This window comes from Myodes glareolus, chromosome X (assembly GCF_982192425.1).
Source record: "Myodes glareolus chromosome X, mMyoGla1.1, whole genome shotgun sequence".
Classification (NCBI taxonomy): domain Eukaryota; kingdom Metazoa; phylum Chordata; class Mammalia; order Rodentia; family Cricetidae; genus Myodes; species Myodes glareolus.
Window position 1 is genome coordinate 65642770 of NC_142053.1, and position 288358 is coordinate 65931127.

Here is a 288358-nt window from a genome sequence, read left to right on the forward strand (position 1 = left end):
GGAACTACTGTTGGACTAAAAAACAAGTGAGTGTGCATTTAAAGCTGCTTAATCTACTTTAACTACTTAATGAATATAAGCCTTTTGAAGTTAATTCTAATGAAGCCTTAGATAACAGTTGTCATACCCAAGCAGTGATTCATGAGTACTAGTCCTATCAGTTTCAACATCAATTCAAGTTCCCAGATCACATATATTTGCGAAAATCTACATATCATCTTTGCCTCTTGTTCATGACAATATCTTTTAAGAAATTATTTGATAAATGGGAAATCACAAGAAAGTAAGAATTGCCAGGCACACAAAATTTGAAAAACTTTTTCTGATTTTTTAAATAAATGTAACAAGAAATATGTTTTCATTATAATACCAATCTTAATACAATAGAGGTAATATTATTTGATGTAATAAATTTGGTAACTTTAAACTGTGATGCCTATTTACATTTCTGATATAAATAAATAAAATAATTATACTTATTTAACCAGGACAGAATATTAGAAGAATCTAAACACACACACACATACACACACACACACACACACACACACACACACATACACATATTTATGTATAGTATCTATATAACATACATACACATATAAATATGTTTTTGCGTATTTCTGCGTGGATGCTTATATAATTCAGAGTTCTGTAGGAGAATATATCTGATAAAGTTTATATATATATATTTGATTTATTAAATTTTCTTACATTCTGTGTCCCACATAATTCAATGTTTGTATACCATCATTGGTCCATGATTCCAATAGTTTTGAAGTCAACAATATGGAGCTCATCTGGTTTTCGTTATAAACCGAAATCTCAAGCAAATAAGGCTCTGATGACTATGAAGACATGGACTTGCCAGGGAAAGTGAGATTAAGCAGGCTAGGAGAACAAGCTGCCTTCTTTTAAGACCTTTATAGGCTGCAAGAAGAAGGCTAGGCTCAGATTAAATATAGATTTTATTACCTCAGGAGATCTGGATTAAAGGTAGTTCTTTCCACCTAAATTACCTAGAGGGATAAAAATCCTTCAAAAGTGTGCCCAATATCTGTATTTTAGTTAATTTCATATGTAGTCAAGTTGACAATTAAAAATAGCAATCACAACTCTATGCCTTGTCAACTTGTAACATGATCATATACCCTTAAATAAATTTAAAAATCAATGCATTAACCTAATGATATTTACTCATAACATGATATAACTACAATTGCAAATACATTATATATTTATCAGGGTAAAATTCAACCTACTATGATATAAATATTCCTTGTATAACCTCAAATTCATTAAAATTTTTAGAATAATTAGCGATGTTCCTTAGGAACATACTCTTAGTATCACAACTTAAAATATGTTAACCACTGATATTCTTCTTGTTGATGTTATATTGCATGATTTAAATATTGAAGTAAGAAATCACACTTAACAACCCACATTCTCAACAAAATATTATAGAAACATTGATGTCAATTATATTCTACATTTCTGCAAATAGTCATATGACCATTGCTTGTATTTAAAACTAATTTATTATACTACCCATTTTGTATTTATTCCATTCTCAGCAAGCACCTCAGCAGATCTTGGTTTTTTTTCCTGGAGGATTGACACATGGTGTCTTTCCTCAAGTGTCAGTGCCAACATTAGGTTGTTATAGTTTTCCATCAAATTTAATCACCAGACATAATAGCATCAGGAGATGCCCAAAATGATATCCAGACTTCAAATGTAATATTTCTCCCATCCATTTTAGGGAAGCAATTCAATTTCCTTTTGATCATATGTAACAAGCAAACAAACAAAAAATACTTCCATCACTTGTTATTCCTTTCTTATCTTTTTGGCTTAATGTCATCAGAAATCCAAAATGACCAAAAATTAGTCACAACTCCCAGTTCAATGGAAAGCTTGTGGAGTTCTGTGACAGGATCACTAATTGAGAAGCAATATACTTAAAGACCCAGATATGTCTCTCTTGAGAATATACCCATGGGATGCTCAATCATATGACAAGCATATGGATGGGGGAGGACTGATATTGATGACTAGAAGGGGGCATTTCAGGGTAAGTTAAAAACCTGTTGCAATAGGAAGTCCCAGGTATCTGTAGGATGACCCCAGTTAATATTCCTTACTCCACTCTTTAATTGGTCCTCTCCTGTGATCAGGCAAGACTTCTAGTAAAGGATTTAGGAGTTCAAAGAAGTAACATAATCTTCAACCTATAATCTGTCATGCCTATGGGTTATAATACGGTAAGTGTGGTACAGAGATTAGAGAAGTGGCCAGAAAATGACTGGTCCATACTGAGACACATACTAAGAGAATATGCAGACCAATAACACCTCCCAGAATGAGAGAACCCATAGGCTGGATGGCTCATTGACATAGGAATGATCCAAACATATTTGACAGAATAAAAAAATGTCAATGTATTGCTGCCTAATGATATTCTAATATATTCATATTGATGCCTAACAGAATTTTCAACATAGAAGCCTAATCCAATAATTTACAGAAACACATTCTGATACCCATAGCTAATCACTAGTCCTAACTTGGGGAATCCTATTGAAGACAGGGAGGAATGATTACATGAGACAGACGGGTTGGGGACATCATAGAAAATACTCAGAATCCACTAACCTGAGCTCATCTGTGCTCACAGAGTCCAAACTAACAACTAGGAAGGGAGGCTGCATGGGCCCAACATAGTCTCTTTACATATACGTGATAGTTGCAGAGCTTGTTCAGTTTAGGGCACTCCTATGAAAGCAGAGGTTGTCTCTAATGCTTTGACAGGCATTTGGGAACTTATTTCTCATACTGGGTTGCCTTGAGAGCCTTACCACAAGGAAAAGTGATTAGTCCTACTGAAACTTGATACACCATGTTTTGTTCCCATCTATGAAAATTTGCTCTTCTCTGAAAAGAAATGAGAAGAAGTAGATTTGTGGGGTTGGCATGGTCGGAAAGGAGGGTGAGGAAGGGAATTGAAATTGGACAAGAAGAAGGAGAAGAAACTGCAGTTGGTATATAAAATAAATAAATAAAATTTATATGGAAGGAGAGCAGGAGAATTCTGGGGAGGAGGAAGTTGATTCCACCCACTCCTGCCCAGATCACTGAAGCAGCAGGATGTGAGCTGCCCCACTGAAAAAGGTACTGAGCCACATGGCTAACATAGATCAGAAAAATGGGTTAATCAAGATGTGAGTGTTAGCTAATAAGTAGCCTGACCTAAAAGGCCAATCAGCTTTATAACTTATAGAGATCTCTTGTGTGATTTTTCTCTGGGACTAAACAGCTGGGGGGGCAGGCAGGAAAGAAAAAATCCCAACAAACAGGCCCCCTCATGTTACATTTATAAATAAATGAAAATAATCAAAAATAAAACTTCAATGCCAGCTAAATTAAAGGTCACAGAAATAGGATGTAAAATTGTCTTAGTGGGTCACTAGGGGTAATAGTGAGTAGTACATATCCCCTTTCCATCCTTGAATCTTAGACACATGAATCCTGGGTAAAGAAGAAACCATACCATAAATTGGACACTGATTCAAAGCATATCATACCTTCTGAAGTGCTCGTTCACAGCCTTCCTTGCTACTGAAACCTAAATCTTTGTTTTCAAAAAGCCATTCCACCATTTTATCATAGCAGCTGATTCAGAATGGTGGGGAACAGAGGAAGAGCATTGAATTTAATGGTATGAGTTTATAACTGAACTTCTACGGTTGTGAACTGAGTTCCTTGGTGAGAAGGAATATTATGTGGAAACACATGGTGGTGGATAAGACATTCTGTTAGTCCACAGATGGTGGTTTTGTCAGAAATATTAAGTGTAGGAAAGGCAAATTCATGATGTGGGATTCCCCTCTGAATGCTGTGAATATGTTTTGTTAACATTGGTTAATAAAGAATCTTCTTTGGGCCTATGGCAGAACAAAATGTGAGAAATGTGAGAAATCTAAACAGAGATATATGGAAGTATTTAGCAGAGTCAGAGAGATGTCATGTAACTGCCAAAGGACAAAGATGCTGGAGAAACTTAATGGTACACCACAAGCTTTGCGGTGATAAATAGATTAATAGAAATGGGTTAATTAAAGATGTAAGAGCAAGCTATAAATATGCATGAGCTAACTGGCCAAACAGTGCTGTAATTAATATAGTTTCTTTGTAATTATTTCAGGTCTGGTTGCTTAGGAAATGAATGAGCAACTTCAGACTACAAAATGGTATGCTAACATGGGGCAGCTATATCCACCTAAAACCTGAGAGAGCTTGTAAGGGAATTCTAGACACACAGAGAGGAAAAAAACAAGAGTTCAGCACGGCTTCATGGTAGCAACATTTTCTCAGGTGGGCTCTGTTTGCTATAAGTAAGCAGAGGTAACATTCCTTTAAGAGAAGGCTTCCTAATTCAGTGATAGTAGCAAACCTGTGCAGCTCCTTTGAGAAAACTTCCTGGTTTTTCCTAGTTGCACAAACAGCTCTGGCTCCTTCAGGAAAACGAGCACTTGAATTGGGCTTGTGATAGCATTCTGCAAGTTACTTGGTGACAGCATGGTCCAAGTGCTTCTCAGAGTTAAGGTAGTGAATATGTCAACCACCAAGCAATCCTAGAGATGGCCATATTGTAAGGCTGAGAGAGGCAGAACCAGCATCCAGGGTCATTGTGACCAAACTGCTTACCATTTTAAAGAGCTCCTGGTTAGAAGATGATTATAGATACAGAATAAAGAAATATTCAGATGAAAAAACGTCTCAAAATACAGTGTTGAATGAATGTTCATAGGCTTGGGAGAGAAGGAAAAGAATATAAAGATAGTTATATAAAGAAGTAAAAAGTAAAATAAAATCTTGAAAAAGATAGAGTACAGACAGTCAAACATTAAAGGAATAAAAAATACACAGAGAGTCTGTATTATGTATATTATTGTGTTTTCTTTGAATTTTTGACTGTGAATGAGCTAAGTATAGAGAGATATTTCATTTTACAGGCTGCTAAGCTAAACCAATATGTATGTTTTACAGGTTTCTTGACTTTAAAATTTAGGTTTAAGTATATGTTGATTTGGAAAAGAGTTTCTGTTTTTGTTTCCTTAGAGGATAAAACGCTGTTTATTCTTTATTAACTAATATGGTTTCATCAAACAAGACCCCCTGTTGGTCCAACATCCATGACAGTTTCAGGACTGCTGGCTGAGATTGACCTACAACACAGGATATCCCATGATAAGGTACCATAATATTATTATTATCAGTACCCACAATAAACAGTAAGTAGTCTAGAGAAAAATGCACAAATTCCCTAAATGATTGTTTACATGTAAAGGTGGATATACTGTAGAGATTAATACTTTGCATTGGTATGAATCTTGGTTTATTGAATATATTTAAGTTCCATTTTGTTAAATGCTTATTTCTACTCTTGATTAAAGTATTGAGTTTGTACAACTCATTCAAAATGTAATCTAAAATTAATAAATATGGCTTAATATATAGTCATCTAGACATATAGATGTCTATAGATCATATAGACAGTGAAATACTTCAGATAGATAGGTATTCTTCATATCTTTCAAAGACTAACAAAATATGGTATTTAAAATATTTTAGGAACTTAGACATGTCTCAAAAGTGAGACATGTCTGCTCCTTGCAGCACCAATTATTTCACAAAGAAGATGGGCATTGTAGAGTCTCCTTATGGAGTTTGTTAGCCATTTGGGCAAGAAACTGATCATACCTGGACTGCTTGATGGCAAGCTGTATTAATTGGACATGGAAGGATCTACAGAAAAATGACTGCTGAACTTGTCAAAAGAAGGTGAGATGGTCCTTCAAGGTTCCTACTTGATGAGAGAACTGCCAAACACTTTGCAGGACACAAAAGAAAGCAACTGGTGAACTTTGTCAGTACAAGGCATAAGAGATCGTGGAAAAGTCTGTGAGATACTGTGGGCCTGTAGGCTGAAGATCGATGCTTCAACATAATAGAAATTTGGGTGACTGTCCAGGAAGCAAGATGCCTCTTTCAGTTCTAGAGTTTTGGAAGTTGCTTACAATGTACTTCATGTTTACTTAGGTAATATATCTTTCTGAACTCTTTTATGGAGTTGAAGAAGGATAGTTTTAATTATAAGAGATAAAATAGATATAAAACTTTAGGCTCACAAATATTATATGATGATACAGTGTTTTCTTTAATTTGCCAAATGTAAGTGGACTAAGTACTGTAACTATATTTCTTGCTTGATAATTTTTTTGTTAGTGAAATTTTACTGTGTTAAAGTTAAAACCTTCCTTTTTATTTTTACAGAAAAGAGGAGGTGATGTGAGATTCCTGACTGTGTGCTGGGAATATGATTTTTACCATTGATTAATAAAAATTCTGCTTTGATTCTATGGCAGGGCAAAATATAGTCAGCCAGGAAATTTTAACAGAGCTATATAGAGAGAGTAGGCAGAGTCAGAGAGATGCCATGTGGCTGTGAAAGGTGACAGACACCAAAGAACCTTTCTGGCAAACCATGAGCCTTTTGGTGATACACCGATGAGTAGAAATGAGTTAATTCATGATATAAGAGATAGCCAATAAGAAGCCCAAGCTAATAGGCCAAGCAGTGTTGTAATTAATATAGTTTTTTGTGATTATTCAGGTCTGGGAAGTCAGGAATGAAAGAATATCCTCTGACTACAAGTTCATGACCAGAATAATTATTTTCTTCAGAATAGACAAAGGTTTGTCTTTTCTGCAGAGGAAGTGCTATAGCAAAGTTAATGAGTCAGCAGGTCATTGACTGGTCACCCTGGTAAATGGTGCCATATCTGGGCCTCAGTATTGGCATTTATTATTGGAATATCTGATGTACAGCAGCAGCTGTAGCCAAGTCAGAGTTGCTGAGTAGAAGATCACGTCATTTTTCCTATGCATAACCTTCATTACAGGGGAAAGAAGCAGATTGTCAACAGAATGGGTATCCTATATAATTGATTATTGAATTTCTTTGCTAAAGTCACCTTTCAATTATCTTTTATATGGAACTTAAATATCTTGACTTCATTTGATCTTTTGAAGAGATCTTCTCATATTACTTCTTCCGTAGATAACTTTCTCATCAATTTTTCACTCATACTTTTCCAAGTCTCTGACTATGTAGCTAGTACATTGACTACAGCCCATAAACCACTAAAAACTACATATCTCCATATGTTATTTTCCAAACAAAATATATGGCCATGTGCTGACAGAAGTTCTGCCCACTGTGAATATTTTGCTGTGCCAGTGTCTTTCACAACTGTCCCAGGAAGTTGTTGCATTGCTGCAGCTGTCAAATTCAGTATAGTGCTTATATGACATGCATAACCATCAGTAAAGCAGGCTTTAATCTTTTTTTCCTCACTTAACTGATCACAGGACACACTTCATGAGGCTATAGGTGAATACTTGTCGGAAGATAACACTGCAGTGGGAAGATCTACTTCATGTTCCTCTCTTGTGCTGCAGAACTTCCATGAGTCTAAATATATATATATATATATATATATATATATATATATATATATATCTTCTTGATAATATATTGCTTTTGTGCATGTACTACTTATGACTTTATAGGGCTGATAGCACCCAGTTCATGATTGGCAGCAGCTCAGGTCACATCAAAACTTGCTGGCCCATTGCCAATCACTCAATTTCAACTAATACCAAATGATACGACAAATATGTCTCTTAAAAGGAAAATAGTTGTCTATAGATAGTATTAGAGGCTTTCTCTTTCATCATACTCCTTAGAGGCCTTCCTAAGGCTCCAAAGTGCGTTCCTATCTTTCACTGACAACTCAAGTATCATCAGGTCTGCTGGATCATATGGTTCAAATGGTTGAGCAGCCTTCACAGAAGCCTGAACCTGTTGATGAAATTTCTCCTGCCACAGGCTCTGCACAAAGCTATCAGTCACTTGATATATGGGCCAGAGTAACACATCCATTGAAGCTTTGCTGTCTCTATAATCAAAATATGTCCACTAAATGTTATATTTCTTTCTTGATGGTTTGATGATTCTTTCTTGAGAGCTTGGGACAGAATTCTCGACGCAAAGGAACAGAGTTAGCATAGTTTTTGGGTAGCTGCGTTTTTTTTTTTTTTTTTTTCAGATAGGCTTCATTTGCTGGCAGTGAGCAGAAGCACATCTTTTCTAGGAGGAGGCTTTCTGACTCAGCACTAGCCATAAAAGCTGTTTGGCTTCTTTTATAATTGATAGCTGCCTGGTTCATTCTGGTAGTATGTTCTCTGCTTCTTTGGGGGAGGTTCTGCATTTAAATGTGGTTTGTGAGCAGAGTTCTTCAAGTTCCTTCATGGCAACATAGTCCTACTGTGTCCTTGTAGCTGGGGCAGTAAGAATGACTGGCAGAACTGGCAGTGACCATGCTTCTGCCATGGGGGACTAGGTACAGCAAACATACAGGGCCCTGGAGTTGGTCCAAGCCATGCCCACTTTGCATTTAAAAAAACAATTGCCCCAGGTCAGAATATGATTAGAGATATACAATAGAGACAGATTAAGACATAGAAGAACTCTAAATGACTCACAGTATGTTTAAACATGTGTGTACACTTAAGAGAGATAAGAAAAAGAGTATAGATAATTATAAAAAAATAGTTTTTAAAATAAAACAAAAGATTTAAAGAGACAGATTACAGACTGTAATAGAATAAAGGTTTAAAGAAAAATAAGGTACATAAAGATAGAAAATACACAGAGTCTGATTACGTATATTATTGTGTTCCTTTGTATTTTTTGACTGTGAATGAGCTAAGTACAGAGAGACATTTTATTGTATGTGTTACTAATATAAAACAACATATATTTTTTAAAAGTAACTTGACTTCAAAATTTGACTCTAAGAATGTATTGCTTTGCAAAATAGGTCATGATTTTATTTCCACAGAGAATTAAAAAGCTCTGGAATCCTTACCAGCTAATATTATTTGAGCAAACAAGACTCTTTGATACAATGACTCAGGTGGTCCAACCTCCATGACATATTTAGGACTCCTGGCTGAGATGGATTTATCACACAGGATACCACATGAAAAATTGATTAATGACACCCACAGTTAGCAGGATATAGTCTAGAGAACAATGCCCAAATACCCTTAATGATTGTTTATAAATGTTTCTTTACATTTAAAAGAGGATCTATTATAGAGATGAATACTTTACTTTGGTATGGATCCTGTTTATTGATACAAGTTTAAAGACAATTTTGTTATATTTCTGCTCTTAAAGTATTATGCTTATACAGCTCATTTAAAAATGTAATATCTAATTAAATACAGGTTAATAGACAATCATCTATAATAGTCAAGCTTGTTGCCATGTTTTTAGGTTTTCTAGTTGTACAGGGACATATTTCAGATGGACAGGCATTCCTCAAACTTTTCAAAGACTAACAGAATATGACATTTAAAATGTTTTAAGAACTTAAGACTTTTCATGACAATGAGACTCATCTGCTCACAGAAGCACCAGTCTACTTTAAGCAAATGATAGACACTAAAAGTGCTCCTTATGGAGTTTGTTATCCATTTGGGCAAAAAATTGCACTTGCCTTAACAACTTGATGGTATGCTACATGAACTGGACAAGCAGGACTGGAGAAAACTGACTCCTGAACATTCCAAAAAATGGGATGGTCATTAAGGCTTCCTGCTTCACAGAAAAAAAAAACCTGCCAGACATTTTACATGGTACAAAAGAAAGTGACTGACAAACTTCCAAGATAGGCAAAATAGTTTTTCAAATGTCTTACTTCATTGAAAAGTCTACTGGATACTATTAGCCTGTTACTTGAAGATGGATGCACCAATGAAACAAAAGTTTGGGTGACTGTCCAGACAGTGAGATGTTTCTGTCAATTCTAGAAAATTGGAAGTTGTTTACAATGCAGTTCCTGTTTATTTTGATAATATTATATTCTTAACAGACTGGATCCCAAAAATCCAGTATATGCAGGAAATGGAAACTTTTATAATTCAATAAACTTTGAAAAAAAAAGAAAAAAATATTATATTCTTAATGGGGTCATTGATGGAGTTGAAAAATAGATATTTATTATTATAGTTTCCTTAGTTATGATAAAAGATAAAGCTGATATAAATATTGTGAATATAATTCTTTCTTAAACTATTTTGTTTTATGTAATTTTGCTATGCTAAAGTTAAAATTGTCCTTTTTCTTTAGACAGGAAAGGAGAGGATGATTCCTCTCCATATGCTATAAATATGTTTTATTACAATTGGTTATTTTAAAAAAATCCTTTGATTTATAGCTTAGTAAAGACAGGTGGGAAATCCAAATGAAGATATAGAGAGAAAGTTGGTGGAATCAGCAAAATGTCTTTATAGCTGCAGAAGGAGAAAGATGCCAGCTGCCAGTCAGAACATTACCAGTAGGCCACAGCCTCCTGGTGATACACAGATTAATAGAAAAGTATGAATTTAAGATGTAAGAGATAGCTAGAAACATTCTTTAGTTATTAGTCAAACAGTGTTATGATTAATGTAGTTTCTTTGCTATTGTTCACTTCTGAACAGCCAGGAAATAAATAAGCCATCTCCATCTACAATAGAACCTGAGAAGGTGTCACCAATTTTTCTGTAGCATATAGTATATATTCTAATTTTTCTTAATAGTAAATATATGGAGACACATATTAGGTGGTAAAATCTGAGAGATAAGACATTCAATACAATTAGCCACTAGAGAGAACTTTTAACTTTATCAATGGTCAGACTGAAGGGGCAATCCTGTCTCTAAAATCTTTAGACTGCAGTCTCAGACTGGATCCTCATAATCAGTTCTCTGCATCTCAGATTGCTGCCTCAGACTACATGCTTCAGATTGCTCATTAAAACTGCACTGAAATCCTGTCTCCTCCCAAAATTATATTCCTCTCTCACCTCAAACATTATCACTAATGCCTCCATTTTGCTAGTGCTGGGATTAAATATGTGTAATCCCAATTACTGGGATTACCTTTATGTAAATTCTGTTTCTCTTTTACACTGGATTAATTTTGTGTAGTCCAGTGTGGCCTTGAACTAACAGAGAGTCATCACTCTCTGCCTTCAAAGTCCTGGGATAAAAGTTGTGTGACAGCACTGCCTGGCCTCTAGTGACTTAATTCTACACTCTCATCTCCAGGCAGGCTTTTTTTGTTAGATAACAACAAAAATATCACTAAATTTCTATTTTTTGATTTAAATAAAAAAGATGGCTATAACTAATATAAGAAAAAACTATATAGAATAAGTACAATATAATATCTCTATATAGGCAATAAATACATCAACAATGTCTCATCCATTTGCATTTGACAAATTCCAAGAAACTGCTCCATTATTTTTTCTATATTGGTGAGTCCAAAGTATTGTACTCAATCACTTTCCCTCAAAATTTACACTAACTTACAAAACTATCTTTTGATTTCTCTCAAATTTATTCACTTTACACCTCTTTCAGAGTCTTTTAAACCAGGAAAACTGCAATTATATAGTTTTCAATTCCCACAGAGACCTGAAAATGTAATAGTATTTACTGAGTAAGCAGGAAATGTGAGTAATGGACTTCCAAAATATATGAGAAGTGCCAAAAACAGGTGGTTGCTTTGACAGTCATCCAAAGTTTCTCTACAGTATTGGGTATTTATTATCAACCTACTAGCCCTGAATAAATAACACAGTTTTCTACGAAGCAGGATTTTTGAAGGACTCTCCTGCAATGCCTTAGCAATATTTCATAGTCATTCTCTTTTTGGTCCTGCTTGAACAATTTGGACAAAATAGCTTCAGTGGTTGATACTAGAGCACTTTCATGTCCAGTGGCTTACTTTTGTCAAAAAGAATGGAAGCTCTGTGTGAAGCTTCTTCAATCCCATCATCTTCTCCAATGCAGAAAGGTGCTGCCAGGTTTAGACATGCCTCGCTGTCATAAAAAAGCATGTTATTAAAACATTTTAAATGCTATATTCTATTGATCTCTAAATTATTTGAAGATATGTTTATCTAAAATATATTTGACCTTGAAACTATACCTAATATTATGAAAATTTTAATTGCAATGCATACTTAATCATTAACTGACATTACCATAAACAGATTTTAATAATAACTTTCAAGGAACAGAAATTTGCATTACATTGTAAAGGTACTGCTGTAAAAAGGAGTGTTTCTGCTGCCCAGCTCCCAGCTGCTTATACCCTGAAATAATTACATGGAAACTGTATTCGTTTAAACACTGCCTGGCCCATTATATCTAGCCTCTTATTGGATAACTCTCACATATTGATTCAACCCATTTCTAATAATTTGTATCGCCACTTGACTGTGGCTTACTGACATGAGTCTAACCAGCATCCGTCTCAGAGAGGAGAGCCATGGCATCTGCCTGACTCTGCTTTCTTTCTCCCAGCATTCTTTTTGGTCTACTCCACCTATCTAAATTCTCCCCTATCAAAAAGCCAAGGAAGTTTCTTTATTTAACCAATGAAAGTAACAAATAGAAAGAAGACTCTCCTATACCATTTCCCCTTTTTTTAAAACAAAAAGGTTTAATTTTAACATATTAAAATTACATATAACAAAGCAGTTATCAAGCAAGAATTACAGTTACAATATTTATATCTATTTTATCTTTTATCATAACAAAGGAATACTATAACTATCTATCTATTCTTCAACTCCATCAAAGACTCCAGAAGGATATACTATTATCTAAGTAAACAAGAAGTAAGAAACTTCCAAAACTCTAGAAAGGACAGAGACATCTTGCTGTCTGGACAGTCACCCAAAGTTCCTCTGTAGTGTTGGGGAATCCATCTTCAGCCTACAGGCCCATAGTATCTAGCAGACATTTTCATGAAGTAGGAAATTTCAAAGATAGTTCAGTTACTTTCTTTTGCATCTTGCAGAATATCTTGCATACTCTTTCATGAAACAGGAACCCCAAAGGATCATTTCACCTTTAGGCAAGTTTAGCAGTTCTTTCTCTGTGGGTTCTTCATGTCCAGTTTATGCAACAGTCCAAGCAAGAGCAGTTTCTTGCCCAAATGGCTAACCAACTCCACAAGGAGCCTCTTCGATGCCCATCTTCCTCTTGAAGTAGTTTGGTGCTGCCAGAAGCAGATGTGTCTCACTGTCATAAAAAAACCCTAAGTAATTAAAACATTAAATCCATATTCTGTAGTCTTTGAAATAAATGAAGAATGCCTATCTAACTGAAATATATCTCCATATATCTAAAAAATCTAACTAACATGACTACAACTTGACTATTATCAATGATTATCTATTAACAACCTATATTTCCTGATTATACCTTACAGTTTAAAATGAGCTACACAATCACAATACCTTAATCAAGATCAGAAATACATATACACATAACAAAATTGACCTTAGAATCCATAACAATATACATTATTCATATCTATATTATATTCCCCTTTAAATGTAAAAGAACATTTATAAACAATACCTGGGAATATGGACATAGTTATTTCTCTCCAGACTTCTTCCTGTTGTATAGGGGCACTGTTAATCAGGTCTTTTATGGTGTTTTCTGTGTGCCAGGTTCATCTCAGTCGACAGTTGAGTGAAATAATTATTTGAGGATATTCACAGCAACCTTTCAGGAGGACATGATTTATAATACCATATTGGGATAGAAGCAATCCACAGTCCCATCCTCTGTGAAAATAAAAGAAGATCCTCTTTTCCAAAGCATCATATCCTTAGACCCAAATTTGGAAGTCATGATACCTTTATAACACACATGTTGGATCAGCTTATCAGCCCACACAATAAAAGGTCTCTCAGTATTTAGCTCCTTCACAGTCAAAAAATTCAAAGAACATACAATATACAGAATCCATACTCTCTGTGAATTTTCCATTTTTATGTGGCTTATTTTTCTTTATTTCTTTTAATCTATAACTATCTGTACTCCATCTCTTTAAACATTTTACCTTTTTTAAGCATTAACTTTATTCTCTATATCCCTTTTCTTCTTACTCCCAAGCCTATGTATGTCTGACACTATAACCCATTTAGAGGTCTTTTATGTCTGAATCTGTCCTATTGCATTGCCTGTAACATTTTACTGTCCAGGAACGTTTTTGCTTTGCACTTTTAAATCACTAAGTGCTTAAGAATCTAAACTGTGTCATTCCTAGGTCAAAAACAGGAATTGCAGGCTTGCCCATCCCAGTCCAACATGACAGAGCCACTCATGCCTCCTAGCCTTGCACATTGCACCACTAACATGGTGGAGCTGCTTGTGTCTCTTAGCCAAGGCACACAATGACACCCTTTTAGGCACACAGCAAGTCTAGTTGCCATCAAACAAATCATAGACCAAATGCTCTGTCTCTCAAAAGAGTCAGAGGTCACAATGGCAGCACAGCCCAGAAAGCCAGTGTTTTAAAACTGTCACTTTTTTTCTGCTGAGTGAGAAAATTCTCTCTGTGGCACCCTGCCAGTAGACAGCAAAATGCTGTGTTAAACTCTCTACATATTTGTGTCTAGAATTCCTTTTAAAGTCCTCTCAAGTTTTACGTAGTGTTAGTTAACCATGTTGTGCAGCCAATCTGATGTAATGAGGGAGCGGATGCTTTTCATCCTGCCTAGCTCCACCTGGCTAGCTAAGTCGGTAGAGCATGAGACTCCTTATTCTCAGGTTTTAAATAGAGCTTGTAGACCACGTTGGGCAGCCTCTCAGTAGTAAATGGAGCAGCGGGCCTCTTCCTGCCGCCCAGTTCCTGGCTAGCTTTACAAAAAATAATTACATGGAAACTGTGGGAAAGCTTCCTCCTTTTGGATACTTCCAAGGTTACTGTTAGGTGTAGCCATAGCTCTCTGCATAAAAATGATAGACACTCAAATACAAAACCTTTTACAACATGATAGGTGAAGTTTTCTCTAGAATTAGTCATATGAGGATCAATATCATGAAAGTGTTTATATATATATATATATTAATCTTATAAATTTTGAGATATTACTTATAACTTAAGAATAGCTCTTTAAAAGTTAGTAAAATAGTCCATAATTTTTCTTCTGTCCCATATTAGGTGGCTCTTCTGACATTAGAAAGAGATTTTGGATTTTATTTTAACAAGGATGCTTGGGTTTACAGAAGGTGAGAGCCACACTCCAACCCCAAATCCAGCTTTATTTTTTAATTGTACCAGGACTAAAAATTATCACTTCTATTATATTTTTGTAGGGAAAAGAAGAATAAAACATTTGGGAACACTTATGAAATTTTACCCTACCATAAATATGTTATACAAATAGGCCAATAAACTTTTTTTCTTGCAACATTTTTTTTTGTGAATGATTTGTCCTTTTTCTTCAGGTATCTCATTTGTACAGATCTTGTTGGTTTTCTTAGTGATATGTCTTTATTTTTCTGAAAAAGACAGAAACATAACCCTTCTCTAGCCTTAATTTTGGAGAGATTCTATTTTGGCAAGTTATATTTGATTTGTTGTTTTGTAGGTTAGTTTAGATTAAGAAGCTATGCTCTCTTATGAACTAATGTCTTCCAATTAAGAGGTTTCTTTTATTCAAATTGAATCTTTATCAATTTTGATGGTATCCATACCTTACTTCTACTGTGGAATCAAAAGCAAAACCCAACTCAAATGTAACACATGTCCTAGGATCCTTTTTGAAGTCAACACATCTTTAAATAATATAGGTTGATTCAGTTACATAATTTTCTATTACCCAGTATCCCCTAGCAGCTGTCATTCCTGTCTCATTAGCATTCCAAAAATCCAAAGTTAATAAAGCATTATGCAACCTATTTCATAGAATCTTTATTTCCCCTTCCTGTTTATTTAGCATGTACTTTAGAGTTTGATTTAATCTTTCTTTAAATGCCTACCCTATATGATTGTGTGGCATACCTATAATATAGTTTATAGTATAATACTTAAAGAACTGTTTCCTTTTCTTAGTGATGTATATTGGGACATTTTCTCTTTTACAGGTATACTAATGATAGTCCTAACTATTAACAAATGTGTGCTTACCACAGCAACTTTTTCTGCTCAAAGCTGTTGCCCAATGAAAATCTGAATAGCTATCAATTTTGTGGTGTATTTTAGTTTTCCATATTCTACAAAATAGTACACATTCATCTGCCAGATTCCCTTCCTTTGAGTATTCTTTGATTTACTTCCTGCAGGTAGTGGAGTTTTGTTATATAAAAAACAGGTAGGACATTTTATTATAATTTATACGATTTGCTGCCATGTGATAGAAGTCTTTTTAAAATCTCTTCTATTGACTTGATGCTTTTTCATAAAATTCTGAGGTCTCCAACACATTTCCAACCAAGAGTTAATAAATTTCTCCTTTTTCTTGTGATAGAGTATGTGGAAATCTCTTATGGGATCCTATTCTTTAGTATTTCTTGTAACAAAAATGAATAATAAAGTCACTTCTGTATCATCTGGTGTAAACTTGGTGGTTTCAGTATGTCAAACAATTCTTCCAGCATACTGCAAATCTACAACTATGTTGTCAGTTCTGTAAAATCTATTAATACCATGAGAATAGCTTATATTTATGACTATTGCCTCAAATCATAAAGTCTTGGATCCAATTTACTTAACTTTTCTGATTTGTAACCAGCTTGTCCTGATTTATTTGTAGCAGTACAGGTTTTAGAAACCTCAGATGTCGATGCTTCTCCTACAATGTGGGGAAGAATCCATCCAATCTCTTTATAATTTTAATGCTCTTGTTTTGGGATATTCATTGTTATCCCTCCCCCCATTGTAATCTCATTGCCAAGATTCAATCAAGTTCTGTCCATAATTTTTCAATTTCATCATTTGAAGAACAATTAATAGAACTCAGGTTCAGAAATTGGGATACAACCTGAAAATCTAAAAAGCAAAACAGCCAATCACTGTCTCTTACCTTGATTTCAGTCTGAAATGGCAATCCTGCCTTGAGGAATCTCAGAATAAGATGGTGTCTGAGAGCTGTCTCTCCCTGTCTTATACTCCTCTCTAGGGCTTGGATTGAAGGTGTGCACCACTGGAATTAAAGCCACCCAATTTCTATGACAACTAATATGGATACTGGAATTAAAGTTGCATGTCATCGTGGCTACTGGGGTTAAAAGTGTCTGTCACCATAACCTGGTCTATAAGAGTGACCAGTGGGACTGTTTTACTCTCATATCTTCAGGCAGTCTTTATTTATTAAAATACAATTGAAATGCCACTACATTTCTCATTTCTGTCTAAAATAAAAAAGAAGGCTAATAACTAATATAAGAAAACTATATGCAATAAGGACAATGACCATATAAAATATATACAGACAAAAAATACAAGAACAATGTCTAGTCCATATGCATTTGACAAATTCAGAGTAAATATTTCATATCTATCCTATCTTGGTGAATCCAAAGTCTTATACCTCATTTAATTTTTATCACAACTTGCTTTCCATGTTTTGTAAACTATAACTATTGCTATCTAATCTTCAACTGCCTCAGAGACCCAAGAAGAAAACAATAGTATCTGAGTAACAGAAGTACAAGCAAGCAGCTTTCAAAAATGTGACTCAAGACAGAAACAGTTGTCTGCCTGCACATTCACACACAGTTCCTCTACAACATTCATGCATCCATCTTTGGTCTACAGGCCTAACATATTTGACAGACTTTTCTGTGAAGGGAAATATTTTGTGTCCTGTTTGTCCAATTAGTACAGTATAATGCTAGCAGTTGAGGCAGTGGCATTTTCTTGTCAAGTGACTTACTTTTGCCAAAAAAGTAAACTCTATGTGGAATTTTTTCAGTTTCCATTATCTTCTCTGAAGTTGATTGGGGCTGCCAGGAGCAGACTAGTCTCATTGTCTTAAAAAACAAGAACTTAAGTTATTAAAACATCTTAAATATCACATTTCTGTAGATCTCTGAAGTGTATGAAGATGATTTATCTATATAAATTATATCTTTGTTTTACCTTGAAATCATACTAATGTAACTAAAAGATTGATTATACTAAATATATTTCTTTATTATCCTAAACAATTGATAATAATAATTTTCAAGGACTAGAAAATTGCATTAAATTGTTAAATGAGTAGTAAAGATATAATATCCTTGAATAAGATTAAAAATGTATATACAGAATGTTTTAATAAAATTAGTCTAAATGTGTATCAATGTAAAACCTTTGTATACAATATAAAAAAGTAAAGGCAATGTAAAACATTAAAAGTTGAATCTGCTTTTTAAAAGCAACTTATTAACTTATCCTGCCCTTTTATTTTCAGAGTAGATTCAATAATCTACCTTTTAAACTTATATTTATGTCCCCCTTTTTTTTCTTTCTTTTTTTCCTTCTCTCCCCCTCTCTCTCTTTCTCTCTTTCTTTATTCTTTTTTTTTTTTGGTTTTTCTGAGACAGGATGTCTCAGTAGCTATGAAGCCCATCCTGGAACTTGGTCTATAGGCTAGGCTGACCTGGAAATCACAGAGATCTGTATGCTTCTGCCTCCCAATAGTTGGAATTACAGGTGTGTGCTTTTTATTTAAAAAAAAAAAGGTGTGTGCTTTTTATTTAAAAAAAAGTGAATCTAATTTCCTTTGTTTAGCTTTATTTTACTATTACACATAATAACTTGTAATCAAAAATTAAATAAGCAAAAACATCCATAATTCATTTTATGGGAATGTGAACATAGTTTTCTAGGCTACTTCCTGATGATTGTGGTCACTGATAATCTCTAGGGAACCCAAAGAAATTTTAGGGTTATGTTCAAGTCCTTACTAGTCTATGGGTCATTTCAGCCAGCAGTCTTGACGCTATTCTGGATATAGAACTCAGAGATTGGGAAGGAAACTACATACTCACCAAAGAGGAATAAAAAAACACCAAGAAGATATTAAAATTGTAAATATATATTCATTAAGCACAAGAGCACTAAAGTTCATAAAAGAAGCACTACTACATCTTAGAAAACATATGTCCCCTTTATTGTCAATAAACAGGTCATCTGGCCCAAAAATAAACAGAAAAAATTTTGGAGTTAACAGATGTCATAAACTACCTGGATCCAACATATCTCTATAGAACATTTCACTGAAACATTAAGAATACATATTCTTCTCTCCACCTCATGGATCTTTGTTCAAAATTGATTAAAAACTTAGATAGAAATCAAGTCTCAACAGATGTGAAAATATTACATAACATCCTATCTGATCACCATGGATAAAAGATAGGTACTAACAATGGCAGAAATAGCAGAAAGCTTACAAATTCATAAAAGCTGAACAGATCTCTGTTGAATGAAAAATTGGTCAAGATAAATCAATAAATCAAGTAAAACTTTTTTGAAACGAATAAAAATAAGATCAAAACATACTTAAAACTATGGGACATGAAAAAGGCATTTCTAAGAGGCAATTTCATATCACTAAGTTCCCCCCAACAAAAATACAAAAAACCTAGAATGATGTCATGTTAGTCACAAAAATGAAAGCTCTAGAAAAATAGGAAGAAGAAATTATTCCCCCAATAAAGTATATGAGAACACATAATCAAACTCAGTGATTAAAATAAATAGAAAACAAAAATAAAACAATATGTGAAACAAGGAGTTGGTTCTTTGAGAAAAAGAGAAATTGACAAATCCTTAATCAAATTAACCAAAAGATGGAGAGGAAAAAACAAAAATAATAAAATTATGATATAAATGGAGACATTAAAACAGACATTGAAACAATTCTGGGAAATAAAAAAATATACATTAAAAATATATATTTTACCAAATGGGAAAATCTAAATAAATAGAAGAATTTCTTGATGGATATAATCTACCAACATTAAACAAAATGAAAGAAACAATTTAAACAGACTTTTAACCTCCTGGTGGTAGCAGCAATTAAGTTTTTCTCAACAGTTCCAGATGAATTCACTCAGAGTTCTTTCAGACTTTCAAAGAATTAGTAGCAATATTCCTCAAATTATCGCTCCAAATATAAACTGAAGGAACATTGTCTAATTCATTTTACAAGACCAGTATTGCCATGATATAAATATGATACAAGCTATAATCTTCACTAAATTCAATTAATGTGACCCTACTTCCAATTCACTATAAAGAAAAGGAAATTATCCACATATATATAAATACTAAAAGCATAGATTCCCCTAACATGTAAAGCATACGTAAGAAATATTAGAGTAGATATGATATAACTAAACATGTAAAATACAGAGGTGAATACCGACTAGTGTTATAAGTTACTGGTAAGATGTACAGATAGAAACATGCAATATTGCACAGAGCCCTCTGTTTGTATCTAAATTACCATACAGAAAAGTATGTGTACGCCATGTCTTATTTCCAATAGTGTAATATTTTTTCTCTGTAGTAGAAGGTAAAACAACCACACATTGTACATGAAGCATTAAAATTAAGAATAAAATCTAATTTTTGTTGTTTAAGATGAAAGCAAAAAGACAGTGCAAGGCTTCCTTTAAAAATCAGAATTGAAATATATTGTTCTAAACTTTTTGTACTATAGAGGACACTGATAAAAATTTAATCCTTAAGAAAATATCACTTTATGTCACTATATTAAGACTTATATGATTCATATGATTTTAATAAGCAGAATAAATAATTTGATAATCAAATAAATAGATTAAAATTCTCATTAAATTTTAATTGTGGTTACAAATCATTGATCCTCCTACGTCAGTATGCACTTTTCATAACTTAATTTCTACTTGTTAATAAACAATGGTCTTTGCTAAATTCTAGCTGTGTTTCTAATTGATTTTGCTAATGATTGGTACTAGTATGTGCAAACTACAAAGAATGCTTTAAACTTTAACTAAGTATTACTGTCTAAATTTTATTTCCATTTGTTTATGGATATTAAGATTTTCAGCTCTTCTAATCTCTTCAACCAATTCCCTGAAGTTAATGTTCACTCAGAACCAACCCTCACAAACTCTTCTTACCACTATTAGTGTAATGAAATGTGTCCTAAGTAAGCTCTAACTATGTCCAACAAGAAGATATAAAATGTTACAATTTTTAAAAAATATTTGTTTCAATCCATTCAGACTGAAATTGGAGACAAGTATGTAATAGTGGTTATTAACAACATAGCTTTATGCTTGAATGTATAAACATTTCTTCAGGAAAAATTTATTAATAGAAAATTACTACACAATGGCTATGGACTCTAGGCTATACCTGAAGTGTTTAGAAAGCGTTCCAAAAAAAATATGTGTGCCTGGTTTAAACAGAGATAGCTTATCATAGATAAAATTGAAATGTTGAAACTGCCTATACATGTTGTATAGGAAAGCAGGAAGAAAATTAAATGTATGTTTAGGGTTACTGTATAAGGACAGCTTATCAAGTACAAAATACTCTGGACAGAGATGTCACTAATAATGAAAGTATGATGTAAGCCACAGAATCTTTTAACAACTTTATTGTTCTTCATAGATGTGGAATTATAGTAGAAAATGTTGCTACTGAAATTGGAAAACTAAAGTAAAGCAGTTCTTTTAAAGATGGATAACAAACACATGGCAGTGTGCCCTTAACCTTGCCCTTAGCCCCTGTGACAGAAGAGAGAGCTGACCCTCCCCCTTACCAGCTTCATCACTCAGGAAATTTACCCTGACCCTGGCCTAGGCTGCACAGTGGAGTGTTCAGAGGTAACAGTGGTTCAATTATGATGTTATTGACAAAGGAGAACTGTCCTCATTACTCAACTGATGTGGTATCATGAGCAGATAGAAGCCCTCTCCAAACCTCTGCCCATCAACTGCTGAAACAGGTAGAGGAGTTTGCCCTGAGGTTATAAAAATGGATGGACTTTTCCTATCATTCACCAGCTGCAGCACTCTGAAGTGTGGCCCCTGTACCTCACCTGGGCAACACAATAGACCTAGCCCTAATATTGCAGGTGTGGGAAAGCCTACTCTGAAGGTATGAAAGCAGAACAGGCCCCACACCTCACTGATTACTGCAAGAGGGTAATTAGACAAAGCACTGCTGTAGAGCTCATCCTGCTGGTGAAGACAGGGGATAAGTGGCCTACAGACCAGCCCTACAGCAGCCCAGACCCAGAACTAAGGATATGATTTGGCCCACCACAACATCCACTGATGTAGGATTTCCCTCTTTATGCTCTGATTACCATTAATAAATAAAGAAACTGCTTTGCCCTTATAGTAGGGCAGAACTTAGGTATGCAGGGAAAAATAAACTGAATGCTGAAAGAAAAGCAGAGTCAGGGAGAAGCCATGGATCTCTGCCAGAGACAGATATGTTGAAACTTTGCTGGTAGGCCACGAGCATGTGATGATTCACACATTAATGGAAATGGATTAAATTAAGATGTAGGAGTTAACAAATAAGAACCTAGAGATAATGGGTCAAGCAGTGATTAAAATAATATGGTTTCTGTGTGATTATGTTGGGGTTGAGCAGCCGGGGAACAACAAGTGACCTTCTTACAATAATCCACCCCATCTATGATCTGTTATAGTAGTTGAAGGGACCTGACCCATAGAGCCAAAGCTGTAGAATCTGCCTGACACAGGGCAAGAATGGGATAATCAATAGGATTTCCAGCGAGGGAAATCATCATCAATAGTGTAATTGAAACAAGAGGTTTTGAACCAGATCAATAACCCTTTACAGTGAACTCTTGCAAGTAAAGGTATGTGGACAAAGGTATTTTCTGTGTGAGTCACTGTGTCATGCTGCAGTTTCCATGATGACAATTTTAATTTCCACCCTCTTATATTTTTCTTTTTCTAGTAAATATTATTTTATTTGGTGGGAGTGCAAGGGCAGACTATGGAGGCAATGAGAGGGAGAAATTAATGGGATCACAGTGTATGATGTGAAAGATATAAAAAAATAAAAAGAAAGCAAAAAAAAAAGAAAAAGCAAAGTGGCAGCGTTTTATAACTAGACAATAGACAATAGTATCAAAAGAGTAGCCAACATAATTGCATACACAGATAAATTATTATGGTGTTGAACAGGAATAAATGATAACTAAATCTACTGAATTCTCACTTTCCCTGTGGAGGTAGAAGTATTTTGCACTGAACAAATAGAGACCTAATTTTTACCATTAAATCAGGGCTTTGACATTTGTAGTGGTTTAAATTTGACTTATAAAATTCGTGTTTTAAAAATGCATTTCCTATATAATAGTGCTGAGTTAAGATTTTTTAGGGAATAGTTCAATTATGAATATACATATAAAGTGGGATAAATGGCCTTGTAAAAGAATTTTCAGGGAGTTCATCCCTATTATTTCTTTGATGATATGATTACATATAGAAGGTATAATATATGAGAAACAGGTCCTTTATCTACTCATAAAAGCTTGACAGTTTTAGGAATAGTGATTCTTACCACATATCCAGTCAACTCACCTGTTTGTCCTGGGCAGAAAGGAGATGGATCTTGGAGACTGACAGTATTTTATAATAAACAAAACCAGATGGTAACTTCAACTCAAACTGCTGTACCAGATGTGATTTAATTGCTTGAGCAAATTAACGTATCATTTTTATTAGGATGTGACTTTTGATGTGACAAATTCTTTTTGTCCCTTGGTATTTACTAACCAGGCCCAACAGAAGTAGCTTATTTAGAACTGTCAGTGCAGCACATAATAGCCTACATTAAGGCAATATGAACTCTTAAACTTGATTATTCATTTAATTTGCAGGAAACTTGGTATACATTTCCTCACATAAGATAGTAACATGAGCCTATGTATATAGGTCACATTATGCTGATTGGAGTCAGTGACAGAAATTAGGTAATACTTTATTTTTATCATTAAACTTGTGAGAGTCAGAGAGTCAAAACAAGCAGAATAAAATTTCCAGACCTTCCAATTCTGTAATTTCTAGAGCCAAACTGCTGTCTGTGTTTTGGGGAGAGGGTATTGAAGTATCTCTTTCCAGAGAGAGAGGAAAATAAATATTTTCTAGAACTAAATTATGTCTGGGGACCCTTTTCCTTAATTTGTGTGGGGCAAGGGTGGCTTATCATTATTAGTCATTCCACTCAAGGCTATTTACTAAATAACTGAAAAAATCCTGCTATGCTGGAATAACATCATGGCATATATATATATATATATATATATATATATATATATATATATATGCTAACACATATATGCTAACAATGACAGTCTGAATTCTGGCAAGGTGGACTATCTGGAATTATATAAGAATTAATATAAGAATATAATATAATTATATATGTTCTTTTATATATAATATATTATACATTATATGTTATATATTCTTATATTCTCATATAATATAATTAAATTATATTATATGACTATAATATAATATAATTATATAAGAATATATAATATAAGAATTTATATGTCTCAACACTCAAAATTTAATTTTAAAGGTCGAGAAGATCACTGGAGAATTGTTGGGTATGATACCACCCTGGAAGGTGAAAGAACCTGGACTCCAATGGCAGCAAACTTTCTTACCATAAGGTTAGATGAAAAACAAAGGTGGGTTTGTACACACTACTTTGTCTTCTAACATTTCATCCTAGAGATGCATGTTGGAATGTATAATGTATCATGTATTTGAAGGGTTTGTCTATCTTAGTGAGTTTATTCTCTTCAAGCAACATCGCAAGACACACATAGGAGATTCCTAATAAAATCAACCACCATGAACTTTCATATTATCTTCTCAAGAAATCCATATTAAAGAACAAATTCATTTGTACTTTAATATTCCATGAGGAAACATGTTTGTTTGGAGACATTATATTTTTACAGTTGGAATACCGTGTAATATTAAAGATTTCTGTATCAAAGTCTTATCATTTTTTTCATATAACTCCTATCCTTATTGTAATAAAATGTTGTTATATTAATGGATTTCTTTAGAGATTGAATACTTTAAATTGAGCCAAATAATAGTAAAACTGAGTTCTATGTTATGTGGAGCAAACCTAACCACAAAATCTCGAATTTGGGCAGCATTACTACATTATTAAAGAGATTTGTTATATGTAAAACAGAGCTCAGGCTATCACTGAAGGTAGCAGTAAATTACATGAGGAAGTGATCAGAACCCCAGTGATGCATTATATGCTGCATCACTTCATCTCTCTCAAACCCATCCATAAAATGGATTTTATTCAGTTTTTTGTTTTCGTTCAAATTCTGTTTTTAAATGTTGCATTTCCATGGTAAATGATAGTGGTGAAAGAGCATGATTTTATTCTTACTATTTTCTTCAATTGTGGTAAACTTTCATTCTTTTATAATTACATATGATTACAGATATAAATATTTCATGTGTCTTCCATCAGATAAATTATTTAATACATTTCTGGTTATTAAAATTTTACAATGTTTTGTTAAATGTGTCAAATTATTTTTCTATACATTTAAGGTGATCATGTATTTGGTTTTCCATTACACATTATAAGTAACAAAAATATTACATCAACAATGTGTTTCAACTATAAGTATTATTTAGCTATGGTATATGAATGTGTTTTGAACATATGAATAGCAATGTTGGTGACCTTTCTTGACTAGTATTTTATTGAGAATTCTACATTTTTACACATGAACAATATGGATTTGTAACTTTCTTCCTTTTTGATAAGCATCTCTGGTTAGATAACAAATTAATGCTGCCAATTCTTCTTCCAACAGTGATCTACACACTAAAGTTTCTATTACCTAACAAAGGAGCACCATGGACTGGGGAGCAAGGAATAAGATATATGAACCTGGTAGGGCATTTTTATTTTAAAGCAAACCATCAATAGACAACTTCAAACTATCAACTGAAAAAATATTGAAAGAAGAAACCTAGAAACAGCTGTATGAATGCACTAGAAGGCTTACCAAATATTTAAGGAGGCAACATGAGTTACATAAAATGTCTTTTAAATAGAATAGAATCATTCTTGTTCTGCCATTCTTTCTATTTCTCTAATGTTAAAAGTAAAGCATTCTCTTAATTTTTTTGGTTTTATGATTTAACCCAACTTTTTTATAAATTTAATCAATTTTTAAAATTTGTGTGATTATTTAGATGAATCAGTTTCTGCTTTAATTTTTTTCTATTCCTTATTTTATTACTCTGTTCATTACGTTTTCTGCCTTGTTTCATGATTGGTTTAATTTCTTAAAAATGCTCTTTTAATTAAATGAAATAGTGCTTGAATTGTTGATATATGATATTTAATTTATTTAAATATGTAATCATGAATTTATAAATTGATTATTAATTTTAGAGTTACTGTATGTTACCATGTGCAGCAAAGTTCAAAACATTTTCCTCCTAGTATCTCAAAAGTGAGATATATAAGGATTGAAAAAATGTGCTACATTTTCATAGTGCAGTATTATTAAAAATTGAAATGGTTGAATATTTGAAAATGCATCAGGAACTTTAAACTTAGCTCTGTTTTAAAGCAAGAAATATTCATAGCATATATATATATACATATATATATATACACACACACACGTGTGTGTGTGTGTGTGTGTATACACTGAAAGAATTTCTCACTTTTTATAAATTATTTGAAATATATTTTCAAATTGTAAAATACTAAAGAAAATAATTTTTGAATACACAATGTAGCAAGTCATGGAGAAATTAAGCTGGAAATTTCCCTCCTGGCTATCTTTCATAGCTCCAGAAGGTGCTATACAGGCCACTGGAAAAAAAAGTAATAAACCTTATTATCCAGCAGTGGATCATGGAAGATACAGTATTTACTGAGATGCCAGACAAAATATACCCACTGATACAAAATGGAAAGAAGGTTATTGATATGTTCAGCCACTATCTAATTTGAGTACTGCTTCTCAGGAGGTACTTCATACCTGGTAATGTAAATGTGGCTTAAAGTCCATGGTATTTTTGATTGCAGGCATCGTGAGAACTTACCACTATTGTTTTGCTAAATAAACATGCTGTCAAGCTGCTTTTAAATATTTACTTCTATAAATGTAAATTATTTTTTTCCGAATTTGTTCCAGTGAAACCTCTTCTACAAAAGGAGCAGTCAAAGCACAGATTTAGAAAATCCAAAATGATGAGATTAAATGAATGTTGTAGTTTGACAGAAGGTTCTGAAAGTTCAGAAACACACACTGCTATTGCAGTAGACTCAGGTTCAGCTCCAAACACTCATATAACTCTAGCTCTGGGATGTATAACACATTCTTCTGCATACCATAGACAACTAAACGTATTTTCACATATCAATGCTTAGAACTGTAATTTAATATAATTAGATAAATCATGAAAAAAGAATAATTGACCAGTCAGTGCTCAGCCCAAATAAATATATATGTATAATCAAAACCCTACTCCCAATGTTGAGAAACATCATAGAAGAAGGAGAAAAAGGAAAGTAAGAGCTGGAAAAAGAAGGAAGTTTGCTCTTAAATGCTGGAAAAAATAAACCTCAGCATCTCATGGAACTTTCTTGAAATTTGATCCCATATTCAGTAACAACGCAAACATCCACAAATACAAAAAAATGGAGTAATCACCTGTGTCTTATCAGATCACCATGGAAATGAACAACTACTGAACCACCCCTAGGTAAAGGAAGAAATAAAGAAAGAAATTAAAGTCTTCCTTGAATTTAATGAAAATGAAGACACATAAACCCACATTAGAGACTTAACAGCACACCTGAAAGCTCTGGGGAAAAAAAGCAGACTCATCCAGGAGGAGTAGAACACTGGAAAAAAGCAAGCTGGTACTTTGACATAATCAACAAGATTGACAAATCCCTATTCAAACTAATCAAAAGGCTGAGAGAGAACACTCAAATTAGCAAGATTAGAAATGAAAAGGGGGACATACCAACAGACACTGAGGATAGTCAGAGAATCATTAGGTCTTACTAAAAAAGACTGTATACCACAAAATTGGAAAAAAATAAAAAATGGACAATTTTTAGATAAACACCGTATACCAAAATGAAATCAAGACCAGGTGAACAATAAAAAAGATCTATAAGTCATAAGTAAATAGAAGCTATCATCAAAAATACCCCAACCAAAAGAAGCCCAGGACCAGAAGGTTTTAGTGCAGAATTCTACCAGAAATTCGAAGAATAGCTAATACCTATATTATTTAATGTGTTCCACATAATAGAAACAGAAGTCATTGTCAAACCCTTTTTTATGAAGCTACAGTTATCATGATACCAAAAACATACAATGACTCAACCAAGAAAGAGAATTACAGACCAATCTCAGTCATGAACATCACATCAACACAAAAATTCTCAATAAAATATTGGTAAATTAAATCCAAGAACACGTCATAAAAAATCATCCATTATGATCAAGTAGGTTCAACATATGAAAATCTATCAATGTAATCCATCACATAAATAAACTAAAATAAAAAAGCATATAATCATTTCATTAGATGCTGAAAAAGCATTTGACAAAATTCAAAACCCCTTAATGATAAAGGTCTTGGAGAGATTAACAATCATATCTAAGTATAACAAAAGCAATATACAGCAAGCCAATAGCAAATATCAAATTAAATGGAGAGAAACTCAAAGCCATTCCACTAAAATGAGGAACAAGTTAAGGCTGTCTACTCTCACCATATCTCTTCAACATTGTACCTGAAGTTCTAGCAATAGCAATAAGACAACATAAGGAGATCAAGGGGATCTGAATTGGAAAGGAAGAAGTCAAACTTTCATTATTTGCAGAGAATATGATAGTGTACATAAGTGACTTGAAAATGTCTACCAGAGAAATCCTATAGTTGATAAATAATTTAAGTGATGTGGCAGGATACAAGATCAACTCAAAGAAATCAGTAGCCCTCCTATACACAAAGGATAAAGAACCTGAAAAGAAAACCAGAGAAACACCAACTTTCACGATAGCCACAAATAGCATAAAGTATCTTGGGGTAACACTAACCAAGGAAGCAAAAGATCGATTTGACAAGAACTTTAAGTCTTGAAGAAAGAAATTGAAGAGGATACCAGAAAATGGAAGGGTCTCCTATGCTCTTGGATTGGTAGGATCAACATAGTAAAAATAGCAATTCTTCCAAAGGCAATATATAGATGCAGTGCAATCCACATCAAAATTCCCCCCCCAAAAAAATTCTTCACAGACCTTGAGAGAATCATAATCATCTTTATATGGAAAAACAAAAAACTCAGGATAGTCAAAACAATCTTATACAATAAAAGAACTTTCTGACGCATTATCATACCTGTATCAAACTCAATTACAGAGCCACAGTAATGAAAACAGCTTGGTATTGGCATAAAAAAAAGAGATGTTGAACAATGGAACAAAACTGAAGACCTTGATATTAATCAGCAAACATATGACCACCTGATTTTTGACAAAGAAGATAAAATTATATAATGGAAGAAAGAAGGCATCTTTAGCAAATAGTGATGGCATAAGTGGATGTCAACCTGTAGAAGAATGAAAATAAATCCATATCTATCACCATGCAGAAAACTAAAATACAAATGGATTAAAGACCTCAATATAATCCAACCACACTGAACCTGAGAGAAGAGAAAGTGGGAAGTAGCCTGCAATACATGGGCACAGGAGACCACTTCTTACGTATAACTCTAGTAGACAAACTCTTATTGTCTAATAAGAGCAAAGGACATAGTCATTAAGACAAAAAGGCAACCTACTGATTGGAAAAAGATCTTCACCAACCCCACATCAAACAAAGCTCTGATCTCCAAATTATATAAAGAATTCAAGAAACTAGACATTAAAATTCTAAATAACCCAATTAAAAATGGGGTAATAAACTGAACAGAGAATTCTCAACAGAACAAATTCAAATGGCCAAAAGATACTTAAGGATATGTTCAGCTTCCTTAGCAATCAGGGAAACACAAATCAAAACAACTTTGAGATACAATCTTACACCTGTCAGAATGGCTAAAATCAAAAACACCAATGATAACCTATGCTGGAGAGGATGTGGAGTAAGGGGAACACTCATCCATTGTTGCTTGAGAATTTAAACTTGTGCAACCACTTTGGAAATCAGTGTGGCAGTTTCTCAGAAAATTGGGAGTCAACCTACCTCAGGATCCATCATTACCACTCTTGGGATTATACCCAATCATACTACAAAAGCATCTGCTCGACTATGTTCATAGTAGCATTATTTGTAATAACCAGTATCTGGAAACAGCTTAGATACCCCTCAATGGAAGAATGGATAAAGTGTGGCATATCTACACATTAGAATATTACTCATTGTTAAAATAAAATAAACTATTGTATCTTAAATTTTGCATGCAAATGAATGGAAATAAAAAACACAATCCTTAGTAAGATAACACAGACCCATAAATATGAATAGAATATGTATTCAATCATTAATGTATTCTAGCAATAAACAAGTCATTTAGCCTAGAGAAGCTAAGGAGTAAGGTGAACACAAAGAAAAACATATATAGATCCTCCTGGAAATTAGAAGCAGACAAGATGCCAGGCAAAAGTTGAGAGCTTGGGGGTGGGGGTAGATGAAGGGAAGGGAAATGGGGGAGAGATAAGGAAGAAGAGGAATGGTTTGGGAGAGCTTGGGGGAGTTGGATGGTTGAGATGGAGGAAGGACAGATACGAGAGCAAGGAAGAAGATATCTTAATTAAGGGAGCCATTTGGGGGTTGACAAAAGGCTTGACTCTAGAGGGGTTCCCAGGTGTCCATGGGGATTTTCCAAGATAGGACCCTGGGCAGTGGAGAAGAGGGTGTCTGGACTAATCTTGTCCCATAGTCAAACTGATGACTATCTTGTGTATCACCATAGAACCTTTGACTGGTGACAGATGGAGATAGAGACAGAGACTCACAAGAGGGCACTGGACTGAGTTTCCAAGGTGCAGTTGAAGAGCAGAAGGAGAGAGAATATGAGCAAGGAAGTCAGGATAATGAGAAGTTGGTCCACCCAATGAGATAGTGTGTCTGAGCTAAGGGGAACTCACCAAATCCAGTTGGACTGGGACTGAACTAGCATGGGATCAAACTGGACCCTCTGAATGTGGCTGGCAATTGGGGAAGACTGAGAAGCCAAAGATAATGGCACTGAAATTTGTCTCTTCTGCATGTAGTTGCTTTTTGGGATCCTATTATATTTGGATGCATACCTTTCTAAGCCTGGATGTAGGGAAGAGGGCCTTGGACTTCCCACATAGCAGAGTACCCTGCCCTCTCTTAGGACTGGAGGTGGGGAAGGTTACTGGAAAAGCAAGAGTGAAGTGGGAGGAGGGGAAGAAGTGGAAATTTTGAATGGTATATTTATAAAATAATAAAAGATTATTAGAAAAAATACTGTTTCCAGTATATGACATGACCACTATATTCATATACTCACAAAAAATATGGGTACCTACACTGCACACTATCAAGAAAATGTGATTAGTCAACATTCCAAGACACAACATAAAATAGATTCAGTGAATTACTAAAATCAAATCAAACAATAACAAAAGCCTAAGAAGGGGTCAAAAATGTTGAATATAAACTCATTTTGGAGAAATGTAGGTGAATGGATGGAAAATTTACTGGTGAATTTGACAAAGATATATTATATACTTCCTTGGATCTCTCAAAAATGATACTCTAGAAAATTAATAATAAAAAAAACGAAGATGTAATGAAGGGGAATGGGTCAGATGAAGGGAAACGTGAATAAAACAACTTTATACTAGCTCTGAATAGGGTATAATATAGGGTTCTTTATTAAAGGGGAACTCACAGATCACAAAGGAAAATAGGAATAGAATACAACACCCAGGTGTGGCGAGTAGGGAGAAAGAGAAAGAAAGCAGAGAAGGGTGGGCACTGAATCTTTGCAGTACCCCGCAAGGTGATGCAGAATGCATCAAATGGGAGAAATGTGTTTCAAATAATCCCAAGCTAAGTCTAAATAGAGTATATTAAGTTTTTTTTATTTACATAAAAGGAAAAACATGGAACAGGACTGGGTGTTCAACATCCATGTATGGAACACAAGAAGCAGAGAACACAAGTGAGCAGGCAGGACTGCAGCTGCTTAGTACCCCAAAGACATGCCTCAACTTGGTCTAGCCTCCCAAAGACCATTGGCTAAAGAACGTTCTCCATTACCTCCCCCTTTTGTCTAAATAAGTGAGTTCCAAACTCAGTGCAAAATTATATACAATAAGAACAGATACCAAGTATAACAATTAGAATTATATCCAGCTTAAACAATATTAAGCAAGGAACATATGTTAATGTTTAAATAGTCATTCTATCCTAAGAAGTCTAAGTCTTGTATTAGAAATGGCTTGGCTAGGATCTGGTGTTTTCATGTTGTTTTTCAGATTGTTGGAGGAGTTCTTGCCTTGGCGTCTGCCCATCTCTTCATTCAAACGTACGCAAGGAAGGCAGGATCAGAGGGAACCTTCACCCGATGATGAATGGAGATTGAGACAGAGACCCACATTGGAGCACTGGACTGAGCCCCCAAGGTCCAAATGAGAAGCAGAAGGAGGGAGAACATGAACAAGAAAGGCAGGACTTGAGGAGTGTGTTCACCCACTGATACAAGGGCACTCATCTAATGAGAGTTCACCAAGGCCAGCTCGACTGGGACTGAACGAGCACATGATCAAACAGGATTCTCTGAATGTGGGTGGCACGGGGACTGTCTGAGAAGCCATTGATAATGGCACTGGGACTTGTTTCGTCTGCATGTTCTGGATTTTTGGGATCCTAGTCAGTTTGGATGCTCACCTTCCTAGACCTGGAGGGAAGGGGAAGGAACTTGAACTTCCCACAGGGCAGGAAACACTAACTGCTCTTAGGGCTGGAGAGGGAGGAGGAGAGGGAGTGGGGGGAATGGGAGGGTATTGGGAGGAGGGGCAGAAGTGGAAACTTTTATAAATTAATAAAAAAAGAAAAAAAGGAAAAAAAAAGAATGGCTTGGCTAAATCATAAGAGGGAAATAACTACTACTATCTAATCTTCAACCTGATCAAGGCCCAAGAAGGGAGATAATATTACTTGAGTGGGCAGAAAGTTCAATCAAGCAGCTTCCAAAATGTGAAATAGATGACAGAGACAACTGGCTACCGGGGAAATAACCAAAAATTTCATTTGCAATGTCGAAGCAACAAAGTTTAACTCTGGCCTAGAGTAACTGACAGACCATTTTCAGAGGCTGGAAAAATTTTCAATCTGTCTTACCCTGTCTTGGCAATTTTTGTCAGTCTTACTTTTTGTATCTTGCTTGTCCAATCTGGATGCTGAGCATTTTGTCAGTGGTTGAGGCATGGGGAGTTCCTTGCCCAAAGACCAGTTTTGCCAAGAAGTAAACAAACTGAAAGTGTAGTGTCTTCAGTACTCAACATTCTATTGGGAATAGATCGGTGCTTCCAGGAGCTTTTCTCATGTAAACAGAACCCTAATTTTTGAAAATGTTATATTTTACATTTTCTTGAAGTGGTTGAAGATTATCTCTCTAAGCAGATTATAATTTCTATATATTTAAAGAACTTTATTACTATAAGTATGACAAACATGGATGATTATTAACTTATAATATTTTACACCTGTATAACTTAAAGACTAGATCTTTACATCAGCACTCTAAACAGTTTTTAAACAACTGTGCAGCAAATGAGGACAATGAATTAAAAATGTTAACAATATATAATTATCTTGATCAGAGATTGAAATGCATAATGCAACATGACTAATATATCTAAAAATTGTATCAGTATATATAATCTCTCAAGCAGACGTAAAAACATGAATGCATACAATCTGACAAAATAATTTTGTATAGGTGTACAAATATTGCAAACAGAAATAACATTTTTAATGTAAGAAATATAATTTTAATTTGTATCAATATACAAGAATATATAACAATATAAACTGTTTATAATAATAGTTCACAAGTATTTTTATTATTATTACTCTGTGACTCATTTTATTATTATTATTATTTTTTAGTAGTGTGAATAAACTCACATTAATCACCTTTGGACTTAAAAAAACAGACTTCTTTAACTCTCAGAGATATCAAAATATGTTATATTTGGAAAGTTGTGATAACTCAAAAAGTCATTAAGTGTTTAGCATAGTTGAATCTGACAGCAATAAAAACACTGAAATAAACAATCTTAACTAACTTTGACACAGTGACAAAAAGGCATCATGCTGTGCACAGCAAAATAGAATGTTTTTTTCAAGTTACAAACTTAGTTTCTAAAATTATTATGTTCAAATCATGATTATTTTTATAAGACTTTTTGAAACTACACTTAAGTTTAGTTGACTGCTATTATTGGATTTAATCATGTCTTTCAACTTCAACTGTCCTGGACTTTACCCTCAATGTTTCTATGTAAGTCTTCTTATCTTATTTAAGTCTTGATACTAGTATCTATATCTGTTTAGATCTTATAGGAAACTACAAATATAAACACAAAAAATGCTTGGCATTCAGTAGATAACTGAAAAATACCTGACTCCTTTCATTTTAATTGTAAATTTCTACAAATTATATTTGCTTGTAAAATAATATATATTATAAAGTTGTGGAAATTGTACTTGAAATATTGTAGGTTATTTCAGTGATTATTAGTTTGTTAATAAGGAAAGTAAAGCATTAAAAGTCAGGCACAAAACAGGAAAATAAGTAGTCAGTATTTAAGCATTGCCAATAGACCTTGGAAAAGTGAAATCAGAATTTCTGAGAATTATTGAGAAAATTCTTTATCATGACTTAGTATGCAATTTCTATAATATTTCACTCATAAGCTTATAAATAACTCTACAAAAATTCAGTGAATCACTTTTCTAGGATGGCACAACATTGGGTGTTTCCAATTAGTTTTTCATTACAAATGATACAGTGGTATCATTTGATAAATTAATATATAATTTATTATTAACCTAAGAAAATACAGTATTAGGGAATTATGAATTTAATAACACATTAAAGAACTTGCATAATATCTTCTCCTCTTAGTTTTAATACCACAAAATAAATGTCAAACAAGAAATTATTCACTATTAAAAAGAATACAACAAAATATCTAACATTTTAATTGATAATTAAAAATTTTAAATATACAAAGCACACATTGTTTCTTGCTCATTATAATATTTATTTAATTTCATATATGTAAGACTGAAAATTATACTTATTACTGATATTGGTTGAAAGATTAAGAATATAATTATACATCCTTTCAAGTTAATCATTAGAGTACTTATCTAATTATCAATTGTCTCTGATGAAAGGATGTAAATATTTTATCTGTTTTTGATTATTCATGTTTAGAAATTAATAACAATATTCTTTTTACTAATTCACATTTTTATCAATTCTTTATTTTGGTGTAGCATAAACTATAGGAACATACACAATTTCTCTTTATATTCTCATTCATAAATATTTATGAAAAATCATAACATATAGGAAATAATTACGTTATGGAAAACACCATAAAATACTGAATAAGAATGTCAGAGTAAAAGTTCAGATCTCCTGCTTATAGCACTATAAGAAATTATGTATCAAATATGATAATTTATGAATTCATTTCTGTTGTAAGACTTGGTTATCCTTGAAATTCTACTCATAGTATTTATATAAAGTATATTATGCACATATATGTAGCATGGGTGGCCGGTTTGTTGGTGTTTCTGTCCCGCCCTGTACCCCACAGCCGGCAAGTCCCAAAAAAATCACACACAGGACTCCATAAGATTATAAACTGATTGGCTCATAAGATCAGGCTACTTATTAGCTCTTATAACTTATGTTACCCCATTATCCTTATATACGTTAGTCACACGGCTCAGTACCTTTCTCTGCTGGGCAGCTTACATCCTGCCTCTTCGGTGGTCTCCCAAGGAATGGCGGAGGGAGGATCCTGCTTCCTATCCTTCTCCTGTTCTCCTTGCCCTGCCTCTACTTCCTGTCTGGTTGACCTGCCTATACTTCCTGCCTGGCCAATCAGCATTTTATTAAAATACATGATTGACAGAATACAGATAATTCTCCCACACCACATATAGTTATTTTCGTTTTACAAATGATTCACTACTCACAGTAAACAAGATGACAGATAAGTATTTAGAACATAGCAAAATCTAAAGACAACTCTGACTGATTTTGTTTCTTTCTCATCTATAAGCCCCCAAGATCTTGGACTAATAGAAAATCCCACGGAATCACAAAATTTCTATTACTTTCTCTTGCCTTAAAAATTATGTCAGCCTATTAATTAGTTCCAGTAACAATTTTCAGCTGTTTGATACCTATAATGTTCAAGGCATAAATATAGCAGTTCATCCTTGGTGGAATACCTTTGATTTAATATTTGAAGACATATGCATGTAATTAAAGAATTAAAGTTTAATTGATACATAGAAACTCCACTTATGATTGACAGTAAAAATAAGGGTAGATGTTAGTTTAAATCTAATTTAATCCTAAGGATGCAACTATAATTATATATTTAAGTAAGTTTAAATCTTAAAATATAATCAGTGTTTTTTCTGTTGATTTGGGAACAGAAACACTATGTCTTAAATGTATGGCTAATAATCATTCTTATTAAACCAGGAATTTTATTTATTCAGAGTTAAGTATCATGAAAATATGAAAAGCAGGAGTAGGTTATTCAAATGGTCAATGTGAATATAATGGTTTTCCTTTAAAATGAATGTTGTTTTTTAAAGATTCATCTTCAATGCTATTAAATATTTATCATACTTTACTTGTTGTAGATAAGTCACTATGCATAAGAAAAATTAGGAAATGACTGCCTTTCTCTTGTCAAGTGACTTGTTATTATATTTTCTCAAAAAGCTATGTGCATCAAGGTCAGAGAAGTGGAGTGCCAGGTATATTCTGGCTCTGATATATATTCTGGCAGAATTTATCTTGTTTGTACCTGAGCCCCCTTTAAAAAATAACACTTTGGATATAAAAACTACCTACAAAAAGTTCCACATTTTAAGCAACTTTGTTTTAAACCCTTTTAACTTTTTTTCTGTCATTTGAATGAAAACACACAGCATGGGAAGATATAAGATATTTACTAACAGTCAATGCAACATTCATTGTTCATTTGATATTCCCCATAAATTTACTTTTATATCCTATTTTTCAAGATAACAGAATTAAAATTAAGTAAGTTGAAAAGAAACACTAATGGTTTAAGTTTTAAGTTAGTTTTAAATAACCAAGAAAGCTAAACATTTTTAGGAATGAAATTTATCTTTCCATATTACACAAGTTAAAGTAGATTTGATGTGGTATTTAGTTTTATTAAAAATACAGTGAAATAATTTATATGCTATTAAATGTCATCTTTTCGTTATTTTTGATGATTGGAAAACTATTAAAGATTAATTCAGTAATTCATTTCTTGATTAATCACTAGCTGTTCTTTGAAGGAAAACTGGTAATTAAAAATAGGCTATTGAAAGGGAATTAATTTTATATCACTCCAGCAAATCATTTAATTCAGAAAAAGAAATATGAAGTAAATTCTTATATTCCATCTACTAAATAACAGTTAAAATATTATAAATATTTCTTTTTTATTTGTTTGGAATAAAACACCTTCAAAGAATATCATTAACACTGTGCTTAGACAGCTTCTATGTTCTCTTTGCTGCTCTTCAGGACAACACATAGTAGTCTCTGGGCATAGGCCTACTCCAGTATTCTTTTTTGATATTACTCAGTTTGTTGGAGTGTCCATAAATTAATACAATTTTGTTATTTGTTTTGCATACACAACACCATCTGCTTCTTGGATTCCCAAATGTCTGCTTGATGTGCTTTGCCTCCCATTTAAAAAAAAATACCAGTTGTGTTGCCATATCTCTGGAGTCCTCACAGTAACACTATTTTTTACCAGTAATCACATAATGAGATATATCACACACTTTCCTAACAACTGGGACTGTTGGCTGCCATTATAAATTGATGCATGATGCCAGTGACAATTGAGCACATGATATTTATAGATTGCCTTCTAATCATGGTTCCTTCCCTGGTGTCTAGAAGAAAACATTAACCAACCTTGCTTAGGTACTATAACATTTTCTCACTGATTTGAGCATTTTTATTGAAAGAGTTACTCCACAAATACCAGTTTTTTTAAGATGGTAATCTTTCCTTACTGAGGTGACACAATGACAAATCTTTGTCTATAACCTTGAACAACTTGATCTAATTATAATTAAAAGTACACAGAAGAAAGGTACTAATATGAAATGGAGTTGCTCTTTTGCATGTGCTGATCTTATATTTTTCATACATATGTATCAACAATGAAAAGCAATAAAACTAATGCATGCACATAGGACTACTGTGGGAACATATTATTAAACAAGAAATACATGTTGATTCAAACTTCAATCTGCAAGTATGTGCATCCCTTATATTTTCAAAGTTGTGTGTTTTGATAGCATCTTTTTTCCTATGTTATCAAATAGTCTAAACTTTAGATAGGCATGTTGCAATTCTTTTTTAGACTAAGCTACAACTTGCTCTTTGTTCTGACTTATAACAACTTTTAAAAAATAATGTTTCTTCTATAAAAATCGGTCACAAGACAGCTGTAGAATTATAGCAAAGGGGCTGGGTCTGAATGTAGATACATCAGTGAATGAATACAAAATCAACATAAACTATCTTCTTCAAAGACATCTATTAATAATATTCCCTTTAAGACAGAAAAAATCCAAAACTGCCTTGCAATAGATGTAGCTATATTTGAAATTAAGGTTAACCTTCTTTAATATTGCAAAAGATTTGTCCCAATCAAAATAGACTAGAATAAAATCTTTCTCACTTCTTTAGCATAGTTTTGAATAACTTATTTTAATATGATTTTAAAATGAAACATGGGGTGGAAGTGGCATTTGGTTATTGAAGTTTCTAGTTTTATTTCATAGATGCTTAATTACTCAAATTTGACATACTAGGAAAGCAAAGCTTCAAAGGATTAAATTCTCTGCAACAAATTTTACATATACCTTAACTATGACACATTCTATCCTCCTTTTTTTTTATAGAAACCTGAAAAACAAAAGTTTATTCTCTAAACCCTTGTGGGAATATTTTGTTTTACATGTAGCACAAATCTGCTTTAAATAATCATATTATATGATTTATAACAGTACTATGCTGATGTACTCTAATCAATTTAATAAAGGTTTCCAGACAGTTTAAATTACTACCTTATTTTAAATTCAAAAATTAGCAGTGTCAGGAATATAGCCAGTGAGTGTCTCTAAAAAATATTTTGTAATACAAATGGCCTAGTTTCCAAATCATTATGAGATGAATCAATTTATGTATATCACATATGAAAGAGATGCATGGTTGTAAAATGTTTATTTCTACTTTTGTAATCATTAAGTATTTGTATATTAGAAGGCTATAAAATGAACAATTGGAACGCTATTTTTCTAGCCTACTTATGAATATATTGAACAAGAATAAAGTAGAACTTTAACTTCCTCATGACAAAGTAAAATCTTGAATAAAGGTGGATAACCTGGAAATTTTTGTCACAATATATATATGTGTTGAATCAATTAAATTCATATTAGCAAAATAAGCCTGTCTTCTGTCTTCTCTTATCATAACAGTAGCATTTATAGATCTCACTGGGAAGGTGAAATAGACAAAATGTTCTGAGAAATTGGAAGTATGAGAGGGGGAGAAGGGAAGATGGAAGGAGAGGAAGAGGAGAGAAAGTGAGGGGAAAGGAAAACTTGAGAGAACAGGATGGTGGAGATGGTGGAAGACAGAGATTGAGAACAAGGAAAAAGAACAAGAAAAGCAATATTTTGTTTGAGGGAGCCATTTGGGAGCCAAGCAAGAAACCTGGTACTAGAAAAATTCCTCGGAATCCACAAGTATGACTCCAGCTATGACCCTAAGCAATAGTGGAGTGGGTGCCTGAACTATCCTTGCCCTGTAATCATACTGATGACTATTTTAAATGTCATCATTGAAGCAAGCACATTTTAACATTTACTGAAAAGCTACTGACAAGACTGAACAGTAAATGCTATGGTTCATTAATTGAGCAAGTCATCACATGTAATATTCTGATTCTTTTTTTTTCAGGTATAAACTTACTGATAATAAGAATCCTAAAAAAACTAAATCTAGGTATAACTGCAAGGAAAATGAATCCACCTAGATTTCCCTCTGTTGTGTAGAAATTTCCTTAGAATTGAAACAATCCCTCCTTCATGGAAAAGAGATGTGAAGAAAGTTAGGGAATACACAATATCTCACAAGTCTTGAAAAACTGACACGTATTAACTTTGCAAGACCCTTACCCAAAGTTATACAAGAAGTACACGATTGCTGTAGATAAGCAAGTTAGACCAGTATTCTGAGCTGATTGTGAGTAATTCAGAGATCCAGAGATGTAAATATGTAGATTTCATCAACTGTCATCCATGTTGAGACGGGATTTTCAGTGCGGATGGTGTTTTTGAGACACTCATGCTACTGTCAGTAATCCCTCAACCATACATATTTAATTAACCTCAATAAGCCCATTGGTTTAGTAAGTTGTACTTTTTTGAAACTGTTAATTTGATAATTGGTTCAATGACTGGAGTGAATATTTTGTTCATCTCTTCCCAACAAAAATTATACAACACACAGAGAGGAGAGAGAAAATAAGAAGAGATAAAGTGGGTATGAAGTATTGCATGGTTCTTTAATGAACTATGAAATATGCAACTAAGACTGATTCTATGATATGTAGAGCATTTGGTATTTTATTTAACTACATTTACTCCATGTGTTATGGAATACTGTCCCTCCTCTTTGTAGTGATGGTTGACTATATCTTGAGATCAGTAGTAGGTCCTACAACCAACAATAAAATGTAAGAGAAATAAAAGGCATTTTAGAAAAATCAGAGAATATTTATTTTCTCTGCAATATGGAGTCATGTACCTTTTTTATAAGCAGGGCCCCCTATATAGTTAAAGGACCAATAGTAGAGCTTTAGGATGAGATATTTCTTAATATTTAAGGTTGAAACAATAGACAATGAAGATAAAGCATTGCAGATGTGATTGAATACAATCCTCAGGTTCAACCTTTAATAGAGAAGAAATAAAAGTACACAATTCAATATTCAGATGGAGGGCTTAAAAGTTACTCAATCAAAGAAATTTATATGCATTAGGAAATAGTGGCCAATGCCTTTATTCCCTGCACTCGTGTGACAGAGGCATACAGATCGCTGAGATTTGAGGTAAGGTCTACAGAGTGAGTTCCAGGACAGGTTCTAAAGCTATACAGAAACCCTGTCTAGAAAAAAAGAAAATAAATAAAGAAAAAAAGAAAGAAAAGAAAGAAGGAAGGAAGGAAGGAAGGAAGGAAGGAAGGAAGGAAGAAAGTGAAATGATAGAGCAGGGGAAATATTAAATAGTCAATGTCAATGAAACATCCTTCTAAAGTTTTGCCTGGGAGACTGTGAGACATGTGGGGAGATGGGATCTGCCTGGGGTTTATAGAAGAAGAAAAACCAAGTAATATACCTATCTCACCCTCTTTAAGACAAAGTCTATATAACCTGAGGAAATATAAGAGATATCAATCATTGATACACTGGCTAATGCAAATGACTAAGAGGTTATAGCATATTAAATATTCCTAAAAACTAGGATGCTCTTACAATTAGCTAGGTAATCTACTCTCAGCTTTTACTAAAGTACTCTTACGGTATTTATATCTTGTCTGGTCATTCGATGGAATATAGTTGGAATTAAATTAAAGCCTCTGGAATTCCTCTAAATTTTTTGGATATTTCATGCTGCCCAGTCACTGGTAGACTTCTTTCAATTAAGGCATCATCTTCAGGATGTTACAATGGAAAATTTACATTAGTCAACTTTTTTCTGTGTAGAATTAAAAGTTGTATTATATTGGGTTTATGATAGTTGGTGAAGGCCACAAATATTCCCTCACCTATGTGAGCCCTCGAATTCTTCAAATAATAATATCTATTGCCACTATTTCTTTGCATTCTAGAGCTAGAGTGTAAATTCCGATTGCTGAAATCATTGCAAACTTTGGATGAATAACATGGAGAAATCAGACTGGGCTAAACTGTAGGCATTCTAACTCATGGATACTTTTAATGATTTTAGAAGATACCATGTTGACTAAATGAGGAGAACTGTCACCAACAGTCTTTTTCACTTATAGATAATACATACTGTGTTAATGAATTACAGGCAAGATTGCCTTCCTGTGGCACAACTTGATGACTGTGTTTAGTACAATCAATAACTTTGGATTGAAGGTTCATGCCGATCATAGACATTCTCACGTAATTGTATGAGTCAAGGTGCAGAAAAGACCATGAGCTGGTGCAGTCAATTACAGGTCCCAGTGGTGATGCCACTATGATTGTTTTGGTATATGGATTTGATGTGCTTGTTGAAAATGCATTCTAAAATTTATTCATATACCCAGAGATCACTATTTCTGCCATACTCTATCAATGTTGGAAGGAAAATTTAGGAAGACTCTCATAACTACAGGTGAAACTCTGAAAAATATCACACCATTGCTATCATATATTGTCCTAATACTTATCCATGGATATACATATATTTCATTTCCTCTGTGGCTCAACAAACATCATAGAGGTGCCAGTAATAAGAATAAAAAAGCCAGAAAAAAATCTAGTTATTCAATTACACTCTAATTGAAAGGGAGAAGGGAGACTGATAATAATCAATAAGTAAATCACATCACACCATCCAATCTAAAACTTATTAAACTCATAATATTCCTTTCCTATGTTATAGTAGCAATAAAAAATTACTGGAGACAAAGAGAGGAAATTCTCCAATGAACTAAGCTATTTGAAGTTCTGGAAATGCCTTCCATGAATGCAACCTTTATAAGTCTTCACCTATATTAACATCTAACTTTGATAATATAATGAATGGTCTTTTAGAAAATCAAGATCCTGAAATTAATCTCTCAAAAATTTTCAAGTAAGTAACCCCAATATACTAAATGGCTTTGTAATACGGACTTTAATGTTAATGATCCTCGACTCTATTGTTTACTCTTTATCTAGGCCAAAGAGATGTATTTTAATGTCTGCCAGGCCAAAGAGATGTATTTTCATGTCTTCCTTGAAAAAGAAACAAAACACTGTAAATACACAAATGGATAAAGAAATTTCTGTGTTTGTATTATATATATATATGAAATGTTTTTAGCCATGAAACAAGGAGTTTTCTGAAACAAAAAGAAGAAACTTGAAAATGACACATTAGATATGGTGAACCAACTGAAAAAAATTGAAAGACACAGCCTTGTCTCTTATGTATGGATCTTAATTTTAAATATTTATATTTGTATATTTCGGGGAACTGAATATGGGAATATGCTATCAAACATGAGAGGGGTTGTTTGGGAGAATAAAAAATAATAAAAGCTATAGAAAATGTGTGAATAGAAAGTTAAAAGGGAATACTGAAATTAGAAAGATACAAGGTGTGAGGGGAGGATATAGTGGATGTACTAGTTACCTTTCTGCTGCTTAGATAAAATACCATAACCAAAAGTATCAAGGGGGAAGAGAGCTTATTTGGGCTTACAGCAAAATTAGACTTATGAGGTACCAATAAAAATAATTTTATGTTGAGACATCACTGTAATATGTACTACAGGGCCACAGCATTAGGCAGGCCGAGAACCACCAAATGAGTTAAGTGGGCCCAGACTCTAACCTGACAAACACAAACAAATAGTATGAACTCTTGTTCCACAACTAACAGGATTATATCCATAATAAAGAGAAGAGATTTTAAAGTAGCATACCAACCATCTATTATCACTTAGCAGTACAGGACACTTCTGTTGAAGGTAGTGTTTGCTGACTAAATTGGGAACACTGCAAAAGCTTCCATGCTATAGACTCAACTGAGAATTGTCTAATAAAATGAAGATTTTTAGAATCACCATGCACACAATAATAACCCTCAAAATATATTGTATACAATTGAAAAGAAAACCAATAGTTTGAGGAAACAGATGCTGGAACTGTCTGATAGATTTAACAGCAGAAATCAAAAAACTGTTCCAATAAGCAAGAAAAATCACCCATCATCTTAAAATAAATGGAAAAAGAGAAAATCATACCCAGTATAAATTACAAAATAGATTAAAGTGAACTTATGTACCTGGAATTCAAAATAACCAGACAGAATTCAGTGAATTTAATTACAACCTAAAGTCAAATCAATAGTTTTACTGAATCAATATAGAGAACAGGTAATAGACTGATCAAAACTATGGCAGCTTAATGGCCTGTGAGAAATGAAAGAAGATGTGCCATTTCTATTATTGAGGTTTTATAGGAGGAAAGGTAAAAGTATTAACAGGATTATTAGGAAGAAAAAGATCTCATTTAAAAACAATAATTCAAGAAACATCACTTTTAAATTCCTAGAAATCAAATAAACTGAAAAAATAACAGATGTGTCTAAATAAACATGACAGATTTCTTATAAAGGTATATCACTTTCAATCAGACATTGTCGTTCAGTAGCATAGAAGCCAATGGTGAAGTGGTAATATATTTTCAAAATCAAAGAAATACTATTTATTAGGAAAATGTTGATTTGGAAGAAAAGACTGGGAATGAACAAAGTGGAACAAGAGGTGAGTAAAAATCCTCTCAGCTGGAGAATCCAGTCTCCAGGTTCAAGGTTCTCTGGCAAAACTCCAGGCCCCTTCTCTCCCATCTCATCTGTACTAGTCAGTCAGCTGGTAAGCCTCCTGAAGAAAGGTTGCCCTAACCTCACCACATCAAACCCTGTAATCTACAAGTCTCACTCTGCTCCCCAACACATTCCTCTCCTGTGTCCTCACTGTGGCTCACTAGAACACAGACTATAACTGCACAGAGATCAGTGACAAGTTTCCCAGTTGGACAGTCCAGTCTCTAGGACCTAGGTCCTAAGGAAAACCCAAGGAGCCCTCCCTGACATACATCAACTGTACTCACCTGCCAGGTAGGAAGCCTCCTGCTTGCAGGCTGTGCCAATACCTCAACATCATACCCTGTAATCTACAAGACCCACTTCAACCCCAACTCTTATCCCTTTATTGGAGCTTTAAATTCTAGCCTTTAAAACTTTCATTCATGGTTCAATTAAAGATACCATAAAAAGCTAAAGATGGAAAAATGTGAGGATAAAGATGTCTACTCACAAGAGGACTCATCTGTCCATGTGTCTTTGTTCTTCTCTCTTCAATTAACCCATCATTTTTCATTGTTCTACCTTGTTCTCTATTCTCCTTGTTCTACCTGGTACAAAGGGTCCCAGCCACATATATTGTTAAAATCAGCAATTCCCCTGGTCTAGAAGGTTTCAGGGCTGGAATACTTTTGTACCATAGAAAATCAGATAGGGGTTTTCACACATACACACATACACTCACTCACACACACACACACACACACACACACACACACACACACACACAGAGAGAGAGAGAGAGAGAGAGAGAGAGAGAGAGAGAGAGATCCATTGGAGTGGCTATTACACATCTCGTGAACTTCTAAATGGAGAAAGTTAGTTAAGAAAGGAATTAAGTCATCAGGGAATTTTAGAAAGGAAGATTAGTATGCCAAACTACATTTTTACATGGTTAGAATGAGCTAAAAAGTTTATTTGCAGTAAGATTATGAATAGTGTACAGACTGTTTAAATCAACACACTTTTTTAAATTTTCAGTAAAATTATGAATAGTTTATAGACTGATTAGATCAACACACTCCTTTTCTCCTGGTATGCATAGAGGCTACCAAGTAACCAGGCAACCTACATATGGAGTTAGTGAGAAGCTGATGGTTCTTGTTCAGATAGCACATATTCCAGATGCTGCAGTTTCTATGGGCCTCAGTTTGTAGTTAGACTGACTGCTCTAAACATAAAAGTGACCCATGCCTGGAAATTATTACTTCTGGCTGTGGGTCTTTTTCTGGGTTGCTGTTATTTATTCCTTATGAACTAGGAAACTAATCCAAAGATATGTAAGAGAAGAGAAGTCAGCTATGGTGACTTATTCATATAGAAATAACACGAAAAATCCTAGCCTTTTGGTTTAGCCTTTACCAGATCCCTTGGTTCTACTGATTTGTTCATAAAAAGATGGCTAGGCAAATACTGTATAATATTGTAACTTCAAGGAATACTTTGTATTTCCAGTGGCTCTCTGGGACAGAGACTGTGACTGCAAAGAGATAGAGTGACTAGGCCCCAGTTAGACAGCTCAGTCTCTAGGTCCTAGGTCATAGGGTAAAGCACCAAGCCCCTCCTCCACCCACCTCAGCTTCACTAGCCTGCCAGTGGGTAAGCCAAGATGCATTAACACCCATGGATTGAACCCAATAATCTATGAATACCACTCATTCGCAACACTCACCCATCCCCTGTGTCCTCAGTTGCTCTCTGGGATACAGACAGGGACTGCATAGGGGAGACCAAGAGGTGAGTGAATACCTCCTCATCAGGACATCTCAGCCTCTACGCCCCTGGCTCCAGACTTAAAACACCAAGGCCATCCCTTATCCACCTCAAGTATACCTGTCAGCCTCCAGCCCAGCTTCCTGCAGGCAGGCTACTCTAACAACCTCACATTAGTTCCTACCATCTACAAGACCCATTTTTCCCCCAAAACCACCAGGCCCAAAGACCTCAGCAGTTAACTGAGACAGAAGTGACTACACAGAACAGATCAAGAGTGACTCCTAAGACACATAGAGCAACTGCAAGGAGCATCCCTGAGACACAGAATCTCACTATGATTATTTGGCCAACAGGTAAAGCCACTGTTTGCACCAATTGGAGGAAGAGGGGGGTTTGCACCTATGCAATAATATATTCACCAACCTAAAAATCACTATGACAATACCAGACCACAACGGCACTACAACAGGAAAAACTGATCATCTTAATCCAGAAAAAGTAGAAGAAAACTACCTCAAAAGTAACTTTATGAAGATAATAGAAAAAATTAAAGAGAAAAAATCCTTTAAAAAATGTAGGAAAAAAACACAGGCTACAAAAATACAGAGAGGATCAAGATGTGAGTGACCAACCACACAGTAGTACACCCCACTTTCCAGGTCCTCTGTTTGGAGATAAAACCCAGTGTCCCTATTCCATCAGTCATATTCTCTAGCCAGCCAGTAGCCAAACTTCATGGAATTAGGCTGCTCCAAATGAAGGCACAACGTACCAAAACCTATTGGACACTATGAAAGCAGTGCTACGAGGAAAGCTCATAGAACTTAGTGCCTACATAAAGCATGGGGACCTTGGGGGAGGGTTGAAAAAGAAGGGACAGGCAGGAAGGGGAGAAGAGAAAAATGTGGAGCTCAATAAAAATCAATAAAAAGAAAAGAAACAAAAGAAATTGGAGATATCTTACACTACTGACTTAACAACAAATATGAAAACTCCAGAGATAAATGAAACAGACTAACCCAGGAAGAGTAGATAACTGGAAATAATCAAATTGAGGGCTGCAATTAATAACAGAAAATAAAGAAAACAACCCAAAGAATCAATACAACAAAGAGCTGGTTTTAGAGAAAATCAACAAGATAGTCAAAATCATATTTAAACTAATCAAAAGGCATAAAAAGATTATCCAAATTAACAAAATAAGAAATGAAAGGGGGAAATAACAAGAGCCACTGAGGAAACCCAGAGAATCATAGATCATATTTTAAAAACATATACTCCATACAATTGCAAAATGTAAAAGAAATGGAATATTTCTGGATGGGTATCACCTATCAAAATTAAATCAAGACCAGGCAGGAAATTTAAACAGTCCTGTAACCTGCAAAAAAAAAAAAAATAGAAGCAGTCATTAAAGCCTCCAAACCAAAAAAATAAAAATAAAAAAATAAAAAAAAACCAAGAGCCAGATAGTATTGGGTCAAAATGATACCAGTACTTCAAAGAGGAGGTAATACCTATGGTCCTCAAAGTGTTTCACATAATAGAAACAGAAGAAACATTGCTATATTCTTTTTCTGAGGCTTCAGTTACCATGATGCTGAAACCACACAATATCTCAGCCTAGAAATATTGATTACAGATCAATCTCACTCATGAACATAGATGCAAAAATATTCAATGAAATACAGGCAAACCAAATCCAATAATACATAAGAAAAACCAACCACCATGATCAAGTCTGTTTCATTCCAGAGATGCAGGGGTGATTCAATATACAAAAAATCAATCAATCAATCTAGTCCACCATATAAATAAACAAAAAGGAAATAACTTTATGACTAACTCATTAGATGATAAAAAATTATTGATTAAATCTAACACCCCTTCATGATAAAGGTCTTGGAGTGACAACAGATACAAAGAACATATCTAAACATAAAAAAGTCAATGTAGAGCAAGCTGACAGACAATATCAAATTAAGTGGAGAAAAACTCAAAGAAATTCCACTAAAATCAGGAACAAAAAAAGGCTGTCCAATATCTCCATATTTATTTAACATTGCTCTTGAAGCTCTGACTACAGTGATAACGAAATCAAGTGGATTCAAACTGGAAAGAAAAAAGTTAAACTTTTGCTATTTGCAGATGATATGATAGAATACATAAGTGAACCCAAGAGCTCAATGAGGGAGATCCTATAGCTGATAAATACCTTCAGTTATGTGGCCGTCTACAAAATCAACTCAATAAAATCAGTAGCCCTCCCATATATAAATGTTAAAAAAGCTGAGAAAGAAGTGAAAACAACATCCTTCGCAATAGCCACAAATAACAATATCTTGGAGTAACACAAACCCAAGAAGTGAAAGACCTGTGTGATGAGAACATTAAGTCTTTGAAGAAAGAAATTAAAGAAGATACCAGAAAATAGAAAGATCTCCCATGTTTTTGGATAGGTAGGACCAACATAAGAAAAATGGAAATCCTACAAAACATTATCTATATATTCAATGCAATCCCCATGAAAATGTCAACACAATTATTTATAGAGCTTGAAAGAACAATACTCAACTTCACATGAAAACTAAACAGAAAAGCCAAAACAGTTCTGTACAATAAAGGAACTTCCAGAACTATCACCATCACTGACATCAAGCTTTACTGTACAGCAACAGTAATGAAGACTGTTTAGTTTTGACATGAAAACAGACAGGTTGACTAATGAAACTGAATAAAAGATCCAGATAATCCACAAATCCATGAACACCTGATTTTTGACAAAGAAGATAAAATTAGGCAATGGAAGAAAGAAAGCATCTTCAACAAATGGTGTTGGCACAACTGGAGGTCAACATGTAGAAGAATGCAAATAGACCCATATTTACCCCCATACACAAAACTCAAGACCAAATGAATTGAAGACTTCTATATAATTCTGACCATAATGAACTTGATTGAAGAGAAAGTGAAAAGTAGATTGAAATAGGAGATCTCTACCTAAATATAACCTCAGTAGCACAGATACTGAAAACAACAAAAATAAATGTGATTTCTTGAAACTGAGAAGCTTCCTTAAAGCAAAGGATACAGTCAAGAAGTTAAAAAGGAAGCCTACGAAATAGGAAAGGATCTTCAGCAACCCCACAATGATAGAGAACTGATCCCCAAATTATATAAAGAACTCAAGAAATTAAGCATGAAAATTTCAAATAATCCAATTGAAAAATTGGGTACAGATATAAACAAAAGATCTCAACAGAAGAATTTCAAATGGATGAAAGATACTTAAGGAAATGTTCATCATCCTTAGCCATCCCAGAAGTGTAAACCAAAATGACTCTGATATACCATCTTATAGCAGTCATAATGGCTAAGATCAAGAACACCAATAATAGCTTATACCGGAGAGGATATGTAGTAAGGCCAGCACTCTCTCATTGCTGATGGAAATGAAAATTTGTACAACTACTCTGGAAAACAGTGTGACTGTTCCTTAGAAAATTGGGAATCAACCTACCTCAGGACCCAGCAAGACACCTCTTGAGAAAATGCCCAAAGTATGCTCAATCATACTACAAGGACATTTGTTCAGTTATGTTCATAGTGGCATTATTTGTAATAGTACAACCTGGAAGCAAACCTAAATGCCCCTCTACCAAAGAATGGAGAAAGAAAACGTGGTACATTTACACAATGGAGTACTACCCAGTGGTAAAAAAAAATGACATCTTGAAATTGGCATGCAAATGTATAAAACTAGAAAAAAAACATATTAAGGGAGGAAACCTAAACCCAGAAAGATGAACATCATACGCACTCACTCAAAAAAGGGTACAAACTGTATCGGAAAAGATGGTGAGCCTATACTTCATGATTCTAGAGAAACTATGTAACAAGATGAACCCTAGAAAACGATATATAGATTCAAATGGAAAGGAAAAGTAGAAAATATCTCCTGACATTATGGGGAGTATAGGGGTGGTGAAAGAAGGGAAGGCAAGAGGGGATGAGGATGGGAGAAGTGAAGGGGTTAGTATAACTTAAGGAAATAGGATATTAGGAAATGAGGAAGCACAGAGATGGAGAAGAAGGAAAGAGTTATCTTGATTGAAGGAGCTCCTAGGTTGTTTCCATGTTCTGGCTATTACAAATAGTGCAGCTATGAACATAGTTGAACAAATACTTTTGTAGTATGATAGGGCATCTCTTGGGTATATTCCCAAGAGTGGAATTGCTGGGTCCTGAGGGAGCTTGACTCCCAGTTTCCTGAGAAACCGCCACACTGATTTCCACAGTGGCTGCACAAGTTTGCATTCCCACCAACAATGGATGAGTGTTCCCCTCACTCCACATCCTCTCCAGCATAGGCTATCGTTGGTGTCTTTGACTTTAGCTATTCTGACAGGTGTAAGATGGTATCTCAAAGTGGTTTTGATTTGCATTTCCCTGATCGTTAAGGAGGTTGAGCATGACCTTAAGTGTCTTCTGGCCATTCGAAGTTCATCTGTTGTGAATTCTCTGTACAGTTCAGTACCCCATTTTTTAATTGGGTTAATTAGAGTTTTAGTGTCTAGTTTCTTGAGTTCTTTGTATATTTTGGAGATCAGACCTTTGTCTGATGAGGGTTTGGAGAAGATCTTCTCCCAGTCAGAAGGTAGCCTTTTTGTCTTACTGACAGTGTCCTTTGCTTTACAGAAGCTTCTCAGTTTCAGTAGGTCCCATTTATTCATTATTTCTCTTATTGTCTGTGCTACTGGGGTCCTACTTAGGAAGTGGCCTCCTGTGCCTATATCTTGTAGACTACTTCCCACTTTCTCTTCTATCAGGTTCAAAGTGGACAGATTAATGTTGATGTCTTTAATCCATTTGGACTTGAGTTTTGTGCATGGTGATAGATATGGATCTACTTTCATTCTTCTACAGGTTGACATCCAGTTATGCCAGCACCATTTGTTAAAGATGTTTTCCTTCTTCCATTGTATTCCTTTAGCTCCCTTGTCAAAAATTAGGTGTTCATAGGTTTGTGGGTTAGTATCCGGGTCTTCTATTCGATTCCATAGGTCGACTTCTCTGTTCTTATGCCAATACCAAGCTGTTTTCAATACTGTAGCTCTGTAATAGAGTTTGAAGTCAGGGATGGTAATGCCTCCAGAAGTTCCTTTATTGTATAAGATTGTTTTGGCTATCCTGGGTTTTTTGTTTTGCCATATAAACTTGATTATTGTTCTCTCAAGGTCTGTGAAGAAGTTTGATGGGATTTTGATGGGGATTACATTGAATCTATAGATTGCTTTTGGTAGAATTGCCATTTTTACTATGTTGATTCTCCCAATATATAATGGGGCTAGCAATAAACTTTGCCCTAGAGAAACTGCCAAGAATCTACAAAGATTACCCCAGTTAAGACTCTAAGCAATAGTGTAGAAAGTATCCACAAATGCAGCCTTACAGACAGTATTAAAAGGAAAACTCCATCCCAAAGAAGTAAACACAAAAAATAGGCAGCAGATAACCTCACATCAGCAAACCCAGAGAAGGGAAACATGCAAGCATTCCCACTGAAAAATAACAACAATTAACAATTACTGGTCATTAATGTCTCTTACTATCAGTTCACTCAATTTACCTACAAAAAGACACTATCTAAGAGAATTGATATGAAAACGGGATCAATCCCACATCTGCATAAAAGAAACAGACCTCAATGTAAAACACAGATATTAGCTCAGAATAAACGTTGGGAAATATATTTCTAACCAAATGAACCTAAGAAACAGGCAGGTGTAGCTATCCCAACGTCTAGTATAAGAAGAACATCAAACTAAAATTAACCAAAGAGATGGAGAAAGACACTGCATACTTATCACAGTAAGAATCCATACAGATGAAGTGTCAATTCTGATCATCTATGCCCCAAAAATAAGTAAGCCCACTTATGTAAAAGAAACACTATGAAAGCTTAGACTGCAATCAAACCATATACAGTAATATGAGGAGACTTCAATACCCACTTCGTACAAATGGACAGGTGTACCAGACAGAAACTTAACAGTGAATAATACAAGAGATACACATCATGACTCAAAAGGACTTAACAGACATCTATAGAAAATTGCACCCAAATACAAAAGACTATAACTTCTTCTCAACACCTTATGTAACATTATCAAAAATTGACCAAATACTTGGTCACAATGCAAACCTTAACTGATAAAAATAATTGGAATAACTGCCTGTATCTTACCAGATTACCATGGACTAAAGTTAGAATTTAACAACAGTACTAATTGCAGAAAGTCTACAAACTCATGGGAGTTGAACAATGCTCAGTTGAATCACACCAGAGTCAAGAAAGAAATTAAGAAAGAAATTAAAGTCTTGCTAGAATTTAATGAAAATCAATGAACAACATACCAAAACCTATTGTTGTAAGGAGGCTGCTTGTTTGTTTCCAGGCTGCCTGGCAGCTCAGACCTGAAAAAAAAATCACACAGAAACTATATTATTTAAAACACTGCTTGACCCATTATCACTAGCTTCTTACTAACAATTATATCTTAATTTAACCCATTTATAGTAATCTGTGTATCTCCATGTGGCTGTGTCTTACTCAGTATTGTTCCTAGCATCTGTCTCCAGTGGGGCTACAGGGCTTCTTTCTCACTCTACCACCTTTCTTCCAGCATTTGGTTTAGCTTTTCCTGCCTACCTAAGTGCTACCCTAACAAAAGGCCAAGGCAGTTTCTTTATTCACCAATGATATTCACCTCATACAAAGGGGAATCCCACATCACCTCCCATTATCTATTTAAATAAAAAGGAATGATTTAAATTTAACATGGTAAAATTACATATAACCAAACAGTTATCAATCAAGAATTATAATTACAGTATTTATATCTACTTTATTTTTATCATAACTAAGAAAAAATATAACTATACATACATATTTTTAAAATCTATCAAAGACTGCAGAAGGATATAATATTACCTAAGTAAACAGGAAATGCATTGTAATTAACTTCCAAAACTCTAGAAATGACAGAGACATCTTGTTGCCTGGAAAGTCACTCAAAGTTCTTCTCTACCTTTGTGGCATCTGTCTTCAGCTTACAGGCCCATAGTATCCAATAGACTTTTCCAAGAAGCAGGAAATTTAAAAGACATTTCCACCTATATTTCCAGTTAGTCAATTTCTTCTGTGTCCTGTAGAATGCCAGGCTCTTTCATGAAGCAGGAACGCTGAAGGACCTGCTAACAATTATTTAAGCTCAACAATCATTTTTGTGGGTCCTGCATGTCAGTAAACATAGCACATCATCAAGCAGTTCAGGAAAGAGCAGTTTCTTGTACAAATGGCTAACCAACTCTACAAAGAGCCTCTTCATTGCCCATCTTCCTCTTGAATTAATTGGTGCTGCCTGGAGTACATGTGTCTCATTGTCATAAAAATTCTTAAATTCCTAAAACATTTTAAATGCCATATTCTGAAGGTTTCTAAAACATTGGAAGAATACCTATCTCACAGGAATATATCTCTCTATATAGGAAAGCTGACATGATCACAAGCTTGACTATTATATAGATGATTATCTATTAACCTAGTTTTCTTAATTATGCATTACATTTTAAATTAACTGTGCAAACAAAATATTTTAATCAAGAGCATACACACACACACACACACACACACTTAAACATTTATAAACAATATTTGGGAATATGAGTATAGTTCTCTCCAAACTGTTTCTTGCCTTTTACTTGGTAAAGTAACTTTGTTAGAGGTGTTCAAAGTAGCCTTTTAAGGGAGTTTAGTCCAACAAACATTAGCCTGGAATGAATCTACAGGTTCTCATCCTGTGTGGAAACAAAAGCAGAACCTCTTTTACAAAGCAATAAATTCATAGATACAAATTTTGAAATCAAGATGTTTAAAGTATATATGTTGGTTACTTAGCTGACTTCTCACTGTAGAAAATGAAAGCCAAAAGGTCATGGTCAAGCATTATGCAGACATTAAGAGACCACGAATGCAAGCCCAGACTACTATACCCAGCAAAATTTTCAATCACCATCGAAGGACAAAGAAAAATATTTCATGACAAGACCAGATTTGACCAATACCTAGCCATAAACTCAGTGCTACACAAAATACTAGAAGGAAAATTCCAACACAAGGATGTTGACTACACCAACAAAAACAAAGGCAATTGATGGTCTCATAGCAGCAATCCCAAAGAAAGAAAAAATGCACAAATTAACATCACCAACAATGAAAACTAAATTAGCAGGAAATAACAATCACTGGTCATTAATATCCCTTAATATAAGTAGACTTAACTCACCTATAAAAAAGGCACAGGCTAACTGATTAGATAGGAAAACAGAATCCATTATTTTTCTCCATACAAAAAACACATCTCAACCTCAAAGACAGACATTGTCTCAGAGTAAAGGTTTGAGAAAAAAATGTTCTATTAAAATGGACCTAAGAAATAAGCAGGTGTAGCTACCCTAATATCTAACAAAATAAACTTTAATCTAAACTCAATAAAAAGAGACAAAAAGGACATTTTATAATAGTCACAGGAAAAAAATTGTCAAGAGGAAATCTCAATACTGAACATCTATGCTCCAGATACAACGGCACCCTCATATGCAAAATAAATACTTGTAAATCTTAAATCATACATTAAATCTCATACACTAATAGTGGGAAACTTCACCACTCCCCTCTCACCACTGGACAGGTCAGTCAGACAAAAAATGAACAGAGAAATAAGGAAACTAACAGAGGTTATTACTCAAATGGTCTTAACAGACATCTAAAGAATATTTTATCTAAACAGAGAAGAATGTACCTTTTCCTCAGCACCTCATAGAACCTTCTCAAAAACTGACCATATAATTGGTAACAAAACAAACTCAACAAATATAAAGAAATTGGAATATCCCAATGTATCTTATCAGATCACCATGGTTTAAAACTAGAAGTGAATAGCAATACTAATTTCAGAAAGCCCACAAACACAAGGGAATTAAACAATCTCACCTGAATCATCAATGGGTCAAGGAAAATTAAAGGGTTAAATAAAATTTTTCCTAAAATTCACTGAAAATGACCATAAAATATACCCAAATTTATGGGACATGATGAAACCAGTGTTAAGACAAAAGTTTATAGTACTCAATGCCTACATAAAGAAGCTGAAAATATTCAACACTAGTGAATTAATAGAACATTGGAAAATTTTAGAACAAAAACAAGCAAACTCATCTAAGAGAACTAGATGGTAGGAAATAATCAACAAAATATAAACGAAGAAAATAATACAAAGACTCAAGGAGGGAAAGAGTTGGTGTTTAGAGAAATAAACAAATTTACAAACCTTTGTCCAAACAAACCAAAAGGCAGAGAGAAAATATCCAAATTAACAAATGGAAAAATAAAAACATATTTAACAAATGGTGCTGGCATAACTGGATATCAACATGTAGAAGAATGAAAATAGATCCATATCTATCACCATGCACAAAACTCAAGTCCAAATGGATCAAAGACCTCAACATAAAGCCAGCTACACTGAACCTCATAAAAGAGAAAGTGGGATGTACACTTGAATGCCTTGGCACAGGAGACCACTTCCTAAATATAACCCCAGTAGCATAGACACTGAGAGAAACAATTATATGGAGAAAACCTCGAAGTGATTCCACTACAATCAGAAATATGAAAAGGTTGTCCATTCTCTCCATATATCTTCAATATAGTTCTTGAAGTTCTGACTCTAGCAATAAGACCAGTAGATCACGGGGACACAAGTTGGAATGAAGGAATCAAACTTTTCCTCTTTGCAGTTGATATGATAGCATTACTAAGTGACCCCAAAAATTCTGCCAAGGGAATCCATAGCTCATAATCATCATCAGTGATGTGGCATGATTCAAGATCAGCTGAAAAAAAAAATACTAGTCCTCCAATATATACATGATAAAAGGGATGAGAAAAAAAATCAGAGAAACATCACCCTTTACAACAGCCAAAAACAACATAAAATACCTTGATGAAACAGTAACCAAAAAGAATAAGACTTGTATGACAAGAAATTTAAGTCTTTGAAGAGAGAAGTTAAAGATACTAAAATGGAAAGATGTTCTCTGATCTTGGATAAACAGGATCTTTATACTAGCAAACAGTAATATTATCAAACAAACAATCTATAGAGTCAATGAAATCCCCATTACAATCCCAACACTATTCTTCACACACCTTGAAAGAACAATAAAGAACTACAGTAATTTAAAAGACATTTTATTGCCATAAAATGCAAGTTTACCAATGAAATTGAATTGAAGACAATGATATTAATAATCTATACATCTATGAGAATCTGATTTTTGACATAGAAGCTAAAATTTTACAATGTAAACAAACTAGAGATCCTCCAACTGAAGAATGGATAAAGAAAATGTGGTACATTTGCACAATGGTGTACTACTTAGTGGTAAAAAAGAAAGGCATCTTGAAATTTGTAGGCAATTGGATGAAACTAGAAAATAAGAACATCCTGAGTGAGGTAAACTAGACTCAGGAAAACAAACGCAGTAATCACTCACAAGTGGATATCAGACTAAAAGCAAAAGATAACCAGGTTTTAGTCCATTACTACAGAGAAACTAGGTAAGAAGGAGAACCCTAAGAGAGAGATACATGAATTCTACAGAGAAGGGGAAAGAGACAAGTATTTCTGAGAAAATTGGTAGCTTGGGGTGAGGGAGAAGGGAGGATTGAAGGTGAGGGGGAGAGGATAAGGGAAGGGAGGAGGAGAATAAGAAGAATTGGGATTGCTGAGATGGGGAAAGGACAGAGAAAGAGAGAAAGAAAAGAGAAATTTTGATTGAGAGAGCCATTGTGGAACAAGCAAGAAATCTTGAACTAGGTAAACATTCAGGAATCGACAAAGATGACACCAGATAAGACTCTAAGTAATAGTGGAGAGGGTACTTGAGTTTGCATTCCCCTGTAATCAGACCAAAGACTATCTTAATTGTCATCATAGAAAATCCATCCAGCCAAAAGTGGAACTAGATGCAGAGATACACTGCTAGAATTGGGCCAAGCTCCCACAGTCCAGTCATAGAGATTGATGAGTGATACTATGACCAAAGGGGTAAAGACTATGATGGAGATACCCACAGCAACAAGTGACCTCATCTAGTGGGAGATTACTGAGTCTGGATTGACAGACAGTAGGGGAGCATGCATAGGCCAAAACTAGGCCATCTGAATGTTGGTTACAGTTTTGTGGCTAGAGCAATTTGTGGTGTCCATGACAGAGGGACAAGGATTTATCCCTAGTATTTAAACTGGCTTTTTCGAGCCCATTCTCATTGTAGGTATACCTAGCTCAGCCTAGATATAGGGGGATGGTCCTTGGTCCTACCTCAAAATAATATGCCAGATTTGTTGATTCCACATGGGAAGCCTTACCCTCTCTGAAGAGGGGATGGGGTTGGGTTGGATAGAAGTTAGAGGAAAGATGGAGGAAGGGATGAAGAAGGAACTTGGATTGGTATGTAAAATGAGAAAAGAAAGCTTTTGAAAAATGAAAAAAAGAAAATGTTGATGTGATAAAATATTTTATTATAAGTGCTCCAGAGATGAATAAGACAATTTCCACTTAGAAAGATAGCAAAAATAAAATGAGTAATAGAACTTTAAAAATGAGTTCAGCATTTTGAAGAAAACAGAAGTTACTGTGATACAACCCCCATCTTGTGAGTTTTCTGTCATACTTGCCGATTAAAGAAAATGTCCATCTTTGAATTAATGCTAAAATATTTTTAAAAATTGCTAAAGACATTGTAAAAAATGGAGAGAGAAGAAGATAAAAATAAGCTTTTTGTACTTGACTAATACTTTTACTCTAAGTCTAGAAGTACAGCTCATTGTTACATCACTTGCATGAATTCTAAGTTTTATAGAATCACAGTAAACAGATAAATGAAAACACCTGTCCAAAAGTTATATTTCTGGATTAGTAGGCTGTTTTAGTTACACTATTATTGTAATGTTTAAAAAAAATAAGTACAAAAGGAAAGTAATTAAAATGACCAAACATGATTCAATACAAAATCCAATAAAAATTTGATTTTAATAGAATTATCTAGTGGTAAGCTAGATAATATATTACATAGTATACATATTATACAGAGGTACTTCTGCATTTGTGTTGCTTTCATTTGTTAAATAAAGAAACTGCCTTGGCTTTTTGATAGGGCAATACTTAAGTAGGAAGACAGAACTGAATGCTGGAAGGAGGAAGGCAGACAGCGAGAGTCATCATAGAGCCAGCTGCCAGGCCATACATTTTGAATCTTTCCTGGTCAGCCACGACTTCCTGGTGAAATACAGATTATTAGAAATGGGTTAAACCAAGATGTGAGAGTTAGTAATAAGAGGCTAGAAGTAATGGGCCAGGCAGTAATTTAATTAATACAAGTTCTGTGTGGTTATTTCAGGTGTAAGCTAGCCGGGCAGGATTAAACAAGGTGCCATGCTCCTTACTACAATTATCAAAGAGGCTAATGAGAAAACTCTCTGAAATAAATGATAAAAAGGTATCAAACCAAACTCCCAAATCTTAAAAAAAGTAATACTCTTTAAAATCCACACACAAATCAATGAGAAAATCTTAAAAAAACCACTTAGAACTGAGTTAAAAATGTACATCATCCAATTAAAGTAGTGTCATGAAAAAAATAGTAGTGTCAATTATTAATAATTAAAAGGAAGACAATCTAGAAGATATGTCAAAATGTGAAAGTGTTCACTGTCAAACTGGATTATTTTAATCCAAGGGAACCATGAGATGAAATGAAAAAAACAAGTCCTTCATTCTTCAAATTGCCCTCTGACCTCTGCATGAGCTCCATGTAACACACACACACACACACACACACACACACACACACACACACACACAGCGTCAGACTCAATTTTTTTTAAAGGTTAACAAATTTATAATTATATTGTATTTTTCAGAATAAAGAGAAGTCCACAAATCAAGGACAATGGAACTGGGTTTTGATTCTATTGCATGGACTGGCTATGTGGGAGCCTAGTCTGTTTGTATCTTCCTAGACCTGGATGGAGTGGGTAGGACCTTGGACTTACCACAGGGCAGGGAACCCTGACTTCTCTTAGAACTGGAGAGGGAGGAGAAGGGGGATTGTGGGAAGAGGGAGGGAAATGGGAGGAGGGGAGAAGGTGGAAAGTTTTAATAAATAAATAAAAAACTAAAGTAAGCAATTTAACCAAAAAATGAATAAAGAAAGTCTACACATCTATAACAAAATGAATCTACTTAAAGGAAAGATGGATAGCATGTTTTAAACATAAACAAAAATGTACTATAAGGAAGCAACATTAATAGCCAGGTAATTATTAAAGATATTGTACATGTAGTTAAGAAAAATCACTTAATTTTTCCACAAAAGATACATGAATCAGAAAACATGCAAATGCATGCCAAAAAATAAATGAAGTCCGAGATATTCTATCCTTTACCTTTATTTGAAAAATATATTATTAGCTTAAATGTAATGTATGAAATATAAAAACCTAATAGACAAAACAAAAAAGAATCCATATGACTTTGGTATGGAAAACATTTTTTGCATAAGTAACATATTTTATAAGCAGATTAAAAGAAAAAGATTATATATATCAAATAAATACAGTGAATATAGTAGCAAGTGTACTTTTGGTCAATTTCTCTAGAGAAATAGAAACATGGGCTTGTAGAGAACTTTCAACATGATATTTTTCCCAATAACTTTAACAAATATAATTATTTTCCAATTTGGAGCTAATTAATCAAGATGTAGAATGTTTTTCCATTCAATAATACTCAGCAATAAGAATGAGCAGGATGATGACATAGACTTCATATTTGAATTATTTCTATATCATATATTGGAATAATTACATGACATATAATGTTCTAATTCTGTGAATAGACACCAAGACCAAGAGAACTCTTTTTTAAGTATTTATTGGGGCTTGCTTATAGTTTCTGAGACTTATTTTATAATTATCATGGCAGATAACATGGAAACACAAGGTAATGTACATGAGAGTCATGCATCATGATATGGAGGCAATAGAGGGAAAGCAGAACCTAACCTGGGCTTTTGAAAGCTTTAAAAACAACCTTGGTGATCTTGATATTACTCTTCCTCCAAAACAGCTATGACTTCTAATCATCTAAGAATACCTGGTGACTAACAATTCAAATAAATGAGCCTATGGGGTAATTTCTTATTCAAACCACCACATTACATATGGTGGTAAAAGAGAGTTTTCCAAATTTATATATTATAGAATTCCTATTATTTGAAATTCTTTAAAAAATATATTAAGACATGGAGTAAAGTTAGTGACTTTCAAGTATTAAAGGTATCATAATTGAGAGTAGAGGAGAAAGACATGATTTTGAGGTAACATTAGACATCTATTAGTAATGGCAATACTATATGTATTGATGTTGTCAATGTGTATATATATGCCCATAGGCTCTTTTTCACATGCTTTTCAAAGAAAATATCATAAATCATTAGAAATGTGAAAATAATTCTTTGGAAAAATATAGACTCATTTTATACCAACAGAAAGCATAGATGCATATGAATAATAGCCTAGAATAAATCAAAAGCAAAGAGTTCTATTGAGAAAGAGCTTTTTATTACATCATCAGTTCCTGAGGAAATTTCTTGCTAATAATTGTTAATACATTTAAACAACAAAGTTCTTCCCAAAAGGAAAACTCCAGAGAGAAAAGCTCAGAATTGAATTAATGTAACACAATGATTGAGAAGGTAAGTAAAAACTAAAAGTAGTATAAGATTTATAAATTTAAAATAATTAGCAAATGTGACCTATATTCTTACTTTGTACATGTATATTATGTCCTTCTGTTTATATGCACATGTGAGCTCTCTCTATACAGATACATTTCTATATTGGTATAACTACTACGTATGCATATTTTTTGCATATACACAAAGACAGGAAACATATCTTTTATACATGCATATATATATATATATACATGTATCTTTTATACATGCATAGATAGAAAGAGAGATAGGTAATTTTGCAGATTTATAGGAAAAATGATGACATATGACAGATTATAGAGAGATAAATAGATTGATAGATAGATAGATAGATAGATACATACATACATACATACACACATACATACATAGAATGTAAAATACATAAAACATAAATATCCATGAAGATATTTTGCTGGTATTTCATATCACCTCACAGAAGAGTATGAATAGCAAAAGTCACGGGCTCTCACCAGAGTCTTCAGCAACTTCATACCAAGCATTTTGTGAAATTAAGCTTTAATGTGGTTCTGGAGAGAGTTTACTATATATATAGTCCTAAGAAGTTTAAGGGAGGGAATTGCTTCTGTGCAGTTACATGAATGTCCTCTTCCCTACTGGGAAATTTCATTGCAGGAAGATCACCTAAACCCCTGTACATAAAACACTTCACCAATCCATGCTATGTAAAAAACTCCAATAAAATTAATGTCTCCCCTGAGTAAATATTGGAAGAACCATGCGTTTGTTTGTAATTGGTAGCATTGGAGGAGAGTAAGACCTTGTTTGTATTTCCTCTAGAAAAGAATTTTAGCAAAGGATCTATAGTTACTTGAAAAGTTATATTTAGGATTATGTAAACAGATAAACTACTACTTGCATTTACATATAAAGACTGAAACAAGTAAAATTGAATATTTTGAGCATAACTTTTTTATTTTAAAGGGAGATTGAATTTGAGTCTCTGATCTTATTAATTTCTTTTGTTATTGCTGTGACCACTGACCTGAAAAGTGCAATGTAAGGATAAACAGATTTAGTTTAGCTGACATTTACAGAAGGATGCAGTACATCATAGCAAGAAAGACATGGAAGCAGTAATATAGGATGTCTGATTTTACTTGATCCTCAGTGAAGAAGCTGAGAAAGAAGATGTAGATGCTCTACTGGTTTTCTCCGAATATTTGGTCCAGGTCTTTAACCCATGAAATAAAGATTTCTGCATTCAGGCTGAGACATCATACTTTACTGAAAAATTTAGAGCAAATCTATCACAGATTGAAACATGGTGATTCAAAATGTAATAAAAATGAAAATGAAGGTTAATTATCACGGCTATATCTATTGCCAACTTGATATCTAAACACATAATTTTAGATTATATTGTTCTACTCTTTGCCTATAAAGTCTCATTTTCATCTCATATTCAAAAATAGTCCATATTTAAAATACCCATAGACCTTAAAGGCTCCAAACTTTTCAAAAGTATAAAATTTCTTAATGAGATTTAAGGCCTTTCTTATTTGCCAATCATAGTTGTGGGAACCTGTCCTTGAGGCCAAAATACTGGATGCAAATAATGTTTACGCTAACCAGCTAAGCTTCCTGCTAGTTCCATCCTTGGTTCTGCTACAGTCTGGTACTTTAGCCTGAGGGATCTATTTTACTTTAAAATGGTAATTTCTCAACCTGCCTCAAAGAAGCTCAGGCACCAAGGCCCATCTAACCTGTCTGACATTGCCTTAAACCCTCGACCACCTGCCTGGGGAAAAACTCCCACAGAGGCCAGTTTCCCCAGCCCCCTCTGGGTGGGAGGAGTTTTCCTTTACTGGGGCCAAAGGTATTTTAACCCTGGATTTAGTTGAATAAAGGGGCATTCTCTTCTTGAGGATGACTGGAACTCTGTATCTGTGTGTGTGCGTCTTGTGCTTTAACCCCTAGGGCAATATGGAACTCGTGGGATGTGGGTGGCGTGGAAGGACGACCCCTACAGATGGAGGCACCGCTGGGATCCAAAGAAGAAGCAGCCACGAGTTTCTGGAAAGGTAAACCTATGGGGTCACCCTGAAAGGAAAAAGGTTAGCCAGAAGGGTGTATTGGGATTTTGAAATGTAAGTATCTCTGTTCTTGTTTGGAACTGGGAGGCCTATTGAGGTCAATTGACAGTGCTTTTGGAGAAGCACCAATATTTTAAGGTAAACGGCACCACATGAGAGTTCATTAAGACAGTTTGCTTCTTGAGGTGATATTTTGCCTAATTTTTATGAGAGAATTCAATCCCTGGCTTTGCTAGCACGGGGCTTTAATTTTGATTGAGGAGAAACAGGCTGCTGGATGGCGCAGGGGGAAGTGCAGGCGGCCGCCAGGCCCTGCCTGTGAATGGCAGGGCCATTTCAGACAGGCCAAGGAGGGTAAACACAGCGGTGTGCCGGTACATTCAGCCGAGGATGCAAACTCGTTCGGGAGGCACATCTGTGCTCACCAGACACAGAAAGGCAGTCGCACGGCTTCCTCGCCCAAGGCAGCCAGTGAACTGCGGGCTGCAGGTACCTGGGGCAGGGCTATGCCGGTTGTGGCTGCGCCCAAGCAGACAGATAAATAAGAGAGTGCTAGGCGCCTTGCAAACTCCAGCACCTTCCGGGCGGGGGCTACGGGAGGAAGGCGCAGGGCACACAGGGCACGGCGCCCGGCCTTTCCGCGGGGCTCGCAGCTTATTGGTGGGCACCTGGGCTGGCTTGGAGGGCTTGCCTGGACTACAGAGGCAGCGGAAAAAAGCGACAATAGCAGGCCTTGATGGTACAAAGAATAGTTAAAATCCGCCCGCCAAATCTCAGGTGACAGTTTGCAGCCAAGCGGAGGGGTCTGTGTCCCGCCCCCCTGCTGTGCAGCGCAGCTTAGGCAGTTTTAAGTGGAGACTGTGATAGATTCAAAGGTTTTACAGACCCAAAAGAGGTTAGCTAAATCTTGGGATGGTTTGTGGCCTAATTTTCTAAAAGTCCAAACTATGCCAGTTTGTATTTCCACCAGTGGTGGAGGAGTTTCTCTTAAGTAAAAGTTATGAGCAGTATTTAATCTTAATCATGTTTTAGGGATAAGATAGAGTCAAGAGTTATTTTGATTCACACTTCTCCTATGATTAAAGATGTTATTTTTTAAATGTCTTTCAGACATTTTAAGTTTGTCTATTGAGAGTTTTCAGTTTAGGTTTGTTACATATATTTTTATTTGATTAATTGCTCTTTGGAGGGCTAATTTATGGAGTCCTAATATTTTTTATATGGATTGATGACTGATAAAGATTTCCAAATCTATAGCCCGATATGTCGATCCTATTAATTATTTCTCTAATGTTGGTGGGAGGCAATGTGCCCCCATAAAGGTAGCAATTTTTATAATTCTGTCCAGTTGTGTAAGTGCTCATGTACTGGATCAGATAATAATTTTCTGCCCCTGGAAAAGTTCCAGGTGGAACTGATTCTAAAAGATGTTTTGAGGCTGACCATTCAGCCCAGTTCAAAACCTGCTATGATGGTGCAGGCCAATAAAAAATAATGTTTTGAGGTTGGCTAATTCAGGCCAATATTTAGGCCGGTTGCAGTGACACAGGCCAATAGAATTTGCTCCTTGGAGACAGAGACCTACAGATCTCTGTATGTCCAAGATCTGCTTGGTTGTAGTTTAGATCCTAAACAGCTAAGCACATTGCTCCCAGAGACTGACGAGGGGAGCCAATTTCAATGGCACACGCAGGCAAGATTGGCAAGATTGGCCTCAACTAGCGTCTAACAAGGTCCAGGTCATGTACTGATGCACATGATCCGGGCCAGGTTTGATTTGGGGAAGAGAAGCGGTTTTTGTGTGTTTCCACAGGATGCAAAGCACCCCGTCCCTGAGCGTCTGGTGTGGACCGTGGATTCATCTGTCCAGAGGCCTGAGGACAAAGCCTCTGCTATGGAGCTGTCTGACCTGATTGCTGCGGAGCTGGCGGGTTCCTGAAAAGTGATCCAGCTCCTACCCTTGTTCTATCAGTTATTGCTGTAATGTTATTGCTGTACATTGCTATATTGTTATTGCTGTACAATTGCTGTACTGCTGGATTTCCCCTTGATTTGTCAGTTATTGCTTGCTTTCAGTTTTTCTTATTCTGTCAGCTATTTCTGCTGAGCACTGTGGGTATCTTCAAGGCAGGTTGCAAAATGCCATGGTTGTTCAAATTAAGAATTGGAGACTGAGGTTAATATTGACAGATTGGATATAGTTTTTTGACCTTTGCTGGTCACAGAATAGGATTTTTATTGTTTTTCATGGTCCCTGAAATACAAATTTACTAATTGGCTGTCATTTATTCTAGTTAGCTTTCCAGGGACCTTACACCAGTGCTATTGAGATCTTACTTAAAGGGGCTCTATTCTGAGCAGAGTTTTCAGGATTGTGCCAAGGCACAATCTCCTTTGGGAATGCTTGTATATGCTGGAGCATGACATTCATGATCTCATGAAGCCAGAGTCAGGACTACTCAGGTCAAGTCCTTTTGGCATTCGCCTCAAAATATCTTTCAGCATAATCTGGCTGAACTCAATGTATGACTAGCAACCAAAGACGGGTAAGGATTGAGTGGGAGGAGGCTCTGACCTAAGACAGAAAGGTATTTTGACCTGGAATACTTTTTCCACGACGGGTAAAGAGTCTGCCTGGCCATCACCACCTAAGACAAGGTGCTAGTCATCATATTTTATATAAAAGGGGGACTTGTGGGAACCTGTCCTCCCTGATCCTTGAGGCCAAAATACTGGATGCAAATAATGTTTACGCTAACCAGCTAAGCTTCCTGCTAGTTCTGTCCTTGGTTCTGCTACAGCCTGGTACATTAGCCTGAGGGATCTATTTTACTTTAAAATGGTAATTTCTCAACCTGCCTCAAAGAAGCTCAGGTACCAAGGCCCATCTAACCTGTCTGACATTGCCTTAAACCCTCGACCACCTGCCTGGGGAAAAACTCCCACAGAGGCCAGTTTCCCCAGCCCCCTCTGGGTGGGAGGAGTTTTCCTTTACTGGGGCCAAAGGTATTTTAACCCTGGATTTAGTTGAATAAAGGGGCATTCTCTTCTTGAGGATGACTGGAACTCTGTATCTGTGTGTGTGCATCTTGTGCTTTAACCCCTAGGACAATATGGAACTCGTGGGATGTGGGTGGCGTGGAAGGACGACCCCTACAATAGTAAAACAAGATCAAACCCATTCTAGAAAGAATGGCTTGTTTATAGCAAGAAAAATTAGACACAAGCAAGAACATAACTCAGAGAGAATGGCAATGAGTTAATTCATACAGTCCATGTATTTATTCTCTATATTTTGAAAATAATTTCCTTTGTTTTTCAAAGGTCTCAAAATCTCAGTCCTCTTATTTCTGATACTTATAGCATATATAACCTCTTCCTTGGGCCTGATTCATTCCTCAAGTTTTGCAGTATTTATTAGACATCCCATGACTCTGGCATATCCAAACCTATGGGTAATACATTGAAGTACTTAAGTACTTCATGTGCATATGCTTGCAATGAATCAAACTCCAAAATGCATTGTCTGTTATCATTCATTTTTGGAACTTTTGTATCTTACCATTAATCTTTCCTGCTACAAAATCATTACTATTTAGACTGCAATGTCATGTACCATTGCCAGATTTAGATGTATCCTGGACCAAAGACGCAGTGCCCTCTTTGCACCTTTAAGGTAAACCCAGGAAAAAAACAACTTAGGTGCAATTTTGGAGAAGAGAAAAAAGTCACGGTCATTTTCAGTCGAGACTTTCCTCTTTCTAATGTAATTGTAAGAGTTGGAGACTCCCATGGATAATGTCTTACCCTTAAGACCTCTTTACTATTATACCAGTGTAGATCATCTGGATTCTATTAAATGATACTATTCTCTTTTACAATCAATATGGTCTTAACATCCATCTTGTCTGGAAATTTAAGTCACTTCCTGTCGTCTGTAAACTATACAGTGTTCATATTTTTTCTCCACTACATGTTGTTGTTTATAACTTAAATTTTTATCAACTTAGTGAAACCTAGACTCACCTGGGAATATTAAATTTCAATTGAGAAATTTCCCACAACACATTAGTCTGTGGGCTTGTATGTTGAGACATGTTTTTAACTATTAATTAAAGATTGTGGGTACAGTTTACTGTTTCTGGCACCAACCTTGGGCAGGTGGAATGGGTCATATAAAATATTAGCAGAGAGGTACAGGGGAAGTAAGCCAGTAAGCAGCATTTCTCCATGATCTCTGCTTCAGGGCCTGCCTTCAGGTTCAAATCTTGAGATCATATCTTAGATTCTCTCATTGATAAACTGTTACCTTTAAACAAAAATAAATTCTTTCCTCCATTAAGTTGATTTAGTTAGGATTTTAGCAGAGCAAAGCAAAGATGTAATCTAGGACACTACCACTGTAGAACTAAATAGTAGCAGGCTTGAAAATTGATATGAATTTCTCTATGTTAAACAAACTACATCATTACTAGGGAAGTCAAGCTCAGATTATCAGAATATGAATGCAGCCAAATTAATTCACATAATACTTGAACTACATCAAATCTAGTTCTTGGTAGATTTTTTTGTTCCTTTTTCTGAACTCTTGAGCCTGGCCTCCATTGTTAACATTTTTCTTGGCATTGCAGTCTTCCATATTCCCATACATATCACGCAATACACATTGTGTAAGGCTTATAGATCGTCTCTAGTACTCAATAAAAAATTTCCCACAGTCCTGCTTCAAAGAAATTTAGAATCTCCAATGACCACATTGTCAGGTTTATCACATCACAATGTGTCTTTCTTATTGGGAAATTATGAAGAGAGTTAAATATTGAGTTTTTCCCTTGAACTCCATGAGCAACTAGGTCCTGGGTAAGTATGGGACTTCTTTCCAAAAGTTTTATATTTATGGAGAATTGCATGTTTTTTAGTTCAGGTAAATACTCAATGTAATAAATTATAACCATTGTTTACTCTGATAAAAAGATTGCCAACATAGAAAAAAAACCCTCCATGCTTTCAATTGAAGCCATAGTTTAGAATGCCCTTTGACTTATATGCATATAAGGAAGCTGAGGGATAGAGAATTCTCACTCTGAGGTATCTCTAAGGAATAGGTCCTCCCCAGTTCTTCATAATACTAAACAGAAAAACAAATGAATAAATATTAATTTTAATCATCTACATGATCTTAAATACCCAACAGAAAACTATAATAAAATGCTAAATTGATCAATGCTTATTTAATAGTCCAAGGGATTACATTATATTTAATTCATATGAGAATTTACTTGGTTAAGTATTTCTTGTTAGTATTTTTCTGTTTTATAAGGAAAATGTTGCCCAAATGTAAGACATCATTGTCTCAATTTAGTATGAGATATTGAAAAAAAGAAAACAATGCCCATTTCATTAAATGCTGAAGCCAAATATAAAAATGATTTCAAAAGTCAAGTAACACAAATTTATAAAAGATTGTTTCTCGGCCTAGGCCCATAACCATACTGATGAATATTTTGCTTATCACCATAGAACCTTCATCTGGCAATGTGAGACAGAGACTCACATTGGAACACTGGACTTAACTCCCTAGGTCCAAACGAGAAGCAAAAGGAAAGAGAACGTGAGCAAAGAAGGCAAGAGCAGAGAGAACCTTCATCCCACGATGGATGGCGATACAGACGGAGACCCACATTGGAGCACCGGACTGAGCCCCCCAAGGTCCAAATGAGGAGCAGAAGGAGGAAGAAAATGAAAAAGGAAATCAGGACTGCGAGGGATGCGATCACCCACTGATACAAGGGGACTGATCTAATGAGAGTTTACCAAGGCCAGTTGGACTGGGACTGAACGAGGACGCAATCCAACCAGATTCTCTGAATGTGGCTGGCCCGGAGTATTTCTGAAAAGCCATTGACAATGGCACTGGGACTTGTTTCCTCTGCATATACTGGATTTTGCGGATCCAGTCCATCTGGACACTCACCTTCCTGGACCTGGAGGGAGGCGGGAGGAACTTGAACTTCCCACTGGGCAGGAAACCCTGACTGCTCTTAGGGATGGAGAGGGAGGAGGGGAGAGGGAGTGGGGGGAGTGGGAGGGTGTTGGGAGGAGGGGCGGAAATGGAAACTTTTATAATTTAATAAAATTACAAAAAAAAGATTGTTTCTCACAACTTTAAGGTGTCATTTTACAACCTCATTATATATGTTTCATCATTAAAGGTGTTTAGTAGAGACTTTGCTGTCAAACTCATACTTTTGAGAAAAAAATATTTTGGATATATTAATGATTCCCATTGAGGCGTTTCAGAGAAGAGTTATAAGACAAAACCCATTGGAATTTTGTCTCTTAAATTGTCAATTACATATTAACATCTAGGTATATCCTGAGTAAGAATGGAATCAATATTTCATTCAGGCTTAAACCATAATATCATACCCCATAAGATAATTTTCTCATACTTGAAAAAGGGACACTATTGTTGTAAGATTATTTTCCTTGAGAGAGTTGCTTTAACTGAATTTTCTTGAAAATTTTCTAGGTAATATAACATAACCATTATGCAAGAGTCTCTTATAACAAATCTATAACTGTATAGTTGTATTTTCATCTAGCACCAATACTTAGGTGCTACCAATACTTATATACATACATAAAAACAATTTGATCTTATCTCTCAGTATTTGCTAGGAGAATAAGACCCACTGACCATATATATATATATATATATATATATATATATATATATATACATATATGTATAACATATATACATATACAAATTAAAAACTATTTGAACTTATCTCTCAGTATTACCTGGGAGAATAAGACCCAGTGGTCAACTTCTATACTTGAAATGAGAGGTGAAAAATTAAAAACTGGAGTTCTTAAGGCAAATAAAGGACTTGTCTATGGTGGGCATCTTATAGAGCACAAGGATGGCAAATCAAGTACTATACCTTGTTAACAACCGTGATAAACCATGCAAAGTCTTCTTGGAATAGTTTTCTTGCATATTCTTTTCCCCAAACATAATCAATACTAACCCAACTCTCTTCTTAACTTGACTGTCAGTAAGAATTATAGTAATACTAAGTGTCAAACTTTACGTATGATCAAATTATAACTAACCCTCAAATCAGAGTCCCAGGACATAACCTATCATCAAATGTGTCCCACATTTATGCCATGAACTAAATAATATAATAGCCATTCAAATCAACTGACCTTGGAAACACACAGAAAGTTGCTCAATTTTCTATCTGCCTCCGTTTACCATTAATCTCTGAATGAGGTAACTAAGAGAATATTAAAGGCATTTAGGCAAATAAGAGAAACTAAGACAGGCTTCCTAAGAAGATAATATCTTTTCTTGTTGGAAAAGTGATAGAGAGAAAAGGGCAATATCAGAGACAAAAAAATACTGTAGATAATCAAGAAAATTAGAGGTCCCAGGAGCCTATATAAACAAATAACCCAGAGCCCATGGCAGATGTTTAATCCAGTGATACCCTGACTTGATAGGAGATGCCAGACTGCCTCATTATTTTTTTTCCTCTTTCCACTTTCTAGTCTTATGTCATTCACAGATGTTCATTTGACTGTCATAAGAAATAAAATCAGCTAACATGAGCATATCTGCTCCAATAACAAATTAAAAGAATAATTGTTTTGAATTTCATTGATATTCATTGCAGAAAATCTTTCTCTGTATTACTGGCTCACAAATAATAATATGGAGACTTGTTATTAATTATGAAAGCTTGTTTTTTTTACACTAAGCTTGTCTCAACTAAGTCTTATAACTTAAATTAACCTAATTATATTAATCTTTATTCTATAACATACCATCCACTTCTTTGCTTTGTGTCTTTTTGCTTCTCTCTTGTGTGCCCAAACTTCTCTTCCTACTTCCTTTTCCTGTTCAGAATTCCCACCTATACCTCCTGACTAGATTTTAAAATTTAGCTAGTTATTATACCAATCACAGGAATACACCTTCATACAGTATGCAAATATTCCACACTTCCATGTTTGTTTAAAAAAATAGTAACTATAACATAGTAAAACTATATACAATAAATACAATTATCAAGTATGAAAAACATTTACAGTATCAAGGCAAATTTGAAGAAAGTACTGTGTTATCTATCCAACCTTATTGATTCCAAAGTTTTATACCTAAACCACTTTATATCATATTTTGCATTGTCAACCAAAAATATCTTTTTAGAACTTAAAACATCATTTTAGTGAAAATCCTAAGCTTTTATGTTTCTCAACCTTAATAACTCTATAACCCTTATGTATTTTTTCCATAATTTCATAACAAGGAAAGCTGTAAAATGATCATTTATTTTTCATCTTCAACCCCAATCAGGACTCAAGAGAGATATAGCATTTTTTGATTAAACAGGGAGGGCAGAACAAGCAACTTTTTTTTTTTTTAGTAAATTTTATTAAATTATAAAAGTTTCCATTTCCGCCCCTCTTCCCAACACCCTCCCACTCCCCCCACTCCCTCTCCTCCTCCCTCTTCGTCCCCCAGGGCAGTCAGGGTTTCCTTCCCTGTGGGAAGTTCAAGTTCCTCCCCTCTCCCTCCAGGTCCAGGAAGGTGAGTGTCCAAACAGACTGGATCCCCAAAATCCAGTATATGCAGAGGAAACAGGTCCCAGTATCATAGTCAATGGCTTTTCAGAAAGACTTCAGGCCAGCCACATTCAGAGAATCCGGTCAAATTCCGAGAATCTGGTTAGATCACTTCCTCGTTCAGTCCCAGTCCAACTGGCCTTGGTAAACTCTCATTAGATCCGTTCCCTTGTATCAGTAGGTGATAGCATCCCTCGCAGTACTGATTTCGTTTTTCATGTTCTTCCTACTTCTGTTCCTCATTTGGACCTCGGGGGGGGGGGGGCTCAGTCCGGTGCTCCAATGTGGGTCTCCGACTGTATCGCCGTCCTTCGCCAGATGAAGGATCTATGGTGATAAGCAAAATATACATCAGTATGGTTATGGGCCACGGCCGATTCAGGCACCCTCTCCTCTGTCCAGAGAACAATCTGGGGGATCTCTCCTTGGACCTGGGATCCCATATATAATCAAGTTTCCTATAAACCCTAAAATGACTCCCTTAGTTGAAATATATTCTTCCCTGATCCCATATTCATCCTTCCTCCCTTCCCCCCATCCCGGTCAACCAAGCTTTCTCCATTCCTCCCCTACTCCCTTCTCTCTAACCCTCTCCCCTTCCAACAACCCTCCCTCCCACCCCCCCATGCACCCAAGGTTACCTGGGACTCTTGACTATTTCCTACCTCCTGGCGGATAGCTAAATAATCTTCATCAGGTTCATCTTCTTATTTAGCTTCTCTAGGATCACGAATAATAGGCTCAAAGACCTTTAAATTATGGTTAGAATCCACTTATGAGTGAATACATACCGTGTTCCTCTTTTTGGGTCTGGCTTACCTCACTCAGTAAAGCGTTTTCTATGTCCATCCATTTGCATGCAAAATTCAAGATGTCATTATTTTTTACCGCTGAGTAAAACTCTAATGTGTATATGTTCCACACCTTTTTTAACCATTCTTCTATTGAGGGGCACCTAGGCTGTTTCCAGGTTCTGGCTATTACAAATAGTGCTGCTATGAACATAGTTGAACAAATGCTTTTGTAGTATGCTAGGGAATCTCTAGGGTATATTCCCAAGAGTGGAATTGCTGGGTCCTGAGGGAGGTTGACTCCCAGTTTCCTGAGAAACCGCCACACTGATTTCCACAGTGGCTGCACAAGTTTGCATTCCCACCAACAATGGATGAGTGTTCCCCTCACCCCACATCCTCTCCAGCATAGGCTATCATTGGTGTTTTTGACTTTAGCTATAGAACAAGCAACTTTCAAAACTAAGAAATCGCAGAGAAGTTTGGTTGTTTGGAAAGTCACACCAACATTCCTTAGCATTACTGGGGCATCCGTCTTCAGTTTAGAGATCTATAATGTCTGACACAATTTTTTGTGACACAGGAAAATTTTGAAGGATTGCCATACCTTGTAATAGCAAAAATTGAAGACACCTCTGTTTTTGTCCTGTTTGTCCAATATGGGCAGCATACTGTCAGCAGTTGAGGCAAGGACAATTTCTTGCCCAGATAGCTAGCTTTTCATAGAGAAAGCATACTCCATATGAAGGTTCTTCAATACACATATGTTACAAATTAGGTCGGTTGTGGAAACAGCTACCCCGAGTTATGATATCCCTACCCCCATTTGAGGTGCTTATCTGCAAAGAAAACATAATAAATTCCCTCTACTCCTGGAATGGAAGAAGGGATTCTGAGTGCATGGTGACTGCTCCTTGATCCCTGCTGGGGTCAGCTTACAGTCCCTTCACAGCCCCCTCCTCATTTGGTGCCATGGTATAAAAGCCAGACCCAGCAGAACAATAAAGAAACTGTTCCACCTCAACCTCGAGCTCTGTGCATTCAATCAATCCGGACACCCTTCACCGATTGTTGGACTTCAGGGCTGTGCTGGCACAGCATCTGGAGGTCCCAGCCGAGAACGGAAAGAAAAGTTAGTGGACCAGGTTTTCTCTTTAGCCAGCAGGGGTTATTGGGGAGATATAAAAAAATAAGAAATGGGAAATATCCCAGGTAAATCAGAGTTAAAGTTTCAATTAAAGAGATTATTGTAAGAACAGGGAACAACTGTAAAAACTAAGACTTTAGAAGATTTTCTTAAAACTATAGAGATGTGGAGTCCCTGGTTTATCACCAGTGGTGCCCTCAATATTTCTGAATGGGAACAGGTCAGCGGGGATCTTCAAAAAATTTTGAGAAACGATGGTCCTGAAGTCCTGTCAATCACCACGTTCTCCCTTTGGAGACTGATCAGGGATGTTTGGCTTACAGAGAAAGTCTGGGTTAAGCAGGCTTTGGAAACAACAAAAGAGGTGTTGAGATCCAAGATATCTTGAGATCCAAGATAGTGAGACTAAGGCTTCCCTTTGTTCTGATATTGCCTCCAACTCAGAGGCCAAATCAGGCTCTCTCACCCTGCTAAGGGATGGTCCCATAAAGTAGAGGGGAGAAAGACTAAAAAGAAAAAAACCTCCAGTCACAGGGGAGGGAAATGAATTCCGGGATGGAGTTTCCTCTCAGAACTTAGAGGCTTGTCCCAAGCAAAATTCTTTGGCACAAACACGCCTCTACTCCTCTTTGTCTGATTTTGAAGAGAGCTTGGGGGAATCAACAGGCTCAGAAGAAGAAACTTTAGAGGGAGAAATCGCAATGCTGCAGCAGGAATTAGGCAGGGCCCATTTAAAAGAAAAGACAAAAGGGACCTCTGGGGAGCAGGACAAGCCTCCTCCCTATCCTCTTTCTGATGCGGTCAGGACCTCTCCAGACCCTCCCACTCAATTGGGCTCAGAGGAGGCTCCCCAAGGAGGAGTTAAGTGCTACACAATGATTGCCCCTATTATGAAAATTCCAGACCCCAACAATCCAGGGCAGGTTTTTCATCTTCATTAACCTCTGGCTATTAAGGATTTAAAACAATTAAAGGAAGCTTCCAGCCTTTACTGAACCCAAGCCCCATTTACATTATCCCTTATGGAGTATTTTCAGGCTCTTAATCTCATCCCAGTGATTAGTGGGGTAGACTTCCTTAAATGGAGAAGAGAGTTTCAGGATAGATGTACTCAGACTGCCATTCAGAATATGTTGCATGGGCAAATTCAGAGAAGTGCTGACATGCTGGTAGGGACAGGTGCTTTTGGGACCATCAAGCAACAAATTCAGTACTATCTGGCAGTATATGCCCAGGTGCAAACTGCAGCCATCGGGGCCTGGGGGACCCTCACTCTAACTGAGGGAGATCACCTGTCTAAGATCCTTCAGGGACCTTCTGAATCCTTTTCAGATTTTGTAGATCGACTCATACAAGTAGCAGAGTGACTTTTTGGAGGAGCACAGATGGCCTATGAGAATGCCAAGAGGTATTGTAAGGAAGTCCTCTGTCCTCACCAGAAGAAGAGTCTTAATGACTATATCCAGATATGTCAAGACATAGATGGAAATTTTATTCAGGGGCAGGTCTTGACCGCTGTATTAGGGCCCCAAAGGGGGGCGGGGGCAATAATGGTGCCACCAAGAAACCAAGGACTTGCTTTGGTTGTGGACAAATTGGACCTTTTCGCATAGAGTGACCCCCAAATTTAAGTAACAGTCCTCGCCGCCACCGCTGCAAGTGAGAATGCCATTGGGACAATGATTGTCGCTCTAAGACAGACGTGGAGTGACAGCCTCTTCCTCCTCCTACCAATCATGGAAACTGGAAGAGGGCCCAGCCTAAAGACTTCAAAGCCATTGCGTATGGGGCTATGACCTCCCTTCCAGGGAGTGGCAGGATTCGTTTCATCCCCGAGAACAACCCCTTCACATCTCAGACCTCATCCAGGGAACCTCAGGGAGTGATGAACTGAACCTCAGTCCTGCCAGCCAAACAGTTTTGACACCTGAAATGGGAATACAGACCCTGTCTACTGGGGTGAGGGGACCCCCCACCTCCAGATACAATGGCCCTACTGTTGGGACGCGCTAATGTGCTCCTTAGGGGCATCCGTATACATCCCAGACTGGTGAATCCTGATTCAGAAGAGGAAATTAGGATTATGGCCTCTGTGAAGAAGGACGTGGCAGTAGTGCCAGCTGGGGACCAAATCACTCAGTTAATCCTCATACCAGTGGTCCCCTATGACACTCTGCTGTTAAAAGAGAAATGGGAAAGGCAATGCTTAAGGGAAACTGGGGCATCTGCATTTTGGGTTGCCATCTTGAACAAACGCCCTCAACTCACCTTAAAGGTAGAAGATAGACCCTTTATAGGAATTTTGGATGCGGCATGGACGTTTCTCTTCTGTCTGAAAAACATTGGCCTAAAGCATGGCCTAAGCAGGCGGGGACTGCCACCCTTCAGCAGATTGGCCAGGCGATACCCCAAAAAAGTGCAAAAGTTCTAAAATGGCAGGATCCAGAGGGACAGACAGATTATTTCCAACCATATGGCCTCCTAGGACTCCCAGTTAATTTGTAGGGTCAGGATATTTGGAAGACATGGGGGTCATTCTCACCATGCAGGGCCCCTCATCATCCCAGAAAGCCACCAGAATAATGCAAAAGATGGGATGTACTCAGGGCAAAGGCCTAGGAAAGTCAAAACAAGGTTTAATGCATCTAGTAGCGGACCTCCCAACTGACACCCATGCCTCCAAGGATAGAAGAGGCTTGGGGAATTTTTGATGAGGGTCACTGTTGCACCGCCAATGCCCATATCAATTAAATGGCTTGATAACACTCCAGTGTGGGTAGCACAGTGCCCTTTGTCTAGAGAGAAGCTTCAGGCGGCCCATGAGTTAGTTAAAGAACAATTGCAGGCTGGACATCTCATCCCCTCTACCTCTCCGTGGAATACTCCCATCTTTGTTATAAAAAAAGTCCTCTAGCAAGTGTCAACTGTTACAGGACCTGCGTGCCATTAATGCCACCTTGCAACCTATGGGACCCCTTCAACAGGTCTTGCTCTCCCTGATGGCAATTCTCCAAAAATGGCACTTGGTCATTATAGACATTAAGGATAGTTTTTTTTCTCTATACCCCTGCATATTCAGGATAGCCCTTGCTTTGCTTTTAGCCTTCCCTCCATTAATTTTCAAGAGCCTTCCCTGCGCTATCAGTGGGTTGTTCTCCCCAAGAGCATGGCTGCCAGTACTTCAATTTGTCAGATGCATGTTGCAGCTTGCTTGGATCCACTTAGCCGTAAGTTTTTCTCCTTCCATATTGTCCATTATGAATGATATACTTCTGGCCACACCAACAAAAGAGGAAAGTTTATTAATGTTTGCAGAGTTACAGACTCTTCTGGAGGGACATGGGTTCATTTTGGCCCCAGAGAAGGTGCAGATGCAGCCCCCCATTCCTATCTGTGTTTTCAAATCCAATCCATTGGGCTTCAGCCTCAGAGGCTGCAGCTGGATCGCTCCCATTTGCGAACACTCCATGACTGGCAGAGATTATTGGGAGATATTCAGTGGATACTTTCTTCCCTTTCCATTTCTACGGGAGCTCTTAAGCCCCTTTATGACATGCTGACTGGGGACCCTTACCCTGCCTCTCCCAGGATGATGACTCCAGCAGCAAAAGAAGCCCTATATGCCTTGCTTAATGCTCTTGAGCAAGCACATCTCTGCTGCCTCGATTATGCCCGTCCTTTTTATTTTATGGTCTTTTCTTCACAATTTTCACCTACTGGCATTTTTTGGCAAGGGGAAACCATTTATTGGCTACATTTACCTGCTTCCCCTAAGAAGGTGGTGACCCCATATTATGAAATGGTGTTAAAGCTTCTATGGAAGGCATATGATTTTAGTTTACAAGTTTTTGGCAGGATCCCAAAAAATTTCTGATCCCTCATCAAAAAGAGGAAATAACAAGACTACAGAGAGTTCAAGATGGATGGACCTTGTTTATCACAACCACTGGAGCCACTTTTGATAACCATTATTCTGAGTACCATTTAATTTCCTTTTTTAAGAATCATTCTGTTATCTTTCCAAGAATTATTAAAACCTCCCCCCTTAAGGGAATGCACTCAGTGTTCACTGACGGGTCTTCCAAGGGCTATGCAGTGGTGGTCTCTGATTCAATTAAATAAAAGCAACACCTAGGTCCAATTTCTGCCCAAGTTGCAGAACTCATGGCCTGCCTTATGGCCTTTTCTCTTTTCAAGGATCAACCCTTCAATTTGTATACTGATAGTATATATGTGGCAAGGATTGTTGGACCATTGGAAACCTCACCATACATATTACCTACCCCTCAGGTTTTCCACCTTTTGGTTCAGCTGCAAAGTCTTATATGCCAAAGAGTGTTTCCTGCCTTTGTTGGCCATATTCGGGCCCATACTGATCTGCCAGGGCCCTTGGCAGAGGGAAATAAGCTTGCTGATTCCCTCACCCACCCAATGGTGCTGTTCCTTTCCGAGGAACAATGAGCTTGTCATCTTCATGAAAAGTATCATTTAAATGCCTCTTCTCTAAAGTTTTACTCTGGCTGTTCTCTAGACACAGCTACTCAAATCACGTTCCAATGTCCAGTTTGTCCATTTCATAATAACCCCAACAAAGGTGTTAATCCTTGAGGCCTCCGTCCTAACCACCTTTGGCAGTTGGATGTTACCCATTTGTCCCAAGCTGGCAGACTTAAAGTTTTACATGTCTCTGTAGACACTTATTACAAGGTAATTTATGCATCCCTACATTCAAAGGAATAGATTAAGGATGTTATTACCCATTGTTGACAGGCTTTTACCTATATGGGCATCCCAGACTTCCTCAAAACAGACAATGGACTGACTTATACCAGTCAATGGTTTGCAAAATTTTGCCAAGAGCAACAAACTACACATACCTTTGGAATTCCACATAATCCCACAGGACAGGCCATAGTAGAGTGCACGCATGCTACCCTTAAATAGTTTTTTTGTAAAATAAAGAAGGGGGAGTATATCACCTCCTCAAATACCCAATTATCTACAATTTTATACATTTTTAATTTTTTAACAGTAGATAAATATGGTCTATCAGCAATGGAAAGGCATTGGCAGAAACCCTCCAAATCTTTGGGTTGGTTTAAATGGAAGGATAACATCACAGGACAATGGCAGTCTCACACACCCATGTTGGGAGCCATTTGTGTCTTCTCTCCAGGAACCAAAAAACCCCTCTGGGTGCCAGAGTGGAATGTTCTTCCAGTGGAGCCAGGCCCTACTGCCCCTGATAATATGGACTCAAGTGAAGAACATCAAGGGAGGCCTGAGATGGGCACTGGTGAGGAATCCACCCATACTGACGCTGGTAAGTAAAATAAGCTCTGTTTTTCCATCCTTTTATCCCACCTATTATACCTTGGGGGTTCCTCCAGCAAATACAGCATTAGAAAGATCTTCACTGGGTAATTTAACGTTTGATACATCCCATGCCCTCTGCTTCCAGAGGATTAGCAATATTTCAGCAATGCCTAGTGTCTCCCTTTATGAACCATGCGTGATCCTTATTAATTACTCTCTGGGAGACTTTTCTTCTAATTATTCTGGGCATCCCTTCTTTGGATTGAGAGATATATTTTACCCAATAAATTTTAAAAGAAATGTTTCTGAACTTCTGACCCCTCCGAGACCGGCTCCCTTATGTTGGAAGATGCCACAATCCTTTAGATTATACTTACCATTGCCTTGGGGAAATTGTGCTCCTAAGGAACCATGGAAATTGGAGGGAGGTAAATATTTATGGTGGTTTGGTCACCAACATACCATTAAAAACTCCGTGAGAGGGACCTTTGATTATTCCTATAGAAATCCAAATATGGCAGGGGTTTCACCTACGTCTGCGGGCATATTTCTCTGCAGCCCTCATGCATGTACAGATATATTAGGCCTTTAGCCCTTCAAATGGGCTTGGCCTTCAATGATATAGCACAATGGAACACATTGGACATCTTTGAAACCTCCCTTCAGACTAATTATGCCATGGTAATGAATTTCTCTATTGTCAGCCTAGCTTGTGTTCTTCCTCCCTTTATGTTTGTCTCCTTTAATGGGGTGGTCGGGGAGGATTGTGTCCTTAATTGTTCTTCCAGCTCCTGCTTTTTGAGCAACTGCTGGTCCTCGACAGATGAGTCCGTGCTGATGGTGAGAATTCCTGCCCTTGGTTCCCCTGGTGGTAGAAGACCCACATGATGGACGGGAGCTTATCTTGTATAGAGAAAGAAGAGACTTTTGGATCACTGCTACAATCATCACAGTTTTTGCCATATCAGCCACAGTCGCCACCATCGCAGGAATCACTGTGTCCCAGAGTGCAGCTACTGCAGAGACTGTTAACACTCTTGCTGCCCATGTTACCCAAGCCTTAGAAACTCAAAATACCATTAATTCACATATTCAATTGGGGATGTTAAATTTAAATCAACAAATGGCCTTATTACAGGAACAGATTAATGTGTTGTGGATGGTGCAACAAGCCTCTTGTTCTCATTTTTATCATTCTGCCTGTGTGACCCTTATGGAAGTGAAAAATATGTCCTTCGAGGTGCAAGGCCTTAATGCTTACCTTAGAGGGGCCCTGGAATGATTCCTTTGTAAACATTACCCACTCTTTAGTAATCAAATTATTGCAATTAATGAAACTCATGTTAAACCTGTACCTGTTGAGGGATGGTGAAATACCATGGCCCACATAGGGGGTTGGGCACAGCGATGGGGAGGTGCTTTATCCCTGGGGATCTTGGGATAAGATACTACTGCCACTAGTAGGGGTGGCAGTAGCCCTGCTCCTCTTAAAACGAATCCTAAACATCTTCACCCTGACTGAGCTTGTCCACCGTCAGGTGTTATTCAGTCTGGCCCATGACTCTCCCGGAAGTCATGAGGTGTGGCTGCAGATGCTGAAAAAATGAGGGTCTCCAAGGACAGGCAACCTGTGAGGAGACCGCCCCCTCCTAAGACAGGGAATCAGGGGCCTATGATGGGTAAGGGAAGGTACTTCCCTAGCAGGACCTAAAACAGGACCCCTCATTATAAAATAAAGTAGGGGGAATTGGGAGAACAGCAGCCCTGAGTTAGGATATACCTGCCTCCATTGGAGGTGCTTATCTGCAAAGAAAACATAATAAATTTCCTCTGCTCCTGGAGTGGGAGAAGGAATTTTGAGTGCACAGTGACTGTTCCTTCATCCCTACTGGGGTCAGGTTACAGTCCCTTTGCAGCCCCCCCCTCATTTGGTGCCATGGTATAAAAGCCAGCCCCAGCAGATGTTCCACCTCAACCTCGTGCTCGGTGCATTCATTCAAATCCGGACACCCTTCGCCAATTGTCGGACTTCAGGGATGTGCTGGCGCAGGAGTTGGTAAGATAAATAACCAGGCCAGCTCGAGAATAATTATTGTATTTTAATGGTTATAAGGGGAAAAACTCATGCTACAAGAGTGGAAAGTCCAACTTCCTATATGTCCAGAGGGCACCGCACAGAATGCATGCATCTGGGTCCTCCCAGTTTTTCTTCCTGGAGTCCAGGTCGCCACGACTTAATTAGATGTGATTGGTTGACAATGTTTCCCTATCATCTCCCCATTTTGTCTTAACAAGATCAATCCAAACCCAATACAACTATATACAAAAGGACCAGATACAAAATATAAAATTACAAACAATAAACAATTTTAAGCAAGGACCACATAACAAGTTTTACTAAACATTCTATTTTAAGGAGTCGAAATAATGTATTGAAAATACACTTGTCTAAATAGTGAGGAAGGTAACTACAATTATCTAATCTTCAACTCCATTGAAGATCTGAGGAGAAAAACAATATTATTTGAGTAAACAGGAAGTGCAACCGAGAAACTTCCAAATAGAACAAATGACAGAGACAACTGACTACCTGGGCAATCACCCAAAGTCTCATTTGCAATGTTGTAGCAACCAACTTTGGCTTAGGACTATCGTAACTGACATACCTTTTCCAAAGGCAAGAACTTTTCAAAATTATCTTACCTTGTCTTGGCAGGATATGACAGTCCTGTTTTATTCATTTATGGATACTCTTTACCTCTGTCAGTGGTTGAGTTATGGGCATTTATTTGCCCAAAGGCCAGTTCTGCCAAGAAGAAAGGTTCCAGGTGGGGTGCCTTTGGTGTTCAACATTCTCTCAGGAATAGATCGGTGTTGCCAGGAGTGAATGTGTCTCACTACCAAAGAACACTAAGTTAGATTAAAGGCCATTTTCTACAGCTCTTTGAAGAGGTTGAAGATTATCTATCTATACTGAATATAATCTCTATGTATCTAAAGAACCTGATTAGCCTAATTACAAATATGACAGACATAGATGACTATTGATCTATAATTCTCAATACCTATATAACTTAAAGACTAAGACAATAAACAACTGTGCAATAAATGAGAACAATAACCTTTAAATGTAAATGTATCTTGATCAGATGAAGTAATATACACTGCAATATGGTAAATATATATGTCAATACATAATCAATGTTTCAAATAGAGGTAGAAGAATACATGTATACAATATATAATTTAAGTTTCTATCAATATACAAGAATCTATACCAATATAATTGTCCAAAAGCAATAACTCACAAATACGAATCTATTATCCCATTATCCAATTATCTCTCTTTAAAAAAGATCCCTGAGCTTATACAATTCCTCCCCCATTCCTCAACTGCACACCAATTAAAATCAACCACTAAATGATGTTCCTAAGCCTGCATGCTTCCAGGAGTAGACCTTTCTCACTGTTATGAAAAGCATTATGTTATTAAAACATTTTAACTGGCATATTCTTTAGGTCTTTGAAAGTTCTGAAGACCATTTGTCTATTTAAAATATTTTCTGTTTGACCTTGAAAACATATGAAACATGACTACAAGTTTTATTATATAGATAAATAACTACTACCCTGTATTCCTTAGTTACTCTAATTAGCTTTCAAGAAATAAAGCTTCAAATTTTTAAAAGGTGCATAGGTGCAATATTTAAAACAAAACTAGAAATATACATACAGTAAGATATCAATAACCTTAAATTTGAGTCAATATACAAAAAAATACTTAAACAAGAATTAAAACATATATAGAGTGTTCTCTAACAAAATAACATTAAACTTGAATCAATATAAAGAAATCAATAGCAATATAAAATATTTGAGACTACTAGCTGTTTTTTTATTTTTATTTTGAAAATTCATTCAGTAATCTACCCTCCTATCATTTCTTTTTTTTTCCAGTTTTGACTAGTGTGCTGGCTGGCTTTTGTTTTTTACTGATTTTTATTGAACTCTACATTTCTCTGCTTCTATCATTTTATATATCACATTTTTCTTTTCAGAATGTATTTCCTGATTTTAAATTCCCTTATTAGTATTCTCCCTTACCATGACAGGTAATAATTTGTAACAAACCACCATAAATAATGACAAACATTCATAACCAACTGAAAGGCCAAAACCCACCTATCCTCCCTGTTGGAAATGTGGGTGTTATGTTTCTGTTGTCAGGTGGCAATGCAATGTTTGGGGGACATTGAAAAAAATAGGAAAATGGTCAAGTACTGGAAGTGATAGCTCCATAATTTTTTGTTTAGTTTCTATGTGATGGAAAAGTATAAAGCAAGCATTTCTAAGTCTTGGATGGATAGTCTGTGAGATTGGATCATCTCTGTTAGCAGATTTGAAGTTGCTTTGCAGGCTGAATTTTGAGAAAATGGCAATAGAGACATTTTGAGCGGTTAGTTCACGACCTAATACTTGCCTTTATTTGTGGCTGATCCTATTTTTGAAAACACATGAACATTTAAAGTTAATATTATATGTGTATGTGTGCAATGTGCATAATTTATTTAAAATGGCTTTTCTTCTATATTTTAATAAGTAAAGCACATCAGTCAATTTTATTCTTCCATTTGAACTCTACAAATGAATCATTAGCCAAGCCATATGAAAGGATGTCATGTGATAAGTAATCATAAGGACTTTGTAGCCAACAAGATTTATCATATCTCATCTACTCTCAGAGCTGTTCACATGTTAAAAGATCAGCTTAGACATCCCCTCTATTGAAGTATTCCTTGGATTCTTCTTTTATGTCTGCAGCCAGGATCCTTACGAAGTTCCTTTTAGTCATACCTCATCTTTAATAATTTTGAAGAAAATCATAACTTCTTTTGCATTCTATAGAAACAAATACCTAACCTCTTTCCCAATGCAAAACATTTTCTGACTTCAATTTTGGAGTCAGGACATTCTTAAAATATTTAGGTTGGCTTAATGTAGCAGTTTCCACCTTTCAATATTTCTAGTCAACTTTTTTAACATTACCATCTAAAAATTAAAAATCAATATAATACAATACATGATCCAAACATGATGTGAATTTTCTATCATTATATGCCTTATTATTTTTATATTACTCTATCTTTAAAGACTTTAGTATTTTAAATTGCTTATATATTTTCCTATGACTCTCTATAGCCATATTCTTTTCTTTCCCCAAAATTTAAGCACATTTTTAAAACATATTGTAACTCTTTATAGATAAAACATTTTTATAGGTTTTCTGTGTTTTTACCTGGCTTTACTACAGTACTTACAGAATTTTTTGATATGAGATAAATCTGAAATTTTCATTTCTTCTGCCAGGGCTTAATTTAGTGCAAGGCACAGGTGAATGGCACTGATGACATGTTCCAATCTGTAAGTCATAGCTGACAGTCATGTATCTGTATGCTGCCCAACATCTGCATTCCTGAGAGAGTTCAGGACGAGGAAGCCACATCGAACTCCTTTGTCAGAATGTTTTGAACTTTCTCATGTTCTATGTTTGATTATTCAAGTCTTTAGGTTAAATGTCACATGTAAAACGTCTTTCTCTGTAATACCAGCTCCCAAATAGTGACATGGAGAATTCTTATTAATTATTAAATCTCAGCCTTTAGCTTAAGCTTTCCTTACCTATCTCTTAAAACTTAAATTTATATTAATTAATGTTATTTATATTACATATATGTATATGTTTATGCATTGTAAATATTTTTATTAATTTACATTCTGTCAATACCCTGATGGGAAACCTCCTTCAGCCAATGACCTTTGAGAGGCTGTACATGGTTAAAGCATTGGCCTTGGGGTACTAAAAAGGTGCAGTCCAACCAGATTTCCCCTCTTCTTCTGGTGCTCCACACCTGGATGTTGAACCCCCATTTCTGTTCCACGAGTTTCCTTTTTTTAAATAAAGAAAACTCTTAATATACTCTTTTCACAGTTAGCTTGGCATTGTTTGATATGATTTCAGTGTAGGATTCCAGATGTCTAACCAAAGTTCTTACCACAAAACAACCTAAAAAAAAATAAGGTCAATTCGTCATTTATCAAGTATGACTGATAAAGACCTATCACTCAGTGGCTTGTCTCATCAGGTACTGTGCCCCCAGCTTCAGCTGGTAATTTGTAACACAAGGGAACTTGAATTCAGGCATTGACATGGTTAGTCACTCCCCTAAGACACATTTTTGTAACTTTAATATTACCAAAAGAATTGCTGTAATATGTGTAAGAAATTTATAGAGAATTGGAGAACAGGAAAATAAAGGTCATGACCCAAACTGAACACATGTGAAAATATTACAGAAATCTTTCTATGCTTTATCCTGGGATGTCTTCTCTAAGTTACCCTTGATAATGTCTTGGTAACAGGACTTACAGTGTGATAAATCAGGATTTTTCTCCAGTATATGTTCTTTAATTTCTTCGGAGATGATTTGTTATACATTACCATATTGATTATATTCATAGGGAGCTTATTTTCTTTTGGGCAAAACTGGGCCTTTGGTAAGGAACTGCCCATGCCCTGACCATTGACAAAATGAACAATCTCCGGAATGGAGAAGCAATATAAAAATAAAAAACCTGCCAAAACAAGGTAAGAAAGTTTTGAAAAATTTTCCTGCCTCTGAAAATGGTCTGTCAGTTACTCTAGGACTTAGTCAAAGTTGATTGCTTCAACATTGCAAACAAGACATTGGGTGATTGCTCAGGTAGGCAGTTTTCTCTGTCACCTACTGCACATTTTGAAAGCTGCTTGATTTCATTTTCTGCCTACTTAAACAATAATATCTCTTTTCTCAGATCTTTGATAGGGTTAAAGATTAGATCGTCATATTTACTTTCTGTTTATGACTTAGCCCATCCATTTCTAATATAAAATTTATACTCCTTAGGTTATAATGATTATTGAATCATTATCATATGTTCCTTGTTTAATATTGTGTATTAGAACTGGTAGTAGTTCTAATTTTTATCATTGATATCTCTTTTTATTATATATAGTTTTGTATTGGGTATGGAACTCTCCTATTTAGACAAAATGGGGAGGTGATGGGGAACCTCCTTCTGCCAATGGCCTTTGAGAGGCTGGACCAGGATGAGGCATGGTTTTGGGGTACCTAAGAGTCATGGTCCAGCTCACTCACTTCTCTTTTCTTGTGCTCCACACTTGATTGTTGAACCTCCAATTCTGTTTCATGAGTTTCATTTTTTAATAAAGGAAAACCTTAATTTACTATTTTCAGAGTTAGCTTGGGATTATTTTACTTGCATTCACCCAATTTGATGTGTTCTCCATCACTAACCTGTTTCCTCTTTGTCTTCTTGAACCTCTCTCATGTGTCAAGATTCCTCCTTCTTCTTTCTCTTCTCAGAATTCCTGCCTATACCTCTTGTGTAACTATTTGGCATCTAGCTCTTATTACACCAATATTAGCAATACACTTTAACACTGTATAAAATATACACTAAAAATAAGTAGACATTGAATCTGGTTCATTTTGATATATACTTATATTTTTATAGTTTTTATAAGACTATTTATTAAAAATAATGAAAGACCAAATATTATATCCTCATCCTACCATGTATGAAAATGACTTTGGATGTCATCCTAATTGGTATGAAAATTATTTTTAATATAACTCATTATCACTTCAGGATAAAACAAAGTAGAACCAAAGGAACCTTAGATTAATGGAAATTAAAGAAAAACTATACTACAAAAAGGATTATACATAGAAATTCCATAGAAAAATAGTAATCAGTGTAGGAAAACATCATAATTACTATCTGTCTTACTCAGGATATTTTAATTTCTCCACTGAGAAATTTAATTGTAGAACATCTAACATACATTTAAACCTTATTCAAAGAGGGAGAATCTTCTTTTTTATCAGATGAAGATATAATGTTTATGAAATTTCTGTGCATTTCACCAAAACCTGTAGCCAAATGGTTTTTATAAAAATTGTGGTATATGTAACAAACATGGAAAAATCAGCTGAATTTCATATATAAACAAAGAAGATCCAAATAGAAAATTAGAAAATCTATTTTACTTTAATTAAAAATTAAAAAGACCAGAATGAGATTAACAAAGTAAGTAATGAAAGACCTATATTCAATAAATCATAAAATATGGATGATGAAGGTTTATGAAGATTCAAATAAATGTAATGATATTCTATGCAAATGCTATTAGAATTAGCAGTGAAATACTCATATGATACAAGAAAATCTATAGATTAAATGCAGTAACTACTAATATCTCATTGGCATCTTTTACTACAAAAAAGGAAAGAACTTTTGTGTGGAACCAAAAAAGGAATAATAATCATTATATTTAAGATACACAAATCAAAGTTGGAAGCATTACTTTCTGAAACATCAATATATATTGAAAATATATTAAATTAAACAGTATAAAAAGCTACCAATATATTACCTGACATAATCGCAATAGAACTGAAAAATGAAGCTTATAGAAACAAACAAGAACCCTCATTTGAAAATTATTTATCCATAAACATGTTAATATCTGGCATTTTTACTTCTTATTAGATGGCTCAAAAATTTGAAAATTGAATATGAAAGAAATCTTTACTCTCAAATTTACTGTAATATTTTTCCATCATGAAATTTATATAAAAAATCTCCTTAATATATGGATAGATACAGAAAAATGATATATGCAAACAAACACGTATACACACAACACAGATTGAGAGAGTAATTGAGATAAAGAGAGTAGTAAAATTCATCTTTAAAATGATTAAAATATAAGTGCAATTTCAAAATAAATGATAATTATTGTGCTAAGTAAAATTTCAAAAATACCAAATTAAAATCAAATGTGGAATTTAAATTAATCAAACAAGTAGATGTGGACAATATAATGGTAGATGCCAAAGATTTGAAAACAGGAAATAAGGAATATTGAGTAAGACAAAAAAATTTCAATCTCTTTGTTTAATAATTATTGGATTCCAGGAAGAGATTAAATACTTTATATCTCATACTTGTCATTTTAGTTTTATTTAAAAATTAATAATATGTATACTATTTTACATTTTCTCTCCTCTCCATCTTTCCTTCAATACGTCTCATGTTCATTCTTTAGTCCATCTCATATTTACTCAAATAAATGCATAAATAAAATGAACTCAGTCCATTTATCATGGCTGATATTGAAATATTTGGGGAGCTGACCATTTGGTACTGGATAACAACCTGGGGGGCTTGTCCCTAGGTAAGATTTTGTATCCATCTGCTTTTTTTTAAATCCAAACACTTTTATTAAAAATGGATGCTTCTCTTACCCAGTGTGATATGAATACAGTTTCCCCTACTACTACTGCTCTTAGTTTCTTCACACATCTCCTCCCATCCAAATTCACTTTCTTTCTGTCTTTTACTAGCAACAGACAGAATTCTAGGCAATAAAAACAAAAAAACCCCTGAAATATAGCAGGATTAAAAGAAAACAATCTTCCTGAACAGAAATTATGAAGAGCCTAAAAGAAATCACAACAATTTGAGAGCCACTTGTTTTCACATTCAGGATTCTTATGAAATAAATAAAATGAAAGCTACAATGTATATACAAAAAGCATTGTGCATAGTAATTTAGTCCTTGAGCCTGCTGTTTTAATCTCTGTAAATTCTTATGAGCTTTCTGTTTGTTTTATCAAATATTATTTTTTCTGTTGTGCTCCATCTTCTATGACCTTCATAGTCTTTCTGTTTCATCTTTCACAGGATTCCCTGACCTCTATCAGAAGTGGTCATATCAGAAGTGATATGATGGGGATATCTGATTTATATTTGCTTGTTCCAAGGTCTCTCTGCTGTGGTTAAATGAGGAGTTCATCTATGAGTTTAGCTGAGTCTCATTAGTAGTCTTTATACTGTTACATTTTTGACCAGTGTATTTGGTTTTACTCTAGGACTCTTGACTATGTAGATTCTGATTCTTGGTCACCCAAATATGGTCTGGCATGTGTTCCATCTCATGGAATAGGCCTTAAATAAAATCAGACATAGATTGGGTACTTCCACAGGGTTTAGGGCAATATTGCACTAACATTTTTTCAGGCAGTACAGATTATAGATCAAAGATTTTGAGGTTACACTGGTGTTTATTTTTCATTTTGGGAAGCTCTAAAGTACCTACCTGCAGCAAAAAGATTAAACATAGGAGAGAAGGTTCCATGTAGGCACCAACTCAAATTTCCATGTTCAATGAGCTCTTTGTGTGTGTTCTTTTTGCAATGGTGCCCTGCATATAGCACTGTCAAGGCAACAGCCTGAGGTGTTTGGGAATTTTTATTGGACCTTTTTTTTTTCAACAACTCAATGGAATGAAACCAAGTCATGGCACTGAAAGCTTTGTTTGGTGCCAAATGGCTACTAGGACTTCCACCTCTCATGAATTGGAGATTAATTGGATCATCTTTATATAAGAAATTTTCACTGCTCTAAATTTCCAAATTGCCCCTCAAATACTCTTCAATTCCAACAGTCTCTCTTAACATCCATCCCTCATTCCTATATTCTCTATTACTATCCACCTAATCATTCAGTTCTAACCCACTCTATTAGGTCAATTGCATTCCATCTATAAAATCTATTCTATTTATTCCTTTCTGGGAGAGACATGTGTCCTGCCTAGCCCCTTCCTCTGTGCCTTATCTCTCTGGGTCTATAGATTACATCTTGAGGATCATTTATTTAATGGTCAATATCAAGATATATATAAATATATACCATATTTACCTTTCTCAGTCTCACCTCTTTCATGATTATTTTTTTCTGATTTTTCCCATTTACCTAAAAATTTCATAATGTCATTTTTGTAACAGCTGAGTGATCCTCTATTCTGAAAATGTACCATATTTCTATATACATTCTTTATTTTAGGGATACTTACACTGCTTTTGTTTTCTGGGTATTATGTGTAGAGCAGCAAAGAACATGGTTGAAAAAGTGTTCCAGTTGTATGATCAACCTTTCTTTCAGTATATGCCCAAGATTGGTATAACAGGATCTTGAGGTAGCTCAACTCCTGTCTTTTGAAGGAACTCCCATAGTACTTTTCATAATGGTTGTAAAAGGTTGAACTTCCACCATCAATGGAGGAGTACCTCTCTTGCTCAACATCCTTGCCTGTATAAGCTGTCACTTGTATTTTTTAATCTTAACCATTCTTATTTGTGTAAGATGGAATCTCAAAGTAGGTTTGTTTTCCATTTCTTTGATGTTTAAGAAAGTTTCCTTATGTGTTTCTGATTTATCTGAGTTCCCTCTACTGAAAATTTTTGTTTAGATTTGTATTCATATTTAATTGGGTTATTTGTTTTTAAATCAAGTTTCTTGTTTTCTTTACAGATTTTGGATATTAGCACATTATTAGATGTGGAGTTGGTAAAAATCTCTTCTTATTCTCTACGCTGGTGTTTTCTTTAAAAGGCCAAGATCATTGTCATGCAGAAGCATTTCAGTTTCATGAGATTCTTTTTATAAATTGTTGATCTTTATGCCTGTGTTAAATGATAATATCTACTTTTTCTTCTATCAAGTTCAATGTACATCATTTTATAGTGATGGATTAGATCTATTTGGAGTAAAGTTTTGTGAAGGGTGATAGCTGTGAATCTATTCATCTTTTCAATATGCAGCCATCCAATTTGACCAGTACTATTAGTTGAAGATGCTGTCTGGTGCGGAATGATCTTTCTGCATGTTGTGAATATGTATTTTTCTCATTGAATAATAATAAAACTGTTTGATCAATAGTCAGGCAAGATGAGGTTAGGTGGAACAATCAAACTAAGAATTCAGAGCGGGAGGGGAAAAGTTGGGAGAAATGTCAAAAAGCTTCCATAGGAACAAAATGTATTTTAGAGCACAGGTAAAACCATGGGACATGTGGCCAAACAAAATAGAAGTGGGTTAATTTAAAAGTAAGAACTAGTTAGTAATAAGTCTGAGATGTTTGGCCAATCAGCTTATAATTAGTTTCTGTGTGATTATTTGGCACACTGCAGTTGAGACATGAAAGTGTCACCTCCATTTATAAGAGTATTTCTTTTCAGTGTATATATCCAGCCTCTTTATAAAAGAAAATCATGTAGCCAGAGATGTGTGAATTTATGTCTGTGTCTTCAGCTTGACTATACTGATTAACATGTCTGTTTTTAGACCAATACCATCCTGTTTTTATTACTGTGACATTGTAGTATAACTTGAGATTAGGAATAATGAGACTTCCTGAATATTCTTTTTTGTCCTGGATTATTCTAGATATACTGGGGTTTACGCTTTCCCTATGAAGTTGATAATCATCTGTTCAAGGTTTATGAATACTTCTGCTGGAATTTTGATGGAAATTACATTGATTTGTGGACTACTTTAGGTAGAAAGGTCATTTTGTATTAACCCTATTGATCCATGATTCTATAAAATATTTACATTTTCTGATAAAGTTCAATTACTTTTAAATAAGGGTGCTTAAAATAAATACCACACTAGTTCAGAATATAATATAGGGTTATTCATTTAGGGGTAGACTCACAGATCACAACGCTCCACTCAAAAAGGGAACAACAACCAAAAATGCCACAGCCAGAAAAGATAGTACACATCCTTTACATCAGCATATATAGTACATGAGGCCCTGCCCAAGGTGATGGGTAACTTAAAGGCTACTGGATGCAGGATTTCCTACAGTACCTCCTGTATTTTTTAAAGTAAGAGAGTTATAGCCTAATACAGAATTACATATAATAAGAAAAAAATTTATATAGAAAGAAACATGTGGTAAATATTTCATTAATTATCCTATCTTAATGAGTTTAAATCTTGTATAATAAATAAATTGGCCAAGTCATGAGAGGAAAGTAACTACAACTATTTAGTCTTCAATCCCATCAAAGATCTGAGAAGGAAAAATAATATTACTTGACTTATCAGGAAGTATAATCAAGCAACTTCCAAAATGTGAAACAAGCTCCAAGTGGAATGCTTAACATTCTCACAGGATAGATTGGTGCTGCCAGTGGCAATTGTGTCTCACTTCAACAGAACCCTAAGTTATTTAAATGCATATTCTGTAGCTCTTTGAAGTAGTTGAAGGTTAGCTATAAGTATGAAAAAAATGGATGACTATTGATCTATAATTCTTTTATTCAACTTTAATCATAAACTGATCAGCCTGGTAGATAAGGCTTTTCTTATTAATTAATTCTTACATCTTTAACTAGCCCATTATTCTTGTCTAGTTATCCATGTGTCTTGGTACCTTTTTCTCCAAGGCACTCACATCTTGCATCATCTGTGGCTGGGTCACAACTGTGGACTTAGCCCTTTTCTCAGAATTCTCCAGTTCTAATTGTGCCACCTCTACTTACTACATGGTTGCCCCACCAATACGTCATGCCTGACTACTGGCCAATTAGCATTTTATCAAAAATAATAAAATTGACAGGATGAAAGAGGATTGGTCCACAGCACTTCCCCTCCTTTAAAAAAAGAACTCTGAATCTAATATTCTTTGGTTAGCTTTTCTCCTGACCATTATCCATAACAACTTGTACCTATATAACTTAAATACTAAAACTTCATATTAAAATATTAAGGAATCTTTGAACAACAGTACAACAAATGAGAACAATGATTTTAAAATGTAAACAATGTATCCTGATCAGAGGAAGAAATGTATATTACAATATGATAAGTATACCCTAAAATTGTATCAATATACAAAATGTCTTAAGCAGAGGTAGAAGCATGAATGCATAAAATATGACAAAATAAATTTGCCAAGTTTATAAATTTTGTAGATCAGTGTAGGAACATATTCAATATAATTTAAGTTTTTTATTAATGTACAAGAATCTATACCAATGTAAATAAAAACTCACAGGTATTTACTCTATTAATCACTATTAATATTAATGTGAATAAGCTCACACTAATCTATTTTCCCATCCAATTTTCCCCCACATTTTTTTCCAAATATATTCCTGAGCCTACCCTCAACCCTCAGCCCTATAATAATTATAATCAACCCCTAAATGATATCCCTAACTGGTGCGGGAGAATTATCTGTATTCTGTCAATCATGTATTTTAATAAAACGCTGATTGACCAGGCAGGAAGTATAGGTGGGTCAACCAGACAGGAAGTAGAGGTGGGGCGATGAGAACAGAAGTATTCCAGGAAGGAGGAAGTCTCTCCGCCACTCCTGTGCAGACCACCAAAGAGGCAGCATGTAACTTGCCCAGCTGAGAAAGGTACTGAGCTGTATGGCTAACATAGATCAGAATAATGGGTTAAGATAAGTCCTAAGAACTAATAAGTAGCCTGACCTAGTGGGCCAATAAGTTTATAATCTTATGGAGTCTTGTGAGTGATTTTCTTTGGGATTTGTCGGCTGTGGGGTACTGGGTGGGACAGAAACCCCAACAAGCCAGCCCTCATGCTACATATGGCACCCAGAGGTGGATCACTGAATCCACAGAAAGCTTGAGAAAGCTTGGGAAAGAATAGAGTACAGCATGTTTTGTTGGTAGCAACAATTTCTCGGGTCTGCTCTGCTAGTTAGAGGCAAGGAAGTGCTCTCTTTTAAGAGAGGCTTCCTGACTCAGCTTTAGCTGGAAGACCTTGCAGCTCTTTTGAAAGGTCCTGCTCAGAAGCACTAAAATAGTATTGATAAAAAGTTGAACGCATGCTTTTCAGTTTTCAGCCATAGCAGGAAAAAAGCTGCGCTGTTTTAAAATGCCAGCTTTCTGGGCTGTCCTACCAGGGCAAACTCTGACTCTTTCAGGCAGGCAGTCCAACTGAGTGTGGTTGGTGAGCAGAATGCTGCATCTTGCTTGCTGACATGGACCTTGAAATTGCCATAGAGTTGTGGCAGTGAACACAGCTCTGGCTTGTACCTCAGCCATGAGGCTGGAAAGCTAAGAAATGGGCTAATTCCATTTTAGTTTAGAGTTTTAGTCCTCTCCTTAAAGACTCATGTGGTCAGAAAAAGAGAGATATACATTAAAGTGAGATTCAAAGATGAAGAAAACCTCTAAATGGTTTACAGTGTGTTAAAAATATATGCAGGCTAAAGGTTAAAGTTCTTAGAAGTAAAAAAGAAAGAAAGGGAGAAATAGGGTGTGGTGGTAAACACCTTTAATCCCAATGCCTGGGAGGCGGAGACAGACAGATCTCTGAGTTCAAGTTGTGGTAGCACACACCTTTAAATCTAGCACTGAGGAAGCAGAGACATGTAGATCTCTGTGAGTTCAAGGTATGATAGCAAACACCTTTGAGCCCAGTACTGGGGAGGCAGAGACAGAAGGATCTCTGTGAGTTCAAGGACAGCCTGGTCTACAGAGTTATTCCAGGACAAAGATATACAGCGAACCTGTATCTAAAAGTAAAAGTGAAAATAGAAGAAATAGAAGTTAAAATAAAGATGGAAAATATACAGAGAATCTTGATACTGTGTGTTATTATGCTCTCTTTGTATTGTTTGAATGCTGAGGAAGGAGCAATAGTTGCTAAACAAATTTTGTTTATAAATGCTGCTGAACTAACCCAAGATAGGTATTTTGAAAATACCTTGGCTTCAAAACTGAAGTCAAAAGGTGTGTTAATTTGGAGAAGAGATTTTGCTTTTGTTTCCACAGAAAATGAGAAGCTGTGGATTCATTCTGAGTTAGGAAAAATCAGGTTCCATCAAGGGAGGCCACCACAGAAATCTCCAACAGGAACAGATGGCCCAGATGTCTGAGTTCTACATCCAGAACAGATTCAAGACTGCTGCCTGAGATGATCAAGACTCACAGGATACTTCAGTCAAGACTTGATTATAACTCTAAATTTTCTTTAGGTCCACATAAGATAATCAGCGCCCCGAACTAGCAGGAAGTAGCCTGATATACTATGCCCACATTCCCAACAAATGGACTATGGGTATTTTCCTTTGTTTAAAAAAAAAAAAAGAGGGAAATGGTGCGGGAGAATTATCTGTATTCTGTCAATCATGTATTTTAATAAAACGCTGTTTGGCCAGGCAGGAAGTATAGGTGGGTCAACCAAACAGGAAGTAGAGGTGGGGCGATGAGAACAGGAGTATTCCAAGAAGGAGGAAGTCTCTCCGCCACTCCTGTGCAGACCACCAAAGAGGCAGCATGTAACATGCCCAGCTGAGAAAGGTACTGAGCTGTATGGCTAACATAGATCAGAATAATGGGTTAAGATAAGTCCTAAGAACTAATAAGTAGCCTGACCTAGTGGGTCAATCAGTTTATAATCTTATGGAGTCTTGTGAGTGATTTTCTTTGGGATTCGCCGGCTGTGGGGTACTGGGTGGGGCAGAAACTCCAACAAGCCGGCCCTCATGTTACACCTAACGCTCAGGACAACTTTGTTTGAAGAGAGGATGCTGTCATCTAGATGGGGCGGTGTTCTTTCTATGGTGCCAGGTGAAAGTAAAGTGATGGTTAAGTTCCAAGGTTACTGTTTGGTATAATTGCAAAGAGTCTCTGGCTATTTGATAGAGTTTTCCTGAGATTTTTATTTTGAGTTGTGACCAGAAATATGTAATAACGTGAACCATTTCAGCTAACAAACTTGGAACCATATTGAGCAGCTGGTACCCAAAACAGGTCTTATAGTAATGCTATCAGCATCATGACATTATATAAACCAGGTGGTCTCATTGTTGTGGGGCCCCATCTTCTTCCTGGAAGTTTTAAAGATTACTGCAGAAAAATTTATTGTTCATTATGGAAAACTTAAGCATTATTAATACAGACATATACATTCAATGGAAGGTACAATAGAGACAAAAATAGGTATGGAGTACAGTGATTTTTTTTTCTAAAATCTTTTTTCATTCTGTCTCATATCATGGATCCTGACATAAAAAGGGAACTTTGAATTTTTATTTTAACAACATGCTTGGACTTAGAGAAGGACAGAGTCAGTGTCTAAGTCCAAATCCAGCTTTGATTTTTTTCAGTGAATTATGATTATTATTTTATGTTTTGATTTTCCTACCCTCAGATGATATGTCCTCATAAGTCATAATTCTCTTTGCTTGGTGATCCTATCTGGATAATTACCTTTTTTTCTTTAGGGATCCAGATGTCCAGGGTCTCCTGACATTTTTGAAGATCAGTATTTTCTCTAAAGATGAGAACAGAACCCTGCCCCAACACTTATGAGGTTTCCTTACCTCCTGATTAGTTGTCATCTCTATTAATGAGCCATCATTTCTCAAAAGATTTTTCTTTCTCACACTGAATCATTATAAATTTTGATGATATCCATAATGGTTCTTTCCTGTTGAAACAAGATCTAAACCCCTTCCCCAATAAAGCACATCTCCTGGCTTCCATTGTGAAGTCAATAAATCTTTGAAATATACCAGCTGAATTAATTTTGAAGAATTTTTTATTATCTAATTTCTTTCTGCTGCTGTTTTCCATTTCTCATTAGCATTAAGATATTCAAGGTTAATAAAGCATTGTAATATCTATTTCTCAGAGTATTTTCCATACCTTTCTGTTTGTTTAACATATGCTTAATAGTTTGTTTTAATCTTTCTATTACTGCCTTTATCACCATCTAAGGTTTTGTTTAAATGAAATATTAGGTCAGGTTTTTTCCCAACATCTGGTCATAGACTAGAGATGTCTCCTAACAATCTTTGAAAGTCATTCACAGTTCACAGTCAGTCTCTATTAATTTGTGCCTTTTGTGTACTAATTTTCTGTAAACTTATTTTATAACTTAGGAAATTGATAGAATCTCCTCTCTGCATTTTTTTTTCAGAAGAATTTGTAATTCACATTTAGGCAAAGCTTTCTTTACTTCTTCAAACGTTCTTTCTAAAATATCTGCATTTATATCAGGTAACAAAATGTCATCCATATAATGGTAGAATAAAGACTTAAGAAATTGTTTAAGAACTATTTCAAATGACTGACTGACAAAGTATTGACACAGGCTGATGATATTTAGCATTCTCTGTGTGAAAAGTATCCACTGACACCTCCTAGTAGGCTGATAATTATTATAAGTACACACTGTGAAGGCAATTTTTTCTTTATACTTTTCTTATAAAAGTGTAGTAAAGAAACAATCATTCAAATCAATAACTATAGGAGGTCATCCTTTTAGTAATAGAGAAGGCGGAGGAATTCCAGATTTAAGAGGGCCCATAAGTTAACTTAGCTTGTTGACAGATCTTAAATCTGTTACCATTTTCTATTTACCAGATTTCTTTTTAAAAATAAATATAGAAGAATTACAAGGCCTGGTAGATTCTTCAACATGGCAAGCATCTAGTTGCTCTTGTACCAGCTGTTTTAAAGCCAGCAGCTTTTTTTTTTAAGTTAGAGGCAACCGTTTAACACATATTTGTTTCTCAGTTAACCATTTCAAAGGTAGGACTGTGGTACCTCTAAACGTTGACAAGTTTCTTTGTTTTTTGTACAGCCTGAATGGCTGATGACTTTTGTGTATAGTACTTATTAATATTCTTTCCAGAATTATGAGTTCCTAACACTGCAGGTATGTTAATCTGTGTATTCCATTGCTGTAGCAGGTCACAATCCCATAAATTTACTGCTATATTAATAACATATGGCCTCAGCTTCCCTCTCTTACATTCAGTCCCTATGCATTCAAACCATCTTGATCTTTGTTTAACTTGAGATAAGGTTCCTATTACTAGTAACTGAACATCTGCCTCTTGAGGAGACCACTTTGTTTGCCAAGATTCTGAAGTAATGATACTCATGTCCACACTAGGGTCTATCAAACACACAATTACAATGCCATTTATACGTACTTTTAGCTTTGGCCTTTGATCCTTTAGTCTGTCAGTATGTATGGTTCCTATTTTTTATAAATAATAAAATAATCAAAATAAATTTTGATTTATCCTCTATGGTTATTCCATCATCCAGAACAGAATGATGTTTAACAGAAGACTGTGGGTTTTTTTAATTTTCATGATGAGATATGTCTGCCACAGTGACTGGAAATGACTGGACCACCTTTGGCTGGGTGGCCTGTGAGAGGCTCCTCAAGGTGTTTCCTGATCGTATCATGTTGCTTTGTATATCTTTTGTTGATCTGCATTCATCAGTCCAATGTGATCCTTTGCCACATCTTCTACATATACTTGAAGGCTAAGTCCTCCTATTCTTGCCATTTCCAGAGATGATATTATTCCTAGGAATTCCTTGTCTACAATCACATCTCAGACATTCTATTCTACCACAATTAAAACATTTGGCATTTTTATTTCTCCTAATACCTTTAAAAATTGCTTCTTCTTCCCAATATTCAGTATTATAGTCAAGCGTATCAATATCCATTGTATGACAGAGCCTTTCAAACATTGATGCTGAGGTTGATTCTTGTCTTTGTGCCATCTTTCTATGTTCATCAGCTCCAATATTTCCTCAATCATTTTAAATCTTTCTACTATTGTCTTTTTTAAAGCCTGAATATCCTGGCATGTATGTGTGTGTGTGTGTGTGTGTGTGTGTGTGTATACACATATATGTGTGTGTATGTATGCATGTATAAATGTATATGGTGATTTCATTAAGGCACCTAGCCTTTGATCATCATTCTGCACATGTGATTACAAGGTGTGAAGTTTTTCCTTTAATGCTAACATCTCATCCTTGGACAAGAGATACTCCTTCTTGGAGAGATGCTCTTTTGCCTAACCTATAATAACTTTTAACAAATTTGGATTATCAAATTCAACAGTATGGATTTTTTCAGATAATTTCTCAGTACCCTTAAACATGGTTTCAATTTTGTCTGTTAAATTAATTTTGCCCTTTTCAATAGTATTTTTCTTTCAGGTGACTTGATTTTTGATAGTATTAATCCTGTCAACTAGATGTTAATTATTAGTGTGTAAAGACTGCATCATTCCTAAAATTGCCTCATTATTGGCTCTGTTATCAAACCATTTTCTTAAGGATATAATATGAAGAAAAATATCTGAGTCCCATTATCTAATAAATGGATGTATCATCAAACCATATAAGCCTTGAAGCATATAATCCATAGCATTAGCAATTTACTAGAAGTTTCAATGTTAATAAGTCTGCAATTATGTATATTTCAAGTTTATTGATTTATTAATTGCTGTTATGAGATCTGGAAAATTGTTTTAGGTGTAATAATCTTTATTATTCATCAGGTGTCTAATTGCAGAGTTGCAATTAGTGGTACATCCTGGTGCCATGAACAGTCCTGAGCAACTTAGGTATCCCTTCCTTGGTGCTTGGTATACTGAGAAATATGCTTTCTTTAACAAATTAAGAGCAATTAAATCAATTTCCATACACAGCTTGAGAATCCCAAAACTCAAGAGCCAGATGTACAAATCTGAAGCTGCAAGCAAGTTGTGCATGTAGGCACATGGCAGGGGATACTACAGGGAATGCAGCAGTGCAGGGGTGTACAAGCTTTGAGAAATTTGCATGCCACTGCATGCAGTATGCTCCACTATAGTGGGTGTTTTTTCAAAACAAAAACAACAAGAAAAAAACACTTATTTATAAATAAGACAGGTGGACAGGGGTGCAAGACTATCTGGATTGTGGACCAATTAACTTTTAGGTCGTCTACCCAGTAGGTGTGGAGCCTGAAGCCACATGGGGTGTCAGATGAAGATGGACTCTTAAAAGAAATCCCACACTAGTTCAGAATTGAAAATAATAGAGGGTTATTTATTTAAGGGTAGACTCAAATAACAATGCTCTGCAAGAACAGGAAGCAGCATCCAAAATACCAAAGATATAAAAGGGAGAGAGTGGATGCAAGCTTTATATCAGCATATATAGTATAAGAGGCCCTGCCCAAGTAGACAAGTTACTTAAAGTCTATTGGCTGCAGGTATTCCTAGAGCATACTTTCATCAAAGTCTTGAAGTATTCATCATACATGCATTTCACTTGCCATGAAAAAGACTGTAAATTATTTCAAGGCTTTCTTTCAATGAAAACCAAAATGTTATCCATTAATAATTTGGAAATGTTTTTTTTTTTGAAAAAGGTAGATAACCTAGAAGGAATGAAAAAAAAATTTAAAAGTGTGACCTATTAAAATTACAGTCAGAAGACATTAATAACTTATACAGATTTATTACACTCATTGACTTCGAAGATGTAATTAATAGTAACTTCAACAAAGAAAAGTGCAGGACAAGATAGAGTCAGTGCTAAACTCTATTACACTTTTGGAGAAAAGCTAATACTAAAAGTTCTCAAACGAAATACAAATGGAGAAGAATTACTAAATGTATTCTATGTATTCTTAGCATGCCATAGTCAAAATTTACCAAATTACATAACCAAATGAAAAGGTAGAACCCACATTTCTTAATGAGCACAGATATAAAACTTGTCAAGTAAACACATGGAAAATTATCTCTAGAACACACTAAAATCAAAAATCATGACCAAGTGGACTTCATTGCAGAGATGAAAAGTTGTTTTAACATATGCAAATCAATAAAAACAATGCATCACATAACATATGCAAATCAATAAAAACAATGCATCATATAAATAGTCTTAGGGACAGAAATCATTTGATCACATCAAAAAAGGCAGAAAAACTAATAAATTTTATTGCGCCTTTCTGTTAAAATGCCCTGGATGAATTTTATAAAAAGGAAAAATATCTCATAATAATAATGGTTATATATACCGAATGTACTGCTAATAATTAACCACATGACAAAATCAGGAAGCATTGACTCTATAATTTGGAATAAGACAAGAGTATCCATACTCTTCACTGTAATTTAATATGGTGCTTGAAAACTTAAGAGAAGAAAATGATCTAAAGTGTTTTCTTTTTCTCTTCGGTGGCAGTTACAATTTTGACTTCATTTCTGAAAGAAACAGACTATCAGGTTTTGAAACAAGACATCTTTTTCTTTTCCATATCCCAAGCTTGGAAAGCATTTACACACAGACATAGCTCTCAGCATCTTCTAATTCTGCTCTTTGGGAATAAAATCTTTTAGTCTAGTTCATATAATCTTGTGATCCAGATATACACAATCATAAGTACACCCAAAAGTTTTTCACAAGTACAACCATCTTCATCTTTTATAAAAACTAAGGAAAACTATTACTATAACTATCATCTAATCTTCAACTTCATCAAAGACTCCAGTAAGATATAATATTATATAAGTGAACAGAAAGTACATTTTAAGGAACTTCCAAAACTCTAGAACTGACAGAGACTTCTTGCCACCTGAACAGTCACCCAAACTTCTGTACCATTGAGGCATCCATCTTCAGCCTACAGGTCCATAGTATTCAGCAGACTTTTCCTGAAGCAAATAATATCAAAGTCAATTTAGTCGCTTTCTTCTGTATCCTGCAGAAAATCTTGCAGACTCTCATGAAGCAGGAACCCGAAGGATCATCTCACCTTTAGGCAAGTTCAGCAGTCATTTCTCTGTGGATTCTGCATGTCCATTTCATCTAACAAACTCTATAAGGAGCTTCTTCGATGCCCATCTTTCTCTTAAAGTAGATAGGTGCTGCCAGGAGCACTGTCTCACTGTCATGAAATGTCCTAAATTTTAAAACATTTTAAATGACATATTCTGAAGGTCTCTGAGAGATTTGTAGAATACCTATCTAACTGAAATATATCTCTATACATCTAGAAAATCTAACTTACATGACTACAAGCTTGACTATTATAGATGATTATTTATTAACCTATATTTTTTTAATTATACATTTCATTTTTAAATGAACTATACAAACTCAATAACACAATCTAGGGCAGAAATATTTGTATACAGTATAAAAAACTTACCTTAAAAGTTATCAATAAACCAAGATTCAAACCAATGCAAATCTCTATAGCATTTCCCTCTTTAAATGTAAACAAACATTTATAGACAGTATTTTGGAATATGGTTGCAAATTTGTTCATATTGCTTCCTCCTGGTTGGGGGTGCTGTTAATCAGGTCTTTTACAGTGTATCCTGTGTGCTAGGTTCATCTCAGTCAGCAGTTGGGTGAAGTAATTTTTTGACAGTGTTCACAGCAATCTTTCAGGGGCATGTGATCTATCAAACCCTATTGGTCTAGAAACAATCCAAAGAATCTCATTTTCTGTGAAAAAAAAAGACAAATCTCTTTTCCAAAACAACATATCCTTAGACCCATATTTTGAAGTCATAATACCTTTAGAACTATGCTGGTTTAGCTTAGCAGCTCATAAAATAAAATTTCTCCCTGTACTTTGCTAATTCACAGTCAAAAAATTCAAAGATAACACAATAATATACATATTCCAGATTCTCTGTTAATTTTTCATCTTTACATGGCTTATTTTTCTTTACTCCTCTTAATCTATGATTATCTATAATCTGTCTCTTCAAAGACTATTTTTTAAACATTAACTTTATTTTATGACTCTCTATACTCTTTTCCTTTTCTCTTCTAAGTCTACATACATTTACACAACACTGTGACTCATTTAGAATTCTTTTTATTTCTGAATCCATCCTCATTACATTATGTGTAATTCTTTGTTGTCCAGGAGTGCTTTTGCTTTGTACTTTTAAAATTCTAAGTGCTTATGAAGCTAAACTGTGACATTATTAGATCAAATATAGTACCACCTGCTTGCCTGCCCAGTATAAAACTTAAGCTGTGCAATTCCTATGATATATACATTACTTCTTGCTCTTTCTGCATAGTCCAACATGGCAGAGCTGCTGGCCACCTCAGGCAGACATGCACAGTGCCCCATCTCTAGGCACACAACCTGTACATGCTACCATTAAGTAGGCTGCCTATATACATTACTTCTTGCTCTTTCTGCATAGTCCAACATGGCAGAGCTGCTGGCCACCACAGGCAGACATGCACAGTGCCCCATCTCAAGGCACACAACCTGTACATGCCACCATTAAGCAGGCTGCAGCAGTCTGCTCACAAACAAAACTCATATGTTCTGTAGCAAAACCTCCTATAAGGAAGAGTCAGAGTTTGTGCTAGCAGCATTTTAAAATGGCTGTGGCTTTTTTCCTAATACAGCTGAATCAGGAAAATCTCTCTTAAAGGAGCTATGGCATGCCACTAGCAAAAAGCAAGAAACTGTTTAAAACTTTTTTTTGGGTCAAGAATTACTTTTTAAACTCTCTCATATTTTACATGGATTTAGTTGGCTAGGTGGATGCTGTTGCAGGGGCAGGGCCACTTGTATGTACCAGCTGCTCTGAAGACTATCTTGATATATTTTCAAAATTGTGCAATGTGGTTTTATTATATGAGGTAGGCATACATCGTGGCATTGGGTCTCATAGCTAGATGTATAAAACTAAACAAAAAATAATGGTAAGATTTTTTTTATGTCAGTGAAATAACTGATTATCTTCTTATATGTTCAAAATTGTACAATATGGCTTTATTATATGAGGCATATACACATCATAGTGTTCTGTCGTACATCATATCCTAGCTGGATAGGATAAAGGGTTTTGTTTTGTACTTAAAGTCTGGATAAAAACATCAGGGATTTTGCTTGTTTTTAAGATAAGGTTTGATTCTATAATTTTGACTGTGTCTGAAGGTACTAATATCTAGAGTATATTAAGAGCACTCCATTTTTGAAAATGTGATGATAGAAATGAAAAACACTTTTTCCTAGTTCAGAATGTGTCTGTTCAATTAGCTTTAATGCTGAGTTTCTATCCGGTTAACCATTAGAATTAACTACATTGCATTCCTTTTTCAGACACACTTTCTTTTACCATTTTAGTACCAATAGTTATAGTTTCCAAGGATCCTGGATCTATATTTTAGAACATAAGTTTCCAGAGGACGCAAAAGTTGCATTATTTCTTTACATCTTGGATAGGTCTAAGTCCTTAGTTAGACCATGACCTTGCTATGTCCTGTGGGTACTTAACAAGTGCTATAAATAAAGATTAAATTCTTCTCCTTGAGCTAAGGACGATCAACAGTGATCTGACTTTCCTGCAGAGATTACAGCTGAATGTAGTTTTAAAGAAATGAAGAAAGTTCAACTGTGGATGAAAGCTTTGTCAGGAAACAGAAAAACTGATGATTATCTTCTTAGTGTCATGTTCATGCTGGTAAGTTAACCTCTCATAAGAACTAAGCATGGCTTGAGACAGAATTGTTTTCTGGAAAAACTCCAACTAACAACAGCCCTTCACCTTCTGCACTTTAAAGAACTCAACAAAATTTGTATTTTGTATGTGTTTTTAAAGCTGACTGCAGGGAATCAAATTCAATATTCAAAAACAGGAGTCAACTTAAGTTCTCAAAGGCATTAGCTAAAAGAAAGATCTTTCTCTTCTTTGACATCATTTTTTCCTAAACTAGCAGAAGTCTTTTTTATTGTCTTTCTCATTCAGTTTCTTGTAACTCTGTTTTGATGAAAAAATCAAAGTACTGAATAGGCTGAGACTGTACCTGTCTTTAAACTCTGGGTAAATTTCTTCATTGTTTAAAATCTCTCTCTCTCTCTCTCTCTCTCTCTCTCTCTCTCTCTCTCTCTCTGTGTGTGTGTGTGTGTGTGTGTGTGTGTGTGTGTCTGTGTGTCTGTGTGTGGGTATGTGTGGGTATGTGTTTGTGTGTTTGTGTGTGTATGTGTGTGTGTGTGTGTGTGTGTGAGAGAGAGAGAGAGAGAGAGAATGGTACAGAACATTAACTTTATTATGATTCTACACAAATTAAGAATACTATGTGTCTGTCTCAGTTAAATAGAACTTTCTATCCTTAATATGAAATGTCTCTAAAGTCACATAATTTTGAATTATCACCATTTGAAATTGGAGTTTATTAGGAAGAAAAAAGCAAGATAACAAAAGAAATGAAATTTTATATTTTTATCTTTTAGATTTTTCCTTTTTCCCATTTGTATAAATGATATTTTATTCATTTCTTCACTTATTTATGTTTTCTTTGACAATGCTGTAATACAACATAATGATCTATAAGGATAAACATTAGAATACCCTTCCTTCATGGAATGTATTGTGAAAATATTGTGAAAAATAAAGAGAAAACAGTAATAAAATAGTTTGACTATAAAAGAGTTCACTTAGATTTTTTTATACTAAAGCAAAATTCAAAGGATGGTCACAATATGAACAGACTATAAGATATTATGGTGGTTGATATTGCTAAAACTATTAAAAAGAGAAAAAAAGCAATAACTAATCACATCATGGACTTATTGAGGCATTTTTCAGATTGACAGGGACATTCATGACACTTGAATAGGACTTTAACTTATGTATTAGAGAACAGATGGTCATTATCACACATAACTTTCAGCATATCAATGACCTTTGGGTTTTTTAAGTGTGCAAAATTTATTATATTGGCCATCAGCAGCAGCATCTCCATTACTGTTACTATTATTATATGCTGTGCACGATTTCTGCTTTCTCTTCTCTGCCCAATCCCCAACCTTTATTTTGCTACCCCAACCACATATCTGTTTCTACCCAGAAGAAGGCAAACATTCTATGCATATCAATGAAATTTGACTTATCAAATGGCGGTGAAACTAGCCACCTTCCCTCACGTTAAGGCTAGGCAAGGCAACTCAGCATGAAAAAAATAGTGCAAAAGCAAGCAAAAGAATCTGTAGATCTTTTCAGCCCTCAGTTTGATTATTTCTGACTGCTCTTAGGGATGGAGAGGGAGGAGGAGAGGGAGTGGGGGGAGTGGGAGGGTGTTGGGAGGAGGGTCGGAAATGGAAACTTTTATAATTTAATAAACTTTGAAAAAAATTTTAAACAACAACAACAATAACAAAAAGAATCTGTAGTATGAGAGGCCGGCTTGCTGGTGTACCTGTTCCCGCCCAGTACCCCACAGCCGGCAAATCCCAAAGAAAATCACACACAAGACTCCATTATATTATAAACTGATTGGCCCATTAGGTCAGGCTACTTATTAGCTCTTATAACTTATCTTAACCCATTATTCTGATCTATGTTAGTCATATGGCTTGGTACCTTTCTCAGCTGGGCAAGTTACATGCTGCCTCTTCGGTGGTCTGCGCAGGAGTGGCGAGGGAGCTTCCTGCTTCCCAGAATACTCCCAGTCTCTTTCCTCCACCCCTACTTCCTGTCTGGCTTTCCCGCCTATACTGCCTGCCTGGCCAATCAACATTTCATTAAAATATGATTGACGGAATACAGACACTTCTCCCACACCATCTGTTCCCATTGTTAGGATTTTCACAAGAAAATCAAGTTAAACAACTGTAACATATATGCAGAGGGCCTATGTTGGTCCCACTGAGGCACGACGCTTGTCAATGCAGTATCTATAAACTCCTGTTTTCTCATATGAGTTTACTTCTGTCATTTTTTTGTGTGTTGTTCTTACCCAATTTGGCTGCTGAATTCTTCTTTCTCTTCTTCCACAGAATTTACTGAGCTTTGCCTAATATTTGACTGTGGTTCTCTACATCTGTTTCCATCACTTGCTAGACAAAGACTATCTGATTACAATTGTGTTAGACACTTACTGTAATCATCCTTTTCTTTTTAGGTTTGGGTTAACACACTCAAGATGACTTGTTCAAGTACTACTCATTTTCCAGACACATTTTGTGGTGTTTTAATGATAGCAGAGTGATTTGTCATTATGTAAATGTACCACTTTTTTATCCAGTCTTGGTTAAGGGACATCTAGATTGTTTCCAGTTACTGTCTATTAATAATAAAGCTACTATGAACATACTTCAGAAAGTGTCTTTTTGGTAGGAATTAGAGTCCTTTGAGTATATTCCCAGGGATGGTATAGCTGGATCTTGATCTGAAGAATCTCCTTACTGATTTCCATAGAGGCTCGACAAGTTTGCACTTCCACCAGAAATGAAGAAGTATTCTCCCTTGCTACACATCATAACCACCATTAACTGTTACTTTTGTTTTTGATCTTAGCCACATTTCCAGGTTCAAAACAAATTTTCAGAGTTGTTTTAATTCACGTTTATCTGATATCGAATGATATTAAACATTTCTTTAAGAAAATCTCAGCTATTTTTCTCTGTTGATAATTCTGCTTCTATCTGCTACCCATTTTAATTGGATTACTTTCTTTTTTGATGCATAATTTCTTGAGTTTTTTAAAATATATTTTGAATATTACCCCTCTGACAGATATAAAGTTGGCAAAATCATTTGCCATTTCATCGGTTATCACTTTGTCCTATGGATAGTATGCTTTTCTTTACAAAACCTTTTCAGTTTCATGAAGTACCATTTCCTAATTGTTATTCTTAATGCCTGCATTATTGGTGTTCTGTTCAAGAAATTGTTTGCTGAACAAATGTTTTCAAGGCTATTTTCTACTTTCTCTTCTCTTGGTTTCACCTTATCTGGTTTTGTGATGAGGTCTTTGATCCACATGTATTTTAGATTTTTTTAGGATGACAGATGTGGATCCTTTTGCATGCTTCAACAGGGTTACATATAGTTACATCAGTACTATTTTTGAAACATGATTTTTTTTTCTCTTTTTGTATATTTCTGGCTTCATTATCAAATTTAGATGTACATAGTTGTGCATATTTGTAGGCATAAGTCACAAACAGTCCCATACCAGTTTGGAATTATGATTAATAGAATGGTTATTTATTCAAAGTAGAAAAACTTACAGATCACTGTCCCAGAAAACAGCCCCACTGCATGATCAGGAAAGGAGTCTAGGAGCCAGAAGCGGAGCCAGAAGCCAGAGAGAGAATGGAGGACAGCTGCTGTTTTTTTTTAATAGAGAGAGAGAGACCACGTCCCAATGGGCTGGTATCTCAGCAGCTATTGGCTAAAGGAGCAGAAGCAGCTCCCACAGAACCTCCCCCTTTTGTTTAAGTAAGAGAGTTCTAAGCCTACTATGAAATTATTTACAATAAGTACAAATATCCTATTCTAACTAGCTTAAGTCTTGTATAATAAATTACTTGGTCAAGTCATGAGAGAAAAGTAACTACATTTATATAGTCTTCAACCCTATGGAAGATCTGAGAAGGGAAATAATGTTATCTGAGTAATTAGGAATTGCAATCAAACAACTTCCAAAACATGCAACAAATCACAGAGAAAACTGGCTACCTGGGCAACCACCCAAAGTCACGTTTGCAGCACTGAAGCAACCAACTTTGGTTAAGGCCTAACATAACTGACATACCATTTTCAAAGGCGAAAATCTTTTCAAAACTATGTTATCCTGTCTTGGCAGGATATGACAGTCCTGTTTTATCCATTTATGGATACTCTATATCTCTATCAGTAGTTGAGGTATGGGCACGTTTTTACGCAAAGACCAGTTCTGCCAAGAAGAAAGGCTCCAGGTGGAGTGTCTTCGGTGCTCAACATTCTCTTGGGAATAGATCGGTGTTGCCAAGAGTGATTGTGTCTCACTACCACAAAACTCTGAGTTAGATTAAAGGCCATTTTCTACAGCTCTTTAAAGAGGTTGAAGATTATCTATCTATACTGAATATAATCTCTGTATCTAAAGAACCTGATTAGTCTAATTATAAATGACAAACATAGATGACTATTGATCTATATAATTCTCAATACCTATCTAACTTAAAGACTAAGACAATAAACAACTGTGCAATAAATGAGGACAATATAACCTTCAAATGTAAACAATGTACAAGTATAATTGCAATATGGTAAATACATCTATCAATACATAAACAATATATAAGTATCTTAATTAGAGGTAGAAATGTACAATGCAATATGGTAAATATACATATATCAATTATATATATATATATATCTCAATACATTAAAAATGTTTTAAACAGAGGTAGAAGCATGCATGCATACAATAGTCAATATAATTTAACTTAATATCAATATACAAGAAAAAATATCAATATATTTGTCTAAAAATAATAACTCACAAGTACCAATCTATTATCCCATCATCCAATTATCCCTCTTTTTTTCAAAAAGATCCCTGAGCTTATAAAACTCCTCCCCCAACCCTCAACCATATACTAATTATAATCAACCCCTAAATGATGTCCCTAAACCCAAGGAAAAATTTTACTGGGAGAGTGGATGTTGTCCTCTAGAATTACTTCCAGCTGTCATGGGGTGATGTTCTTTCTGGGGGATCCCGTGAAAGTAAAATGATTGTTAAATTTCAAGATTAATGTCTTTTAAAATTGCAAATAGTCTCTGAGTATTTTGTGGAGGTTTGGCCAGAATGTTGTACAAAATGTGCACCATTTCAACGAATCAAGTTGGAATCGTCTTGTGTAGCTGGTACCCAAAATAGGTCTTGTAGTAATGCTTAACATTAATCAGTAACATTAATCATTAATCAGTAACATTACACCATATCAACCAGGTGGAGTTGTTGTTATGGGGGCCCCATCTTCTTCCTGGAAACTTCAAATGTCATTGCAGGAAAAATTCATTGTTCATTGTGGAAAACTTAAACATTAATCATATAGACATATACAGACATACATATATTCAATGAAAGACATTATAGATATATTCAATTAAAGGTATGATATATATGATGAAAAGCAAAGATGTTTTCTAAACTCATATTTCTTTCTGTCCCATATCATGGCTCTTGACATGAGACAGAATCTCCAGAAATTCTGGGTTTTTCTTTTAATAACAGTCTTGGAATTAGAGAAGGACTGAGCCAGAATCCAACTCCAAAACCAGCTCTATAAATTTAGAAATATGATTAAGTATATTCCAGAGCTCCATACTCACAGAACCTATTCAGTTTTTTTGATAGTCCCTATTAGGCAATTATTTTTCCAGCTGTCAGTATTCAAAAATCCAGGGTCCCTTGAATTTTTCGAAGATGAATGTTTTCCTGAGGAGATAAGAAGAAAATCCTGCCCCAATTCTATATGTTTTTCTTATCATTTGTATGATTATGATCCTTGTGGATGAGTTATTATTTCTCCTTTATAAGAGGTTTCTCCTCTTCAAATCGAACTTTTATTAGTTTTGATGGTATGCACAATTTTTCTTCTGTGGAAACAAGAGCAAAACCCCTTCTCCAACATAGCACATATCCTGGCTTCCATTGAGAGGTCAGTACATCTTTGAAATAAATCGGTTGATTTAGGTCAGCAGACTTTTCCAATATCCAATTTCTTTCTGCTGCTGTTCTTCCTTTCTCATTAGCATTAAGAAAATTTAAGGTAAATAAAGCATTGTGCAATCTATTTCTGGGGGTATTTTCCATCCCTTTCTGTTTGTTCAGCATATACTTTATAGTACGATTTGATCTTTCTATAACTGCCTGACCTGTAGGATTATTTGGTATACCTGTTATGTGTTTTATATTATAATAAGCAAAAAAGCATTTCATTTTCTTAGATTCATATGCTGGACCATTGTCTGTCTTTATTTGTGCAGGTATACCCATGATGAGTATAACTTCCAATAAATGTGTGATTACTGAATCAGCCTTTTCTGAGCTCAGGGCAGTTGCCCATTAAAAACCTGAATACGTGTCTATGGTGTGGTGTACATGTTTTAATTTACCAAATTCCATAAAGTGGAACACATCCATCTGCCAAATTTTATTCCTTTGAGTACCCTTTGGGTCAATCCCTGCAGGTAACGGTGTTTGATTATAGAAAGAACAATGTCCTTAGCCTGTTGCCATGTAATGGAAAATTCTTTCTTTAAGCTTTTACTATTGACATGAGGCTTTTTATGAAACTATGAGGCCTGCAACATGCTTTCAATCAATAATTGATCAATTTCAGCATTACCTTGTGCTTGAGGACCAGCCAGAACCTTATGGGACCGGATGTGTATTATGTACATTGTACAAAGCCTATTCCTGATCATGTCTTGTAACTGGATAAATAATGAATTCAACTCTGTGTCATCTTGGATAAATTCAGCAGTTTCAATAGGCAATATAACTCTTTCTGCATGTTGTGAATCTGTAACTATATTTAAAGGTTCTTTAAAATCCCTTAGCACCTTAAGAATGGCATATAATTCTGACAGAATTATAAGAGCTTTGTTACACCTTACTCAATTCTTCTCATTTATAACCTTCTTTCCCTGATTTATTTGCATTGGTATAAAATGTATTGGTGCATCACATACAATTCAAGGAAGAATCCAAGAAGTTCTCTCTATGAGGTTAAGTCTATCACTTTTGGGATAGTTACTATTAATTTCTCCCCCAAAATTAGCACAAGCTCTTTACCATGGTTCATTGTCTTTCCATAACGTTTTTTATTTCCTCAGTAGTAAAAGGCACTATATTTTTTGCTGGGTCTATACCTGCTAGTTGACAAAGTCTCAGATTACCTTTTATAATTAATTCAAGGACTTTTTCCACATAAGATTTAATTTTTTACTTGGTTTATCAGGTATAAATATCCATTCTAAAATAATGTCTTCCCTCGGCATTAAAATCCCTGTAGGAGAAATTCTGGAAGGCAATATGACTAGGATGCAACTAAGATTTGGGTTCACATGTGCCTCCTGTAATTTTTCCTCAATCATTGTCAGTTCCTTTTCTGCTTCAGCTGTTAATATTCTGGGACTATTCAAAACTCTATCACCAGCTAAGGTTTTGTTTAAATGAATTATTAGATCAGGTGTTATCTCAACAGCTGGTAGTAGACTGGAAATGTCTCCTAACAATCTTTGGAAGTCATTAAGAGTCTGTAACTGTTCTCTCCTAATTTGTACATTTTGCATCCTAATTTTCTGTAAGCTTATTCTGTAACCTAGGCTATTAGTAGAATCTCCTCTTTGAATCTTTTCTGGAGCAATTTGTAATCCCCATTTAGGCAAGACTTTCTTTACTTCTTCAAACATTTTTTCTAAGGTATCTTTATTTCAATATGATAAAGAAATTTCATCCACGTAGTCATAAATTATGGACCTGGGAAATTGTTTACGAATTATTTCCAGTGACTTACTTACAAAATATTGGCACAATGTGAGACTATTGAGCATCCCCTGTGGGAGGACAGTCCATTGATATCTCCTAGTAGGCTGAGAATTATTATAAGTAGGCACTGTGAAGGCCAATTTTTCTCTATCCTTTTCTTGTAAAGGTATAGTGAAAAAAACAATCTTCAAATCAATAACTATAAGAGACCATCCTCTTGGTAATAGGGAAGGCAAAGGAATTCCAGATTGTAGTGGACCCATAGATTGATTTACCTTGTTGACACCTCTTAGATCTGTCACAATTCTCCATTTATCAGATTTCTTTTTTACAACAAACACAGAGTAATTCCAAGGGCGGGTTGATTCTTCAATATGATGAGGATCTAGTTGCTCTTATACCAGTTGTTCCAAAGCCTTTAATTTATCTTTAGCTAGAGGCCACTGCTTGATCCATATTGGCTTCTCAGTTAACCATTTTAAAGGTAGGGCTGTTGGTACCTGTGAAGGTTTGCTATTTGCTGAATGTTTTTGTACAGCCTGAATGGCTGGTCACCTTTTTCCATAATACCTCATTATGTCCTTCCCAGAATTATGAGTTCTTGAAACTACAGGAATGTTAATCTCAGTATTCCATTGCTGTAGCAGGTCATGGCCCCATAAATTTATTGCAAAATTGGCTATAAATGGCCTTATTCTTCCTATTTGCCCTTCAGGTTCTATACATTCTACCCATCTTGTGCTTTGTTTTACACGAGATAGGGTTCCAATTCCTAGGAATTGAACATCTACCTCTTGAAGAGGCCAATTCGGATGCCAAGATTCTGGAGTAATGATACTTACATCTGTACCTGTGTCTAATAAGCCTTCAATAAAAATGCCATTTATACATACTCTTAGCTTTGATCTTTGATCGTTAATAGAAGTCTGCCAAAATATATGTTTACTCTGTCCTACTAGATTTTTTTGACTGAACCTCCACATGTAATTCATCATTTAGACCAGTATTACTTTTTGCAACAGACATTGGAGTTTCTAATTTTCCTGGTGAGACATGTTCTCCACTGTAACTGGGAATGACTGGGCCACTTTTCTCTTGGGGGCCTGCAAGAGACCCCTCAAGGGGTTTCCCATTGGTATCAGATTGCCTTGTCTGTTTTTTGACCTGCATTCATTGGATCAATGCCCGCCTTTATAGCACCTGAAGGCGGAGGTCTCCTCTTTTCATCATTCCCTGAGGAAATATTCCTAGAAATTCTTTGTCTGCTATCCCTTTTCAGTTGTCCTAATTTACCACAATTAAAACAACTGGCAGTTTGATGTTTCCTCATTTCTTTGGAAATCGCTTCTTCTACCCAAGATTCATAATTGCAGCCAAAGGTCTCAACATTCATTGTATGATGAATCCATTCATCCACAGGTGTTGATCTAGACCTTAAAGGCCCAATTATCTTTTAACATTATATACTTGCATGTTCAAAAGCCAGAGATTCAAGAATTATTTGTCTAGCTTCTGGGTCTGTTACCCCTCTATCCAGAGCCTTAATTAATTATTGCAAAAAGTCAGTAAAGGGGTCTCTCTGTCCCTGCCTAACCCTGGTATATGATTCGACCCTTTTTCCTGGATTTTTATTCTATTCCAAGCATTCAAGGCTGCCTTGTGACATAAGGACATTACTTCTTTGTTATAAAGAGCTTGGACCTGTGGATCAGCATATACTCCTACACCAAGAATTTGATCTTGGAAAACCTCCACACCTTTTGCCCTTCCTTGCTGTTCCATATGTTTGGATTTTTCTCTGAAATAAATTCCAAACATCAAAGAAGGTCCATTATCTAAAACTGCAGACAATGCTGAGAGAATTCATGGGGTTATCTCTTACATTAGATGCCCAAGTCCTTATCATTTTCTTAACAAATGTAGAGTGCAAGCCATAATAACAACAACTTGCTTAATTTCTTTTAAATCATTCATTCCTATTGGCATCCATCTAGCTTCTTTTATTCCCTTTGAACCTTTAGAAGTTGATGCTTTGTCAGAATAAATTACAGAGTATGTTGTTAGAACACAGGGTAAGCCAGTTCTAATAGCTGGTGGTGGCATTGTATCCTGTCCTTGTGCCTTCTTACTCTGTTCACCAGCTCCAATAATTTCTTCAATCATTTCAATTCTTTTTATCATTGTCTCCCTTAAATCCTGAATCTTCTGACCCGCAAGTGTTTCTAGTGATTTCACTAGGTTATCAAATTTTGGTTCCCATTCTTCACTTGTGATTCCATGGCTTCAATTTTTTCCTTCAAATATTACATGTCCTCCTTAAACTTTTCTTGTATATCATGTAGATTTTCATCCTGGAGGTACATTATGTCTGTTACCTTATGAAAACCTTGTGATAACATCTAAATGTCAAATTCAACAGCCTAAACCCTTTCAGGTAATTTCCTAGTACCCAGGGATATGGAGTCAATTTTGTCTATCATAGTATCCACTTGTTAAGATAACCTCTAATTTTCAATAATTTTAATCCCATCAAAATTCATTACTGACCTTGAGAGAACAATTATCAACTTTATATGGAAAAACAACCCAGGATAGCAAAAATAATCCTATACAATAAAAGTACTTCCGGAGGCATTACCATTTCTGACTTCAAACTCTATTACAGAGCTACAGTAATGAAAACTGCTTGGTATTGGCACAAAAACAGAGATGTTGACCAATGGAATCAAATCAAAGACCCAGACCTTAAATCACAAACCTATGAACACCTGATATTCAACAAAGGAGCTAAAACAGTGCAATGGAAGAAAGAAAGCATCTTTAACAAATGGTGTTGGCATAACTGGATGTCCACCTGTAGAAGTATGAAAATAGAAATGAAAACTGCAGTATTACCTATTATCCATCAGGTGGCGATATTGCTGAGTCACGACTAGAACCACTGCAAATGTGACAGAAATGTGGTCCTGTTTCAGTGTCCTCTATAGTATTTGTTAAAAACTAGGAAATATAAGTCGCTCAACAAAGTAAATGTAATTAAATCAATTCCATACATGGAACCAGAAACCCAGAATCCGGGAGTAGAGAAGAGCAACCCGGAAGCCATGTATGCCTCCATGTGACTGAGTCGCCCTGAGGGGTTGCAGCTTTTGGCAACTGCTTGCACCTTGATTCATGCCACTCAAGTGCTGCTCTTGCAAGGGAGAATTAAAAGCAACTTAGAAAAGAGCAAACTAGGTGGGCAGAGACTGTCCTGAGTCTGTGGAGCACAGGAGGCATGGAGTTTAAATCCACGTGGGGGCTTGAAGCCAATCTGAGGCATGTAAAGAGAAAATATAAAGAATTGCAGCAAGAAAAGCCACTGTGTTATAGTTTATATTGAACTTGAAGCTCCATGCACAGGGCACAGGCTGCAGCTGAGAGAGGGCTGGTGCCTAGCCGAGCTGGCGGTAGGCAGATGACGGGGGGAATGGGGAGTTCTACAACCAAATGTTTGGGCGCCATATATAGGTGTAAGTCACAACCAATCCCAAACCAGTTTGGAATTATGATTAATAGGATGGTTTTTTATTGAAAGGGGAAAAACTTACAGATCACCATCCCAGACAACAGCCCCTCTGCATGATCAGGAAAGGAGTCTATGAGCCAGAAGCAGAGCCGGAAGTCATAGAGAGAATGGAGGACAGCTGTTCCTTTTTTAAAGAGGGAGAGAGAGAGACCACACACCAATGGGCTGGTATCTCAGCAGCTATTGGCTGAAGGAACAGAAGGAAATTCTGCAGCACATATTTACATATGGGTTTTGGATTCAGGTTCATATAATCACCCATCTGTTTTTTTGTTTTTTTTTTGTTTTTTTTTTTTTTCTAATACCATCTGGCTTTCATTACTAATGCTCTGGAGTATAGCTTGAAATAAGGGATGCTTGTACCTCTGAAATTTCTTTCATTTACAGGATTCTGTTAACTGTCCTGGATATTTACTTATTTATTTATTATTAGTTTACTAAAAATTTCCACCACCTCCTCTCCTGCCATTCCCCTCCCACTCCCACCACTCCCTCTCCAATTCTAAGAGCAGTCAGGGTTCCCTGACCCATGGGAAGACCAAGGTCCTCCCTCCTCCATCCAGGTTCTCCCTTCTTCTGCTCCTCATTTGGACCTTAGGAGCTATAAAATTCAGTAGTGTTCTTTCAAGGTCTGTGAAAAATTACGTAGGGATTTTTATGGGAATAAGGTTAAATCTGTAGATAGCTTTTTGTAAATGGCAAATTTTACTATGTCAAACTTACTGATCCATGATCATTGGTGGTCTTTCCAACTTATAATATCTTCTTCAATTTATTTTTTAAAGACATGAAGATTCTATCATAAAAGTCTTTCCCAGGTTTGGTTAGAGTCATATCAATGTGTGTATATATATATATATATATAATTTTTGGATATTATGAAGGGTTCTGGATACACATTGTTTTAAGTTAATTTTGTGTCCAGCTATTTCACTGAAGGTGTTTTTCAGCTATAGGACTTCACTGGTAGAATTTTTAAGATTGTTTATGTATACTTAATATGATCTGCAAATACTGATACTTTGAATTCTTCCTTTCAAATTTTCATCCAATTCATCTAATTTAGTTGCAACATTCATCTAGCTAGAATTTAACTACAATCTTGAAATGATATGAAGAGAGCGGATAACTTTGTCTTGTACCTGATTTTAGTGGCATAGCTTTACATTGACATATTTTCATGTGTTGAATTATCCCTGATTCTCTAGGATAAAGCCTACTTAATCATGGTGGATTTTTTTGATGTGTTCCTGGATTTGGTTTATAGTATTTTACTGATTATGCTCACGAAGGAAATTAGTCTGCAATTATCTTTTGTTGAATTTTTGTGTGGTTTTGGTATTAGGGTGATAGTGGTCTTGTGAAATGAATTAGTCAATGTACCTTCTGTTTCTGTTGTGCAATAATTTAAAGAATATTTAAAGGTGTCAACTTCTTATTGGATTATGCACTAAAAGCATCTCTTTTTTTCCTTTGGTTGGAAGATTTTACTGACTGGTTCTATTTATTTAGTTATTATAGGTCAATTTAAATTATTTATCTGATCTTGATTTTTATTTTAGTAACTTGTGTTTATCCAGAAAATTGTCCACTTTTCCTTTATCCTTTGCAATTTTGTAGACTACAGGATTTTTGAAATATAGCTTAAATTTTCTTTAAATTTACTCTCTGTTGTTATGCCCATATTTCATTTTAGATTTTCATAATTTGGATATTATTTCTGTGTCTGTGACTTAGATTACATGAGGGTGTGCAATACCTTATTGATTTTCTCAAAGAATCAACTCTGTGTCAATGATTCTTTGCACTGTTCTCTTCATTTCTTTTTCATTTATTTAAGCCCTCTAGTTATTACCTCTTCTCTACACCTCTAGAGTATGTTTGATCCTTTTGGTTCTTGAGTCTTCATATGTGCTGTTAAGTTGATAGTTTGCAATCTCAAAAGAAAGAAGGAAAAGCTGTCCTTAAAACAGGAGGGAATGGTATGTTTGGAATTCCACTGAGCATCACATTGTCACTTAAGAAGGCTTTACTCACTGGAACAGTGGAGGAGAGAATGAACTAGTAAATCCAATTCCCATTTTGATATCCATAGGTCTGCCAGTTCCAGTAACATGTTCATGAGTAGTTGATTGGAAAGGTTTATTTCTTTAGGATTAAAATAATCAGGAAAATCAAACCATACTCCATATACCTTCTTATATCTCTGGCCTCTGTCAAAAGTAAAACCAAATATATTTTGGCTTAAATACTTCTAGTATCTCTGATCTTTAATAAAGATGAAGTTATAAAAGTCCCAGGGAGATTTCTGGCTATGGCCCAAGAATGAAACTGTTCAATTTTCAAGAGCTTTTTATCCTAATAATTCTAAGACAATTTCTATCTCCTTTTCTTTCTTTCTTTTCTTTTTTAAATTGATTTTTAATTAAGCTCTACACGTTTCTCTGCTCCCCTCTTTGCCTTTCCCCTCCTCTTCAACCCTCTCCCAAGATCCCCATGCTCCCAATTTACTCAGAAGATCTTGTATTTTTGTACGACCCATATAGATTAGATATATGTATGTCTCTGCTAGGGTCCTCATTGTTGTCTAGATTCTCTGGGAATGTGATTTGTAGGCTGGTTTACTTTGTTTTATGTTTAAAAACCACTTATCAGTAAGAACATGTGATAATTGTCTTTCTGGGTCTGGGATACGACACTCAAAATGATGTTTTCTAGCTCCATACTTTTGCCTGAAAAATTCAAGATGCTATTTTTTTCTGCTGTGTAATACTCCATTGTGTAAATATACCACATTTTTATTATCCATTCTTCAGTTGAGGGGTATTTAGGTTGTTTTCAGGTTCTGGCTATGACAGACAATGCTGCTATGAACATAGTTGAGCACATGTGGCACTGTGGAGCATCCTTTGGATGTATACCCAAAAGTGGTATTACTGGGTCTTGAGAAAAATTATTTCTTAATTTTCTGAGAAATCACTACATTGACATACAAAGAGGTTCTACCAGCTTGCTTTACCACCAGCAATGCAGGAACATTCCCTTTACCCCACCACCTGTCCAGCACAAGTTGTCACAAATGTTTTTTATCCTGGCCATTGTGTGTTCCTCTCAGAGAACCACAACTTGAGACTGTTCACCTATAAAAACTCCCTATGAAGAGAATAACTAATCCTTGCCTTCTACACTGTAAATAGGTACTAATTTTTCAAAGTCTTGTTGTGGAGTCAGTTCTACTATATCACAGTGAATGTAGACCATCTGATACCTTCTTTATTATATTAATGTCTGCACATCTATCTTTTCTCCATTTCCACATTGACTCAGTCAGATCAAGTCCCACCTGTGCTCAAAGTAGGTTACTTTGCATCAATCAGAGGAGAAAATATTCTCAATAGAATTACACAAAGAAAAATTAAATTTAATGGTAAAAACAAAGAGAAATAAAGCAGTGTAATTCTCAATATTGATTTTAAAACATGGGTCAACTAAAGTTATAGATAGGTGTTATCACTTTAAGCTGGATTTTCAATAACTGAAGAAGGAAACAACTTTGTAGCTTCATCCAATCTTAGACGATGTTCAGTAGACATCACTTTGATGCCAGAAAAATTGACAAAAATTTGATCGATTCATATAAAACTCAATAATTGAAAAGTTAGATAAACAACTGAAAGGCATAAGTGTATACCCATTTTGCATTTGGTTTGTGGGGTTTTGTATATAATTCCATAAATACATTGTCATTTCTTCAAAGAGGAGCAAGTTCTATGAATTTGGATCCAGGAGAAACTCTTCCTCATAGGCCTTGCCATGTGAATGACAAAGAATCCTGCAACCAATTATATTGTTCTTTGAAAGCATAACAACTATTTAACATACTGACATATAGATATGTAGAGTGTTTTCCTTCAGAGCAAATAAACTGTTTTACTAACTGAGAGCCCAGAAGTATTATGTTAACACTTCATGGTATGTTTCTTCCACACCTGTAGCACTCTTAGCTATGGAAATGGATTGATTTATGTGATCGGTTTGCATATTCCCCAGTAAGTGCAAACTATCTTCCTATCACCTGCTTCAGGGACATTGCATGACTGTTGCTCTTACTGGACAATAGTCTAGCTGTCTGGATATTTTATCACAGCTCTTAAAGGCATCTCTGATAGAGTCATGTTATAGGAATTAAATATTACTGGTTCATTTTTTCTGTCTTCTTTCAGTTTTTAATCCAGTAATCCAAATAATTTAGGCCCAAGGCTGTGGTGCATGCTTTCTTCTCAGTCTGGTGTTAAGCATTTAGCATTCAGTAAATCATCCATAGATTATGCACGGAGATTCATCAAGAACATTTAAGAAACAAGAAAATGGCACTCAAGTTCACCCTTTTGTCTATGGGATCCTTGGACTACGAGGAGTCCCTGTTCCTATGCTGAGGAATTCCAGTCAGAGAGCACTCCTTCCCATCTGAGGGGTCCTTAGATCCACCAGCACAACAGGCTCCAGTGCCAAGGGGCCCAAAGAGAGGCCAGACCAAGAAAATTCCCCAAGTACACAGTCAGTCACAGCAAAGATTGTACCAAGATGGCAATACTCTCCTGGCTGCATTTGGAGGAAGAGGTGGGCAGGTGCCAATGCAAGAATTCCTCTAACAACCTGAAAAGCAATATGACAACACGAGAATCCAGGGATCACACAACAAGAAACATGAACACACTATTCCAGAAGTAGAAGAAATCAATTTTAAATGTAACATTATAAAAATAATAGAGGCCCTTAAACAAGATGTGAAAAACTTTTTTTTAAAGAAATGGAGACGACAAACCAAAAGTAGAAGAAATGGATAAATCTCTCAAAGATACCAAAGAAAACAAAGAGAAAGCAATCAAACAGGTAATGAAAACAGTTCAAGACCTGAAAAATGAAATGGAGGTAATGAAGAAAACACAAACCAAAGGATGGCTGGATATGGAAAATCTGGGTAAACGAACAGGAACTACAGAGAAAAGTATACCCAACAGTATACAAGAGAATGAAGAAAGAATCTCAACCGCTAAAGATACTATAGAGGAAATAAACTCATGGATTAAAGAAAACAACAAATCCAACAAATTCTTAACATAAAACATCCAGGAAATTGGGGACACCATAAAAAGACAAAACCTACATTAATAGGGGAAAAGAAGAAGAAGAATTACAGCTCAAAGGCCCAGAAAATATATTCAACAAAATTATAGATGAAAACTTTCCAAATACAAAGGAGGATATTCCTATGAAGTTACAAGAAGCAAACAGAACACCAAATAGATTGAATCAAAAAAAATCATCCCTCACCATATAATAATCAAAACATAAAACATACAGAATAAAGAAAGAATATTAAGAGCTGCAAAGGAAAAAGGTCAAGTAACATATAAAGGTAAATCTATCAGAATTACACCTGACTTCTCAATGAAAACCATGAAGGTCTTGGATAGATGTGCTGTGGACACTAAGAGACCATGGATTCAAGCCCAGACTACTATACCCAGCAAAAATTTCATTCACCATCGATGGAGAAAACAAAATATTCCAGGACAAAAACAGATTTAAACAATACGTAGTCACAAACCCAGCCTTACAGAGAATACTAGAAGGAAAACCACAAACCAAAGAAGTCAACAACACCCATAATAAAACAGGCATCTGACAACCCTCCAGACGCAAAACTGAAAGAAGGGAAATGCACAAACACTACCACCAAAAACAAACAAACAAACAAACAAACAAATAAAGAAATAAATGGAGTTAACAACCACTAGTCATTAATATCACTTAATCTCAATGGACTCATTTCACTTATAAAAGGGCACAGGTTAAGAGAATGGATATGAACCTTGGGGGGCTCAGTAAGGTGCTCCAATGTGGGTCTCCATCTGTATCGTCATCCATCATCAGATGAAGGTTCTCTCTGGTCTTGCCTTCTTTGCTCACGTTCTCTTTCCTTCTGCTTCTCGTTTGGACCTGGTACTCTTGTCTATTTCCAATCTCCAGGCGGATAGCTACATGATTTTCATCAGGTTCACCTTCTTATTTAGCTTCTCTAGGATCACAAATAATAGGCTCAAAGTCCTTTAATTATGGTTAGAATCCACATATGAGTGAATACATACCATATTCCTCTTTTTGGGTCTGGCTTGGACTGCGAGGGATGCGATCACCCACTGATACAAAGGGACTGATCTAATGAGAGTTTACCAAGGCCAGTTGGACTGGGACTGAACGAGGACGCGATCCAATCAGATTCTCTGAATGTGGCGGGCCCGGAGTCTTTCTGAAAAGCCATTGACAATGACACTGGGACTTGTTTCCTCTGTATATACTGGATTTTGCAGATCCAGTCTGTCTGGACACTCACCTTCCTGGACCTGGAGGGAGGGGGGAGGAACTTGAACTTCCCACTGGGCAGGAAACCCTGACTGCTCTTAGGGATGGAGAGGGAGGAGGAGAGGGAGTGGGGGGAGTGGGAGGGTGGTGGGAGGAGGGGCGGAAATGGAAACTTTTATAATTTAATAAAATTAATTTCAAAAAAAAACTTAAAAAAAAGAAAAAAAAGAATGGATATGAAAACAAGATTCAACATTCTGCTGTTTACAAGAAACACACCTTAATCGCAAAGACAGACACCACCTCAGAGTAAAGCATTAGGAAAAGTTTTTCCAATCAAATAGACCTAAGAAACAAGCGGATGTGGCTATCCTAATATCTAATAAAATTGATCTCAAACTGAAGTCAATCAGAGGAGATGGAAAAGGACCCTGTATATACATTACAGGAACATTTCATCAGGAGGAAGACTCAATCCTGAATAGCTATGCCCCTAATATAAAAGCACCCACATATGTAAAAGAAACATTACTAGAACTCAAAGCATACATCAAAACCCACACTCTAATAGAAGGAGATTTCAACACTCTTTTCTCACCAATGGACAGGTCAATCAGAGAGAAACTTAATAGAGAAATAGGAGAACTAACAGATGTAATTAACCAAATGAACTCAACAGACATCTATAGAACATTCCACCCAATCAGAAAAGAATATACCTTTTTCTCAGCATCTCATTGAACCTTCTCAAAATTTGACCACATAATCGGTAACAATGCAAACATCCACAGATACAAAACTTTGTAGTAACCTCCTGTGTACTTTCAGATCACCATGGAAAAAAGCTAGAATTCGACAACAACTGTAACCCCAGAAAGCCTACAAACTCATGGAAACTGAACTGTCAACTACTGAACCACCCCTCACCTCCTGGGTCAAAGAAGAAATAAAGAAAGAAATTAAAGTCTTTCTTGAATTCAACAAAAATAAAGACACAACATACCCAAACTTATTGGACTCTTTGAAAACAGTGCTAGGAGGTAAGTTCATTGCACTAAGTGCACACATAAAGAAAATGGAGAAAGCTCAAATTAGAGACTTAACAGCACACCTGAAAGCTCTAGAAAAAAAAGCAGACTCACCCAGGAGGAGTAGAAGACTGGGAATAATCAAACTGGGCTGAAATCAACAAAATAGAAACACAGAAAACAATCCAAAGATTCAATGAAACAAAAAGCTGTTTCTTGGAGAAAATCAAGAAGATTGACAATCCCATATCCAAACTAATCAATGGCAGAGAGAGAAAACTCAAATTAACAAGATCAGTAATGAAAAACAGGACATAACCACAGACACAGATGAAATTCGGAGAATCATTAGATCTTACTACAAAAGCCTGAATGCCACAAAATTGCAAAATGTGAAAGAAATTGACATTTTTTAAATAAGTACCATATACCAAAATTAAATTAAGACTAGATGAACAATTTAAGTAGACCTTTAAGTCTCGAGGAATTAGTAGCTGTCATCAAAAACCTCCTTACCAAAAGAAGCCCAGAACCAGATGATTTCAATACAGAATTCTACCAGAACTTTCAAGAAGAGTTAAATCCTATCCTTTTTAATGTGTTTTACAAGTAGAAACAGAAGAGACATTGCCTAACTCCTTTTATGAAGCTACAGTTACCCTGATACCATAACCACAGAAAGACTCAAACAAGAAAGAGAATTACACACCAATCTCACTCATGAACATTGACGCAAATATTTGCAATAAAATACTGGAAAACCAAATCCAAGAACACATCAAAAAAATCCATTATGATCAAGTTTGTTTCATCCCAGATTGTAGGACTGGCTCATAATATGAAAATCTATCAATGTAATCCATCATATAAGTAAACTAAAAGAAAAAAAGATATGATCATTTCAATAGATGTGGAAAAAGCATTTGACAAAATTCAACACTCCTTTATGATAAAGGTCTTGAAGAGATTAGGAATACAAGATTCATACCTGAATATAATAAAAGCAATATACAGAAAGCAGATAGCTAACATCAAATTAAATGTAGAAAATCTTAAACCCTTTCCACTAAAACCAGGAACAAGACAAGGCAGTCCACTCTCTCCACACCTCTTCAATAAAGTGCTTGAAATTTTAGTAATAGCAATAAGACAACATAAGGAGATCAAGGGGATTTGATTAGGAAAAAAAGAAGTCAAACTTTTGTTATTTGCAGATTATATGATGTTGTACATCAGTGACTCCAAAAAATCTACCAAAGAACTTCTACAGCTGATAAATGCCTTTAGTAATCTGGCAGGATACAAGATCAACTCCAAAAAATCAGTAGCCCTTTTATACACAAAGAACAAAGAAACAGAGAGGGAAATCAGAGACATTACCTTTCACTACAGCCACAAATAGCGTGAAGTATCTTGATGTAACTTTATCAAAGGAAATGAAAATTCTATTTGACAAGAACTTTAAGTCTTTTAAGAAAGAAATTGAAGAGAATACTAGAAAATGGAAGGATCTCCCATACTCTTGAATTGGTAGGATCAACATAGTAAAAATGGCAATTCTACCAAAATCAATGCATAGAGTGATTGCATTCCCCATCAAAATCCCAACAAAATTCTTTACAGACCTTGAGACGATCATAATCAACTTTATATGGAAATACAAAAAAAAACCCAGGATAGCCAAAACAATCCTTTACAATAAAAGTACTTCCAGAGGCATTACCATCCCTGATTTCTATTGCTTTGAACAGTCACCATGATCCTGGCAACCATTATAAGGGAAAATATTTAATTTGAGTGATAGATTATAGTTCCAGAATTTTAGTCCATTATAATTATGGTGTTGAAGAAGTAGTTGAGATCATGTAGGGAAAATGAAATAGTTGGAAACATTTGCAAGTATCCTGAACATACAAAAAGTCAGAACTCACCCCAGAGTGACAGACTCTAACAAGGCCATTACTACTCCATAAAAGATACAAAATATACTCAGTAAAATATTCCATAAAAGATACAAAAATACTCAATAAAACACTCACAAAAGAAGTCCAAGAATAAATCAAAAATCATGCATAATGATCAAGTAGGATTCATCTTAGTGATACAGGAAACACTCAGTATACACACAAAAACATCTGTCACTGTAATTCACCATATAAACAAATTGAAATAAGAAATAAAACACGAACATTTTCTTAGATGATGAACAAGATTTTGATAAAATCTAATATCCTTTCATGCAAAAATGTATTGAAGAGCTTATTGATAAAGTAACATTAATAATAATGAAAATTTACAACAAAGCTACAGCCATCACCTAATTAAAGAGAAACTCAAAGTATTTCAACAAAAATTAGGAACAAGACAAGGTTGTCCACTCTATTAATATCTATTCAATATAGTACTTGATTTTCTTGAAATAGCAATAAGGCAAAAAAGGAGATCAAAGGGATAAAAATTAGAAAAGAAGAAATCAAAGCATGACTATTTGCATTTGGGATGATAGTATAAATACACAATCCTAAAAATTCTACCAGAGAAATCCTAAAGCTGAAAAACACCTTCAGTAATGTGGCTGAATATAACATTAACTTTAAAAAGTAGCTGTGCTTTATACAGATAATATGTGGCCTGAGAAAGAAAACAGGGAAAGAACAACCTTCAAAATAGCCATAAATATACAAAACATCCTGTCATACTTCTAACCAAGCAAATGAAAGACATGAATGAAAAAAAAAGTCAAATCGTTGAGGAAATAAATTAGAGAAGATATAAGAAGTTAGAATGAACTTCCCTGATCATGTACTGGTATGATTAATATGATAAAAAAGGCAATCTTACCAAAAGCAATCCAAAGATTTAACCCAATCCCCAACAAAATTCCAAAACCATTCTTTAAAGACCTTGTGAGAAAAATAGTCAACTGCATATAGAAAAAAAATGAGATAATTTTAACAATTTTATACAATAAAAGATATCTTTGGAAATATCCCCCTCCCTGATTTCAAGCTTTAATACAAAGCTGTAGTGATAAAACCTAAATGATATTCTCATAAAAATAGGCAGATTTAAAAACCTAGATGTAAATCCACACATTTACAGACTCCTAATTTTTGCTAACTGAGCCAGAAATGGAAAAATAAAAAACATCTTCAACAAATGATCCAATTCTAACTGAATGGTGGTAGGTAAAAGAATCCAAATAAATCCTCATATCCCATTCTACACAAAACTCAATACCAATATGATGAAAGATATCACCATAAACCCAGATAGACTGATGCTGATAGAAGAGAAAAAGGGGGATACACTTGAGTGCATCTGCAGAAGAGAAAATTTCCTGAACATAATACTAAAGTGCAGGCATTCAGATGATCAACAATTAATAAGAGAGACCTCATCAATCTGAAAAGTTTCTGTAAGCAAAGAACACTGTCAATAAGATAAATGTGTAGCCTACAGAAAGGGAAAATATTTTTACAAACTCCATATTTTACAGAGAGCTAATATTCAAACTATATTAAGAATTCAAGAAACTTCGCTAAGTTTCTTGACTAAGAAAATAATCCAAATAAAAATGAGATACAGTTCTAAACAGACAATTCTCAACAGTAGAATTAGAAATGGCTAAGAAACACTTAAAGCAATGTTTAACATGATTAGCCATCAGAAAAATGGGAATAAAAACGACTCTGAGATTCCATGTTATATCTGTCAGAATAGCTAAGATCAATAACCCATGTGACATCTGGGACTGGTGAGGATATGAAGCAAAAGAAACTCTTCTCTATTAATGGAGTGAGTGAAAATTATAAATGTGCTTTGAAAATCAATATGGTAATTTCTCAGAAATATGATAATTGATCTACCTCAAGTTTTGGCTATACCACCAATGGGTCTATTCTCAAAGGATACTTCATTCTTTCAGAAGGACACTTGCTCAACTCTTTCATAGAAGCATTATGAATAATAGTCAGTAAATTGAAACAATGTAGATGTCTGTCAATCAAACAACTAATAAGGAAAATGAAGCACAATTACACAATGCAGTATTTACTCAGATGTTAAAAACTGTGACATCATGGAATATGCTGGCAAATGAATGGAAAGAGAAAGATTCATCCTGAGTGAGGTAACCCAGATCCAGAAAAATAAACATGGTATGTACTCATTCATAAATGTATATTAGATGTAAACTAAAAGATTATCATGTTATGGGCCACAGACATAGAATGGCTAAATAACAAGGAAGGGTTAAGGGGTAATGCAAGGATATTCTTGGGAAGGGAACAGAATAGATTTTATAGGGGTTAGGATTCAGAATAGAGGCCTGAATGATGTGAGGGAGAAAATATTGGGAGGAATGCATGGAATTGGAGAAACCTAGTTCAATGTAATCTCTGTAAAAGGAGCAGCGGGCTGCGTTCCCACCTGGATCCCAGCTAACTTACCCAAAATAATTACACAGAAACTGTATTCATTTAAACACTGCCTGGCCCATTATCTGTAGCCTCTTATTATCTAACTCTTACATATTGATCTAACCCATTTTTAATAATCTGTGTAGCACCATGAGGTGGTGGCTTGCTGGGAGGATTCTACTCAGCATCCGTCTTGGAGAGGAGAGTCATGGCAACTGCTTCACTGCCTTCTTTCTCCCAGAATTCTGTTCTGTCTACTCCACCCACCTAAGGGCTGGCCTATTAAAAAGGCCAAGGCAGTCTCTTTATTAACCAATAAAAGTAACAATAGAGAGATGATCCTCCTCCATCAAATCTCCATAGAATCCATGAGAATAACCCTAGTAACATCTCTTAGTAATAGGGAAGAGAGTATTCATTGGCCATTTTCTGTAAACAGGGAAGAACTCAAGTGGAGAAATTGTGGCACCAACCCAGCCACAGAACATTCTACGTATAGACTTTTTTCTGCCTGAAAAGTGTTCTGGAACCAGAGCCTAGCAGTATCATCATGCCAGAGACTACAGAGGCTTAATACAGCTACAGATGAGAGCAGATGCTGAGTCTCTCAACCAAACATTAAGACATGATTGGGGAGTCCTATAGAAGAAGAGCAAGGATCAGAAAAACTAGAGGGGTCAGGGATACCTTAAAAACATGACCACAGAATCAGCTGACTAGTACTCATTTGTGGTCTTGTTGAAATCTCAAAACATGTAGGGATCTAACCAAGGTCCTCCACATTTATATGTGTTTGTGTTTATGTCTGTGTGTGTGTGTGTGTGTGTTTGTGCTTTTCTGTGTGTGAGTGTATATGTGTGTTATGACTGAGTAGCTTGGTGTTATTGTGACATTCATAAAAGTGGGAGTGAGCACTGTCTCTCCTTTTTTTTTACCTGTTTGTGAGACACCTTTTCCTCCTATTAGTTTATGTTGTACAGTCATTATGTGATAGTGTTTATCTGATCTTGTTGTAGCCTGCACCTCACTGTTCAACTGATGTCCCAGAGTGTCCAGCTTTTTTATTTGAGGGGAGGCAGAGGGGGCAGTATTGGAGGAGAAGGGAGGTGGGGAAGAAAAACTGGGAGGGGATGGATGGAAGGGAGGGGAAACAGTGATTATGATATAGTATATCAAAGATAAATATTAAAAAGAGAAATTATCTTGTGTCTCAGAAGAGCCTTTAAATTTTGAAACTCTGTTGAGACTGTGAAAAACTAGGGAAACATTTGAAATAGGACAAAATGAATTTTGCATTATGATATGGCAACAAACCCAACAATGCTAGGAAGTGAAATGTGATGGTTTCAATCAGAATGTGGTGCATAAACTCATATATTTGCATATCTGATTCCCAGTTGGTGAGTTGAGCTATTTGTGAAAAATTAAGAGGCGTGGGCTTTTTTAGAGGAGACATCACTAAAGGATGGCTTTCAGATTTCAAAAGCCAAAGTTTTTGCCCGTTAACTAGTTCTTTGGTTCATGCTTATGGATTAAAATGTTATCTCTTAGCTACTTTTTCAGCACTATGTCTACCTGCTTGTGGACATTCTCTCTACTATGAGGTTCTTAGACTTACCCTCTGAAAGTGAAACTTCCAAATAGACTCTTCTATTAGTTGCATTGGATTTGATGTCTTATCACAACATTACAAAATAACAAAGGAAAATGGTAAATTTTGGGACTTCACATTTAATAATAATGGTCTTGTATGATATCAATAAAAGGTTAGAAAAATAAAATATTCAGTATTTTTAAATCTTATTAAAAATTATTAAAATCAAAACATAGTCTTGGGTTAATTATTTGGAACACAATATATGTTCTTTTTTAATTTTATTTTTTTCAAAGTTTATTAAATTATAAAAGTTTCCATTTCCGCCGCCCTCCCAACACCCTCCCACTCCCCCCACTCCCTCTCCTTCTCCCTCTCCATCCCTAAGAGCAGTCAGGGTTTCCTGCCCTGTGGGTAGTTCAAGTTCCTCCCCCCTCCCTTCAGGTCCAGGAAGGTGAGCATCCAAACAGACTGGATCCCAAAAAATCCAGTATATGCAGAGGAAACAAGTCCCAGTGTCATTGTCAATGGCTTTTCAGAAAGACTCCGGGCCAGCCACATTCAGAGAATCCGGCCACATTCAGAGAATCTGGTTGGATCATGTGCTCGTTCACTCCCAGTCCAACTGGCCTTGGTGAACTCTCATTAGATCAGTCCCCTTGTATCAGTGGGTGATCGCACCCCTCACGGTCCTGATTTCCTTTTTCATGTTCTTCCTCCTTCTGCTCCTCATTTGGACATTGGGGGCCTCAGTCCGGTGCTCCAATGTGGGTCTCCGTCTGTATCACCATCCATCGTGGGATGAAGGTTCTCTCTGCTCTTGCCTTCTTTGCTCACGTTCTCTTTCCTTCTGCTTCTCGTTTGGACCTAGGGAGTTAAGTCCAGTGTTCCAATGTGGGTCTCTGTCTCTATCTCCATCCATCGCTAGATGAAGGTTCTATGGTGATAAGCAAAATATTCATCAGTATGGTTATGGGCCAAGGAGGTTCAGGCACTCTCTCCTCTGTCCAGAGAACAATCCGGGGATCTCTCCTTGGACCTGGGATCCCATTTATAATTTCTTGGGATCAAGTCTCTTGTAAACCCTAAAATGACTCCCTTAGTTGAGATATATTCTTCCCTGATCCCATATCCATCCTTCCTCCCTCCCCCCCATCCCAGTCCCCCGAGCTTTCCCCATTCTTCCCCTACTCCCTTCTCTCTAATCCTCTCCCATTCCAGCAACCCTCTCACCCCCCCCATGCACCCGAGGTTATCTGGGACACTTGTCTATTTCCAATCTCCAGGAGGATAACTACATGATTTTCTTCAGGTTCACCTTCTTATTTAGCTTCTCTAGGATCACTAATAATAGGCTCAAAGACCTTTAATTATGTCTAGAATCCACTTATGAGTGAATACATACCGTATTCCTCTTTTTGGGTCTGGCTTACCTTGCTCAGTAAAACGTTTTCTATGTCCATCCATTTGCATGCAAAATTCAAGATGTCATTGTTTTTTACCGCTGAGTAACACTCTAATGTATATATGTTCCACACCTTCTTTAACCATTCTTCTATTGAGGGGCACCTAGGTTGTTTTCATGTTCTGGCTATTACAAATAGTGCTGCTATGATCGTAGTTGAACAAAAGCTTTTGTGGTATGATAGGGCATCTCTTGGGTATATTCCCAAGAGTGGAATTGCTGGGTCCTGAGGGAGGTTGACTCCCAGTTTCCTGAGAAACCGCCACACTGATTTCCACAGTGGCTGCACAAGTTTGCATTCCCACCAACAATGGATGAGAGTTCCCCTCTCTCTCCACATCCTCTCCAGCATAGGCTATCATTGGTGTTTTTGACTTTAGCTACTCTGACCGGTGTAAAATGGTATCTCATAGTTGTTTTGATTTGCATTTCCCTGATCGCTAAGGAGGTTGAGCATGACCTTAAGTGCTTTTTAGCCATTCGAAGTTCATCTGTTGTGAATTCTCTGTTCAGATCAGCACCCCATTTTTTAAATGGATTAATTAGAGTTTTAGTGTCTAGTTTCTTGAGTTCTTTGTATATTTTGGAGATCAGACCTATGTCTGATGAGGGGTTTGTGAAGATCTTCTCCCAGTCGGAAGGTAGCCTTTTGGTCTTACTGACAGTGTCCTTTGCTTTACAGAAGCTTCTCAGTTTCAGGAGGTCCCATTTATTCATTGATTCTCTTATTGTCTGTGCTACTGGGGCTCTACCTAGGAAGTGGTCTCCTGTGCCTATGTCTTTTAGACTATTTCCCACTTTCTCTTCTATCTGGTTCAAAGTGGTCAGATTAATGTTGAGGTCTTTAATCCATTTGGATTTGATTTTTGTGCACAATATATGTTCTTATGAAGCACCGATATCCCAGAAAATTTATATAAGACATCAGAACATAAGGAAGTATTCTTTTAGGAAACATTCTGATTAATTTGTATTAACATATAGTTTGATAATAATTTCATTTTAACAAGTTTTAGAATATGAAAGATGTTTGGAATTGCTAGAGTGGCTCTCTAAATTTGCATAGTTTTTCTTGTGAAAAACTTTTCTCAGATTTATACAGAGGTCTAAAGTACTCAAAGTGATTTATTTAAATAAAGGGAAAAAGTCTGCATCATTTCTCAAATTTAAGCTATAATTAATATCGATTTGGTATAGCTATTCAACTTCATATTCATATTACTTATACAAGCCTGATAAACTATCACTGTTTCAGAAATAAACATAGATAGACTGTCAAAGTAAGTTTTCAAGAATAACAAAGACCTTAGAGAACATTGCAAATGAGTTATTTATGAAGTCTTGAGAGATGGCTCAGCATTTATAAGTGCTTACTGATGTTGTAGAGCTCTAGAATACAGTTCATAGTACTCATAGAATGTGTCTCAGATTTTCTTTCAACTTTAGAACCAGGGAATTGGTTCATTTATTCTTGACCTCTGCAGGCACTGAATGCATGTGGTGCAGAAACAGACATGCAAGAGCACATACATACACAAAAATTTAAAAATAAATTATATAATAATAAACTAAACTTTTTTGTTTTAGATGTTTTAATTCCATAACATTGTCAACAAACCTATTGCCTCCGTATTCAATGTTACATAGTGGTTTTACTCCAGGCAATATTTCTGTTGTATAATGAATTCAAGCCCTAATTAAAAATTTTACACAATTATTTACTCATAAAATTTCATGGCTTTTGTAGGTCCTTGGCACTAATGAATAAATGCTGAATGATTTATTTTGGCTCAGAGATTCTGAAGTTTTCATCCCTCATCACTAATGTCCAACACAAGTGGATGTTTACATAGTGAAATAGAGCATCCTGGTAATGATCACAGTATGTAGTCAAATAGATTACTCATGTCAGATAGGCACACAAGAAAGTGGAAACCAGATAGATAACAGGTAAATCATTCCAGAGGAAATGTTTTCTAAAGACATCCTCACAGTTATCTCCCAACCAAACATTCAATAACTTAAATATCAGTAATTGTATAAAGTTATGAATTCGTTACTAAAGTAACCATTTGATAAATTTAGGTATCTCACAAGCTTATCACCCCTCAGTTAATAGAGCCACTTTCTGAAGATTATTCAATACCTTTGTGGTCACACTTTGTGTTCGATCCACAGTGAAGAAACTTCCAGACCTTTTTTCCTGTTTATCATTTTTTTTCAAGGCAGGGTTACTCTGTAGCTTATGAGTCTGTCCTGAAAGTAGCTCTTGTAGTCAAAGTTGGCCTCAAAAATCACAAATATCTGCCTTCTTCTACTTTCCGAGTGCTGGAATTAAAGGCATATGCCATCACTTTCCAGTCTGTTTAACGTTTTTGCTTCTAAAGTAAATAAATGATTTGGAGGATACTTTGTAATAAATGTATTCTTTGAAATGCTCCAAACATATTCTCCCTCAGTATTTCTACTTAGGGCTTGAGTAAGAAAATCACATTCATATTTCAAATAAGCAATGAATAATTCTTAGTAAAATTATGTTCCAAAAATTCAACCGAGATACATTTTTGTTGTTATACTTTTATTTTGTCCAAGAATACATCACAAGTTTTACACTATGAGTAGAAGTTTCTTCCAGTAGAGATAACAATATGTGTGATTTGTGTTATGTGAAGAAGTCCAAGCATTGTATTAAAACAGCATACTATTTCATTAGCAATGAATCATTTTATGTTTTCCAAGAGGAAAGATTGTGCCTGGATTTTCTATCCAAAAAGTACAACACTGTATTTTGAATATAAAGGATCATTTCTACTCCTGAAACACATTAAATCTTATTTACACAATTCATAAGTAAACTATTATTGCTCTACATATAATAGGGATTACAAAATATATGACATGCTCATGGTTATAATTATGGAGCTGCCGCCATAGACAGATGTGATGAAACTTTGCTGGTAGGCCACAACCTTGTGTTGTTGATACACAGATTAATGGAGATGGATTACATTAAGATGTAAGAGTTAGCAAACAAGAAGGTGGAGCTAATAGGCCAAGCAGTGATTTAAATAATAATAACAACTGCCTAAGTGATTAATTTGGTAAACTGAAGCTTTCATTATATTTCATATGAAGTATAATCAATAATTTTTACAAATATCAATTTTGATATTCTTCACTTGGTTGAAGAGATGTTAAGTAAGCAGTTACACTGTAAAATTACTTTTCACAAATCCTATTTCTATCTTCTTCTATCTACTCTTTGAAAGGAAATGACCATTACACTGAATGCTTTCTCAAGAAATGTAAAAACTTTTCTTTACCTTTTTAGAGAGATTTTCTGCATAGTTCATCTAAAAATTAGTCCATATAGAAGGTACCTCTCTTGACATCACCCTTATTTACTTATTTTCCATGTACTTATATTAATTTTGATTCATGAATATTTATTTCTATCCTAAACAACGATCTAAGGCTACATTATTCATTATATTCTCTGTGTTGCTCCAACTTTGGTCTTTAAATACTCTTACATTTGGAGTTTTGCCTTTTGATATATTCCTTATTTAGTTGTCTTGACTTATTTTGATCAATGAGTACATTTTACCATTGAATGGTACCCTAGGCTTAGCATCTACATTCCCTGTTCCACTAAAAGGACCAATTCTCAAAGGGCTACTCACTCTTCAAATGTAGTTACATGTAAAAGAGTATCTGAGCATTATGGATGCTTTGCTACTGAATTATCATTTATTTTGAACCCATGAAAGAACAGAGAAATTTGCCTGTGTATACTAACTTGTGTTTGTATAAATGTGCATTATATAATTATGTACATGTTCATTAAGTTAAACTTGAATTTATGCTAAATGTTCAGGATTTTAATTCATTATCAGAAATATTATTCTAGTCTTCACCATTATTTATTTGTAAATTGAAACTCCAGCAGTGAGAAATCTGTTTTCTACCATCTGCCACTCACTTACTTATTAATTTCCAACACACATGGAAAACAATATCAAAATTCTTAACATGTGCCTCAGTGTGAAACTACTTTATCAATTGTATCATAGTGGTTTTGCTTCATTTCTTTTTCTTTAGTATTAGAAAATGTTTTCATTTATACAGTTGAGCACCTATTTTCTCATTAAATGATGTTTAATAAATATTTTTAAAAGAATTACACTACCAAATATATTTTGTTTGCAGAATATTTTGTCCTTTCCTTGACAAATTTGGCTTACCGAAAAGAAAGTGCTACTGAGACCTATAGTCCAAAGTTTATGAGATTTCATTTAAATCCTAAACGGTCCCCACAAGGTCTATGTTTGATAGACTTAATTCATAATTTATTCTACTAAAGAATTTTACAGACTTTAACCAGTGGGATGTCTTCAAATCATTGTGAGCATAGAATTAACAGGAGTGACAACTGACCTTTTCTTGTTATCTTGTTGTCTACTATAAGAAAAATTAGTACTCTCTGCTCAATGTTTCTTTACATATTACAATTCCAAAACAAAGAGATCAGTTGATAAAGAACTAAAATTTGCAAAACTATGAGCTAAAATAAACATTTATCTGTACAAGTTGATTATCTCAGGTATTCATCATGATAATAAGAGTGATACTGTATAGAGTAGGATAGCCTACTGGCTTGGGAGTCGTGTGCACTGGGAACACCAGTGGCAGGCAGTTGTGGCACCTGAGCCTGGCCACCTGCTCCCCTCGGAGGCCCCCTATGTGTATCTGGACCAGCCCCACAAGCAGCGGCTACAACAGTCTTGAGGAAGACACGGAGGACTCTGGCTTCACTGCCAGGACATCTTTCTAATGGAGAGCACCTTGGGGCAAGTCCTAATCTGTTCAGCCAGATGAAAGAGAAGGAAACTCACAATTACCTCAGCGATTAGGAAATCAGAGAGAATGTCCATAAGTACTATTTAGCTCTCACAGATAAGTTGAAGATGACCTTGAATTCAAATGGGATTTACACTGGCTTCATTAGGGTGCAGATAGAACTCTGCAAACTGAGCTGGACCTTACCCAACTCTAGGAGACTCCCACCGAATAGCAGAGGTTGTATGAAGACACTTCATATCACCAGTACAAACACCGTGGGAGAAGTAATCAAGAACTTGCTCAAGAAGTTTCTAGTGATGGAGAGTACGACTTTATATTTGTTGTCACAGGGAAGACCACGTGTATGCCTGCGAGCTCTCCAACCAGGAACACCCACTCTACCTGCGTTTGGTATCAGGACCCAGAAACAACCCACTTAGTTTTGTTCTTCGAAAACCTATAATTGGAGAGTGGGAAGCCTTAAGTCTACCAGAGTTGCAGAACTTCTTGCCCATATTGGACAAACAAGAAGATGAGCAGGCACAGAGCCTGAAACGGCTCTTTATGACCAATAGGCAAAAGCTGGAGGAAGCCCTGGGTGAGGTGTGAATGCACCACTACTGCGAAGGATTTCCTATCAGAAAGGTACAGTTTGGACCCATGAAAGAGCAGCAGTGCCTGTGGTCAGAGAGCAGTTTTTGTGCCACACCATTCTAGGATCTTTCTCTTTTCTCTCTAGACACAGTTCTCAAAGCTTGCTCACACAGCGTCTTCTATCCCACGAATTGCATAAGTGACTCTGTAAGTTTGTTCTGTTACGGCATGGTGATGTCACCTCTTAAAAGTCGTGAGCCTGTGGCCATCTGGCACATCGGGAGCCTGAATTCTGGGTTGATTTCCCCTGTTTTTTTCTAATTACTTTGATAATGGCATTTTTGTTAGGTTTCAGTGTATGCAGATGTTAACAAGCAGTCTTTGAATACTTGTACTCTTAAGAAATTATCTGCTTGGTTTTCTTCTGTCAGAACAATTTGTCACAATGATGTGAATGGCACAGAAATTTAGGAACTCTGGGGGATTGGTAAAATATTCTGAAAGAATTTTGACAAAGAAAATAAAAAGCATGTTGGGAAGATAAAGGGGGAGGTGAGAACCCACTGCTAGGGATGGTGGCATGGCTTCTGAGTTAGCAATAGAGGAGGAAGGTGTATTTGTTTTTAATGGAATTAAAAGCATTTAAAAACATTCAGGGTTGTTGTTAGGTCATTTTAAGATTGCTTGATTTGCTAGTGGTATAATGTGGTGTCAAAGCACACGAGCTAGAAGCAAAACAAAAGGAGGGATCCAGGAACTGCAGCTGACCTATGGTGAATTTACCCTTGACTGAGGTGATCCAGAGGTAGGCTCCCTGCAGCTGGCCCTGAAGTGATTCAGAGGTATGCCTCTTGCTCCTATGGTTGGACCAGGACTCTGCTGCTGTGGAATGGATTATCTCTGGGTATAACTTCTCTGTGTAGGTATGGGCTGACCAGGACTGATTCCTGTTAAATGTAGTTTTTCCCTCCAGAGGTTGTTCTCAGAATTTAAAAGGAGTTTAGGTAAGGACAACTGTTTACCACTCTGCTGTTTGCTAAAAGTTTTATCAAGTCCAAGACTCACAGCAAACTTTGTGACAATGGTTCACTTTGAAGGACCCCAACTCATTTTAGCCACAGTTATGTCATTTTGTAAAGAAGCTCAGTTCAGAGAAGGGCCCCTGGAATGCTGAGCAAAGCAGGATACCTGAGGTCAGAACGAGGACAGCCTTGTCAGGCTGCAGGACAGGGGATTTATGGTCAGACATCTGGCGAGATATCCAGGACAGCCTTATCAGGATGCAGAACAGGGGATTTATGGTCAAGACATTTTGGCCTGAGTGGAAACAAAGACTTCAAAAGACGACCATATGTGCTTGAGATAGGGTCTGGTCAGTTATCTGGTTTCTTTGATCCAGGCCAAGGACCACGAGGCCTGCCCTCAAATTCACCCCTTGCCTCATTCAAACTGGCCAATGGGACCCCTGTAACCACGCTTTTGCTTCTGTAACATTGCTTCTGCCTCTATAAAGATACCCCAAGATGTAGCTCGGGGTGCTCAGTTCTCCATGTGACTGAAGCACCCACAGGCCTGTGAACATTAAAGTTTGCCTCTTGTTCTTGCATCCAGTGGCTCTCGGACCTGGTTCTTGGGCACGGGTCTCCACGCGTGTGAGACACCCTCCGGGTGCTCTTTCACACTTCACCCTTTCTTCTGCCTTCCCTTTCTCCTGCCCCCACCACCTTTTGGTGTCCCCTCATCCCTCTCCAAAGTTCTTACAAAGTAGGGACCAGGTATGCTGATTAAAGGCTGAGTCTTCCACATCCTTGCCTCTCAGAGATTTGTCGAAGGCCCCAAGGAAGGAAGCCCACCCACAACTTACTGCACAACAGGTCTTCATTATGGAATTATTTTACCAGAAGTATGCATGTTCCTCCCAACCAAAGAAATGCATATGCAATAGAAGGCTTCCTAAAGGTGGGAACAGTTGCCTCATTTTCTGCAGCAGCTTACAAATCAGACAGCAGTGGTAACAGCATGCTTGGCTTGTGGAGAAGCCTCACAGTCAGTCTGGTTTTTGTCTAGATAGATTTTGTTGTTTTTTTAATAAATTCCCAAGGAATTGTAAACGTGGTGAAAATTAAAAATTCTTTTGGAAATTCCAAAGTGACCCATCTCTTTGCCTTTCTATGAACGATGTCTTTGATTGAGTATCTGTCTATTCATGATGGCTTTCCTGACTTGTCAGACTATCATCCTGTGGGAAGCAAATCCAATTGTGGGTTATGTTCCACAAGCTCAAGAGACGATCGGATCTTGTAAGCTATTAGGAATAGTTAAAAATAGAAATAAAACAAACATAGTAGAACTAACTATAAAATATGAATGTCATATCTTGTTTACTTTTGCTTGTAATTCCTTTTCAATGCATCACTGAGGTTTTAGTGACATTGTCACCCAACACTTTACCTTTGTTGTTAAGAGAATACCTTCATGGTTTCTGTGCTGATTTTTCTATTCTGGTAATGGCTTTAGTGTGTGTATGCTTTAGCCAACCACCTGATCTACTAATTAATCCTCCATGTATGTTTAGAGTTGCTGAATGAAGCATTAGTTTCTCAGGTTAAGACCCTGTTAGAACCTGAAAGTTGTAGCTGATGGCTATCTGTGGCATTTGCTATCTGTGATTTTCTTTTTTTTACTTGAAGTAGACTGTGTGATGAAGGAATCCTCAGGTGTATTTATTTGAGCCTTGCTCACTGCCATGTGCATTATACCTTGTGACTCAGAAATGTAAGTGTATTGAAGATCTGTCAGTTTCGGGTTCCTGAAAATTGCTGTTCTCTCTTAAACACCTGTTGCTAGAGCAGCATTTTTAAAGCATCAAAAAAGGAAGAAAGCCCCAGAGGCCAAAGATCTTTATTTTTAAATATTGTTCCAATCCTTCTATAAAATTAAACTAGATGTTACTGTAATACTGTTTTCTCTCCAGATTGTTATGGTACCAGGATGGTTTTAAATGAAAGGTAGAGGTGCAGGGTAGCATTTTAAATTTAGAAGTTAAAACCTGTACTTATAATGGTGATGAGTCTAAATTTTATTTTATTACAGATAATTCTAATGCCCTGAAATTGGGTCTGGAATAGCAAAATGTTTTCTATTATTAAAACTTGAAGTTGTCAGTTGAAAAAAAAATAAGGATTTTGCCCAAAAGAATATTGCTATAGATGGTGAAGTTGATTCTCTGACTATACCTCATCATATGAATCATAAGACCTTAGAATTTATAGATGGAAATAGTTTTTAAGAATTAAAGTAACAATAATATAGGCACATGGAATATTATGGCAAGTGCTCAAAGAATATGAGGATTTTATTACAAATTGTGCTAGTGCCTGTTGTTGATAGTGGATATCTTTAATCCATGCATCAAGAGGCAGATGTAGGTATACATTTGTGAGTTTGATGCTAGCATAGGCTACAAAGTGAGTCTGATGACATCCAAGGTTGCACAGAGTAACCCTGTCTTGAAAACAAAAACAAAAACAAAATAAAAGAATTGAGACTAGTGTCTACCCTTACTTATTCATATTACACAAGTTAGCTGCACAATGTGTATGCTTTAGAGATATAAATATTATAAATATGGGAAAGAAATAGTAGCTGGTATTTGTCATAACAGCACTCAGAGAAGTACAAGCTCAACCATCATCCCATGTTTGATGGTTATGAACTTATCTCAGGAAATTAGAATCTCCTTTAATTGTTTTCAGAGAATGATCTTATAAGATAATCCTGGAACATCCCACTCACTTCCCAGGGCCTAAGGCAAAATAGTTCTCTGATGTAACTGTAGTCCTGCTTCAAGTAGACCCAAATACTGCTCATATAATTAGCAGACCACAGCATCCTCTTTTCTATGCAGGTGTTACAATCAGTCAAAATGCAAGAATTTAGAGATCTTTATAAATCATGATAGTAAAGCCTAAAGAAACTGGCAATTGTCTTAGTTGCTTTCCTTGTTAGGGTGACAAAATGTCTTCCCCAATTCTCAAAAGAAGTGTTTGTTTTGGTTCAGGGTAAAAGTAATTAAGGGCTATCTCCAGTGTGTCATGTTACTAGCATTTCAAACACTTTATAAAGTAGTTGAAAACAGTCCCTTTGTCTATTAACCTGAAACAAAATGCAGAGCACCGAAGAAGCAGGATGTGACCTGCTCTGCTGAAAATGGTACCAAGTCGTGTAGCTCACATAGTAATAATGGGTTAAAATGGGTTAATGTAAGCAATATGAGTTAATAAGAAGCCTGAGCTAAGGGGACAATCAATTTATATCTAATGCAGATTCTCTGTGTGATTCTTTGAGACTTTCCAGCCGTGTGAACTGGGCAGGACAGATACCCCAACAAGCCCGGCTCTCATGTTACACAATGGCTCCCATGTGGACAGCTGTATCCACATAAAGTCTTGAGAAGTAATTCTGGGCAGAAAAGAATAGAGTAATGCACAGGTTCTTGGTAGCAGAATTTTCTTGTGCCTGCTCTGTTTGCTAGAGGCAAGCAAGTGCTCTCATTTAAGAGAGGCTTTTGACTCAACTTTAGCTTCAAAACCTTGTTTCTCTTTTAAGAGGTCCTGCCACGAAACACTTAAATGGTGTTGATGAAAAGTTGACAGCATGATTTTTGGTTTTCAGCCATAGCAGGAAAAAAGCAACACTGTTTTAACATGCTGGCTCTTTGGGCCATCCTGCCAGGGCAAACACTGAGTCTTTCAGGCAGGTTGTCTGACTATGGAGCATTTCAGTATGGTTTGTGAGCACACTGCTGCAGCTTGCTTGCTGGCAGGTACCTTGAAATGCCATAGAGTTGTGGCAATAAAAATTGCTCTGGCCAGTACATCAGCCATGTTGCTGATGCTGGAATCTCAGAAAGCTAATAAATGGGCTGGATACAGCCATCAAAACCATGATTTCAATCCTACACACATTGCTAGGTAAATTAAAGACTCATGTGCTTAGAAAAAGAGAGATATACAGTAAAGAGAGATTCAAAGAGGAAGAAAACCTCTAAATGTTTTACAGTGTGTTAAAAAAATATATGAAGGCTAAAGGTTAAAGTCCTTAAAATAAAAAAGAAAGAAAAAGTAGTTGGGTGCAGTGGCACATGCCTTTAATTCCAATGTCTGGGAGACAGAGGCAGACAGACCTCTGTGAGTTCAAGGTGTGGTATCACACACCTTTAACACCAATGCCTAGGAGGCAGAGGTAGACAGATCTCTGTGAGTTCAAGGTATGGTAACACACACCTTTAATCCCAGCACTGGGGAGGCAGAGACAGGAAGATCTCTATGAGTCAAAAACATCCTGGTCTACAGACGGGGTTCCAGGACAAAGATACACAGAAATCCTTTCTCAAAAAGCAAAAATTAAAAGTAAAAGAAATAGAGTTTAAAATAAAGCCACATAAAGATGAACAATACACAGAGAATCTAGATACTGTATATTATTATGCTCTTTTTGAATTGTTTGAATTCTGAGGAAGGAATAACAGCTGCTAAAAGATATTTGTTCATAAATGCTGCTGAATTAATTCAAGATAGGTATGTTAAACATACCTTGACTTCAAAATTGAAGTCAAAAGGTATGTTTCTTTGGCAGAGATTTTGCTTTCATTTTCACAGGAAATGAGAGGCTGTGGATTCATTCTAAGTTAAGAAAAATCAGGTTTGGTCAAGGAAGAGCATGTGAGAAATCTCCAGTAGGAACAGATGGCCCAGATGACAGAGTTCCACGTCCAGAACAGTTTCAAGACTGATGCCTGAGATGACCAAAACTCACAGGATACACCAGTCAGGATTTGATCATAATATAAAATTCTCTTTAGGTCTCCATAAGATTACCAGTGCCCCCAACCAGCCAGAAGTAGCATTGAATACTACACCCACATTTCCAAAATATTGACTATGGATATTTTTCTTTGTTAAAAAAGGAGAGAGAAGTGGTGGAGAAGAATTGGCTGTATTCTGTCAATCATGTTTTAAATAAATGTTGATTGGCCATTAGCCAGGCAGGAAGTATAGGTGGGAAAACCAGACAGGAAACAGAGGTGGGACAATGAGAATAGGAGTATTCTGGGAAGCAGGAAGCTTCCTAAAGCAGTCCTGCTCAGATCACTGAAGGAGCAGGATGTGACCTGCCCCACTGAAAATGGTACTGAGCCATGTGGCTAACATAGATAAGAATAATGGACTAACATAAGCTATAAGAGTTAATAAGAAGCCTGAGCTAAGGGGCCAATCAGTTTATATCTAATGCAGACTCTCTGTGTGATTCTCTAGAACTTGCCAGCAGTGGGAACTGAGCAGGACAGATATCCCTACAAGCCCAGCCCTCATGTTACATTAAGTGACTAGTTAAATGTTACCATTCTGGGAGGTCCCTTCCTTTTTATACACAACTTATAAAATCAAGAGCCAAAACTGTATGCCTCTGATTATTGACCAAAGGAATGAGATCAGCATATTAGCTCTGACTCTGGTAGAGCCTTACTATTCTGAACTGCTCTGAGTTCATTAATAGATAAATATCTAAACCTTGAAAGTTTTCTTTCCCATGAGAAGATTTCCTATAAAATCAGGACCAATATATTTTTTGATGAGAGTCAATCCAAATGGGCCTGACAATCAATCCTCTGGACAGAAAAACAATCAAACAACAACAACAATAAAAAAGCCTGTGAGTAAAAATTGTCTCTTTGAGAGGCATTAGAAAAATAGTGTAAAGCCTATCTAAAATGTTGATGGACGTGATGACCATTCACCCTTTGCTCATTTTCAGCCCTTAAAATTAGAGTGAGCCAACAGTATGAAAATCCTTGTGTTCTCAGTGAATGAACACTCTAGCCAAACTTTGACAGCAGAGGATATTTTGTCACCAGAAGATACTTTTACTGATTAAAAAAATAGAATACATGTTTTATAGATACCATTTTTTATTTTTATATAAACCCCAGTCATTATCTAATTCATCCACAAAATTAATGGTTATGATAAAAAGATAAACACTTGACCTTTGTATTAAATACTTTTCCCATTGAAGAAACAGCATGACTAACAAAACATTGAGATAGTATATATTGGTTCACTGTTGAGAGGAAAATTACAACATGGTAGGGAAATCACAGAGGAACCTGAGGCTGATTACCTAGCACCTGGAGTCAGGACATAGTGAATGATGGAAGCTAATACTCAGATTACTTTCTGCTTTTGGTACAGCCTAGGAAATTTGTTTCATGGGAAGCTTGAATCCAAATTTATAAGGGACTCAGCTCCTCACCTTGGTTAACTTAGCATCTTGAAAATTCCTCATACAAATTCTCAGAGGTAATTCTAAATCTCAGCTATGGATATTGTCAAGTTTGCAATGATTAATAACCTTGATCATACCAAGATCACACTTGATCAACAGCCTTAGGATCATACTAAGAAATGCAGAATTGTACTCCCCAGAAATTATTTATCTAAGAAGATGATCAGGTCATACTCTGGTATCAGAAGGCTGCATGATTGAACCTTTAGTGGAGTGGTTTATTTGAAACCTAGCAGGGACATGGATGCATATATATTCTATCCTACAAGGGGAAGTCTTTTGTTCTCATTGTAAGAGATATCTGCTATGGAAAAGGATTGCACTTCTGGGTTTAAAGACTTTTAACTATATTTAAAATGTGAGAATTGACAAAACTATAATATCTAAAGAAATTGGATGAGATGGGGATACTGGGAAAGAAATAACACTATTGAACTTGAAATGATAACTATCACTCAGCCACCTAGGATTGTTCATACTACAACAATAGATTAATTGAAAATGAAGCTACAGTGTAGACTGCGGTAACTAATCTTAGTTATCAATGGAAATCAAACATACACTCTATGATAGATGTAAAAAAGAACAAGTCCACAACAGAAGGGATTCATTAAGGCACTTGTGCTATTACAGTCCATGGAAAACCCAATGAGTATAATTTATGCAATACTGTTAACTTTTACTTAAGTTTCTTTTGCTGTGATAAAGATTTTAGTCAATAGTAGCTTTGCAAGTAAAACATATATTTGGATTACATGTCCTCAGAGGCATTTCATTGAGGAAAGCCTCAACAGGAATTCAAGATAGGGTCTAATGGCAGTAACTATAGCAAAACAATGGAAGAGTGAGGCTTGCTGGCTTGCTCAGCTTGTTTTCTTCTATGCCCAGTACCACTGTCCAGGGAATTTACCTTCTACTGTAGACTAGGCTGTATCCAATCAAACATTAATCAAGAAAATGCTTCGGAGATTTTCCTAAAGATCAATCTGATAGAGGCAATTTCTCAATCAAGGCTGTCTTCTCAATTGACTCAGGCTTGTTTCAAGGTGACAAATAATATTAACCAGGACAATGGTCTAAACATTTGCAGCTAAAATTTTTGTTTCTTCCAACTAGATGAATATCCCTAATCAGCTGAAGTATTTGCTAAAAGTAAAAAATACACTATAGGTAAGGAAGAAGTATTTATAAATATCAATCAATAGTGATCAGTTACATAATGAAAACTGACTATTGAGTGTGAAAGTTTTTAATACATTTTAAGCTTGTGGTTTATAATTATAATTTAATAGATATAGATATATGTATGTCTTTGTTTTCTACTCATTTTCTCTGCTTATCACAAAATATATTGAGCTCATATTATAATGATGTTTATTATTTAAATCATGAAATATGTTTATATTTAAATCATGATATGAGAAGCCCTCCTCTTTGAAAACAGTCAACACATTTCCTTTAGACTTGAATAAAATAGATTCATCACATTAAACAGAACTGAAGCTGTGGGGCCAGGTGGTGGCTGCACATGCCTTTAATCCCAGTACTTGAGAGGCATAGGTAGGCAGATCTCTATGAGTTCGAGGTCAGCCTGGTCTGCAAGAGTTAGTTCCAGGACATGCTCCAGAACAACAAACAAAACCCTGTCTCAAACCCCAACACACAAAAAAAGAGCTACTGCATTGGTTTTATCTTAATTTGTTAATTATATATCATTTGTTAATAATTATGAATATAGGGGCCAAGTGGATAATCCTTACAGAGTTATGATTAATTCAATATATCATCTTAATTTGATATGAAATAATCATAAAAAAATATTATCACTGGGTGAAGGCGTAAGTCACAAACAATCCCACACCAGTTTGGAATTATGATTAATAGAATGGTTATTTATTCAATGGGGGAAAACTTACAGATTACAGTCCCAGACAACATCCCTCTGCACAATCACGAAGGGAGTCTAGGAGATGGAAGCTGAGCCAGAAGCCAGAGAGAGAATGGAGGACAGCTGCTGCTTTTTTAAAGAGAGAGAGATCAAATACCAAATGGGCTGGTATCTCAATGACTATTTGCTGAAGGAGCGGAAGGAACTCCCGCGGCATCTGGGTGTATCTGTAGTGTGTTTATTATGTTAACATTTAAAAGCACTCTTTGAAATATATTCCCTTTTCCCATTAACACTGATAACTTCCCATCAGTTGAAAGATTAATTAGGATAAACATAGGCGATAAAATAATTCCTTTTCTTTTATTTTCCTTCCCTGACACTAAAACCTCCTCTCACTTTCTGTACCATTTATAGATTTTTTTTGCATTGTATTGTTGTTACAATTGTTCTCTGGCCTTTAGTAACAAATTGAGTAGTTTTATCTCTCCTTGGAATGAGTTGGCATATTTGGGAATTTCTAAGCCTCAATGGTCATATTAATCAATTTTTCAGAAGAATTCTTATACTTATGATCTCTACATACATATACCTCATTGATTCTATTTCTTCATAGAATAAAGGGAGATTCATACCCTTTGTTTTAATTACATTAAAATACATTATTTCATCACATTTTCTTTAGACACCTTTCCTGAATTATTAGATATTAAACTGAGAAATAATGTACTCTATTGAAATATTTAAGTGGGACTGGTATTTTTCTTTATAAAAGTATTAAATTTATTCACCTATTTAATTTTCTATTTATTTATTTATTTGGTGTGTGTGTGTCTGTGTGTGTACATGTATATGGAAATTGAAGGACAATTGGAAAAAGTTGTTTTTCTCCTTCCACTTTGTATAGTCATGGGAATCAAACTCAACTTATTAGGCTTGATGAAAAGTGTTCGTATCCATAAGACCATTTCATTGGTATTGTGACTGATATTTCTGAAAATAAATCTCACAAGTAAAGAACAAGTTGTAGATATTTTTAATATATATATATATATATATATGTTAATTATACCTTCATGAAAGTAATTTTGAAGCAACCTTGCAATCTCTACTTAACATTATTATAAACTCTACTTTCAAAACCTTTGCTTATTCTGTCTGCATTCATAACATATATGTTTAACTAAAAGATAAAAATTCATTCAATCAAATATTATTTACATTTTCATTAAACTATTATTAGATTTATTGTTTATCCTATAAAGCAGGGGCAAACATGAAGGATTTCTTTTGAAAGTAACAGAATTAAACAACAAGTTCTGTGTTAAAACAAATAAGAATAAAAAGAAACAATCATTATATAGTATATTAGAATTAAGATATATTAAATGTTATATATTTGTTTAATATAATCTTACTGTTTTCATACATAGCTCTTATTACTTCATTAAAGTACTGAGTTGGTGTAGGAGGTTCTTCTCTTCATGTGTTTCTTTCATTGGTTAATGAATAAAGAAAATGCTTTGGGCCTGATAGGGCAGAACTTAGATAGGCAGAGAAGACAGAAGTGAATGCTGGAAAGAGGTGCAGAATAAGAGATGCCATGGAACTTATGCCTAAGAAAAGAAGCTCATTAGAATCTTGATGGTAAGCCACAGTCACGTGGGGATAAACAGATTAATAGAAATGGGTTTAATTAAGATGTAAGAATTAGCCAATAAGAAACTAGAGCTATTGGGCCAAGCAATGTTTTAATTGATACAGTTTCTGTGTGGTTATTTCAATTGTAAACTAGCTGGGTGGCCAGGATAAACAAGTCGCCTCTCTTTGTAACAATTGGCAGCCCAACGTGGCCAACTAACTCCACGTAAAACCTGAGAGGGTTTAAAAATGAAATTCTAATACAGATTTTTGTTGCTTGCTGGTGGTATGCTGCAGAGACATTTTTCTGACTCAGAAACCACAATAGGAAAAAAGTGGTGGTTTTAAAATACCATAGGCTTTCTGTGTTGTGCCACCAGTGCAATCTCTGACTCTTTTGGGTGACAGAGTATTTGGATGGGATTTGTGAGCAGATTGCTCCTGCTTGCTTGATGGCAACTTGGACTAGCTGTGTGCCTGAAAGTTGGTCAGAGTTCATGGCTCATATATGCAAGCAGCTATGCCATTCTGGACTGTGCAGAGCTAACAGGAACTACAATATTTACCATAATAACAGCACAGTTTTAAACTTGGCAGGCAAACAGATTACCATATTGCTCCTACTAATAGCGCAACTTATTTTTTTAAGAAGCGCTTAACATTTTAAGAAGTACTCCAGGTAGTAAAGTGTTACATATTCACAATAGGACAGATTTCGACTTAAAAGACTTCTAAATGGGTCATAGTATTGGATAAATGTATGTAGTCTTGGGAAAGAGAAGAAAAAGAGTATAGAGAGTCATAAAATAAAGTTAAAGCTTTAAAAAGGTAGAGTCTTTAAAGAGACAGAGTACAGATAGTCATAGATTAAAAGTCATAAAAAAATACGGCATGTAAAAATGGAAAATTCACAGAGAGTCTGGATCATATATAGTATTATGTTTTCTTTGATTTTTTTGATAATGAAGGAGCTAATACAGAGAGATATTTCATTGTATGGGCTGCTAACCTAAACCTGCATATATGTTCTAAAGGTATCATGACTTCCAAATTTGGGTCTAAGAACATGGTGCTTTGGAAAAGAGGTTCTATTTTGTTTTCACAGAAGACAAGAACCTGTGAATTGCCACCAGGTGTGTATGGTTTCATGGACCAAGGCCACTTGAAAGGTTGACATGAAAATCCTAAAAAATTAATTCACTCAACTGCTGACTGTGATTAACCTGGCACACAGGATACAGCATAAAAGACCTAGTTAACAGCCCCCCCCATACAGCAGGAATCAGTTTGGGGAGAAAAACCTGTGCCCATATTCCTAAATATTGTTTATAAATGTTCTTTTACATTTAAAGGGGATATGGTATAGATATGAAAAATTTGTTTTGGTATGGATCTTGGTTTATTGATATAAATTTAAGGTCAATCTTGTTCTATGTATATTTCTGCTTTTGATAAAGGTATTGTAATTGTATAGTTCATTTAAAAATGTAATGTATAATTAATAAATATAGGTTAATATATAGTCATCTATAATAGTGAAAATTTAAATCATGTTAGTTGAATCTTCTAGATGTATAGAGGTATATTTCAATTAGAATGGTATCCTTCAAATTTTACATAGTCCTTCAGAATATGGCATTTTAAGGTTTTAAAAAAATTATGACTTTTCAGGACAGTGAGACATATCTCCTCCTGGAAGCACCAAGCTACTTTGAGAAGAAAATGGACATCAAAAAAGCTCCTTATCCATTTGGGCAAAAAAACTGCTCTTGCCTGATCTGCTTTACTGGACATGAAGTACCCACAGAGAGATAACTACTAAACTTGTCTAAAGGTGAGATAGTCCTTCGGGGTTCCTTCTTTCCTTCTTCCTAAAAGACTCTGTGAGACATTATGCAGGACACAGAAAAAAAATGACTGATCTGTCCTTGAAATTTCCAGCTGCATGAAAAGGTCTGCTGGATACTATGGGCCTGTAGGCTAGATAGGGATGCTGCAACAGTAAAGAAGAACTTTTGGTACATGTACAGGCAGTGAGATGTCTCTGTCAATTCTAGAGCTTTGGGAGTTGTTTATAATTCACTTTCTTTTAACTTAGGTAATATTATATTCTTCTTGAGTCTTTGATGAAGTTGAAGAATAAATAGATAGTTATAGTTTTCCTTAGTTATGATAAACTATAAAGTAAATATAAGTATTATAACTGTAATTCTTATTTGATACCTGTTTTGTTATATGTAATTTTACTATGTTAAAGCTAAAAGCTTCCTTTTTGTTTAAACACAAAAGGGGAAGTGATGTAGGAAGTTCTTCTGTTCGTGTGTTGTTTTCCTTGACTAAAGAATAACAAAACTGCTTTGGGCCTGATAGGGCAGAATTTAGGTAGATGGAGAGGACAGAAGTGAATGCTGAAAAGAAGGGCAGAGTGAGAGATGCCATCTAGCTTCTGCCTGAGACAGACACTGTTTAGAATCTTGTTGGTACACAATGGCCAAGAAGTGTTTTCATTAATACAGTTTCTGTGTGGTTATTTTTGGGGCTAACCTAGCTGGGCAGCAGGGATAAACAAGGGGCTCTGCTCCTTGTAACACTGAGATATCTCTGATGTATAGAATTTTAGGATGTTTCATGTTAAATGTTTATGAAGTTCATCAAAACCAGATCAAAAAATAGTACATGTGAAGTTATTTATTTATAATTTAAGAAAGTAACAATGACTAAACAAAACATTGTAGTTTGTATAGCCTTAAATATTTTAGTACTCTAGTTTTTTCCCAGCTTTGTGAATATAGGGTGTACACTTAACTACTGTAAATCTTTATTCTGACATCTGAAAGTAGTTAATACTCTGTACTTCTCTGAGTGTAAATTGGATTAACAGTGATTCTCACCTACATGTCACGACTGCTTGTGGTGTTAAATGACTTTTTCATAGTGGTCAACTTTCAGATATCCTGAATATCAGATATTTACATTATGTTTCATAATAGTAGCAAAATTATGCTTATGTAATAACAACAAAATAAATTTTTGGAATGGGGCATCAAAGCAAGAGTAACTGTATTTAAGGTTAATAATACTAGGAAGGTTGAGAACCACTGGATTAGACAAGGATATAGCTACTTGGCTGTGGGAGTAGCTTAGATGTTGAGTACTTGCCTTACGTGAGGCTCACCTTTGGTTTAATCTAGTAGCATGTAAATTGAGCATAGTAGTGCTTAAAATCCCTGCATTCATAGGGTGTAACTAGGAGGATTGGAAGTGCAAGGTTATGTTTTTGTAAAGTTTTTTCAGCCCAATAAGCCACCAATGCAATAATTCAAATCAAACTAAATCAGGCTAAATTAGAAAAAGCCCAGGTTTTATAGATGCCAAAGAGTATGGAATATTTGGGTGGGGTTTAAACTCACTCCTGGCATCTATTTTTGAAAGTTCGAAGGAAATTTTCATTTCAAGTCCCTGCCTAGGAGTTGCCTAAGTCCAAGCTCCACATCCAAGAAAGCCCTCCAACAGGTGACCCCTCCCCAGCAAAGGATATGCTTTCCATACTCTTTGGATATAAGGATGTCAGTGGCTGGTGTGGCTCTTCCAACCAAACACCCCAGACTTCTTGGATATAGGGGGCACTGGATCAAGCCTGGCTACTTCAGGATGCCATGGTACAATGTAGGGGAGGAGGGAGTTGGAAGTTGGTGGGCTCAAACTCAACAAGAAGTGTGCCAGGACAGCCATCTGGTTTACTGTTGTCCAAGAGACCTCAGACATCTGTTCCTTGAGGGAGATGAGAAGGCAGGTGGCTAGGAGAAAAAAATATATTGCCACAATTGGCTCTATGAATTGAGCTAGTCATGGAAATGGTCATTCACTGCCAGACTGAATGGGACAGAGAAGTGCCCTGGGAGTACAGGAGAGGCATGGGTGAATAAGTGAGACACAAAAGCAGATATGTCATTTTAAAACAAGATTTTAGTCAGCAGGTATCCTTTTGAGCCAGGAGAATTGGTACCAATGGTGAAGTTTCACGAGCTGGTGCAGGTGTTGGCATTGTTTAGAAGTCCCTCTGTTAGTTGGTCTTGGTCCAGACAGCAGGAATGACCTGTAAAATAGGCTAAAAAATGGGTGGGGTTACAATAGGCTCTAGAGACTCTTCTTTTTCATCTGAACAGATTTCTTTATAAAGCAGCAGAACATTTTTTTGGGGAATCAGTAGGTATTTAGTTTTTATCTGAACAGATTTCTTTATAAAGCAACAGAACATTATTTGGAAATCTGTAGGTATCTATAAGACAACTGGAACAGATTTACATCATGGTGTCATAGAAAAAGGCTATGGCTTTATATAAAAAGGAATGGATATTTTAGAAGACAACTAGAGAGAATTGGAAATTTTGGATCTTTGAAATAAATCTGAAAACTGCTAATTCTGGACTATGAAGTCTGCAAATGAGGTACAACTGTCTTTATTTTTAGCAGGAAAATCAAAAAATAAAATTAAGAAGCTACTAGTACCTTAAGTCATCAAATGCCATTAGACTGATCTTGGATAAATGAGCAGAAATTAGACAACTCTTTTGCTATGTGGGCAATCCCAAATCTCTCCATCGTCTTTGGTGAAAACCAGTCTTAGAAGCAGTACTTGTTTTTAATTGCTGAGTCCAGGAGGCCAGAAGATTTTCTGTGGTGGGAAGATTTAGTATTCCTATCCTGACTGGATGAAATGATTGATACCCCAATGTAATGTGGTATCACATTGTGGGTGGCTTTGCTATAACTAATGGCAAGCCTCCAGGTGAAATGATGTGGGATTCCCTTCTGTATGTCTGTATGCTGTGAATACCATTGGTTAATAAAGAAGTTGTTTGGGACCTGTAATAAGGCAGAGCAGACCTGGGTTGGGAAACCTAAATTGAATGCTGAAAGAAAGGAGACAGAGTCAGGGAGAAACCATGTAGCCCTGCTGGAGACAGACACTAGAATTTTGTCAGTAAACCACAGTTACATAATAATACACAGATTAATGGAGATGGGTTTAGGATATAAGTGTTAGTCAGAAATATGCTTAAGCTATTGGCCTAACAGTATTACAAATAATGTATTTTCTGTGTGGTTAATTTTGGACTCTTGGCAGCCAGGAAATCAACAAGCAATCAAGCGTCCTTCTTATAACAAATTGGCACACCATCGTGGTTGACTGAATCCATTTAAAACCCGAAAAATGATAAAAACTAATTCTAGACACAAAAGAACAGAGTTAAGCACAGCTTCTTGGTAGGCAGCATTTTGCTTGTACAATAGACCCTATAAGGGAGATCTTCCTGATTCAGCAGTAGCAGAATAAAAGCCATGTGGTTTCAAAAATGTGGTTTCCTGAGCTGTGCTGCCAACACAAACTCTGGCTCTTTCAGGAGATCAGGCATTTAAATGGGGTTTGTGAGCAGAGTGCCACAACTTGCTTAATGGGGCTGTGAGCATGGCTTGTGTTAATTGGACCTTTGCCCTGCCATGTTGAACTGGGCATAGTCAAAAGACAAAGAAGCCTTAGTTGCTGTTTAGCATTTTGAGAAACACTCTTGGACAGTAAAGAATTACAGATTCACAATAGGGCTGATTCAGATATAAAAAATCCCTAAATTGGTCACAGTGTTGGAAAAATGTACATAGACTTGGGAGAAAGAAGAAAACAGAAGTATAGACAGTTATAAAAGGAAGTAAAATGGTTTATGAATAAATAAAATGAAGTCTTTAAAGAGATAGAGTATGAACAATCATAGAATAAAGAATTAAAGTTAATAAAATAAAATTAAGAAGTAATAGAATAAAAACAATAAGCCATGAAAAGATGGAATATACTCAGAGCATCTGGATTATCTATAGTATTTTCTTTGAATATAGTATAGTAGTTTCTTTGAATTTTTTGACTGTGAACATGCTAGTACAGAGAGATATTTCATTGTATGGGTTGCTAAGTTAAAGCACCATATATGTTTTAAAGGTATCTTGACTTCTAAATTCAGGCCTAAGTATTTGTTGCTTTGGAAAAAAGATTATTCTTTTGTTTCCACAGAAGATGAGAATACGTGGAATCCTTTTAGACTAATGTGGTTTGATGGACCACACCCCCTGGAAGGTTGCCCTTAACACCCTCAAATAATTACTTTGCCCAACAAAAAGCATTTTGGAGAGAAGTATGACCATATTCCCAAATATTGTTTGTAAGTGTTTCTTTACATTTAAAGGGGGATATGCTTTAGAGATTTGCATTAGTATGGATCTTGGTCTATTGAAGGTACTGTGTTTGTGTAGCTCATATAAAATATAATTTATAATTATGAAATAAAGTTTAATAGATAATCATCCATAATAGTCAAGCTTCTAGTCATGTTAGTTAGGGTTTCTAGGTATATTAAGATATATTTCAGTTAGATACGTATTCTTTAAATGTTTTAGGGACCTTCAGAGTATGGCACTTAAAATGTTTTAATAACTTAGGACTTTCAGACAATGAGACACATCTGTTCCTGTCAACACCAATAGCTTCAAGAGGAAGATGAGCACTGAAGAGGATCCTAGTGGAGTTTGATAGCCATTTGGGCAAGAAAGTGCTCTTGCCTGGACTGCTTGATATTATGCTGTATGAACTGGACATTCATGACACACAGAAAAATGACAACTAAAGTTGCTTAAATAATGTGAGGCAGTTCTTTGTAGTTCCTGTTTCATGAAAGAGTCTGCTAGACATTCTGAAGGATACAAAAGAAAAAGACTGACAAACTGCCATTACAAGGCAGAACAGATTTTCAAGTTTCCTGCTTTGTGGAAAAGTCTGATGGATACTATGGGCCTGTAGGCAGAAGATGAATGCTCTAAAGTTACTAAGACCTTTGGTAAATGTCTAGGAAGCAAGATTTCTCTGTCATTTGTAGCATTTTTGAATTTGTTACAATATACTTCCTATTTACTTAGGTAATAGTATATCTTTCTGGAGTATTTGAAGAAGGTGAAAATATATAGTTATAGTTTTCCTTATTTATTATAAAATATATAGTAGATATAAATACTGTATCTGTAGTTCTTGCTTGAAACCTGTTTTGTTTCATATAATTTTACTATATTAAAATTAAAACCTTCCTTTTAATTTAAACAGAAAAGGGAAGATAATGTGGGATTCCCTTCTGTGTGTTGTGAATACTGTTGCTTAGTAAAGAAGCTGTTCTGGACCTGTGATAGGGTAGAGAAGAACAGTCAGGGAAACTAAAACTGAATGCTGAAAGGAACGAGGCAAAGTCATGGAGAAGGCATGTAGCTCACTGGAGACAGATGCCATAATTTTGCTGGTAAACCACAGCCATGTGGCAATAAACAGATTAATGGAGATGGGTTAGTTTAGGATATAAGAGTTAGTCAGAAATATGCTTAAGCTATTGGCCAAACAGCATTTCAAATAATTTAATTTTTGTGTGGTTAATTTTGGAAGTCTGGGCAACTGGAAAATAAACAAGCAAACAAGCAGCCTTCTTACATCAATGGAAGGTAATTTCTAAACATGCATCTTCTTTGAGAAGCCTTAGGATGCTGCAGGAGCTGGTATGTCTTTGTTTTAGAAGCTCTTTTGTTAAATTTCAGAGTCTCAGATCTGTAAATACCCTTGAGAATCAGGGTAACATTATCTTTTAGTTATATTTAAATTAAACATATAAGTTAAATTTAGATATATACTTTACCCAATTAGTTACAACTTACCAATGCTAGTAAATGTGAGAAGATTAAACAGAATATTTTAATAAGTCAAAGAATATTGTAGGTTGAATGTCTCCTTGGTAGGTTCAGCACACATGAGTACTCTTCCCCAAAATGGAGCTGAGGTCAAAATGGTGGCTACTCTTGTGTTTTCAGAGCTGTTGCAACCTGGAGTTACAAGTTTTACAGATCTTAAAACACACAGAGAGAAATAATAAACAGCATATTCAGGAAATAAAACACATACACACGTAAGCATAAAAGAAGCCTTATGTGGCCACATTATTTTAGCAGAAACACAAATAAAGCTTTTTCCAGGAACTCAGATCAGCTGAGTAACTTAAAATTTTGGTGAATGTGGCAGATTCCAGGGAATCATACTGATAGTCCTGTTAAGGACCAGATTAACAGATGTTGCAAAAGAGAACAGAAACATAAGGACAGAACACCTATAGAGTTTTAGAGTGGAAGAACATGAGGAAAATAATTCTGTTGTAAAGAAAATCCCAGAGTGAGACAAATAGAAAACAGCTAGAGGAACAAGGAGTGGAAGAAAGGAAGGGGAGTGGAAGTGAGGGCACAGCATTTAGAAACCATGGGAAATGGGGGCATATTTGTTTTATGTCCCTAATGGGACAAGTGGGATCTAATGGCAGGAACTCGTAAAAGGGAAACTCATCCAGACTATGCAGATCTTTTCCTGGAGGAGATCATGGGGGGGGGGGGGGGGTTCCAACACATAGCCCTGGGCCAGTGGGAAAAAACATAGCCCCCTCAGGGGAACTTCCAGTTATAAAGTATAAGGCCTTGGGTTTGATCTCTGGTATCTCCACTGGATGTAAAAGATTTTTAGCCTGATTAGCTTCTCTGTCAATGCAACAATTCAAATCAGGTTAGATCAGACCAAATTAGAAATAGCCCAGTTTTAACAGATGCCAGTGCTTCAGGGTGTCATTCTGGGAAAACATGGTGATGAGGAAAGGGAACCGAAGAGACCATGTGTTTATTTCTAAGGGGGGGATTTAATTTAAATACCCTGTGGGAGTAGTCTTTATTCTCCCTGGGGAGGCGTCACCATTTGGAGGACTTTCTCAGAGGTAGAGTTTGGGCTGAGGCAAATACCAGGGGAAGGGGTTTGAAATGAAATTTTCCACCCATCATTCCAAAATGAATGCAGGGGCTTGGTCCCACCCAAACAGTTTTGTTGGAAGATTTTTCCCTGCTGGTAGGAATCACAATCTTCCATAGCCTAGCAGCTTTGTCTGTAAGCTAGGCAACATGGAAACATTCTCCCTCACCAAAATTGATTCCTGCTGTCTACCTAGTCTTATCTATAGGATGTCCCTGGGTCTGGAGGAATGACCTTATGTGAAAACTGTCTCTAAACCCAATGACTTTCTCTAAAACCAGATACCTGACTTTTCTTTACCTTGAATCCTTACAGAGATTCCTGCTAGAAGGCTCCCTTGATGGACATACTAGGAGCCTTATGACAGGAGAATTCCTCTTAATGAAAATTAGGTGATGCTACTGTCATTTTTCCCAGCCTTCCTGGAATAAAGTGGAGTTGTAATACTTAAGGGTCTGCCTGGAGAGGTATCTTTGCCAACTCACAAGCTCACTAGTTTTGGCTCCTTCCCTGCTCACAGATGGTGACAAAGATCTCCAGGAAGATGGGTAGACCCAACTGCAATCTTTGGCTAGATTTGGACTTGAAGGTTGGCCTTGCCTGAAGACAATTTTCTGTCTGTCTGTCTGCCTTTTTGTCTGTCTGTTAGCTGTATGTTTATCTATCAATTTTATTAAGCAAGTGAAAAATACATAAAGCTCAATAAATTCTGTTTGTATAGAATTATATTATGGAGCTCAAGAAGATTTAGAGGAGAACAGAGAAGAAATAATATTGCTACAGTTAAAACTATATTGATAACTTGATGGTAACTAGATATTAATAGAATTGAGCTTTCATACATTTTAAATGCATTCGTTTGCTGTGCTATAGATTGAGGTGAAACCAGGGCCTCACACATGCTAGTCAGTATATTATTTAATTATATTTCTATCCCTAATGGTTTTAGATTTTAATGCAGAAATTACATATATCCCAATTGTTCCTAGTCACTTATGCCTATAATGTATCATGAATTAGATGATATTTTTTAACATATATGTTATATGATGGGAAAATCCATTCTAACAAAAATAATCAAAGGAAAAAGTGGGATGTGAATATGAAAAACAATATAGAAAAATGAATGACAAATATATTTATAATTGTAAAAACAGAACATGATATACTAGAAATAGGGATTAAAATGTATATTCAAAAAGACCAAGAGAATAGAGGAAGACAGATAGTGAACCAGTAAGTATTATTGCTCCATAGGTTCCACTTCACATTCTTGCTAAAGTTCCTGCTGAGATTTCTCTCAATAATGGATGGAGACTTAGAATTAGTTAATCTAGCTGTGCCTGTCAATCATCTGTCTATGGATCCACTGTCCAAGAACTATGTTTCACTTGAAGACATTATAGGAGAGGCAGTCTAACTATTCCCTAAATGAGATATTGGTCAAAACATAGGAATGCTTTCCCTGGTACTGTATGCTTCCTCATTCTCTGAAGAACTGTCTTACATTCCTCCATGCCTCAGATTCATTGCCCTCCATCATCAAATAAGAAGCTATCTCTCTTTCTTCAGGTAGTTATTAAGACTTTATGCTTGCCTGTCCAGGTGTTTTTCTCTAAAACTCTAATAAAAGTATCCTCAAAATTAAAAAAAAAACAAGGAGAGAAATTACACTAGATAGTCTAATCCAAGAAATAAAAAAGCTTAGAAATAGATAAAAAATATCCATAAAGTTTTACATGATGGCATATACCATTGTTCTCAACATTTGAGAGATAGAAGAACATGGTTCTGTTAATCTGAAACCATCCTGGTTTTATAATGGATTCTAACCCAGTCAGAACTACATATTGAAATTGTTTAAAAATAAATAAATAAATAAATAAATTAAATAAAAAGTGAACATAAGTTTTTAAGTTGTACTTATATCTGGCATTGTGGGTGAGCATTACCTAAACTATTTGACAAATGTTGCTGACAAACTTCTATGCAGAAAACAATTTAAAATAACTTTTCCACTTCATATAATTCAGTTTTGTATGACATAAGCATGTATGTCTATAAAAGTACATTTTAAAGTTCTAAAAATAGTTTTGTATTCACACAATAGTTGGAAGGCTTCATAAAACTGTCAAGAAAATTATATAATAAAATTAATTGGCCTTATTTTATGTCAGTATAAGAAAACTGAACACTGCTTAGTAATCAAGAGCTTACACTGTTCTTTCTAAAGATCTGAATTCAGTTTTGAGTGCTCACATTGGGTAAATTACACAAACCTGTAACTCTAGATCTACAAATTTCAATGTTTTCTCTGACATCTGCAAGTACAACACTCATGTGTACATTCATCCACCCAGATACTTGCATATACATAATAAGAAATTAAATATTTAAAAAAAGCCAAATATTATAATGTACAGGTTTGCAAAAATAAATCTGCCAAGAGATTGCTAATTTACTCACAAACTGTATATGTTCCTTAATTTAACAATTATTTTATTATACTCCTTTATTTATGGAGAATGGTTGAAACATGGAGAACACGAAGAGAGACATACATGGATCCCAAGGGAAGGGAAAATATAAAAAAATATCCTGAGAAAATTGGGAACCTGAGGCTGGGAGAGGGCTAGTGAGAGAAGGAAGAGTGGAAGAGGAGGGGAACAGAGAAGAGGAGGGAGGAGGCGATTATGAGGGACCAGGATGATGAAATGGAGGAAGGACTGAGAGGGAGAGGATGGAAAGAGTTATTGTTATTGTGGGAGCCAATATGGGATTAGCAAGAAATCTAGCACCAGGGAACTTCTCAGGAGTCTACAAGAATGACCTCATCTAAGACCCTAAGAAATAGTGGAGAAGGTGCCTAAACTTGCCTTTTCATGTAATCAGATTGATGACTACCTTAATTGTTATTATAGAACCTTCATTCAGCAACTGATAAAAGCTCATTCAGAGAACCATAGCTAGTTACTGTGCTGAACTTCTAGAGACCTGTCTAAGAATGGGAGGGGAAATAATATGAACAAAGGGGTCAAGATCATGATGGAGATAGCTATACAAACAATTGACCTGAACTAGTTGTTTCTGGACTAACAGTGGGTGACCTGCATAGGACCAAACTAGACCTTCTGAATGAGGGAGACAGATGTGTGGCTGATAAAATCTTTGTGGCTGCTGACAGTGGGACCAGGATTATCCCTAGTGCTTGAACTGGATTTTGGAGTCCATTGTCTTTGGAGTCCTTTGTTTTTGGAAGAATGCCTTACTCAACCTAAATATAGAGTGAAGGGCCTTATTTCTGCCTTAATGTGATATATCAGACTTTGTTGACTCCCCATGAAAAGACTTATATTCTCTGAGGTATACATGTGGAGGTGGGGAAGAGAAAAGGTAAGGGTAGTGGGTGGAGAAGAGGGAGTAGGACTGGGGGAGATATGTAAAATGAGAAAATATATTTTTTTAAAAATAATTAATAAAAAATGCTAGGACCAGTTTTCTTTGTGTCTCCATTTGTTCTATATATGCTTATCCTTGGAAGATAACTAATATATATATATATATATATATATACTTATATAAGTTAATTATATAAAATTATATATAATATAAAATTATATATGTATATAAAAATAAGATATAAGTCCTATCATGTTCCAGCAGTGCAAAATTTGCCTATTTCTAATTAAATTTCAATCTATTCTTAATCCTATGGATTCATCTGCAACTGTTCTTTTACTCTTGCATCTACACAAACATCATCAATTTTCTGTAAAAAAAAATATTCTTCACAATTTCATTACTCAGGTACCTTACTTGGATAAGGCCTCAGACATATTATTCATGTTTCTTTTTTATTATTAGATTTTCATAGAACTATTCTCATGAAATTACTTTTTATGCATAAGCGTGTTATCAATGATACTTCCTCAATTCAGCAAAGCCAGATGACACTATTTAAAACTTTGTTCATGCTCTGTCTTGATAACACCATCCACTTTTCTTGACTCTGGTTTTAGGAATCTTTAAAATTTACATACTGAGCGTTAAGTTTCATTTTGGTGTTTTCACACTTGTAGTTATTACACTTTGTTATTGTCAAGTTGGGAGCATAGGTCCCAGTCCCTAGCATCCATCCAAGCCCCCAGGCCTGGTCTCAACTACAAAACCCAGAAGGGCTTGCCCCAGGGTATTTAAGTGACCCCCCCCCACAAAAGAGGAACACGTGGTCTCCCTTTCTTCCTCCCTGGTCCGTTGCGTTCCTGTGGCTTCCTGGTTCCCCCTCAGGGCCACCCCAGAGCACAAATCTTCCATTAAACCTGGATATTTCTTAATTTGGCTTGTTTTGATTTGGCTTGATTGGGAATTTTTGCATTGGCAGGGAGCTAATATTAAGAAATATTTCTAACATTTTTGAGGTTCTGTTGAGCTAGGGCAGACCATTTTTATGTGGCAAGCCATGTGTTTAAAGGCCCCTAGTTTGAGTTCTCTACGCCATGCTTAAAACCAGCTTCTGGGCTATAATGGCTGCATCTTGGTGAGTCCTTTTTCTTGTCTAAGCTATAGGGTTTTGGAGGACCCATTCATACTTATTTTTGTCATTTTCGGTTTCCCACTGAAGTAGAGTCAACCTGGGAATTCGAGCCTCAGGTTGAAGTCAATCACTCAGGATTGGGCTTGGCTGAGGTGGAGATCTGTCTGTCCTGGGACGCCAGGCATTCAATCTCTGTGGCCCATTTTGGACCTAAGAGCCATTTTGGAGGATATTGTTCTTTTTTTAAAAGAATATGATGATGGGATTTCCCCGCGGCTCGCGGAGTCTGACAAGGATGGCCGTGAGTCCCTGCAGCGCCATGCGGCCGGGGGAGTCAGGCGGGCTGTTACAGCGGATAAAAGACTCCTAGGACATAGTATTATTTAAAGAAGAGGGAGACATTTATTGCTTAAAGAAGAGAAAAACAGAGAGAACAAAGACACACGTACACATGAGACGAGACAAACACACACACACACGCACGCACGCACGCACGCACGCACCCACACACACACACACACCAGAGAGAGAGAAGATGGCGGCGGGGGAGGGTCAAAAGTGGCTGGGATGGGCGTGGTTAGTTCTTAAAGTGTCCCAATGGAATAACAGAGGACTCTGAAATAGACGTAGGCCATGTCATTGAGCCTAGACTCTAAAATCGGCACTTGCCATCCAGAGGGCCTTCGGAGTGGTGAGTTGATTCGGGCCCCGCAGGCCCGGCGAGGGGGAGCTAGGACTCTCCCTGAACCCATAGACTCCCAGGTCAGCCTGCTCTGCTGGCTCCACCGTGCTAGCTTCCCCGCCAGCCATCCCAGCTTCTATCCAGAGGGCCTTCGGAGTGGTGAGTTGATTCGGGTCCCCGCGGGCCCAGCGAGGATGAGCTAGGACTCTCCCCGACCCCATAGACTCCCAGGTCAGCCTGCTCTGCTGGCTCCACCCTGCTAGCTTCCCCGCCAGCCATCCCAGCTTCCATCCAGAGGGCCTTCGGAGTGGTGAGTTGAATCGGGCCCGCTACAGGGGCCCGGCGAGGGGAAGCTAGGACTCTCCCCGACCCCATAGACTCCCAGGTCAGCCTGCTCTGCTGGCTCCACCCTGCTAGCTTCCCCGCCAGCCATCCCAGCTTCCATCCAGAGGGCCTTCGGAGTGGTGAGTTGATTCGGGCCCCCGCAGGCCCAGAGAGGGGGAGCTAGGACTCTCCCCGACCCCATAGACTCCCAGGTCAGCCTGCTCTGCTGGCTCCACCCTGCTAGCTTCCCCGCCAGCCATCCCAGCTTCTATCCAGAGGGCCTTCGGAGTGGTGAGTTGATTCGGGTCCCCGCGGGCCCAGCGAGGGGGAGCTAGGACTCTCCCCGACCCCATAGACTCCCAGGTCAGCCTGCTCTGCTGGCTCCACCCTGCTAGCTTCCCCGCCAGCCATCCCAGCTTCCATCCAGAGGGCCTTCGGAGTGGTGAGTTGATTCGGGCCCGCAACAGGGGCCCTGCGAGGGGAAGCTAGGACTCTCCCCGACCCCATAGACTCCCAGGTCAGCCTGCTCTGCTGGCTCCACCCTGCTAGCTTCCCCGCCAGCCATCCCAGCTTCTATCCAGAGGGCCTTCGGAGTGGTGAGTTGATTCGGGCCCACGACAGGGGCCCGGCGAGGGGGAGCTAGGACTCTCCCCGACCCCATAGACTCCCAGGTCAGCCTGCTCTGCTGGCTCCACCCTGCTAGCTTCCCCGCCAGCCATCCCAGCTTCCATCCAGAGGGCCTTCGGAGTGGTGAGTTGATTCGGGCCCATGACAGGGGCCCGGCGAGGGGGAGCTAGGACTCTCCCCGACCCCATAGACTCCCAGGTCAGCCTGCAGTGCTGTTTCCACCCTGCTAGGCTCTCCCACCTGCCATCCCAGCTTCCATCCAGGTACAAATTTCTATATTTCTCCCCTCCCACTGAGCCCATAAAATTTCCCCAGCTCAGCTGCCTTGCACACTGGGCCTGCTCTATAGGGGCATCCCGGAAAGAGGCAGTGCCTGTGGTTCAATACCCTGCTTGGGGAAAGGTAGGCATTCTATCAGGGAACTCCCTGCCCAACAAGGGAACCTGACCCGATACCAGAAGTTCCAATAGAGAGCATTTGATCGAAGAGATGGGCAGACGCCAAGGCAAGACCTCCCCCAACAATCTGAAAAACAACATGAAAATATCAGATCCCAACGACCCTACAACAGAAGGATTTGAACACTCTAACCCAGATGAAGTGGAAAAAAGTGCCATTATGAAAGTAATAGAGTCCCTTAAACAGGATATGAATAACTCCCTTAAGGAACTGGTCGAGAAGTATAACAAAAAGTTTGAAGAAGTGAGTATAGAAATGGATGAGAAATATAACAAAAAGTTTGAAGAAATAAGTAAATCCGTGAGTGATACCCTGAGAAACCAAGAAAAAACAATCAAACAAGTAAAGGAAACAGTCAAAGAATTGAAAACTGAAATGGAGGCAATGAAGAAAACACAAAACGAGAAACGGCTGGATATGGAAAACCTAGGTAAACGAGCGGAGACTACAGAATCAAGCATAACCAATAGAATACAAGAGATAGAAGAACGAATCTCAGATTCTGAAGATACCATAGAGAAAATAAATGCTCTGGTCAGAGAAAACGGCAAATCCAACAAATTCTCTTCACAAAACATTCAGGAAATCTGGGACACAATAAAAAAACCAAATCTAAGAATAATAGGGATTGAAGAAGGAGAAGAACTGCAGATCAAAGGCCCAGAAAATATATTCAACAAAATTATAGAAGAAAACTTTCCCAACCTAAAGAACGATATTCCTATGAAGGTTCAAGAAGCATACAGAACACTGAATAGATTGGATCAGAAAAAAACATCCCCGCGCCATATAATAATCAAAACACAAAACATAAATATTAAAGAAAAAATTTTAAGAGCTGCAAAGGAAAAAGGTCAAGTAACTTATAAAGGTAAACCTATCAGGCTTACACCGGATTTCTCTATGGAAACCATGAAAGCCAGAAGATCCTGGATAGAGGTACTGCAGAAACTAAGAGACCATGGATGCAAACCCAGACTACTATACCCAGCCAAGCTATTGTTCACTATCAACGGAGAAAACAAAATATTCCAGGATAAAAACAAATTTAAACAATACGTAGCTACTAATCCAGCCTTACAGAGAATATTAGAAGGAAAATCACTACCGAAGGAATCCAACATTCCCAACACGATCTACAATAACTTGAACATCTAGCGACCATTCACAAGCACAAATCAAAGAAGAAAAACACATACACTCTACTACTTAAAAAAAAAAAAATGACCGGAGTCAACAACCACTGGTCATTAATATCACTTAATATCAATGGACTCAATTCACCTATAAAGAGGCACAGACTTAGAGATTGGATACGAAAACAGGATCCAACATTCTGCTGTTTACAAGAAACACACCTCAACCACAAAGACAGACACTTACTCAGAGTAAAGGGTTGGGAAAAGGTTTTCCAAGCAAATGGACCTAAGAAACAAGCGGGCGTGGCCATTCTAATAACTAACAAAATCGACTTCAAACTAAAATCAATCAGAAGAAATGGAGATGGACATTTCATACTCATAACTGGAACAATTCATCAGGAGGAAGTCTCAATCCTGAATATCTATGCTCCTAATTTAAAGGCACCCACATATGTAAAAGAAACTCTTCTAGAACTCAAGGCAGTCATCAAACCACACACACTAATAGTAGGAGACTTCAACACTCCTCTCTCACCAATGGACAGGTCAATCAGACAGAAACCAAACAGAGAATTGAGAGACCTATTGGAGGTATTGAATCAAATGGACTTAACAGACATCTATAGAACACTCCACCCAAATAGGAAAGAATATACCTTTTTTCTCTGCAGCTCATGGAACCTTCTCAAAAATTGACCACATACTCGGTAACAAAGCAAACTTCCACAGATACAGAAAAATATTAGTAACTACCTGTGTCTTGTCAGATCACCATGGACTAAAATTAGAATTCAACAACAATGCTCCCCCCAGGAAGCCAACAAAATCATGGAAACTGAACAGTCAACTACTAAATCACCCCTGGGTCAAGGAAGAAATAAAGAAAGAAATTAAACTCTTCCTTGAATTTAATGAAAACAAAGACACAACATACTCAAACCTATGGGACACTATGAAAGCAGTGCTAAGAGGAAAGTTCATAGCACTAAGTGCCCAATTAAAGAAAGCGAAGAAAGCACACATTGGAGACTTAACAGCACACTTGAAAGATCTAGAAAAAAAAGAAGCTGATTCACCCAGGAGGTATAGAAGACTGGAAATAATCAAACTGAGGGCTGAAATCAACAAAATAGAAACAGAGAAAACAATCCAAAGAATCAATGAATCAAAAAGCTGGTTCTTGGAGAAAATCAACAAGATTGACAAACCCCTATCCAAGTTAATCAAACGGCAGAGAGAGAACATGCAAATTAATAAGATCAGAAATGAAAAGGGGGACATAACCACAGACACAGAGGAAATTCAGAGAATCATTAGATCTTACTATGAAAGTTTATATGCCACAAAGTTGGAAAATGTAAAAGAAATGGACATTTTTTTAGATAAATACCATATACCAAAGTTTAACCAAGAACAGGTGAACAATCTAAATAGACCTGTTAGTCGCGAAGAATTAGAAGCTGTTATCAAAAATCTCCCTACCAAAAAAAGCCCAGGACCAGATGGTTTCAATGCAGAATTCTACCAGAACTTCCAGGAAGAGCTAATACCTATACTCCTTAACATATTCCACAATATAGAAACAGAAGAGTCACTGCCTAACTCCTTTTATGAAGCTACAGTTACCCTAATACCAAAACCACACAAAGACATAACCAAGAAAGAGAATTACAGGCCAATCTCACTCATGAACTTCGACGCGAAAATTCTCAATAAAATACTGGCAAACCGAATCCAAGAGCACATTAGAAAAATTATCCATTATGATCAAGTCGGCTTCATTCCAGAGATGCAGGGCTGGTTCAACATACGCAAACCTATCAATGTAATCCATCATATAAATAAACTGAAAGAAAAAAACCATATGATCATCTCACTAGATGCTGAAAAAGCATTTGACAAAATTCAACACCCATTTATGATAAAGGTGTTGGAGAGACTGGGGATACAAGGATCATACCTAAATATAATAAAAGCAATATACAGCAAGCCGACAGCTAACATCAAACTGAATGGAGAGAAACTCAAAGCCTTTCCACTAAAATCAGGAACGCGACAAGGCTGTCCACTCTCTCCATACCTCTTCAATATAGTGCTTGAAGTTCTAGCAATAGCAATAAGACAACATAAGGGGATCACGGGGATTCGAATTGGAAAGGATGAAGTTAAACTTTCGTTATTTGCTGACGATATGATAGTGTACATAAGCGACCCCAAAAACTCTACCAAAGAACTCCTACAGCTGATAAACACCTTTAGTAACATGGCAGGATACAAGATCAACTCCAAAAAATCAGTGGCCCTCCTATACACAAAGGATAAAGAAGCAGAGAGGGAAATCAGAGAAGCATCACCTTTCATGATAGCCACAAATAGCATAAAATATCTTGGAGTTACTCTAACCAAGGAAGTGAAAGACCTATTTGACAAAAACTTTAAGTCTTTGAAGAAAGAAATTGAGGAGGATACCAGAAAATGGAAAGACCTCCCCTGCTCTTGGATTGGGAGAATCAACATAGTAAAAATGGCAATTCTACCAAAAACAATCTATAGATTCAATGCAATCCCCATCAAAATCCCATCAAACTTCTTCACAGACCTTGAGAGAACAATAATCAAGTTTATATGGCAAAACAAAAAACCCAGGATAGCCAAAACAATCTTATACAATAAAAGAACTTCTGGAGGCATTACCATCCCTGACTTCAAACACTATTATAGAGCTACAGTATTGAAAACAGCTTGGTATTGGCATAAGAACAGAGAAGTCAACCTATGGAATCGAATAGAAGACCCAGATATTAACCCACAAACTTATGAACACCTAATTTTCGACAAGGGAGCTAAAGGTATACAATGGAAGAAGGAAAGCATCTTTAACAAATGGTGCTGGCATAACTGGATGTCAACCTGTAAAAAAATGAAAGTAGATCCATATCTATCACCATGCACAAAAATCAAGTCCAAATGGATTAAAGACATCAACATTAATCCGTCCACTTTGAACCTGATAGAAGAGAAAGTGGGAAGTAGTCTACAAGATTTAGGCACAGGAGGCCTCTTCCTAAGTAGGACCCCAGCAGCACAGACAATAAGAGAAACAATGAATAAATGGGATCTACTGAAACTGGGAAGCTTCTGTAAAGCAAAGGACACTGTCAGTAGGACAAAAAGGCTGCCTTCTGACTGGGAGAAGATCTTCACCAACCCCTATCAGACAAAGGTCTGATCTCCAAAATATACAAAGAACTCAAGAAACTAGGCACTAAAACTCTAATTAACCCAATTAAAAAATGGGGTACTGAACTTAACAGAGAATTCACAACAGATGAACTTCGAATGGCCAGAAGACACTTAAGGTCATGCTCAACCTCCTTAGCGATCAGGGAAATGCAAATCAAAACCACTTTGAGATACCATCTTACACCTGTCAGAATAGCTAAAGTCAAAAACACCAACGATAGCCTATGCTGGAGAGGATGTGGGGTGAGGGGAACACTCATCCATTGTTGGTGGGAATGCAAACTCGTGCAGCCACTGTGGAAATCAGTGTGGCGGTTTCTCAGGAAACTGGGAGTCAACCTCCCTCAGGACCCAGCAATACCACTCTTGGGAATATACCCTAAAGATTCCCTAACATACTACAAAAGCATTTGTTCTACTATGTTCATAGCTGCACTATTTGTAATAGCCAGAACATGGAAACAACCTAGGTGCCCCTCAATAGAAGAATGGTTAAAAAAGGTGTGGAACATATATACATTAGAGTTTTTCTCGGCGGTTGAAAACAATGACATCTTTAATTTTGCATGCAAATGGATGGAAAGAGAAAATGCTTTACTGAGTGAGGTAAGCCAGACCCAAAAAGAGGAACACGGTATGTATTCACTCATAAGTGGATTCTAACCATAATTAAAGGTCTTTGAGCCTATTATTCGTGATCCTAGAGAAGCTAAATAAGAAGATGAACCTGATGAAGTTTATTTAGCTATCCACCAGGAGGTAGGAAATAGACAAGAGTCCCAGGTAACCTCGGGTGCATGGGGGGGTGGGAGGGTCGATGGAGGGGGAGAGGGCTAGAGAGAAGGGAGTAGGGGAGGAACAGGGAAAGCTTGGTGGCCGGGGATGGGGGGGGGAGGGAGGTAGGATGAATATGGGATCAGGGAACAATATATTTCAACTAAGGGAGCCATTTTAGGGTTTACAGGAGACTTGATTATATATGGGATCCCAGGTCCAAGGAGAAATTCCCCAGATTGCTCTCTGGACAGAGGAGAGGGTGCCTGAATCGGCCGTGGCCCATGACCATACTGATGTATATTTTGCTTATCACCATAGATCCTTCGTCTGGCGAAGGACGGCTATGCAGTCGGAGGCCCACATTGGAGCAATGGATTGAGCCCCCCGAGGTCCGGAGGGGGAGCGGAAGGAGGAGGAACATGAAAGACGAAATCAGTACTGCGAGGGATGCTATCACCCACTGATACAAGGGAACGGATCTGATGAGAATTTACCAGGGCCAGTCGGACTGGGACTGAACGAGGACGTGATCTAGCCAGATTCTCGGAATTTGGCCGGATTCTCTGACTGTGGCTGGCCCAGGGTCTTTCTGAAAAGCCATTGGCTATGACACTGGGACCTGTTTCCTCTGCATATGCTGGATTTTGGGGATCCAGTCTGTTTGGACGCTCGCCTTCCTGGACCTGGAGGGAGGGGGAGGGAGCTGGAGCTTCCCACAGGGCAGGAAACCCTGACTGCCCTGGGGGACGGAGGGGAAGGAGGGGGGGAGTGGGGGGAGTGGGAGGGTGTTGGGAGGGGGGGGCGGAAATGCCTTCTTCAGGATGACAGTTCATGGGATGCCTTTCCAGCCACACATCTCACTAAATGTGGACACCTGCTCTCCCCTTCCCCATGGCACTCCGTGCCTCCAGGAAGTAGCCAGATTTGAGTCTACGCCATTTTTTCCCAATGAAAGCTTAAATGTTTGTCATAATTTCATTCCAATTTTCTGTCACCCCTATATCCAAAGAGTCTGGAATGTCAAGTTGGGAGCATAGGCCCTAGTCCCTAGCATGTATCCCAGCCCCCAGGCCTGGTCTGGACTCCAAGTCCCAGCTGATCCCACCCCCAGGGAGAGGTCAGGACCACTCCCCAGGGTATTTAAGTGATCCCCCAAAAGAGGAACACGTGGTCTCCCTTTCTTCGCAGGGGTCGCGCTCTCATGGCTTCCCGGTTTTCCCCTCATGGACAACCAAGAGCACAGGTCTCACATTAAACCTGGATATTTCTTAATTTGGCTTGCTTTGATTTGGCTTGATTGGGAATTTTGCATCGGCAGGGAGCTAATATTAAGAAATATTCCTAGCAGTTATTATTCATTCCACTCTTCTTTTTTCTCCATGCACCCTTGAACTTGCTTGCTAGTCTCCTTTATTCCCTCAACTAGTCCCTCCTCTTCTTGTCATGCTACTTGAATTTCATGATTGTCTATCCAAATTTAAGATTTTTATTTCCCTTTCATAGGTTCCTTTTTAATTTAATACCAAATATGAGTAGACAAAAAGCAGTTTCTGAATTTTATATTGTAGATTCCTGCCTTTACTACCTGCTCCAACTTCCATCCATAACAGTCTGTGACCTGCTTGGAAAATATTTCCTTTCTTCCAATAGAGACTTTTAGTCAGAGTATTTTATCAGGACAATACCTATGCACACACACACAGAGAGAGAGAGAGAAAGACAGATTCACATACAAACCTCCCCACACAAAACCCATATCAGCATCATATGTAAATATATATAATACTTATAAAATATAAATATATATAATAGTATGTTATTTATACAAAATATTTATTTATATATAAGTATATATAAATAAAATCACGCTAGTATATCATAACCATAGACTATTATATAAATTTAAATTTTAAATTTCTATTTTATACATGAGAAAAAATATAATGTTTTCTTTCTGAGGCTGACTTGTTTTGCTTAATGTACTGTGTTCCTGGACAGCCATAACAAAGTAATGCAAACTGGCAAGGATAAGTAATATTTTTCCTCCATACTTCTGGAAGTTATAAATCTAAGATTAAAGTGTCATGATGTTTGTAATCTTCAGGGTCATTTTCTTACACACAGGCAATCTGACATTTCTTCTATTGTTATATTCTGGTGACTTTATGCTGTATATTTTTTAATAAAGAGAGCAATCATGAGTTTGGGTTGGAGATCTGGCACAACACTTGCTTAATATTTGCAAGAAAATGGGTTTCACCCCTCCAACAATAATAAGCAAAACCAAGTAATAATGGAAAATATTTCAATTGTTTTATTTTAACTTTCCTTTTCAAAGCTCTAACTCCAAATTAAGCCTCATATTAAGAATGTATTTTTTTCTTTATTCTTCTCTCATACAAAATATCCTCAAAACAGCCTCACCTCTCTCCCTTTCTCCCAACCCTCTACCTTACGTCTTTTTCCAAATCTACTGTTTCTATGTTTCCTTAAAGAAAAATAGAACAGACCTCCAAGAATTAGCAAACTAATAGAACATAACAAGATGCGATAAAACTAGGCATAAACCTTCCTATCAGTGCTAACTGAATTAACCTTATAGTGCAAAAAGGGCTCCATGACCAGGGCAAAAACATCAGAGACATCCCCAACCCCACTGTTAGGATTCCATAGATGGTGCCCAGGCCAATTATCATCAAAGAAGCTCTCTTATGCAACTGTTGGGAGCATATGCAGAGATCCACAGCTCAACTTTAGGTGGAGCTGGAGAACCCGGCAGAAGATAGGAAGGAAAGATTGTAGAAACTAAGGTGTTCAGGACACCAGGAGAAACACCACCCACATTACCAACAAAGCAGGCCTAATAGGATCACACAGAGACTGAAAGTGACATCACAGAACCTACATGGTTGTACTCTAGGCCCTCTCAGTGTATGTGTGGTTGCTTAGCTTGAAGTGAAGATTTTGAATATATGAATGCCGGCAGTACAAATTGGTCCACAGATACTCTTCATCACTTTCCACTATAATATATGTTTGTCATAAAAAAAAACACTCACTTTTCCAATTAGAATAAAATGTCTCCCAAAAAGATCATTTAACTTCACATAGTAGAACTCTTTTTGGTGGTATTGAAACTCTTTGGATCTTTATAGCAGGCATAGATCAGTGTCATATAATAAGCAAATGTCATGTACCATATATCCCAATCCATTAACCCATATAGAGCCTTCCTCCTTTCAAGTGCTTCTTTCAAGTGTTTTATAATTTATATTATAAGTATATGAAAGACTTTACTAAGAACATATGCACAGAAGTAGCAAGATTGCTCACTGGTAAAGCAGTTTGACTTTCAAGGTCAAGGATCTGGGTTTCTTTCCCAGTATCATCCTTGTAACAGCAGAATAGAAGCAAATTTAAAACAATATTAATGCCTTGATCTTTTATTGTTGTGTTAAAACACCATGGCCAAAGTGTCTTATAGAAGAGAGTGTCTAATAGTATCTATTTATAACTCCAGAAGGCTAGAAGTTCATGAACATCATAGCAGAAAACACAGCAAGAGACAAAAAGGCATGGAGCTGTAGGCTCAACTGATAAGTACCATCTCGGTCTGTAAACAAGTAGCCGAAATGGTACACAGTAAAAAATAAAAAGAGGCTTTTGAATCCTGAAAGCATGCCACCAGTAATATCTCATTCCACAGGGTCAAAACTTCTTATCTTTCCTAAGCAGCAAACAACTGGGGACAACAAATTCAAATGCCTGAGACTTAAGAAAGTTATCTCATTCAAACCACCCTAATCAGTTTTCCATTTTTTTTCTCTTTAAATTCTTGTCATGTAGTAATTTTCAAGGTAAAGTACTGGAAAAAATGTGTCTGTAAAAACTGCAGTGATTTGGAGTCGTTGGAATATTTCAGACCCCAAAGCTCATCTTATTTAGGCCCATCTTTTGCCCCAGAATAGCAATTCCTTACCCACTTCTGTGTTGGAACTAACATCTTGAGAATAAGTAGATAAAAATCCATTTGGAATCAATCTTTTAACTTAGCAGACTGCTTACTTTTACAAATTGAGAAGCAAAAATTGTCTTCATGTGTAATGAGGTCTATATGAAAGTTTCCTATTGCCCAATCTTGCTATAATTGCCTCTCTTTTGTACCCATAAAAGTTTTAAAACTTGCTTTAATTTATGAAATTACTATGAATACATCATAATATTGTTTCCAAGTTGGAATATTGAAACTAAAAATTGATCTTATGGAATTAGAAGATAATATTGGTTTTAGAGGTTGAGAAGGGTAGGTAGTGGGAGAATAAAGACATGGTGTTCAATAAGTACAAAACTGGGAAATAATGAGTATCATGTTGTTACATAGTAGTGATTACTATGTTAGAAAGTAATCAACTATAGAATTCTAAATAATGAATAAAAAGAGTTATGTACTCAGTAACAAGAAAATTGAGATGTTTGAGGTAGTTGATATGCTATTTATACTTATTATAATATAGGGTTTATCTGTAGCTTTGGAGCTGTCCTGGAACTTACTCTGGTGACCAGGCTGGTCTCAAACTCAGAGAGATCTGCCTGCCTCTGCATCCTGAGTGCTGGGATAAAAGTCATGTGCTGACACTGCCCAGTGTTTTAATATATTTTTGCTTAGTTCAATTAAATTTCAACCTGATACTCCAAGAATCACATAAGAAAAAATTCAATTAAAGTACTTGTTTTTTATCATGTTGGCCTATGGGAATGTCTTTGGAGAAGTGTATTGATTGATAAATTATTTAGAAGGGCCCACCCCACTGTTGGAGACTCTATTACCTGGGCTGATAATCTTGATTGAAAAGCAAAGGACACTGTCATTAAGATAAAAAGGCAAGCTACTGATTGGGAGAAGATCTTCACCAACCCCTCATCAGACAAAGGTCTGATCTCCAAAATATACAAAGAACTCAAGAAGCTAGACACTAAAACTCTAATTAACCCAAATAAAAAATGGGGTACTGAACTTAACAGAGAATTCTCAACAGACGAACTTCGAATGGCCAAAAGACACTTAAGGTCATGTTCAATCTCCTTAGTGATCAGGGAAATGCATATCAAAACAGCTTTGAGAAACCATCTTACAGCTGTCAGAATAGCTAAAATAAAAAACACCAATGATAACCTATGCTGGAAAGGATGTGGAGTAAGGGGAACACTCATCCATTGTTGGGTGGAATGCAAACTTGCGCACCCACTTTGGAAATCAGTGTGGCAGGTTCTCTGGAAAATGGGAGTCAGTGTACCTCAGGACCGAGCAAATCCACTCTTGGGGATATACCCAAGAGATGCCCTACAAAAGCATTTGTTCAACTATGTTCATAGCAGCACTATTTGTAATAGTCAGAACCTGGAAACAACCTAAGTGCCCTTCTTTAGAAGAATGGTTAAAGAAGGTGTGGAACATATACACATTAGAATTTTACTCACTGGTAAAAAGCAATGACATCTTGAATTTTGCAGGCAAATAGATGAAAATAGAAAACACTTTAATGAATGAGGTAACCCAGACCCAAAAAAGGAATATGATATGTACTCACACATAAGTGGATTCTAGACATAATTAAAGGACATTGAGCCTATAATTCGTGATCCTAGAGAAGCTAAATAAGAATGTGAACCCAAAGAAAATCATACAGTTTTCCTCCTGGATATTGGAAGTAGACGAGATTGCTAGGCAAAAGTTGGGTGCACGGGGGTTTGTGGGGGTGGATGTAAGGGGAGATGGGTAAAGAGAAGGGAGAAGGGGAGGATTTGGGATAGTTTGGGGGAATGGGATGGGTGGGATGCTTGAAGGATGGATATGGGAGCAGGGAAGTAAATATCTTAATTAAGGGAGCCATTTTAGGGTTTGCAAGAGACTTGACTCTACAGGGGTTCCCAGGTCCAAGGAGATTTCCCCAGATTGTTCCTTCGGCAGCAGAGGAGAGGGTGCCTGAATTGGCCTTATTCCATAGCCAAACTGATGAATATCTTGCATATCTCCATAGAACCTTCATCTGGTGATGGATGGAGATAGAGACAGAGACCCACATTTGAGCACTGGAATTAGCTCCCAAGGTCCAAATGAGAAGCAGAAGGAGGGAGAATATGAGAGGGAAGTCAGGACCACAAGGAGTGTATCCACCCACTGAGACAATGGGACTGATCTAATGGGAGTTCACCAAGGCCAGGTGTACTGGGAGTGAGGGAGCATGTGATCAAACTGGACACTCTGAATGTGACTGACAATGAAGGATGACTGAGAAGCCAAGGACAATGGCAGTGGGTTTTGATTCTACTGCATGGACTGACTTTGTGGGAGCCTGGTTTGTTTGGATGCTCACCTTTATAGATCTGGATGGAGGGGGGAGGACCTTGAACTTCCCACGGGCCTAAGAACCCTGACTGCTCTTAGGACTAGAGAGGGAGGGGGAAGTGGGGAAGGGGAGGGAAAAGGGAGGCAGGGAGGAGGTAGAAATTTTTAAGAAAGAAAGAAAGAAAGAAAGAAAGAAAGAAAGAAAGAAAGAAAGAAAAATAGATAATTTGTGCCATTGAGCTACCTATCAGTCAAATCAGGAGCATCATTCATCCACAGCAGTTTCTACTCCATGTTCCTCCTGGCCTTAGGCTCTTCAATGATGGACTGTGTCCTGGAAATTTAAGGCAAATATAGCCTTTTCTCCCCAAATTGCTATCAGTTAGAATATTTTATCATAGCAGCATCACAAAACTAAGACAAATATAGGTGTGTGTGTGTGTGTTTGTGTCTATGTATACAAAATATCAAACAATACCATTACGTATGTAAAACTATTGTATATTGATTAATATTATATAATACAAACCTTGGAAAGAAGACATTCAGCATTAATTTATTTTTATAACTGTAAGAAACAAAGCCTAACACATAAAGCTTAATGATTAGTTATATGTTGGAGAATCTTAAAGAGTAGGAATGCAAAGTTGTGCTACCACTTTGGAAATTAGTGTGGTGGTTTTTCAGGAAATTCAAAATCAATCTACCTCATGATCCAGCAATATCACTCTTGGGAATGTACCCAAGAGATGTCCAATCATAAAACAAAAACATTTGTTCAACTATGTTCATAGCAACATTATTAGTAATAACAAGAACCTGGAAAAAATCTAGATGCCCCTCAATGGAAGAATGGATAAATAAAGTGTGGAATATATACACTTTTGTGTACCACTCAGCAGTAAAAAACAATGACATATTGAATTTTGCATGCAATTGGATAGAAATAGAAGATACTATCCTGAGTGAGGCAACCCACACACAAAAAGATGAATTTGGTATATACTCACTCATTTGTGGACAAAATGCATGATATCTGAACAGTACAAACAAAATATAAGAAAAAAGACTGTCAAATCTTGCCAAGAGAGGGTAAGACAGATTTGAAAAATTTTACTGCCTCTTAGAAAAGTCTGTCAGTTTCTCCTGGTTTTAGTCATAGTTGGTTACTCCAACATTTTAAATGAGACTTTAGGTGATTGTCCAAGTAGTCAGTTATCTTTGTCATTTGTTGCACATTTTGGAAGTTTCTTGATTATACCTCATGTTTGCTCAAGTAATGTTATTTTCCTTCTCAGGTCTTCAATGGTGTTGAAGCTTAGCTAGTCTTAGTTACTTTTCTCTTTTGAGTTGGCCAAGTTATTTATACTACAAGACTAAGACTCCTTAGGATAGGATTATTATTGAAACATTTATCACATGTTTCTTGCTTGATATCATTTATGCTGGTTTTAATTCTAATTTTTATACTTAATATTTGTTCTTATGTAATTTTCTATTTAGCTTAAAACTCCATTAAACAAAAGGGGGAAGTGCTATAGGAAATTTCTTAAGCCAGTAGCCCTTAAGTTACCTGCCCTCTTGGGCGTGGCCTCTTATACTACAACTGCCATTGTAAAGGGCACCCTCCCTTTCTCTTCTGTGTGCTGGAATTCCCATTCAAGAAGAGGGCTTTAATCTGTGAGTCCCATAAATAAATAACCCATTATTATATTCAATTCTGCGCTAGGGTGGGATTTCTTTTTAATGTCCCTCTCCAAAAAACCAATTGGGCAAATTGCAAATCTGCATCTTTATGTCTCATACAAAAGAACTTCTTTTACTTGGGCTATTTTCACTCCATATTTGCAGTTTTCCTTAGCTGGTGTCCCATGACCCTGACATTTCCTACATAGACTTTACCTTTACAGCTTTATACATTGGACTTTATGGGCCCCATCCAGGGACACAACTGTCATATGATTGGTGTCTGCAGCTTTCTTCAGTCACAAAGGGAAATTCTGTAATTTTTTTCTTATACCCTGAGCTCTAAAATCATGTGGCCAATGATACCAAATTCTTATGCTTATTAGAAATGGAACATGATCCTCTTATTCACATACATTCTTACCTGCTTTTCTGTTTCTGGTGTTTTTTTCCACCTAAGCTTACTCTTCAGGAACATACTCTGTGAACCATGTTGACATTGATATCATTGATCCACCTGTCTTTGTATAACTAGTGTTAAGATAAAAGTTGTATTCCACCACAGTAAGAGCTAAGACTTGCTTTAATATCTTTGAAGAACCTGGTTTACAGATTAGTGGTTTAGGCCATTATTATCTTATGGGAAGCATGATGGGCGCACTGACAGATGCAGTGATTGAGAGATTTATGTTTCAAAAAGCATACAACAGGAATAGACTGACACTTGGTCTGATTTAAGCATTTGAAATCCCAAACTCTACTTATACTGACTCATTCCTTCCAAAAATGCCATTTCAACTCCAACAAGGCCACACCTTCAGATCTCTGTCAAGTAGTACTAATCCTTAATGACATTGCATCCAAATATATAAGCTTATAAGGTCCATTACTATTCAAACCACCACCAAAAAGATTTTATTTTCCTGTTTTTCATGTAGCATTATATAAACTGACAACAAAAAACTTCAACTGCTGAATAGGAGAGCTTTAAAACATATTGCATATTTACAAAAGGATATGCTGGCTCTTATTAGGCTTCACTTGTCAGGTTTCTTGAGCCTCTGCATCCCCCTTGTTGATGCTAGGCCTCTTTATTCCCCAGGGAAAAGTGAGTTTGCTTTCTTCCCATTCCTCAGCACCACAAAGCAGGACAATCAGACGTGATAGGAAGTCAAGTCAAGCAAAACTCAGTTTGTTACTTTGAGTGTCAGTGTATATAGCTTAAGTGACATGGTGTGATTTAGTGATACTTATGTCCAATGAGAGGCAGTCAAATCTGCCATCTGACTGGAGGGGAGTCTAATTTTTGCTGTCTCAATCTCACTCAAATTCAAGACAGGCATATCTTTGTTCTATAGGCCTCAAGTTACAGGCCCTGAGAAAATTTTGACCCAACAAGAGTAATACTAAGCCTTAAACTGAGAGATATGATGTCTTTCCTGGCAGCATTAATTGTTCCTAAAAAGATAATGCTATGTGAAATAAGTTAAATTCAGGAAGAAATTTCTTGTTTTTTTTTCCCAACACATAGAACATAGTATTGTTTACTAGAGAACAGGATTATGGTTTCTATGCTTTAGCAGATATTAGACACTGACTAAAGTGAAGAAAATTTCAGTAATATCTATTATTCATAATAGTAAGCTTTATTCTTGTACTGTGTTGATTCTACATTTTGTGTTATTGTTATAAAATAAATAACACATAATTGAAAGGAAGCTCTCAGTTGACAGATATATCTAAGTCCTTGATGATAGTGATTTTATAGAAAGATGCAAATGTTCTTTTATTAGTATTTTAATTTATTTTATTCCATATGTGCAAGTTTTTCCTACATATATGTATGTGTAACTCATGCATATCTGGTACCTGATGAAGCTAGAAGACATTGGATACTCTGTAACTAGAGTAACAAACAGCTAGTAGCTGTCTTATGGGTGTGGAGAATGGAACCAAGGTCTTCCAAAAGAACAATAAATGCTTTAAAATGCTGAGCCATCTATCCTGTCCAAAAATGCATATTCTTCAACTCATTAAATTGCATATTGGTGTAGAAGGTCCTTTTGTCTATGTGTTGCTTTCATTGGTTAAATAAAGAAACTGCCCTGGACTTTTGATAGGGCAGAAACTTATGTAGGTGGAGAAGACAGAACTGGATGCTGGGAAGAAGAAAGAGTGGCAAATGCCATAAGTCTCAAGCTCCTGCCTGAAACTGATGTTGGTTAGCATCTTTCTCAGTAAACCACAGCCTCATGGTGCAACACAGATTATTAGAGATGGATTAAATCAAGATGTGAGAATTAGCCAATAAGAAGTTAGAGCTAATGGGCCAGTCAGTGATTTAAATGATTACAGTTTCTGTGTGATTATTTCAGGTTCAAACTAGCCAGGTGAGATTGAACAAGGGTCCTCTCTCAACAGTTTGGTGACCAGGACAAAAAGCAGGTTCTCTCCCCATAACAGCATATTGCCATTTTCTGCCTCTTTTTACATGTCAATCATGTCCATATGGCTGTTTTAAAGCTAACAGATTTAAATGAGATATAGTGAGTCATGACTATAATCTCAGCATTAGAAAGGTGGAATCAGAATTATAAGGAATTAAAGCTAGCCTAGGGTATATAATAATTTTGAAGCCATCGTGGTCTACATGAAACTCATCCCAAAATTTCATAAAGAAGACAATAAAACATCAAAACAATGTTGTTATCTTGATTCCAATATCTTTAAAAAATAAGCTCAAAGTAATGATGTGCTTTCTATATCTTCAGAACATCTAATTTTCTGTAAATTATCATTTTCAACAAGGAACATTTCAGATATCCCTTAGAAATAGAAATTTAGATTGAAAAAGTTGCAATATTATAGCATTTTTCTGTTTTCAAACTCTTGTTTTTCTTGCTATTAAGAAAATCTCAAATCACATGTTTCCCTGCAATTAAGAAGTCTTTCAAGAATTTTTTTTTGTTTTCTTTTGTGTAAAAACTATTGAACATTGGTGATAATATGTGTAAAATGCTAAGATTTTTTCCATTTTATATATGTGATTTTCTCATTTGAGCATTAAAACTGCTGTCCATTTTTTTTTATTAAAGAAAAGTGAGACAAATTTTGATATTGTTGCACCCTGCTAGCTTCCCCGCCAGCCATCCCAGCTTCCATCCAGAGGGCCATAGAAGGGGTGAGTTTGCTTCGGGCCCGCGGCAGGGGCCCTGCAAGGAGGAGCTCGGACTTTCCCAGACCCCATAGACTCCCAGGTCACCCTGCAATGCTGGATCCACCCTGCTAAGCTCTCCTGTCAGCCATCCCAGCTTCCATCAAGAGGGCCATCAGAGGGGTGAGTTTGCTTCGGGCCCGCAGCAGGGGCCCTGCGAGGAGGAGCTTGGACTTTCCCCGACCCCATAGACTCCGAGGTCACCCTGCACTGCTGGCTCCACCCTGCTAAGTTCTCCCGCCTGCCATCCCAGCTTCCATCCAGGTACAAAATCCTATATTTCTCCCTTCCCACTGGGGCCAAAAATTTCCCTAGCTCAGCTGCCTTGCACGCTGGGCCTGCTCTGTAGGCGCATCCCAGAAAAAGGGAGTGCCTGTGCTTCAATAGCCTGCCTGAGGAAAGGTAGGCATTCTATCAGTGAATTCCCTGCTTAACAAGGGAACCTGACCCGCTACCAGAAGTTCCAATAGAGAACATTTGAACAAAGAGATGGGCAGACGCCAAGGCGGACCTCCTCCAACAATCTGAAAAACAACATGAAGACAACAGATCCCAGCGATACTACAACAGAAGGACTTGAACACTCTAACCCAGAAGAAGTGGAAAAAAGTGCCATTATGAAAGCAAAAGAGTCCCTTAAACAGGATATGAATAACTCCCTTAAAGAATTGGATGAGAAGTATAAAAAAGTTTGAAGAAATGAGTATAGAAATGGATGAGAAATATAACAAAAAGTTTGAAGAAATAAGTAAATCCGTGAATGATACCCTGAGAAACCAAGAAAAAACAATCAAACAGGTAAAGTAAACAGTCCAAGAATTAAAAACTGAAATGGAGGCAATGAAGAAAACACAAAACGAGAACCAACTGGATATGGAAAACCTAGGTAAATGAACGGAGACTACAGAATCAAGCATAACCAATAGAATACAAGAGATAGAAAAACAAATCTCAAATTCTGAAGAAACCATAGAGAAAATAAATGCTCTGGTCAAAGAAAACGGCAAATTCCACAAATTCTCTTCACAAAATATTCAGGAAATCTGAGACACAATAAAAAAACCAAATCTAAGAATAATAGGGATTGAAGAAGGAGAAGAACTGCAGATCAAAGGCCCAGAAAATATATTTAACAAAATTATAGAAGAAAACTTTCCCAATCTAAAGAACGATATTCCTATGAAGGTTCAAGAAGCATACAGAACGCCGAATAGACTGGATCAAAAAAAAAATGTGCCCTCGCCATATAATAATCAAAACTCAAAACATTCAGTTTAAAGAAAAAATATTAAGAGCTGCAAAGGAAAAGGGTCAAGTGACTTATAAAGGTAAACCTATCAAGCTTACACCAGACTTCTCTATGGAAACAATGAAAGCCAGAAGATCCTGGATGGAAGTACTGCAGAAACTAAGAGACCATGGATGCAAACCCAGACTACTATACCCAGCCAAACTATCGTTCACTATCAATGGAGAAAACAAAATATTCCAGGATAAAAATAAATTTAAACAACTCGTAGCCACAAACCCAGCCTTACAGAAAGTAATAGAAGGAAAATCGCAACCTAAGGAATCCAACATTGCCATCACTGCCTACAATAACCCAGACATCTAGCGACCCTTCACAACCACAACTCAAAGAAGAGAAATGCACAAACTCTACTGCACACACACACACAAAAAAAATAATAAATGGAATCAACAGCCACTGGTCATTAATATCACTTAATATTAATGGACTCAACTCACCTATAAAAAGTCACAGACTTAGAGACTGGATAAGAAAACAGGATCCAGCATTCTGCTGTTTACAAGAAACACACCTCAACCACAAAGATAGACATCTACTCAGAGTAAAGGGTTGGGAAAAGGTTTTCTAAGCAAACGGACCTAAGAAACAAGCACATGTGGTCATTCTAATATCTAACAAAATTGACTTCAAACTAAAATCAATCAGAAAAGATGGAGATGGACATTTCATACTCATAACAGGAACAATTAATCAGGAGGAAGTCTCAATCCTGAATATCTATGCCCCTAATATAAAAGCACCTGCTTATGTAAAACAAAAACTTTTAGAACTCAAGGCAGTCATCAAACCACACACACTAATAGTAGGAGACTTCAACACACCTCTCTCACAAATGGAAAGGTCAATCAGACAGAAACCTATCAGAGAAATAAGAGATTTATTGGAGGTAATGAATCAAATGGACTTAACAGATATCTATAGAACATTATACCCAAAAAGGAAAGAATATACCTTCTGCTCTGCAGCTCATGGAACCTTCTCAAAAATTGACCAAATGCTCGGTAACAAAGCAAACTTCCACAGATACAAAAAAATATTAATAATCACCTGTGTCTTGTTGGATCACCACAGAATAAAGTTAGAATTCAATAACAATTTGAATACCAGAAAGTCTACAAACAAGTGGAAGTTGAACAGTCAACTACTGAATCATCCCTGGGTCAAGGAAGAAATAAAGAAAGAAATTAAAGTCCTCCTTGAATTTAATGAAAATAAAGACACAACATACTCAAACCTATGGGACACAAGCAAAGCAGTGCTAAGAGGAAAGTTCATAGCACTAAGTGCCCAATTAAAGAAAACGGAGAAAGCATATATTGGAGACTTAACAGCACACCTAAAAGCTCTGGAAGAAAAAGAAGCAGACTCTACCAGGAGGAGTAGAAGATTGGAAATAATCAAACTGAGGGCTGAAATCAACAAAATAGAAACACAGAAAACAATCCAAAAAAATCAACGAAACAAAAAGTTGGTTCTTGGAGAAAATCAACAAGATTGACAAACCCCTAGCCAAACTAATCAAACGGCAGAGAGAGAACACTCAAATTAATAAGATCAGAAATGAAAAAGGGGGACATAACAACAGACACAGTGGAAATTCAGAGAATCATTAGATCTTACTACAAGAGTTTATATGCCACAAAGTTGGAAAATGTACAAGAAATGGATTGGTTTTTAGATAAATACCATTTACCAAAGTTAAATCAAGAACAGGTGAACAATCTAAATAGACCTGTTAGTCGCGAAGAATTAGAAGCTGTTATCAAAAACATCCTGACCAAAAAAACCCCAGGACCAGATGGTTTCAACGCAGAATTCTACCAGAACTTCCAGGAAGAGCTAATACCTATACTCCTTAATGTATTTCACAATATAGAAACAGAAGAATCATTGCCAAACTCTTTTTATGAAGCTACAGTTACCCTGATACCAAAACCACACAAAGACACAACCAAGAAATTGAATTACAGAACAATCTCACTCATGAACATTGACACTAAAATACACAATAAAATACTGGCAAACCGAATCCAAGAACACATTAGAAAAATTATCCAGTGGGCTTCATCCCAGAGATGCAGGGCTGGTTCAACATATGCAAATCTATCAATGTAATCCATCATATAAATAAACTGAAAGAAAAAACCCATATGATCATTTCATTGGATGCTTAAAAAGCATTTGACAAAATTCTACACCCCTTTATGATAAAGGTGTTGGAGAGATTGGGTACGAGGATCATACCTAAATATAATAAAAGCAATATATAGTAAGCCGACAGCTAACAACAAATTGAACGGAGAGAAACTCAAAGCCATTCCACTAAAATCAGGAACACTACAAGGCTGTCCACTCTCTCCATACCTCTTCAATATAGTGCTTGAAGTTCTAGAAACAGCAATAAGACAACGTTAGTGGATCAAGGGGATTCGAATTGGAAAGGATGAAGTTAAACTTTCGTTATTTGCAGACGATATGATAGTGTACATATGCGACCCCAATAACTCTATCAAAGAACTTCTACAATTGATAAACACCTTTAGTAATGTGGCAGGAAACAAGAACAACTCCAAAAAATCAGTTGCCCTCCTATACATAAAGGATAAAGAAGCAGAGAGGGAAATCAGAGAAACATCACCTTTCGCGGTAGCCACAAATAGCATAAAATATCTTGGGGTAACTCTAACCAAGGAAGTGAAAGACCTATTTGAGAAGAACTTTACATCCTTGAAGAAAGAAATTGAGGAGGATACCAGAAAATGGAAAGACCTCCCCTGCTCTTGGATTGGGAGAATCAACATAGTAAAAATTGCAATTCTACCAAAAACAATCTGTAGATTCAACGCAATTCCCATCAAAATTCCATCAAACTTCTTCACAGACCTTGAGGGAACAATAATCAAGTTTATATGGCAAAACAAAAAACCCAGGATAGCCAAAACAATCTTATACAATAAAGGAAATTCTGGAGGCATTACCATCCCTGACTTCAAACTCTATTACAGAGCAACAGTATTGAAAACAGCTTGGTATTGGCATAACAACAGAGAAGTCGATCTATGGAATCGAATAGAAGACCCGGGTATTAACGCACAAACGTATGAACAACTGATATTTGACAAGGGAGCTAAAGGTATACAATGGAAGAAGGAAAGCATCTTTAACAAATGGTGCTGGCATAACTGGATGTCAACCTGTAGAAGAATGAAAGTAGATCCATATCTATCACCATGCACAAAACGCAAGTCCAAATAAATTAAAGACCTCAACATTAATCTGACCACTTTGAACCTGATAGAAGAGAAAGTGGGAAGTAGTCTACAAGATATAGGCACAGGAGGCCACTTCCTAAGTAGGACCCCAGTAGCACAGACAATAAGAGAAACAATGAATAAATGGGACCTACTGTAACTGAGAAGCTTCTGTAAAGCAAAGGACACTGTCTGTAAGACCAAAAGGCTACCTTCCGACTGGGAGAAGATCTTCACCAACCCCTCATCAGACATAGGTCTGATCTCCAAAATATACAAAGAACTCAAGAAACTAGACACTAAAACTCTAATTAACCCAATTAAAAAATGGGGTCCTGAACTGAACGGAAAATTCACAACAGATGAACTCCGAATGGCCAAAAGGTACTTAAGTTCATGCTCAACCTCCTTAGTGGTCAGGGAAATGCAAATCAAAACCACTTTGAGATACCATCTTACACCTGTCAGAATAGCCAAACTCAAAAACACCAATGAAAGCCTATGCTGGAGAGGATGTGGAATGAGGGGAACACTCATCCATTGTTGGTGGGAATGCAAACTTGTGCAGCCACTGTGGAAATCAGTGTGGCGGTTTCTCAGGAAACTGGGAGTCAACCTCCCTCAGGACCCAGCAATTCCACTCTTGGGAATATACCCAAGAGATGTCCTATCATACTACAAAAGCATTTGTTCAACTATGTTCATAGCAGCACTATTTGGAATAGCCAGAACCTGGAAACAACCTAGGTGCCCCTCAATACAAGAATGGTTAATAAAGGTATGGAACATATACACATTAGAGTTCTACTCAGCAGTAAAAAACAATGACATCTTGAATTTTGCATGCAAATGGACGGAAATAGAAAACGCTTTACTGAGTGAGGTAACCCAGACCCAAAAAGAGGAATATGGTATGTATTCACTCATATGTGGATTCTAACCATAATTAAAGATCTTTGAGCCTATTATTCGTGATCCTAGAGAAGCTAAATAAGAAGGTAAACCTGATGAAAATCATGTAGCTATCTGCCTGGAGATTGGAAATAGACAAGAGTCCCAGGTAACCTCGGGTGCTTGGGGGGGTGGGAGGGTTGATGGAAGGGGAGAGGGTTAGAGAGAAGGGAGTAGGGGAGGAATGGGGAAAGCTAGGTGGACTGGGATTGGGGGAGGGACGAAGGATGCATATGGGATCAGGGAAGAATATATTTCAACTAAGGGAGTCATTTTAGGGTTTACAGGAGACATGATTATAAATGGGATCCCAGGTCCAAGGAGAGATCCCCAGATTGTTCTCTGGACAGAAAAGAGGGTGCCTGAAACGACCTAGACCCATAACCATACTGATGAATATTTTGCTTATCACCACAGAACCTTTATCTGGCAATGGATAACGATAGAGACAGAGACCCACATCGGAACACTGGACTTAACTCCCTAGGTCCAAACGAGAAGCAGAAGGAAAGAGAACGTGAGCAAAGACATCAAGATCAGAGAGAACCTTCATCTGAGGATGGATGGCGATCTAAACGGAGACCCACAATGGAGCACCGAACTGAGCCCCCCAAGGTCCAAATGAGGAGCAGAAGGAGGAAGTAAATGAAAAAGGAAATAATGACTGCGAGGGATGCGATCACCCACTGATACAAGGGGACTGATCTAATGAGAGTTTACCAAGGCCAGTTGGACTGGGACTGAAGGAGGACGCAATCCAACCAGATTCTCTGAATGTGGCCGGATTCTCTGAATGTGGCTGGCCCGGAGTCTTTCTGAAAAGCCATTGACAATGGCACTGGGACTTGTTTCCTCTGCATATACTGGATTTTGTGTATCCAGTCCGTCTGGACACTCACCTTCCTGGACCTGGAGGGAGAGGGGAGGAACTTGAACTTCCCACTGGGCAGGAAACCCTGACTGCTCTTAGGGATGGAGAGGGAGAAGGAGAAGGAGAGGGAGTGGAGGAAGTGGGAAGGTGTTGGGAGGAGGGGCGGAAATGGAAACTTTTATAATTTAATAAAATTACTTAAAAAATTTGATATTTTTGGAAAGCTACGTACACTTTTATAAACAAACAGGGAATGTGTGAAGTTATGATATTTTTGAAGTTAAAGAAAGTATATTTAAGATTGAAAATTAAATAAAGATATTTAATATGAATAAAACTTAAATATCTATTCAATACTTGAAATTACATATAGAATTTCAAAATATTTTCTACATATTTTTATTTATTAGTACTTTCCTGATCTCTATGTAATGCATTCCTTAACATGAAATTAAAAGTGACATGGGTTTTTTTTTCTTCTCAATCTATTATATTGAGTTGTTTTTTGTCCAAGCTTGAATTGATGTATGTTGTGCTTGATAAGAAATACACTATAGTATCAGTCAAGTGATAGAACTAAAGAATTTTAAATTGTGTGTCATTTAAACATTGGAAACAAAAACAGATGCTAATACAGACAAATTAATCCAGTAATCTCAATCAAAATTTGAAACAATTTTATTAACATCTATCACAATTAATGGAGTTTGGTTCATAATATTGGATTCCCATTGCTTAATGTATTAATAAAATGATTGGGAGTATAAAAATTATGCTTCAAAATAAAGTATGAAAATGGAATTAAAAAGATAGCTTATATCTGTGCAAAAATGATTCTATTAGCATTTCAAAAATGAAAAAGGGTTGACAGTATATAAATGTAACCCTTAAAATAATCACAAGTTAAACAATTATATAAGCTAGCTGACTAGAAAAATAAATAGTTATGTTTTCCAGGATGCTTTCTGAGACATTGCAGCAGGCTTCCTTCCACTAAAATATATTTAGTGTCAAAAATAAATCTATGGAATTCAGTCATGCAATACCTATTACCTTGAAAAAGTCATATTCTCTTCCATTTGCCTGAATATACTATTACATTTGAGAAAATCTCATGTCTTAATATGCAAATTTACAAATCTTTTTAAGTAAGTCAACTTTTGTCAAAACTGTCTTTCGACAGAAAATGTTATTTTCAATTGAAATCATCTCTTGTTGCTCTGTCCTCTGACTTGAAGTCTATTCTCTCTTTAAATATTTGTTATAAATCATCTGTGAACTATATCTATAGTACAATATGATTTTTATCTCTAAACTTGAAAATGATTTGACTCCATATTTTATACTGCAGATATTAATGGAATTTGGGATATTTTATAAGTTAAAACGCAATCATGGTGAGAGCACATTTCACACAAGTGGAGAATTGTTGCTAATGTTCACGTGAAGGCATAACACTGAACACTTAGAAATAACATTAAATTTTGGAATAAAGAAAACATAAATTTGATACACTGTGTCTTCATTAAAACCCTACAAAATGTTTGAAGTTAAATGATTTAGTTTGTTTCAGTATTTCTGTAATTAAAGACTTGGAGGAGGAAAGATTTATTTTGGTTTACAGATCCATCATGGAGGGAAGCTGAAGCAGAAACTCAAGTCTGAGGCAGAGAACAAGGAAGAACATTGACTTGTTCATGGTGACCTTCAGCTACCTTTCTTAAAAAGTCCAGGCCAGCTAGGTCTTTAACAATAATAGGCAATAAGAATATCCTTCACAGACATACCCATTGATCAATATGAAGGGAATTTTTTTTTAATTCCCTCTTTGTAGATGTCTCAAGATTTTGTGAAATTGATAAAAATATAATCAGAACATTGTTTCTTTTACCAAATTTAGTTAAAAACAAACACCAAATAGTCTGCCTAACGTAATAGTTAAGAATTTTTAAGAGTGGTAGTTTGGGAAACGCATAATGTAGAGGTTAATACATTGCAAAAATTTAGCATCCCTGAAAATACAAATATAAAAAACACTCATGAATAACTAATAAATTATTCGATATTAAGTAGGTAGTGTTTGGTTACAATAAATACTAATTTAAAATACTTATACCAAATTGGTTTCTAAGCAAATATTTGATAATTGGGTTTCTTAATAACACATTAAAATACAACACTGCATTGATGTATCACAGTATAATTGTTGTCATGCCATAAATTTTATTTTAATTTAAAGATATTTCAAAATTCGAATTCAAACTCTTGCATTCTTTGTAAAGGGTGATACTACATATGCAACCTTAAGCATTATTGCATATCATTTTTTTCTATTTTTAAAAACTACTCTCTTTAATAGCTATAGTTTTCTACTTTTCTGAAAGTTGAATGCTGATGTTTTGCATGTATGAGGAGCTGTAGCAATAATGTGTGTGTGTGTGTATGTGTGTGTGTGTGTGTGTGTCTGTTTGTGTTTACTGAGTGTGAATATAAAGGGATGTGATGAACCCATAATCTCACATATGGAGCTTATAGATGCTGGCAAGACATATAAAATGAGACCCTATTTTAAAACAAAAAAAAGTAACTAAGACAGCTTCAATAATTGAAGAATTTCCTATTTTTCTTTTAACACAGTTTGCAGTGGTGGTGATAAGAGCATGTGAGATATGCCATCTTAACATTGATGTGTCCGTTACATTTCAGTATAATCTATATAGCATTTATCTCTGACTTATTTCATGCAAGTATCATACCTTCAAAGCTTACATACATTTGTGTTAGTAAAATTTTCATTCTCACAATTGACTTATAACCTGTTGTGAATACATTCCACATTCTTTTCTCTATTAAAAAAATGAAATTGAATTTATTATTTAATAGCTTTACACACAAATACAAATACATATATGTATGCATATATATATATACACAGATATAGATATACAAATATACATATATACATAGTATATATATGTGTGTGTGTGTGTGTGTGTGTGTGTGTGTGCATCCATATATAGGAATATATATTTATTATTTATCTCATACCCAAGACAAAGGTAGGGTACTTTGAACTCTCTGTAATCTCTGATTCCTTGTTGACAAGTCCAACATTGTATAGAACTACTGTTGGAAGTCACTGCTGACTTGACATCTTATTTTCATTGGATGTGCAATGCCTAGAAGATAGGATTTTACTGTCTTGTATCATTTCTTTCAACTCTTTTATTTTTTCTTCTATCTTCTTCAATGTTCCTTGAACTGTAGTTAAGTAGTATAAAATATTTCTTATAGTTGAGTACTCACATGTTACTTATGTTCAACAGCTTGATCTTTCATAAAATGTTTATCTTACATTTGGATGTGTGCAGTCTTGTCAAAATATGGATATGTTTTATTTTACATTGTTAAAGTATAACAGCATGGACATGAAAATATATGAACTATGTGATGTCATAAGTCACAATACAATCCCACACAAATTCAGAATTATGAATAATAAAAGTGTTATTTATTTAAGGGGAAAATTTACAGATCACTGTCCATGACAACAGTCCTCTGAGCAAACAGGAAACAGAGTCTAGCAGCTGGATGTGTGTAGAGGACCGCAACCACATACTCCATTACAAGATGGCCCTGGCATCCGGTTCCACCGCCAGGTGAACTAGGTAACGGACACGTGTTTGGTAACTTTCCACTACTGCGTCCCCGCCTACTCCCGAGGCATCATCTGGGATTTTGTGCAGCGGACCAATCCAAGAGTGACACGTCCAAAGCGAGGATTGTTTCCTTTATAAGGGCTGGGTTCACCTCGTCCTGGGTCTCCGCCATGTTAGCTTATGCTCTCTCTCTCAGGACGCATTAAAGCTTTTCTGCAGAAGAATCCTAGTGTCCCGCGTGGTTCTTGTTGGCGAAACGGTAGCATGGGACATCTGGTGCTGAAGCCCGGGATGCTGGGAGACCCTGACCACTACTCACACCGCCGGAGACCCCTTGGATTCAGGGAGGATACAGAACTGCAAGTATGCATGCTCAGAGAGGTATGACTATTCCTGTATTTTTCGGTTTGGGGCTTGACTTGTTTCCGCATTGGGAAGGTTTCGTAGAGGCCTTGGTACTTATTTTAGCAGTTCTCTTATTTTTTGCCAGAAATTGCTTAAAAGATAAATCCTGCCAAGCGGTTGTTGCAAAAGCGGAGGAAGTCCAGGATAGCATATCAGAAACTGGGTGCAGTGAGAGGTTAGGCATGCATAAGAAAAGGACAGTCCCAAATAAGGAAAAAGGACCCCCTGGTGATTCTAAGAAAATACAAATGGGGGAGAAGATGAATATTGACCTACAAGGTCAAAAGCTTTCTGATACCAACAGTAAGAAAAAAGGAAAGAACAGTAGTTTATATTCTCTGCAGGGGCTCAAAGCTCTGCAAATTGAAAGTGACCATGAAAGTGAACACGAAAGTTCTGGCTCAGGAGAAGAGATAGAAGAACTAGATACAGAGGAGGAGACAAAATTAGCCAATGGTAAGGCCATGAGGTCATCCCAAATGGCCCATCTGCCTCTTTATGAGCTGCGCCCTCCCCCAACTGCCCCTTCGGTGCCTCCTTATGAGGAACGCCTTGGGGCAAAGACCTTTTCATTTATTCCTGACAAGGTCAAGAGAAAGTTACACTTGGCCTTCCCTGTTTACAAAGGGGAAAACGGGCGGGTGCATGAGCCTGTAGAGTACAACCAAATAAAAGAGTTAGCAGAGTCAGTCAGAAAGTATGGAGTGACTGCTAATTTTACCTTAGCCCAGTTGGACAGATTGACCTTGACTGCCATGACTCCAGCGGACTGGGAGACAGTTGCAAAAGTGTCGCTCGTCAGCATGGGTCAATATTTGGAGTGGAAAGCCCTGTGGCATGAGGCAGCCCAGGAAGAGGCCAGAGCTAATGCTCAGGCCTTAACTCCAGAACAACAGCAATGGACCTTTGACCTCCTGACCGGGCGAGGGCACTTCGCCGCTGCCCAGACTAACTATCCTTATGGCGCCTACCGCCAGGTAGCCGATACAGCTATTAGAGCATGGAAAGCCTTGTCAAAAAAGGGAGAAGGGAGCACTCCGCTCACCAAGATTATACAAGGGACTCAAGAGCCTTTTTCAGATTTTGTGGCAAGAATGACTGAGGCAGCAGGACGCATTTTTGGCGATACTGATATGGCCACACCACTCATTGAGCAGCTCATTTTTGAGCAAGCTACACAGGAGTGCCCTGCGGCCATAGCCCCAGGGATAAAAAAGGGTTACAGGACTGGCTCAGGGTCTGTAGAGAACTAGGAGGACCCCTGACGAATGCAGGTTTGGCTGCAGCCATCATGCAGTCACAAAAGTGCCCCTTTAAAGGGCCAGACAAAAGAGTTTGCTTTAAATGTGGGAAGCCAGGACATTTAAAAAAGGATTGTAGGTCATCAGAAAAGGAGAGAGCACCCCCTACCCTTTGCTCACGCTGTGGTAAAGGTTATCATAGGGCTGAGCTCTGCCGCTCCATTAGGGATGTCCATGGCAAAATCCTCCCACCATTAGGAAACCCACAGACTGATGATCCAAAAAACAGGATGACGGGCCCTCGGTCCTAGGGTCCCCAAAAATATGGGAGCAAGTTCGTCAGGGCAATGACCGAGGGACCCTTGGATGCAGAACAAGCATGGACTTGTTTGCCTCCACTGACTTCCTATTGACTCCCCAAATGGGGGTACAGCCCATCCCCGTGCAACTGCCTGAGCCCCTGCCCCCTGGAAGCATGGGCCTGCTTTTAGGGCGTGGCTTGCTTACCCTACAGGGACTGATTGTCCACCCAGGCCTTGTTGATAGTCAGCACACTGCTAAAATACAAGCCCTATGCTCTTGCCCTAGTGGAGTTTTTTCCATCAGTAAAGAAGACAGGATAGCTCAATTACTACTTCTCCCGGCAGACATCCACCAGAGGCTGGAGAATAAATTAATGGGGTCTACAGGACAGGATTCGGCTTACTTGGTTGTTAGCCTTCAAGATCGACCCAAACTGCCCCTTTGGGTCAATGGTAAATGCTTCGAAGGCATTTTGGACACCGGCGCGGACAAAAGTATTATCTCATCGCGCTGGTGGCCAGAGTCCTGGCCCATTACTGAGTCGTCTCATGCCCTTCAGGGCTTGGGCTACAGTGCAAACCCCACCATTAGCTCCACCAGATTAACCTGGAAAACAGATAAAGGGCAGTCAGGATATTTTAACCATATGTCTTCCCCCTGCCAGTCAACTTATGGGGAAGAGACGTGATGCAGGGTATGGGATTGACCTTATCTAATGCATATTCATCTCAGGCCCAAGATATAATGATAAAAATGGGCCATAGGCCAGGAAAGGGCTTGGGTCGCTCCAAGCAAGAAATATGGGAGCCAATAAATCCTAAACCTAATATCAACAAACAGGGCCTGGGTTTTTCCTAGGTGCCACTGGGGCAGCACGGCCCATACCATGAAAAACAGAGACCCCCGTATGAGTTCCCCAGTGACCACTTACCTCTGAAAAACTAAAAGCCGTAAATCAGCTAGTTAATGAGCAATTGGTTCTGGGACACATAGAACCATCCACCTCTCCATGAAATACACCCATTTTTGTCATTAAAAAGAAATCAGAAAGATGGCGCTTGCTTCATGACTTGAGAGTCATTAATGAAGAAATGCACCTCTTTGGGCCTGTGCAGCGAGGACTCCCAGTGCTTTCAGCTTTGCCCAAAAATTGGAGTCTGGTAATAATAGATATTAAGGATTGTTTTTTTTCTATTCCATTGCATCCTGCTGATAGGCCTCCCTTTGCTTTTACTGTTCCTTCAATTAATCATATAGAACCTGATAAATGCTTTCAATGAAAAAACTTTGCCTCAGAGTATGTCCAATAGTCCGACAATCTGTCAGATGTTTGTGCAGGAGGCTCTTAAACCGCTTCGTGAACGTTTTCCACGTTTGCTTGTGGTTCATTACATGGATGATGTACTCATGTGTCATGAGAACTTACAGGTCCTAAAGAAAGCCTACCCATTGCTCGTTAAAAGTTTACAGCTATGGGGGTCTTCAAATAGCCGCTGAAAAGGTCCAGATTGCAGATACTGGCCAATTTTTAGGTTCTGTTGTTCTCCCTAAAAAGATCCTACCTCAAAAAATAAAAATTTATAGGGACAATTTGCGAACGTTAAATGATTTCCAAAAGATGTTAGGAGATATTAATTGGCTGTGACCATTTTTAAAAATCCCCTCTGCTGATTTGAAGCCATTGTTTGATATCTTGAAAGGGGATACTCATATTACCTCCCCTCGGGCCTTGACACCGGCAGCAGAAGCAGCCTTATTACTAGTGAAAAAATCCATTAAGGAGGCACAGCTGTGCCGTATTGATGAAACTCAACCATTTGTTCTATGTGTGTTTAAAACAAGAAAGCTACCCACTGCTGTATTATGGCAGGATGGACCGTTACTGTGGATCCATCCGCATGCTTCTCCTAACAAAAGTATTGATTGGTATCCAGCTGCTATAGCTCAAATTGCCCTTAAAGGCCTTAAAATGTCTGTTAGTCATTTTGGTAAGCATCCAGCGGTTATGATAGTTCCCTATACCTCCTTTCAGATACAAACTTTGGCCGCTGCCTCTGACGATTGGGGCATTTTGGTTACCACCTTTTCAGGAAAAATTGATAATCATTATCCCAAACACCCTCTGCTGCAGTTCGCCGCATGTCATCCCATTGTGTTTCCCCGAGTTACGTCTTCTGCCCCGCTAAAAAACGGGATGATGGTATAAATGGATGGCTCCAAAAATGGTGTGGGAGCCTACGTTGTGGGTTCTAAAATATATACAAAGAACTTTTCTGCCACCTCACCCCAGATGGTGGAATGTATGGTGGTTTTAGAAGTTCTTCAAAGATTTCATTGTCCCCTTAATATTGTTTCTGATTCTGCCTATGTGGTTAACATTATTAAATTATTAGAGGCCACTGGAATTATAAAACCTACTAGTACAGTGGCAGCTCTTTTCCAGAGGATACAAAACTGTTTACTAAATAGGAGAGCTCCATTTTTCATCACACACATAAGAGCACATTCGGGGCTCCCAGGCCCCATGAGCTTGGGTAATGACCTGGCTGATTGTGCTACACAGCTTGCTGCGGTAGCCCTTGTCTCCCCATTACAGACCGCTAAAACCTTTCACGATAACTTTCATGTTACAGCTGAAACTCTGCGCAAACGTTTTTCACTTACCAGGAAAGAGACTTGCGATATTGTAACCCAATGTCACTATTATTGCCAGTTTCTCCCTATCAGACACACTGGCGTGAACCCCAGAGGGATTACGCCTTTGCAAATATGGCAGATGGATGTGACTCATATCACTGCCTTTGAAAAACTTCAGTATGTGCATGTGTCAATTGACACATGCTCTGGCGTTATTCATGCCACACCACTTACAGGAGAAAAAACCTCTTATGTCATTCAACATTGCCTTGAGGCATGGAGTGCTTGGGGCAAGCCCACATCTTTAAAAATGGATAATGGGCCTGCCTATACTTCTCAAAAGTTTAAACAATTTTGTATGCAGATGCAGGTCACACACATTACAGGCCTGCCTTATAACCCCCAGGGGCAAGGTATCATAGAACGAGCACATCGCACACTCAAATCTTATCTACTTAAACAAAAGGGGGGAATAATAAAGGAGTTGCCCCTGATGCCAAGAGTGGCGATTGCCATGGCTCTGTTCACTATAGTTTTTTTTTTAAATCTGGATGATAATGGCCAAAATGCCACAACACGACATTGTTCGGATCCTCAGAGGTCCAAGGATTTGGTTAAATGGAAAGATGTGCTTTCTAATGAATGGAAAGTCCCAGATCCCATTCTATTGAGATCTAGGGGAGCTGTTTATGTGTTCCCACAGGATCAAGAAAGCCCATTCTGGGTGCCAGAGAGATTGACCCAAACAGTAAAGAGTGACCCATAACACGCGGACTCGCCTGAGGATTTGGCTTCTGTTCCTCCTGCCATTTTACGGATAGATGACAGCGGTTGTGATGGAGCACCGATGGGGGATACTCTCAGTCTTCCCGAAGCCTATACCAGTCAGCCATAGAGTGGCGGTGTTTCCTTGGTTTTTTATAACCAATAAGACTCTGGGGCTCCCCTACCTTCCTAGAGATGATTTATAAGCTTGGCCAAAGGATTCCAGTCCTGGGTCGTGTCCTTCATCTCCTACTTCAAAGAATGGGTGGGGGTGGGAATGTTTGGAGCAGCCCTATGCTGTGGAAGAGTGTTTCTCCTCTGGATGGTCTGCTGACTCAAATCCCAAAGTCGTAGGGACAAAGTGGTTATTTACACAAGTGCTGGCTGCCCTAGAACAGGGAACCTCTATTGATGTGTGGCTATCTACGTTGAAGCAGTAAGTTTTATGCCAACCAGCTCCTGCACCCCTAGGACAGTGGCCCATGGCACAGGGTGGAGTGCTTGGCTTAGCTAGCCCTGAAGGTTGTCGAGCTGAAGAGCATCACACAGAGAATGGCCCTCTCTGAGAGATATGTCGCCCTGCATAAGAGTTTCCTGCCACATATTCCCTTTCCCAGAAAAATGGCAGAGGACAGGCTGGATAAGTTCCAGGTGTCATGAACCTAGTGGCAGATTCCGTGTAAGCCCATTATAATGTTTCCACTTTGGGAAGTGCAACCTCTATCTTTGCCTTCTGAGGGAGTTGCCTTTCTGCAAAGAAGCAAAGAAAGGGGGAGATGTAGAGGACCGCAACCACATACTCCATTACAAGATGGCACTGGCAGCCGGTTCCACCGCCAGGTGAACTAGGTAACGCACACGTGTTTGGTAACTTTCCACTACTGCGTCCCCGCCTACTCCCGAGGCATCATCTGGGATTTTGGGCAGCAGACCAATCCAAGAGTGACACGTCCGAAGCGAGGAATGTTTCCTTTATAAGGGCTGGGTTCACCTCATCCTGTGTCTCCGCCATGTTCGCTTATGCTTTCTCTCTCAGGACACATTAAAGCTTTTCTGCAGAAGAATCCTAGTGTCCTGCATGGTTCTTGCTGGCGAGATGGTAGTGTGGGACAGATGTGGGAGCTGTAAGCAAGACAGGGAACACATGGTTACCATTGCTTTTTACAATATAAGTTAACTCGAAAAAGTGGGCTGATATCTTAAAGGCTATTGGCTGAAGGTGTGAAATATGCTCCCACAGCACCTCTCCCTTTTGTATAAATATGAGATTTTCAAAACCAATACAAAACTACATACACTAAGAACAGACATCAAGCATAATTAGAATTACAATCAACATTGACAATAATAAGCATGGAACATATGCTAAATGTTTTTAATAAACATTCTATCCTTTGGATCCCAAGCCCTGTATAGGAATTGGCTTGGCAAGATTATAAGATTAAAGTAACTATGGCTATCTAATCTTCAACCCCATCAAAGGCCTGAAAAGGAAAATAATATTACTTGATCAGGCGGGAAGTACAATCAAGTAGCTTCCAAAGCAAGCAATATATGACAGAGACAATTAGCTACCTGAGCAATTACCCAAAATCATCTCATTTTGCGACGTTGAAGCAACCAATTTTGGCTACAGCCTAGCATAACTGACTGATCATTTTCAGAGTCAGGAAATTTTTTCAAAATCGTCTTACACTGTCTTGGCAAGATTTGACAGTCCTGCTTATCCATTTCCAGATTTCATGTTACTTGTCAGTAGTTGAGGTATTGTCACTTCCTTGCCTAAAGGCCAGTTTTGACAAAAACAAGCTCCAAGTGGAGTGTAATCAATGCTCAACTTTCTCTCAGGAATAAATTTGTGCTGTCAGAAGCAATCATGTCTCATGTAAACAGAACTCAAGTTATTTAAATGACATTTTCCAAAGATCCATGAAGTTGTTGAAGATTACCTACTTAAACAGAATATAATCTCTATCTTCTAAAGAACCTAATTGATCTGACTGTATATCCAACAAATATGAACAAATATTGACCTATAATTATTAATATCTGTACAATTCAAAGACTAAAACTTCATGTCAGGATATTAAATAATCTTAGATAAGAGTAATATATAGTGCAATAAGAATATATATCCTAAAAGTTGTATCAATAAACAAAATGTCCTAAACTGAGGTAGAAACAGGAATATATACAATCTGCAAAATAACTTTGCAAATGTGTACAAATATAAGCAGAAGTAATAAATATAATTTAAACTTGTATCAATAAACAAACACTATATAAAATATGTAAATTATCCCTAAATAATAGCTCATGAGTATTCATTCTATTACCCACAATTAGTATCCATTTTTTTTAACAAATAGAGTCTTAACCCCAATTCTTTAGTACAAGTAGTAATCAACAACCCCTAAATAGTGTTTCTAACCCTATGGACAAATTTTTTTGCTATAAGGGGTGTCATCTTCTAGAATTTCTTCCCTGCTGTCATGGGGACAATATTATCTTAATAAGATCCTGCAAAAGAAAAGTGATGGTTAAGTTTCAAATGTACTGTCTAACATAGTTGCAAGCAATTTTTGAGAAGTTGATATTTTTTTCCAAAGTTCTTATTTGGAGTTCTGACCTGAAATTCTTTAGAATGTATACCATTTCAGCAGGTAGTACCCCAAAATTGGTTTTATAGGAGCACTGTCTACATCACAATGTCATCTCAACTAGGTGGAGTCATTGTCGTGGGGCCCCATCTTCTTCCTGGAAATTTCAAAAAGGATCTATAGGAAAATGTTGTTCATTGTAGAAAAATTAAACTTCATTCATATAAACATACATTCAATAAAGAATATGATAGAGACAAAATAGACACAAAGAAAATAAAGTTTTTCATAAAGTCTTCCTTCTGTCCCATACCAGATGGCTCCTGATATAAGACAAAAATCTCTGAATGTTCCTTTTAACAACATGTTTGGATTTAGTGAAGTATAAAGCCATTGTCCAAAAAAATGGTTATTTTTTCTTCTGTCAGCATTCAAACATCCAAGGTCTCTTAAATTTTTGATGACATATAATTTTCCTGCAAAGATAAGAGCAAAACCCCGCCCCACCCCTATATGTCTTTCCTTATTACCTCTATGGTTGCCACCATTGTGGATGAGCTGTCATTTCTTCATTTCAATAGGCTTCTCCTTTTCAAAGTAAAACTTTATTAATTTTGTTGGTATCCATAATTTTTTCTACTGTGGAAAAAAGAGCAAAACCCCTTCCCCAACATAGCACATCTCCTGGTTTCCATTGTAAGGTCAACACATCTTTGAAATATATTGTGTAACATGAGGACCTGCTTGTTGTCAGCGTTTCTGTCCTGCCCCATTCCCACAGTTGTTATGTCCCAAAGAAAATCACACAGAGGCCTATATTAGTCATAAACTGGTGGCCCATTTGCTAAGGCTTCTTATTAAATCTTATAACATATATTTGCCCATTATTCTAGTATATGTTAGTCACATGGCTCGGTACCTTTTTCAGTGGGGCAAGTCATATCTTCTTCTGTGTCTGGGCAGGACCATGGAGGAATGGTCTAGCCTCTTCACAGAATTCTCCTATTCTCATTGCCCTGACTCTACTTCCTGTGTGGTAGTCCCACCTATACTTCCTCCTGGCTACTGGCCAATCAGGATTTATTTAAAATATAATTGACAGAATAGAGAATTGTCCCATACCACTACCCCCTCATTTTTAAAACAAAAGAAAATATTCATGGTTCATTTTGGGAGGAATGTGGGTATAGTATTTCAGGCTACTTCCTGCCATTTTTGGGTGCTGATAATCTTATGGAAACCTAAAAAAATTATAATTATGATCGAATCTTGACTGGAGTATCCTGTTCTGGATGAAGAACTTAGACATATATTCCTACCAGGGATTTCTCATGTGCTCTTTCTTGATCAAACCTGATTTTTCTTAACTCAGAATGAATCCATAGCCCCTCATTTCCTGTGGAAATGAAAGCAAAACCTCTTCTCTAAAGTAACATAACTTTTGACATCAATGTTCAAGTCAAGATATTTTTCAAAATACCTACCTTGGATTAATTAAGCAGCATTTATAAGCAAATATATTTTAGTAGCTGTTGTTCCTGTCTCAGCATTCAAACAATTCAAAGAGAGCATAATAACATACAGTATCCAGATTCTCTGTGTATTTTCCATCTTTATGTGGCTTTACTTTAACTTCTATTTCTTTTATTTTTACTTTTAGTTTTTGAGACAGGTTCTCTGTATAACTTTGGCTATCCTGGAACTACTTCTGTAGACCATGCTGTCTTTGAACTCACAGAGATCCACCTTCCTCTGCCTGTGCTGGGATCTTGACTTTTGCATGCAAATGGATGGAAATAGAAAACGCTTTACTGAGTGAGGTAACCCAGACCCCAAAAGAGGAATATATTATGTACGCACTCATAAGTAGATTCTAGCCATAGTTAAAGGTCTTTGAGTCTATAATTCGTGATCCTAGAGAAGCTAAATAAGAAGGTGAACCTGAAGAAAATCATATAGTTATCCTCCTGGATATTAGAAGTAGACAAGATTGCCTGGCAAACTTGGGTGCATGGGGTGTGGGGGGTGGAAATAAGGGGAGATGGTTAGGGGAGGGGGAGGATTGGGAATGGCTTGGGGGAATGGGAAGGGGAAGGAGGAAGGATGGTTATGAGAGCAGGGAAGTTTATATCTCAACTAAGGGAGTCATTTTTGGGTTTGCAAGAGACTTGATTCTGGAGGGGTTCCCAGGCCCAAGGAGAGGTCCCCAGATTGTTTTCTGGACAGCAGAGAAGAGGGTACCTGAACTGGTCTTGGCCCATAACCATGCTGATGAATATTTGCATGTCACCACAGAACCTTCATATGATGAAGGATGGAGATAGAGACAGAGACACATATTGGAACACTGGACTTAACTCCCTAGGTCCAAATGAGAAGCAGAGGGAGGGAGATCGTGAGCAAGGAAAGCAGAACCAGACAGAACCTTTATCTGATGATGGATGGAGATAGAGACGGAGACCCCCATTGGAGCACTGGACTGAGCCCCCAAGGTCCAAATGAAGAGCAGAAGGAATGAGAACATGAAAAAGGAAGTCAGGACCTCGAAGAGTGCGTTCACCCACTGATACAAGGGGACTGATCCAATGAGAGCTCACCAAGGCCAGCTGGACTGGGATTGAACGAACATGTGATCAAACCAGATTATCTGAATGTGGCTGACATGGGGGCTGACTGAGAAGCCATTGACAATAGTACTGGGTCTTGTTTCGTCTGCATGGACTGGCTTTCTGGGATCCTGGCCTGTTTGGATGCTTACCTTGATGGACCTGGAGGGAGGGGAGAGGAACTTGGATTTTCCACAGGGCAGGAAACCCTGACTGCTCTTGGGAATGGTGAGGGAGGAGAAGAGCGAGTGGGGGGAGCGGGAGGGTATTGGGAGGAGGGGAGGAAGTGGATATTCTTTAAATAAATAAATAAGGAAAAAAAAGTGTATGCTATCGCACCTTGATTTAACAGAGGTCTGTCTGCCTCTTCCTCCCAAGCTTTCAGATTAAAGGTGTGTGCCACCAAACCTTGAATTCACAGAGGTCTCTCTGCCTCTGCCTCCCAAGCATTGGGATTAAAGGGATGTGCCACCATGCCTTGAACTCACAGAGGTCTATCTTCCTCTGTCTACCAAGTGTCGGGATTAAAGGTGTGTACCACCACACTCAACTACTCTCTTTCTTTCTTTTTTTTTTTTATTTTAAGGAATTTAACCTTAAGCCTGCATATATTTTTTTAACACACTGTAAACCATTTAGAAGTTTTCTTTATCTTTTACTCTCTCTTAACTCTATATCTCTCATTTTCACATAAGTCTTTAATTTGCTAAGCAGTGTGGAAAGAATTAAAACTGTGGCTTTGACAGCTATATCTAGCCCATTTCTAAGCTTTCTGAAATTCCAGCCTCATGGCAGAGGTACCAACCAAAGCCATGTTTATTGCCACAACTCTATGGTGTTTCAAGTCCTTGACAGCAAGCAAGCTGCAAGAGTGTGTCCACAAACAACACTCAAATACTATTTCTGTAGCTGGACCTTCTTCCTCAATGAGTCAGAGTTTGCACTTGTAGGATGGCCCAGAAAGCCAGAATTTTAAAATGATGCAGCTTTTTTCCCGCTACAACTGAAAACCAAAAAGCCTGCATTCAGCTCTTCATCAATGCCATTGAGATGTTTCATGGCAGGACCTCTTAGACAGCTAATGCTGACTCAGGAAGCTTCTCTTAAATGAGAGTACTTGCTTGCCTCTAGCAAGCAGAACAGACCTGAGAAATTGCTGCTACCAAGAAACCATACTTTACTCTATTCTTTTATGTCTAGGATTACTTCCCAAGCTCTCCCAGGTTTTCTGTGGATGTAATTGTCCACAAGTTGAGCACCATTTGTAACATGAGGGCCTGTTTTTTGGGTTTCTGACCTGTCCAGGACCACAGCTGATAAATCCAAAAGAAAATTACAAAGAGGTCTACATTAGGTATAAACTGTTTGTCCCATTAGCTCATGGTTCTTTTTAACTCTTATAACTTATATTAGCCCATTATTCTAGTATATCTTAGCCACATTGCTCGGTACCTTTTGTAGTGTGGCAGGTCACATCTTCCTTCTTCTGTGTCTTGGCAGGATTGTAGAGGAATGGTCTTCCCTGTTCTCAGAATTCTCCTCTTCTCATTACCTTACTTCTACTTCCTGTGTGGCTGTCCCACCTATAATTCCTGCCTGGCTACTGGCCAATCAGCATTTATTTAAAACATAATTGACAGAATATAGACTTTTTCCAAAACAATACTGGTTGATTCAATTCAGTATTTTCTTACATTATCCAATGGTTCTCTGCTTCTGTTGTTCCTTTCTCATTAGTGTTAAGAAAATTCTAGGTTAATAAAGCATTATGCAATGTATTTCTGAGAGTATTTTCTATCCCTTTCTGTTTGTTCAGCATATCCATTATAGTACAATTTGACCTTTCTATAACTGCCTGACCTGTAGAATTATTTGGTATATCTGTAATGTGTTTTATATTTTATTAAGCAAAAAAGAAGAAGTTTCATTATCTTAGATACATAGGCCGGACCATTTCCTGTCTTTATTTGTGCAGGTATACTCATTATAGCCAAAACTTCCAATAAATGTGTGATTACTAAATCAGTCTATACTGACCTCAAGGCAGTGACCCATTGGAAACCTGAATACTTGTCTATGGTGTGGTGTACATATTACAATTTACCAAATTCCATAAAATGGATCACATTCATCTGCCAGATTTCAGTCCTTTGCAGCGTTACTCCCTGCAGGCAATGGTGCTTGATTATAGAAATAGCATGTAGGAAACCTCTTTATAATTTCTTTAGCTTGTTGCCATGTAATAGAAAACTCTTTCTTTAAACCTTTACTACTGACATGGTTTTTTTTTCATGAAATTCAGAGTCCTGTAATACACTTCCAATCAATAATTGATCAACTTCTGTGTTACCTTGTGCTAGAGGACCTGGCAGACTAGTATGGGATCAGATGTGTGTTATTGCTGTGGGAGCTCCTTCTGCTCCTTCAGCCAATAACCTTTAAGATACCAGTCCACTTGGGTGGGCGTGGTCTCTTTGGCTTCAAAAAGCAGCAATAGCTGTGCACTCCTTCTCTGGCTTCGAACTCCGCTTCTAAGCAATACCAGACTTATTTACCAAATACCAAGTACCAGACTCTTTTCTTGGTCGTGCAGAGGGCTGTTGTCTAGGTGGATAATCTGTAAGTTTTTTCCTTTACATAAATAACCCTTTTATTAATCATAATTCCAAACTGCTATGGGATTATTTTTGTGACTTACTCCTTTACTTGGCACCCAATGTTTGGTTTTAGAACCACCTCCCTGTCCCCCACTTCCACCCATGGCTTGGCTCGAGCCCTCCCTCATTCTCTCCTGCATGTGATCCAGCAGTTCAATATAAAATATCATGCAGTGGCTTTTCTTACCGCAATTCTTTACGTGCCTAGGATTGACTTCAAGTCCCTATGCACCCTTTCATTTGCCTTCTGACACGGATTTAAACTCCAAGCCTCCTGGATACATGGGCCCAGACAATCTCTGCATGCCTGGTTTGATCTTTTCTGAGCAGTTTTTAAATCCCCCATGCAGTGAAGCTTAGGCATGCTTAGGCAGTGTGCAAATCAGAGCACAAGCATTATTGGCTACCGAACACTGAAAACCCCTTGAGGCAAAAAATTCTGATGACATCCCAGCAACTCAAATAAACACCACAACTGAGTGGAGTGCTGTCACAGCAGCTTTTGCAGCGTGACACTTTGTCTCAGCATAAGGACCCTGGGTGCTCAGTTGGCAGCTCTCACGGAGGCTGTGTTACAACCCCATGCATGGGGTCAGAGCGCAGCAGTAGGGCTGGCACCAGGGGCAAGCTGTTTATCAGCTGCTAGAAGTTTCCTGGGTTTTTGTTCCCTGTGCCTGAACTCTGGGTTTTCTCTCTCTGTGCACTACATCTAACCTCTCGAGTGACTCAATTTTCCCCAGTTTTTAAACAAATATCAGGGCAGTATTTAAAACAGGATTTGTTGTGACACAATTGCATTGGTTCCATCCCAACACTGTGTCATTATTTTGTGAGTCAGCTATTGGAAAAAATATGTAGGCAATTCCCTAAGTCTATAATTTGCCATAACATGATGGCATTTTTTTATCTGATTCAAACATAAATACTTTATAAAGCATGTTTAAGGAAGTAAAGAAAGTTTGCCTAAATGGGGATTACAAATTTCTTCTGAAAAGATTCAAAGAGGAGATTCAGTTAATTACCTAGGTTACAGAATGAGTTTACAGAAAATTAGAACACAAAAGGCACAAATTAGGAGAGACCAATTTTAAAGACTGACTTTAAATGACTTTCAAAGATTGTTAGGAGACATTTCCAGTATACTCCCAGCTGTTGGGATAACACCTGATCTAATAATTCATTTAAACCAAATCTAAGATGGTGATAAAGATTTGAATTGTCCCAGAGAATTAACAGCTGAAGGAGAAAAAAACTGAGAATGGTTGAAGAACAATTACAAGAGGCACATGAGCATAGGGTGAATCAAAGTCTTAGCTCTATTCTAGTCATAATGCCTTCCAGAATTTCTCCTACAGAAATTTTAATGCAGAGGGAAAATAATATTTTTGAATAAACCTTTTTACCACACAAACCAAGTAAAAACTTAAAAATAAAAACTTATGTGGAAATGGTCTCTGAATTAATTATAAAATGTTAATTGAGACTTTGTCAACTAGTAGGTATAGACCCAGCAGAAGTTATAGTGCCTTTCACTACTGGTGAAATTAAAAAGTTATGGGAAGACAGTGAACCATGCAAAGAGCTTGTGCTAATATTTTTGGAGAAATTAATAGAAACTATCCCAAAAGTGATAGACTTAACCTTATAAAGAGAACTTCTTGAATTCTTCCTCAAAGTGTATGTGATGCTCCAATAACTGGAGCCTGTACATTTTATACTGTTGCTAATAAATCAGGGAGGGCTGGTTGCAAATCAGATGAATTGAGTAAGGTGGAACAAAGCCCTTATAATTCTGTCCGGAAGGCAGAATTATATGCCATTCTTATGATGCTAAGGGATTTTAGAGAACCTCTTAATATAGTTACTGATTCACAATATGCATAAAGAGTTGTCTTGTGTACTGAAACCACTGAATTTATACCTGATGATACATGATTGACTTCATTGTTTATCCAGGTACAAGACATAATTAGGAATAGGCTTTGTCCGATGTACATAACACACATTCAATCCCATATTGTTCTGCCAGGTCCTCTAGCACAAGGTAATGCAGAAATCAATAAATTATTGATTGAAAGCATGTTGCACCCCTCAGAATTTCATAAGAAAACATCATGTCAATAGCAAAGGTCCAAAAAAAGTGTTTTCTATTACATGGCAACAAGCTAAGGAAATCATAAAGAGATGTATTACTTGCTGTTTATATAACCAAACACTGCTACCTACAAGTACTAACCCAAAGGGTACTCAAAGAAATGAAATCTAGCAGATGGATGTGTTCCACTTTGCAGAAAATTAAATTTAATTTGGAAAATTAAAGTATGTACATTTCACCATTGACACTTATGCAGGGTTTGAATGGGGAACTGCTTTAAGATCAGAAAAAGCTGATTCAGTAATCACACATTTATTAGTAGTTATGGCCATCATGGGCATACCTGCGCAAATAAAAACAGATATTGATCCAACCTATGTATCTAGGAAAATGAAACGTCTTATTTGCTTACTATAATATTAAGCATGTTACAGATATACCACATAATCCTACAAGTCAAGCAGTCATAGAAAGTTCAATTTGAACTATGAAAGGATATGTTAAACAAATAGAAAGCGGTGTAAAATGCCCCCAGAAATAGATTACATAACGCCTTATTAACCTTGATTTTTCTTAATGATAATGAGAAAGGAACAACAGCATCAGAAAGACATTGGATAATGAAAAAGTCTCCTAAACTAAATTAACAGGTTTATTTCAAGGATATTTTGAACTCACAATGGAAGCCAGGAGATGTTCTAAATTGGGAAAAGTGTTTTGCTCTTGTTTCCACAGAAGAAGAAAAATTGTGGATACCATCAAAATTAGTAAAAGTTAGGTTGACGAGGAGAAACCTCTTTGAAAGGCAGTATGACAGCTCATCCACAATGATGATAATCATACAGGTGGTAAGAAAAATATATAGAATTTGATCAGGGTTCTGTTCTTGTCTTTGCAGGAAAACACTCATTTTTAAAAAATTAAAGGAACCCTGTATATTTGAATATTGGCAGTTAGAAAAATAACTACCAGCCGGGCGGTGGTGGCACACGCCTTTAATCCCAACACTCGGGAGGCAGAGCCAGGTGGATCCCTGTGAGTTCGAGGCCAGCCTGGTCTACAAGAGCTAGTTCCAGGACAGGCATCAAAAACTACGGAGAAACCCTGTCTCAAAAAACAAAAAAAAAAGAAGGAAAAATAACTACCCAATAGGGAAATATATACATATGTATGTGTTTATATTTCTAAAATTATAGAGCTGGTTTTGGAGTTGGAATCTGGCTCATTCCATCTCTAATTTCACGTCTGTTGATAAGAGTAAAATCCAAAGTTTCTGTCTCATGTCAGGAGTCATGATATTGAACAAAAGGCAAAGAAAAAATAGAAAACATCTTTGCTTTTCTTATATCTATCGTACTTTTCATTGAATATATATGTCTATATAATTAAGGTTTAAGTTTTCCACAACAATGAATTTTCCTGCAGTAATCTTTGAAGTTTCCAGGAAGAAGATGGGGTCCCATAACAGCAAATCCACCTGATTGATATGATGTCATGATACTGATAGCATTACTGGAAGACCTGCTTTGAGTACCAGCTGCACAAGATGGTTAGCTGAAATGGTGCAGATCTTTTACAACATTCTGGTCAGACCTTTACAAAATACTCAGAGACTATTTGCAATCATACCAGACATTAACCTTGAAATTTAACTATCATTTTACTTTCACAGGGTACCCTAAAAAGTACGTCTCCCCCATGACAGCTGGAAGTAATTCTAGAGGATAGCATCGCCTCTCCAAGCAAAGTTTGTCCTCGGGTTTAGGGACATCATTTAGGGGTTGATTATAATTGGTATGTGGTTGAGGGTTCGGGGAGGAATTTTATAAACTCAGGGATCTTTTTGAAACAAAAGAGGGAAACTGGATGATGGGATAATAGATTTGTATTTGGGAGTTATTGTTTGTAGACAATTGCATTGGCATAAATTCTTGTATATGGATACAAAGTTAAATTATATTTAATATTGTATACATGCATGCTTCGAACTCTATTTAATTTTTTTGCATTGATATATATATATGTATATATATATATATTTAAGATATTGCATAATAGATTTCTACCTCTGATTAAGATACTTATATATTGATTATGTATTGATATATATTTGCCATATTGCAGTGTACATTTCTACCTCTGATTAAGATACTTGTCCATTGTTGACATTTGGAGGTCATTGTCCTCATTTATTGTACAGTTGTTTATTGTCTTAGGCTTTAAGTTAGATAGGTATTAGGAATTAAAGAATAATTATCATCTATGTGTTTGTTATATTTATAGTTAGACTAATCAGATTTTTTTTAGATACATAAAGATTATATTCTGTCTAAATAGATAATCTTCAACCCATTCAAAGAGCTGTAGAAAATGGCATTTAATCTATCTTAGAGTTCTCTGGTAGTGAAACACAATTGCGCCTGGCAACATCAATCTATTCCCAAGAGATTGTTGAGCACCAAAGATGCTCTACTTGGAGCTTGTCTTCTTCTTGGCAAAACTGGCCTCTGGAAAAGAAACTGCCCATACGTAAACTACTAACAAAATACATAGTATCTAGAAATGGATAAGCAGAACTGTCAAATCTTACCAAGACAGGGTAAAAAAAGTTTTGAATGATTTTTTTTCCCTTTTAAAATAATCTGTCAGTTATTCTAGGGCTTAGCCAAAGTTGGTTTTTTCAACACTGCAAATGTGATTTTGGGTCATTGCCCAGGTATCCAGTTGTCTCTGTGATTTGTTGCATGTTTTGGAAGTTGTTTGACTGCACTTACTAACTACTCAGGTAACATTATTTCCCTTCTTGGATCTTTGATGGGGTTGAAGACTAGATAAATGTAGTTACTTTCCTTTCATGAATTGGCCAAGTTATTTATTGTACAAGACTTTAACAAGTTAGGAAAGGATAATTATTGAATATATTTGTTCTGCAATCTGTGATCTCTAATCAGTAATCTGTAAGTTTTTCCCTTTAAATAAATAACCCTTTTATCAATCATAAATTAATCATAATTCCAAACTGGTGAGAGATTATTTTGTACCTTACTCATCTATGCTATGTATATAGGACAAAGCCTATTTCTGATTATATCTTTCATCTAGATGAATAATGAATTAAATTCCATATCATCTGGTTATAAATTCAGCAGTTTCAATATGTAATACAACTCTTTCTGCATACTGTGAATCAGTAACTATATTGAGAGTTTCTTTAAAAACCCCTAGTCCCATAAAAATAGCATACAATTTTGCCTTCTTGACTTAATTGTAAGGGTTTTATTCCACTTTACTCAATTAATCTGGTTTGTATTCTGCCTTCCCTGATTTATTATCATGAGTATAAAATTACAGTCTCCAGTTATTGGTGCATCATTTACAATTTGGGAAAGAATCTAAGAAGTTCTCTTTATAAGGTTAAGACTATCACTTTTTGGATAATTGCTATTAGTTTCTCCCAAAACATTAGCACTAGCCCTTTACCATGGTTCATTGTCTTCCCTTAGCATTTTTATTTCACAGTAGTGAAAGGCACTATATAATCTCTGCTGTGTCTCTCTTTGTTAATTGACGAAGTCTCAATTTACTTTTTATAATTAATTCTGAGACTTTTTCCACATAAGTTTTTTTTTTAATTTGTTACTTTGTTTCAGTGGTAAAGACATCCATTCTAAGATAATACTGTCTCTCTGCATTAAAATTCCTCTAGGAGAAATTCTGGAAGGCAATATGACTAGAGTACAATTAAGGTTTGGATTTACCCCATCTACTTTTGCATCCTGTAATATCTCCTCAATAGTCATCAATTCTGTTTTTGCTTCAGCTTTTAATTCTCTGGGACTATTCAAGTCTTTATCACCATCTAATGATTTTGTTTAAATGAATTATTAGAGCAGCTGTTATCCCAACAGATGGTCGTAGACTGGAAATGACTCCCAATAATCTTTGAAAGACATTAAGAGTCTGCAACCTGTCTCTCTAATTTTTTTTTTTCCTTTTGTGTTTTTATTTTCTGGAAACCTATTCTGTAACCTAGGTAATTAACAGAATCTCCTATTTTAATCTTTTCAGGAGCAATTTGTAATCTTCATTCAGGCAATACTTTATTTGCTTTTTCAAGCATCATTATTAAAGTATCTGTATTTGAATCAGATAACAAAATACCATGCATGTAATGGTAGATTATAGATTTAGGAAATTGCTCACTTATTTTCAAGGCTTGCTGATAAAGTATCGGCAAAGGGTTGGATATTATGCATTCCCTGTGGGAGCACGGTTCATAGGCTGAGAATTATTACAAGTAGACACTGTGAAGGCAAACTTTTCTCTATCCTTTTCTTGAAAGGTGTAATGAAGAAACAATTCTTTTGAATCAATAACTATGAAAGGCCACCCCTTTGATAACAGAGAAGGCAGAAGAATTCCAGATTGTAGAGGGCCCATAGGTTGAATAACCTTGTTGATAGTTCTAATATCTGTCCCCATTATCCATTTTCCAGATTTCTTTTTAACAACAAATACAGGAAAATTGAAAGGGCTGGTAGATTATTCTATATTTGAGGCATCTAGTTGCTGTTCTAAAGCCTGGAACTTTCTTAGCTAGAGGCCATTGCTTAATGCATATTGGTTTCTCCGTTAACAATTTTAAAGGTAGGGATGTTAGTCCCTCTGAAGGCTTATCAATTGCTTTGTGTTCTTGTACAACCCAAATGACTAGTGTACATCATATATAATATCTTCTGATACTTTCCTCAGAAACATAAGTTTTGTGGGCTATGAATGCTAATCTGGGTATTCCATTGCTGCAATAGGTCTTGACCCAACAAATTCAGTGCAAATTGCCTTAGTCTCCGTATTTGCCCTTCTGGACCTATTCATTCAACCCATCTAGTGCTTTTTCTCCCAGATATTGTTCCAATTCGTAAGGATTGGATATCTACTTCCTGAAGAGGTCAATTTAGATGTCAAGATTATAGAGTAATGATACATCCACACCCATGTCTAACAAGCCTTCAATAAAAATGCCATTTATAAATCTCTTAGCTTTGGTTTTTGTTCATTTATTGAAGTATACCAGAATTTATGTTTCTTCTGTCCTGCTGGAGTTTTTGAGCACACCAAAGTGGGCTAGTATCTTAAAGACTATTGGCTGAAGGAGCAGAATGTGCTCCACAGCAACCAGAAGTATTCTTTTCTTTATGGAAGATAAAACTGGATGCAAGAGAATGCTTTATTATTTTATTTCCTTAAATGTATATTTAATAAATAAATTTTAGTTTTTCTTCTGCTTTCTTTAATTAAACTTGTTTAATATAATATAAATTAAAACTAGAGCAATGAAAAATAGAATATAATGTAAAATATAAAATGTACATGTGCTATGTATTACATTTAATTTTACAAATGAGGTGGCCTATAAATAACCTCTGAAATTCTCATAACGAATACTGCCTTACTAAGACATTTCAGATTTCCACTTTTAAGAATCTATAACATTACCTCATAAAAAGATTCTTGGTGTTAGTGACTTAAATTTCAATTAATGAAAGCTGTTTTATTCTGATATGTATATTCTCAGATTTAAGTTGGCTGTAACTAAAGCTATTGTAGTTTATGAAGCTCAGATAGTATTATTTATGCTCGTTATTTCATTGTCTTAGCTTCTTTTAAAATATGGCCCGATTATTCGACAATGTAAAGGGTCCAATTGGAAGGAAATCTTGGTATACTGAAGGTTAATGACACATATCAGCTAAAAGAATATTAAAGAACAGAAGGAACAACAATTAAAGAGCATGACTTAGAGACAAATTGTTGTGCTCAGCTTAATATAACCCTATTTATGGCAAGTGGGGACAAAAGGTGTAACCCTGAGCACTTGTGAGAATCTAAGTGATACTACTAATTGGAAGAGGAAATGAAAGAAAATGAAATCATTTAGCTTTTTAGGTTTTACAATCAATTTGCTGAGGAGGAATAATAAGGTTATCCTGATAATTTGAGAGAAGAGCAAAAAGTTTATCTATGTTTCCTATTAACTATAAAAAGAGGCATTCGATACCATCAGTGTATTCTCATCAATGATATTCATAGGCTTACCAATAAATCTTGCAACAGAGAAATAATCAGATAATCACTTAATATAAAATTATAGAAAATCAATATTTACTAATATATTTGTAAATAGAAAATTACTGAAGAATTGAAGCAGCTGGTACTCTTGAAGTAAACTAAAATTATACATCTTTATTTCTTTTTAATATATATAGTATATATAGCCAAAATATTGTATTCTTTGCTCTTAAATCATTGCATAATTATCTAAGCATCACCTCTCAAAAGATATTGATGTAAATGTTTAAATGTTAGATTTTTGTTATTTAATTCTTCTGCCATAAGTAATCTTATTAAGTAGTCATCTCATTTATTTCATTTGCTTCAACATTATAATATTTCATACTAATGTAATCTTTATATAATCTTATATTAGATATAAGAAGTCAGTCTTCATTTTTAATAAATGCAGCTAAATATTTTATTTTATTGTTAATTTTGCAGTACTTTGTAACAATATCTTCTTAGCTGAAGTATTTCTATCATAGTGGGAAACTTGATAAGCCTTAGCAAGTTCCAACTTGAAACAATCTATTTGTGACAGACATGATTTAACACTTGGAAAGTAAACAATCCACAAGTTTCAGGAAAATACTGAAAGTGACTAGATTAACAAGGTGCCTGTTGTCCAGGATCTGTAAGTAGCAATAACTGTTATAAGAAAGATTTTTTTTATAACCTATTGATCTGCAAATAAGACAAGACTGAAGCTCTGTCACTCAGGATTTCTGGAGCTGTCACTGATGCTTGGGTGGGTTTTTGAAGATAAAACTGGCTTTAACTTGTTCATATTTATGTAAGTTACTTTTTATCTATACTCCATTTTACATCATTTTTTCAAGTTAGATTTATGCAAATTCTTTCTTTGAAGTGTGTTTGGTACTGTATGTATGGTGAGCAGTTGTTTCTTCCTGTCTATCCAGTAAATATCAAATAACCTGTAAGTGATGATTTATATATCTTTAGAGATATTTAACTTTCTAATTTCATAACTTGATTCTTGTCTTTGGGGCAAAATTTTCCCTTTAATATTGCTAAATCTATCATTGTCTCTGCTTTATCAAGAGTGTATTTTTGTTTGCTTATGTGGTTTGATTTTATTTTGTTTTATTAATGTCGGACACAAGCTTAAATAATTTGATTTTTAACAAAGCCTGAGATACATCAGAAACTGCACAAATACTTGGAAGGTGATACAAATTATTTGCTTTTGACAAATACAACAATAAGAACATTTGATAAACAGTTTGCCAGCATACTCCATATTGGATTTGTTCACCAGTAGAAATGATTATCAGTAATTCTGAAATTGCTATCTCCATTTATCTTGATCAATAACAAGGTTGGGCTAATTTTTATACTGTTAGGGTTAGATTTAATATTTATTGAACATAATATGTAATAATCTAAGTGATATATTTCTTGATCTCATGAAGGAAGTGTTTAGATAAATTTAACTTAATAGGATTTATGTAGAATATTGGTCATAATATCCTAATGAATGTGACTTAAAATTAATAAAATGGGAGAACAAAAGGAAAATGAATGAATTATTCTGTTTCAGTATTTCTCAAGGTACAAAGGGGTCAAGTAGGATGTTTCTAGCATTTTGAATTATTGCATGCCTTTCCCATAATAGACTATATTCTGTTTTTAATTTTTATTGAGCTATGTATTTTTCTCTGCTCGCTCCCCTTCATTGCCCCTCCCCTTCTATACTTTCCCATTATGTAGGATATCTTGTCTTTTTCTGCTTCCCATTGCATTAGATTCAAGTATGTCTCTCTTGGGTTATTTTTATTGCTGTTGTTGTCTATGTTTTCTGTGATTGTGAATTATGGGCTGCTTTTTTTCCTCACTCAATATGATGTTTTCTAGATTAAGCCATTTGCCCACAAATTTCAAGATGTTATTTTTTTCTGCTGTGTAATACTCCATTGTATAAATGTACCAAGTTTTCCTTATTCATTCATTGGTAAAGTAACATTTAAATTGTTTCTAGGTTCTGGCTATAACAGACAATGCTGTTATGAACATAGTTGAGCATATGTCCTTGTGGTATTACTGAACATCCTTTGTGTGTATACCCAAAAGTGATATTAATGGGTATTGATGTAGGTTGCTTCCTAATTCTCTGAGAAATTGCCTTACTAAAATCTAAAGCATCTACACCAGTTGGCACTCTGACCAGCAATGGATGAGTGTTCTATTTACCCCACATACTCTCCAGTGTAAGTTGTCATCAGTGTTTCTGATCTTAGCAATTCTTCCAGATGTAAGATGAAATCACAGAATTTGATATGCATTATTCTGATGACTAGATATATTGAGTTTTTCCTTAAATGTCTTTCAACTATTTGAGATTCCTCTCATAAGAGATCTCTGTTTAGGTCTGTACCCCATTTTTTATAGATCATATGTCCTTTTTATGACAATTTTTTGAGTTCTTTATGTATATTTTGGAGACCATCCCTTTGTCCAATGTGGCACTGATGAAGGTATTTTCCCATTGTGTAGGCTGATATTTTATCTTATTTTCCATGTCCTTTGCTTTACAGAAACTTTTCAGTTTCAGGAGGTACCATTTATTAATTGTTTCTCTCAGTGTCTATGCTACTGGGGTTAAATTTAGAAAGTAGTCTCCTATGCCAATGCATTTGAATGCATTTTCCATTTTCTCATCTATGAGGTTCAGAGTGGTTGGTTTTATGTTGAGGTCTTTGACCCATTTGGACTTGAGTTTTATGTATGGCTATTGATTTGGATCTATTTTTATTTTTCTCCATGATGACATCCAATTGTGCCAGCACCGTTTTTTGAATATGCTTTCTTTTATCCATTTTAAAATTGTTTGCTTCTTTATAAAGAAAATCTGGCATTTGACAGCATGTTAAATGATATCTGGGTCTTTGATTCAGTTCCATTGGTCCTTTTGTTTGTTTTTATGCCAATACCAGGCTGCTTTTAGTACTGTAACTCTGTAATAGAGTTTGAAGATGGACTATATTCTTTTTCACTGTGTGGGAAAAAAGTCTTTCCTTGGTGAATCCTTTGAGCACAATATCAAGAAAAGTAACATATAGCACATGGAACACACACACACATATATAAATATTAAATATATTAAACTATATATATGTATGTACGCATATATATATACATATACATATTCCATGGTGAACAAGAATAAATTAATGCATGTGATATTGCTTGCTAAACATGATAAGTTTGATTTCATTTTGAATTTAATATAATATATTTTCAGAGAAATTATTTGGAGTCATGCTTTATTTTTTATGAAGCAAGTTATATAACTGTGAAGAATCATAATTTTAGATATTATTCTTCCTAAATTGCTCAACTTAGATGTAAACTCTGCATTCTATTCCTGTTGCCACTTAAATACATGTTAGGACCTATTTTGTGAAATCTCAGCATTTCCTTCAAGACAACATTTCAAAATATTATAGTAAAATAATTGAAATTTTATAAAATTTAGAAAAAATTCAATACACTATTTGCATTACTGAAATAATTTTGTGTGTACATAAACATAAAAATTGTTTAGGGAATAATTGCTCAGCTTTCAAATGAAATTGTTTATAATTTTTTAATCATGCATTTGTTAGAATTAAAAATATCTTGAAGTTAAATATTTACTGACAACTTTGGAGTTTTAACTGACTGAGAATATTAGGTCAATTCATATTTTTTCTGTAACTTGATATTCCCTACACCCTGTGGGATAATGCTTTTGTACACTACAAATATTTGATATTTATATTGGTTTAATAAAATGCTGACTGCTCAGTGGTCAGGAAGGAAATGTAGGCAGGGCAACCATACTAAGATAATTCTTGGAAGAGGTAAAGCAAAGATGTTGTCATCATCCAGAAGTGGAGGAAAGAAGATGAGGATCCTTACCAAGAAAAGACATCAAAACGCATCACTAAACATAGATAAGAATTATCGCCTAATTTATGTTGTAAGAGCAAGTTAATAATAAGGCTGAGCTAATTGTCCAAATAGATTACAATTAATAAAAGATTCTGTGTGTTTCTTTGGTACTGAATGGCTGCTGAACCAGGGAGAATAAAAAGTTCTGTCTACAATTGATGCCCAAACATTTGGCAAGAATTTCTACATAAAGCCAGAATAAGCTTTATTTAGAAAAAAAAGACAGAAAAGTCAAGTGTACCTTAATTTATTTATTTATTTACTTATTTATTTACTTTGATTTACTTGAAACAAGTTTTTCTCTATAACATTGGAGTCTGTCCTGGAACTAGTTCTTATATACCAGGTTGGCCTCAAACTCACAGAGATCTGTCTTCTTCTGCCTCCAGAGTGCTGGTATTAAAAGCATGTACCACCACCACGTAGAAGTATCTCCTTCAATAGAGTCTTCCTATCTAAGCTTTAGTAGCAAAAATCTTGCAGTTCTTTTACAAGGCTCTGCCACAAATCAATTATATAGTATTTATTAGCAGCTGGCATCAGGTTTCTTGGTTATGGCATGGACTTAGAAATTCAATAGTTGTGGCTATAAACCTGTCTTTCACTAGTGTCTCTGACATGAACCTACACTCCCAAATACCCAAGAAATGGGGTAGAACCAGCCTGCAAAGAGAAGCCTTAATCCGAGCCATACCTATTAGCAGATTAAAGACTAAAAAGTTCAGAAAAAAGATAAATATAAACATAAAAAGAACAGATTTGAATGGTAAAAACATTTCTTCTAAATTTTTATAGTGTGCTTAAAAATGTCCATAGACTTGAGAGAAAAAAAAAACAACAAAAAGGATAGATGACGTCTTTAAAAAATATAGTAGCTGGGCAGGATGGCACATAACATTAATCCCAGCACTTGAGAGACAGACACAAGTAGATCTCTGTGAGTTGAAAGGTTACCGTGGGTCTGCAACGTGAATTCCAGAACAGCCAAACATACAAAAAAAAAAAAACCCTGTCTCGAAAACACAAAACAATTAAAAATAAAAATAGAGATATAGAGTTTTTAAAATGCTATATAAAGATGGAAAGTACATAGTGAATTTGGATTCAATATTTGGAGTTGATTTTGAATTGTTTGACTGATGAGAAAGGAGCAACAGCTGGTACAAAGACATTTAATTATAAATGCTGTTGGATTATTCCTACCTATAAATATTGAAAATGTCTTGACCTCAAAATTTAAGTCAAGAGAATATATTATTTTTGAAAAAAGGCTTTGCTTTTGTTTCCAATAAGGGATTTGCTGAACTGTAATGATCACAGCTGTCTCTGTACTTCTGTCTTTTTATATGCCATTTTTTCCATTGGCTTTAAATACAATTTATACAATTGCCAGGGCCAAACATTCTGAATCACTTTTCATCTGAATTCTGTCTGATATTGAAATAAAATGATACCTAACTAACATTTACAAATCTTGATATGTTAGAATTTTGTCTAGTAATGTAAGCATACAACACTCTATGGAGAATCAGTAGAAAAGTTAATTACACTGACCTTATTCTTTTATATTCACAAGAGCCAAAATTACCAAATATGTTTTACTTTTCCAATAATTTTTTTGGAATTTAGATTCTTGGTTATATCTTTTACCTTCAATTTATAAGAAACCTTTCTGGTTCTGTACCATAATGACACCTTTGGTTTAACATCCTACATGCATCCAAATAATAGTGTGCATTCCAAATTGGATAAACTGCCAAACACAAGTTTGAAGAATTTTTTTGTGCAGTGTTCAAATATCATACAAAAATATGGTATCACATTTGAAGTATTAGGTGTATGTATGTGTTAAGGGGATAGCTTAGTTTGTAATGCAAGGTTTAGAATCTGTATTTAGTTTCCTAGATCATAAATTAAGGTCAGGTGATATGATGTATCTATATAATTTTTGTTCATTTTGGGACAGAGTGTAAGATGAAGATTGAAGAAACCACAGAAGATTTCAAGACCAACTATGTGGGTACATTTAGCAATGAATAAGAGACTATATTTCAAATAAGAAAGATGAAGTGGACCTACACATGTACACTGTCAATCATCTGCCAATATTTATACATATTAACCAGCATTAGCAAACACATGTCATATACATCACACACACATATACACATCTCTCATATACAAACACATGCATGATAATGCATGATTTGAAAAATAGTATTGAATATGTGTAGACAGAATTTTCTGTCCTACTCTGTCTAGCAGCCATTTGCCCCCAAAAAAGCACACAGAAGCTTAAATTAAGTTTAAACTGTTTGTACTATTAACTAAGGTTTATCATTAACTAGTTCTTACATCATAGATTAACCAATAATTCTTATATATGTTTAGTGATGTGGCTTGGTACCTTTTCTCAGTAAGGCTTTCTCATCTTGCTTTCTCAATTTCTGGATTATATTTGAGTTTCTGTCTTTCCTCTTCCTAGAATTCTCTTAGTTTTGTTGTCGCATTTATACTTCCTGCTTGGCTACTTGCCACAAAGCATATCATTAACCAATACGAACAACAAATCTTTACAAGAGTAAAAAGCATTATACCATAGCAGTCACCCCCCCTTTTTTTCTTTCCAAAACAAGACTCTGAACCTAATCTCCTTTGTTGATCCTTTTTCCTGATCATTTCCCATAATGACTTGTAACCAACACACTAAACAAAGACAAACATCCATAATCCATTTTGGGGAAAATGTGGGCATAGTTTTCTAGGCTACTTGTTACTTATTGGTGTTGCTGGTAATGTCATGGGGACCAAAAGAAAATTTAGGATTATGGCCAAGTCATCACTGGAATATTCTGTGAGGCTGGATGTAGGACCCCGCCTCTTCTGTGGATACCCACACTCGATCCAGGCATGCGCCTTCCCGAACTCGGGCCCACGAGAATGGACGACTGTCCTGAGGGTTTAAAACAGACACACACAAAAAGGGAGCAGCTCACTTACCAAGAGTAAATGGTCACTTTATTAAACTCAAGTCGGGTATTTATACCAGTGGGCAACCGGGATCAAAAGGGCAAGGCCTCCTCCCATCAGGAGCAGGAGAAGGGGAATAAAGGCCCCAGCACCTCAGGCAGAATCAGCTGGGAGGGGCCAGGCGTGTGGAGCCCACTGCTAGAACCTTGATTACAGGTGGAATCACCATAACAAAGAGAGTCAAATTCTTCCTAAGTTATCCCCTCAAGCCAGTGCTAGTGCAGAATCTCCAGGGAGCCGGAGGTCACACGGCCCTGCAAATTGCCAGGAAGAAGGGAAAAAGACCTTGGTACCTACAGCTGGATCATCTCAGCAAGCAGCCTTGAGTCTGTTCTGGATGCAGAACTCAGAAGAAACTCCAAGAGAGGTTCTCTGAAACATTGGATTACCTGGGTTTTCTTTCCAACTGGAGATATTTTTCAGGGGAGATTTCCTCAATCAAACCTTATTTATTTTTCTTAACCAAGAATGAATTCAGAGCCTCTCATTTGCTTTTGAAACCAAAGCAAATACTTTTCTCCAAAGTAACATACATTTTAATTTAAAATTTGAAGTCAAGGTATTTTCTGTTGGTGGAGATTTCTGTCCCACATGGTCCTGCAATAAACACACAGAAAAAAAAATATTTGCAATACTGTTTCTTTATTAGTTTAAGCATATTTTTTGCTATCTCTTTTTTCCTAAACTAACCCTTCTCCATTAATCTGTTTATCACAACGTGGCTGTGGCATATTCTGTAAGTCATTGGCTGAAAGCAGCTTCTTTTTAAACCAATGGCAATGAAATATTTTCATAGCATGCCAGGCCCATTTAATAATCTTAATTGAAAACAAAAGACCTGTTATGAACATTCTCATTAATGGAAATTAGTCTAGACTCTTCAGTATCATGTTTGAGGAGTTCTAATGATTAGTAAGGTGTTCTAGATTGCTTTCTGTTGCTATGATAAAGCATCATGACCAAAAATTATTTATTTATTTATTTATTTTTTAATTTTTTTTTTAGTAATTTTATTAAATTATAAAAAGTTTCCATTTACGCCCCTCCTCCCATTCCCCCCTCCCTCTCCTCCTCCCTCTTTGTCCCCAAGGGCAGTCAGGGTCTCCTGCCCTGTGGGAAGTCCAAGTTCCTCCCCCCTCACTCCAGGTCCAGGAAGGTGAGCATCCAAACAGACTGGATCCCAAAAATCCAGAATATGCAGAGGAAACCAGTCCCAGTGTCATTGTCAATGGCTTCTCGGAAAGACTGCAGGCCAGCCACATTCAGAAAATCCGGCCACATTCAGAGAATCTGGTTGGATCACATGCTCGTTCAGTCACGGTCCATCTGGCCTTGGTAAACTCTCATTAGATCCGACCCCTTGTATCAGTGGGTGATAGTATCCCTCGCAGTCCTTCGTCATTTTCTTCCTCCTTCTGCTCCTCGTTTGGATCTTGGGGGGCTCATTTCGGTGCTCCAACGCGGGCCTCCATCTGTATCGTCATCCAACGCCAGATGAGGGATCTATGGTGATAAGCAAAATATTCATCAGTATGGTCATGGGCCAAGGCCGGTTCAGGCACCCCCTCCTCTGTCCAGAGAACAATCTGGGGATCTCTCCTTGGAGCTGGGATCCCATATATAATCAAGTTTCCTGTAAACTCTAATATGACTCCCTTAGTTGAAATATATTCTTCCCTGATCTCACATTCATCCTTCCTCCCTTCCCCCCATCCCGGTCAACCGAGCTTTCTCCCTTCCTCCCCTACTCCCTTCTCTCTAACCCTCTCCCCTTCCAACAACCCTCCCACCCCCCCCATGCACCCAAGTTTACCTGGGACTCTTGACTATTTCCTACCTCCTGGCGGATAGGTAAATAATCTTCATCAGGTTTGTCTTCTTATTTAGCTTCTCTAGGATCACGAATAATAGGCTCAAAGACCTTTAATTATGGTTAGAATCCACTTATGAGTGAATACATACCGTGTTCCTATTTTTGGGTCTGGCTTACCTCACTCAGTAAAGCATTTTCTATGTCGATCCATTTGCGTGCAAAATTCAAGATGTCATTATTTTTTACCGCTGAGTAAAATTCTAATGTGTACATGTTCCACACCATTTTTAACCATTCTTCTATTGAGGGGCACCTAGGCTGTTTCCAGGTTCTGGCTATTACAAATAGTGCTGCTATAAACATAGTTGAACAAACGCTTTTGTAGTATGTTTGGGCATCTCTAGGGTATATTCCAAAGAGAGGAATGGCTGGGTCCTGAGGGAGGTTGACTCCCAGTTTCCTGAGAAACTGCCACACTGATTTCCAAAGTGGCTGCACAAGTTTGCATTCCCACCAACAATGGATGAGTGTTCCCCTCATTCCACATCCCCTCCAGCATAGGCTATCATTGGTGTTTTTAATTTTAGCTATTCTGACAGGTGTAAGATGGTATCTCAAAGTGGTTTTGATTTGCATTTCCCTGATCGCTAAGGAGGTTGAGCATGACCTTAAGTGTCTTCTGGCCATTCGAAGATCATCTGTTGTGAATTCTCTGTTCAGATCAGTACCCCATTTTTTAATTGGGTTAATTAGAGTTTTAGTGTCTAGTTTCTTGAGTTCTTTGTATATTCTGGAGATCAGACCTTTGTCTGATGAGGGGTTGGTGAAGATCTTCTCCCAGTCAGAAGGCAGCCTTTTTGTCTTACTGACAGTGTCCTTTTCTTTACAGAAGCTTCTCAGTTTCAGCAGGTCCCATTTATTCATTGTTTCTCTTATTGTCTGTGCTGCTGGGGTCCTACTTAGGAAGTGGCCTCCTGTGCCTATATCTTGTAGACTACTTCCCACTTTCTCTTCTATCAGGTTTAAAGTGGACAGATTGATGTTGATGTCTTTAATCCATTTGGACTTGAGTTTTGTGCATGGTGATAGATATGGATCTATTTTCATTCTTCTACAGGTTGACATCCAGTTATGCCAGCATCATTTGTTAAAGACGCTTTCCTTCTTCCATTGTATACCTTTACCTCCCTTGTCAAAAATTAGGTGTTCGTAGGTTTGAGGGTTAGTATCCGGGTCTTCTATTCGATTCCATAGGTCGACTTCTCTGTTCTTATGCCAATACCAAGCTGTTTTCAATACTGTAGCTCTGTAATAGAGTTTGAAGTCAGGGATAGTAATGCCTCCAGAAGTTCCTTTATTGTATAAGATTGTTTTGGCTATCCTGGGTTTTTTGTTTTTCCATATAAACTTGATTATTGTTCTCTCAAGGTCTGTGAAGAAGTTTGATGGGATTTTGATGGGGATTGCATTGAATCTGTAGATTGCTTTTGGTAGAATTGCCATTTTTACTATGTTGATTCTCCCAATCCAAGAGCAGGGGAGGTCTTTCCATTTTCTGGTATCCTCCTCAATTTCTCTTTTCAAAGGCTTAAAGTTCTTGTCAAATAGGTCTTTCACATCCTTGGTTAGAGTAACCCCAAGATATTTTATGGTGTTTGTGGCTATCGTGAAAGGTGATGTTTCTCTGATTTCCCTCTCCGTTTCTTTATCCTTTGTGTATAGGAGTGCCACTGATTTTTTGGAGTTGATCTTGTATCCTGCCACGTTACTAAAGGTGTTTATCAGCTGTAGGAGTTCTTTGGTAAAGTTTTTGGGGTCGCTTATGTACACTATCATATCGTCTGCAAATAACGAAAGTTTCACTTCATCCTTTCCAATTCGAATCCCCTTGATCCCCTTATGTTGTCTTATTGCTATTGCTAGAACTTCAAGCACTATATTGAAGAGGTATGGAGAGAGTGGACAGCCTTGTCACGTTCCTGATTTTAGTGGAAAGGCTTTGAGTTTCTCTCCATTCAATTTGATGTTAGCTGTCGGCTTGCTGTATATTGCTTTTATTATATTTAGGTATGATCCTTGTATCCCCAATCTCTCCAACACCTTTATCATAAAAGGGTGTTGAATTTTGTCAAACGCTTTTTCAGCATCCAATGAAATGATCATGTGCTTTTTTCTTTCCGTTTATTTATATGATGGATTACATTGATAGATTTGCGTATGTTGAACCATCCCTGCATCTCTGGGATGAAGCCTACTTGATCATAATGGATGATTTTTCTAATGTGTTTTTGGATTCGGTTTGCCAGTATTTTATTGAGAATTTTCGCATCGATGTTCATGAGTGAGATTGGCCTGTAATTCTCTTTCTTGGTTGTGTCTTTGTGTGGTTTTGGTATTAGGGTGACTGTAGCTTCATAAAAGGAGTTTGGCAGTGACTTTTCTTTTTCTATATTGTGGAATACATTAAGGAGTATAGGTATTAGCTCTTCCTGGAAGTTCTGGTAGAATTCTGCATTGAAACCATCTGGTCCTGGGCTTTTTTTGGTAGGGAGATTTTTGATAACAGCTTCTAGTTCTTCACGACTAACAGGTCTATTTAGATTCTTCATCTGGTCTTGGTTCAACTTTGGTATATGGTACTTATCTAAAAAAATGTCCATTTCTTTTACATTTTCCAACTTTGTGGCATATAAACTTTCGTAGTAAGATCTAATGATTCTCTGTATTTCCTCTGTGTCTGTGGTTATGTCCCCCTTTTCATTTCTGATCCTATTAATTTGCAAGTTCTCTCTCTGCCGTTTGATTAGTTTGGGTAAATCAGCTTCTTTTTTTTCTAGAGCTTTCAAGTGTGTTGTTAAGTCTCCAATGTGTGCTTTCTCTGTTTTCTTTAGGTGGGCACTTAGTGCTATGAACTTTCCTCTTAGCACTGCTTTCATTGTGTCCCATAGGTTTGAATACGTTGTGTCTTTGTTTTCATTATATTCAAGGAAGACTTTAATTTCTTTCTTTATTTCTTCCTTGACCCAGGGGTGATTTAGTAGTTGACTCTTCAACTTCCATGAGTTTGTTGGCTTCATGGGGGTACCATTGTTGTTGAATTCTAATTTTAATCCATGGTGATCTCACAAGACACAGGTGGTCACTAATATTTTTTTGTATCTGTGGAAGTTGTGCTTGTGGAGGGTCGCTAGATGTCTGAGTTAATGTAGGCAGTGTTGGGAATGTTGGATTCCTTGGGTTGGGATTTTCCTTCTAGTATTCTCTGTAAGGCTGGATTAGGAGATGGGCAGGCGCCAATGCAAGAATTCCTCCAACAACCTGAAAGGCAACATGACATCGCCAGAATCCAGGGAGCTCGAAACTAGAAGAATTGAACATCCTACGCCAGAAGAAATAGAAGAAATTGACTCTAAGCGCTTCTTTATGAAAATAATAGAGGAACTTAAACAGGAGGTGAAAATCTGCCGTAAAGAAATGGAAGATAAGTATAACAAAAAAATTGAGGAAATGGGTAAAGAAATGGAAGAGAAATATACCAAAAAGTTTGAAGAAATGAGTAAATCCGTAAATGAAATTCTGGGAAACCAAGAAAAAACAATCAAACAGGTAATAGAAAGAGTTCAAGATTTGAAAACTGAAATGGAGTCAATGAAGAAAGCACAAACCGAGGGACGGCTGGCTATGGAAAATCTGGGTAAACGAACAGAGACTTCAGAAACAAGCTTAACCAATAGAATACAAGAGATAGAAGAAAGAATCTCAGACTCTGAGGACACCATAGAGAAATTAAACACTCTGTCCAAGGAAAACAGCAAATCCAACAAATTCTCATCACAAAACATTCAGGAACTGTGGGACACAATAAAAAAACCAAATCTAAGAATAATAGGAGTAGAAGAAGGAGAAGAATTGCATTTCAAAGGTCCAGAAAATATACTCAACAAAATTATAGAAGAAAACTTTCCCATCCTAAAGAACGATATTCCTATGAAGGTTCAAGAAGCATACAGAACACCGAATAGACTGGATCAGAAAAAAACATCCCCTCGTCATATAATAATCAAAACACAAAGCATTCAGACTAAAGAAAGGATATTGAAAGCTGCAAAGGAAAAAGGTCAAGTAACTTATAAAGGTAAACCTATCAGACTTACACCAGACTTCTCTATGGAAACCATGAAAGCCAGAAGGTCCTGGATAGAGGTACTGCAGAAACTAAGAGACCATGGATGCAAACCCAGACTACTTTACCCAGCCAAGCTATTGTTCACTATCAACGGAGAAAACAAAATATTCCAGGATAAAAACAAATTTAAACAATACGTAGCTACTAATTCAAAAATTATTTATAATAGAAATAATAGATTTGGACTTATTGCTCCAGAGAGAGAAAGAGAAAGAGAGAGAGAGAGAGAGAGGGAGAGAGAGAGAGAGGAGTCACAGCAGACAGCTAGAGAATGAAGCTGAGGTATCACATCTTCAACCACAAACAGAATATAGAGATAGTAAACTGGAATGGGGCAAGACTTTGAACTCGCTTGGTTCATGCCCAGTGATATACTTTCTTCAGCAATGTTTCACCTCCTAAATATGTCACCTGTGATCAAGTCTGTGGTGCATTTTCTTTCTGAAAGATGCGAGAGAGCACAGTGTAGGATAAATGGGACAACTAGAGCAGGTAAGCAACCAATCACTGGGCACCCTGACTCAAAACTCAGAGCCAATGAAAAAAGCAAGCCTTAGATTGGAGGTATGAGTGAGGGAAATAAACATCTTCATCCCTGAACCCAGAATCAAAAAACATGCCCTGACTCTGAATCCAGTGCCAAAGAAACACACTTTGTCCCTAGAATCAGAGCCAGTGAAAGAAATATGGCCTAGTCCTAAGATTAGAATAAAAAAGGTAAAAAAGGATCCGTGAAAGAAAAATGGTTTGGCCATGAAATCAGAGCCATCTACAACCCTGAAAAACTAAACTAACCAGTCCCTGAGCAGGTAGAAATTAACCAATTCCTCTTTTCCTTGGGAAAATTGCACCCTTAAGAAGCCCTGTAAAGCTTTTGTCTCCTGGGTCCTGGGGAGACCAGCTAGCCCTGTTGCACTGATGAGGAGCTCTTCCCAGAGAGGTGAGTGGGTGCTCACCTGGGCAGCCTGCCTGTCCGGGAAGAGAGCACAGCCCCTCCCCCCTCAGCTTCTGTGGCAGGGTCTTCGGAGTTCCAAGGGACCCCTCCCTCCCCCCACTACTGTGGGCCCTTTGTCTCCCGGGTCCTGGAAAGACCAGCTAGCCCTGTTGCACTGCTGAGGAGCTCTTCCCAGAGAGGTGAGTGGGTGCTTGCCTGGGCAGCCTGCCTGTCCGGTAAGAGAGCACAGCCCCTCCCCCCTCAGCTTCTGCAGCAGGGTCTTCGGTGTTCCAAGGGACCCCTCCCTCCCCCCACTGCTGCGGGTCATTTGTCTCCCAGGTCCTGGGAAGACCAGCTACCCTGTTGCACTACTGAGAAGCTCTTCCCAGAGAGTGCTGAGGAGCTCTATCCAGAGAGTGCTGAGAAGTCCTACCCAGAGAGTGTTGAGGAGCTCTATCCAGAAAGTGCTGAGGAGTTTCATCCAGAGTGGAGGAGATGGGCAGGCGCCAATGCAAGAATTCCTCCAAAAACCTGAAAGGCAACATGACATCTCCAGAATCCAGGGAGCTCGAAACTAGAAGAATTGAACACCCTACTCCAGAAGAAATAGAAGAAATCGACTCTAAGCGCTTCTTTATGAAAATAATAGAGGAACTTAAACAGGAGGTGAAAATCTGCTGTAAAGAAATGGAAAATAAGTATAACAAAAAGATTGAGGAAATGAGTAAAGAAATGGAAGAGAAATATACCAAAAAGTTTGAAGAAAATGAGTAAATCCGTAAATGAAATTCTGGGAAACCAAGAAAAAACAATCAAACAGGTAATAGAAACAGTTCAAGATTTGAAAACTGAAATGGAGTCAATGAAGAAATCACAAACCGAGGGACGGCTGGCTATGGAAAATCTAGGTAAATGAACAGAGACTTCAGAAACAAGCATAACCAACAGAATGCAAGAGATAGAAGAAAGAATCTCAGACTCTGAGGACACCATAGAGAAATTAAACACTCTGACCAAAGAAAACAGCAAATCCAACAAATTCTCATCACAAAACATTCAGGAACTGTGGGACACAATAAAAAAAAAACAAATCTAAGAATAATAGGAGTAGAAGAAGGAGAAGAATTGCATTTCAAAGGTCCAGAAAATATACTCAACAAAATTATAGAAGAAAACTTTCCCATGCTAAAGAACGATATTCCTATGAAGGTTCAAGAAACATACAGAACACCGAATAGACTGGATCAGAAAAAAACATCCACTCACCATGTAATAATCAAAACACAAAGCATTCAGACTAAAGAAAGGATATTGAGAGCTGCAAAGGAAAAAGGTCAAGTAACTTATAAAGGTAAACCTATCAGACTTACACCAGACTTCTCTATGGAAACGATGAAAGCCAGAAGATCCTGGATAGAGGTACTGCAGAAACTAAGAGACCATGGATGCAAGCCCAGACTACTTTACCCAGCAAAGCTATTGTTCACTCTCAACGGAGAAAACAAAATATTCCAGAATAAAAAAAATTTAAACAATATGTAGCTACTAATCCAGCCTTACAGAGAATATTAGAAGGAAAATCACAACCCAAGGAATCCAACATTCCCAACACTGCCTATAATAACTCAGACATCTAGTGACACTTCACAAGCACAACTCAAAGAAGGAAAACACATACACTCTACTACCCAAAAAAATGATCAGAGTCATCAATCACTGGTCATTAATATCACAATATCAATGGACTCAACTCACCTATAAAGAGGCACAGACTTAGAAATTGGATACGAAAACAGGATCCAACATTCTGCTGTTTACAAGAAACACACCTCAACCACAAAGACAGACACCTACTCAGAGTGAAGGATTGGGAAAAGGTTTTCCAAGCAAATGGACCTAAGAAACAAGTGGGTGTGGCCATTCTCATATCTAACAAAATCGACTTCAAACTAAAATCAATCAGAAGAGATGGAGATGGACATTTCATACTCATAACAGGAACAATTCATCAGGAAGAAGTCTCAATCCTGAATAACTATGCCCCTAATATAAAGGCACCCACATATGTAAAAGAAACTCTACTAGAACTCAAGGCAGTCATCAAACCACAGACACTAATACTAGGACACTTCAACACTCCTCACTTACCAATGGACAGGTCAATCAGACAGAAACCTAACAGAGAAATAAGAGATTTATTGGAGGTACTGAATCAAATGGACTTAACAGACATCTATAGAACACTCCACCCAAATAGGAAAGAATATACCTTCTTCTCTGCAGCTCATGGAACCTTCTCAAAAATTGACCACATCCTTGGTAACAAAGCAAACTTCCACAGATACAAAAAAATATTAGTAACCATCTGTGTCTTGTCAGATCACCATGGATTAAAATTAGAATTCAACAACAATGGTACCGCCAGGAAGCCAACAAACTCATGGAAGTTGAACAGTAAACTACGTAATCACCCCTGGGTCAAGGAAGAAATAAAGAAAAAATTAAACTCTTCCATGAATTTAATGAAAACAAAGACACAACGTATTCAAACCTATGGGACACAATGAAAGCAGTGGTAAGAGGAAAGTTCATAGCACTAAGTGCCCAATTAAAGAAAATGGAGAAAGCACACATTGGAGACTTAACAGCACACCTGAAAGCTCTAGAAAAAAAAGAAGCTGATTTACCCAGGAGGAGTAGAAGACTGGAAATAATCAAACTGAGGGCTGAAATCAACAAAATAGAAACACAGAAAACAATCCAAAGAATCAATGAATCAAAAAGCTGGTTCTTAGAGAATATCAACAATATTGACAAACCCCTATCCAAACTAATCAAACGGCAGAGAGAGAACGTGCAAATTAATAGGATCAGAAATGAAAAGGGGGACATAACCACAGACACAGAGGAAATTCACAGAATCATTAAATCTTACTATGAAAGTTTATATGCCACAAAGTTGGAAAATGTAAAAGAAATGGACATTTTTTAGATAAGTACAATATACCAAAATTGAACCAAGACCAGGTGAACAATCTCAGTAGACCTGTTAGTCATGAAGAATTAGAAGCTGTTATCAAAAATCTCCCTACCAAAAAAAGCCCAGGAGCAGATGGTTTCAATGCAGAATTCTACCAGATCTTCCAGGAAGAGTTAATACCTATACTCCTTAATGTATTCCACAATATAGAAACAGAAGAGTAACTGCCAATCTCCTTTTATGAAGTTACAGTTACCCTAATACCAAAATCACACAAAGACACAACCAAAAATGAGAATTACAGGTCAATCTCAGTCATGAACATCGATGCGAAAATTCTCAATAACATACTGGCAAAACGAATCCAAGAATACATTAGAAAAATTATCCATTATGATCAAGTGGGCTTCATCCCAGAGATGCAGGGTTGGTTCAGCATACGCAAATCTATCAATGTAATCCATCATATAAAGAAACTGAAAGATAAAAACCATATGATCATTGCATTGGATGCTGCAAAAGCATTTGACAAAATTCACACCCATTTATGATAAAGGTGTTGAAGATACCGGGGATACAAGGATCATGCCTAAATATAATAAAAACAATATACAGCAAGCTGACAGCTAACATCAAATTGAATGGAGAGAAACTCAAAGCCTTTCCACAAAAATCAGGAACACGACAAGGCTGTCCACTCTCTCCATACCTCTTCAATATAGTGTTTGAAGTTCTAGCAATAGCAATAAGACAACATAAGGGGATCAAGGGGATTCGAATTTGAAAGGATGAAGTTAAACTTTCCTTATTTGCTGATGATATGATGGTGTACATAAGCAACCCCAAAAACTTTACCAAAGAACTCCTACAGTTGATAAACACATTTAGTAATGTGGCAGGATACAAGATTAACTCCAAAATTCGGTTGCCCTCCTATACACAAAGAACAAAGAAGCAGAGAGGGAAATCAGAGAAACATCACCTTTCATGATAGCCACAAATAGCATAAAATATCTTGGGGTAACTCTAACCAAGGAAGTGAAAGACCTATTTGACAAGAACTTTAAGTCCTTGAAGAAAGAAATTGAGAAAGATACCAGAAAATGGAAAGACCTCCCCTGCTCTTGGATTGGGAGAATCAACATAGTAAAAATGGCAATTCTACTAAAAGCAATCTATAGATTTAATGCAATTCCCATCAAAATCCCACCAAACTTCTTCACAGACCTTGAGAGAACAATAATCAAGTTTATATGGCAAAACAAAAAACCCAGGATAGCCAAAACAATCTTATACAATAAAGGAACTTCTGGAGGCATTACTATCCCTGACTTCAAACTCTATTACAGAGCTACAGTATTGAAAGCAGCTTGGTATTGGCATAAGAACAGAGAAGTCGACCTATGGAATCGAATAGAAGACCCGGATACTAACCCTCAAACCTATGAACACCTAACTTTCAACAAGGGAGGTAAAGGTATACAATGGAAGAAGTAAAGCGTCTTCAACAAATGGTGCTGGCATAACTGGATGTCAACCTGTAGAAGAATGAAAATAGATCCATATCTATCACCATGCACAAAACTCAAGTCCAAATGGATTAAAGACATCAACATCAATCTTTCCACTTTGAACCTGACAGAAGAGAAAGTGGGAAGTAGTCTACAAGGTATAGGCAAAGGAGGCCACTTCCTAAGTAGGACCCCAGTAGAACAGACAATAAGAGAAACAATGAATAAATGGGACCTGCTGAAACTGAGAAGCTTCTGTAAAGAAAAGGACACTGTCAGTAAGACAAAAAGGCTGCCTTCTGACTGGGAGAAGATCTTCACCAACCCCTCATCAGACAAAGGTCTGATCTCCAGAATATACAAAGAACTCAAGAAACTAGACACTAAAACTCTAATTAACCCAATTAAAAAATGGCGTGCTGATCTGAACAGAGGATTCACAACAGATGATCTTCGAATGGCCAGAAGACACTTAAGGTCATGCTCAACCTCCTTAGCGATCAGGGAAATGCAAATCAAAACCACTTTGAGATACCATCTTACACCTGTCAGAATAGCTAAAATCTAAAACACCAATGATAGCCTGTGCTGGAGAGGATGTGGAATGAGGGGAACACTCATTCATTGTTGGTGGGAATTCAAACTTGTGCAGCCACTGTGGAAATCAGTGTGGTGGTTTCTCAGGAAACTGGGAGTCAACCTCCCTCAGGACACAGCAATTCCACTCTTGGGAATATACCCAAGAGATGTAATATCATACTACAAAAGTATTGGCTCAACTATGTTCATAGCAGCACTATTTGTAATAGCCAGAACGTGGAAACAGCCTAGGTGCCCCTCAATAGAAGAATGGTTAAAGAAGGTGTGGAACAAATGTACATTAGAGTTTTACTCAGCGGTAAAGAACAATGACATCTTGAATTTTGCATGCAAATGGATGGAAATAGAAAACGCTTTACTGAGTGAGGTAACCCAGACCCAAAAAGAGGAATATGGTATGTACTCACTCATAAGTGGATTCTAGCCATAGTTAAAGGTCTTTGGGTCTATAATTTGTGATCCTAGAGAATCTAGATAAGAAGGTGAACCTGAAGAAAATTTATATAGTTATCCTCCAGGATAATAGAACTAGGCAAGATTGCCAATCAAAGTCGGCTGCATGGGGGGTTGGGGGGTGGAAGTAAGGGAAGATGGTAAGGGAGAGGGGAGAGGGCGAGAATTGGGTATGGCTTGGGGGAATGGGAGGGGGGAGGGAGGAAGGATGGTTATGGGAGCAGGAAAGTTTATATAGCAACTAAGAGAGCCATTCTAGGGTTTGCAAGAGACTTGATTCTTGAGAGGTTCCCAGTAAAAATTAAAAATAAATAAATAAATAAAAAGAAAAAGAAAAAAAAAAGAAAAAGAAAACGCTTTACTGAGTCAGGTAAGCCAGATCCAAAAGAGGAATAAGGTATGTATTCACTCATAAGTGGATTCTAGACATAATTAAGGGTCTTTGAGCATATTATTTGTGATCCTAGAGAAGCTAAATAAGAAGGTGATCCTGAAGAAAATTCAGGTAGTTTTCCTCCTGGAGATTGGAAATAGACAAGAGTCCCAGGTAACCAAGGGTGCATGGGGTGTTGGGAGGGTAGTTGGAAGGGGAGGAGGTTAGAGAGAAGGGAGCAGGGGATGAATGGGAAATGCTCGGGGTACTGGGAGGGGGGAGGGAGGAAGGATAGATATGGGTTCAGGGAAGAATATATCTCAACTGTGAAAGTCAGTTTAGGGTTTACTAGAGACTTGTCTGTAAATGGGATCCCAGGTCCAAGGAGAGATCCCCAGATTATTCTCTGGACAGAGGAGAGGATGCCTGAACTGGCCTTGGCCCATAACCATACTGATGAATATTTTGCTTATCACCATAGATCCTTCATCTGGCAATAGATGGAGATAGAGACGGGGACCCAGGTTGGGACACTGGACTTAACTGCCTAGGTCCAACCGAGAAGCAGAAGGAAGAAGAACGTGAGCAGGGAGGGCAAGATCAGAGGGAACCTTCATCTGGCGATGGATGGCGATGCAGACGGAGACCCACATTGGAATACCGGACTGAGCCCCCCAAGGTCCAAAGGAGGAGCAGAAGGAGGAAGAACATGATAAAGTAAATCAGAACCGCAAGGGGAGCGATCACCCACTGATACAAGGCGACTGATCTAATGAGAGTTCACCAAGGCCAGTTGAATGGGACTGAAGGAGCGCTTGATCCAACCAGATTCTCTGGAGGAGGCTGGATTCTCTGAATGTGGCTGGCCCGAAGTCTTTCTAAAAAGCCATTGACAATGACTCTGGGACTTGTTTCCTCTGCATATTCTGGATTTTTGGGGATCCAGTCTGATTGGATACTCACCTTCCTGGTCCTGGAGGGAGCGGGGAGGAACTTGAACTACCCACAGGGCAGGAAACCCTTACTGCTCTTAGGGATGGAGAGGGAAGAGGAGAGGGAGTGGGGGGAGTGGGAGGGTGTTGGGAGGAGGGGCGAAAATGGAAACTTTTATATTTTAATAAACTTTAAAAAAATAAAAAAATAATTAAAAAAAAGAAGCCCTGTATAGGCTTTTCAACCTGTTTTTTTCCTCCCTGGCAGAGGTTTTCCCTCCCTGGCCACTCTTCTCAACTCTTCCTTCACAAATAAATCTTTCTTTTCAATTTGTTTATTTTTTAATTTTTCTCATTTGATTGCTTTGGCTAGAATTTCCAATGGAAATGTTAAAAATAGATAATTTTTTACTTATTCTGTTCTTTAAAAATGAGCATTCCTTTTTTTACCATTAAAGAGAAACAGTCTAATAAAATAATTAAATTAAAAAATAATGTGAGTTATATTTTTTTATTTTGTTGTAGAGCTCAATTATTGTGTTGAAAACGCTTTCTGAATTACATGTTTGTGTTTATTTTTACTGGCAACATTGAGGCACCCTCCAAGAATTAGTAACTAGATATGAATTAAGAAGTTAGTGGTTTTCTCATAAGATTTAAATGTTCTGATTTAAACTGTTATTTAAAATTGTCATTATACAATAGAAGGTAAATGAAAAGTTCATGATAATAATTCTTTCGTTTATTTGTAACAGCACCTTTGATTTATCTGACCTTTTTTTTAAAAACCATAAGACATTTCTATCCAAAGAACATTAAAGTTTGTACATGGTTTTGAGCAGGTACAAGGGATATATGGATTAATACATTCCTCTCTATGACCCACAAAATATTATTGGGGCTAAAAAAAATCAGGCTTCCTACATTTATCAGGTGTAAAGTGTGTTTTTACAAAAACATCAGCAATAAAAAACTAAAATTTATTCTGTTTCAATTTTTTATTGCTAGTTTTTGCACACCTGCTCTTTTATGGACCAGACTTCAGTTCCCAACACCTACATTGTTGGTTTTACAAGCTTCTGTAACTCCAGGAAATCTAATCAATGCTCATCTTCTCTGCAGGCACCAGTGAATATAGATATACACTCTTGAAAAAAAAAAAGCTTGTTGTTTTTAATAAAAGAAACTATAGACAATCAAAGTATATAGATAAACAAGAACTGCTTGGGCTTATTATACCCCCCATCAGCCACTGGATTAAAAAATTGATCCTGAGATGGAGGTTAGTGTTTGAGAAACTAATTTAAATGCCTTCCTTTCCCATAGTCTTACCACCACAATCTGTATTAGATAGGCTTTTCCTAAAGATATGTAATCCTCCAAATTGCTCAGAACTTTGAATGGGGTGAAGGAGAGACGTTCAGAGGATTCTGTTCTGATATATAGCCCTCTGAAAGGACATACAAATACCTCTGTTTGCAAATAATGGAATTTACATGCAGATAGTATTAAGGAATGCACTAAAAACTTAAAAGAACTAACAAACAGTTTGACATACCTGGAAGATACCAAATTAATATAAACAAAAGAAAAATTAATTTCTATAGAGTAGTAATTAACAATTGAAAATGAAATTAAAATAACTACATTTAGAATATCTTGAAAAATAATTGGGTGTTCAAGTTTAAAAAAAAATAAAAAGGTAAGACTTCATTGCACAGTGACAGAATCCTGTTTCACATTAGTCTGCTTGCTCTTACATGGATCCTTCATTCCTGTGATGGTAATGACATGTTCTTCAGATCTTTCTACATGTTCATCAGTTTAGAAGAAAGCTCCCAACTAATGATAGATTTAGTTTGTAAGTCTAATGAGGACCTTGGAGGACCAGCCTCAGTGCCTCCTCTGGGTTCAGAGAGAACACTACAGCAAGGGGAAGACTAAGAGAAATCTGAGGTCAAATGAATCAACTCTGTCACATGTGCTTTTTCAAGAAAGTCTCTTTATCCTTTTGCTTTTATTCTAATATCCTGACCTACTTCTAATTTTTCCTAGTGCCTTCTCCTAATTTATTCTTCCTCTATTCTAAAAACACCTCTCCTTCAGAAAAAAAAAAATCTTTCTCAAAATCTTGCGTGGTGATCTTCATTTGCCAAAGCAGAGTAGAAGATTATGACTTGGACATTCCTTAGGGGAAAGAGATGAAAGTTCTTTCTGAAAAACACGCTTATGGGGGGCTTGAACAAGATGGATTAGAACAGAAGAACCTGGCTTGAAAACTCCCTAGTGGGTGAAGAGCCAGGCTGAGCAGAAAATGTAACAATATTTGCCGAAGCAGGAGAAGATTGCTACATTTCTTCAGAGGCTTCCAAATTACCAGAATGATAACAAAAGAAGTAACATCTTGGGCTGGAGAAGAAATAGTTATTCTAGGACATTACCTGATGGTAACAGAACAGATCTCAGCTATAGTGGCTCTCCAGGAGAAGAAAAGTATTGCTATATCTTGTTGGGAGATCATCCCCCACCAAACACTAACTTCAGTCATCCTGGCTTTCCGAGAGTATGGACACCTTTCCTTCAGGGCTGAGCTGCCTTATTGCAAGTCTAGGTAGCCTGGCTTCCCAATAGTCAGACACTTCTTCTCCAGGGTTAAACTGTCCTATTGCAGCTCTAGCCTCCAGAGCTGTCCTATTGAGGCTCTATCCCTCTAGAGCTGGCCTATTGCTAATCTACACCTCCAGAGTGGTCCTATTGTGGCCTTACCCCTTAAGAGCTGTCCTACTGAAACTCCATTTCTTCTAAGATGTCTTATTGTGGATTGACCCCTTCAGAACTGTCCTATTGTGATTCTAAGTATAGCCAGGCTTCCCAGGATATCACTGCAACTCCAGAGCTTATTATGGACAAGGCCAACCCTGGTAATTGGTTTAAGATGTATATGAAACAAAAGATGAACAAACCAGTACAGATCATTTCTCAATGGCCTCTATTTCTTCTCTAAACAGTGTCACAAACTGGGGACAAAGTGTTTAAATACCTCAGTATATGTGATATAAACCAAATTCAACAATGATTTATCCAGACATTGTTTTGCATACCAGTAGTTGGTGTGGGAGAATTGTCCGTGATCTATCAATTATATTTTAAATAAATGCTGATTGGCCAGGCAGGAAGTATAGGTGGGAAAACCAGACAGGAAGTAGAGGTGATGCAATGAGAACAGGAGAATTCTGGGAAGCAGGAAGCTCCCTTTACCACTCCTGTGCAGACCACTGAAGCAGCAACATGTGAGCTGACAACTGAAAAAGGTACCAAGTCATATGGCTAACATAGATAAGGATAATGGGGTAACATAAGTTATAAGAGCTAATAAGTTGCTTGACCTAATGGGCCAATCAGTTTATAACCTAATGTGGACTTTGTGTGATTGTCTTTGGGATTTGCCGGCTGTAGGGTACTGGGTGAGACAGATACCCCAACAAGCCAGCCCTCATGTTACAGATGGTGCCCAGATGTGGATAACTTAATCTACAGAAAACTTGAGAAAGCTTGGGAAAGAATAAAGTAAAGCATGGTTTCTTGGTAGCAGCAATTTCTCAGGTCTTCTCTGCTTGCTAGAGGCAAGCAAGCTCTCTCATCTATGTGAAGCTTCCTGACTCAGCTTTAGCTGAAAAACCCTGCAGCACTTTTAAGAGGTCCTGCCACGAAACACTTAATCAGTATTGATGAAAAGCTGAAGGCATGCTTTTTGGTTTTCAGCTGTAGCAGGAAAAAAGCTGCACTGTTTTAAAATGCCGGTTTTCTGGGCTGTCCTGTCAGGGCAAACTCTGACTCTTTCAGGCAGGCAGTCTGACTGAGTGTGGTCTGTGAGCAGAATGCTGAAGCTTGCTTACTGGCAGGGACCTTGAAGTGCCACAGAGTTGTGGCAAGAAAAATGACTCCAGCAGTACCTCCACCATGAGACTGGAAAGCAAAGGAATGGGCTGGATTCTGCTATCAAAGCCATGGATCTAATATTCTCTTTAATGACTCATGTAGTCAGAAAAAGAGAGATATACAGTAAAGAGAGATTCAAAGATGAAGAAAACCTCTAAATGGTTTACAGTGTGTTAAAAATATATGCAGGCTAAAAGTTAAAGTTCTTAAAGTAAAAAAAAAGGAGAGAGAGAAAGAGAATAGTTTGGTGTGGTGGTACACACCTTTAATCCCAACGCCTGGGAGGCAAAGGCAGACAGATCTCTGTGAATTCAAGGTGTGGTAGCACACACCTTAAATCCCAAAGTTTGGGAAGCAGAGGCAGACAGACCTCTGTGAATTCAAGGTGTTGTGGCAGACACCTTTAATCTCAGTGCTGGGGAGGCAGAGACAGAAGGATCTCTGTGAGTTCAAGGACAGCCTGGTCTACATAGTTATTCCAGGACAAAGATATACAGAGAACCTGTCTCAAAAAGTAAAAGTAAAAATAAAAGAAATAGAGGTTAATGTAAAGCTGCATAAAGATGGAAAATACAGAGAGAATCTTGATACTGCATGCTGTTATGCTCTCTTTGAATTGTTTGAATGCTGAGGAAGGAGCAACAGCTGCTAAAAGATATTTGTTTATAAATGCTGCTGAACTAACCCAAGATAGATATTTTGAAAATACCTTGGCTTCAATACTGAAGTCAAATGGTATGTTTCTTTGGAGAAGAGATTTTGCTTTTGTTTCCACAGAAAATGAGAGGCTGTGGATTTTTTATGAGTTAAGAAAAATCCAGTTTGACCAAGGAAGACCATCCGAGAAATCCCCAGTAGGAATAGATGGCCCAGATGTCTGAGTTCTACATCCAGAATGGATTCAAGATGCTGCCTGAGATTGTCAGGACTCACAGAATACTCCAGTCAGAACTTGATTATAACTCTAAATTTTCTTTAGGTCCCCATAAGATTATCAGTGCCCCCAACCAGCCAGAGGTAGCCTGGAATACTATGCCCACATTCCCAAAAAATGGACTATAGGTATTTTCTTTGTTTAAAAAAAAAAAGAAGAAGAAGGGGAAATGGTGTGGGAGAATTGTCTATAATCTGTCAATTATATTTTAAATAAATGCGGATTGGCCAGGCAGGAAGTATAGGTGGGAAAACCAGACAGGAAGTAGAGGTGATGCAATGAGAACAGGAGAATTCTGGGAAGCAGGAAGCTCCCTTCGCCATTCCTTCTCAGACCACTGAAGAAGCAACATGTGACCTGCCCTACTAGAAAAGGTACTGAGCCACATGGCTAACACAGAGAAGAATTATGGATTACCAGAAGATGTAAGAATTAGTTAAAAAGAAGACTGAGCTAATGGGGCAATCAGTTTATAACCTAATGTAGACTCTATGTAATTTTCTTTGGGACTTGCTGGCTGTGATGTACCGAGTGGGACAGAAACACCAACAAGCTGGCCCCTCATGTTACAAGTAGTTATATCATTCATAAGGCAGAAATAGGTGATTTGTAGTGACTTGCATGACATCGTTTGGCATACATAAATATATTCCTAGGTCATCTTTGGCTACATAACAATATCCACTTATTTTTGAAAGGCATTTTAAACCTAAATTTTAAAATTTATTCCTTGGCAGTTTTATTAAAAATGACTTTTATATATGCATCTAACTTATGGATCCGAGATCTAGACAGGAAAGATAAATGAAATAATAGCTTACATTTTGAATTCATCTGTTTGTGAGCGTGTGTGTGTGTTTTTCTCTTTTTCTCTCTCTGTGGTTTTCTGTGCATGCATGTGTTTCTATGTGTTTGTGTGTGTGTGTGTGTTTGTGCATGTATAAGGACACATATAAGACACACACACACACACACACACACACACACATATATATATATATATATGTTGAAATTAAGGGAAATTAATTTCATTTTTTTCTGCTCCTAGCATGTTTTTCATAGGAATTAAGTTCATATTTTGAAGCTTGGTTACAAATACCTTTACACAAAGAATTATCTTAACCAGACCTTAATTCTTTATATTTCACAAGAAATATATTACTTCTTTTTCAAAACAATTACATTATGATGCTTCCATAATTTGCAAGAAGCATATTACTTGTTTTTCTAAACAGATACATTATGATGCTTTTCAAAAATATAAGGAAAAGGATGAAGGACCTTTAATAATATGTTGTAATGTTAAGTTTCCATAGAATTGCAATAGTGTGTGATAATAAACAAGAGAAAGGTGCTTTTTATTTAACTATTAACCTATAATGATGAGCTTTACATTCATTAATTTTTTCATAAAATGCTTATAGATTTCAAAAAAGTATTTCATTGTCTTTCAGGTACTACTAAGGTACAGATTTTAGTCACAATGAGTCTTAGTTTCTGAAATTCAGTAATTTTCCATTTTGAAAATCTTGAAACTTTGTAATTTAGTCTCTTTGTTATTTTGTTTTCTGTGATTCTTCAAAATTTAATGACAAATATCTTAAAACTATTTCATGACTTTGTCACAAGAAAATTTCCCTTTTGTTTCTTTTTGTTTTGTCAATTTTAAATACATCTTCTTGACTACATAGAAATAGAATACAAACAAATATTGACTACCAAAAGCAAAATCCATACATCTGCATTCAATAAACAATCCTTAACATCAAGAAGTGATACTACCTCAAGGTAAAAGGATGGAAACGATATTCCACACAAAAGGACCTAAGAATTAAGCCAGGATAGTCATTTTAATATGTAAGAAAAGAGACCTCAAATCAAACTTAATCAAATTAAATAACAAAGGGAACTATATATTCATTAAAGGAAAAAAAAGACATGTCCATATTTAACATTTGTGCATCAAAAAATTCTTCATAATTTATAAACTAAATACTACCACATCTTGTATCACATGTTGAAAATCACTGATAGTCATTACTCATTGAGATCTCTATATGTGTTATTCACTGTCTTAGCCTACGGAAATTATCATTTATTATTTTTTTTAGTCTTGGACATATGTTGTCTAAAGGCTGTGTTGGTTATGTATATATTTTAAAATATTGGATAAAGTTATACATATATATTCTTTCTTCTTAGGTAAGTATTAAGTTAGATTCTCCCTACAAATATAGCTTGCATGTCATAGGTTAGGTGTACATATTTTAAACAACTTATCTCATTCCAAAGTATTTTTATTAGTAATTTTATGATATATAGTTAATGCCAAATATTAATATTAGACACTATTAGTAGAGCCTGTTACATGAACTTGTTTTGACAGTGTGATTTAAAATTGTGATTATATATTGCATCCTTCAGTTACTATAAAGTTGAAAGCAATTTTAATGTTTGTGAACCATGTGCACTTATTATCTTTTAAAAATATGTGTTTAACCCATTTGACAAATTTTAATTGAAGTACTTGTTCTTCGTTGCTGATTTGTAGGAAGTATTTTTATATCTTGCTTAAGTGTATCTTGTTACATACATGTACTAAAATATAATTTATCTTTAACCCATATTTATATAGTCACAATTGAAGATTATTAGACTTTCTAAAGACATCATTATCTTATCATATTTCTATTTTAACTTACATTTAATGTGATATATTTAATTTTTTATTTAAATTTATAAAATTATTAGATTGTATGGCTGAACTTAGGTAGCATGTGATTATTTAGTACAACTTGAATATTATATCTTATATGTGGTTGAAAATTTAGTATAATTTCAGCTTTATTTTTATATCTTCTGAATTGTCTCTATACTATGATCTCTTATCTATTCATTCAAAGAATAGAGCCTTCCTGTCATGTAAAACTTTGTTTCCTTAAATGACTTTAAACCCATTCTATTATCACATTTTTACCTTTTATGTTACTTTACATTATATATGAAATATTCAAAATATCACAGAGGAGATGCTTTGAGTATTGTAATAAAAGTAGAAACATGATCACCAAAACCCTATAGAATTCCATCTTGTGATCTTTTTTCTCTCCACCGTTTAATTCTTTCATGATGCTATTTTCTAGAATGTGTTGTATAAAAGGATAAAACTATAGGATATCTGATGCTCCAATATGCATCATGCACACCAAATCTATGTATGTTTTTAAATAAACTACTCCATAGCAGGTATTTTACCATAATAATAGAAAATAGGCTAATTCATAGTCATGTTATTTTATTAGATTCATTGACATATAATTTTTATATAGTGAATTGACTGAAAGTATACTTCTGTAATTTAAATGTTTATAGGGTACAAATATCATAATTTAATTTTGAAAAAAATTATAATGGACAAATAAAATTCACTATCATTCTGCATTTATTTGATTTTCTGACTCTGGTCATCAGATTATCATCATTTCAAAAACAATTTTCATGATCATTTAAATTGTAAAATAAATTCAGCTGTATTTCTGTTACACTAAGTAAAATTTATGTACAAATATATTTTGAAAAAATAGAAAAATGCTGATTTTATGGGAAAATAGTTTTGAAATAATCACAAATTAATGAAATTTATATCATAGTGAATTCACATTTAGAAATTATAAGAAAGAATTTATAATTTCTACAGGATGTTTTTTTCTTCTTCAATACACTTTTCTTTTATATAATTTTGCAACCTGTCCTCTGAAACTCATTTTCCAATATTAAAGTCAATTTTTGGCCAAGGAATTCAAATTAAGCAGCACACATCTAATGAATAACTTCATTTCTGCTACACAGAAAAGACTTGCCAGCATGTGAGAACAACATTTCTTTATTACTCTTGAGAATGAAACTTATGTTAGAGGAGTTTATAAACTACTGTCTATTGTTAGGTCTAAAAAGTTTTCCTTTGTATACATCAACAGTTGTTCTCAGATACTTAGGAAGACAAGGTGTTGTAATTAAACCAGCTGTGAGAATTCAACACAATGGCAGCCAATTAGTCAATACCTTGGTGATGTTGCTAATGAGCAAAAAATTATATATAATGTTTTAAATATAATATCCTTGCATTTTAGGCATGCACACAAGCATCCACGTATGCATACATAAAATATACATGCATGCATGTATGTACACATGTATGTATGCCTGCATACATTAATGCATAATACATATATTCATCTCTTTTTTCAAAACTATGTGTCCAATTAAGTAGAAAATGATCCTTCACAAGCATTTCCTTTCCAAATATAGCAATATTTGAACAGTATAAATATTCTTGTACATTCCTTGGAAACAAATGTGTGTAACATATTTTTTAGTCTATGGTTACAAATGACTCACTTGAAAAAGGAGATATTGTCATTAATTTTGCATTTTCTAGGCTAAATTAACATGAATCATTTCAAGATAAACAACTGAGATAATTAGATAATTGGCTCCTGTAAAATATGTCATGAAATAGAGTAGAAAATAATTCATTTTGAAAAACAATTAATTGAAAGAGTATTGTAAATTTGTGGAAAATTACTTCAATGACAGTTAATGGAAAGCATGTGATGAAGATAAGATGTAAGGAAACAGTAATCAGAATAAAATATTGCCTTAATTATTTTTAGATTCCATATTAAAAAATAGGCATATAAACCATGAGGTTATTATAATAAAGCAACCTTTATGAAAAAAGTTGCTATATTTTCACATATATGTGCATATAAATAAAATTAGCTAAAGAATAGTACAATAAAATTAATAGAAAATAAAAAGCTGGTGATATGGCTCAACATGTGAAAAAGTACTTGCTGCATGTATCTGGTAATCTGAGTTAAAGCTAAAAGGGAATGTGTTTGACATCTTTGTTTAATGAGTCACTTTTTCCTTGATAATTTCAAAATTTCTTTTTATCTCTGGTTTTCAAATCTTGACTTTGGTATGTCAACAGGAAGTTTTATAATTTTATTAATAATTTTATGTGCATGTGTGTTTTGCCTTCATTTAGGTCTTTGTATCATGTCTGGAGCTGGAATAACAGACCACTATGAGCTCTAATGTGAGCACTGAGAATTGAACTTTGGTCTGCTGGAGGAAATAAAACAATCTTTCCAGCCTCTTTAGAGTTATTTCAATCTATTGTTCTTAGCATCTTATAGGCACTTTGTATCAATCTGCTTTTTCAAAGAATAGAATTTTTTACACCATAAATATTTCCTAAAGCATTATTTAGTGTTTTCCTTTTATTACATTTATTTTAACTTGTATAATTGGATGTTTACTGTAGGCACATATTGCTATATGATATGGCAGTCAAGTTCCCAAGCCATAAGTCATACCAAAAGTAGTCACATAGCCTTCCAGTAGGCTGTCACTACCCTAACAAAGGGTCAGGATGTTGTTTTGCTCTTTTCTGTAATTTGGAGAATGCCTGAATAGAGATGCTAATTCAGGCCTACATGACAGAAGTAGCATACAGAGCAGGAAGACTAGGGAGACGTGACAAAATGGGCATAGAAAGGTGTGGTCAAAGTTGTGGACTTGACTAAACGCCATTCACCTGGTTACCTAAGAAACAGAACGCTAACGAATTTTTCCCTCAGTTTATGTTTTGGTATAAAGGCTGTTTGGAGAATAAACAAGAGGAATTTTTCAGGATGTGAACTCAGGATTTTATTAGTGATCACTGAGAATCTCCCTCCAGATTAAGCCATGTGAGCTGTGTCTTCCCACTCCTCCACACCAGTCCAGAGAAATAATTTATGGTCCAGGTTGTCACTGGACCATGACAGTTTACTGTCTTTCATTTGATTTGTTTTTCCCAGATAGAATTTTCTGTCATGTACTTTCTTTTAAATCCTGTGTGCCTTCATATGTGGATTTCAGTGTTTGATCTTATTTTGTAGCATAAACTAGATTTCAAATTATTATTGACTGTTCTTGCAGAGGATTCACACTTCCTAAGACCTACAAGGGGACTAAAACTCTCAATAACTCCAGTTGCAAAATTCCTATCTTAACCTTCAATATACTGGTATTACAAAATTAACTAACTCTGAACTAGATTTCTGATGAACAATGAAGATTCTGTGTAGATGAATCCCTTTCTATCTTTTTGATTCAAGATTCTTTCTTCATTTCCCACTTTCAACAAGTATGTATTCTATTTTTATTTCATTTAGCTCTCTGTATATGTAGATACATATTTTGTGCAAGTTTGAAAGGCTTTTACTCTTTTTATTTAGCTATTCCTGCTGATCCTTCTCAGCGTCTTTTGTTTCCTAGGTCCCATTAAGAACAAATATATATGCATGGTAAAGTTCCCCAGCTGAGTATTTTTCTTCATTCCCTGCTTCTATTTCTCAGACTGGGTAATCAAAAATGAACTAGCTTACATTTCACAGATTCTTTCTAAGCTTGATCACATTTTATTTTGAGACACATGAGTGCATATTTCTTTTCAATGTTTAAATTCAACTACAAAATTAAAATTAATTTCTCTATCTCTCTTCAGATTCTTTGATATTTAGTATGGTATTATTCTTTCATGAATAAAACAAAACTGAAAAGTATCTGTATCATAGAGACCAATGGATTACAATTTTAGGACTGAGGAGAGATTGAAATATGATAGGACCTAAGATTATCCACATAATATTTTGGTAGTTCTAGCACTCTATAACATCAATAGCTATTCCACCATTTTGCCTGAACTTACATCTTGTGACTAACTGGAATCTATTACCTTAATAGTCAACTATCATTTCACTAACACAAATGTTAAAAATTTCATCAGATAGCTTCTGGGGTTTCCTCCATCTTATAGAATATGCCTCTGGTTTACACACCATGATATTTGAAGCTTGCCTTGACATAACTTTCTCTGTTCTGTAAAGCTATAAAATTTCATATACCTTCTTCCAAGTTAGACTATGGAATTTGAGATAAAATAAATTTATGTTCCTGAACAACAATCACTCAGAATGATTCAAGCATAAATTATGTCTTATTTTCTTTACAGTGAAAGCTCTGATTTTGCATTAACTCTTTCATGTTCTTATGTATTTTCAAAGCTGTTTGAATATATTTAAATTATCTGATTCAGTATATTCTTTATTGGCAGTGAGTGGTGGGGTTTATTTGAGAGGGAAGGGTTGTAGTTTGATATCTTTTAATTTTTTCACAGTAAATGATCTATAATTTTTAATACTAAATTGAAAATCTGTTAAAATTTTATTTACCCTCCTTCTTAGGGCTGAAATTGTTGTTGTAAGAATCCTTAGAGTATATGGTGGCTAGTTGTTTAGAAATAATGATCTCAAGCTCATCTTAAGGATAATGCCTTGAAGTTACGGTATAAGTAGATGAAAAACTAAATCAATTTTTGACCATGAATCCAGGAGCAAAAGCATAGGATAATTAATTGGCTCAGTTCAAGGTGTGACCAGACTGATTATTGTCTTTATACTTGTTCTTTGAGTTGGTTCAATAAATTACTTGTATCCTAACAGGACAATATGGTTCCTAGAATGGCTTCAGTTTGCTTCATGAGAAGTCAGGATTCCATCATGGAGATTTCAGTGTCATTAATAAAAGAATGTAACAATAGAGTTCCTGGAATTTGAATGGCACTTCAAATATAGTTAAAAAAAAACATGCCCCTTCTGGTGGGGAGGGCAGGCAGTACATCTCAAGAGCTATAGCTATAATGAAGGAGAGAAAATATAAAGCAGCAATGATGTTTAATTTGGAGTGGAGGTCACACAACTTGTCTGAAATCAATCATGCAATAGGAAGAATTTAGCAAAGCAGTAAGCACACAAAATTTTGGGGAAACTCAATGTGTTAAGGAAAGAATGTTTAGAGAACAAAGAAAAGGAGAAAGAATGTAGACTTATACAGCCCATTGAAAAGAACTTGGTTTGCTAGACTTTTTGACTACCCAAGGAAGAACTTACCTCCCACCAAAGAGTGGATGGGGGGAAATGGGAAATGGTGGGGAATAGGAGATGGGGAAGGAGCGGGAACTAGGGTTGGTATATAAAATAAAAAAAGAATTAAGAAATGGATAAAAAAGAGAAGTTCATTTTTATTATTCTATCAGCATAAAGTAATCTGCAGAAGGTCTTACTTTATCAGAAATACAGAATGATTCAGGAAAAACCACTAAAGACTTTTCAGGGAAACGGGATGGTTCAAATAAAAAGTGATAATCTTATTGTTACACTTTCAGCAAAAATGATAGAATGACAGAAAAAAAACAGTATCAAGATGAACCTATCAAGTTTTCATCCAACTTTTATTTAACCTTTGAAGTATAGAGATTACATTTTTCACAATTATTTGTCACTAAATGTTATTAAAATAGCTTTCATGTGGTGACTTTCCCTGATTAACTCTATATCACAAAACTACATTTCATTCTATTTTGAAAACACATGAAAGAGGAAAATTACTCTGGGTTTGGTGGTACCCATTAACACTACCTTTACAACTTCCCTAAGATGTACAAAGAGGAAAGTAGTAGCAAGTAACTTATTCTTGAAACTAAAGTGGTAGCAAGTAACTTATTCTGGAAGCTAAAGTGATAACAATGAACTTATTCTGGAAGCTAAAATGGTACTCCCCCAAAACCTATCAAAGTAAACTAAGAATTGAAGAGCCTATATGCAAATGAAAACCAGAATAATCAAATCTGAGAATTTATCAAACACACTAGACCTACAATTCAATATAGCTTCATCAATTCATATAAAAGAGAAAACACTGCAGTGATGACCTGAGGAGGTATCTGACAACTAGCAAAAGATGAACTCACTATTATTCTTTCATTTCAAATCTTTATGAACCAAACTGCTTGCCAAGGCCCAACCAAATTTCCGTTAATCAGTTTTCTCATCTGAATCTTGTCTGGCCTCTTGCATCAAGGATCCTGCACCTTTTTCAAGGTCCTATACCTCAACTTTGTTGCTAAACACTGTGGAGGCTATCTACACTCTAACTTGGTCCTTAATATATTTTCTAATCACCTGTAGTGGTTATCAATTCTCTGCCTCTGACTTCAGTAAAACCTGTTTGAAGCCTGTTCCTCTTTGACTCTTATAGTGAATCCATTCTCTGTGTGTACATTTTTATACATACATACATACACACACAAACACACATATATACATTTATATATATATATATATACTTATATCCATGTGCATGTATGTATATATGTGTTGAGAAAAGACCACATATGGGTGGAAATCATTTATTCCAAAATACTAAACCCAAACATCCACCTAAGCATGTTGTCCCTGTGCCCTAAAAGGAAGATCTATGTTATTCTGGATCTCAAAGATGCTTTTTTTTCCTTCCTACCATTAACCCTCATCTGCCAACCCATATTTACCTTTGAATGGATTGACTCTGAGGGTGCATATACTAGCCAAATAACTTGGACTCAAAAACTCAGCAATGTTGTTTGATGAAACTTTGAGTGAAGACATCTTGGAATTTACACAAAAATATCCCCAAAGCATCCTGTTCTAAAATGCAGATTGTGTCATAGCTTCAATCAACATAGAGGAATGTAGATCTGTAACAGAAAATCTTTTAGAAGTCTTCAAGCCCCGGGGTACAGAGTTTCAGCCAAAAGCCCATTTGAGATTCTTTCATCTCACATAACTTCGTTACAACCTGGAAGAAAAGCAGATGCTTTCCCATGATTATATTTCAGTCATCTGAAAATCCTCATTCTCCACATCTGAAAGATCACTGTGAGAATTTCTGGGACTCAATTTTATTAAGGCATTTTTCTAATTCAGATTTCTTTCTCTCGAATGACTTTGGCTGGTGTCAAGTTGACATAAAACTATCAATCACATTCTTTCTGATCAAGATTAACTTTTTTTAAGACCACCAGAAAACACAGATGTTTACATTATGATTCATAACAGTAGCAAAATTATTGTTATGAAGTAACAACGAAAATAATTTTATCGTTGGGGGTCACCACAACGTGGGGAACTGTACTAAAGGGTCGCAGCATTGGGAAGGCAGAGAACACTGGTGTAAGAGGAAGTACTGTGGTCAGAAGCAGGTGGGAGGGGAACTCTGCTAAAGAGAGCAAGAAGCAGGCCTCTTTTGCTGAGAGTAAAGGCCAGGGAATTCTTTGTTATTTTTCTTTTTTTTCGCAAAGTTTATCAAAATACAAAAGTCTCCATTTCCGCCCCTCCTCCCAACACCCTCCCACTTCCCCCACTCTCTCCCCTCCTCCCTCTCCATCCCCAAGAGCAGTCAGGGTCTCCTGCCCTGTGGGTAGTTCAAGCTCCTCCCCCCTCCCTCCAGGTCCAGGAAGGTGAGCATCCAAACATAATGGATCCCAAAAATCCAGTATATGGAGAGGAAACAAGTCCCAGTGTCATTGTCAATGGCTTTTCAGAAAGACTCCGGGCCAGCCACATTCAGAGAATCCGGCCTCATTCAGAGAATCTGGCTGGATTACATGCTCGCTCAGTCCCAGACAACTGGGCTTGGTGAACTCTCATTAAATCAGTCCCCTTGTATCAGTGGGTGATCACACCCCTCACCGTCCTAATTTCCTTTTTCATGTTCTTCCTCCTTCTGCTCCTCATTTGGACCTTGGGGGACTCAGTCCGGTGCTCCAATGTGGGTCTCTGTCTGTATCACCATCCCTCCTCGGATGAAGGTTCAATCTGATCTTGCCTTCCATGCTCACGTTCTCTTTCCTTCTGCTTCTCGTTTGGACATAGGGAGTTAAGTCCAGTTTTCCAATGTGGGTCTCCGTCTCCATCTCCATCCATCGCCAGATGAAGGATCTATGGTGATAAGCAAAATATTCCTCAGTATGGTTATGGGCCAAGGCCAGATCAGGCACCCTCTCCTCTGTCCAGAGAACAATCTGGGGATCTCTCCTTGGACCTGGGATCCCATTTATAATCAAGTCTCTAGTAAACCCTAAACTGACTACCCTTAGTTGAGATATATTCTTCCCTGATCTCATATCTATTCTTCCTGCCTCCCCCCTCCCAGTCCCTCGAGCATTCCCCATTCCTCCCCTGCTCCCTTCTCTCTAACCCTCTCCCCTTCCAAAAACACTTCCACCCCCACATGCACCCGAGGTTACCTATGACCCTTGTCTATTTCCAATCTCCAGGAGGAAAACTACCTGAATTTTCTTCAGGTTCACCCTCCTATCCAGCTTCTCTAGGATCACAAATAATAGGCTCAAAGACCTTTAATTATGGCTAGAATCCACTTATTAGTGAATACATACCATATTCCTCCTTTTGGGTCTGGCTTACCTGACTCAGTAAAGTGTTTTCTTTCTTTTTTTATTATTTTTTATTATTTTTTTTATTTTTTCTATTTTTTTATTTAATTTTTACTGAGAACCCCTCCAGAATCAAGTCTCTTGCAAACCCTAAAATGGCTCCCTTAGCTGAGATATAAACCTCCCTGCTCCCACAACCATCCTTTCTCCCTCCCCCCCTCCCATTCTCCCAAGCCATACCCAATCCTCCCCCTTTCCCCTCTCCCTGACACTCTTCCCTTACTTTCAAACCCCCACCCCCAATGCACCCGAGTTTACCTGGCAATCTTGCCTAGTTCCACTATCCAGGAGGATAACTATATGATTTTCTTCAGGTTCACCTTCTTATATAGTTTCTCTAGGATCACAAATTCTAGACTCAAAGACCTTTAACTATGGCTAGAATCCACTTATGAGTGAGTACATATCATATTCCTTTTTTGGGTCTGGGTTACCTCACTCAGTAAAACGTTTTCTATTTCCATCCACTTGCATGCAAAATTCAAGATGTCATTGTTTTTTACCACTGAGTAAAACTCTAATGTATATATGTTCCACACCTTCTTTAACCATTCTTCTATTGAGGGGCACCTAGGTTGTTTCCATGTTCTGGCTATTACAAATAGTGCAGCTATGAGCATAGTTAAACAAATACTTTTATAGTATGATAGGGAATCTCTTGGGTATATTCCCAAGAGTGGAATTGCTGGGTCCTAAGGGAGGTTGACTCCAAGTTTCCTGAGAAACCGCCACCCTGATTTCCACAGTGGCTGCACAAGTTTGCATTCCCACCAACAATGGATGAGTATTCCCCTCACTTCACATCCTCTCCAGCATAGGCTATAATTGGTGTTTTTCACTTTAGCTATTCTGACAGGTGTAAGATGGTATCTCAAAGTGGTTTTGATTTGCATTTCCCTGATGGCTAAGGAGGTTGAGCATGACCTTAAGTGTCTTCTGGCAATTCGAAGTTCATCTGTTGTGAATCCTCTGTTCAGTTCAGGACCCCATTTTTTAATTGGGTTAATTAGAGTTTTAGTGTCTAGTTTCTTGAGTTCTTTGTATATTTTGGAAATCAGACCTTTGTCTGATAAGGGGTTGGTGAAGATCTTCTCCCAGTCAGAAGGCAGCCTTTTTGTCTTACTGACAGTGTCCTTTGCTTTACAGAAGCTTCTCAGTTTCAGTAGGTACCATTTATTCATTGTTTCTCTTATTGTCTGTACTACTGGGGTCCTACTTAGGAAGTGGCCTCCTGTGCCTATATCTTGTAGACTACTTCCCACTTTCTCTTCTATCAGGTTCAAAGTTGACAGATTAATGTTGATATCTTTAATCCATTTGGACTTGAGTTTTATGCATGGTTATAGAAATGGATATACTTTCATTCTTCTACAGGTTGACATCCAGTTATGCCAACACCATTTGTTGAAGATGCTTTCCTTCTTCCATTGTATACCTTTACCTCCCTTGTCGAAAATTAGGTGTTCATAGGTTTGAGGGTTAGTATCCGGGTCTTCTATTCGATTCCATAGGTCGACTTCTCTGTTCTTATGACAATACCAAGCTGCTTTCAATATTGTAGCTCTGTAATAGAGTTTGAAGTCACGGATGATAATGGCTCCAGAAGTTCCTTTATTGTATAAGATTGTTTTGGCTATCCTGGGTTTTTTGTTTTGCCATATAAACTTGATTATTGTTCTCTCAAGGTCTGTGAAGAAGTTTGATGGGATTTTGATGGGGATTGCATTGAATCTATAGATTGCTTTTGGTAGAATTGCCATTTTTACTATGTTGATTCTCCCAATCCAAGAGCAGGGGAGGTCTTTCCATTTTCTGGTATCCTCCTCATTTCTTTATTCAAAGACTTAAAGTTCTTGTCAAATAGGTTTTTCACTTCCTTGGTTAGAGTAACCCCAAAATATTTTATGCTATTTGTGGCTATCATGGAAGGTGATGTTTCTCTGTTTTCCCTCTCTGATTCTTTATCCTTTGTGTATAGGAGGGCCACTGAATTTTTGGAGTTGATGTTGTATCCTGCCACGTTACTAAAGGTGTTTATCAGCTGTAGGAGTTCTTTGGTAGAGTTTTTGGGGTCTCTTATGTACACCATCATATCATCAGCAAATAAGGAAAGTTTTACTTCATCCTTTCAAATTCGAATCCCCTTGATCCCCTTATGTTGTCTTATTGCTATTGCTAGAACTTCAAGCACTATATTGAAGAGGAATGGAGAGAGTGGACAGCCTTGTCGTGTTCCTGATTTTTGTGGAAAGGCTTTGAGTTTCTCTCCATTCAATTTGATGTTAGCTGTCGGCTTGCTGTATATTGTTTTTATTATATTTAGGTATGACCCTTGTATCCCCAGTATCTCCAACACCTTTATCATAAATGGGTGTTGAATTTTGTCAAATGCTTTTTCAGCATCTAGTGAGATGATCATATGGTTTTTTTCTTTCAGTTTATTTATATGATGGATTACATTGATAGATTTGTGTATGTTGAACCAGCCCTGCATCTCTGGGATGAATCCTATTGATCATACTGGATAATTTGTCTAATGTGTTCTTGGATTTCGTATGCCAGTATTTTATTGAGAATTTTCGCGTCGATGTTCATGAGTGAGATTGGCCTGTAATTCTCTTTCTTGGTTGTGTCTTTGTGTGGTTTTGGTATTAGGGTAATTGTAGCTTCCTAAAAGGAGTTTGGTAATGACTCTTCTGTTTCTATATTGTGGAAAACATTAAGGAGTATAGGTATTAGTTCTTCCTGGAAGTTCTGGTAGAATTCTGCATTGAAACCATCTGCTCCTGGGCTTTTTTTGTTAGGGAGGTTTTTGATAACAGCTTCTAATTCTTAATGACTAACAGGTCTATTTAGATTGTTCACCTGGTCTTGGTTCAACTTTGGTATATGGTACTTGACTAAAAAGATGTCCATTTCTTTTACATGTTCCAGCTTTGTGGCATATAAACTTTCGTAGTAAGATCTAATGATTCTCTGAATTTCCTCTGTGTCTGTGGTTATGTCCCCCTTTTCATTTCTATTCTTATTAATTTGCATGTTCTCTCTCTGCCATTTGATTAGTTTGAATAGGAGTTTGTCGATCTTGTTGGTTTTCTCCAAGAACCACCTTTTTGTTTCATTGATTCTGTGGATTGTTTTCTGTGTTTCTATTTTGTTGATTTCAGCCCTCAGTTTGATTATTTCCAGTCTTATACTCCTCCTGGGTGAACCAGCTTCTTTTTATTTTAGAGCTTTCAAGTGTGCTGTTAAGTCTCCAATGTGTGCTTTCTCCATTTTCTTTAATTGGGCACTTAGTGCTATGAACTTTCCTCTTAGCACTGCTTTCATAGTGTGCCATAGGTTTGAGTATGTTGTGTCTTTGTTTTCATTAAATTCAAGGAAGACTTTAATTTCTTGCTTTATTTCTTCCTTGACCCAGGGGTGATTTAGTAGCTGACTGTTCAACTTCCATGAGTTTGATGGCTTCCTGGGGGTAGCATTGTTGTTGAATTCTAATTTTAATCCATGGTGATCTGACAAGACACAGGTGTTTACTTATTTTTTTTGTATCTATGGAAGTTTGCTTTGTTACCGAGTATGTGGTCAATTTTAGAGAAGGTTCCATGAGATGCAGAGAAGAAGGTATATTCTATCCTTTTTGGGTGGAATGTTCTATAGATATCTGTTAAGTCCTTTTGCTTCATTACCTCTAGTAATTCTCTTATTTCTCTGTTGAGTTTCTGTTTGATTGACCTGTCCATTGGTGAGAGAGGTGTGTTGAAGTCTCCTACTATTAGTGTGTGTGGTTTGATGACTACCTTGAGTTCTAGAAGAGTTTCTTTTACATATGTGGGTGCCTTTATATTAGGGGCATAGATATTCAGGATTGAGAATTCTTCCTGATGAATTGTTCCTGTTATGAGTATGAAATATCCATCTCCATCTCTTCTGATTGATTTTAGTTTGAAGTCGATTTTGTTAGATATGAGAATGGCCACACCCACTTGTTTCTTAGGTCCATTTGCTTGGAAAACCTTTTTCCAATCCTTTACTCTGAGTAGGTGTCTGTCTTTGTGTTTGAGGTGTGTTTCTTGTAAACAGCAGAATGTTGGATCCTGTTTTTGTATCCAATCTCTAAGTCTGTGCCTCTTTATAGGTGAATTGAGTCTATTGATATTAAGTGATATTAATGACCAGTGGTTGTTGACTCCGGTCATTTTTTTGGATAGTAGAGTGTATGTGTTTTCCTTCTTTGAGTTGTGCTTGTGAAGGGTCACTACATGTCTGAGTTTTTGTAGGCAGTGTTGAGAATGTTGTATTCCTTGGGTTGTGATTTCCTTCTAATATTCTCTGTAAGGCTGGATTAGTAGCTATGTATTGTTTAAATTTGTTTTTATCCTGGAATATTTTGTTTTCTCCGTTGATAGTGACCAATAGCTTGGCTGGGTATAGTAGTCTGAGCTTGCATCCATGGTCTCTTAGTTTCTGCACTACCTCTGTCCAGGACCTTCTGGCTTTCCTAGTTTCCATAGAGAAGTCTCGTGTATGTCTGATAGGTTTACCTTTATAAGTTACTTGACCTTTTTCTTTTGCAGCTCTTAATATCCTTTCTTTAATCTGAATGCTTTATGTTTTGATTATTATATGGCGAGGGGATTCTTTTTCTGATCCAGTCTATTCGGTGTTCTGTATGCTTCTTGAACCTTCATAGGAATATCGTTCTTTAGGATGGGAAAGTTTTCTTCTATAATTTTGTTGAATATATTTTCTGAATATTTGTTCTGCAATTCTTCTTCTTCTTCTACTCCTATTATTCTTAGATTTGTTTTTTTTTTATTATGTGCCATATTTCCTGAATGTTTTGTGATGAGAATTTGTTGGATTTGCTGTTTTCGTTGGTCAGAGCGTTTATTTTCTCTATGGTGTCTTCATAATCTGAGATTCATTCTTGTATTCTATTGGTTATGCTTGTTCCTGAAGTCTCTGTTTGTTTACCTAGATTTTCCACATTCAGCCGGCCCTCGGTTTTTGTTTTCTTCACTGCCTCCATTTCAGTTTTCAATTCTTGAACTGATTCCATTACCTGTTTGATTGTTTTTTCTTGGTTTCCCAGGGTATCATTTATGAATTTACTCATTTCTTCAAACTTTTTGTTATATTTTTTTTTCTATTTCTTTACTCATTTCTTCCATCTTTTTGTTATATTTCTCTTCTATTTCTTTAAGTGAGTTATTCATACCCTGTTTAAGAGACTCTATTGCTTTCATAATGACACTGTTTTCCTCTTCTTCCAGAATAGGATGTTCAAGTCCTTCTGTTGGAAGATCGCTGGGATCTGTTGTTTTCATGTTGTTTTTCAGATTGTTGGAGGAATTCTTGCCTTGGTGCCTGCCCATCTCTTCCTTCAGATGCTCTCCAATGACTCTTCCCTCTGCTGGGTTCTGCTACTGGATTAGTGCCCCTTGCTAGCCAGGATTCACTTTGCCTGCAGTCCTACCTTGCTGCAGGCAGGCTATTAAAACAAAGGAACTCCCTCCCGTTTGCACTCACTGCCGTCCCAGCCTTGGTGCCCATCCAGGCTGAGTTGGAGTAATTTAAGCCCCAAAAGGGAGAGAGGAAGGGTAGGGATTCCAGGCAGAAAGCTGGGATGGCGTAGGAGGAGAGGGGGTTTAGCTGGGGGAAGCTGCTCCTTTGGAGTAGCCAGGGAGATAAGGATGGCAGGAAGATTGTGTGTTCCCTTACCGGACTTGTGTGGTGGTCAGGAACACACTTACCCCTCCATTGTATCTTCTGCTACAGGATCAGAGCCACTCACTGGTCAGAAGTCTCCGTGCCTGCAGTCTTACCTTGCTGCAGGCAGGCTTTTAGAACAAAGGGACTCCCTCCAGTTTGCACTCACTGCCCGTCCTGGCCGGGGTGCCCACCCAGGCTGAGTTGGAGGAATTTAAGCCCCGAAAAATGGAGAGAGGAAGGGTAGGGGTTCCAGGCAGAAAGCCGGGATGGCGTAGGAGGAGAGAGGGTTTAGCTGGGGAAAGCCACTCCTTTGGAGTAGCCAGGGAGATAAGGATGGTGGGAAGATTGTGTGTTCCCTTACCAGACTTGTGTGGCAGTCAGGAACACACTTACCCCTCCATTGTATCTTCTGCCCCAGATTAACTTTAAAAGGACAAGAGAGGTGCTTCTGTTCTGAAGACATATGGTACCGTGTAGGGGCTTTGAGTGTACAGTCTCGAAGTAGCCCCTTTGTTTTCCACAAAGGCTCATGCACACTTGATCTGTTCAAAACTGAGATTAGAGACCTAAAATTCTCTTCTTTCCGCATGTTTGCCTTTGAGTAATCTAGCCACCACTCAAGTTTTGTCCTTTTAGTCATTGGTATAAGGGTGAATTTTGTCAACCTTAATATATTGCCAATCAGACCATTTTATGCTGTCTACAAATTTTAAGAAAAAAATTACAAAGTTATTTGCCTTAAGAATGACCATTAATTTACTTTCTAATATTTTTTTTTCTATTGTTACTGTTATGTATTAAATTTCCTGATTGAAGTATATGTCATCTTTATGTCCACTTCTATCTTGTATCTGCTTTTAAAATTAATAGTCAAACCAACATTTACCAGTTCATGCTTTCACTTAAGATAGATAATATCTGTTTTCTTAAACTTTATATGGATATTCATTTGTATCTCTATTTATTTCTTATAGCATTATGCAATGAATGTGCTTCATAGAATAAGGTGGAGCCTTCCTTAATCTATTACACAGTCTTGTGTTTTCTATTTGATTTTCCCCGTCCTTCTTCACTTTCAGCTCAATTTGATCAATACTTTGTTTTGTTTTGTTTTTAATATCACGCCCTTTAGGAAGACTAATTGCTAGTCCCACATCAGTCAACCATAAAGAGTTTCTTAAATAAATGGCAAAAAAGAATATATGTTTTGATCACCTGTATAATATCCTGTTGCATCTCATAGAAAATAGTACAACCTTGTGAGGGATAAAGTGAAATTATTGTCTATTTCCCACCTTTCATGTGGGGTGCATCTTAAAAAATCTTTTGTGAGATTTCTGCATTGAAAATCATATTTACACTGAAGATTAAGAACCAACCCCTACTGGACACCAGCAGCAAGCTCATAAATTGGACTCTGAAAAGCCTACCACCCTGTAAGAGTAATTTTCCTCAGTTCCTGGGGTTAAGGGTTACTGTAAAGAAAAAGTGTTTATTTGCTAACACTTGTATAGTCAGATTCTCTGCTAAGCCATTAAGCAAATGAAAAGCACCCTGAGGTTAGAAAGAAACCCTGCTTACTGCATTTTCTTCTAAATCACTATCTTTTCTCACCTTTGTGGCTAGTTTTCTTACTTAGCAGCATGAATGGTCACTTGTTATTCATGAACCAAAGTGCAAATGGCTGAATACATCTCTCTGTGAATTCTCATTAATGCACAGTTCTTTTTTGTCTGCGATACTTTAATTCATTTCACAACTCTCAAGGCTCACAGAAAACAAAGTAGAACAGTATTCTGAAATAAACTTTGTATTGACTGAATGTGATTTTTGTCATACATTCACAAAGGTAAAATGTACAAAGGAAGGAAATTAAGATATTTTCCCAAATAAACCTTTTTCCTTAACTCTATAAAGGTGTGTGAAGAACATGATTTGCATGGTAAAACACACACTTTATAAACTCACTTTGAATTTCTAAGCACTTCTATTCTCATAACTGTCTTGAAGCTGCAGGTGCACAGGATATTTACACCAAAGACAGAAATAATGCTTGAATTATTCTCTCTTCTAGCTACTTCCCCTCTTCACTTCCAAGCCTGAGAGCTTGATAGTAAATAGGACTATGTTCAAGAAAGAGGGAGAAGAAAGAAACTTTACAATTTGTGCCAAATGACTTTAATCCATCTAAGAAGAGCATAAATTAATCCTCTTTCTTTGTACCCACTCTGAGTATGAAGCTAGATGCTATGTTTGTATCTTGGCTCTTTAGGAGCCCTCATTCTTAACTGAATTGAATGAATCTCACTGATTTCAACCACTAATTAGCTCAATTCATTAGCAACATATTTGGTTTTTACTTTTGCTATTAATGAAGACTTAATGAAATACCTCTATTTATCTGTTACTTTCTCACAAAAGATATTTCATTAGAAAACATGCATGAGACTAGCCTTATTTTGAAAAGTTTCTGATGTGTTAATAACAGAAATTGCTGCTATTTCCACTAATGCAGAGGTAGATAACTCTTTCTAAACATTGCTTATCTGATGACATGTTTACATTTTGAAATATAAATATTGCTTATAAATAACTTCTAAATAATCTGAGAATGTTTAAATAGGATATTTAAGTACCCTTTCTAAAAAAGTGGTTTGTAGATTTTCACAAAAGAAATTGAGTAGAAATGATTCTTGTAATCATGTAAAATATCTGGATGAATTTATGGTATAAAAACGGACACAGAACTTCCTAGAAAGACTCTTTCTCATCCATGTACATTATGCAGAAACAAAAACAAATTATGGATTCTAAAAGTTTGACAGAATTATTGTACCTCCATAATTATGTAGAATTGGAATTTGACAGATCTGGGAGCAAATTATCTTGTTCAAATTCTAGTTGCCATTTTTTTTGTTTGATCTAAAACTTTTGGAACGTTATTAACTAGAGACATGGATTTCTTGCTTGATCCAAGCCTGAAGCTAAAAATGTCATAAAATCACATGTAAAACTTGTAACAATTTTATCTGCTTTGTTATAATATCTGAGGTTCTCACCAGTGTATTTAAGAATGTCTTTATTTATGACTTTTCTTGGTTTTGAGACTATAAAATTCATGAAATTACTTCCATATTGAAGCATGCTATTCAAGTATCCTGATGTCATCTTTTCTGGACTATTGTCATTCATTAATGACACATGAATACACTAAAAAGTATATTTGTGTCAATCTGTAACTATGAAATGAAAGACCAAATAAATGCATGAAAATGACTTCTATATTTGTAAATGGTAAATTGGATGCTATAGGATTAACAAGATAACAGATGCTAAGAATTGCAAATGTCATATGTGTTCAACATTCTTATTTACCTGGTTGTCAGAAACCTCATAAAAATTAGTATATTCTTTCTGCTATAAGCATAGTGATTGTATAAAGCAGATTAAAGTGCAACATTAGTTCTATTCACCACATTCCCTTATTTTGTTTATTAATTGTATGGCATGAATGCAGAAATATAGCTCTTGAATCAAATTGGAGAAAAGATTGTTTATTCTGAGGAAAAGTAAAAGTTATTACCCAGTATCACAGATTAAGTCTACCCCAAATTCCATGTGTCAACATTTAGGTAGTTTTAAAAAGTTTTATAGCAATAGACCAAAGAAAGCTATAAAGCAAGGTATTTTTCAAGTTACATTGGTGGAAAATTAAGTAACCGTGTTTGTGAAAAGCAGGTGAAATGTCATATATAAATCTCAAATACTGTTCAATGGCATTTTGGTAACTTAATACATTATCATATTTCTAAGCAAGGGGTGATTATTTGGGGTACTAATCATACAATAAGACTAATTTTAATTAATATCTGAATCTTTAATATTCATTTATCTCCATACTAATTTAGGTTCTAATTAGTTAATTGGCTTTGCTTGTAGTACAGGGGAAGATACACAGAACTGAAATAATCACATAGAAACTATATTAATTAAATCTATTAACTCTACCTTCTTATTGGCTAACTCTTACATATTAAATTAACTCATGTCCATTAATCTGTGTATTGCCACGTGGCAGTGGCTTACTAAGTAAAGTTTTAGCATATGTGTCTGGTGGGGCTGTATGGCTTTTCTCTGACTCTGCCTCCTTTCTCCCATCCATCAATTTTGTTTTGTTCCCGACTACCTAAGTCCTGCACTATCAGCAGGTCAAGGCAGTTTCTTTATTCACTAATGATAATCACAGCACACATAAGGAAATCCCACATCACTTCCCCTTTTCTGTTTAAATAAAAAGGAAGATTTTAACTTTAACATAATATAATTACATACAATAAAACAGGTATCAAGAATGAATTATATTTGTAATATTTAAATCTAATTTATCTTTTGTCATAACTGTAAGGAAAACTATATTATTATTATCTATTCTTCAATTTTATCAAAGATTCCAGAATGATATAATATTACCTAAGTTAACAGGATGTGCATTGTAAGTAGCTTCCAAAACTCTAAAATTGACAGAGACTTCTTGCTGCCTGTACAGTCACCCGAAGTTCTTATGTATCTTTGGGGCATTCATCTTCAGCCTATAGGCCCATAGTATCTGGCAGATTTTTTGATTAAACAGGATATTTGAAAGACAGTTCTGCCTAAATTGTCAGTTTGCCAGTCACTTTCTTCTGTGTCCTCGGAATGTCTGACAGTCTATTTCATAAAGACGGAACCCTGAAGGCCGTTCCTCACCTTAATACAAGTTCAGCAGTCATTTTTCTATGGGTCCTACATGTTCAGTTCACATAGCATACCATCAAGCATTCTAGGCAAAACCAGTTTCTTGAGCAAATGGCTAACATACTTTATAAGGATCCTCTTCATTGTCCATCTTCCTCTTGAAGCAATTGGTGTTTACAGGAGCAGATGTGTCTCACTGTCATAAAATGTCTTAAATTCTTAAAACATTTTAAAAGCCATATTCTCTAGTCTTTGAAAGGTTTGCAGAATGCCTACCCATCTGAAATACAACTCTGTACACCTAGAAAATCAAGCTAAAATGACTGCAAGTTTGACTATTATAGATGATTATCTATTAACATATATTTCCTAATTATACATTGCATTTGTAAATGAGAAGCATACACAATATCTTAATCATGAGCAGAAATACACATATAACAAAATTGATCCTAAATTTTGATCAATAAACAAGATCTACTCCAATGCAAATCTCTACAATATATCCCCCTTTAAATGTAAACACAAATTTATAGACAATATTTGGGAGTATGAGTATAGTTATGTCCAAACATCTTTCTACTGCTTATTGGGTAAAGTAAATTTTTGAGGAGTGTGCAATGCAACCTTATAAGGGCTCTTGATCCAATCAAGTCACATTAGTCTGGAATGAATACAGAGGTTGTTATCCTTTGGGGAAACATAAGATGAGCCTCTTCTCCAAAACAACTTATCCTTAGTCTCAAATTTTGAAGTCAGGAAACCTGTAAAATATTTCTTGTTTTAGCTTAGCAGCCCTTACAAAGAAATATCACTCTGTACTTAGCTAATTCACAGTCAAAAATTTCAAAGAAAACACAATAATATACATAATGCAGACTCTCTGTGTATAGTCCATCTTTATGTGGCTTAATTTCTTTTTCCTCATTTAATCTATGACTGTCTGTACCTTCTCTTTAGAGGCTTTACATTCTTTTAATTTTAATACAATTTACCTCTTTTTATAACTGCCTATATTATTTTTTCCTCTTTTGCCCAAGCCTACATACATTTAGCCAAATCTACGACCCTTTTAGTGGTCTTTTATGTCTGCATTTGTCCTTTTGTTTATATGTAATTCTTTACTTTCCAGCAACACTTCTTAAAATGCTAAGCACTTCTTAAAAATTTAAGCTACCATACCCAGTCAAGCATGGCAGAGATGTTAGCCACTTATGAGAACCATTCACAGTTCCACATCTCTAGACACAGAGGATGTCCATATTGCCACAAGGCAAGCTGTAGCACATTGCTCACAAAGCCCATTCAAATGCTAAGTCTACTGAAAAAGCCAGAGTTCAAGATGGCAGCATAGTCAAGAAAGCTGGTGTTTCAAAATGGCCATGGCTTATTTCTCCCCACTACCACTGAATCAGGAAAGCCTTTCTTAATGGAGCCCAAGCATGCTGCCAGCAAGAGAAGCCCATTCTGAAAAAAATGCTGTTAAATTTTGTGTTTTGGTGTTCAGAATTCATTTTCTTTGCTCTATACACAGTGTTTATTTTATTTATTTTTATTGAGCTCTACAGTTTTCTCTGCTCCTTTTCATGACTCTCTCCTCCCCTTCAACCCTCTCTCAAGGTCCCCATGCTTCCAATTTACTCAGGAGATATTGTCTTTTTCTATTTCAAATGTAGATTAGATTTATGTAAATCTTTCTTAATGTCCTCATTGTTCTCTAAATTCTCTGGGATTATGACTTGCAGGTTTGTATTTATTGCTTTATGATTAAAAAAAACAATTATGAGGGAATACATGTGATAATTGTCTTTCTGAGTCTGAGTTACCTCACTCAAAATAATGCTTTTGTAGCTCCATCCATTTTCCTGCAAAATTCAAGGTGTTGTTTTTTTTTCTGCTGTGTAGTACTCCATTGTGTAAATGTACCACATTTTCCTTATCCATTCTTTTGTTTAGGGGAATGTAGTTTATTTCCAGGTTCTGGCTATGACAGACAATGTTGTTATGAATATAGTTGAGCACATGTCCTTGTGGGAAGATTGAGCATCCTTTGAATATATACCCAAAAGTGGGAATACTGGGTCTTGAGTAAGGTTATTTCCTAATTTTCTCAGAAATCACTGCACTGACATTCAATAGGACTATACCGGTTTGCATTTCTACCAGCAATACAAAAGTGTTCCCATTATCCCACAACTTCTTCAGCATTTGTTGTCATGAGGGATTTTGATCTTGGCTACTCTTACAGGTTCAGGATAGAATCTCAGAGTTATTTTGATTTGTATTTCTCTAATGACTAAGGATGTTGAACATTATCTTAAATGTCTTTCAGCCATTTTACATTCCTCTTTTGAGAGTTTTCTGTTTAGATCTGTACTCCATTTTTTATTGGATTTTTGTTCTTTTGATAAGCAATTTTTTGGATATCAGACCTCTGTATGATGTGGGGTTAGAGAAGATCTTTTCTCATTCTGTAGGATGTCATTTTGTCTTGTTGACTGTGTCTTTTGATTTACAGAAACTTTTGAGTTTCAGAAGGTACCATTTATATTTGTTTATCTCAATATCTGTGCTGCTGGGGTTATATTTAGGAAATGGTCTCTGTGCCAATGCATTCAAGAGTACTTCTCAATTTCTTGTCTATAAGGTTCAGTGTGACTGGCTTTATGTTGAGGTCTTTGATCCATTTGGACTTGAGTTTTGTGTAGGGTGATAGATATGGGTTTATTTTCATCCTTCTACGTGTTGATAATCAGTTATTACAGCATCACTTGTTAAATATGCTTTCTTTTTTCCATTTGTTATTTTTTGTTTCTTTGTCAAAAATCAGTTGTTTGCATGTGTGTGGATTAATATCTGGGTCTTCAATTTGGTTCCATTGGTCATTCTGTCTGTTCTTATGTCAATACCAGGCTGTTTTTAGTACTGTAGCTTTGTAGTATTATTTGAAGTAAGGGATTATGGTGCCTCCAGAGGCTATTTTATTGTACAAAGTTGTTTTGGCTATTCTGAGTTTCTGCTTTTCTATATGATGTTGAGTATCATTCTTTCAAGGTCTGTGAAAATTTTTCTTGGGATTTTTATGGGCATTGCATTTAATCTGTAGATTGCTTTTGGTAAGAGTGACAATTTTACTGTTAATTCTGTCTACCCATGTGTATGGAAGATCTTTCCACTTTCTGGTATCTTCTTCAATTTCTTTCTTTGAAGATTTAAAGTTCTTGTCATAGAAGTCTTCCACTTGTTTGGTTAGAGTTACTTCAAGATGTTTTATACTATTTGTGGCTATTGTGAAGGGTGTTATTTCACTGATTTCTATTCCAGGCATTTTATCATCTGTTTACAGGAGGGCTACTGATTTTTTTAGTTAATCTTGTATCCTACTACATTACTGAAATTGTTTATGAGTAGTAGAAGTTCCTTGGTAGAATTTTTGCGATCACTTATGTAAACTATCAAATCATCAGCAAACAGTGAGAGTTCAACTTTTTTTCCAACTTGTATCCCCTTGATCTTTTTTGGTGCCATATTGCACTATCTAGGCCCTCAAGAACTATATTTAATAGATATAGAGAAAGTATGCAACATTGTCTTATTCCTGATTTCAGTGGAATAGCTGGGAGTTTCTAATTATGTTTGATGTTGGCTTTTGGATTATTGTACATTGCCTTTATGATTAGGTATGTTCCTTGTATCCCTGCTCTCTTCAAGACCTTTATTATGAAGGGATGTTGTATTTTGTTAAAAGCATTTTTTGGCATCTTATGAGATGATCATGTGGGGTTTTTTTATTTTTCAGTTTGTTTATATGGTGGATTATGTTGACAGATTTTTGTATGTTGAATCATCCCTGCATCTCTGGGATGAAGCTGACTTGATCATGGTGGATGATGGTTCTAATGCATTTCTGGATTCAATTTGCCAGTATTTTGTTTAGTTTATTTGCATAAATGTTCATGAGTGAGATTGGTCTGTAATTCTCTATTAGTAATATCTTTCTGTGGTTTGGGTATCAGGGTAATTGTAGCCGCATAAACAGAGTTTAGCAATGTTCCTTCTGTTTCTATTGTGTGGAATAATTTGAGGAGTATTGGTATTAATTCTTCTTTGAAAGTCTTGTTGAATTCAGAGCTGAAATCAGGTCTTGGACTTTTTCTGTTTGGGAGACTTTTGATGACTGTTTCTATATCTTCTCCAGTTATACATCTGTTTAATTTGCTTATCTGGTCTTGATTTAAATTTGGTAAATTATATTTATCCAGTAGTCCATTTCCTTTAAGTTTTCTAATTTTGTGGAGTACAGATTTTCAAAATATGACCTAATGATTCTCTGTATTCTCTCTGTGTCTTTTGTTATGTCCCCTTTTTCATTTCTGATTTTGTTAATTTAGGTATTCTCTCTCTGCCTTTTGGTTAGTTTGGATAAAGGCTTTTCTATTTTGTTGCTTTTCTCAAAGAACCAACTCATCAATTCTTTATATTGTTTTCCTTGTTTCCATTTTGTTGATTTCAGCTCTCAATTTGATTATTTCTTGCCTTCTAGTTCTGTTACATGAGTTGGCTTCTTTTTACTAACATTTTCAAATGTTCTGTTAATTTACTAGTGTGGGATTTTTCCAGCTTCTTAATGCAGCATTTAGTGCTATGAACTTTCCTAATAGCACTGCTTTCATTAAGTCCCACAAATTTGGGTATGTTTTGTGGCCATATTCATTGTATTTTAGGAAGACTTTAATTTCTCCCTTTATTTTTTCCTTGACCGGTTAATGATTCTGGTGATCATTGTTTAATTTCCATGTGTTTGTGTGCTTTCTGTTGACTTCTGGTTTTAAACTATGGTGATCTGATAAGGTACATTGGGTTATTCCATTTTTTTTGTATTTGTTGAGGTTTGTTTTGTTACTGAGTATATGGTCAGTTTTTGAGAAGGTTCCAGGAGTTACTGAGAAAAAGGTATATTCTTTTCTGTTTGGATAGAATATTCTATAGATGTCTGTTAATTTCATTTGAATCACAATATCTGTTAGTTCTCTTATTTCTCTGTCCATTTTATTTTTGTATGACTGACCTGTCCAGTGACAGGGGAGTATTCAAGTCTCCCACTATTCATGAGTGGAGATCAACTTATGATTTAAGCTTTAGAAGTGTTACATATGAAGGTGGATATCCTCTTGATGGACTTTTTTTTCTGTGACTAATATGAAATAAACTTCCTTGTCTCTCCTGACTGATTTTAGGTTGAAATCTAATTTTTTTAGATATTAGGATAGCTACACCCACTTGTACCTTAGGCCTGTTTGATTGGAATATTTTTTTTCCAAAACCCTTTACCCTGAAATGATGTCTCTCTTTGAGGTTGAGATGTGTTTCTTATATGCAGAAGATGGGTGGATTCTGTTTTTGTATCTAATCTGTTCACCTGTGCCTTTTTATAAATGAGTTGAGTTCATTTATATTAAAGGATATTAATGACCAGTGATTGCTATCTCCTATTAATCCAGTTTTCCTTGTTGGTGATGTTAATTTATGTGTTTCTCCCTTTGGGATTTGCTGCTGTGAGACCATAAATTTTCTGTGTGTGTTTTTTTTTTTTCTTTTTTTTTTTTTGGTGTAGTCAGCTTCCTTGGGTGAGAGTTTTTAATCTAGTATTTTGTGTAGGACTGGGTTTGTGGCTAGATATTGATTAAATCTAATTTTGTCATAGAATATTTTATTTTGTTTTTCTGTGGTGACTGAAAGTTTTGCTGGGTGTTGTGGTCTGGCCTGGAATCTGTGGACTCTTAATGTCTGCATAATGCCTGACAACAATCTTCTGGCTTTCATTGGCTCCAATGAGAATTCATGTATAATTCTGCTAGGTCTACCTTAATATGTTATTTGTCCTTTTTCCTTTGCAACTCTTAATATTCTTTCTTCATTCTGTGTGTTTAGTGTTTTGATTATTATGTGGTGAACAACCTTTTTTTCATCCAGTGTATTTGGTGTTCTGTAAGCTTCTTGTATCTTTATAGGCATATCTTACTTTAAGTTTTGAACATTTTCTTCTATGATTTTGTTAAATATATTTTCTGTGCTTTTGAGTAGAACTTCTTCTTTTATATCTATTATTCTTAGATTTTGCCTTCTCATGGTGTCCCATATTTCCTGGATATTTTGGGTTAAGCTTTTGTTAGATTTAATGTTTTCTTCAACCGATGAGCCTATTTCCTATATTATATCTTCAGCGCTTGAGATTCTCTGTTCCATCTCTTATATTTTGTTTGTCACACATGCGTTTGTGGTTTCTGATTCTTTTCTTACATTTTTGTTTCTCTAATTCCCTCGTCTCCTGTTTTCGTTATTTTATCTATCTCAGTTTTCAAGTCTTGAATAGTTTCTTTCATATGTTTGATTGCCTTTTTTTTTTGGTTTTCTTTAAGGGATTTATTGATGTCTTCCATTTTTTTTTGTTTGTCATTTCCTTCATTTCATTGAGGGAATAACTCATTTTCTATTTAAAAACTTCAAACATTCTCCTCAAATTATTTTTTAGGTCATTTTCTTCTGCTTCATCTATATTTTGTTGTTTTAGTATTACAGTTGTAGGGTCTTTTGATTTGACTGGTGTTGTGTTGCTCTTTGTGGTGTTGTGTGTGTTCTTCCTTTTTCTATTCATCTTTTCTGCTAATAGGTGTGGTTGGGGCTGTCTGAGAATCTTCTAGGTGCCAGTGAGTCCAAAGTTCAGATGGTTGTTCTTCATGGTACAGTCAGTGTCACAGTGCTAGTTACCCTATTGGTTACTCCATGTTCCTGGAGATAACTCAGGACTCCCAGGATTTGCTCTGCTCCCTTGGAGTTTGCTGTCTCATGCCTAGGTTACCATCTTTGACCTATCTCTGTAAATCCTAGACTGGATTCCCATCTGCAGAAGTCCCTGACATGGAATTTGTCCTGCAAAGTTCTCTACTCCCTAGAAGTTCCCAGACTTGGTTGTGTCCAAACCTGCAAAGGACCTGACTCAGGCTTATGCCTTTAGAGGTCCCAGACTCACACTCAGACACGCAGAGTTTTCTGGTTCCTTCCTATTCTCTTTGATGTCCCAGACCAATGTCCGGACCCACAGAGGTCCTGGCTCAGTCCTATACCTTCTGAGGTCCCAGACACATGACTTCCCCTGCAGAGATCTCTGGTTCCTGCCTACTCCCTTGAACGTCCCATATTCATGCCCACACTGGCAGAGTTCCTGACTCAGGCCTAGTTCGTATGAGGTCCCAGACCCACACCCATACTCATTGAGGTCCTGGCTTAGGTCAACTCCCTTGAAGATCTCAGATTCATGTCCAGATCCTCAACAGTCTCTGTCTCAGGTTCACTACCTCAGTAGTTTCTCATCTGTACCTGTTCTGGTGAAGTTTGCTGTCTCTGATCTGCTCAGGTTACTGTCTCAATCCTGGTCTGCCAGTGTCCCCAGAATGGATTGGCTCCCAGTTCCTGCTCCCATGGAGCTTGCCTCCTCAGGCCCACTAAGGGCTATGCAGCTTGTTCAGTCCCATTCCTATGGAATTTATTGCCTCAATCCTGCTTCAGCCCAAGGTGGAATTTGTTACCTCAGGCCTACTTTGTCCTAGGTTACTGCTAGAATTAATTTCAAGCCCTCTCAGGTTTATGTGGATTTTGTCCACCACATTGATGTCAGTGTGTTGGAGGGGCTGCTTGTTTGTCTTGTGGCCACCTGGAGCTGAAATAATCACACAGAAACTGTATTAATTAAATCACTGCTTGGCCCATTAGCTCTAGTTTCTTATTGGTTAACTCTTACATATCAATTTAGCCCCATCTTTATTAATCTGGCAGTGGCTTACCCAGTAAATTTCCAGTGTCTGTGTCTAGTGGGGCTACATGGTTTCTATCTGACGCTGCCTCCTTTCTCCCAGCATTCAGTTTAGTTTTCCCTGCCTACCTAACATCTGCCCTATCAACACTCCAAGGCAGTTTCTTTATTCACCAATAGTAATCACAGCATACATAGAGAAATCACACATCAGAGAAGAAGGAACCATTAGACCCCTCTTATTCCTATGGAGACATATGAAATAATAATAGCTAATAAATAAAAGCTCACAAGTAATCGTTAGCCTTTCAGTATTTATAGTTACTTACTGATTTCTATAGTAAGGGAGAGAGAAATATTTTGTTTAGTACTATCTCTATAAAGTCAATATACTTACAAGCATTATTTTACCCAGAATTTTATAGAAATCACTCATAAAACACAATAGGTTAGCAGTCATTTCTCACAGAAACAGAACCAGCAGTGAAGTAAACAAAGAGTAGCTAGAGACAAGGTGTAGAAGAACAACATGACAAAAACAATGCATTAGTCACACTTTCCTATTTTTCCTTCTTTTTTCTTTTCTTTTCTTTTTTTCTTCATTCTTAGACAGAGTCTGACACTGTAGGTGTAGTTGGCAATGGACTTGTTTTGTAAAATGTGCTGACTTGAATTAAGTGAGTTAACCCTGCATCTTTCTACCTGGACATCAGGATTCAAGTCCAAAATACCATACCTGGCTATGAACAATTTTCACTACCATCTAATATCAATACTGCCATGCCTCATCCACCATCTTTTTGAAGTCTTAATCAAATGTTTATTTGGTGAGCTTTTCTTCCTTCAATAATAAAATGTTTCACTTTCTTTGGTCATTAAGATAGAAAGTATAAATCATAATAATTTTTAAAATGCCTGTGTTGTTCTCATTCTTAAATTGAGTATGGCTGATGAATAAATTGATTAAATTCATTGAAAAATAATGAATAAAATAAAAATGAAACAAAGCAAAAATTAAAAATTATGATCTAATGAAGACTTTGTGTATGTTAATGAGAATTTCAGAAGAAGGAAATAATGAAAGAATAAAAGAAATATTTGGAATAATAATAATGGTTGTAACTTTCAAAAAGTTAGTTATTAATACCAAAACAAAGATACAGAAAAATCATAAGTAGGATAGAAATTAAATATATAGATAATGTCCACATACATTCAAATACAAAGGAAAAATCTAGAAAGATGTTAAGTGTAAAGATTATAAAATTAAGATGTATCACACTTATATTTGACTTCTCCAAAACAAATTAGTCAAAAATATAATTTAAAGACATTTTGAAATTATAAATAAAAATAAAAGAAAAAGGCAAAAAATATAAGAATTATTTTAAATTTAGAACTATCATTATTTAAAAGTGAAAAATAAGATTAGGCAAGAGCTTTGGAGTGACTATTATGCTGTGTACATGCACCTTCCTTTGTCAACCAGGTCTCATCTTAAAAATGAACAGCAAAAAATTTCTGGGAATATAAAACTGAGGAAATTTTGCTCTCATAGACCTGCTTTATCATTTTTTTATTACTTTAATGTAATTTTTAAATTTATAAGTGTTATGAGTGTCGATGCCTGAGTATATATATATATATGTGTGTGTGTGTGTGTGTGTGTGTGTGTGTGTGTGTGTGTGTGTGTGTGTATGTGTGTGTGTGTGTGTGTGTGTGTGTGTATACATGTGCATATAAATGCCCATGGAGGCTGGAAAAAGATATCAAATTCCATTAAGTTGGGTTTATGTTGTGAACCAACTACCAGGATTCAGAAAATTTAAGAAATTTAAATTAATTCCTTTACAAGAAAAGGAAATGTTTGGAAACTCTTAACCAATTTTTAAAGTCAATATTGAATACAAATTAGTCTTTCTTTTTGTCTTTCATTCTCTCCTTCTTTTGTATATACATGTTTTGTACTACTTAAGATTACTATTGCTATGAGGAAAACATAAAGACCAAATGAAAGATAGAGAGGAAAGAAAGAGTTTATTTGGCTTATACCTTCACATAATAGACCATAGTTCAATAATGTTAGAGGAGGAACTCAAGCAGTGTTGAAAGAACCTGGATGAAGGATTAATTAAGAGGACATAGAGGACTCTTGCTTACATGTTTGTTCCCTCTGATTTTCTAAACCTTCTTTCTTACAGATTCAAGAATTACCTATCCATCTGTGACCTTTCCCACAATGGACTGGACATTCCCCTATCAATCAGAAATGAAGAAAATGGCCTACAGGTGATTTTATGGAAACAGTTTATCAATTGAGGTTCCTTCCTTGAAATGACTCTAGCATGTGTCAACTTAACATAAAACTAGCCAGCAGATATATGGAAAGCCCCTTCACTAGTCTTCCATGTACTATGTACTCTAGTTCCCCTCAAATTAACATTATCATTCGTGTATAATTACATATAACTGCTGGTGTGGTAGATAACTCAGAAGTGAACCCTATGAAGCTATCTACCATCCAATGAGGAGTTGTAAACAGCCAATAAGCTTAGCTAGCATGATCTTTTGCAAGAGGGTACAGCTGAATTTTCCAGGATAATAGTTGGTTGGATTGAAACATAGTTACACAGCATAATCCCCTGTTTTGAAAAAGTTAGATACAATTGGGAAAAAGTTTAATCAATATCAGAGTAGAGAAAATAACTGTAAAAGTAGTTATACATAATAATAAAAAATTTATAAAAGAATATAGACCTCAAAAAAGACATATATAAGTAGGAAGAGTAATATTTATGAATCTATATCAATAATAAGTGAACAGCAAACTAGGAAATGACTCTAATATATGCTATAAGAAGCCTATTATAAATACAAAATACAGTTATTAGAATGTAAGGGTAACAGAAAAACTATTAGAGAAATAATTAAGAAAGAAAAGCAGGGGAAATTATTTAAATACCTGGAAATTACTCAAAAAAGGAATTATAATATAGATAATTGCAGTCTTAAATAACTGATACAGTTTTTGATTCTCCCATGTCACATAACAATTTTTAACATGCTCACATTCAGCAACAGAACATGAAAATACATGAAGTAATATGTCAGACCTGCAAAGAAAAATGAGCCTTCTATTATAGTTGGAAAATCAACCTATACTCTCTTGGTAGATTCAGCAGTTATGAAATCAATAAAAATGTAGTTGAACTGAAATATATCAATCAACTATATCTAATATTTTAGTACAGGATACTTCAAAAATTGTAAATTTCACCTTCTCAAATTCATGGGGACATCCATCAGAAAAAATCATACTTTAAGATATTAAATATTAGAATATTTAAATCTGTATGTGTAGCTCAGTGGTATTAGCCTTGACTGAAATTTAAAATATATGATTCAATTGTCAGCATACAGAAGAAAAAAATATTAATCACAAATCTCTGTAATACTATGGAATTAAGTAAGAAATCTAAAAAGAGAAATCAAGGATATATAAAACTCTTAAATGGCCCACATGTAACAAATCAAATTAAAGTCGAAAGCTTTTTTGGAGTAATATAGAATAACAAAAATATTTTCTGCCTTTTATCATTGTTCCTTCACATAAAACTGGAGGATCTGTATATAAAAGTTTGGTAGAAAAAATTATAAAAAAGCATACAGAGTGGATAAGAAACAGAAAAATTAATTTACAATTTGAAAATAATACTATTATTCACAAATAATAATCTATGTAATTGAAAAAAAGAAATTAATAGAACTACTAAGTGAAATTGAATGACAGAAAGTAAAAATGAAAAATTTCCCATGTGCAATCGTATGAATATTAGAAATTGTTCACTGGAAAAGAAAACTAAGAATACCATTCATACTGCATAGATATTAATTTAGTTTTTATTTTTATTTATTTTTAATTCATTTTACATTCTAAATGAAGTTTCCCCTTATACTGCTTCTCCCATCTCCCTACCTTTTTCCAAGATTGCCCCTCTCCTCTCTCCAGCCATCTCAATATTTAAGGGATTCCATGAGAAATCAACAAAGTCTGGTACATTAGGTTGGGGGCAGGTCCAAGCCCCTCTCCCCTGCTTTAAGGCTGAGCATGGCATTCCAAAATAGTGAATGGGCTACTAAAAGCTATCTCATGCACCAGGGATAAATGCTGGTCCTATTGTCAGAGGACCCACAGATAGTCCAAGCTTTACCACTCTCTCCCACATATATAGGGCCAAATTCAATCCCATGGAGACTCCACAGCTGTTGGCCTAGATTTCAATTTACACAAATTTGGTTCAGCTCCCTCCGTTAATTTCTCTGTCATGGTCTTGGCCTCACTTGCTCATATATTCCCTCCTTCTTCTCTTCGATGGAATTCCCAGAGCTTAGCATGTTGCTTGGTTGTGGATCTGTGCTTCTGGTTCCATCAGATACTGGATGAAGGTGCTCTCTGATGATAGCTCTGGTAGTCCCCAATCTGATTACAGAGAAAGACCATTTTTGGACACTCTGACGACTGTTGCTAGTAGTCTCAGCTGAGGTCATCATTGTGGGATCTTGGGAATTTCCCTAGCAACAGTTTTCTCTTTATGAGTTTCATTCTTGTGTAATATAGAAGAATAAAAATATTTTCTGCCTTTTATCATTGTTCCTTCACATAAAACTGGAGGATCTGTATATAAAAGTTTGGTAGAAAAAAATTATATAAAAAGCATACAGAGAAGATAGGAAGCAGAAAAATTAATTTGCTATTTGAAAATAATACAATTATGTACAAACAATAGTCTATGTAATTGAAAAAAAGAAATCAGTAGAACTACGAAGTGAAATTGAATAACAGAGAGTAAAACCCAAAAAAATCACAGGTGCAAGTATTATGAAGTTCTTTGGTAAAATTTTTGGGATCACTTACGTAAATTATTATATCATCAGCAAACAGTAAAGTTTGATTCCTACTTTTCCTATTTGTATCCACTTGATCTCCTTTTGATGTCTTATTGATCTAGCTAGGACATCAAAAACTATATTGAATAGATATAGAGAGAATGGACAACCTTGTTTTGTTCCTGATTTCAGTGGTATCACAGGCATTTTACTCTCCATTTAGTTTTATGTTGACTGTTGGCTTACTGTATATTGCCTTTATTGTGCTTATGTATGTTCATTGTATCCCTGCTCCCTCCAAGTCCTTTATCATTAAGGGATGTTGTATTTTGTTAAAAGCTTTTTTGGTATCTAATGAGATGAGCACATGGTTTTTGTATTTTAGTTTGTTTATATGGTGAATTACATTGACAGATTTTTATATGTTGAACCATCCCTTCATCTCTGGGATTAAGCTGACTCGATCATGGTGGATGATGGTTCTGATGTGTTCTTGGATTCGATTCCCCAAGAACCAAAAATACCACTTTTGGGTATATATCCAAAGAATGCTCAATCATGCCCCAAGGATATATGCTATACTTCTTCTTTTTCCTTTGTCTTTTGTATTCTCTTAAATATCTTTGGGGAAAGCAAACTGCTCCAGTAAACCCCCATTGGACCCTGTATGCAACAAGTCAAATTCTATCCTGAATCACACCCAACCATCATGTCCTCACTGTGACACACACTTAAACTGCCCAGAACAGAGCTGCTCTAGCAATCTTCATAGTATCCTGTCCTATTTAGTCCCTAAATCCAGCCTACCCCTGAAACCACAGTGGTTTCATGAGACATAGACCGCAACAGTACAGAGTGAACTGAGAGAGTCTCCTTGAGACAATAATACCAACTGCAGCAATCGGACAAAGAGGCAAAGACAGTTCCTGCACAAACTGGAGAAATAAATGGATTGAAGACATTGGAAGAATACACTTAACAATATAAAGAACAAGAGAGTACCACCATATCCAAGTGATCTTAAAACAGGAAGACCTGAAAGCCCAACCCATAAGAAGCAGAAGAGAATGACCTTAAAAAAATTATAAAGTTGATAGGGACCCTTAAAGAGGAAATGAAAAATTCTCTTGAATAAAATGGAAAAAAGACAAACAAAAAAATTGTAAGAAATTAATAAATATCTTAAAGAAAATAAGAAAAAGCATTGACACAGGTGAAGAAAGAATTCAAGACTTGAAAACTAAAATAGAGGCAACAAAGAACAAAAACTGAGAGAATCCTGGAAATTGAAAAATCTAAGTAAACTAACAAAAAATACAGAATGCAAGAAATAGAAGAGAGAAACTCAGGAATTGAAGATACAACAGAGGAAATAGATTCAATGGTCAAGAAAATATGAAAGCCAAAATAGTCATAACTAAAAATGTTTAGGAAACCTATATCACCATTAAAAGACAATACCTATGAACAGTAGGGAAAAAAGGAGAATAACAGTTCAAAGGAACAAAGGATACATTTTATAAAATCATAGAAGAAATTATCACCAAATTAAAGAAATAAATAACTATGAACATACAAGAAGCTTACAGAAAATCAAATAGATGGAAATTTTAAAAGAAATGGACACTTATCTTGATAGTTTCCATTTGCCAAAGTTAAATCACGACCAGATAAACAATTTAAATACATATACCACCTAGGGAAATAGAAGACATAAAAATTCTCCTAGCCAAAAAAGTACAAGACCAAATGACTTAAACACAGAATTCTACCAGAATTTCAAAAAAGAGCCAATTCTAGTACTTCTCAAAATATTCCAAACTATAGAAACAGAAAGAAAACTGCAATTTTTTAAAAAAGCTACAGTTACTCTGATACAGAAACCACAAAATCATTCAACAAAGAAAGACAACTACAGACCAATCTACCTCATCAACATTGATGCAAAAATACACAATACAAAATTATGTAATTGAATCCATGAACATATCAAAAAAAATCATTCACCATGGCCAAGTGTGATTCATCTCACAGATTCATTGTTGACTCAACATATGGAAATCTATCAATGTAATTCACCATATAAATAAACTGAAAGAAAAGAAAAATATGATCATCTCATTAGATTTTGAAAAGGCCATTGACAAACTCCTGTACCCCTTCATAATAAAGGTTTTCAATATTTCAATGATAAAAAGGACATATCTATACATAATAAAAGCAATTTGCAGTAGCTAACAGCCAATATCAGGTTAAATGAGAAACTCAACGTGATTCCATTAAATTCAGGAACAAGTCAAGGCTGACCACTATCTCCTTATCTATTTAATACAGTTCTTGAAGTTCTTGTTAGAGCAGAGAGTCAACAAAAAGATATGAAGGGAATACAAAATGGAAAGAAAAATGTCAAACTATTGTTATTTGTTGAGGATATGATAACATGCATAAGTAACCCCAAAAAAACTTTACATGAAAACTCCTTAAGCTGAAAAAATCCTTCAGTAATGTGGCAGGATTCAAGGTCAACTCAGAAGTATCAGTATCTGTTCTATATACAAATGAAAAATTGGGCTGAGAAAAAATGAGAAAAAAACATTACCTTTTACAGTATCCACAAATATAAAGTATCTTGGGGTAATGCTAACCAAACAAGGCAAAAACTTATATGACAAGAACTCTAAGTCTCTAAAAAAAATTGAAGAGAATATCAGAAAATTAAAGGATATCCCATGCTTTTGAATAGCTAGAGTCAACATAATAAAATTGGCAATCTTACCAAAAGTAATCTAGAGATTTAATGTAATCCCCATCAAAACCTCAACACAATTCTTGACAGACCTTAAAAGAGCAATACTCAGCTTCATTTAGTAAAACAAAAAAGAAATCCTGAATAATTAAAATAATCCTTAACTTAAAGGAACTTCTGGAAGCATCTCCATCCCTGACTTCAAACTCCACTGTAGAGCTATAGTTTTTAAAACAGCTTAATATTGGCATAAAAACAGAGACAAGGTCTAGTGGAATTAAATATAGACACTGACATTAATACACACAGCCAGGAACACCTGATTTCTTGCAAAGAAACCAAAGTGGCACAATGAAAAGAGAAAAGCATCTTTTAAAAATGGTGTTGACATAATTGGATGTCAACATGTAGAAGATTGCAAATAGATACATTTCTATGCCCATGCACAAAACTCAAGTCAGAATGAATCAAGGACCTCAATAAAAATCCATTTATATGAAACCTGATAGGGGAGAAAGTGGAAAGTAGTCTTGAATGCTCTGGCAGAGGAGACCACCTCCTAAATATAACACCAGTACCACATAAATTGAGAGCAACAATCAAAAACTGGAACTTCCTGAAACTGAAAGCTTTTGTAAAGCAAAGGATTTGGTAAAAAGGACAAAATGACAGCCTATAGAATGAGAAAAGATATTCACCAATGCCATATCTGAAAGAGTGCTGGTATCCAATATATATATAGAACTCAAGAAACTAGACATCAATATAAAAAAACAACCCAATCAAAAATGATATTCAGAGGTGAACAGAAAATTCTCAGTGGAAGAATCACAACCAGCCAAAAAACATTTGAGGAATTGCTCAACATCTTTAATCCCCATTGAAATTAAAAATAAAAGGACTCTGACCTATCATTTCACACCTGTCAGAATGGCTAAGATAAAAGTACTGAGGAAATCTTATGTTGGAGAGGAGAGTAAGGTGAACACTCCTCTAATGCTAGTGAGAGTGCAAACTTGTATAACCACTTTTAAAAACAGTAGGGCAGTTTCTCAGAACATTGGTAGTTAATCTACCTCAAGACCCAGTGATACCGCTCTTAGTCATATAACCAAAGAACACTCAACCATACAAACCATACATTTCAGACCAATACCAGGCTGTTTTCAGTTCTGTAGCTCTGTAGTAGAGTTTGAAGTCAGAGATTATGATACCTCCAGATGTTCTTTTATTGTACATGATTGTTGTGATTATCCTGGGTTTTTATCTTTTCCATATGAAGTTGAGACCCTAAGAGAGACATACATAGAAATAATCTACAAAGAAAGATGAAAAAGACAGCATCTTCTCAGTAAATTGGGAGCATGGGCTTTAAGGGTAGGGAAGAGGCTGGGAGGGGAGAAAAACAAATGTAGAGCTCAGTAAAAGTCAATAAAAAACAATAAACTGAAATTTAATGTCATCTCTTTGATGACAATGACTCTAGTTTTGATATCATGGGGCTGTATGTTATTCTTCTACCTCATATAACTAACTTATTGAGTTTTCATTAACTTTTCTCTTACTAAGTGACCTAGTGATGGAGTTGTTCTATCCTAAGCTAGAATTCAGTTAGGAAATTGGAATTGCTGTAAACAATGTAGATAGGAGTCTTATGATAGCAATTAGACTTGTCCTAGCTGGTAAGGGATTGGCAAAGTGAAAGTCTGAAAAGAAGTTGCTAGGACAGAAAGCAAGTAGCCAAGTGCACAACCTGAGGATACCTCCAGCATTACCAATGGGGGTGCCAAAAAGGATAGAAGGTACAGTGAAGTCCTCTGTGGGATTGTACCTTGGCTGACATTGAGCCTAGTTTTTATTTACCAAAAGGATCATCAGTTTTGAAAAAGAATTGGAGCAAAGACTCTAAACCTTCAGCTCCTCAAGTTGGGATGGCCTCCAACCCTAAAATTATTTTTGTTGCTACTTCACAACTGTAATTTTACTATTGTTATGAATCATAATGTAAATATTTTTATATTTAAAGGTTTGACAAAGGAGTTGTGACACACAGGTTGAGAAACCCTGTGCTAGAGAAAAAACAGGTAGCATGAGAAAAAAATGAATGACTGGGCAATTCTCTATGTGTTCATCACCACATCTCACTATGGAAACTTCAGAGACTTTAATGCTGTTCAACTTCAACTCTCCACATCTTGTGCAATTTCTTCTTTTGGCCAATTTAAAATTGGATGTACAGAGAGAAGAAATTATAAGCTGTTTTTATTTAAACAAGCTGACACAGAATATTCCATCATCATTGGCTACTAAAAAAGACAGAAAAATAAAACCACACCTGAGACATGTGTACTCAACTTCTCATTTTTAAACAGCTAAAAATCCTCTTGTTTTCTCTTAATGTAGTCTTTTAGAAGGACATTGTAATTTGTTGTTTTTAGTTATTGTAAAATTTACATAGGAAAGGTTCAAGTTTTTCATGTGCAGTTAAATGTGCTCTGAAAATACACACAATGTATAATTAACACTCCAGTGAAATTGTAAAGTGTTGAAATTAGACATTGCAAATTCTGCAAATTTCTTTTAAGATTGCTTAGGCAGCTGTAGATCATCCCTATTGAAATATAAATGCTATAATCAACTTCATACTTTCTATAAAGTGGTAATTTGGAATTATTACTCCAATTTTCACTGACAATAAAACATTGGAGAGGTAATGCTTAACAAAACACAGTAACCTTAAATTTTTATCAATATACAAAAATCCATAACAATATAAAATAATTGAGAGTAGTAATTAATTAAAAGTAGACTCATTTACCCTTTTATCTCATTTGTATACTATATTCCCCTTTTTTATTTGAGAAAGAGATCCTTGAATAAAACTTGGTTATTTAGCTTATTTTTTCCTCACCATGACCAATAGCTTACAACAAATCATCCTAAATGATGGCTAACATCTATAACTCATCAAATAATCAAAAATCATCCATGTTGGGAATGTGAGTGTCGCGATGTATAGACTGTTACTTGTTGTCTATGGTTGCTGGTGAGTAATTTGGTATAGTGGTCTAGTCCAGGGAGATTTAACTGTATTATTTTTTTGTCTATTCTCTGTACAATTGAAAAGTGCAGGGATGGTCTGATTACCTTGCTTGTGTACTCTGTGAGAAATATAATCTCAGTCAGCAGTCTTGAAGCTGTTCTTGATGAAAAACCCTGAGTAAATTGCAACAAAGGCATGCTAAGATACTGGATTACCTGGACCACCTATTCTCATTGGTGTTTTGTCCCCTTTCTCTAAAGATATACAAACTTTCATAGGTAACATACATACCTGCATTAACACAAGTATGGACTGTGGGATTTGCAAAGTCAGCTAAAGATTATTTTGTTCTATATTTGAACAATAAAAGGCATCTGTCACCTGTATAAGTCCATTTGGACTATATCAACAAACTGTAATACAAATCTTTATCCATTCATAAGAATATATAACATTTAATAAAAAATCATGAAGTCTATAGTCAGCAAGATTTATTATGTTTCCTCTCATCTTAGAGCTGATCCCATGTCAAGAGATCAGATTACACATTGTAATCACTTGTCCTGTAGCTTTTTTTTTTTCTCCCCCATGTCTGAAGCAAAGATATTCAAGAGGTCTCACTTAGTTAAATCTTCTATATTAATATGGAAGGGATCCACAGCTGTTTATTTCCTGTTGAAACAAATCATAACATCTCCCTGAATGCAACACTTTGCCCAACTTCCATATTTAAGTTAAAAAAATTTAAAAATATATAGTTCATTTAATTTAGCAGTCTCCATTATCCAACATCTCTCAGGAGCTACTGTTTTTGTACATTAGCAATTTAAAAAAATTGAAAGTGAAGAAAACACAATATTGTATCTAGACTTCCTATATATTTCTGTTCTGTACACAGATTTATTATTAATTACTCAAAACTATTTTTTTCTGTGAATGTCTATATCTATCTTTAAGCCTATGGACATTTAAAAACATACTATAATGTATTTATATTTTTATATGAATCTGTTATTTTGGATATTTATAACCTTTTTCTGTCTGTATAAGCAAAATCTTACACCCACTATGCAGCTTAAATTAAGGTGCATTGGCAGCTCAAGTATGCAGGCAGCTTCCAGGAGAGATGTCTCTTTAGCATTGCTAGCTTGAGAAATTTGATACTAGGAAGCTACATTTGGCTCTGCTTTAGAGAGTTTAAAATCTTTTTAAAAGCTTTTTCTTGTCTTATGTGGATACATGTGGATGAATGTTGGTCAGACTTTTCTTTTCCACTTTCCAGCTCCCTAATACGCACGGGGAGATTTTGCATTAATTATGTTAACTTGGGTGGTAGCTTAGACTTGTTTTTATCTAGCTTTTATAACTGAAATTACTGCATTTCTATTAATTAAAATGTTTACCCCAGGTTTGTTAGACTCATCGATATACTGCAAATTCTGATTGCTCTGTTTCTCATTGCTTCTTGCTACAAGTTTTCTTTCTTCTTCCCAGAGTTTTCTCTGACCAGAAATCCTGTCTAGCAATTGACCATTCAGCTTTTTATTAAACAAATCTCTGTGAGACATGTTCATTGTGTACAAATCAATATTCCACAATGGCTACTAAAGAGGACACAGAGTGGTGCTTACTCATTTGCTTCTTGTGGCTTGCCCAACTTGCTTTCTTTTATCATCTCCAGTCCAAGAGTGGCACAATTTCACATGGTCTTGGTCCACCTACAAAATTACAATAATGAAAATGTCCCTCAAATTACCTACAAGTAAATCTTATGTGTGCATTTTCTCAAATCAGATTCTTTCTTTCTAGATATGCCAAGACTTGTGTCAAGTTGACACAAAGCAACCAGCACACAAACTTCAGAAACAATATTTTAACTTATACTACAAGCTCTTCAATTCTACCAAAAATATAAAATATATGATTAAGTTAAATTTCATAAATCATTAGCTGAGTTATTGTGTTTACAAAGGAAGCTACATGATAATATGGAAATGACCTAATTATCACAACAGTATATGAAGAATTTACAATATTTAATGCAAGATCTAATTAATTGAGTCCACTGAGTTACAAAACTTCAATAAGTTTTAAAGACATTATTAGTATAATTTGAAATCTCTTTTTTAAAATAAAATTCTATCGCCATTAAGCATTTGTCCTCATTTTTTGCATAAGGAGTTGAACTAATTTACAGACTAAAACATATTACTATCATATTAATGTCTTTTATAGCAATTATTATTGGATATACATAACTTTTAACAGTGTCAGGTGAATTTTCATTTTATTATGTTAAAAGCCTTTTGTCCAGTTTATATTTTGAATGATTTTCTGTCTAAGAATATTATATAACCCTGACCATCAGACACTTGAAATACATTAGGAAGCAAATCAAACTTACTTTCTAATTTGAAAAATACATATTTGCTAGTAATATCACTCTTCTCATGAAAAATATCTCATAAATTGTTCAGTCTTCCAGGTACATTTTCAGATACATGTTTACAATGTATCATTGTCAAAATAAAACACTTCATTAATACAAACCGGGTTGAATCAAGACTAAATATCTGACAAATATACAGGTATTTTTAATCAAAATTTGTCAGTTAGTAATTTTTCAAGTAAAAAGAATATTCTATGATAGGTAAGGTCATTTCATTATAATCCTTAAGCCAGATAAATAACAATTTCTCATGACTCCCATGCTTGCTTTTCATTAAGCAAAAAACATTTAGGTATTCTTGAAATTTCATCAAAAAGACATTTACTTCATCATTCTTATTTTAAATTTTAGTAAAAGAATGTGTTTTGCAATGTTGAAATTAATTAATTTCAATATTTTGATACTTTACAAAAATAAAAAAAGAATTAGCAATTTTTGTGATTTGATGACACTAAAATCTTTGTCTTTGAAAATATTTTTGACACTTCTTTGATTTTAGTTCCAGCAGCAATTTTTTTTAGAAACAAACATCACAATGAAAAATGTTACTATAGTGTTATATGTTTATGAAGAGTATTTGCTTTGCACATTTCTTTAGGTAGATTATGAATCTACAAGTACCAGTTTATGAAAATGCTTGACCTATTTAGTGTATACCTTTAGTCCCAGCAATAAGAGACATAGAGTCAGGTGACTCTCTGAGTTTGAGGCAAGTTTCCACAGCAAAGCAAGTTTCAGGAAAGCTACACCATGAAACCAATTTTTTTAAAAAACTAATAGATAAAAAATATTATGGTACAATATTTTGAGAACTGTCACATTAAACAATTACATTTTAGGCATAATTTAAGCAAGAAATAAGTATAAAAGTGACTTTTTAATGAAGCATAACTGATAGCAAAATAAATTGAAAAATGTGTGAAGATATTCATATCTTAGCCACCTATTAGCAAAGATAAATATTCTATATTGTAAAAGTGTAAGCTTATGCTATTATAAAACCTCTAAATTATATACTACCATTTAACAGACTTCCAACAAGTTTATACTATGCAAAAAGTCATTATTCTCTTTATTTTTATAGGTGGTTAAATGATAATTGATAAAAAATTACTTAATGGCACATTTAACAAAAATATTTCATCATTAAGTATAAATATTATTTTAAATACCAGACATTTTCAGTGGTTATTCAAATTATTTGTTAAATAATAATTCAAAATATCTATTTTTAGATTATTTAAGAAAAAAATTGTTCTAGCAAATTGGCTCATAATGTAATGGTGCTTTCTGCCAACCTTACCATCCAATCTGCATTCTTTATTTGATCTTGCATGCTGGAAGGTATGAGCCAACTCCATAAGTTGTATTCTAGAGTCCCATATATTCCAGGACATACAAGTTTCCCCCAAGCAAAGCAATCAATCAATCAATGAAAAAGCTGTGAGAGTCTATATACATCATCAAATAATAATGACTTGAACACTTTTAATTAGAAAATGTATATACAATAGCCATGAAGAAATACATACATTTAAAATGAAAAAAGAGGTACAGTGTAATAAAGCTCTTGTACCCTGTAAAGATTTGTTACTTTTGTTGGTTTAATAAAACTCTGGTTGGTTAGTAGCAAGGCAGGATGTATAGGTGGTATGAACAGACTCAGAAATTTATGGGAGAAGAAAAGGCTCAGTCTGCCGTCATGAAATAGACACAGAAGAAGAAAAATGAGAATGTCTCAGTGATTAAAAAGTAACAAGCTGCATGGATAACAGACACCAGAATTATGGCTTAATTTAAGGTATAAGAGCTAATTAATAATAAACCTGATCTAATAGGTCAAACAGTTCATAGTTATTATAAGCCTTTCTGTGTTTTATAGAAACTAAATAGCTGCAGGTCAAGGCAGGACAGAAACTTCTATCAATAAAATGAAAAATTTTAAATATTTTTTTAAATTGTCACTACATGATTTTAGTAAGGTATTTGAAGTTATTAATAGGTATATAAAATTAAGAAAAAAAACATTTATTGGTTGGGTAAAAATCATGTTTTAACAGATGTATACATTTAATATATTCTGTAGCATGGTAATATAGACTCTCTGTAATACATTTATCATTTCTTTGGGATAAATCCTTAAAATTACTTTTTAAATATAATATGTGCATGGTTGTTTTTCTATAATTACCCTATTGTGCAATAGTTGAGAATTTCTTTCTTTTAAATATGATTTATTGCCATGTAATAACTTTTCAAAACCCAGCCCACAGCTATTCTTCAAAACTTTTAGTATTCACTTGTTTATTCTCTGATTCTATAAAATATACTGCATCTTGTGTTTTACATGTGAATGAGAGCATGTGGTACTTATCTTTTTTGTTTCATTTAAACTTGTGACAACAAATCCCACCCATGTTTCAGTAGAAAAGAAAAACTTTCCATATAAAGATTTTGTTCATTGGATTTAGTAGAGACCTCATATTTCAGATGGGCTCATTCAACCATGGTAGTCAACAAATCATCTCTGGGAAGGTGGACTCATCTTAAGCCATGCTAAGATGTAGGAAGCAATATTTCAATGATATTCTGCAATTTTCTTCCTCAGAAACCCTGCCCCCAAACCAGAAATCAAATAGGGTTCTAAGACTGCCCAATTTAGAATGACTTATTTTTTTTTATTTTCTCTATCACTTGTATTTGCATGCCTTCCTTAACATTTTGTGTTTTCCCCACTAATATGTTAGTTTCTTAATATCTCTAAATTACCCACCCTACCACCATGTCAACCATATACTTGACCTTCATACCCATGGAAATTGCATGTTTTCCCCCCACTTACCTCTTCTACATAGCTGCTGAAGTTTTTAGCTTGCCTTTCATTCAGTTTCTCCTTTAAGTCCTAGCAAAAATTATGTTTGTACTTCCATTTGATTCTACTCCTCAATTTTTTTATTTCTCAGACTAAGAACTCAAAACAGGGGCCTGATCTGTGTATTTCAGGATGCTACAATTGTAGAATTAGATTCTTCTTAAAGATAAATAGCATTAAACTATGCATACATTCTACTTATATTCATTCATTCTTCAATTGATTGAAATTTATATTTTCCAGTTATTGACTATTGTGGAAAGTGCTGCAATGACCAAAGTCTGCTGTGTTTATTACCCTAGCATTGTAATAAATCTTACAGCTGGAACAGATTTTGAATGTGTGTGTGTATATGTGTGTGTCTGTTTGTCTGTCAGTTTGTGTGTTCTCCCCATATTTATTAGATACCCTTTTCAGATATTTTTTCCAGTTCTTTGGATGATACAATAATATTTTTCATCTTAGGTATAACTGATGCACTAGCTTGTTTAGAACTCACTATATATATATATATATATATATATATATATATATATATATATATATCAGACTTGGCTCAAACTTACAGTAATCCTGCAATATCAGCATTTCTAATGTTGCACTTACTGGCTTAAAGCATTCTACCCAGCTCTGACTTTTGTGAACAAAAAAATTTGGAATATTGCCACATGACGTTCTACTATACTATTATCTGGATCTCTGTATGTAAATTGACCTTCACACTCAGATCCAAGCATGATTGTTAAAAAGTTTCCTTCAAAGCCTCTGTAATATCTCAGCATGTCTAGCTGGCTCTAAAGACAGATGGAATTCAGGCAACAACAATACTAAGCTATTAATAAGTAACAGTAAAAAATGATTTTGTATTTGTATGTGTGTGTTTTATAGTATATATATACTTTGAGACACATATTCATAATTTATTAATCAAATAATTATGCAATAATTATCAACTACAACCTATAAGATTTCGGAAATTCATGTCAAAATTTATTTAATTAAATAGTAGACCTTCTACTTCAATTCAAATATAATATTATTATATTTATTATGTGGCTGTTTTGTGTAAAGTTAACAAAGTTCTCTATATATATGTCTTATCAAACCAGTGAGTTTACTGTGGCTATTAACAAGCATACAGATAAGGGATAATGTACAAGAGCATGGTTATCTTAAAGATCACTGAAAACTTTCCCCACCATAGCTGAAAACTAACAAAAGTGCCTACTTTCTGTACAACTCCCATTGGAAGTATGCCCATTGGAGAGTTTTCCCAGTAATTTCTTTTGCAAATAATCTTGGAGACAGGAATATTCATACATCATGTAAATGTGAAAGATTTGCTTATTATTAAAGCCTTGTTTCCTGAGTTTTAGCCAGGTTCTTTTTAAGTAAGAATATATAAATTGATAGGAAAACAACAAGAGGATGAGGATATATATATATATATATACACACATATATATGTATATATATATCCTCATATATATATGTATATATATATATATGATATTTTGACATCTCCTAAAACATGCATTCATCAAAAGAAGTCTAAAAAAAGAAATCCACATCTTATTTTAATCCTTAACACTGACCAAATCAGGCTTCCATAATCCACCCATCTTATTTTTGTATTTTTTCTTATAAGAATGATAAAAAAATGTTAGCCACAGAGACAATCTATCTTTCATTTTCTTTTCTTATAAACAAGACAGGGAACTAGTCTATCACTGAGTTTAAAGGGTCCTGTTACAGCTTTAAATATTTTTCTACTGAATTAAAAATAGCAGAGTATTACATAACTCTTTCTTAGAGCCCCAGATCATTATGTGAGAAATATGGTGTTAAATGACAGGTGTTTAAAGAAGCATAGTAGCCTTGAGAAACATTTTCTAATTTCCTATTTTTTTTCTCTAATCAGATAACAGCCAACTTAGGACACCTTGCAGAACCCTTCCCTTATGCAGTTGGAACCTACTTACAGTTAGCCAGGTAACACTTCAAAGGGAATTCCTTCCAGGATTTAAATTACTGCATAAAAGTATGGAGCATTCTGGGCTTTGTTGAGGCACACTAAAGTCAAACATATTTCCTATAGATCAGAAAAAAAAAAAACAGGTTCTAAGACCTGCCTCTAACACTGGGTGCATAATGGGTATTTCAACGTACTGAAAATATTTAATACTATTGTATTCTCCTTTAAAAAGAGAATTCAGTTTGGAGTCTCAATGTCTTGACTAGTCCCACCTCCCTCATTCACTTGAGGACATATAAAAAGAGAGGGGCATAATAGTTAACAACCTAAAGAAATAATGTACTTTTCCTTCTGAGAAGCTTTTCATTTCCTGCAGCTACTTGCAGGAGTTCTATCAAACATTTCTTAAGAATATCTTCAATTCAGCCTTTCTGCATTTATTATCCCTCCTTTTCATTAAGTGAAAAATATAAACCCCAGATTTACAAGTTAAATCAAGTAAACTTAGGAAGTATTCTATATGAAAGTAAGACAATCCAATACAGAAGTAAAGAATTAACATAAAAGCTGAGAATCTGAAGTCTGTTCCATTGTCATTTAATTAAGGAATATTAACTCCAAATCCAGCAGCAGAAGTGAATGCCAGATAAGTAATTATTCTCAGAACAAACCTGAGCCTCTTTTTTAAACTGATTTTTATTGAGCTCTACATTTTTCTCTATTCTCCTCCCTGCCTCTCCCCTCCCATTTAACCATCTCCCAAGGTCCCCGTGCTTCTAATTTACTCAGCAGACTTTTTTTTTTCTATTTATCATGTAGATTAGATCCATGTATATCCTCTTAAGGTCCTCATTGTTGTTTAGGTTCTCTGAGATTGTGATTTGTAGGCTGGTTTTCTTTGCTTTATGAGGGAGTTCATATGATAATTGTTGTTCTGTGTTTGGGATACCTCACCCAAATGATGTTTTCTAGCTCTATCCATTTGCCTGAAATTTTCAAAATGTCATTATTTTTTTTCTGCTTTGTAGTGTGCCATTGTGTAAATGTAATACATCTTTCTTATTCATTCTTTGGTTAAGGGGCATTCAGATTGTTTCCAGGTTCTGGCTTTGACAAACAATGATGCTATGAACATAGTTGAGCAAATGTCCGTATGACACAATGAAGCATCCTTTGGATATATATTCAAAAGTGGTATTTCTGGGTTGTTTCCTAATTTTCTGAGAAATCACCACACTGATATCCAAAGGGGCTGTACCAGCTTACACTCCAATCAGTCATGCAGGAGTATCCCCTTTTCTCCACATCCTCTTCAGAGCAAGTTGTCATCAGTGTTTTTGATCTTGACTATTTTTACAGGAGTAAGAAGGAATCTCAGAGTTGTTTTGATTTTCCTTTCTCTGCTCACAAAGGATGTTGAAAATTTGCTTAAGTGTCTTTCAGTCATTTTAGCTTCCTCTGTTTAGAATTCAAACATGAGTCCCTTGGACAACACAGAATTGTTCCATTTGTCTTAGCGTGAACTAGAAATGGAAAGCATTTTTATCCCCAAGTCAGAGGAAAGCTCTCTTGGCAGCAAGGTCCTGAACCATCCTTAATTTAAACAAAAACAAACATCAAGGAAAATCCTTATCCCAAAAACATCTTGACCTAAAAATAATGTTTCTGTGTATCCCAAATTGTCTTCAACCATAAATGACATTAGGGTAACTTGGAAGCACTGAGAGATGTTTTGACTCAAGAAACGTAAAAATTATGAATAGATTATTTTTGTCTTCTGAGAAGATACTTTCTCTAAATTTTCAGAATCACTGGAAAAACTGTTCATGCATAGGGTATGTCCTGCCATAAAAAGGATATAGCCCTGAAATGACTTTAAGTTTCAAGCTTTTTTTAACAAAAAAGACATGAGATAGACTGAACGTCTGTTCCTTCTGACTGCCTAAGCAAGTATGATTCTGAACTGAGTTCTGAAGTTTGAAGAAACAATAAGTAAACAAATAAATATATAGTGTCATGAAGGCAGATAAAGAAAAGAAGCAAAAAAAAAAAAAGAAAACTAGCTATTTCAGTGCTGAGGAGTTCTAACCAGAGGTGAGTGTGTGCTAGCCGGAGTGGACTGTCCTGGAAGACAGCACAGCGCCCACCCCCCCAAGTTTCTGTGGCAGGATCTTAGGTCTTCTGCTGGAATCTTCCCTGCCCCCACTGTCGCCCTTTTGTCTCCTGTGTCCTTGGAATACCAACTGTCCCTATTTCAGTGCTGAGGAGTTCTAACCAGAGGTGAGTGTGTGCTAGCTGGGGTGGACTGTACCGGAAGAGAGCAAAGCCACCGACCCCAGATTCTGCAGCAGGATCTTTGGGGTTGCTGGAAACTTCCCTGCCCCCACTGTCACCCTTTTGTCTCCTGTGTCCTTGGAATACCAGCGGTGACTATTTCAGTGCTGAGGAGTTCTATACAGAGGTGAGTGTGTTCTATCCAGGGCAGACTGTCCCAGAAGAGAGCACAGCCCCCCCCCCCCAGTTTCTGAAGCAGGATCTTCAATGTTCTGCTAGAATCTTCCCTGCCCCCACTGTTGCCCTTTTGTCTCCTGTGTCCTTGGAATACCAGCTGACCCTATTTCAGTGCTGAGGAGTTCTGTCCAGAGAATTCTGAGGAGTCCCATCCAGAGAGAAAGAGATGGGCAGGTGCCAATGCAAGAATTCCTCCAACAACCTAAAAGGCACCATGACATCACAAGAATCCAGGGATCATGAACCTAGAAGAATTGAAAACCCTACTCCTGAAGAAATAGAAGAAATCGACCTTAAGCAGAACTTTCTGAAAATAATAGAGGAACTTAAACAGGAGGTGAAAATCTGCCGTAAAAAAAATGGAAAAGAAGTATAGCAAAAAGATTGAAGAAATGGGTAAAGAAATGGAAGAGACATATAGCAAAAAGTTTGAAGAAATGAGTAAATCCGTAAATGAAACCCTGGAAAACCAAGAAAAAACAATCAAACAGGTAATGGAAACAGTTCAAGATTTGAAAACTGAAATGGAAACAATGAAGAAAACACAAACTGAGTGCCTGCTGGCTATTCAAAATTTAGGTAAAAGAACAGAGACTTCAGAAACAAGCATAAACAATAGAATACAAGAGATAGAAGAACAAATCTCAGACTCTGAAGACACCATAGAGAAAATAAACACTCTGACCAAAGAAAACAGCAGATCCAACAAATTCTCATCACAAAACATTCAGGAAATGTGGGATACAATAAAAAAAACAAATTTAAGAATAATAGGGATAGAAGAAGGAGAAGAATTGCAGATCAAAGGCCCAAAAAATATATTCAACAAAATTATAGAAGAAAACTCCCCCAATCTAAAGAACAATACCCCATGAAGGTGCAAGAAGCATACAGAATACCGAATAGACTAGATAAAAAAAAATCCCCTCACCATAAAATAATCAAAACACAAAATATTCAGATTAAAGAAAGAATATTAAGAGGTGCAAAGGAAAAATGTCAAGTAACTTATAAAGGTAAATCTATCAGACTTACACCGGACTTCTCTATGGAAACCATGAAAGCCAGAAGGTCCTGGATAGAGGTACTGCAGAAACTAAGAGACCATGGATGCAAGCCCAGACTACTATACCCAGCCAAGCTATCATTCACTATCAACGGAAAAAGCAAAATATTTCAGGATAAAAACAAATTTAAACAATATGTAGCCACAAATCCCGCCTTACAGAAAGTAATAGAAGGAAAATCTCAACCCGAGGAATCCAACATTGCCAATACTGCGTAAAATAACTTAGACATCTAGCGACCCTTCACAAGCAATACTCAAAGAAGGGAACCAAACACAATCTACTGGTAAACCGAATCCAAGAGTACAATAGAAAAATTATCCATTACGATCAAGTAGGCTTTATCCAAACTCTTTTATTCCAGAAATGCAGGGCTGCTTCAACTATCACAAATCTATCAATGTAATCCATCATATGAATAAACTTAAAGAAAAAAACCATATGATCATTTCATTGCATGCTGAAAAAGCATTTGACAAATTCAACACCCCTTTATGATAAAGGTGTTGGAGCAATTGGGGATACAAGGATCATACCTAAATATAATAAAAGCTATTCACAGCAAGCTGACAGCTAACATCAAATTGAATGGAAAGAAACTCAAAGACATTCCACTAAAATCAGGAACATGAAGAGACTATCCACTCTCTCCATACATCTTCAATATGTAGTTCTAGCAATAGCAATAAGGTAACATAAGGGGATCAAGGGGATTAGAATTGGAAAGGATGAATTAAACTTTCGTTATTTGCAGATGCTATGATAGTGTACATAAGCAACTGCAAAAACTCTACCAAAGAACTCCTACAGC

At 36.2% G+C, this 288358-nt stretch overlaps 2 pseudogenes; both read left to right on the forward strand.

Annotated features, from left to right (window-relative positions):
* The first annotated feature begins 136001 nt into the window (after nucleotides 1–136001).
* LOC125389253 (ras association domain-containing protein 3 pseudogene) lies at nucleotides 136002–136485 on the forward strand (annotated as a pseudogene).
* Nucleotides 136486–190159: 53674 nt separating this feature from the next.
* Nucleotides 190160–191349, forward strand: LOC146889176 (igE-binding protein pseudogene; annotated as a pseudogene).
* Nucleotides 191350–288358: the final 97009 nt, after the last annotated feature.